General features: G+C 42.0%; 2 protein-coding genes and 1 pseudogene across 6 annotated transcripts; all 3 read right to left on the bottom strand.

The window, feature by feature from the left end:
• Positions 1 to 115,236: 115,236 nt before the first annotated feature.
• PPP4R2 (protein phosphatase 4 regulatory subunit 2) lies at positions 115,237 to 168,144 on the bottom strand. Of its 4 annotated transcripts, none has more exons than XM_026501246.4 (9): positions 167,872 to 168,144; positions 166,792 to 166,873; positions 132,561 to 132,731; positions 123,309 to 123,402; positions 121,701 to 121,738; positions 120,768 to 120,842; positions 120,406 to 120,549; positions 119,392 to 119,681; positions 115,237 to 119,138 (listed from the first exon to the last, which is right to left on the bottom strand). In XM_026501246.4, the coding sequence occupies exons 1-9, from the start codon at positions 167,903 to 167,905 to the stop codon at positions 118,819 to 118,821; spliced, it is 1,248 nt and encodes a 415-aa protein (XP_026357031.1). In that variant the 5' UTR covers positions 167,906 to 168,144; the 3' UTR covers positions 115,237 to 118,818. The 4 variants fall into 4 exon arrangements, with proteins under 4 accessions (XP_026357031.1, XP_044240950.1, XP_048082634.1 ...); XM_044385015.3 differs by having other exon boundaries at positions 168,092 to 168,137; XM_048226677.2 differs by lacking the exon at positions 132,561 to 132,731 and having other exon boundaries at positions 168,092 to 168,134.
• Positions 168,145 to 185,338: 17,194 nt separating this feature from the next.
• Positions 185,339 to 275,070, bottom strand: GXYLT2 (glucoside xylosyltransferase 2). 2 transcript variants are annotated; one of them, XM_044385147.3, is made up of 7 exons: positions 274,774 to 275,070; positions 253,030 to 253,222; positions 245,612 to 245,743; positions 205,723 to 205,974; positions 204,449 to 204,572; positions 194,867 to 195,039; positions 185,339 to 189,594 (listed from the first exon to the last, which is right to left on the bottom strand). In XM_044385147.3, the coding sequence occupies exons 1-7, from the start codon at positions 275,046 to 275,048 to the stop codon at positions 189,412 to 189,414; spliced, it is 1,332 nt and encodes a 443-aa protein (XP_044241082.2). In that variant the 5' UTR covers positions 275,049 to 275,070; the 3' UTR covers positions 185,339 to 189,411. The 2 variants fall into 2 exon arrangements, with proteins under 2 accessions (XP_044241082.2, XP_048082919.1); XM_048226962.2 differs by lacking the exon at positions 274,774 to 275,070 and adding an exon at positions 258,142 to 258,619.
• LOC113256584 (ferritin light chain-like) lies at positions 216,816 to 242,636 on the bottom strand (annotated as a pseudogene).
• Positions 275,071 to 288,358: the final 13,288 nt, after the last annotated feature.

Here is a 288,358-nt window from a genome sequence, read left to right as displayed (position 1 = left end):
GGAACATCTCCCATGACATCTTAGGAAGGGGACCATCTGAAATAATGTTTGATCTTTAATTAGGAAGAAATGATTTGCCACTTTTCAGGAGAAGTGGGAAGCCACAGCATATGTGCCCTCTGCTCTGAGAAGCCAGCAGCACTCCCACCCCCCAGGGCTAAAGACAAAAATTAAGCGAACTAATACATGCTAAACAAAGCCCTCGCTGTGCCGGCTGGAATATGCAACTCAGATGTTAGTTACCGTCAACCTCAAATTCTACATTGGGAATCAGAAGATGTAGACTCAGATCTCTGGTCTGACACCAAGCTCCTCCTGTGCCCGTTTCCTCATAAATAAGTCTGGGGCGATAAAACGGCGTCAATCAATAGTTTCATTTCCAAAACTTGATCTATGGCTGACACTTCTCAGTTGCCAGCATGGCCACCACTCACTTCTTTCTTCTACTCTCTCGGCAGATTCCACCGCACCCCAGTAGAGACAGAAAATGCCAGATACTCACTTCCCCAGGCCTCCCTGCAGCTAGGAGTGGCTGTATGATATAATTGCACCAATGAAATGTAAGTGGACATTGCAGAGGCCAGGCAGGATCTGGAGTTCAAACAGAGAGAGAGAGAGAGAGAGAGAGCGAGTGGGAGATGGACGAGCAAATAAGGCATGTTCCACTTCTCCCTCCTTCCAACTCTGGATGGTGTGGACTTAGGATGTGAACTTGGGATGGCGGTGGCCATGTTTAAACCAGGAAGGGAAGGGAACTTGGGATGGCGGTGGCCATGTTTAAACCAGGAAGGGAAGGGTCGACACTTGCAGAGACTATCACCCAGAGCCATGGCATTCCGGGCCAGCAAAGAACCAACTCTGGAATTCCCTACCCCCCAACATCTTGTTAGGAGAAGAAAATTAAGTCCAAACTGAGGAAACCACTCTTGGGTGCTGTCTTATTTCCCGCATCCAAAAGCTCCCAAGTGAGTCATTATGCTGGGTTATCTTGATGGGGTTTTTTGTTGTTTTTCCATGTTTTGTGCCACTGATGGCAGCTGCCCGGCCACAGCTGAAGGCCCACGGGACCCCTAGGAAGGGTTGGTGGCAATACCCTATCCTTCACACAACCCCATCCTGAGCTAGGTTGGGGAATTTGCTTTTCCATGTCCTCTCTTAGTTTGTTCCACCTCTCTGGTCTTCCAGTCTTGGCAATAACTACATTAGAACCTCCAAATGCTGAGATTCTCCCCAAATCTTTGCCTCTGGATTGTACTTACAGTTTTTTTTTTTTAAGATTTTATTTATTTATTTGAAAGAGATAGAGACAGCCAGCGAGAGAGGGAACACAAGCAGGGGGAGTGGGAGAGGAAGAAGCAGGCTCATAGTGGAGGAGCCTGATGTGGGGCTCGATCCCATAACGCCGGGATCACACCCTGAGCCGAAGGCAGACGCTTAACCGCTGTGCCACCCAGGCGCCCCGTACTTACAGTTTTTGATTAAAAAAAAAAAAAAAAAAAAAAAAACCTAGAAGGAAATATCCTTAGAGATGATACTAGATCTTAATATATACCAAAGTTTACAAAATAACATTAGCAAAATATTACCAAAGAGGAGACACTGAGGTCAGCTTAAAGACATTTTTAAACGTTATTCTTTGGACCATCTCACAACTTTTAAAACACAACTCCAGACCCAAGATATGCAGAGATTGTTGGAAGGGATTAAACGTCCTACTTTACTGCTGGATCGCAGATACCATGACTTTTACTGGCTACGTGCCCTTTAAAATGCTGAACGAGCAAACTTTTCCTTAAAAATGAACACCACCACTCGGAAAAACTCAGACAAAGGGGCCATTGTAGCCTAAGTTCAATGTAATTTTCACTTGCTCTGTGAGAGCAGGAGCAGCTCTGTGGCAGACCTCGTTTCTGATGAGTTTCAGAGAGCTAAGGGGACAGTTAGAGCTGAATTTACGGTCACCAGATACTGTCGGAGCTCTCTGCTCTGTACCAAAGCTATGAAGGCTGGAAGCAAATGTCACTATGACAACCATTTATGCGGTTAAAATGGAAAAGCAAGATTTGATGGGAGGAAAAAAAAATGCATGCACCTATAACTCTAAAATATATGGCGAGTTTTATGTTTGTTTGTTTTTTTAAGGCCAAGCCCAGCACCTGCCCCCTCCCCTCCCCCGCCCTTAGATGTGTGTGTGTGAATAAAAGGGGCCATAATGAAACCATGAATAATAAGTAAAGGGCTTCAGAAATAATACCACAGGGTCTCCAAATATTCTAATTTACGTCCACCAGCAACATACACATGTATCCTAACTAGCCGTCCTTCACAGGAAATTCACGTGCTCTTCCCCAAGGTTTATCCCCCACCCCTTCTGAAATATGTTCTGCCAAAACCCCCACAGCAAAATATTCAAAAAGTTTCAATGCTGCCTTTTTAAAACAACAGGTAGAACGAGTAACGAGTTATTTCGATGTGCACTTGCCCAAGTCTGTTAACGACAAACCCCAAAATGCCTCTGGGGATCTCCGAAGCCCCCTGCCAGTTAACTTCATTCTTCTGGAAACCCTGAAAAGTGTCACTGAAAAAACAAACAAACAAAAAACCCATGTAAGGGAAAACCAGGGCCTTAACGTCCAGGGCTCCCTTTGTCATTCTCTTGGCCTGAGTTTCAAATGCTGAAGTCTTCAGAAAGAGGAGAGCCTGCCACAGGCTAATGGTGCAGAATAACAATGCTGCTTAAAAAGGGGGGGGGGGGGGGGAGTTGTTCAGGCAGGTTGTGATGCAACCTGAGCAATCCCCAGCCTCAGCAGCACAAGAGTACGAATGAAATTACATTTATATCCGAATTACATGGGTTCTGCACCCCTCATTTCTGAAGCTCTCACTATTCAGAGGAATCTTTTTGATGGATCTTTCCATTGTGGCGTCCTGGCTGGTGTCCTCAGGATGGACCCTGCCGCCACAGCAGCTGGAAACCTCCTCAAGTAAGCTGTCCCTCTGCCTGCGGGATTGCCTCCTTAGGATGCCGGAAGATGCAAGGCCTCAAGGGGCCACACAGCTCTGAGCTCCCTCAGTCCTGGCTCCAAAGCCACGGTGAGTTCCAAGCGGAAAAGGAAAACACGTCCCCTTCCCGAGCTCTGAGTCTTGCTCTACTACCAAGGCATAGAGCAGCCAATCTTGTGTCTTGAATCTTAAAAGTCCCTCAGAAAAACAACTTCAGAGAGCTACCAGAGGCAGTCTCAGTTTCAAGGTCAGACTTCGTTGTGGAGATTGAAGTGGAAAAGAATTCTTTTGTCTTCTTCCCACCTCCAAGGTGACCAAGCACTAGACTTCCTCCCCAAGCCATGGTCTGTACTCCCATGCAGTTATCAAAAGACAGCTCTTGGGGTATTGGCTCTGTGCTCTTCTGTGGGAAAGCCTCCTGAGGCCAGCAGCCATGTTTCATCTGTGGCATTCCTGCCTGGCTATAGCCAATCAGACTTGGGAATATTTCTGAACCAAAATGGGTTGATTCATATTCTCTCTCTCTCTCTCTCTCTCTCTCTCTCTCTCTCTCTCTCTCCCCCCCAAACCAGGGGGACAATGGAGATGATGACAGCACCACCATCATCATTCCCAACTGTGGCTTCAGTAAGAAAGTCTTTTAAGGTTGCCAGGGAAGCTCTCTGGTCCTCTGCCCATGATGTGAGCTGAGAGCTTAAAGACCTGAGCTTGTCACTCTGTTTTTGCGAGAGCCCCGTGTACTCACAGAAATCCACCTGACACTGCAGTCCTAAGAGTCCTCCTTACTGCCATCGCAGTCTAGGGCAGAAGTCACTTGGCCCCCTCAGTCCTTGCCTCAGTCGGGGCTTCACCACAAATCTGATGACTCATGAGGCCACAGGATGCCATGATTGCCAGCAGTGCATTTTCCATTAGCAAGACTCAACACTGCGCTCAAGTCTGAGGATCCCATGAGCAAACCCCCAAACCCATCTTAGAGTACCGACCTCCACATCATTCAGGGTCCAGGCAGGAGAAAGGAACCATACCAATGTTTTGTTAGTTTGTTTGAAACACAGAGAATTTAATAAAGATAAGTGTTAGCTAGGGATAAGACTGTTAATTTTACAGAAAGCAAAAAGAGAACACTAAGCTCTCACACAGGGAGACCACTCCCACTGCCAGGAATGCAGGAACCAAGGGCAGAGTTTGGAATGATTAGAACTCAGAATCTTAGAGAACATTCTCTGCAGAGCTGAAGCTCAGATGTCTGAGAAGGTGGTACTGCCCGGCTGCTGCCGTTAGCTCAGAGCTTAGAGGAGGGACCCTCCTGGGGACAAGACCGAGTCCTCTGAGGAGAGGCCACTGGCCTCTGGTCCTGGCATCTGAGCAAGCAGAAGGTGGCTAGGTCTACCAGTGCTGGCCAAACAGCAGACGAATTCCAGAGCTGCTACGAGAAGGAACCGCCATGCTGGGATGGAGAAGTTTTACTGGGGTGATGCTCGCAGCAACAAAACATCTCCCAGGATCCTCCAGTCCCTCATCCGGGAAGGCCGGGCCTTCCAGGAAGCAGTTGGCACGAGCAGAAAGGTGGTTTGCAGTGGCCCAGCGTCAGCATCACAACTCAGAGCAGAGGAAGGAGATTTGGGAGCTGAGAGACAATAGCTTAATTACTGATGAGATCATTATGTTTATCCACAGGGAACGAGGGTTTTAAAAGGTAGAGGTGAGAAAGGAAGGAGTGTTCTGGCTGAGAGAACAGCATAAGCAAAAAACAGAGACCCAGGGAACAGTTGTTGGGTGAATGTGACGCATGGGATCCGTGAGAGCAGAGGACAGACGAAAGACAAAGGCAGAACGGAAGTGGAAAAGTGCCCCGCGGTCCTGCTGCGGAGGGTCATGCGGAGTACCCTGGGAAGTCAGGACATTGTCCTACAGTCCTTCGGAACCCAACAAACATTTTTAATCAGAAAAGTGAAATGATCAGAGAGAGGTTTTACAATCACAGCAGTATGGAGACAGGAATTATCACTCTTTTCATCTTTACAAATTTTCACCGAAGCAGCCAAAAGATGGCTTTATTTTAGCCACATCGACCCTTCTGCTTAAGTTTTCCAGGACAAAACACAGTGTCCAAATGAATACTTTTTATTATTTTAATTTTTTTTTAAGATTTTACTTATTTATTTGCGAGTGAGAGTGAGCAAGAGAGTGAGCACGAGTGGGGGAGGAGCAGAGGGAGAGGGAGAAGCAAGCTCTCTACTGAGCAGGGAGTCCAATGCGGGGCTTGATCCCTGGACCCTGAGATCATGACCTGAGCCGAAGGCAGACGCTTTACTGACTGAGCCACCCAGGCACCCTTCGGATGAATACTTTCTAAATGGAGGCTGGTAAGAGGGAAACAGGGGAGTTTTTTTGCCCAAACTTTCATTGCCCTCATTTGGCTTGCTTCCAGCTTTGAAATCACAGATTTGCTTATCAACTACAAAGGGAAAGATAGTTACTTTATACAGGAGGAACCTGGCAAACGTCAATTTACCAAGTTGTGATCAAAGAAAACATCACCTACCGTAAGACATAACAACATCATGAACCTCTGCCTATCAGTCACTGAGAGAGACACAGTAGTTTAGTGGAGTTCAGGCTGAAAATGCATAACCTCAGCCCGATGATGAGAAAACATCGGGCAAACCCAAACTGAGGTCCGTTTATAAAATAATAACTGACCAGTACTTTTCCAAAGTGTTAAGGTCATGAAGACAAGGAACGATGGAGGAACCATCCCAAACTGGAGGAGAGGAAGGAAAAATAACAAAATGCAACGCGGGAGCCTGAATGGGATCCTGGAATGGAGAAAGGGCATTAGAGAAAAACCGGTGAATTTCAAATAAGGTCTGCAGTGTAGTTAAGAACACTGTACTAATAGCAATTTCTTATTCTTGATGATTATGCCGTGGTTGTATGTGATGTCATGATTGGGGCAAGCAGAGAAAGAGATAGAAGAGAGTTATCTATATTATTTTTGCAACTTTTCAGTACATCTAAAATGAATTCAAAATAAAGGTTTTCTAAAATGCAGAGATTTATTTACATGAGCTGGAGTCCCATGGATTTCTAGCCATAATCATCACAATACAGGTTGGGTAAATAGATGACTCCAAAGTGCCTTCTCTGGAAAACAAAGACCGTGAGACCTTCAGTCACAGCACATCAGCAGGCAGGATGTTACCTGGCAGAGCACTGGCTGAGAAGTATTTCACAAGGGGCACAGTGAAAGAGGTGAGAGGTTACCAAAGACCAACATTGTCTGCTTCCTAATAGAGTCAAGGACCAGCCCAATTTACAAGATGGAGTCATAAGCCTCCTTCAACCAACCCACACCTGCTCCCAGGACCAACGCCTCAGTCATCCTCGCCTCTTCCCTCACATCCATATAAATCAGTCATCAAGGTGTGTTGACTTTTCTCGGGATTCTCTAACCCACCACCGCCTCTTCCATTCAACAATGGTCTATTGCTCTCTTTTAAGATGACCAAAGCCAATTTGGCCATTCATAGCTGCCAAGCTTTCTTTCTGAATCTGGAGAACCTCCAATGTTTAGAGGTAATTTCAAGCCATGTTTCTCCTCAACCCCCTCTTCCCACCTGAGCAGTATGTCACAGAAGCAAGTCTCAAGCTGAAGGTCACCACACCTACAAAGAGTTGTGAGCAAGCAGGTCCTAGAGAAGCAAATCACCTGGGCCTTGCCCAAGCCAAGCCTCTGTTCTCAGGTTTCTAGGTATTTTATAAAGCACTTGGCACGGAAGTTTCACCCTGAGGTAAATACAACATGTTCCAAAGCTGGCTTCACCTCTCATTTAGTCAATTCAGGCAAGAGAGTCTTCCCTGGAGCACAGAGACTAGGAACCTTCAGAGTTCTAGACCTATATTAACCTTATTCTTAAACCCTGGCAAAGATTCTTTGCTTGACAAACTTTAGTCAGGCTCCTGAACCTTCTCCTAGGCCCATCTGTGCACATCTTCATAAAATCTGGTTTTAGTAAGAACCATGAGGAGTCAGTTTAATCAGAACCACTCTAGCTTTGACAACTAATCGTTCTCAAGGTCTCATCGGGTTCTTCATCCCCCACTGTTCCCCAGGTGATGTCTGACCACCTGGCCTATCTTCAGTAAGAATCCTATGAGGTTGGTTTAGCCAGAACCCCCACTCACCCCCTTGTTCCCTCTTAGTAATTTTCCATCCGCTAACCCTCATCCTGTTCCTTTGCTACAAATTCCCTCTTGTCCGTGCTGTATTCAGAGTTGGGTCCAATCTCTCTCTCTCTCACCCAGTGTAAAATCCAATTACAGTGTTCTCTACGCCTATCAGGATGGTCCTGAATAAAGTAGGCCTTACCATCTTTAACACGTGTCATAAATCATTTTTTCTTTAACAACCCCATTTGTGCAAGGACAGATTCTAACCAATGGATATCTTGAACACCATTTATTTCACCAATAACACTTATTTCTAACATCCCTTATGTTAGTTAACAGACAGTGATATCTGATGGCAGCCCTGGAAAATGGGTCCCTGATTAATCCAAATGTTAATTACTTCTAAAGTACAATTTAAAGTTGACTTATACCCACATGGAGAGATATATCAAACTGTCAATATTCATGCATTTTTAATAAACTGCAGAAGATTTAATGAGTTCAACATTCTGGTAAGTTCTGGTGATAACCGATGAGCTAAAACAGACACGGACCCTGTCCACAAAGAGCCTACAGTTCAACAGGGCAAAGAAGACAGAACTCACACAAGCTGCCAAAAAAATATCTCATCCGCCAGAGATGTGTGCTCAAAGGAAGTGAACGGCATTCCAGGAGAAGCAATAACGAAGAATATGGCATTGTGCAGGGAGTCAAGGAAGGCTTTTTTGAGAATATGATAAATAAACAGAGATCTGAAAGATTAAAAATTCCAGGTGAAGGGGGTAGAAAAAGGGCAGAGGGAACAGTCTGCCAAGTGCCCTGCAAAGAGCTGGTGGCCGGGAGAAGGACAGAAGGAAGGCCAGTGTGACTTGAACAGAAAAAATCCTATTCAAAGCTAGTCGGTCCTAACTGGCTGTCCCATCTCTGTTGTCCTTCCCCACCCACCCCCATCGCATACACGAATACTTGTCATTTGCACACCACCTTTCAGTCGTGACGTTATCCTACTCTGGGAGAGCACACTTACTCGCTTTTCCAGCCAGTGGCCCAGCGAATTTTAGAACACCTTGATATTCTTTGTTGAAAACTCTCAAACATCAACATCTCTAAGGCATCACTTCTTCTCCCAGCCTTGTAGGCTCTTACTCAGTTTTCCATTTAAGGCACTTGGCTCAACCTGCAATTACATTATATGTTTGTATGAGTACATGTCTGTTTCCTGAGTTGACTGTCAAGTCCTTGAAGACAGGCATCTTTTTCTGCTGGAAACATACCATATCCCCAGCGCACAAACCAAGCACAGAGTACAGGGTGTCCACCTAAACAGTGAAGGGAAAGGAGATCCCAAAAGACGGACAGACAAGAGATTTTGAACACAAATGTGGTAACTAAGACTGTGGGCACTCCAGGCTGGCTGCCAAGACATTGCTCCCAGCTCAACCATTCGGTCCACTGTCCAGCCTCCTTAGGCCTCAGTTTTATCTTCTGAAAATGGGAATAATACAACCAACCTCAAAAGACTTTTGGCAGGAATAAAATGAACTAATCTATGTAAGACTCTCAATGCCCAGTACAGAATAAACACTCAATAACATGTAAGTTGTTCTTAAACAAGTTTCACTGAGCCTTTCCTTATGTCCAGTTCAGGGAGAATTATGACAAGGTCTCAGCACACAATGAAGTTCTTCTTCCCGCAGACATCTGGAATAACAATGTCTGAGTACACTGATGCGGCTGACCTTGCTTTACAAGCTGGGAAGCCTTCCTGTGCTTCTAATACCTTCTTTAAAGAATTCCTAGGACTATGAGGTAGTGTGGTAGGTGAAATCCATTTGGATGCCTGGGAGTTTTTGTTCTGTGATCCTCCAACGAAAACACTGGTTTTCCCAGCCAAAGAGGTTCACCCTTGATCATCTTCAATTTGCTTCAACTCCCATTAAATCTTCTCATCATGTGGATGTTTATAAATCACACCTCAGTTTGCTGATTCGGAATCTATTTGATTTCATCACCTTTTCTATAATTATATCCTCCCTATCCTGTAAGTAGATCTCATTCAACATGTGACAACAAGTTCAAGGGCATGCGTTTATACTTCAAACTCCCTTTAATGAAATTTCAATAGCAAAGGCAATGAACACCTCAGAAGTTAATTTCTAATTTTTAACATTATAGCAACTGGTAAAAATTATAGCATCAGAAGCAATAATAAGCACCCAGGATGAAAAACGAAAAACTTGTACACTGCCTATAATACTTAGATTTTTTCAAAAAAGCAAAAAGTACTTTGATGTACAGAAAAAATCAATAATATCTTTTTAAAAAAAAAGATCTGGTGTAAAATTTGATTCCAATAGCTTTCTTGGCAAAGAGATTTCCTGTTACTATTTAAATGTAAATGAGTCATGAAGGTTGTGTCAGAAATATTTAGCTCAAAACCAGACCCAATACGCCAAGAAAGACAGAGAACAAAGCCCAACCGAGGAAATGGAAATAAAAATGTTTGAGTTTCCAGATTTTGATAACTTTATGCATCTAGAAACAGAGGGAAGTGATAAATGGGCACAATTAAGATACTCTACATGCCATTTATTAAATACTGTGTGACATGCAACTGTATGGATTTCTAGCTTAACCAATCACAAATTTAATCCGAACATTTACCACTTTGTCTTGATGATGCTTTGGAGAATTCACCTATTGATTAAAACCTGTTTATGTGTCCTTTCACAACAATCCATTTTAAGAGCCTTTGATTTTTTTTCAAAGAGGAAGAAAAAGCACGTTTAATTGTGGCCTCAGCGTCCTAACAAGAAACATAAGCTTGAAATCATATCTCTGCTCCAATCCATTGAAGCAGACATGCAATTTAAAAGAATCTAAAAGAATTAATCACAGCTGCGATAATGCAGCCTGCAGAGACTTTCACTTAACCAAATATTAATGCAATTTATTTGGCTAATTCTACTTGTTTGAAACGAAAAAGTCCATGTAGAGTCACAATTGAAGATGAACACTAGAATTTGTCCAAGAATAAAAACAACAACAATAATAGCAACAGCCATTTATCGAGCCCCAACTAGGTGCCAGGCCCTGGGCTCCAAGCTTCAAGTGCAAAATCTGATTTAGTAAAGACAACCCTATTATGTTAGATATTGTGCTCGAGGGGCACCTGGGGGGCTCAGTCGGTTAAGCATCTGCCTTTGGCTCAGGTCCTGATCTCAGGGACCTAGGATCGAGACCCCGTGTCAGGCTCCCTGCTCAGCAGGGAGTCTGCTTCTCCCTACCCTCACCCCCTCTACCCTGCTCATTCTCTCGCTCTCTCTCAAATAAATAAATAAAAATCTTTAAAAAAATTTTTTTTAAGATATTGTGATCAGTTGGTTTATTGTCACCCTTTCCCTTTTCCATGTGCTTTTCAATACTTCCCACTAGAGTAGACATATATGTTTCTGCCTGTTTGAAGTAGGCTTGGCCAGGTGACTTGCTTTGCGACCAGGCATGATGCCATGAGAGGCCTTCAGTGGGCTGGCACCATTCGCCTTGGGCTCTCCTGCCTTCTTCCAGGAGAACACGCCAGTGCCGGAAGGATGTAGGGATAGATCTGAACCCAAATGGCCTCGCGTGTGGGGGAACTGCAACCAACACACAAGCCCACAGGCAAGAAAAATAAATGTTTTCTACTGTGAGTGACTGATATATTTGGAGTGTTTAACATACGGTCTCACTGTGTATTAAACTGGCTAATTGAGTACATCTATTGGCAAGGGCCGCTGAAGCAAACCACAAACTAGAGGCCACAAACCAGGTGGCTTCAATGACAGAAATTGGCTGTCTCAGTTGTTCTAGAGTCTATAAGTCCAAAATCAAGGGGTCTACAGGGATAGCTCCTTCTGAAGTCTGTGGGAGAAGGGTCTGTTCTCGGTCTCTCAACTTGGCTGATGCACAGCTGTCCTTTATCTCTTCCCTCACCTTCCCTCTCTTTGTGTTTCTGTGTCCAAGTTCCCCCTTTTGAGAAGGTCACCAGTCATATTGGATTAGAGCCCACTCAGATGACCTCGTTTTAACTTGATTACCTCTGTAAAGACCCTGTCTCCAACTAAGGTCACATTCTGAAGTACAAAGGGGTTAAGACTTCAACATATGAATTTTGAAGGGGCATAATTCAAGGCGTAGCATTTAGGTACTATTTTTAATATCCAGTGTATAGACATAGAAAATGAGCCAATTTGCCCAAAATCAGAGCAAACAAACGATGAACTAAGCTTGAGCCTAGACTTCTGACGGCGCCTTAGCTATTAAACCTTGCACTTCACTGCCATCCACCACTTTGCACAAAATGCGCAGAGTGAATTTTTTTAAACTGATGGGTTTATCAATGATTGTTACGCAAACACATATACACACTGCTTATCTACACGTTTCTACATTTCATTTAACAAAAATACAAGGACTCTCCCCAAACCCTTAAAATGGAAGAACTTCTAGAATGCAAACCACTTCATTCATTAAATATTTCTGGAGCACCAACTAGGAGTCAGCTCCTCTAGTGTGCAACGATGAGCAAAAAATATCTTGTTCCCTGCCCAGAAGGAGCTCACCATCAAACGAGGGTACTGATGGGTCAAAACAATATATACCGGGCGCCTGGGTGGCTCAGTCGTTAAGCGTCTGCCTTTGGCTCAGGGCGCGATCCCCAGGTCCTGGGATCGAGCCCCCATCGGGCTCCCTGCTCCGCTGGGCAGCCTGCTTCTTCCTCTCCCACACCCCCTGCTTGTGTTCCCTCTCTCCCTGGCTGTCTCTCTCTCTCAAATAAATAAATAAAATCTTGAGGGGGGGGGGGAGAAAGAAAGAAAGAAAGAGAGAGAGAGAGAGAGAGAGAAAGAAAGAAAGAAAGAAAGAAAGAAAGAAAGAAAGAAAGAAAGAAAGAAAGAAAGAAAGAAAGAAAAGAAGGAAGGAAGGAAGGAAGGAAGGAAGGAAGGAAGGAAGGAAGGAAGGAAGGAAAGGAGCAGAGATCTCAAGCAAGGAGGAGCCCCATAGGAAAAAGCATGGGAGAAGAACATTCTGAAGAGTAGGAAAACAACACAGGCAGAGACGCAGTGGCAGAAGATATCCCAGAACACCCAAAGTATAAAGAAGTCCAGAGCATGCAGGGCGATAAGGTACAAAGGGATGTGGAGGGAGATGCATCTGGCCAGGTAGATATTATCCCATGTGATCTGCTCAGCAATCCCTGGCAGTAGGTACTATGATCAGCCTCATTTTCAGGTGAAAACATGGGTCCAGAACTTTCTCCAAGGCCAACCAGCTGATACATGGTCAAGCAGAGGATCAAACCCAAGCGTGTCTGGCCATGGAGACAGGCCATGGACACTGCACTGTCTCTCAAAGCAAAAGAAAATGAAGACCACTATTCAGTGGAAAAGTTACTATACTTATCACCAGCGCCCAGGTTATAGAAATGCCTCTTTCTGGGTTAAATACATCTCATGACCCCTGATCTATTTGATGGTATCTACACTACCTTATTCTATCATTTCCTTGTGTAAAATATACTGAACCTTACAAAATTGCCATTTCTGTACATTGAAAAACGGCCAGCTACTAGCCATTTCATGTGTTAACTCATACACTAACGCAAGAAAAAGAGGAGAGCTGCTGAATAAATAGTCATAAAATGAACAGGTACGGCACCGCCATCTAGATGAGGAGACAGGATATTCGCAGTTGCCCTGGAAGACCTCCAAGTTTCCCTTCCCAATGATGTGTGTCCAGGGACATGCCAGGGGTGAAGGAGACGGGAGTGGCCCCCCTCCCCTGAGCTGCAGACAAGAAGGGGGCATTTCCTTTTCAAAATGACCCACGTTAGGCACGCCAGGCGCACGCTGCAGGTGTCTGCTCTGATAGAGCACTTCTCAACTCAAGGACAGGAAGAGAGCCAGACAAAATATTTCAACAATTCCCACAGTGCTTAGCTCCCAGATCATTTAGAGCAATTTATCACAGCTTTTCCACGAGACAGTTCTGAGTCTTAACGAACTATAGGGAGGAACCGCTGCCCACCGCCCTCCTTCCTCAGAGCAAACCCCAACTTCCAGCCCTACCAGCGGAACGACTTGCCTCATTGTCCACTGTCCCTGAGCCCATGACAGCCAAGAGGGGAGGCCCTGGATTGGCCTTTCCTGCAGCCACTAGTCTTTGTGTGGTTGCCCTTTCTCTGGGTCAGGTAAACTCTTGGCCGTGGACCCAGCCTGACAGCCAGGTACCCGATGGTTGAGCGTGGCTCTCAGCTAAGGCACACTGGAGGCTGGTTTCCAAGACAGCTTAAACACAATTCACTTTTCATTTGACGCAGCCTGCCTCTCTCTGCTCCTAATGTTCCCTTAGGACCTGAGATCCAATAAAGTCCAGCCTGTGACTAAGAAAGCCAGGCAGAGAAAGTGACCAAATATTGTTCAACGCTACATTACAAACCTATGGGAAAGGAGTTTAATTAAAGACCACAACAATTCTTTGGGGAAATGTTTCTTTTATTAACCATTCCTACCGAACAAAGCAGCTTTAAACAAACCCTGACTGCTTGAAAATTGTGTATGCCTGAGATTTCTTCTTTTTTTTTTTTTCCTTAATCTGTTCTGCTTTTTGGTTATTTGGTCATTAGAAAAATCAGAAGTGTCTTGGACCCAAGAAATCCAATTTAAGTGAGCTCATTCCACATTTATAAATATGAGCAGATGACATTTAAAACACACAAACCAGTAGGGACAGTTCTGAGTGTGAAATTTTTGTTCAGCATAAAGTATTGCCATAAATATATAGAGGAGCTATTTGTAGATCAACTAACAAGTTCAAGGCATTTCCGTGAAATCTATGCACAGCCCGAATGTGGACACGACATTTATAAATGTAGAGGAAATGCAATTCTTTTACGTTCTAGTGTAATAAAACCACCAGTTAGTGTCAGTGATATGATAGCCCCAATTGCAAAAGAGTGAGAAACAGAAATCAAACTGGAAGCACCGCATCTAACGGAACAATGAAATTCGATTTTAAAGTATTATTGGAAGAGAGGAAATACCACTGAGGAGCAAGACATGAATGTATGAATTTTTTAAACCTCAAGGAAAGTCAGAGGACATCTACATTTACACCTGACCCATGCGGACACGTGAACATTCCAAGGCCGTGCAATAAGTTGGAGGCACATCTTCTGTGGAGACTCGCTCTTGAAGAAGATGTGGAGGACAAAGAGAACACCACCTGAGAGAGCGTGTTCGCTTTTCTCAACAATGCCGTGAAAATATGCAAAGAAGCAAACATTCTGTAAACATGGAAATTAAGCATGAGCTATAAAATTCTACCACCAACAATTTCATTCCCAATAAATGCACTTGTTTCTAAATTCTGCACATAATCGCACCTCTACCTAGGCATGTATTCTCTGGGAGACCTTTCTGTTGCTTCCACCTGAGTGAGTTACATGTGGCAAATTTTGTTTTCCAAATATGGCTTCCCCAACGTCCCTCATCCCACATGCTCTTTCTGCAATGAAACCATGCCATGACCTAACGGGTGGTGGAGTCTATTTCTATGTCCCCTTGAATCTGGCCAGGCCCCAGGAATGCACAGACCAGGGTTATACGGCGGAAGTGACACTGGGCCCAGTACCCACGTAGACTTTAAGTGAGCCCGTGGCTTCCGGTTCCTGCCTCTTGACAGTTAGCTGCCATAAAAAAGTACAATTACACGGACACCACCAGGCTGTGGGTAGCCAAGCCATATGGAAAGGCCTAGGAGGGTGGACAGAAAGGCCAAGAAGCATTGCTGGCAGCAGACGTATCATTAAAAAGGCCATCTTGGAAGTGGACCTTCCGTAGGCGCAGCTGGTGGCCTGCGGGTCTGACTCCTCCTGCCCCCACCAAGTCCTTCCCAAACTCCTGACCCCAAAAAGCAAAAGCAAAAGCCAAAATAAAATGGTTATTTTCAGCTACAAACTGGGTCGTTTTCTACACAGTAGTAGGTAACTGCAACATTAGCTTTCCCCATTTAAACCTACCTGAATTCCTAAGCTGACTTCTAAGGTTTTGACCCTTCTCTGAAATTTTGAGTCACGCAACTTTTCAATACTTTCGAAATGTCGACGCTGCCCATAACTCTACTGTTCAGTTTTTGGTTAATGAATTAGGATAAAATATCTGTGTTCCTCTGATTGTATTCTGAGGCTGTACCTTTATCTAAACAACTGGGGTTGTTCATTAAATATGTAGGTTCCTGGGCCTCACCTCAAACACAGTGAATACTGATCTCTGAGGAGAGGGCCTAGAAACATGTATTTTTAAATACTCGCTTCATACCTCGCATACGTCCATTCTGGTTTCATGACCCTCTTACATTCTGAGCCTGATAATAAGCTTTTTCCAAGGCAACTTCCAAAATCACTTTACAGGCATTTTGGCCCATGTCGTAGTAAGCCGTCTTGACCTGTCGATGCCGGGGTTTGGCCTACCGCGGGGCACTCTTTGATATAATAGTACACGGTATAAAGTGCATTCTTTGCATTCACCTTCTGCAGCTAAACAACCAATTTACCAGCAAAATAACCTTGCTGTACGAATAACAACAGCTCCTCACAAGTCCACTAGCCATTCTTTCTGGAGAAGGCAAATCAGTAGTAAAATTCAAACTCAAACAAACGTTACCGGGTAATTACACAAAATACTTTGCTAGATGGTGTTGGTGATACCATCGAGAATGGGGGTCGGGGGGGCTGATCCCTGGCAACTCAGCCTTGTTCCCTGAACAAGGATTCCCATTATGCAGATGGTAACAGAGCACCACAAAAGCAGCATTCTGCTCTACTTGGCACCTCAGACCTACAGATCTCGAGCCAGGGATGGGGCTGTGTTTGCAAAGCAGAGGTCAGAGGATTCTTTTCTTTTTAATCAGGAGAACTTCTTCCTCCAGGATAGAACGGTCACAGGGCATAGTCAACCCCTTTCATAATACAGGAGGGAGGAACAATGGTTCATTGAGATGCCCAGGGCCACACATCAGCAAAGCAAGGAGGTTGCTAGCAAACTATTCGTGATACAGGTTAATTGTTCAGTGACTCCTGTCAACATGACGGCATCCCAAACTTCTGTGTAGGAGTGTCACATCCCAAGGAGGCAAGAGAGAGTCCCGGGTCACACACAAAAATAATAAGCAAATCAATGCCTTCAATGCCCCTGTTGTGATGCCGTGAACTGTCTGTGGAGACTTTCAGGACTGGAGGAGGAGAAGAACATGGCCTCTTGGAGTCTGAAGCAAGTCAAGCAGACCACAACGATCACGACTGCTTAAGCTATACCTGCGGGTTCTAATTCACTAACGTCTGCCAACATGGTCCTCCAATCCTACTTGTGAGGCTGACTGAGCAAGTATTTGAGATTTTGAAAATTTGAGATCACGGGAGGTCAGATGACTTGTTTAAGATCACACAACCATGGCAGCTTGAAGGCGAGAATTCCCATGTGCTCTCTCAGTCCACCGCTCGCCCAGAGAACATTAGAAGTCAGTGGCTGTGCTGAGAACAAATACTCAGAAGCGCATCGCCTGTTTGAACAGGTCCTATCGGATGAACCTCTCTGATGGTTCCGACTGATGGAGGGGTATCCAGACATGCGGGGCTTGCCCTCACAGAACACAGGCCTCACTCAGCTTCTTAACAGTGTGATTTTATCCAAATCCCTTCATCTCCCGAGGCCTTGGTTTGCTCATCTGTAAAACCAGCGTGACACACCGGAATCCTCAACACACAAGGTTATGTTTTTGAGAAGTATATTTATATGTTTCTTCTCTGTCTTCCCCTCTTGGAAGCAGAAGCAGGCTGATGTCACCACCTTCCCTGGATTGTACAAAGGCCCACATTCATGAAAGCCAGAATGCTAGATGGGGCAGAGAACGAAACAGCTTCGGAAAGAAAGGAGAGAAAGTAAGAGAAGTTCCCCCAGACTGGAAAGGGGACAGGGTTGCTTTGGGTCTGGGGAATAGTCTTAGTGTAAACCCTGGTTCATGACGGTGCCCTGGGAGATTGGCCAGATGTCAGAAGGAATGGCTGTGTAGAGTATGGGAGGACAAGAGACCACAGACCTCAGGACTCCTGGCTTGGTCAAAGATGCCATCCCCTCGGGGCACCTGGGTGCCTCAGTCAGTTAAGTGCCCGACTCTTGGTTTCAGCTCAGGTCATGATCTCAGGGTGGTGAGATCAAGCCCTGCATCGAGTCCATGCTGGGCGTGGAGTCTGCTTAAGATTCTCTCTCTCCGTTTCCCTCTGCCCCTCCCCCTGAATCTCCCACTCTTAAAAAAAAAAAAAAAAAAGATGCCACCACCTCCTTAAATGGCAAGGAAGTAAGGAAGCTAACCGAGCCAAGAGTTCTAACAATGGACATTGGGAAACAGGAAGTAATCAGGGTGGGCAAATGCAATGCCGTATCACTCCAGATGTGTTATGGTCAGTGCGGTTCAGGTGAGAGGCGGACACAACCTATGAATGACCAAGACACTATGTTGCAACTAAAATGCCTTACGAATTGCTCCACAGCCAGTGTTGACACCAGCATGGAACACATCACCCTCTGTTCTGTTGAGTCCAGAAGAAATACCTCCCTGGCCTGAGAGACCATGCTCGATGAAAGAAAAAACAACACCTGAGACCCACCAAGGGAAAAGCGAACCCCACCCCCTCATCCCCTGATCCCTCCGAGCATCTGCTCTTTGACTACAATGACCAAGTGGATCTCTCTGTGGTGAAGACTACCATTAAAACAACTCATCACTGTGTTGTCTCTGACTCCCAAAGACAAGTGAGTTGAGTTGCTTTGATCTGGTTTCCCTTAGTTCCACCAGACCACAATCAATGTTAGCCACCAAAAATTCTAATACAGCTTTCCTTTTGGCCTAACAAGGAAGGAGATTGGGTGTACAGAGCTGTTTCATTAGGACCACCAAAGAATTTTTATTAGCAGTTCCATCACATTTAACTAGCTCTTTTAGGAACATAAAGAAAATGTATGTCAGAGGTTTGTCAGGCTTTGATGGATGTTTTCATTCTTGGAGTGCTATTACTGCTCTCCTTATGTGGCCAGGCTGCAATGGGGAGTTGGAGCTTATTAGACGCCATACTCCATCTGCCACCGTGCCCTGCAGCTAGGATATTGCTGTTCGAGCCCAACGCCAGGCTTCGCAATTACACAGTTTGGCTGAACAGAAGGGACTGGCAGTTGTTTCAAGGAGGTTTTCTCTACCTCTCTGACTTAGAAAATCCTGAGCTTTTCACGTGCTGCTGGTCTGTAATATCAAGAAGAATTGAGAAGAAATAAATTTGTTCGTTATTTGGCCGGCCCAATTACCGATGCCTCATTCTGTGTTGAACGGGCTTGATTCTGTCATCATCGCTGATCAGGGTGGCTAGGAGATTCGGGCAGAGAAGCGCGCTACATATTGGCCAAGGCTTTGGTGCTAAGACCCTATACAAAGTCCTTTTAGCAAGGTCACTTTGTCGCAATTTTTTTGGATATTAAAGCCATATATTCTCCTTGAAAACATCAGAAAGGTATGTAGTTTTACAAGGCTATTACATCACCCATAGTCTCTGTGGCAGTTTGTAGTTTCTAAAGATGGCTACACACACACACACACTTACACACACACACACACACACACCAGCCCTCAGGTTCCTCTCACACAGCAATACTGACACTTCGCATGAAGAGTCCATGTTCCCTCCCCTTGAAACTTTGTGGGTCTTTGTAACTGCACTGGCCAATCAGAATTCAACGGAGCTGATGTTATGTGATTTCCAAGGACAAGTCATAAAACTATACGTGGCTTCAGCTTGGTCCTCCCACCACCACCTGCCAACCCTGTCTCTCCCTTTCTCTCTTTTTCCCCACTCCTCTCCCCACCCCTGCTCTTTCAACATGTGCTTGGGGAGCCCTGCATTAACATGAAGGAAGTGTCCATGCTGGAGAGATCACATAGAGAAACTAGAGAGAGTTAGAGACACCTTAAAGTCTAGCTCTACCACCCCCAGCTGTATGAGTCTCCCGAGCTCAGGAGCAAGATATATGAGTGACCCTTCAGATGATTCCAGCCTTTTTTCCACCCCAACTAACACCAAGTAGAACTGAGATGGGCTTTTCCCCATCAAACCCTGACCAGATTACACACTTATGAGTCAAATAAAAGGCTGTTATGGGGCGGGGGCATCTAATACTGCATTAGATAACCAGAATAACCTCATCAACTCCAGATAAACCACTGTTACTGCATAGACATCCAGTACTCTCAGATAATAAGTGCCCTTCTTGCTTATTCTCTAGCAAAGAAAAAAATTTGTTCAACCAAACAGTTTTTGTTCTAGCTGACTGGTTTTATAAGTTATCAGTTTGGAAGGTAGAACCAATTTCCTCCAGTGAAGCACGTTATCTTGGTGGGCCAGGCCACAGAAGCCCACTCAAACTCAGCCTCCCTACAGAGTGGATGGCCCTACAGTAGGAGCTCTACAGAAAAGTCCTCCCACATGGGAAAAAGGTTTCTTCCTTTTAGTTTTTTTAAGAATGAATTTAGCCTCAAGAATTTTTTCATGCCAGGATATCTCATTATCATTAACAATCTGGTTAACTTCATGCAGTAAATGTTAAGGAGTTCAATGAAGGCCAGGTCACTGTGGACTGTAGTTGTTGAGGTAAGTTCCGTGGGAAATTTAGGGCTTGTGTTGACTGAGCAGAAATGATTAAAAAAAAAAAAAAATGGGTTGATAGAAAGGCATCATGGCGGCCCTCTCTGGTTTCCTTTCCCCGACCGGCATCATTCCCTCTATAATAACCACATCCAAACGCTCCTTCAGACCTTGTTACTCAAAATGTGGTGCCCAGACCAGCTGTGTCAGCATCGCCTGAGAGCTCATTAGAAATGCAGAATCTCAGGCCCACCCTGGCACCTAGTGAATCTGCATCTACATTTATCAAGATCCCCGGGTAATTGCTACGTACATTATAGTTGAGGAAGCACTATCTATAGACATCCGCCCTTCCTCCTTTCAGTCTGTGCGGCCTGTAGACCTGAGGGTCCTTTGTGACCCTCGCTGTGGCCAATCAGTAACAGACACAGCTCAAGATTAGGCATGTGACTCAGGCCTAACCCATAAGGGTCGTATGGAAACTTCTGCTAACACAGTACAAAGAAAGGAAACTTTTCTTTGGGATTGCTAAACTCTTCAGATGAAAAGCACAAATTGTGGTCACAGATGGGGTTTGGAGGTTGACATTTAAATACCAATCTTTCTCAACTCCTATATACAAGCCTAATTAAGAGAGACTGACAGAGGAGTCAGAATGACAGAGAAACAATATCAGCTTTATGCTGGAGAGTGAAGCCTGACTTCAAGTCACAATTGTACTCTCCAACTTCACCTCTGAAAACGGTAGACATCGGCCTCTCCCGGGTAGATCCTGTCCTAGGAAGCTTACCACACACACGGCCAATAATATGAGCATCCTGAAGACAGCTCATTCTGAAAAACAGAAGGTGGCTGAGTTGCACATGCCCAGTTCCTTCTTCCAAATATCAGTGGGTGTTGCTCCTTCTCCCCGTGAGAAATGAGATGCGGGGTAGGAGTTCCCCGCCTCCATGGAAGTGTAAGGAGTGGAGAGAGAAGTATTTCCCCCGCCCCCCCCAGAGCTAGCCTTGCCCCCCTACAAGAAAAACCAGCTCGAGGGTGAAGGCCCCCCTGAGAGAAGAGATGGAAAAATCCTTGACAAGATCATTTGAACAACGGCAACCAGTTAAGCCAGAAGTTATGTGACCCAATAAATTCTCTTTTGTGAAGGGATCCGAATGCAGGCACGGCAACTCCAATGGCACCAAAGAAGATGTTACAAGGGACATTTGAGGATCACAGAGAGGAGAACTTCTCTATCATTTTTGTTCCCTACCGGAGTAACGGGTCTGGCCCTGAAGTCAGAAAATTACTATAAAATCTAAAGTGAATTGATGACAGTATTGACTAGTTACTAGCCACCAGTATGCTGATAGTGACTAAGGCAAAGAAGAAGAGCCCATATCTCTACGGATCTCATTAGGTGTGGTTGGTGAGAGGGTTGTGTGGTAAAGACCTAGTTGCTAAGCGGGAAGGCAATTTTTAGAGAAAAGGTGTCAGGCTAAGGTCCACAGGCCTACTCCTCCCAAAAAGTGGTGTCCCCATGATCCTTCAATCCCCTAGCCCCAATTCCAGGCTTTCCAGTGACTCCGCATCATGGAGTCTCACCCTTCCAAATGGATCTTAATCTTTCTGACCAACCAGTGCATACTGAACACTCACACGTAAGTTTCTAAAGGTCTTATTTATAAAAATAGGTCAACACAGTATTAAAACATCATGTCTCATTTTTCTTTTTTCACCTACACCTCACATGGGAGAAAATTACAGACTTTGAAGGTGAGCTTGCTGCATTCAAATACTGACTGAGCCTCATCTATGCACAGGCATGGGGCGGGCGAGGGAGGGAGCAGGGTGCGTGAGGGAGACCTCTTATCATAGAGGTAGAGGCTAGCCAGGGAGGCAGCGCCATGGCAGGAAGGCTGAGCTGGGCAAGGCCAAGCAACGGGGAGATAGAATATGCACCAAGACCAAAGCGCAACCCGAACGTAGCGTGTTTGAGAAACTGAAAGTGAACAGACAACAAAAGGGGAGAATGGACAGGGCGAGAGAGGAGGCCAGTCAGGAAAGCCGGGATCAGGAAGGGAGCTCTGGACCAGAAGGCAGGCTTGGGGGCCGGGCGGCGTGGGGCCGGCCGAGGAGACCAGTGCCCACAGAGGGAAGACAGGAATCTGCTGCCCATCGACAACCCCTGGCTAACTTCAGCGTAGCCACTGTCGGTCACTGGGCCTTGAAGTGAGAGGAGGAGGAGGAGGGATGGGGTGTGAGTGTGGGTGTGCTCCGAGGAAACCATGAGCTAAAGGCAATGGGAACACGGACAGAAGGCACATCTCCAACAGTGGACAGGAGGCCAGCGTTTGTGGACCTTCAACCCAAAGCATCCTTCCCAAAGTGTGACTGGAATTTCTCCACACACCGGCCTTGACATCACAAATGGTCATTTCCTTTTACTATTCTGAGAGAAAGCAGCAAAAATCCAACCAAGAGACAAATGGCCTTAATTCATATAATGCCCTTACCTTTAAATAAAGGAGATATGAAAAAGAAAATAATTTACAATGAACTATGTATTTTGATATGCCCCCACTTAAGTATTATTACAGTACATCAGCAATCCCCACATTTTTTCTGTCAAGGATCATTTAGTTAATATTTCAGGCTTTGTGGGACACAGAGGGTCTCTGGTGCATATTCTTTTTTTTTTTCTTTTTTGCAACCCAAATATTGGTGAGGCTTGTGAGCAATATAGAAACAGCCAACAGGACAGATTTGGCCCTTGTTTGCTGATCCCTGCATTAAAGAAGACCTTAAAGCAGATGTCAGATGCCTGGATCTACTTATAATGAAGTTTGGACTTCACAGGTCAAAACAAGACCTAAATATATAGTCATGTGTCTATGTGTATTGAGCCACCCTAATGCCACAGCCAGTGTAGACACGATAGCCAGCATGCTTCAGCGGGGGTCAAGTGCCACCCACACTTTTTGACAGCATTCCAAAAATACTAAATAAATAGTTCACAGTCAAGTTCTGGACGAAACAAACTATCACCTTCTCTCTTTTGACTGCGGTTGCATTGCTGGATGATTGGGGGTATATTAAAACCATGTAAAGGGACATCCGGTTGGTACAGTTGGTTAAGCGTCTGCCTTCGGCTCAGGTCATTTCCGGGGTCCTGGGATCAAGTCGCACGTCCAGCTCCCTGCTCAGTGGGTAGCCTGCTTCTCCCTCTGCCTGCCACTCCTCCTGCTTGTGCTCTTTCTCTCTGACAAATAAATAAAATCTTAAAAAAAATGAAACCATGTAAAAAGTAGAGTGTCCTTGTGTGGAAAGTGGCATTAAGTTCCTACCTTCAGTAAATGGAAACCAGTTTTCACTATAAGAATGAGTTTAAGTCTCGTGAATGGCCTGTGGGATGTTGTGTGAAATGCAAGAGAAGTACCTACAACATGAGGCTGTCCATGCACGGCAGGAAATCTAGCATTCCTCACCCCTGCCACCAAGGGCCAGCATTGCCCCCACCCCATTCCAGTTATTATGACAAACAACACCACCGCCACCCCTTTCCAAACAGTACTCCCTAGCAGCAGAGCTCGACCCAAAGGTAAAGCAGAGCGTCATAAAATTTTACATACACATAATTTCAATGTTTCTCCAAGTCTTGGAGGCGGACCTACAAAGGAGGGTCCCTGTGACTTCAGGGCCAGTGGCTTCCCAGGTGACATGCCTCTGCCTTGCAGAGAAGAGCCCCAGCAGTGAGAACCTCTACCCGCGACTGGGACTATGTGAGGCTCAAGACAGACCCGGGACAAAAAAAAAAAAAAAAAATCACACCTGCCTGGAGCAGGGCCCAGTCACACGTGCTGAGTGAACGAATCCAGCCATCTGAGCCCACTGTGGGCCCACGGTCAGCATGGGCCACCCAACTGGGGGAGCCGGTTCAGGATGAAAATGGGAAGCCCCTCATGTGGAAATTACTAAGAACTTCAAGACGGCAACAGTAGAATGTTACACCAAGCCCAGGGCCTACTGAGCTCAGGCCCGTGTGGCCGCACAGATCACACCCCCATGACACTGGTCCTGGCACAAATCAAGGCAAACAGCAACTGCAACAAATTCATGGTATCAGTGCTTTCATGTCCATTATGTGGCCAGTTTCCCAACCGTCCCTTCTCCAATCAAAGTGCAGCTCTGGGGATTGTACGTAAGGTCACATCCAGGCAGGAGGAAGGGGAACCCTAACCAGTCTCCCAACTGTTTGCCTACCTCTGGAGGTCATTCTGCAGCCGTGAAGGCTTCGTCCCTTGTCCTGCTTGCCAGGCCCAGAACTAATGGAAGGGGACTTAAATCAGCACGGAGAGCTTGGGGCCTCAACCCCACCAGAGACATAACCAGCTTCACATAAACATGAATGCTCACAGCATTTGCACACATTGGTGTTCTGTATTTTAAGATTTTATTCATTTATTTGAGAGAGAGAGAGAGAGCACAAGAAGGGAGAGGGTCAGAAGGAGAAGCAGACTCCCCGCTGAGCAGGGATCCCAATGTGGGGCTCGATCCTGGGACTCTGGGATCATGTCTTGAGCTGAAGGCAGCCACTTAACTGACTGAGCCACTCAGGCGCCCCACATTGGTGGGGTCCTTGCTTGTTTGTTGCCAAGCCCCTGTTCACTGGAATACCTGCATTTAATTTTAGGAAACCTCCAGTCACAAAATGGTGCTGGCAATTTGCCATGAATTTTAAAACTCTGACTTGGCTGAAAGGGGAGACTTTGCTACTTCTTGCCCAAAGCCCTCTGGATATTGCTGTGGACATGTGAGGCCAAGAAAATGGCTGACTAGCACAAAGGTACCAACCCCTGGTGATTGTATTGCTCCTCTAAATGACTTTGCCAAACCCCACTCCTATCTTTGCTCCGAAAGACGGGGCACAGCCACGTTTAGAATGCACTACAAAGCAGGCGGGAGAAAATGGGGAGAAGGGAAAACTTCTGTGATCTGCCCTCCCCGAATGAAAAAGTGCCGAGTATGTCCTCTTAGGATTTGTGGAGCTTTCCAGACACTGAGCATTTAGACTTTGGACAGGTGGAAGGTAGGGAAATGGGGCATTTCTCTACCCCTGATGATCTAAGTCAACTCATTCAAGCTTCCCTGAATAGATTACAACCTCCACTCATCAGTGAATTACTGTGTTTCACTAATAGAAATCCAAAAGCAAAACTTGCTATAATAATTGGTTCCCTAAAGCAGCCAAATTTTATTTAAATTTTCTATATCTTAGACTCCACGCACACATACACACACACACACACACACACACACACACACGCTTTAAAAGAAGGTAAGGAACAAAGTCTGAGATGAAAACAAGAGCACAAAGCAAACAAGGCAAAAACTATTAAGTGAGAGAAGGCAGCGGACAGGAGCGGGGAGGGACATGGAGAGAGAGCTGTGGGCACAGACTCGCATGAATTACAGCTTACGGAACAAAGAGAGGACTGCGGGAGCACCAGAGATATTTCATCATAATCTACATAGACCACTGAGTTTATTTGGTAGTTAAGGAGGTAATGACTTTCTTTCAAACTCATTTTAAAAGTTCTTTTTTTAATGATGGCGATAAATGTTTTTTAGTGCCGAGACTATATTCACTAGAGTGGCCACATGGCCACATTCAACCCTTGCGAAGGATGCTTAATGAGGTGACGCTGGTTTCGCTAAAATATTCCATGCTCTCTCAACAAGCTCAGAGTTAAGAGAACTCTCGAGGTAGGAAGACAATATGGGGGAGAAAAGAGGCATTTCACCCTGTATGTGAGGCCCTCCGGGGTCCGTCTCAAGTGTGTTGCCAACCGTTTCTTCCCCAGGAGGTACGAAGTGGCGGGGATATTTAACGGGGGCATAAAAACAAATTAACAGAAGTAATGTATGAAACAAGCTTTTGCCGGTATCCAAGTATAACACCACGTTATGCTAAAAGGTTGATGGATGTATTTTAACACGAATAACATGGCGTTTAGGGGCTGTATGTGCTACAGAGCCTTGTCCGGCCACCAGCCCCAAAATTAAAAGCCAACCGCTAAGATAAAAAGGAACTTGCCAGCTGTCTGTCTAGTTTGAGGGGAGCAGGTTGCCTCTCTGGGACTGCAAAGTCAGGTCAAGTTTTCTCTATGAACCACTTATCTTATTAAGAAACATCATTTTTAAAAACTCCTTCTCATCAGAGGCCTACACTACCAGGTCAAGCTGTATTCAAAAATTCATTCTAATTGTGCGTGAAGCATGTCATGATTTCGAGGCCCCACGGCTCCTATGAGCATTTAGAAATTGGAGTTTTCAAGAAAAATAAGATGTATCAAGTGAAGAAAATGCCTGAAAATTCTACTTAAAAATCCCTGATTTCGGGTACAGTTCATCGCATGGATACACATATGTATTTTAGGTTTTTATTTACCGCAACTAAATCTTCATATTATAGTCATGTAATACAATAAACACAAAGACGATGCACGGAGGTGGAAAAACAAAGTCAAGTCTTGAAAAATCAAACTGTATCCGAAATTAAACAAATACACCTCACATTGAAGACGTGGAAGCACTGCAGGTGGATGGATAATTAAACATCTCAAATCAAACCAATGGGGGGAACAGACTGTTTAAAAAAAAAATACCACAGACTTAAAGGCATAAATCATGATTTATAACCCACCCCAACTTTGACCTCATAGAAAGCAAGAAAGATCAAAGGTGATGCTTCATTATGTATTTATTCCTCGACCAAACCATTATTCTTCGGTCTTCATTTCGAAAGATATATACAGATGATGTACAAATTCTCATAGATAGAACCATTGCTGGGAAGTTTTTATGTGCAGAATTTATCATGAAATCTGCAGCTAATAGATATGCCTAATATGCCTAATTTGTAATTTGCCTGTCTCTTTCCAGATTAATACCACCACAGCTTTGCAGCCAAAAGATGCAAGGGGCAGTGCATCATGGGAAGATGGCTGACAGTTCAAATATAGTCACTGTAATTCTACAGAGACCTTATTATTTAGTTCTCTAATGAGGATACCATGAAACAGCCACCACTGCCACCACCATTAACACACACGCACGCGCAAAACTCAGAAAATTCCATTTGGAAAGATTGCTGTGTTGTTCATTTCTAAAACGAGGTCAGGTATAAAAGATTTGAGGTGGGATTGCTTTTTTAATTGAGAATGCTGCCATTAAATTGTAGAATTCTCTTCTCTCTGTGCCTTTGTCAGGGAAAGACTAAATGGCATCAGGAGTTTGCCCCTAAACTCAGGATACAATAATCCACAAGTGAGTTAACGGAACACTGAAACTAGTACTGCCCCTAAACGTAGTTTTTAAAGACCTAGGAGAGCTCCAGTTATTATAACTGGTGTCATGATGGTCCCAAATCTACTTAAATCCATTTTAATGTTTCTAGAAGGTAACATAGCAAGGTGGTGTGCCTGTGCATTTGGGGAGGAAAAGAAAGGGAAAGGCACTCGTAATAAACATAAGCTGTGTATCTTGCAATGTGGGCAGGTCTGAAGAAGGTCCAGAATCTCTGGACTGGTACCAAAACCACATGGCATAGACCCCACTGGTGTGGTGCGGCCCACCTGAGCTACCAACGTCCCTCAAAGCACCTACAGCCCTGGCCATGAGGCCATATCCTCATCAGTTTACCTAGATGGGAAGATAGTAGGATAGTAACAGTTCCCTAATTGATGTTCATCAGATGATCTGTTGTGATGGTTCATTTCATGTGTGAACTTGACCGGCCACAGAGTGTCCAGACTAGACGTTATTTTTGGGTGTGTCTGCAAGGGTGTTTCCAAATGAGATTAGCTTTTGAATTAGTCAACTCAATAAAATCCAGTGTGAGTGGGCATCATCCCATCTGTTAAGGGCCTGTTCAGAACAAAAGGCAAGGAAGAAGGTATTCACTCCTTTTTCTTCTGGTCTACCGGAGCTGAGACATCCCCTGTTACCTTCTCCTACACCTGGACTGGGACCTACACCTCCGGCTCCCCAGTTCTCAGGCTTTGGGACTCATACTAGAATTACATCACTGGCTTTCCTGAGTCTCCCGCTTAGAATATGTATCCTATTGGGTCTGTTTTTCTGGAGAACCCTGACTAATACAAATGTTAATGAGTACTCCATGTTCCAAGGTCAAATTAGGTGCATAAATTTTGAGTTAAACAAAGCCCAAAAGCTCTACAGGGCTTATCATTTTAGGGCTTTTTAGAGCCTCGAATACACTGTATACTGTGGGTCCCTGAAGGGAGATAATTCTACGTAGCTTTTTCCAATCCAACCACAGGTGTTTTTATCTCTTTTTTGCTTCACAAGATCAGAGTGCTCAGGGAAACACCTCAGGGAGTAAGAAAATAAAGGAAAGTCTTTGGAACCACAAGATGTGGAATACAGATGACACCCACCCTGACACTATGTTCCACCATGTATATTCTTGAGCAAGTGACTTGGTGCCTGAATCAACCCAGGCATAAAATGGACCTCTGGAGAGGGTGAACGGTGAACAAAAGGAGCGCCTCCGGAGAAAGGCCTGCTGACATCATATCATGGTTGCCACTCTAGGCCTGGGGGACAGACACACCTGAATCCAAACCCAGCTGTGCTCCACTTCTAGGAATGTGACGTTTAGCATTTACGTCGGCATCTTGTGCCATGCTCTTCTTATCTGTAAACCGACTTAAATGAGAAGATGCTCTTAAATGAGTGTCAAAAAATAGTAGTTACTATCAGACCTTCACCAGAGAGGCTGGATGAGGAATGGTAACCAAGAAGAACTACCCTTCATCGAGCATGTGGTGAATATTTGTCCCTCTGTAGCTGCCCAGGCTCCATATTCCCTTCCCAACAGTGACCCCACTCCCTCGAGGGAAGCACCTCTCCCACACTGTGTGTGGTCTTAGCAGGGTGGTTACTGCAGAGACTCATATCCATTATGCAGGTTGGAAGTATAGAGGTCCTTCTTCCCTATTCCCATATCGTCTAGTATAGACAGAGGGAGCCACGTGACTTAAGCTTAGCCAATGGCATTTTCTCTGCCAGGACTCGAAACTTGGACATCATGAGGATGGAAGGTCAGGTTAGAGGTCAGGCACGGTGGTGGCAATAAGAACATTCTTATGACCATGAAGGTGCCTGGCTTCTTACCTAATCCCTACCCCGAGGCTCCAGCATTGAGTCAATTTACTGAGCCCCAAATCCATCCAATCAATTAAACTTACATGTATGAAACCAGTATTTTTTTCCAACGATGTTCATGTCACCAGAGATACCAGTCTAGGACAATTTAGAGTCTGGTCTTTAACAGAATCCCAGAAGGAAGACGGAAAGGACAAGAATATTAGTAAGTGAATAATAAACCAAACGTCTGCCTCATATATGGTTTTCATTGGGCCACTTTTTTTTTTTTTTAAAGATTTTATTCGTTTATTTGACAGAGAGCCAGCACAAGTAGAGGGAGCAGCAGGCAGAGGGAGAGGGAGAAGCAGACTCCCCAGCTGAGCAGGGAGGCCCACATGGGACTCGATCCCAGGACCCTGAGATGATGACCCGAGCTGAAGGCAGACGCTTTAACAACTGAGCCACCCAGGTGCCCCTCATTGGGCCACTTCTAAAAACAGAAATATTCAGAACATATCCTTCATAAGCCTATCGGACAAAATGGAAACTTCTCTGTAATGAAAGCAGAGGGAATTTAAATCAGGCAATTGGTTACCCAAGGGAGGAAAGAGCTGAGAGGCCAATGTAGGACAACGAGGCAGTCCCAGAGACCTGCAACCACAGGAAACTATTACCACCCTGAATAGACAGAGACAAAAAGTGGCCATGTCCCAGCCCAGCGGCTGGGGCCACCACCAAAGTTAGAATCACTGCATGTCTGAGGCCACAGAGGAACCACAGCAACTGAGGGAGACATGATTCAAGGCAGAAAGTTAGGGATGGGAGGGAGAAATACCTGGTTTGTCCCTGCCTCTGCCCTTTGACCTCCCATCCATGAATCCCATTGGCCCAATCCAGCCAGGTGATTCAGGAACCAGAGAAATGAAGCCTAAGGGCCACCCCTCCTGCCCCAGGGTGGATCCCAGACAATAGACCCAAGACTGGCAAACAAACCCTCACACATAATGTTATGCCTAATAGGCTTTGGTTTCCATGATTCATGTCTCCTTAGCCTCCTGGCCTAAACATGTTTCATCTTTCATATGAGACAAAATGCTTTCAGACCCCTACCTCCAACAACACAAGGCCCATTTATTTCCCCCAAAAAACCTGCAAAAACATTTTCTTTACCACTCCTCCAGATGTTCTGTGGACTTATTATTCTCAGACGCTTCCAATGTTGCTCATTTCAATAAGTATTTTACCTCACAATGGAAACCAAATGGAATACAGTTGCTGTATTTATCATTTCTATAGTAAAAATAAAATCTCTAAGAAGGGAGCACTAGCAAGGTAAGAATGAATGCGTAGATCTTTGTGGTCTCATTGGGAGAGGGATATGTTTTAGAGAGGATGTAATGTATGGAGTTAGGATTCCCTCCGCCAAATTTAATACTAATTTTTTTTTCTCCAGGGGAATTTCGGATGCGATTGTTCAGCAAAGGGACCATCTCCTAATGGGATTAGCTGATCAAGATTACGATGTGCTGTTAAGCAGCCGCTTTAGAAGAAAATGCAACTAGGGGAAGGGAAGAAGCACAGCTAGCAGAACAACTTGCTGCAAAGCCTAGAGACCTAGGCTGGCATCACTTCTTCCTCTGGTAGAAAGGAGCACCCCCTAGAGAATTCAAATTAGGAAGAGATCCAATCTTGATACGGACGACTTACCGGGTCACAAGGCATTCTGACTGTGGTGAGACACCTGACCAGTGATCTCCCTGGGGACTGGGAGTGAGCATGCCAATGGCTGAGGCAAACTCACTCCCTCTGGTGAGCAGCACCAAGCTCCTGTTTTCATGGCAGTGGGGCAGTGGGTTCACATGCTCAGCTTGGAGATGTCCTTCATCAGGCTCCATTTCCAAAGAATCCCAACCCCGGCCCAGGCTGCCCTCCAGGATCCTTCATTTGAGAAAAGTGACGGGAAGAAGGAATCATGAAATATACCAGAAATAGTTGAAAACACCTGAATCCAAAGCAATCCTTTAAGCAGGGATAGACCAAAGCCCAAAGGGAGGGATGAGGGTGGTGATCTTCCCCCAAGTTCAGGCAATAAGGAGGTGCACTGACTATAGAGAATTTTAAAGCAACAGGGGCACCTGGGACGCTTAAGTCAGTTAAGCATCTGACTCTTGATTTCGGCTCAGGTCATGATCTCAGGGTCCTGGGATGGAGCCCTGCATCGCAGCTGCTGCCGTCATCATCATCATCGTCGGGCTCCCCCCTCAGTCAGAAGCCTGCTTGTCTCCCTCTCCCTCTGCCCCTTCCTCTGCACGTGCACTCTATATACATAATAAATAAATCTTGAAAAAAGCTAACAATTAAACTGCCCAGTCTTCATTTTATTATCAACATAAGATAGTACTTCTAAAGAATATCAATGAAAAAAATACTCTTCCCTTAAAAACTCAAACAAAACATCACTTCCATTGGTCTAAGTTCTAAACCATTGCTAAACTAACAGATTTACTAAACTGAACTGAGTAACCAGTTACTTGGGTCACTTTTCGTCATATGTCTGTAAGCTTCAAATTAGCATCATTTTGCTATTTGTATTTTCATAATCATATTCTATGTGAAAGTAAATTCTGAGAATTAAATATATAGTCATTCCCAACAAACAGGAACCCGATTGCGTGTGTTGGTTTCAAGATCAAGTTTCTAATGGTCTGAGCTTGTTTTGTGCAGTTTCTATTCCCAACCCCTCGTAGTACAACACGATTCTGTGTTTGAACAGGAGCTTCTAAAATAAAGAAAACATACAGATGCAAAGACAAAGAAAGAGAATTTGAGTTACTCCAGCTGTCATTAGGTATGACCACTTGGGTGTCTGTGTTTAAATTTTTTCAACTGCAAAGAGATTCGAAAGCCACCAGAATCCAACCTGAATAAAGGCAGACATGGGTGATGTTGTGACTTTCTGGAAGTTGTGATATAAAATTTGTACGGATCCCTGTGAAATTTAGCCTTATGTTTAAGGTATCTCCCAACTACTTGAAAATCTGTTTCTTCGTGTGAAGGAAATGTTTAAAATTAAAATAGAAAACATTCTCTAATCAACCGTGAATAAAGCTAGATTGACAAAACTGGCTCTGCCATCTACTGAAGATCAACTTCATTGAAGTCATTGTCAAATTTGTAGGAGCCTTGAAAACAAAAACAGTATTTATTCCTGCAAAGGAATATAAGGATTCTCTCTTTTTTGTTAAAAAACAATATGATTTAAAGTGTTAATCCACTGTTTTTTTTCCTTTTTGATGCGATCATATTTTATTTTTCAAGGGCATCATTATAGATTAAGTCAAAAAAGAACACTTGGGGCATCTGGGTGGCTCAGTTGGTTAAGCGTCTGACTCTTAATTTAGGCTCAGGTCAAGATCTCAGGGTCGTGATATGAAGTCCCATGTCGGGTTCTGTGCTGGACATGGAGTCTGCCTAAGATTCTCTCTCTTCTCTCTCCCTCTCCCCCTCCCCACTCCTCTTGCCCTCTCTTAAAAAAGAACATTTGGACTGTCTGCATCTCTTTTCTATTACTATCACTTGTTTTATTTCATAATTGTTACTGAAAATCATTTTGTTGTATAGAGAAAGGAAGTCTCGGATATAGTGCGGGCTACTGCAGCTAAGTCTTTATTGAAAAGACTAACTTTATTTCCCTCTACCATCAGTCTCAAAAAAAAAAAAATAATGAAGAGCTTGGATTCTTGATTTCTTTTTCTCAAGAAACTATCTCCTAAATTTGATTAAAAGCAAATTCAGGTTTCTCAGCTTTTCAGGATTGCCTAATAGAGCCTATTCTGAGGTACCATTGGTATCTATATCCTCTCTTCTAGACAGACTTCCCAGACTCACACCAGATCTCCACCTGCCCTTTGCTGAAAGATTTATCATCTTTCCATGTGAGAGAGAAAGCAGATCTCATTTCATCAGCACCCATTCCACGACCCGCCCCTGCTGAGCAAACAGAGTGTTTTCATAACCTACCATGTTTTGTCTGCTTTATGACTAACTCAGTCAGACAACAGTTCCTGGTAAGACTTTCTATGGATGTGACATGAGGCCCATCACTGTTTGAGTCGTCCAAGGGCTTTGTTCAAAATGCCAAACTAGAGCCTTGGGCATCACCGAATGTAGACAGAGCCTCAGGAGTAAACCTCAAGTTTGGAATTCTCTGACTTGAGAGACTTGGTGAGTAGGACTTGAGAACAAGTCCATTAGAGCATGGGCCTTGAGAAAATTCACAGGATTCTTTTCATTTCACTGAACTTCCTGGAGAAATAAATCTATTCTGTTCTATGAGGTCACTCATCTGGCTGACATCTTAATGCCATTCTATAAAGTTCCTTCAATTGTTGGGAGGACATTTGATTAATTCACTGACTTTAGCATCCAAGAAACTAGGATTGGAATCCCAGCTCCACCATTTATCAGCTCTGCCATGTTAAGGCAAATTCCTTAACCCTCTGAGCCTCACTGCCTCGCCTGTCAAATTGTGATGCCACCATTGACCTCTAAGAGGTGTGCAAGGATTAGGGGAGTAAATATATTTAAAGCATTCACACCAAGCACCTGGCACACTGTAATGCTCAGTAACTAATGGATACATGGTACTGTTATTATTTGAACAAAGATTGTTGCTGAAAGACTGAAAGAAGATAAATGGACTGCACAGAATAAAGATTACTCATGTGACAAAGGATGTCAAATAAATGTCATTTAACTAAAAGAAACATGTGGTGGCTATTGGCATGGCAAATATCAAATTACACCAGTCACAACAGAGAAAAATCTACATCTCTAGTGTGCCGTGTGGGTATTGATTAGTGAGATCCCCATGGGAAGGTCTGTGTTTTTACCCATCAAGGGCCAGCTGAGGAAAGAAATGAGAAGGGCAGAGAGAGGAGGAGGAAGAATAAGAAGGAAGGTAGATAGAGGACAAGAAGGAAGAAAGAGGAAGAAATTTCTTTCACTAGTTACCAAATTGAATCTCATAACATTTCTTGATGATTAGGAGGCTGAACCAGTATGGAAAGGAGCTGACAACAGAATTGCTACAAAGACTCTGACGCGCCCGCCAAGAACCCCACAGTGCTTTCTCCTCTTAGGAGGTGGTCCCAAAGAAAGACAAAATGTGGTCATATAGACTAGATATTCTAATGACTTCCTAAGAGGATGTACTATAAAATTTAAACTTTTTAAGCAAAATCTAGATTTGGAAGACTAAAAGTCATCTGTGCCAAAATATTAACAGAATTATGTCAGAGTAGCAGAAATGAGCAATTTTCATTTTCTCCTTTGTACTGTTTTAATCTTTCAAGAATTGAAAATGTATTACTTTTTGAATCAAAACTTAAGCCTCAATTTTTAAACTGATAAGTAAAATATAAGAAGTTGGTAGCATAACAGGGAAGGTGGTTCAAGATGGCAACATAGGGGGGCACCTGGGTGGCTCAGTCGTTAAGTGTCTGCCTTTGGCTCAGGGCATGATACAGGAGTCCTGGGATCAAGCCCCACATCTAGCCCCACATCGGGCTCCCCACTCAGAAGGAAGTCTGTTTCTCCTGCTCCCTCTCACTCTCCCTGCTCATTCTCTCTCTCTCGCTCTCTCTCTCCCATAAATAAATATACAAATTTTTTAAAAAGAAAAGAAAACTGGGGCGCCTGAGTGGCTCAGTCAGTTAAACATCTGTCTTCAGCTCAGGTCATGATCTTGGTGTCCTGGGATTGAGCCCCATGTCAGGCTCCCTGCTCAGCAGGGAGTCTGCTTCTCCCTTCACCCCCATTCATGCTCACTATCTCTCCTTCTCTCTCTCTCTCTCAAATAAATAAATAAAATCTTAAGGAAAAAAAAAAGAAAAAACCCCATCAAACCACAAGGGAAGAGACCAAGAGAGGAAGAAAGGAACAGAGAAGAACTATAAAAACAACCAGAAAACTATAAAATAGCAGTAAGTACATACCCATCAACGAATACTTTAAATATAAATGGATTCATGCTCCAATGAAAGACAGAGGGTGGCTGAATGGATGAAAAACCAAGACCCAACTACATGCTGCCTATAAAAGACTCATTTCAGATCTAAATACACACACAGATGGAAAGAGAAAGAGCAGAAAAAGATATTCTATGCAAACTGAAAAGAAAACTGGATAGCAATACTCCTATCAGACAAAATACACTCTGAAACAAAGACTGTAACAGAAGACAAAGAAGGGCATCATATAATGATAAAGAGGTGAATACAAGAAGAGGATATAACATTCATTAAATAGTTATGACCCAACATAGAAGCACCTATATAAAGCAAATATTAAAAGATATAAAAGTAGACATTGACAGCAACACAATAATAGCAAGAGACTTTAACACCCCACTGACATGAATGAATAGGTCATCCTGTCAGAAAATCATTAAGGAAACATTGGTCTTAAGCAACACATTGTATCAGATGGACTTAAAAGACATGTACAGAACTTCCCATCCAAAAACTGTCGAATGCAGTCTTCTCAAGTGTACCTGGAACGTGCTCTGGGATAGGTCACATGTTAAGCCACAAAACAGGTCTCAATAAATTTAAAAAGACTGACATCATATCATGCATCTTTTCCAACTACAACTGTATGAAACTAGAAATCAATTATAAGAAGAAAACTAGAAAAAACACGAACATGTGGAGACTAAATAAGCAATGGGTTGAAAAAGAAATCAAAGAGGAAAATCAAAAAAATTCCCTGAGGCAAATGAGAATGGAAACACAACTTTCCAAAATCTATAGGATGCAGCAAAAGCAGTTTTAAGAGGGAGGTTCATAGCCATACAGGCCCACCTCAAGAAACAAGAAAAATCCCAAATAAACGATCTAACTTTACACCTGAAAGAACTGTAAAAAGAAAAACCAACAAAGCCCAAAGTTCATGGAAGGAAATAATAAAGATCAGGATGAATATAAATGAAAAGGAGACTAAAAAATCAATAGGAAAAAAAATCAACGAAACTAAAAGCTTGTTCTTGAAGAGATAAATAAAATCAATAAACCTCTAGCCAGACTCATCAAGAACAAAAGAGAAGGTCCAAATAAATAAAAGCTTGAATGAAAGAGACATTACAACTGACACCACAGAAAGACAAAGAATCCTAAGAGAGTACTATGAATAGTTAGTTAACAGATTGGGAAACCTAGAAAAAAATAAATTCTTAAAAACACAAAACCTTCTAAGACTAAATCACAAAGGGAAAAAAATCTGAATATTTTCTAGAGCAATTACAAGTTATGAAATTCAATCAATAACTTAAAAATTACCCCTGTCCAAAAAAAAAAAAAAATTTTCAGGACGGATGGCTTCATAGTTGAATTCCACCAAATATTTAAAGAATTAGTACCTATCCTTCTCAAATTGTTCCAAAAAAATGAAAAGGGATGAATGCTTCTAAATTCATTTTATAAGCCCAGCATTACCCTGATACCAAAACCAAAGATACTACAAAAAGGAAAAAAATGACACTCCAATATCCCCGTTGAACAAAGATGCAAAACTACACAACAAAATATTATCAGATTGAATTCAACAATACATTAAAAAGGATCAAACACCACAATCACGTGGGATTTATTACAGGGATGCAAGAATGATTCAACATCTAAAAACAATCACTGTGATACACCACACAGCAACAAGACAAAGTATAAAAACCATACGATCATCTCAATAGATGCAGAAAAAGCACCTGGCAAAATTTAACGTCTATTTATGATTAAAAACTCTCGACAAAATAAAGGCCAAAATAAAAGGCTGTGACAAACCCACAGCTAACATCACAGCCAATTATGAGAAACTAAAAGCTCTTCCTCTAAGATCAAGAACAAGGTAAGGATGTCCACTCTTACCACTTTTATTCCAACATGGTATCAGAAATCCTAGCCCCAGCAATCAGGTTAAAAAAAAATGTAAATTACATCCTAACTGGAAAGGAAGATGTAAAACTGTCACTATTCACAGATGACATGATACTATATAGAAAAAACCCTAATGACTCCACCAAAACACTATTAGAACAAATGAATTCAGTAAAGTTGCAGGATACAAAATTAATATACAGAAATAGGTCATGCTTCTATACACAAATAACAAACTATTAGAAAGAGAAATTAAGAAAATATCCCATTTACAATTGCATTTAAAAGAATAAACCACCTAGAAATAAATTTAACCAAAGAGGTAAACAACCTGTATCCTCCGAACTATGACAATGATGAAAGAAATTAAAGACAACACAAATAAATAGAAAGACATTCTGTGTTCATGGAATAAAAGAATACTGTTAAAACATCCATACTACCCAAAGCTATCTACAGATTCAATGCAATCCCATTAAAATACCAATGGCATTTTTCAGAGAACTAGAACAAAGAATCCTAAAATTTGTGTGGAACCACAAAAGATCCCAAATAGCCAAAACAATCTTGAGAAAGAACAAAGCTGGAGACATCACACTCTGCGATTTCAAACTGTAACACAGAGCTAACGTGATCAAAGCAGTGTGATACTGGCATGAAAACAGACACACTGATCAATAGAATAGAAACAAACCCACACATACATAGTCAATCTATGACAAAGGAGCCAAGAGTATACAATGGGGAAAAGACAGTCTTTTCAATAAATTGTGCTGGGAAAACTGGATAGCTACGTGCAAAAGAATGAAACTAGACCACTATCTTATACCATATACAAAAACAAATTCAAAATGAATTACAGACATGAAATTTAAGACCCAAAAACCTAAATCTCCTGGAAGAAAAAATGAGTAGTAAGCTCTTTGACATCAGTCCTAGGATCTTAGGAATATTTTTTTTGAACCATGCTCTGCAGACATCCACAAGCTAAAATAAACAAATGGGACTACATCCAAGTAAAAAGGTTTTACACAGCAAAGGAAAGCACCAACAAAACGAAAAGAGAACCTACTAAATGGGAAAAGATATTTGCAAATCATACATCTGGTCAGGGGTTAATATCTCAAAGATATAAAGAACTTAACTGTATCAAAAAAAAAAATAAATAACGTGATTTTTTTTTTTTTAACGGGAAGGAGACTTGAAAAGACTTTTTCCCAAGGAAGACATACAGATGGCCAACAGGCACATGAAAAGATCTTCATCATCACTCATGGTCAGGGAAATACAAATCAAAACTACAATGGGATACCGCCTCACACCTATTAGTTGGCTATTATCAAAAGGAAAAGAACAACAAGTGTTAGCAAGAACACTGAGAAAAGGGAACCCTCATACACTATTGGGAGGACTGTAAATTGGTGCAGCTACTATAAAAAAGTGTGGAAGTTCCCCCCCCCAAAATTAAAAACAGAACTACCATATGACCCAGTAATCTCACTTCTGGGTATTTACCTGAAGAAAACAAAAGCACCAATTCAAAGAGATGTGTGCACCTCTACATTTATTGCATCATTGTTTACAATAGCCAAGATAAGGAAGCAATGTAAATGTCCATCAATAGTTCAATGGATTAAAAAGATGTAAACACACACACACACACACACACACACACACACACACACACACACAATGGAATATTATTCAGCCATGAAAAAGAATGAGATCTTGCCATTCACAGCAACATGGATGGGACTTGTGGATATCATGCTAGGTGAAATAAGTGAGAAAAAGACAAATACTATATGATTTCATTCATACGTGGAATCCAAAACAAAACAAACAAAACAAAACAGAGTCAGATACAAGAAACAAATAGTTGGTTACCAGAGCGGGGAAGGAAGTGAGGGGATAGAAGTAGGTGAAGGGGATTAAGAAGTACAAATTTTCAGTCATAAAAAAAAATAAGCCATGGGGATGAAATGTACAGCACATGGAACATAGTCAATAATATTGTAATAATTTTGTATGGTAAGAGTAACTAGACATACCTTGGAGACCATTTGGTAATGTATAAAAATATTGAATCACTATGATGTATACTTGAAACTAACAGGATATTGTATGTCAATTACACTTTCATAAAATTATGTAATTTTAAAATTAAGTAAAATTAAAGTAAATTTAGTAAAATTAAGTAAAATTAAAGAATTGTATAGGACCCCACTGGCCCTCTTGGATATGGTGGACTCATTCTTTTGATAAGAAAAATGAGGCAGTTTTGTAGGTCCTTGAATTGAAGTAGAAGAAGAAAATATTTTAGTTTTATAACCAGATCATTTAAAAATAAGACATTATGGAATATTGAGAATATTGTTCCAAAGGGGAACAAAGTACAGGGCAAAGGAAATGCTTTATGCTATTGGAAATAAATGCCGTATCTCAATCAAAGCCATAAATCTTTAATCAAATATCATTGTAGAGACAGATCCAACCACGACCTCATTATAAGAAGCCTATAAAATATGTTTTTGGAGCTGGAGATACACTCTTTCTGCAGATTTAGACTCTGGATTCTCCAGGGCCCTACCTTTATCCAAACCAGAGCTAACAGAAAGGTAAAGAGTTATGTACTCAACTTATGTGCCACTTTTTGAAAATAATTGCCATTATTTTGAAAATGTTGCCGTTAATTACCACATACAGAATAATTTCTGTATATAAGCAGAGAACATCTCTATTCTGTGTGTCAGCAGGCTTTAAGATTTTTAACTTGAAATTTGGGCCCATTTGATTAGGGACTGAGTAAAATTAAATACTCTAAATGTAATGGGGGAAGAAAATAAAAATAAAAGGAACAATTTCAAGGGACATATTTAAACTACCGAAAGCAACCAACTACCAAAAGCAACATGATCCATACATGTGGTCCTTTTCAATAAAAAATTCTCTGGACTCTACCCAAACCTGCTGAGTCATTGTCTTGGAGTACAGCCCCCAAATCTTCATTTTATCTAGTTTTCCAGATGGTTCTTAGAGACACTCTCGTTTGAAACCCTCTGATTAGGAAATTAAGAGTGTGATAATCCGGTAGTTCATTCAAGATCTACTCTACGGCTCTTCATTTCCTTACTTGAGGTACTGAAACTACTACCTTTCTGACATTGTTTTCTGATTGGCCTTTTGCTAAACTGACAAAGGCCAATGTGTATTAGCAATAAGTGAGTTTCTAAAACCAAGTGAATTTCTTAAAGCCACACACACATTATGAGACTCCAGACCACTCTTCCTGGTACATTGCAGTCCACTTGCCTGGAGTCATACATTCCTCCCTGGGCAATGTCCTATAGTCAAGGACCTTTTATGATGAGGAATTAAATGTCTCCAGCATACAGAGAGGAATTAATTAGTGTTCACCAGATGAACAACGATTTCATTCCCTGCATGAATATATATTTTGCTTTTTGTCACAGCCCAAAAAACACAGAGAAAATCTCTGTAAAAATTAGTTATGCTCTATGGTTTCTGGTGGAGCTGCAGAGTCTACCCCTTGGGCTGTTATTTGCAGTATTCACATTTTTTTTTTTTTTTACTGAATTATCAAGTGAAAATCCAATTGTTCCTAATGGTGTTCACTCTGTGTGTTTCCCATTCTCACATATGAGAAAGGGTTTATTATCCATTTGTAGTAATTAAGACACTGTTGTTATATAGACCCATAAAAATCCTTCATTAAGCCAGTAAAGAGCTTTTCATCAAAATCACTGTAACTAAATATTTATTTAAAAATAAAAACTAAATTAAAATAAAGAATTCCCCCAACCCCCCCCCCAAATGCTTTGAAACAGTTCTGAAAGTGGTAGTGGGCACCCTTAATAGTTTCAAAGCACACAACTATATTTTCTTACAGAGTGGAAACCACACTAACCAGCAATCCATCATGGCTAGCTATAAAGAAATAAAGTAATTAACCACAAGGAAATAATTCAGCAAGATGCTAACAGTTTAATAACATCTAAGTGTTTGCATTTAAGCATTATTGTTTTTAAATGGTTTCATAATTGTTTTAGATTTGCAAAAGGTGCTAACATGTGAACAAAATAAAGAGCAACACAAGATTCTGTGATTGATCTGGTCAGCCGGAGAGGTTATTAGGTACAGAAATAAGGTTTGCGTTGTCCAGGCGGAATTTAGAATACAAGCCCTCTGCAAAGCTGGTCTGTACTGCACACTATTCAATAACCCTCAGAAGCCGGCCCACTTCCCCAGCCAGGGGAGAAAGGAGGAAATCCAACAAATCTCTTTCGGGAAGAGAAAAACCTCAAGTTGCTATCTTTATGGCACAGGGGAATTTCACTTAGAAAGCCAGAGCTGAGAAAGCAAACCATGTTGATTGGAAAGTGTGAGAACCTCCCACTGTGCAGCTTGGGGATAAGGTCTTATTAGAAAGGCCTTTCTTTATCTTTGAGGCATCACAGAAAGAGCCAAGGAAAAAGCTGTGTGTTTGTTCTCAAAACCTCCTGCCCACAGTGGAAGCTTCCTGCATTTCCATCCTCAAGGAAGAAATTGAGGTCTGTTCAAATTTTCCATCCAATACCAGAGCCGCGTCCCCTCACAGGACCACAAAGATAGATTGTCAGGGTCCCATGAGTTCTCTGGGAAACACTTTATTTCATCTCCTGCCTTAATCTCTATGAAATCCTTAAAAACAACTGAAGGACTGGGGTGCCTCGGTGACACAGTCAGGTAAGTGCCCGACTTTTGGTTCCAGCTCAGGTCATGATCTCGGGCCATGATCTTGGGTCGTGAGGTTGAGCCCCACAACCGGCTCCACACTCAGTATGGAGTCTGCCTGGGACTCTCTCCCTCTCCCTCGGCCCCTCCCCTCCCCATGCTAGCTCACTCTCTCTCTCTCTTTCCCAAATAAATAAATAAATCTTTAAAAGTATATCTGAAGGACTGAGTATTGCTATAGGGTTCTCCTCTGCAATTACGTTTATGAACATTCTGTCAGCAACTAGCAAAGCATCAGTTGATGCAGGTTTATGAGAGAAATGATAATGGTAGACGGCCAATGAAAATTATATTCGCTTCAAATAAAAGCCGACAAAGCCCCACCATGTGCCCTAAGAGCAAAGGTCCCCCAGTAGCCTGAGCAGAGAGACATGCTGAGGGGGAGGGAGTTACGGGCTTAGGCGCCCAGACGCACCAGACGCCCACCCAGCCAGGACCCAAGCGTCGAGACCCCGCGTATTGTGAGCGGCTGCCTTTCAGCTAAACAACTGCATCCTTAACTTTCAATTAACACTGTTAATTAAAATTTCATTGGTTCTATAGTTTTCATACGCGGTTTATAAATGTGCATTGCATTGATAGTTGTAGAGCAGACATGAGCGTTACCCCACAGAGCAGCGTCTCCCAGCCTCACCGCTGCTGACATCTGGGACAGGCTAAGTCTATTGTGAGGCTGTCCCGGGCATTTGGCGGCCTCCCTGGCCTCTACCTGCTAGATACCAATAGCAACCCCTCCCCCAATTTGTGACAACCAGAAAGGTCTCCACACATTCCCAAATGTCCCCTGAGGGACAAAAAAACAGTCCCCAGATGAGAACCACTGGCCCAGAGTATGAGTCAGGGTCCAGGCAGGAAAGAGATGAGACACTGAGTAATGAATGTCAGGAGGGTTGAGCATGCAAGCTATTCTCTAAGGGATGGGGAGGGGGTAGGCCTGAAGGCCTAACAGGGCAAAGTAGGGGAGGAGCATACTGTGGGGTTAGCAGGGGAGACACAGGGAGAGGGAGAGAGACGGGGGGTGCGCGAAGCCTGCAGGGAGGGTGCCCTGTCAGAAGCTGCGAGCTGCAGCCACAAGGTCAGAAGTAAGGACACCGACTTTCCTGCCAGAGCTCCCCATGGGCTGAACGCAACCAGAGGCCTAAGTAAGGGAGACCACTGCTGTGGTTCGGACAGGTGGGCCCCGCAGGATACAGACAGAGCGGAGAGAAGGAATGCAGTGTATGCAAACAGGAAAGATCCACCACACCTAGTTCTCTAATGCCAAGAATTTAAAAACATAATAAAAATGTTAAGTCAACTCTAGAAGTCCGTAAGTTGCCTTTCGTTTAAAAGGCGCTTCCTGCGGGCTGCACACAACCTGGATGAACCTGGAAGACATATGCTACGTGAAATGAGACAGACACAGAAAGAAAAAACCCGCATGATCTCTTGGAGGTGGAATCTGTAAAAGTCGAATCCACAGAAGCAGGGAGTAGAATGGTAGTGACCCAGGGCTGAGGGATGGGGGCATGCGGGGGCAAACAGAGAGATGGTCAAAGGGTACAAAGTTGGAGTTACGCAGGATAAATAAATCTAGAGCTGCCGTGTCCAGCATGATGACTACGGTTAATACTGTACTCACTACTAGACATTTGCTCGGAGAGATTGTAGGTGCGCTCACCATGCAAAAAATGTATGTGAGAAGGTGTGTTAATTGGCTTGACTGTAGTAATCATTTTACTATGTGTGTGTCTCTATCAAACCATCATGTTATATAGCTTAAATGCACTCAATTTTATAAAAATTAAACATGTAAGGACCTTGCTTATCAGTACATTATTAAAGTTTGAAAATGATGCACTGGAACCTTCCAAATGTTCATGCCAGACCTACCCACAGTGACCCTAGGCTCCTACTGCTGAACTCCAGAACTCAACAAATACTGCGGTTGACAACAAATACAGTACAGAGCACTGTCTGTGTGTTAAGTGGCCGAAGAAAGGGCAGTTCATAAAGAAATACGCCATGACCCTCGTGGCTACTTAGGGAGACAACTGATGCACAGGGACAAAATAAGGCTCTTGCCAACCATCGCCAGCTTGAGGACGGTGTCCCAACAATAACATGAACGTCAGTGGCTGATGGCCACGCTGCTCATGCAGGACCCCATCACTCTTTCTGTAGTGGTTTCTGGGATTAGCAGGAGTCGTCTTTAATACCTGGGTTGGATATCCCTTTCTCCATATTTATTTCCACAAGAAGACTTCTCCCTCGCTCCCTGAAAGGGACTGTAGCCTTCCCTAGCTCCTGGCCTTGGAATGAGGAGTCATGAATCTGATTGGTGAGATGGGGCCAGCTGACACCCAGTGGGCCACCTGTGCCTGGGGCCACCCGCACCTTTGAAAGCATGACTGCTTTTGCCACTCACTCCTTCCAGTAAGTCGATGAAGCAGGGTTAGATGCTGGCCAGCCTGGCCCAGTTTGCAATGTCTTAGTTCTTCAGTCTGCAACTAAATAGGCAAACCACAGTCACATGAATCCCAGGGTCCTTGTTTAGAGAGGGAGAGAAAAAGCTCACGGGGCAAACTGGCTTTAGTCTATTTGGCCATTCAACACAGACAGATTTGGCAGAGCCAGTACTGGTCACAGCCAATAGTTAGAGATAAGTGGGAGCCATGTGGCTCCTCCAAGGTTCACCGCTGCATGGCATGTTATAATAGAGGAAAGCCTTGGACCAAATTTTTCCATTTGTATAATCACTTCTTTTTTTTATTATTCAATCAGCCAACATATAGTACATCAATAGTCTTTGGTGTAGTGTTCAATGATTCATTAGTTGCATCTAACACCCAGTGCTCATCACATCATGTGCCCTCATTAATGTCCATCACTGAGTCACCCCATCTCCCCACCCACCTCTCTTGCCACAACCCTCAGTTTTTCCCCCTGGAATCAAGTGTCTCTCATGGTTTGCTCCCTCTTTGATTTCTTCTCACTCAGTTTTCCCTCCTTTCTCCTGTGATCCTCTCAGCTACTTCTTATATTCCACATATGAGTGAAACCATATGATAACTGTCTTTCTCTGATTGACTTATTTACTTAGCATAATACCCTTCAGTTCCATCCATGTCACTGTAAATGATAAGTATTCATCCTTTCTGATGGCTGAGTAATATTCCCTTATATATATGAACCACATCTTCTTTATCCATTCATCTGTTGAAGGACATCTCAGCTCCTTCCACAGTCTGGCTAATGCTGCTATGAACATTGGGGTGCAAGTGCCCCTTCTTTTCACTACATCTGTATCTTTGGGGTAAAAACGCAGTAGTGCATTTTTGGGTCATAGGATAGCTCTATTGTTAACTTCCTGAGTAATCTCCATACTGTTTCCCAGAGTGGCTGTACCAGCTTGCATTCCCACCAACAGTGTAAGAGGGTTCTTGCTTTCTCCATATTCTTGCCAAGTTTGTTGTTTCCTGCCTTGTTAATTTTAGCCATTCTGACTAGTGTGAGGTGGTATCTTGTTGTGGTTTTGATTTGTATTTCCCTGATGGCAAGTGATGTGGAGCATTTTTTCATGTGTCTGTTGGCCATTTGTATGTCTTCTTTGGAGAAGTGTTGTTCATGTCTTCTGCTCATTTCTTTACTGGATTATTTGGGTTTTGGGTGTTGAGTTTGAGAAGATCTTTGTAGATCTTGGACACCAACCCTTTTTCTGTTATGTCATTTGCAAATATCTTCTCCCATTCTGTACGTTGCCTTTTAGTTTTGTTGACTGTTTCCCTGGCCATGCAGAAGCTTTTGATCTTGATGGGGTCCCAACAGTTCATTTTTGCTTTTGTTTCCCTTGCCTTTAGAGGCGTGTCTGCAGCCAAGGTTGAATCACTTCTTAAAGTAGGCTGGTTCAAAGTAATCATACAACCTATCCTGTGGGCTCAGGGACACTTGGTTCTCTATCCTTGAGCTTTACAACAAGAAGCTCAACAGAGAATTTCATTCACTTGTAACCCCTCTGTTTAGCTCAAGCAACAGGTGCTCTGATAAGTGGGGGACACAGGGATAAATAACTTTCCAGACCAAAATCAGGTGCTGTCATATTAGGCCTGGCAGGTTTATAAATCTCCTTGGCTCAAGGACTGTGGGGCCTGTAGAGTGTTTCTAGCCAACCAAATATCTTCAACACCACTCATTCAACCAATGAGAAATTGTGACTTCTACACAACTAACCAAACCCAGAGTGGGAATTTAGATGAGAACTGTGATGAATTAAAGATGACTGGACATTTTCTTGGCTGCCCCTCCCATGGTGATTCTAAGACCCCTGCCTCTGAAACTGGGACACCTTCACTCAAGGGTGAAAAGGAGAAGTAAAGTGAAAGAAAGCTAAGGAGATTTCAGGGAACTGGCTCACAATTCTTTTTCTTTCCTTCTGTCATGGCTGGCCAATCCATAATCTGCAAGGTAGACGATCAGGCTGGATACCCAGGGAAGAGTTGATGGTGGATGAGTCCAAAGACCATTTGCTGGCACAATTCCCTCTTCTTCAGGAGAGGTCAGTCTTTTTCTAGTATGGCCTTCAGCTGATTGCACGAGGCCCACCCACACTGGGAGGGGCACTCTGCTTTCCTTGAAGTCTATTGATTTAAATGTTACAATCATCTAAAAAAAATAGAAACATCTAGAATAATTGTTGAACAACTATCTGGTTACCGAGGCCCAGCCACATTGACACATAAAATTAACCATCCCAGTCGGCCTTGAGGACAGAAGTGATGGAGCATGGCTTCCAGGCTAAGTGATAAGAACCCCTGCAGCCTTGCCATGCTCTCTTGGAAGTCTGGTTGCCCTGAGATTGCCATGCTGTAAGGAAGCCCCAGCTAGTCAGGTGGAGAGACCACACTGAGTTAGAGATGCCCAGCAAGCCCCCAGCTGTGACAGCCATCCTGGCCCAGGTGCCAGCCACATGAGGAAAGACACCACCCTGGACATCCAGCCCCGCTGAGCCTTCAGATACCTGCGGTCCCAGCTGCCATCAAGCTGCAACCCTGTCAAAGACTCCAAGTGGGAACTGCCCACTGAACCATCCAACCACAGAACCATGAGAAATACCAATATGCTGCTTTCTAACCCACTACATTTTGAGGTGAGTTATGCAACAATGGTTAACCAAACTAAGAATTCTTGAAATGTTAGCCAGTGGCTCCTAGGGCATGTGTTAAATTTAACACACATGTGCACAGACACCACTGTCTACACTAAAATATTTGGAGAACATTACAGGCAATATAACCACTCTGCCATGCTCTCAGTTTCTGGATTTGAACCCATTTGCCTCCTCAGGTCTGTTTGCAACAAGGACCTGGGGTGATGAGTTAGGACCCCAAACCGCCAAGATGGGCCCACGTCTTCTCCCACGGAGCACTGAAGGGTCTGCAGGACCCTGCCAATAAACTGCAGGCATCTTAATAGAGTAGCCAGTGCCCTGGGGAAGCGATGGGAGAATCTCTTTATCCCCTTTCTATTCTGCTCCGGAGATACCCAAGAGTTTGGAGACAAACACTATTGCATTTTTTACTTGTTGCTCTGCTCTCCAAGGCTACAGAGAAGAGCCAGTGAAGGCTAGATGCAGAGAGAAATCAGGATGTCAGACTTCATGCCATTATCTGACAAGTGAGTTCCTCTAACAAGGTCAGGTTCTGGTACCTGGCTTCTCATTTCCTCAGGATGAATTGTCCTCCAGGAGGGGCCTCAGTCGTCATGCAAATCGGCTTCCCAGGGCACCCACTCCATCAGTACAGACATGACCAGACGTTTGGAATTCCTCTTAGATTTCATCTCGAAGCTCTGCTCCCAGTAAATGAAATAGCGGAGGATACTGACAATCTAACAGATTAATCAGTGTAACAGAGTGACCCTGGAGTCAGAATTTAAATTTGTTTTTTAGCAAGAAGTTGACAGCTGCTTCCCTCCCGAGCAGGGTTAGCAACTCAAATGGCTCCAGGCAAGGGTGAGAGTCGAAATATTTAACAACTGGTACCAGCTGGGCACCGGTGGGCTCTGAGTGGCCCCTGCTGGTCCTGCCCACACAGTCCGGGCAGGTGAGGGAAGGAGTGGGTGCACAGGGGCAGTGGGAGACGAAACCAGAGCTTCGTGTCCAGGGGAATCTGCTATCCTCTCTGCCGATGGCGGATGTGGGAATGTAAGCCTAGTGTTTCAGGTATATAGGTTTTTCCCGGAGAGCCTAAATTTGGACTTGTTTGGGAAATTTCCTGACTGAAATGTTGGCAACTAGTTTGAAATTTAAAAAATTAATAATCATCTTTGCAGGCCAAACCAAATAAAGACATAAATATATACGGCCTTTTTCCCGGAATTCTTCACTGCTACTCCAAAAGCCGACCCAGAAAGACCCGTGGAGCACCTGTCACTGCTCTGTGGAGGGCACCTACGTAGCCTCTTCACGAGCAACCAAGGTCGCTACGCTTTCACGCTTCGAAGGCAGGAATGTATTGGTCCTTTAGGTTAGCAAAGCGGTCCCACCCCCTTGCCATGTAGACCTCTGGGATGAGAAAAGGCAAATGAGCATCAAGATCTAGGAGCTTCCGGGGTGAAAATAGTAGGGACGTCTACTCCCTAAGACTGAAAGTTGTAGAAACCCATCAGGGTGGACTGGGACAGGCGAGGTGAGCTCTGCCAACTAAGTCCTCAAAGGGAGCTTCCAAAAGGTAGGAGAAACCTGGGCTGGCGTGCCACTCTCTCTCATCCCTGTCTGTGCTTCAGGGATGGTACTGAGTCATGCAACGGGCACTCTAGGAATAGGAACATGGCAGCCCGGGCAGGGACTCGACCAGCAAGGCCCGCACACAGTAGTGGACGAGCAGTGCCCTTTGAACCGTGCAGGCTCGTCTTCAACTATGAACCATTGGTCGCCCGAGGCAACGACTGTGGTGAGCTTGTCAGGTTCTTCTCTCCCAGCCTGGTGTTTAGAGGGTCTTTCAGTTTGAATATATCCAGGAGCAGAGCCAGCTACATGGGCATGTGACATGTGCCATCACAGAGGGCCCCGTATACTTGGTTTGATGCTCATCTTGGAATTCTTACATTTTGTTTTTGTTTTTAAAGATTTTATTTATTTGACAAAGAGAGAGCACAAGCAGGGGGAGTGGCAGGCAGAGGGAGAGGGAAAAATAGGCTCCCCACTGAGCAGAGAGCTCAACACGGGATGTGATCCCAGGACCCCGGGATCATGACCCAAGCCGAAGGCAGAGGCTTAACCGACTGAGCCACCCAGGCGCCCCGGAATTCTTACATATTGAACAAGAGGTTTTCATTTTCATTTTGCACTGAGCCCCACAAATTATGTAGCTGGTCCTGGCCCTGAGGTTCTTAAATAATTGCGAAGGAACATTATCATAAAGGGGGCCTCGAGAAGGAGATACAGTCATTTCTGATTATTTGTGGTAGTTATGTTCTATAAACAGAACATGGAGTTAGTGAATACTGAACCATTGTTCCTATGAGAAATACAAGGTTATATTTTAGCCGGTCAACCCATCAGTGCAGCTAACAGAATCGCTACCCAGAATCTCAGAAAGGCATAAGACTGACAGCCCGACCTGGCTAAGGAGACAGCCAGGGCTTTGTCCAAAAACACCATGGATGAGGAAAACAATCCTCTTCTCAGTTTGAGTGGTGCTGATGGAATCCCAAATCTCACCGCCAGTTTGGAAAAATCCTCTAATAACAAGATAAAGGTGATTTTGTCAATGCGTAGAAAGGACAAAGTTTCAAATTACTTTCCGATGACAATTTTTGAGGCGTCTAATTTATAAGGTTGGTGAGATTTAGCTCTCTTGCTATTTTAAGCTCCCCAGGCACACTCAAAAAAATTGTCTGGGACTGGTTATACATAATTCATTCTCTGGAGCAGAAATAAACTGAAGAAACTAAGGGATGGAGCTTAGTCTCTTGAAATAAAGGCTAATTGAAGGGGAGAAAACTTGAATTTGAAGTAAATGAGGAAGGCAGCTGAGGCCCTTCCCAGCAGACTGAATGAAAACAGTGGGACTTTTCTTCATGATGTGTTTACTGAGGGCCCACTATGTGACTGTGAGGTAGTTTTAAAGCATGACCACCGATTTTCTTGACATTTGTCTTATGTATTCAAGCTATGATAAGAACATACCACAGGCTACTTACCTTATAAATTTATGTCTCCCAGTTCTGGAGACGGGAGGTCGCTTTGTGACATCATGGTCACACACATTCTGGTAAAAGCCCACTTCCTGGTTCATAGCTGACACCTCTCGCCGCGTCCTCACGTGAGGGAAGGGGCAAGGGAACCCTGTAGGTCTCTTTTACGACAGCACTAATTCCACTCGTGAGAGCTCCCCTGCTTCCTGACCTAAGCACCTCCCAGAGGCCCCACCTTCTATTACCATTATCTCTGGAGGTTAGGATTTCAACATATGAATTGGGGTTTACCCAAATGTTCAGAACCCAGCAACACCCCTTTCTTCAAAAGGAGGCAAAATCTAATTCTCGTGAATGTGGGCGACACTTGGTGAGGAACTTGTAGCACATAGAATTGTGCAGAAGTGACTTCTGAGGCTAAGTCATAAAGGACATTGTCCCTTCCATCTTACTCTCTCTTGGATCACTGGCATCACCGCCATGTTGTGAGATCACATGGGGAAGAGCTGAAGCCTCTCACAAATGCTTCCCGCCAACTTGCCAGCTGTAAGCAACCTTGGACACGGATCCCTCAGGCCCTCGGATGACTGGAGCTCCAACTGACATCTTGACTGTGACCCCATAAATGACCCTGAGCCAGAACAACCCAGCCAAATGGCTCCCAAATTCCTGACCCATAGAACCACGAGGATTAAAAATGCTATTGTTGTTCTAAGCCGCTACCTTTTGAGGTAATTTGTTATGTAGAATAAGTACTGTAACTTGTTTCTTTGCAAAGTTGTGGCAACACAGGAGCAAAAACAACTCAGTCTACCAGGAAGACGGAGGAGGTTCAGTTGGGTAAAACCAACAATAACAATACCACGGGATAAATGTTGGAATAGAGGGGTTATTCACTCAGTCTGAGCGTGGTCATGCTGTAGTAACCAACAACCTACACATTTCAGAGGCTTAAAACCCCACAGCTTATGTTTTGTTCCTGTTACAGATCAACTGTGCCTGGGACCTCTGCTTCTTGTCATCCTTCTTCGAGGACCTAGGGTCAGAGCAGCCACTGTCCACCCTGCTCCTGGCCGTGGCAGCAGAAAGAAAGAGAAACTGGCAGAACGTGACTACCTCTTAAAGCTCCCACCTGGAAGTTCCACAAATCAATTCTACTCATACTTCATCGGCCAAAGCAAGTCATTTGACTGTGCTTCATTTAAGGAGGGGCAGAGAAATAGAATCCTACCATTTTCCCGGAGAAGAAATCATGTATTTATGACATCCCCGGTGACTCCCAGAGGTCTGCTGGGTGCTGTGGAACACAGGGGACAGAACAGCTCACTCTCCCTCCGAGCAGAAAGGGTCAGAGATGGCTTTGCAGAGGAATGAATGCTCAGAAGGAAGATTTTTAACTAGGCAAGGATAGAACAGCATTCCAGATGGAGGACACACCAGACGAAGGCTCCTTTGCACGAGAAGTTATCACATGCTGGAGAGGAGCAGGGGGTGGAAGCGGAGGGGGGTGTGCTGCACTGAGAACACAGTCAGGGGCTGGGCGGGATGAGGTACCACACGCAGTGCTGAAGTTTGTGCTTTGACGACCAACAGCGTAAGGAGGACATTTGGCATCGGACAATTCTCTTTGCGTGGAACTGTTCTATGCAGTGCAGGACGGTTAGCATCCTGAGCAGCAGACCGCCCAATGCCTGTAGCACCCAGAGGAGTCAGGACAGTCCCAACTCTCATTCCCATTCCAAACTCCCTCAGGGCTGGAAGGAATACTGCCCCCCGTTGAGAACCACTGGTAAACGCGATCATCTGTTTTTCTTCTAAAACACTCCAAGTCTAATCAGATTTTGACAGACCTTGAGAAAAATCAAGACGAAATAAATCACTGCAATAAACAGTGATTGCCGCAAAATGTCAACCGTCCAAGACAGCAGTTGGTTCCTACGGCCCAGAGACATTAGACTGTGGCTTACGTGGAATTGGTACCACACCCCTCTAGCCACCCCTCAGGAAAGTACTGTTTTCTCTCCTTTCAGGAAGAACGCAAATGATTGCAAGTAAAGGATCAGAGATAACTTTGAGTCTGCTCTCATTTATTTTTTAAGAGACATCACTAGCAAATAGTCCAATTAAAAAATGAAAAGATGAACAGATATTTTTTCAAAGAAGACAGACAGAGGGTCAACAGACAGCTGAAAAGATGCTCAACATCACTCATCCTCAGGGAAATGCCAATTAAAACCACAATGAGAGATCACCTCACACCTGCCAGGATGGCTAACATCGAAAACATAAGAAATAACAAGTGCTGGCAAGGATGTGGAGAGAAAGGAACACTCGTGCACTGTTGGTGGGAAGGCAAGCTGGTGTAGCCCCTGTGGAAGACAGCACGGAGGTGCCTCAGGAAATTAAAAATAGAATTGCCATATGATCCAGTAATTCTACTACTGGGTATTTACCCCCAAAAAACCAAGAACACCAAGAAAACCAAGTAATGGTGTATATATACCGTGAAATATTACTCAGCCATTAAAAGAATGAAATCTTGCCATTTCCAATAACATAGATGGATCTAGAAGGTATAATGTTAAGTGAAAAAAGTCAAAGAAAAATACCATATAATTTCACTCTTATGTGGAATTTAAGAAACAAAACAAATGAACAAAGAATAATGACCACTGACACACGAATGGACAAACACAATGTGGTCTACACCTACGATGGAATATTATTCAGCCATAAAAAGGAAATACTGAAGCAGACCACGATATCGATCAACCTGGAGACATTATACCAAGTGAAATAAGCCAGTAATGAAAAGACAAATCCTGTCTAATTCCACTTATATGAGGTAGCTAGGATAATTAAATTCACAGAGACAGTACGTGAATGGTGGTTGCCAGCATTTGGGGGTAAGGGAGAGGTGGGAGTTAGTATTTACGGACATCGAATTTCAGTTCCGCAAGACCGTTCTGAAGACTGGCTGTGAGACAACGTGAATATACTTAGAATCACCACACTGTGCACTCGAAATGTTACTATGGCAAATCCTATGGTGTCTATTTTACCATAATTAAAAACAAACAGCAGTTAAAATGGTTACTTTTATGCTATGTACGTACACATGTTCTATATAGAAACATGTTGTATAGAAAGAGAGGGGAAAAAATGTTTTCATTGTTGTAATCCCCGCAGGAGCAATGCAGAGAGGCCAGCCTCCAGGATCAAGGTGAACTGAAAGCCCCGTGGTAAGTGGTAGGCCAGGTCAGCTCACTTCAGAAATTTCATCTCAGTGACAGCTACAAACTGACTTAAGCCCACTGGGTCACTGATGATCACCGCGTTCTTTTTAGCAAATGGGGGCAGCCTCAGATTAAAAGGAGGAGAAGGCTATGGGGGTCCTCACCATTCCCCTGCCATTCCATGGTGTGTTAGAAGGACCAACAGCTATCACCATGGTCCTACGCCGAGCTCTTGTTTGCTCAGTGAGGTCCCAGCTCTCTGTCCTCACACAGACGTTACCCTCGAGGAAAATGCAACAACGTTCTAGCAGCTCTGAGATCACAGGACAGAATCCCCTGTGTAAGGCAATGCACAGGGATAGAAGAATCAGGGGCCTCCACTGTTACAGAGGAAATAAGATCCTGAACTTGCTAGATTCTTATACACCATGGGTGGGCAACCTAACGTAACTAAAATTTTATTACAACAAAGCCATTTCCTTATGGCCTGTGGTGACTTTCATGCCACTGTAGCTGAGCTGAGCAGTTGCCGTATCAACTGTAGGGCCCTAAAAGCCTAAAACATTTGTTATCTGACCCTTTGTGTAAGAAGTTTGCAACCCATCATAACCCCTCTCGTGTAAGGCAGGAGTGCCCACGTAATATTCCTAACCTGTCTGTAGTTCTCAAACATCGCTCATTTCACCGATGAAAACTAGGTGCCGTTGGAACTAATTTACTGATGGAGACATTAGTTAGAGGTCGACTAGGTGATTGGCCAGACATAGTCTGATGAGGTCTTGACCTTGATGCGAATGAGAAGATTGTCACAGGTACAGCAGCTTACTAGCCTGCAGTAATCCTGAGGGTCTAAAACCACAGGTTCCCGCGCCTCCCCCAATGCACACTTAACGGGCGCTCCGTTGCCCCAGCAAACTCTGAGCTGGGCTGGCCTTGCCCTTGGATGATCACTACCTTGGCCTCCACGCAAGCCGGTAAAGGGTGCATTCGAGGGCCCAAGCATAGGGGGCACACTTTACCCGGCATATAGGAATGGGCTCGTGACCACCCACTTCCGTGCCTTCTTTCTCTCCTGTGTTTCATTTCCGGGTAACATATCATCCTGGGTGAGGTTTGGAGGAAGAGGCAGGTAACACCCACCTACCTGTGACCCCTGGGGTCTCCAATGTCTGTCGGAGGAGCCACTGTCAGTCCAGCTGACTTAGGTCAGGTCACAAATCCAGGTTTTTCTTCCTGGAAACTAACAGACCCCCGAAAACAACGGGCCTGGTCCATTTCATGCAGTAGCTACAGATCTTTCTACTGGGCCTTCAGGAGGTAAGGCGGAACCTAAGAGGGGTTTTCTCAGCGGCGCACAGTCATGGAGGCTCAGTCACGGGGTAAAAGGAGCAGCAGCGTGCCGAGTCCGCTTCAGTTTGAAGCACAGGTGAATAGGTGACTATGGACTTCTGGTTGATCTGTGTCTCCTGATCCACCCCCCACCCCAGGTCCCATAGATGCAGTGGCATTTTTTCTTCTATGGCAGTGTTTCTCAACCCGGCTCCTGGGAATCATCTCGGAGGAGTTGTGTATGCCTGTTACCTTCCTGTTTGTTTTTAATACTATGGTCCCTCAACTTCCCTTCACTCTAGAGTTTTCTGTTTGGTGAGTCTGAAGTTGGGCAGGATCCCCAGGTCATAGGCAGCCAGGATGAAAACTCAGCATTTAACACGACCACTCACGGACCACCTGCCACCTGCCAAGCACCGAGCCAGACTGGGCCTTTTCTCACCTGGGCTTCCAGCCGCCCTAGGAGGATACTCGTTATACAGGGATGAACCCAGAGCCAGAGGGGTTATAAGTGGCCCCAGTTGGCTTAACAAGCAAAACGTAAATATGGGATTTGCACCAAGTTTTTCTCCCCTGGGGTGACTGCCCTGGGCGGGGGGCGGAGGGGAGCCTCCTGTGGTTCTGAAGACAACCAGCTGACCCTGGGCTGGCACCTTCACACCAGCACGCAGACCGCCATCCTGTAGCAGGGCCCACTACAACCCAAGAGCCATGACTCTAGAGGTGGAAGCAACTCACTTGGGTCAGCGGGGAAAGATGCCTACAGGAATGCCACCCACAAGCGTCCGGCCCCCCTGCAGCAGACAAGCGCAGAAATGCGAGAATTACATAAATCGTAGTCTTCCTACTTCCACTACTTGCAATGTAATGTTTACATACCACCAAGACCCAGGGCTTCCATTAGGAACCGCTTACTTTCATCTCATCGCTTTGTCTGAAAGGAGAATGGCACGCCGTGATTTACTTTTCCGTGCATGACTCTTTAAACGGAGGACAGGGGTAGACAGACAGAAACGTCTTGAAAGTTGCTATGAGCAGTGGATCCTCGCTCCTGGAGGAAGTGCATCTTTGCTTAACCACCGCAGGGGGAATCAGCTGACATTGAATTCTTAGTCCCCATAGCACATCTTTTATTAAAGAGCTCTTGGTTCTAGTCATCAAGGCAAAGACAGAAAAAGTGAAAAACCTACCTTCTGAATTTGCCATCTTAATGATTTTAAGTATTCTTCTCATTGCCTTATTTTAATTTATACTTTCGATTTTTATTTTTACAAAATCCTATTCTTTAAACCTCTAATTTGCATTAAAACAGTTCAGCCACATGATTTTTTAAAAAGTCATAGTACAGAAGGGCATCTAATAAAAGGAATACTTTTATGTCACATCTCCTTTACTCCCAAAGGCAACCATTTGAAACCATTTTATTTCTAGTTCTTCTAGTGATTACTACCACATAATTTGCTAATTTTTCTTCATTCCCTTTATATAGACATTTTTTTCTCATCTTGAGGCATAAAAGGAAATGCACACATTCAAGTAGAACATGGCCTTAAATTTTTTAAGAATGTCATTTCCATAATATCAGCAAAATTCTCTGATCACTTAAAATTTAAAGGCACACAAGAAAGTAACTTTAGTTATCCTTTCTTTTGATTTTAAAGTAAAATATTTAAAAGGCAGCATTCGGGCACTCAAAATATATTTTCCTATGTTTCCAGTGGCAGAGTAACTACCTGTCCAATATCCATTCTCCCCTCCTCCCTTCGTTTGTTTTAGCTCACCATATGGCCACCTGCCCCAGGACTATTATCTCCCAGCATCTCTTGCAGTTTTATGTAGTCATGTGACTTTCTGTCAAATGTGAAGGGAAATTATGTATGCCAATGCAAATCAGATTTTTTAAATATATGAATGAAGCTTTCATAGTCATTTCCTTCTTCCTGTTGGTTAGGATGCAGATGAGATGGCAGGAGCAAGAGCAGCCATTCTGAATTATAGACAGAAAAGTATAGTAAGTGTGATGGAGCCTCCCTACTTGCCCTGAGACACCCAGAGACTGCCCCTTGAAAGACAAACTTTCTCCTGTTTAGGCCTCTTTGATATGATAACTTAAACACAGCCTAGCGGACATTCTCAAATTAAAACCAAAATAAAAGCGCTCAGATCCTCTTCATCCATTTAGCAGTTATCTGGGTGCCTACTATGTGGCAAACCTTGTTCTAGGTAGTCGGGATGAGAGAGAAAGAGGCAGCGGGCGGTGGAGAGAGGGAGAGAATAGGAATCCTTGCCCCAAGGTAGGAGATAGTTTGCGGGGTGGGGTGGGCGTAAGTCAGCCAGGGCCACCATAACAAACATCACAGATTGCGAGGCTTTAACAACAGAAAATCTCCCCCACAGTTCTGAAGGCTGGAATTCAAGATCACAGTGTCAGCCACACTGATTTCTTCAGAAGCCTCTCTCATTGGTTTACAGATAGCCACCTTCTCACTGTGCCCTCCCACTACCACCACCGGGGGTAATCGCATCTTCTTTCAAGGGCCCCACTCACAGGGGATGAAGGCCCTCCCTAATGACCTCATTTTACTTCAGTTATCTCTTTAAAGGCCCTCTCTGGAAATACAAACACATTCTGAGGTACTGGGGGTTAGGGCTTCCACACGGGAATTGGGGGTACGCACAATTCAGCCCCTAACGGGACAACGGGGAGGAGCAGCAGACAGATGGACAGGGCTGATTTAACATAGAGAAACGTCATACCCTGGGAAATCTACTAAAGTTGCCAGTAGAAAATCAGTAAGCCTCAGTATGGTAAGAAACTATAAAAACAAAAACCAGGATTAAAAAGCAAAAAGCCAACTCGGAAAGCAACGCTTACAAGTTCTGTTACCAACAAAGTCTGCGCTCTTTCACGTGGTGAGAGCCTTTGAAATCAATTAAAAGGCCAAAGACCTTGTAAGAAAATGCTAGAAGAGTTGAACAGGCCAATCCAGAAGAATACAAAAGACAAACATCATAGTGCATAATCATGGATTATTAAAGACACACAAATTCATACAAAGTGTATCACTTATCAGACCGACATGTGTTAAAAAGACTGGTCTGTACGGCGGGATTATGGACGATAGGCAGAAAACACAGAGATGATCACACAACTTGGTTCGAACAGATAAACCAGCATTACCCACTGCTGAATGTGTAGAATCTATTAGCCGGCAATTCCGCTTCCAGTGCACATGTAAATTCATCGCAGAATTGCTCATACTCGCCCCGAATTTGAAACCACTTAAATACTTATTGTTGCGGACTACATTGGGTCCTCTGCACTAAGTTAACATGCTGAAGCCTAACCCCCTCCCCCATGTGACTATTTGGAGACAGAGCCTCTCCCCTGTCCCAGGGGTTTTGGTTTTTGTTTGTGGGTATTGATTTAGTTCCTGCCAAAGGCAGTTTACAAAGGGAAAGTACAAGTACCTTTGTAGAGACATCGGATCGGGGGGCCCAGGGAGGGGTGGAGGAGGGGACACATTTCCATGGGAACAGCCGCTCTTATCTCAGGAATGGTGGCAGAAGGCTGGGCACCCAGAAGCATCCTCCTCCAGTGCCAGTCTCCACCACTGTTTCTGCTAGGTTCCCATTATCTCTGCCTCCTCCTTCTCCCAGCTCCTTACACGGAGCCCCAGGAGTGAGGGCTGTGTTGAGGACCATGCTCCTTGGGGCGTGTGCCCCAAATCTGGGAAAACAAATACGCACCATTGAACACCAAGCTTGTGACAGAGGGAGAGGCAGGCACCCCAAGAATGGATGAGCCGAGCCCCCCAGCCAGCCCTAAGGAGCCACTGCTTCCAGATGTTCTTTTAAGAAGGAGAAAACCATACAACCAAAGCGGAAGGGGTAAGATGGAGGCCAGGGAGTTGTCCCATTTATACAGAAAAAGGTAAAAATGTTAAGTGATGTCACAAGAGTGGTCATAAGAGGTCAATCCTACAGGCTGGCTTCCTTAGAGGGAGATAAAGAGACACCAGAGATCTCTCCCTCCACCTAAGCACAGAGGAAAGGCCATGAGAGGACCCTAAGAAGGCAGCCGTTCACAAGCCAGGGGGAGAATCCTCACCAGAAAATCAACCTGCCAGCCCCTTGATCTTGGACTTCCAGAACTCTGAGAAATAAATGTCAGCTGTTTACCACCCAGTCCTAATACCTGGCCAACTAAAACACCAATCAAAACTTGGTTTCATAAATTACAGCATATTCACCCAAATGGAGTACTATACAGCCTTTAAGAAGACACAGAAGCAGATTCACAAGTGAAAGATGCCCCACCCCACCTTTATTGTGCCGAGGCATTAAACACCCCAAGTTTGCCTATAAAACAGGACTTTGGTGCTAAAACTTATTCTATTCCTAGAGGCTTGGCTTCATCTGAGTGAGAATCGTACATGATAGAATCCTCTCCTTTTCCCCTCCTATATGTATATTATATTTCCCCTCCTATAATATAATAACATTTTATTATAAAAATTTTCATACATGCACAGACGTTGAATTTTACAGGGAATTTCTCCATGCCCACCACGAAGATTCTACAATTAATATATTAGTATCTTGCTTTCTCAGATACCTATCCACTGTTTTACCCATCCATCAATCCATCTTATTTTATGGATTTCAAAGTAAGTTGCAGATGTGAGTGCACTTTCCCCTAAATATTTCCATATGCATGGCATGTAGACTGCTGTTAGATACATAAATAAATACATAAATATATTAAAAATGTTACATGCCAGAAGAGTCCACAGACCACACAATGTTAGACCATCAAAGGGAGGGGCTTGGAGACAAATAGAGCGGCGGGGGGCCTACTTCAAAAGAACTAATTAGATTTTGTTTGCTACCCTGGTCCAGCCTTCACTGAGACAGAGCAGAGAAGCACCCACACCCCATAAGCCAAACATCAATATGTTTGTCATTAATCAAAACTCCAGTTAAAAAAAAAAATCAAAGGGAAAATAAGGGTCCGGATATATTTGTTGCTGTGTGCATTTTCCAAGAGGAGTTGGTGTCTCAGACTAGCGGGTTCTGCCTTGATTGGCTCTAAGCCTTTAGCTTCTGGGAAGACACCACCAGCCAAACATCCTTTTAAGTCCTTGAAGATATGGTCTGTTGCTGTTTTCCTACAAATATTTGCATGTTGATATCACTGAATGTTCTCGATTTTTTCCAAGGGTTGTTTTCGCTACAGAAACATCAAACTCCAAACAGCTCTCCATGACTTTCATGTAACATACAGGGTATCGACTTTTCCACCCTGACCTAAGAGGTTTATTTATTCATTTTCAAGGTAGTTCCAGGTCTCTTAATTTCTAATTAGCAAGAAATCCAGTAAGATTAAAAAGCCATGCGAACCACCTTCCCTTTGAGAGATGGGTCTTCCCCACCAGCCTCATTCACAGTAAAGCAAAGTCAAGCCATTTTTTTCCTAAACCAGAGATAACGTTTCCTCGTGCTTTGACAAAGGTACCCAGCACGGCATGGCCCATAAACGTACTTAGGCACTCATAACACAATTCAGAATCTTTGCTAGAGTGATGCCATGCCAGGATTCCCACCAGAATTAGAATTGCCCAACGTCCCAGCCCCACTCAGGAGCGTGACACTTACATGAAACGGCGCAGACCTTTTTGCACAGCAGGGGATGTCTCCTAGCATCATGAAAACACCTAAAATTCCAAAGTTTAAGAATGCCAAAAAAATTCTGGGATAAAGTACTATTTAGTAGAATAAAAATACCACTGGAACATCTGCCATGGAGATTAGAAAATCATTAGATTTAATTATTCCCCTGCTATCGACGGTACATAGAAGCACAGTCACGCAGGATTCTGGGGCACCTGTATGGCACGCTCGGGCAACAGAGATGAGAACCAACGGGCGAAAAGCAGCTTATATGCCTTTTAAAACATATCCGTTCTAACTTACACTCTCATTTTTTCCCCCTATTTAAGAATTCAAGAATAAATTAAAAAGCTAAACCCACTAAGACTTTCAATGGCCTTCATGGAGAGGAATAAATGACATTACGTTTATCTGTTGAGAACATCAATGGAAAACTAATTTGAAAAAGAAAAGACTAATTAATAAAAGCAGAAATGACTACTTCACTTCCTTTGATCTTAGAAATTATTAAATAGTAAAATAAGCACTGCGTTGTATTAGGCACAATAAAATGGAGAAGGCAAAGGGGAGAGAACAAATAAAGGTACTAACCTTTAAACACACGGGCAAGTTCTCTGCCGTAGGAAATCCACCCCACTGGGGTTTCCGAGTAGAACTCAGGGCCCCTGGTGCAGCTGAACAACTTTGGGGGAATCCATTTCCAGGCTTCTCTCTCAGTAAGAAGGTATGGAAGCCGTGTGCTCTGAGAATCCTAGCTGGCCCCAGGAATCGGTCCAGCTGTGAAGGGATTGCACGTAAAACACTGGCCTAAGACCTGTGTGCAGATCCTACAAGCAGCCATCATCCCTGATCTCAGACCCCTTATAATCAGGTGGAAAGACGAAATACACTCACATATAAACCAAAGACGCACTCTTGGAAAACAGGAGTGCAGGACAGAGGGAAGCAGTGAGAAAGCCAGGAAGTCGTAGAACTCTATGGAAGAGGGAATCTTTGTCTCTGGACTCTCAGAAGACTGAGAAATTCAGGATCCGGGTCAAGCTCAGAGAGCCAAGGATCTCGCGGTCAACATCTGGATTGCACATACAACGGGCCCGCTAACTCAAAATCAGTTTACCTATCCTTATATAAATGAGACCAAACAAAAGAATCACAGCATCAGACTATCCACATTTCTACCCCCAAAGAGCATGTTATTTGCATACGATACAGCTGCTTTGTAAAGAGAAGGGCATGCATACAATGTCTTAACCAGTTGTTGTTGTTGTTTTGGTTTTTGTACCCAAATCTTAAGAAAATGCCTGGTACTTGGTAAGTGTCAAATTAAGAAGGCCTAAATCATTGCTTTTTAGACGGTAAAAGCTGTCTATAATTGACTTACTATCACAGAAAGGAACCAACGATTTTATATACTTTAGTTATATTTCTATGGTTATTTCGTTTTGTTGATTTAAAAAGAAAAGAAAGAAAAACTGTACAAGAGATATTTTACTGAACTGAAATTGCTTTGGCCCTTAGAGAATTAGCTACATGGAGTTTCCATAACTCAAAATAACAAGAAGAGGAACAGCGGGAATCAGGCGCTATATCATTATCCCCACTTTAGAGACACACTTCCAAGTCCGTGCTTTAAACGCTCACACTACATTACCTATAACCTTGTCCCATGCAAACCCTCACCTGTAACTTGAACCGCAGCATGTTTTCCAAGTCTGGCCTTAAAAAGGTCCTTTCTGAGAATTATAATTCTCCTGTTCTTATATTAGGTGGGATTCCATTCAGCTGAGAGATCAAAACCAAAATAACAGTGGCTAATTCACATAAATGAAGTCCAGAGGTGGTCAGTGCAGGGCTGGTAAGGCAGCTTTAGAAAAGTACTCAGGGTCCCTCTTCTAGCTGTGCTACCAATTTCACAGCCTAAGATGGCTGCTGAACTCCAGTCATCACACCCACAGTCCCTCAGCAGGAAGACAGTAATATGATAATCCCTGGAAATCACAAATGCCTCCATTTGTATCCATCATATGACCATGCCTAGGTGCCAGGGAACCTGGGAAACGTAGCCTTTACTATAGGTTGCCATGTGTCCATGTAAAAACTGGAGACTCTACTGCTAAGTGATAAGGGAAGAAACACTTCAGAGAAATAGCTAACATTTTCGTTCACGGGCATATGATTAACTTAGTGGCTGTGAGGACAATGGGGCTAACAAAGCTTGGTGCTCCGTCCAGCAACTGAATTGAAATAAATATGCAGGATTGTCATTTTGGTCTTGATAGCTTGTTCTGCTGGTAAAAGTAAAAAAAATTTTGTGAATCCAATCAATAGATTTCTTTGAAGTTTTGTCTTTCTTTATCTTTGGATCAAGGCCCAATAAAATTGTTTAGAAGGATGTGTCTGCTGGTAGCGTGCACATCCGTCCACATACGTACTGAGTGCTCCTAACGTACCACGCGCAGGCCCAGCCCTGAGCACTACTAAGGGCCACAGAGTCCCAGGCCTGCCCCTCCCCAAGCTTCCGTCCCAACGTTAAGCAGGGATGAGTCAGCACGGGGGCCCTAGGAACAGAGACAAGTGGCCCAGATTCACTCCTCCGGAGTAGTGTGAGAGGGATTCCCCGAGGCCAGGTTTCCAGGTCAAGCTCTGGATAATAAGGAGGCTTCACTAGGCCCAGAGTCACCAAGAAGGTTCATCTGGAACGTTTCCTCAAACTGGATTTCAGGGCAAGAAGCGCGCGCAAATGCACACGTCTCCCTCCACCGATGGTCTTCACACTGCCAAGCACTCCGGAGTCCATTCCCCTTACAAGGTCTCTGACAAAACCGATGTCATCTCCATTTCCCAGGCTGAAAAAAATGCAGGAAGAAGAGTTCCATCATCAGACATGAGTGCATAACCGAGCAAGCACAACCCCACCTCAGGGCAATATCTGGAGCCCCCATTAAGCTTCATCCTGGGAGAAGTTCAAGCATCTGCATAAAGCCACGGAGAGGGAAAACCTGTATCAGAACCGACATCTTTGAAGTGGGTGACTTGATTCACAGGCTACACACTGACATCAATTTAAAAGGCAGGACCCTTAAGCAACATTTTCAGGCAGACTCTTTTCCCCTTAATGACAAAATAAAGCAGAGGTGGTCTCTGCTCTCCTGAGGCTCCCCCTGAACTGCGGGAAGTTGGCTGTTTCCCACTCGATGCGAACCCCACCGCACCAGATCAATAGGCCCTTTGGTGAGTGATGTAATTGTCTGCCTTCCTCCACCGCAGAGCCGGGCCTCCCTGCCGGGGGTCTCAGGCTTCCTTCACCTACAAAAATAAAATAAACTCAGAGGACTCCTGAGTCAGTGGTATGACACTCAGCTTGGGCAGACCATGCCACAGACCTCAGTTCCACTGACATAGAGACTCTCCGGTGGAGAGTCTCAGGCCCGGGTCCAGACCCACTGAATCAGAATCTGCATTTTAACAAGATCCCCAAGGGATTCATGAGCATGTTGAAGTTTGAGGAATGTTGTGCTAGAAGATGGGCTATAAAGAAAAAGTTTCACAAACTGAGGGTTGCTGGAGGGGAGGTGGGTGGGGGGATGGGACGGCTGGGTGCTGGGCATTAAGGAGGGCACATGATGTAATGAGCACCGGGTATTATATAAGACAGATGAAGCACTGACCTCTACCTCAAAAATCAATAATATATGTTAACTAATTGAATTTAAATTTTAAAAATGAAAAAAACATAAAAAAAGAAAAAGTTTCAGCAGCAACAAGTTCATAGTTAGAAATGACTATTGATCTGGTTTGGAAGAAGCCCTTGATTAAAATAGGAAATTGCCTATATTCACTGGCTTATCACAGTTAAACAGGATCAAACGTGAGTAAGCCATCAGTGAGGTGATGGTGTTGGCGTTGTGATTATCACCTTGGGGAACATGTTAAAAGTCTGATTCCGTGGGGCGCCTGGGTGGCTCAGTCGTTAAGTGTCTGCCTTTGGCTCAGGGCGTGATCCTGGCGTTCTGGGCTCGAGCCCTGCATCAGGCTCCCTGCTCCACTGGGACCCTGTTTCTTCCTCTCCCACTCCCCCTGCTTGTGTTCCCTCTCTCGCTGGCTGTCTCTCTCTGTCAAATAAATAAATAAAAGCTTAACAAAAAAAAAAAAAGTCTGATTCCATGGCCTTGCGACCACTCGAAAACCTGCACATCTTAACAAGCTCACCAGCTGATTCTGATGCAGAGGGTCCCAAAATACACTGTAATACACACTGCACAGTTTAACCATCATGCCGTGAAATCAAGGAAAATGATGCTGACGTTAGAAATGCTGGTCCCGGGACACCTGGGTGGCTCAGTCGGTTAGGTGACCGACTCTTGGTTTCGGCTCAGGTCATGATCTCTGGGTCTGAGACTGAGCCCTGTATCAGGCTCCGTGCGGAGTCTACTTGAGATTCTTTCCCTCTCCCTCTGCTCCTCCCCCTGCTCACACAGTCTCTATCTCAAATAAATAAAAAAATCCTTAAAAAAAGAAAGAAAGAAATGCTGGTCCCTATCAGCTGGAAGGAACATCGGTACTATCAGGATGAAAGTGAATAAGAAGTAGATCTTGTTGGCTCCTAAGTACATTACACACACACACATGCACGCACACGCACGCACATGTAGGTATGTGTCAAGTTGTGCAGCAAGCTGCAAGCAATGTGGGATTCCCAGGTCAGGGAGGGGGTTAATAAGGTGCGTCATTTGGAATAGAGCTGTTCCTAATGAGAACAGGGGCGGGGGTGTCTGAATCACAGCTGGTGCACTTAATTGGTGGGAAAGTTTGGGGTTCTGTGGTTCATGGTTTAGAAAGTTCTGTTTAGTCTAAGATGATGTTTTATCTGGTGTAGATTCAGCCTGAAGGTGGGTAGTCAAATCTATGTTAACTCTTAGTGGTCAAGGTAAGACAGCTCTTAGACGCATTGCTGAAACCATGTCAATGTCCAGTTGGCAACGCTTTAGAAAGCTTCCGGTCCACGCATGGACAGCCAGCCTCAGAATCACCTGAGGGCTTGTGGACCATACGCTTTCCTAGACGCCCCCCCCGCCCCAGCAGGACTACCGGAGTTCCTGGCTTTTGAGAAGCCCCATGCAGTTCTGGTAATCATCAGGTTTGAGAAACCATGAGGTTTCACCTTCTAGAGGAGAAAAAGCGACAGGCCCCCAGCCCAGATCCCCAGAGGAGTGCTCAGCTGGCAGGTGCGTTAACAACCCAGAGACCACCTCTGCCCCTGGGCCTTGCCGAGAACCAGAAAAGCGGAACCACCAGCTTGAGGGGACTTTGTGCCAATCGTAATCAGATGAGATCGGGAGCGTTCGGGGTGGCGTGGCCGTAGAAATCCCAGTCCTTCCTTTTATTCTATATAACCCGCCACTGAGTGTTTGGATACTTAAAACGCAGCTTCACAGGTACCACGTTTTTTACAAAGTGGAGGCTTGTGGCAAGTCTGCATGAGGCAAGTTTACTGGCACCGTTTTCCCAATGGCATTTGCTTACACAGTGTCTCTGTGTCCCATTTTGGTCATTCTCACCTCATGTCAAACTTTTTCATCATTGTTACATTTGTGATGGTGATCTTTGATGTCACTACTGTAATTGTTTGGGGTACCACAAACCACGCCTTTATAAGACAGTGACTTCATCAATAAAGGTTGACTGTGTGCGTGTGCGCGCGCACGCGCTCTGACCGCTCCACCAACCAGCCTTGCCCATCTCTGTCTCCTTCTCCCCAGGCCTCCCTACTCCCTGAGATGCAACAACATTGGAATTAGGCCCATTCCTAACCCTACAATGGCCTCTACGTGTTCAAGTGAAAAGCAGAGTCAATCAGGCAAACTTCATTGTTGTCCCATTTTTTCAAATTGCCACAGCCGCCCTCACTTCCTGCAGTCACCACCCCGATCGGTCAGTGCCACCATCACCAGGGCAAGCCCCTCCACCTGCAAAGGATTAGGACTCACTGAAAGCCCAGAAGATGGTTTGCATTTTGTAGTAATAAAGTATTTTTTAATCAAGGTACATACATTGTCCTTTTGGACATAATACTATTGCACACTTAATACACTACTCTCGAGTGTAAATACAAGTTTTATATGCACTGGGGAACCAAAAAATTCATTTGACTCTCTTCATGGCAATATTCACTTCATGGTGGCGGTCTGGAACCGAACCCACAGCATCTCTGAGGTACTAGCCGATCAATGTCTCTGGCCTCCCCCCAGAGCGCGGCTCCAAATCGTAAGACTCAGCCCTCGGGACACGAGCTGATGTTTGTACCCACTCAGCATCTGTTTCGGATTACACACAATGTTCAGTATAAGAGAAGCAGCAATAACATTTACCCACGTGGGATCACATTCCCTTCCTAAATTCTGCTCCAGAGAAGAATACAACATGAATGTTAAAACTTACAAAAAACAACGTGTTTCATACACCACCAACTGTGTTAAAATTAAAAGGATAATTACATATACATACATATCTGCTTTCCTCTACAGAAGATTTCTCCCAAGTTCGTCAAGTAACTAGAGGCCTGAAAGGAGCGGGCTTTGCCTGGAGTCTTTGATGCTCTTCCAGTCGTCAGCCACGCGACGGGATTGCCAGCCTGAACTACTCAATTCCCTTTTACTTTTGTTTCTAAGAAAAGACTACATTAAGTGTTTCGAAGTCTGCAGTCAGTCTGCAGCAAAAGCTGGTCCCAGTCCAGCGGGACCCTGTGACGCAGGAAGGCCAGTCCAACCCTCCTGTGGGTCGCCCTTGCGGGCACCACCCAGGAGGTGGGGTGGGTCATGTGATCCGGTCCCCACGCTGGGCGTGGCAGAAAGCCCTCCATCCCGCGTGATGCGCCAGCCCCTATTCACCGTCCCCCAGCTTCAGCTGCACAGGATTTCGTTTTCCTAAATACCTTAAGAACTACAGCCATATAAAAACACCTGCACAGCAAGGAAAAGGGCCGATCAGAACACCGCAGCCCGCACACCTGGCCCCATCTCTCACAACCAGATACCAGCCAAAAGCCACCAAATAATCACAAAAACCCTCAGCTCAGAGGCTGCATAAACCCTGGAGGACCATAAAAAGGTCTTGCACGGGAACCACATGAAACCTGGACATTTCTCTGCTTAATTTTTCTTCCAGGTGAAAATGCTTACCCACCCCCACATAAATACATACACACACACGATAGATAGATAGATAGATAGATAGATAGATAGATAGATAGATAGAAGCGAAAGTTCTTAATATCAGGCCATAAAATCCAGATACCTTCAGCCAAATATTTTATTCATTCATTCATTCATTCTGAGAAGATTCTTTTTTTTTTTTTTAAAGATTTTATTTATTTATTAGACAGAGATAGAGACAGCCAGCGAGAGAGGGAACACAAGCAGGGGGAGTGGGAGAGGAAGAAGCAGGCTCATAGTGGAGGAGCCTGATGTGGGGCTCGATCCCATAACGCCAGGATCACGCCCTGAGCCGAAGGCAGACGCTTAACGACTGTGCCACCCAGGCACCCCCTTCTGAGAAGATTCTAAAGGACATTTCTGACCCTCCAAAATTAAAGCATCACTGTTCTGGAATATGTATTTCGATGTGCGGTCCTAAGGCCTCCCATATTAGGGCCATCAGGAACACTTCTTAAAAACGCCTATTTCTAAAGTTCACCACCCTCTCGCATCAGAATATCTGCAGGTAGTGCCTAGGAATCCAGAGCTCAAACAAGCGTGTCTCCAGCTTGCCCACATCTGAGAGTCAGTGATATAAGAAATACTCAAGTCCTTATCTTGGCTATTGTGGATAATGCTGCAATGAACTTGGCAGGAAAAGAGCCTGAAGTGTTTGTCACCAGATGAAGGAATAAAGAAAATGTGATATATACATACAGTGGAATAGTATTTGATTTTAAACAAAGGAGGAGTTTCGACCACTGGAGACAACAAGGATGAAGCTTGAGGACATTATGCTAAGTAAAAGAAGCCAGACACAGAAAGATAAATACTGTACGATCTTGTTTATATGTGGAATATGAGAAAAGCCCAACTCATAGAAGCAGAGAGTAGAACCGTACCTGCCAGGGTCCGAGCCCAGGGTGGGGGTGGATGGAGAAATGAGGATGAAAGTGCGCGAAGGTTCAGTTTTTCAGGATTAGGTTCTGGAAATCGAACGTACAGCACAGTGACTAAATACTCTCTTCCACGCTTGAAATCGGCTAAGAGAGTAAATCTTAACTATTACCACCACACACGTAAAAATAGTAACCAGGTGAGTGAAAGCCGTGTTAATCAGCTTGATTGTGGTAATCATTGCACGATGCATACGGCCATCAAACCATCACACTGCACACCTGAAACATACACAAATTCTACTTCTCAAGTACACCTCAATAATGCTATTAAAAAATAAAATTAAAGGGAAAAAAAGCCACAGCATTTCCTGCAAGTAAAGAATTTATATTCTCTCTAGAGAACTCTGCAGGATCAGGTGGGCTTGAATAAAACAAAAACTCCCCAAGAAGGAAAAATTAGCTATTTGATTTTTTCCCTAAAAAATCAGTGTGTGAGAGTCGAATTCAAGTAACACCACAATTGTAATAGCTTTTTAAATGCCATATTCAAAGGGCTGACTAACTTTATTAAAACTTCTTTGAAAAACATGCCTTAGAGATGAAAAGTCTGATTAGTTTATTTGATCATTCACTTAATCACCAAATACAACACTTTGCATTCTCAATGTGTGATTTATTAAGTCTGTAAGCCTCATATTAACTCATGCCCAACCTGATACAATGACAGATAGCCTAATACTTGGAATTCCAAACATGCTACTCTGTTTTTACAGCCTTCTAAGGCTTAACGCCATCATATCTCTTGATTGAAAACCTCCCCATCCGATCCAGAGGGTTTTTCCCCCAAGTTCTCTTCTTAGGAGTCAAGATCTAGCCATGTAAAATTCCTTTTATGTCGGTATTTTAATTGAACACTAAAAAATAATAGTTCATGGAATACAAGATTTAGTGGAGCGCATAAAAAAAATAAAATGACAATAATAAAAAAAAATCTATCTTACTCACATAAATTAACACAAAGCCCTAAAAACTCAACCTATGAATATCGTATATTCTGCAGCTGATTTACCATTTTCACCCCCAAAATGCAATAAATTACAAAGTATTAGCATGTAGCAGGGCACCTCGGGTTCTCACCAGACACAGAATTCTCCCCTAAAACATCTCGGCCATTCCTCACCCGTAGTTGTCTTTCCAAATCTTTATTAACTCCACCAAAAAGCTTATTGAAGGCGTACCTTCATTTTGACCTCAGGGGCTTTCAGCCAGTAAAAACAAAACAAATTAGAACTCTGATATTCACATGCATAGGGGGGAAATCAATAGTTTTAATTTTCACATTGAGGCCTACAATTTTCAACTGACGGCCTCAGCAGGTTTTAATGGACACAAACAATTTACTTTTACTGTTTTAATTGTTTTTCGTCAATCACTTTTTATTGCCCCTCTACATCTGACTAAACAAATTAATCGAGCTGTATTCATAAATGATGACTCGGTAAAACGGCCGGTTATGTATATTTTACTATTTGAGTCTCAATTACAGGCGGTCCTGGGAAAGAGCTAGCCGAAAGCTAGCCTTGGTCATGAAAGCGGAAAGCAGAGCAAGTCCAGAGGAAAATGCCAGAACGGTGACCCTCTGCGGGTGAGGCCGTCCTGGAGCAGTTCCCTTTCTCCTGTGTGAATGCAAAGTGGCTAGCCAGTTGTCCCTGGGGATGCAAGTGGCAGAGTTTCGGGTGACTGGGATGGCAGAGGCCATGAGAGCCTGAAGGCAGGGGAGGTGTGTTTGTGTCAAGTTAATTAGGAGACTCCGCGGCCACAAGCCCGCAAGGAGTCAGACAGGCGGACTGCGGTGCACCACCCCCTTTCCCTGCAATCACAGAAACGCTCTCCAGGCCGCCAAAGCCTGTCATCTCCTGGAGCAGCAAGCTCTCCCCTCTGAACAGTTTCCTGTGGGCACCTTTACAGCTAATAGGGCAAGCCTGAGGAAAGCCTCCTTGTCCATGAAAAAGCTTCAACACAACACGATGCTTCATAAAAGATAATATTCCTAAAGTTGATCTTGAGAGCCTCACCAAAGACAAATAAAGGTCTACACAACCAAAACACTGTTACATTTTAACTCCTCCATCTGCTTGGATCACATGGTCCAGCCCTGGGCTTCACTGGAATCATTAGTGAAAGGTAATCAATCCCAGCTGTCATCATGGTTTACAGGACAGAATTTTCCAGAACTGCCACCCAAGCACTTTCTAACTTTGAGAAGTCACGTCTTTTGGGTATCTCACCAGAGTATGGCTGTATCGTGGTGGGTTTGATTTTTGCAAATTCAATCACACGCACTGGCTAGACCAAAAAAAAAAAAAAAAAAATGAAAGAAAGAAAAGAGAAAAGGGAAATAATTGAAATAGCGCTAATGACTCTGCCCTCCATGCACTTGCTGAGCCCATGTCCTAGCGGGAACAGAGATTGGAAATATGGCTCCGCTGTCCCCACAGTCACTCTCAGCCCGGACTCACTCTGAACCACGTCTCGTGCTCAAATGAAGAAACCATGATGAATTCCAACTTGAGCGGGGGCGGTGGAGAGTTCACTCTGCTGGACTTACTGACAGATGGGATCGTGGTTTCCAGAAAGGGGCCTCTCCACAAGATTCTCAAGAAATATTTGGCTGCCCCCAATGTGAACCCCATGCACTGCCTTTAAAACCCACCCTGGTGTAGGAATCAGCTCTGCTGAGCACCTACCAGCTTCCCAACTGGAAAATCGTGCTGTGCCAAACTGAAACCCAAGAAGACTCTTCTCTAGCTTGATTTATGTGCGTGTTGCAACAGTCAAACCCTCGAAATCTCTGACATGACCCAAAGGGCAAATAATTATTCCTTTTAATTGTGATAAATCACTCCAGAGTAGGCAAATATTTGATTCCCAATTAATTTCTTTGGCACTCCCAACAGTGGCGGTGCAGCTGCTCCGTGACTCCTTCCGCTGCCCGATTAGGACAGAGTACAGAGCTGATTGAAGGGGCAGGTGGCTGACAGTGACTTATAGGGGACAACCTGTGCTCTCAGAGTATGTGATAAAAGCCTTGTGATAAAAGCAAAAAATATGAGGAAATTAATATGCGGCTCTAAATTGGCATTTAGATAGATCAAATAAATCAGAGGCCATGCTCAGATCCTGAAAAACTGCTAGAGGAGACACAATGCTGAGTCTGGGATCAGCCTGGGTCCCCGGTGCCAATCAGAGAATTCTGATGCCTGTTATATGCACCTCTCCAAAGACCACGGTTCTGCAGAGCAGCAGGGAACTGGGGGCATTTTGCAGGCCCCTCTCCTCACTAGCGATGAGCCAGTATTTAAGTTACTTAAATTCTCTGTGCCGCAGCAGTAAACTGGGAATAGTCACAGCACCACTTCTTGGGGTGGTTATTAGGATGTTATAAGGTTATATAAATATTTGTTGCACGAATGAATAAGTAAATATAAGTTGACATAAGTATTACTCATATCCATACTATCTTCATTACTAGGAAAATTTAACATGCAGGGAACAATAAAAGACACTCATACGTGCTGTGCTTCTACGTGCCTGGCCCAAGTACACGGCATACTGTCCTCCATCTACATTCTCTTTTCACAGACACAACCCAGTTTAGGAGGGTCACTGTGTGTTGGGAGACCGTGTCACAGTCCTCTTCTGTCCTCCTTCTATGCTCTGCCGAGAGAGAGAGCTGTAAAATCCAACTCCAAGGTACTGGCGAGATCACACAGAGTCAAGGCTCACAGCCTTCCTCGGTCTGGGTCCAAACAACCTCAGAGAAATGGAGAGCTCCATGGGTACGAGCCCAGCTTCTCAGTTTCAGAAGTTCTTACCAGACTTCTCAGCACTAAGGTTTGGGGTCTGTGGTAGCTGTCTTAACAGAAAGTTCAAGGGCTGCTTGCAACTCACTCAACCATAATCTGTAGTATAAAAACATAAATCCGATCACAATTACTTCATGGTCCCTGAAATACGGCTGCACGGGAGATCTGGCTCCAAGTTAGGGCTTAGCGAACCCCCAGCCACGGTGACTATGTGTCCTAAAAGAGGTGATAGATGCCCCCCACCGATGCTATTCAATTCAACACTCACGGCTGAATCGTCCTCCCTGGACACAGACGACATAGCAGCTAACTGGGTGCACATGGTCCCAACCCCCATGAGACTCAAAACCCACAGACAGATCAAGTTGTTACTAAAGCATGGGATACAAAACTGCATCATCTAGGTTCTTGGCTTCCAAGCAAGGGAAACCAACTCCAACTAAGGAAAAAGAGGCTGTAAATAGAAGGACAACTGAGGTTATTTGCAAAGATGACCCTAATTTCTCACCCCTCCCAATCTCCATGACCTTTGCATGGAAGCAGGCAGTGCCCGCCCAGCATGGCTGGACTGACTTGCCCCTCCCCTTGACACTAGGCTCAACTGTGTGATTTGCTTTAGCCAATGGAATGTTAGCAGGGCAACATTAGCAGAGGCTACAAATGGCCTTGGGGGTACCAAGGTGGCATAGACTCATTTTACTCTGTATCGCCCTCTAAATACAATGAAACACCCTGAAAATAATCCAACAACCATAGACGGTGGAGAGAGGAAGGTAGAGTGGCCAGGGACCTCAGGACTTGGAGAACAAAACCATGGTAAGTTCCCTGGATTTTCTTTTTCACTCACATATATTCCGGACTGGATATCAGCAAGCCTTCAACCCAGAATCACCAAGAGGCATTAAAAAAAAAAGTCTTGCTCTGTCCAAAGTCCCCATCAGGCACATAGCAGGAAGACCCAGAACCAGGATCTGCAGTAGCCTGATCTACTTACAGCACTGGCACCTGAGCTCCAGGGAACAACCCACTCTCATCTTCCCACAATATCCACAAAAGAGAAACCTGAGCAGGTGGAATCATCCCACATTCCACACCTGGTTGCACCAGCAGAACCTGCATCTCTGGACCCTCCACCCAAAAGGCAACCAAGGTCTGGAATCCCCAGCTCCCCACCCAGCCACAGAAGGTAAACAAGGCCCTGGGTCTCCTGATTCCCCACCCAGTGGCAGAGAACCACCAGAACCTGTGACTCTTGGTCCTCTGCCTAGCTACAGAAAGTGGTATAAGTAAGCACTTTCCTTCCCCCAAGACACCAGAGAGTGAGAAGCCCACCTGCAACAGGTGGCTGAAAAACAGACCAGCAGAAACAGTCTCTGTCCTACAGAACCAGAAACCATCGGGTCCCACCTAACAATACCAGGTGCACAGGAAACTGCCCACTCTCGAATCCCCCAAACCCTGAGCAGCACCAGGAGGGATCTGGCAGGGGCTCCAGGAAACCAGAAGAACAAAGAGCAGAATAACATTGCAAGGGCTCAAAAACCTACATTGCCATTGGAATTGCAGTCCACAAAAGTAGGCCAGAACCTACACACTAAACCAGAATGACTTCCTGCTAAAATTAAAGGACGAAATAGGATCAAGAACCAGGAAAATCTCAACCTGAACAAGAAAAGACAGTCAACTGATACCAATCCTGAAATAAATCAGATGTTGAACTGACAAAAATGTTTAAAGCAGTTCTCATAAAATTGTTTCAACAAGTAATTATTAATTCTCTTGAGCAAATTTAAAGACACAAATCTTGGGCAAATAAGTAAAACATATTAAAAACCAGAAATTATAGAACTGAAAATACAGTAACTGAAAAAAATTCAAGAGGAGAGTGGAAATGACAGAAGGATAATCCAGAAACTTGAGGACAGATCAATAGAACTTGCTCAATTTGAACAAAAGGGAAAAACAGACTGAAAAAATCAACAGCCACTCAGGGACCTATGGGCCAATACACATTTGTATCTTTGGAAAGAAATAATGGCTGAAAATCTCCTAAATTTGGCAAAAAATATAAACCTACGGATTCAAGAAACTGTGTGAACCCCAAATAGGATAAACCTAAGTAATCAATACAAAGGCACATCATAACTACATTCCCAAAAACTAAAGACCAAGAAAATCTTAAGAAGCAACTAGAGAGGAACTGTTTACTTACTAGTACTTACCAGGGGTCACCAATTCAAATGAGTTCTTTCTCATCGGAAACCATGGAGGCCAGAAGGAAGAGGCCCAACCTTTTTCCAAGGGATGAAAAACGAGTTCTGGATCTGATGAAAGGATTGTTCAAGAATGAAGGAGAAATAAAGACATTTCCAGATGAAAGAAAAGTAAGAGAATTTGTTGCCAGGAGACCTACCCTTACAGAAGGGCTGAAGGAATCTCTCAGACGACCATGAGAAGGGGAACAGAAGAAGTAGCATAACTTCACAACGGGAAGAACAACAGTGAAATAGGTAACAAGTTAAAAAATAAACTCCATCATCCTGAGTTGCTTAAATCATATGTTATGGTTGCAGCAAAAATGATAACGTTTTTTGTGGTACTTAATGCGTAATGAGGAAACACTTGAGACAATCACATTTAAACAGTAGAGAGGATAAAGGAACCTAAATAGAAGATTGTAATATTCCATTAAATGTACTAAAGCATCAATACAAGTAGGCTGTGATAAATTATGTACATGGATTGTAAAACCTAAGGCAATCGCTAAAAGAAAAAAACACTATATAAATACAATTCAAGAAATAATATAAAGATATACTAAAAATAGCACGAATAAAAGAAAGAAGCCTTAAAAATATTCAAATAACCACAGGAAGGCAAGACAAGTGGACCAGAGAAATGAGAAACAGAGGAAACAAACAGAAAATAAATAATAAAATGGTAGACCTAAGCCCTAATCTATCAGTAGTCACTGTAAATGTAAGTAGTCTAAATATACCAACTAAAGGACAGGGATCAGCAGGGTGAACAGACACATGGCTCAACCATACACTGTCCACAAGAAACTCACTTCAAACACAGTGACAACATTTGAAAATAAAAGGATGGAAAAGGACATATCAGGCTAAGATTAATAACTTGTAAAGGCATGAAAGGCTATATTCAAATAGACTTCAGAGCAATGAAAATTACAAGAGACATAAGAAGGACATTGCTTAACCATAAAATAATTCACTAAGAAGTTATAACGATCCTACATGTGTATGTACCAACCCACAGAGCTTCAAGACATATGAAACAAAAACTGATAAAGCTGAAAGGAGAAATGGATACATTTACAATGATGACTGGAGACTGTCAGCACAAGATATGTCTACTAGAAAGAAAACAGGCCAAACTATGCAATAGTCGAACAATCCCATCAACCAGAAGGAACCAACATTTACAGAACATTAAACAACAGAATACATACTGTATTCAAGTGTCCGTAGAACTTTCACCAAGATAAACCATATCTAGGACCTTAAAACAAACCCCAACAAATTTTTGAAAATTAAAGTTTCGGAATTTGTTTTCTAACCAAAAGGGAATCAAACAAGAAATCAGTAACAGAAAGGCAAAAGGAAAATCTTCAAACACTTGGAAATTAAATGATACACTTTTAAATAATGCATGGGTCAAAGGGAAAGCCTCAAAAGAAATTTTTAAAGTACATACAACTGAATGAAAATGAAAATATAGTGTTTAAAAATATGTGACACCGGGGTGCCTGGGTGACTCAGTTTGTTGAACATACACTCTTGATTTCTACTCAGGTCGTGATCTCAGGGTCCTGGGATGGAGCCCAGCACCCATCTCCATGCTCAAGGGGGAGTCTGCTTGAGATTCTCTGTCCCCCTCCCTCTGCCCCTTCTGCTTGTGCTCGCTCTCTCTCTCTCTCTCTCTCAAATAAATAGATCTTTTCAAAAAAAATAAGAAAGCAAATAAACTCCTTTAAAAAATAATAAATACATACATAAAATAAAAATATGTGACTCAGCAATGCTGAGACTGAAATCTATAACACCAACTGCTTACATTAGAAAAGAGAAAAGATTTGGGGCACCTAAGTGGCTCAGTCGGTTAAGTGTCTGACTTCAGCTCAGGTCATGATGTCAGCGTCCTTGGATTGAGCCCAGAGTCAGTCTCCCTGCTCAACGGTCTGCTTGTCCCTCTCCCTCTGCCCCTCCCCCTGCTCATGCTCGCTCTCTCTCTCTTGCTCTCGCTCTCAAATAAATAAATCATTTAAAACAGAGAGACAGAAAAGATCTCAAATCAATAACCTAAGTTTCTACATCCAAAAAAAAAACACAAAAAGAAAATAAAAGTACAAAGCAGAAAAAAGAAATAATAATAGCAATATTAGTAGTAATTATAATAAGCACAGAAATCATTGAAAGTGAAAATGGAGAAAATCAGTGAAACCAAAACTGTTTGGGGGGGTGGGGAAATCAATAAAATTAATAAACCTCTAGCAAGACTGAGTAAAGTAAAAAGAGAGAAGACACAAGTCACCCTTGTCAGCAGGGGAACAAGAGAGATCACTACAGATCCTGGACGCAGACAAAGAAAGAGAGTGAGCGAGTAAGCACTAAAAACAACTTTACACTAATAAATCCAACACCTCAGAGGAAACGGACAAATTCTTATGGCCCCCAACCAACAAAACTAATATAGAATGGATAAGCTGAACACGATAACCATCAAAGAAACTAAATATTTAAATGACAACTACAAAAGAAATTCTCCAGACCAGATGGTTTCACTAAAGAATTTAACCAAAACTTAAAGAATAATTAACACCAACTTCACAAAATCTCTTCTTCCTGAAAACAGAGGAGGAGGGAATGCTTGTCAATTCATTTTATGAGATCAGTGTTACCCCGATACCAAAAACAGAGAGACTGTACTAAAAAAAAAAAAGAAAAAAAAAAAAAACTACAGACTAATCTCTCTCATGCTACCTGAATATTCCTTAACAAAATATTCCTTGAAATATTCCTGAAAATTCCGTAACAAAATATTACCAGTAGAATCTTAACAATGTTAAAAAAAAAAAAAAAAAGAATTACACACTATTACTCTCTCTCTCTCTGGCAAATAAATCTTGGGGGAAGAAAACGGAGAAAAGATTAGTGATTTCCTGGGATTGGGGCAGCGGACGAGAGAGGTGGGCATGGTTGTGCAAAGTTATCTCTGTGGTTTTGGAACGGCACCGTATCCTAACTGTAATAGATACACAAATCTACCCTTGTGATAAAACGGCACAGAACTAAATATGCACTGCACCCAAGTGAGTACAAGTCAACTGAGAAAATCTGAACGAGATCAGTGGGTTGCATCAATGTCAATGTTCTGGGTGTAACACTGCACTATATAGAATTTCTGCAAGATCTCAGTGTTGAGGGAAAGTACAAAAAGGGTACACAGGATCTTGTTGTATTTCTTACAACTCCACGTGAACCGATAATCATGTCAAAATACATTTTTCAAAGGGGAAACTGTGGAATTTCAGTTTTTTAATGGGCTTGCGTATTTGCGCTTTCTCGTGCCTCTGCCACGGCCACAAAAACATGCCACGATTAGCCTGCCAGAAGGTAAGAGACACATGGAGCAGAGGCAGCTGTCCCAGATGCACCAACCTCCCCACACCGGTCCCCAGTCCTGTGAGCAACCCAGCAAGGCAGCAGAACCAAACGCCAGCTGACCCCAAACCTGTGACCGGGGCTTATTTTTGAATGTCACTGACAGTTTTGTGGCCGTTTGTCATGAAGCATTATCACAGCGATGGGTAACTCATACAACAGCCACGTGTCAGAAAAGACACAAGCAAGGGAACTCTGGAGAGGCACGCAGGACACCTACATCGGGCTCCCCGGGAAAAATGCAGCAGCTCCCACCACGCTTTGTGCTGGAGTTTTTTTGGTTCAAATATGAAAGATTCACAGTCGCAGGAAAGCATCTGCTGGACTTAGCTTGGACGCCTTGACTGCACGCGATGAGAGTGTGTGGGACCCCCCAAGGAAAACCGGAATGCAATAAAAAGTAGGGAGCGCAGACGCTAGGCTAGCCCAGCAGAAACGACAGATGTCCTGTACCAAGACAAACAGGTTGTATTACTAACATTGCAGCTCTGATCAGCTTCTAACATAGACTTAAAATCCACAAGTGCCGTTTTGATCATTTGAGGGAAAAACAGCTTTGGGAGAGTGGGCCGCGTTGAGAGGCAGTATGACAGGATGGTTAATATCCGGATCCTGAATCCAGATTGCATGGATTTGAATTCAAGCTCTTCTGCAAAATGACAGATGTCCTGATTGGGGGCATTAATTTGAAAAATGTCATATCCTCTATCCAGCTATTAAAGATGTATAATGCTGATTATCATAGTAAAAGTTCTGGAAGCCCTGAAGTCGAGAGAGCTACTGAAATGGGATTAACCCAGCAGGTGGCTCAGAGTCAGTATAGCAGAATTAAAGTGCAGGCTCCGTTTGTATCCTGGCTGCACCACCCATTGCCTGTGTGACCTTGGGTAGGTCACTTAACCTCTCTGTGCCTCAGCAACCTCATCTGTAAAATGGGGACAATAATAGCACCCATCTAATAAGGCTGTTGTGCAGAATTAATGAACTTATCAGTAAAGCATTTAGAACAGTGCCTGTTCTAAATAACAGCGTTAATTTAAAACCTAACTTCTCAATACGTACTGCCTATTATTAATTCTTCGCTCAAATAAGGAAGTCCCTTGCTTCATCCTTTCTCCTGGAAGAAGACAGAATTTATCACATTTGACCTGGGAGTTTTCACAACAGGAAAGGCCATGTGGCAAATATCATCCCTTAACAATTGGGGGAAATCACTAAAGAGCGGCCATAAATCCCTAAACCTTTCTTTAATGGCTGCAGTGACCGCTCCTTTGATACCCGACATCCCACTTCACTATTGTCAATGTCCTAGTCCTTTCAAGGTTTCAAAAGGATGTTTTATGGCCGTTCCTTCATTGATCCCATGGCTTATTGACACGCCACAGCTGGGCCAACTGAGTCCTGGCAGCAGCACTGAGCCACGCCCCCACATTTGCAGGCACTGCGATTAATCGTCAAGGCCGCGGTGGCTCGATGGTCAGCTTGCATGAGGCCACACTGGGATCAGATTAAGGGAAGGTTCTCGCATAGTGGGTTCAAGAAGTAATATTTCATCTCTAGAGACCTGGGTTCTAACCTCACTGAAGCCCCGGGAGATAACATGTTTTGTGGCTTCAATCCATCCCACAATTTGCCAACATCCAGCAGGAGTAAAATCCTTCTTAAAGGCCGTTAATCAAAGAAAGTGGAGTCATCATAGCCAAGGATTGATGGGATACGGGGGCTGCAGTCGACACCGTCAGCCTCGTGCATTATTTCCAATAGCATGCCATCCACTTTTCAGTGCCTTTTGTGCTCTCATGGGAGGTATTCTTTTCCTTACTTTACAAGTGAGGAAATTAAGTCCAATGTAAATTAGTTAACTTATCCAAGGTCCCCAAATGAACAAGTGGCTTTACTTCCACTCTGGATAACTCAAAAGTCCTTGCTTGTCCCCATTCCATACTGGTTTTTGTTTGTTTGTTTTATTTTGGTTTTTTGTTTGGGTGTGTGTTTGGTTTTCATTCTGGGGTGGCAAAGGTTTGGAAAGTGCCGGGCAATCCATCAAGGACAATGCTGAGCTCCACCCCCCAGAAACCCAGCCCCTCACATAGAGCAGGTCCCTACAGACTTGGGATTGCAAACAGATTTCATCTTGCCTGTCAGGCCTGACTCATTCGGACTGGCCTAGAACAATGTCGAGAGAAGCTTTGAGAGGCTGCCTCGGGTTCAAAAGGAAAATAATTCTGTAGGGATTAGCAAACTCCCCCACAGGCAAAGGGTAGGAAACTTACCTTAAGAGTCTACATGCTTGTTAATTTGACCCCAAAATCCTACTACAAGACTGCAAGACTACAGCAACTTCGCCGCACTTTTTAAAGTTTTATTAAGTAATCTCTATACCCAACATGGGGCTCGACCTCCTGACCCCAAGATCAAGAGTCACGTGCTCCTCTAAGCCAGCCAGGCGCCCCAACCCTGACGCTTTTGACTTCCAGCCTATTTTTTACCTCCTATCTCTCTCCAACTTCCCTTTGAACATACTTTCCTAGCAGCCTTCTTCCTACGACCCCGAGTTCCTGGGACACGGTCTTGGTTGAAACATCACTTATTAACATCCCCCATGGCTATACACTGGACTTTAGTGTCAGGATCTCGTGGCTACTGTCTTTTTTAATCCAAGCAGGGGTGTTACATGATTCTTTGCACAGCTACACCTGCAAAGCTCAAACTGTGACTGCAGACTACAGTCTCTTTCTTATTCATCAAGCCTCTCTAGAAAGAATAAGCCTGCATCATCCTCACCAGCACAACTTCTTCATAACCCATGCAATATATATCATCATATATAAGTAATTCATACACAAGACAATTCCACTGCCACGAAATACACGCACGGCTGTAGAGATCCTGTGAGCACGTGTACATAGACTTTTCCTTAACCCTACAGAGAAGTGCCGTAAGAGTGTGTGTGTGTGTGTGTGTGTGTGTGTGTGTGTGGAGAGAGAGAGGTAGACAAACTGCGTTTCCAAATTTGTACGTTCTGCTCCAGTCCATCAGTGAGAAATAGATGGAAAAAAATGGTGATGTATCCATATGATGGGATACCACGTGGCCACGGTCATGAAACAAAGGAAGCAGGGAAGCAGTGGGTCTTTAAGTCCCAATATGGAAAAATCTCCATGACAGATTATTAAGCAAACAAAGCAGACCGACGTGGAAAACTGGCACAATGCAACAGGGGTATCCACACATATCAGACAGCCACAAAAACATCCACCAACAGGGAGCGAAGTCAAGATGTATGAACAGCTCTGTTTCTGTTAAAGGAATAATATGTTAGTTTGTGCATTAAAAATAAATTTGGAAGAGGGGCACCTGGGTGGCTCAGTTGGTGAAGCATCCGACTCTTGATTTCAGCTCAGGTCATGATCTCGGAGTTGTGGGATCGAGCCCATCTCGGGTCCCATCTCTCTCCCTCTCTCTCTCTCCACACCCTCCCTCACCCCCTCTCTAAAAAAAAAAAAAAAAAATTAAAAATAAAAAAACCATTTTGAATGAAAATACACCCAGCCATGCAAAGTCATCCTCCTTGGGAAATAGGACTATGAGACATGGCTTTAGAGGTTATATCGTCCATGACGGCATTCTTATGAACAGGCTGTATTAGGGCTTCTTTAATCTACTTCAAAAAATTTTAGCTGTCCTTGAGAATTACGAATTCCACTGAGGACCCCTCTCAGAAAGAGCAGAAGAAGGGGGAGCAGAGATGGAAACAGAGAGAAACAAAGCTCCCTTTAAATGCAGAATCCTAAGCACTTTGAGCCCTAGAAGGATATTCTCCACTACCTGCATGAATTAGGACTCTCAAAGGCTACCATTTAAAGTTGGAAATGAAACACAGCAATGCCCCCAATATAAACAGCTCTAAAGCCAGATGCAGCATCTGTCTCCCTAAACACCCAGGGGAACTGCATCCCTGGAGCCTCTCAACTCTCCATCCCTGAGGCTGGTTGGCATGGCCCCCAGGACAGGCCCCTGAGAGCTCAGATCTGAGCCCTTCAGTTCCCCAGGGACCAGGACCACGGGGAGCCCTCTGTCTCCGGCCCTGGCACCCTTAATCACTAGGTCTCCAATGAGACAGGCAGCCTACTTGGCCCAAACATTATTGCTCACATGGACATGTCCTTCTTGACATTTTTTTCTCCAAATGATTTCTCCTTTAATTGCTCTTTTGGCCACTGGATGCCATCAGCCCTGTGATGATGCCTGGATCTTCCCATGAGCTGCCACGGGGGACACCCCACGGCCAGCTGCCCGTGGCCGTTTGTCTTGAGGCAGAAGTTGTCATATCTTGGGACCTTCATTCCCCCTGCAAATTAACTCCGCACTCCCTTCATCCAGGTTTCCGCTGTGTTACTGCTGCCACACGAACGCATCCTTCTGGTTGGGGTGATGCTTCATGGTTTTCTTAGAAACCTTGGTTTGCTACAATTTATGCCTTGATTAAAAATGTGCTGTCGGGTGAGACATGCCATTCAGGGGAGGGTGCTTTGTTAATTAGTAAAACAAATCAGGTCAAATGTTCCTCATAAGGATTTTGCATGGCTGCAGTTCTGAAATGCCTTACGTTCGGTTTAATTTTGTTTTATAAAAAACACAGAGAAAAGGGAATCTACATGTTTTAAGCAAGTTCGACAATTAAGAGCAAGAGAGACATATCTCGGTTTGTTTTGGTTTTTTTACAAAATCATATATTATGAAAATAATTGTTTTTTTAAAGATTTTATTTATTTATTTGACATAGAGAGAGAGCACACGCAAGCAGGGGGAACATCAGGCAGAGGGGGACGCAGACTCCCCACTGCGCAGGGAGCCTGATTCAGGCCTTTATTCTAGGACCCTGGGGTCATGACCTGAGCTGAAGGCAGACGCTTAACTGACTGAGCCACCCAGGCATCCTGCAAACAATTATTTTTAAGTACTGACTATTTCAAGGACAGTTTCTGTGTGTGTGTGTGTGTGTGTGTGTGTGTGTGTGTGTAATCTGAACCACACATTTATTTTAGTGCTAATATATTCAGTGCTCAGGTTGGTCTCTTTTCTTTCTTTTTTTTAGTCTTGCTACTTTTTTAATTTTTTTAAATTCCAAGCTGTTGGTTTTTTTTTTTTTTAATTTAAAAGTAGCAGCTACCTGCCTGACAGGGCCATCGGCCCCTCCAGTTCTTTGGGAAGCCTTTTCTTTTGTGACATCCATCCAATATCAGTAAAACTTAGATCCTTTCTGGACAAATCGCCTTCAAACACAGGGTTAAGACCATTTATATAATACCCCTTCCCCTGTTCCTAAAATCATATGGGCACGTTGCCTACCCATCTCGTTGCGTCCCCATGAGAAGAGCTTCCCTGACTATTCGCAGCCGCTCCGCTGACGCAGTGTGGCCGTGAAGTACGTACGGAAAACCTGTGTTGCCTTCAGGAACTGCTTTTTTGTTATTTCAGGTATGTCCTCGCTTTGCTCTTGATTGGCCTTCGACCAGGCGATGGCTCTCACTAGCCTCAAAGGACCCGAGGGGACAGACTGGGTCTTACAGAGATCCTTAACATATTTACAAACGTTTCAGCCTCCAACTGTAGCCCGGGCATCGTGGAAGATACAAAGATAAATACGACAGAGCTGCTCTCCGTGATAACCTGGCCACTTACTCATAGAAGTGGACCAAATCACTAACGTTGGATTATTTAAAATGGAACTCTATGGACTCTGGGAAACAAACAGGGTTTTAGAGGGGAGGGGGGTGGGGGGATGGGCTAGCCCAGTGACAGGTATTAAGGAGGGCAGGTATTGCATGGAGCCCTGGGTGTTACATGCAAACAATGAGTCATGGAACACGACATCAAGACCTAATGATGTACTGTATGGTGACTAACATAATAAAAAAATAAAAAATAAAAAAATAAAATGGAACTCTGTTAATGCTTCACAGGCATGTCCTCACAGCGGGCTTTCATTCCCACCTTACGAACAAGGAAACTGAGGCTCTAAGAAGTCGCGGAATTCACGCTGGTCGTAACTCACGCAGCGAAGAGCGGGCGGGGCAAGGAAGTTAACCCAGTGCTGTCAGGACTCGTGGGCAAGCCCGGGCAGTCAGTGTCGAGCTTCGCGCTAAGGACCGTGGGGAGGCAGAGGGAACGGACTCAACTGAAAATCAGAAGGGCAGAGACAGCCACGGTTTCAACAAAAATCCTATGGTTCTAAGAGACAGAGACAGAAGTTCAACTCCATGTGGCTTTAAAAAGAGAACAAGGACATTTACTGGATCTTAAATGGAAAAGTCCAGGGATAGGAACACGGCTGGATCCCAGGAGCTGAAACAATGTCAGGAAGGATGGCCTCTAAGTGTGGGTTCTGCTTGCCTCCAGGGTCCCTGCCAAGCAGGCTTCTGGGCTGATGATGGCACAGATGTCGTCAGGCAAACACCCATCAGCTTAGCACCCCCAGCCAAAAGACAGGGCATCATGCCCAAGAAAGCTCCAGCGACGTCCTGAGCCCAATGCCTATCCCTAAACCATCTCTCACCACCGTATCGGTTTATGTACTCGCGCAGCATGATACAATAAAATAATATAAAAACCAAACTGAATATAAAATTTAATTAGATTAGTAAAAATTAGATTACAAGTAAAATAATGAAAATAGATTAAATTCAAAAGTAAATACAAATTTAAATTTTAAATAAATACTTTTTAAAAGATTATTTGAGAGAGAGAGAGAGAGAGAGAGAGAAAGAGAGTGAGGGGGGAAGCAGAGGGAGAGAGAGAAGCAGACTCTCTGCTGAGCAGGGAGCCCAACGCAGGGCTCAATCCCAGGACCCCAGGATCATGACCTGAGCTGAAGGCAGAGGCTTAATCAACTGAGCCACCCAAGCGCCCCTAAATAATAAATTTTTTAAAAGTAAACTTTTAAAGCCCCAAGCAGCTCTACAGTAGGGTAGCTATGAGATATAGCCTAAAAAGGGAGAGAAAGTTGTTTGCAAAGTATTTCTTTTTCCATATCAGCAAGGCAAGCTACGTAAGTGAGCACCCCAAGTGCACTAGAAACACCCACGTCTTTCTTGGAAGGCTGGTAGTTGGTGAGCTAATCAAGTGTCTGTCCAAGTGAGGATACCAAAAGAAAAATAATTCATAATGCCTACACAGCATTTTTTAATAAACTTTTTTTTTAAAGGGATGGCTGTTTTATTTATTATTATTATTATTATTATTTTTAGAGGGAGGCAGTGGGGAGGCACAGGGAGAGAGAGAATATTAAGCAGGCTCCACACCCAGCATAGAACCCGACACAGGGCTCGTTCTCATAACCCTGAGATCATCACCTGAGCGGAAATCAAGAGTCAGACACATAACCAACTACGCCACCCAGGTGCCCTTTAACTAAACTTTTTATTTTGGAATGACTTCAGATTTACAGTAGAAGTTTGCACCAACAGGACACCGAGTTCCCATCACTTAGTTTCTCTCATTATTAACATCTGATATTATCAGGTTACATTTGTCAAAACTAAACTCACATTGGCACGTTACTATTAATGAAATTTTGACTGGATTTGGGTTCACCAGTTTCTCCACTAATGTCCTCTTTCTGTTCCAGGATCCAGGGCAGGCTACCACGTTGCGTTTAGGGGCATGTCTCCCCGGACTCCTTGAGCTGTGATAGTTTCTCAGTTTCCTTTCATGGTCATGACAGTCTTGAGGACTATTAGTCAATGTCCTCTAGAATGTCTCCCATTGGGAGTTTGACTGCTGTCCTTCTCATGATTAGATTCAGGTTACCTACATAACATTTTAACTTAAAACATATAGATACGCCATTATTAGCCAACAGTTTGATAAATGATCAATCCCTGTGTGGATGGGTCACCTGACTGAAGTTGCATACCATCTCTCTTGGATAAGCCACACCCAGAATGCACCACCCATGAATTTTGGGTTCAAGTTCTTTGAAGAAGCTGTATCAATTAGGAATGCTTTGGGCTACAACTAACAACGAATTAAGTAATACAAACTTTTAATTATCTAATATATGAAAGTCTAAACATTCCTACATTGGTGCTGTGGCTCTAGAATGTCATAAAGGACTTTCCACTTTACTGACTTTTGGTGTTGGGTTGGAGCCTCATTGTCACAAAATGGTTGCTGCACCTCCAAATACTCTATCTACATTTAATGCAGAAAGAAGATGAAAACATAGGCCTAACACACCTGTTCCTGATTTCGGGAAAGCAATGTTTCTCAGAACCACACCCTCCCCCAGCACAGTTTGATGTATTCGTTAGTCAGAACTGGGTCACTGACACACCAGAATCCAAAGAAAGCTGGAAATTCAGGGCCTTGGCTTCCAGCCTCTGTAGTAGAGGCCGAATGGGAAGAAAGGGGATCGAAACAGGCACTGAGTTACCTAGTCAAGAGTGTCTGCCAAAGCAGAGAGAACCTAAAACCATTCCAAAGCCATATGAACGAAGAATTCTTCCAAATTTAAACAACTACTTTTCAATGTTTCTTGCCCCTAATTCAACAGCAATTTTTTTCAGCAAATTATGCCTCCAAAGCATTCATCTTAGTTTTCATAGAAATGTTAAATGTTACACTTTTATCTAATTGGATTACACGATATTCAATTTATTTATTATTTAATCCGTGTCATTGAATTTATTCTAAATTACAACACAACTAATGCGAACAGGTTTGGGAGCTAACTCAGTCTGCTCGGGGTGCAGTCAGCTCAGTCAGCAGCAGAGAAGCGCCTGGGGCAGGGGGGCTGGGTAAGGCAAGCCAACAGCTCTGGAGAGGGCTTCACTGTGGGGATACATGTCATCAGCTGCCCGGGGGTCGATGGTGAGAGTGTCTATAGAACCAGCACCAGGCTAGGCTTCGAGAAAAATTCGGACCAAAATTTAGAGTCTCCAAATAGCCAACTAGCTATCATTCAAACCCATTCATCTCATAGTGAGGATGGAGCACACAGAGATGGGCTGGAATGACAGACGTGTTAAGCACTGGCACAAAAACAGAGCTGTCCTGGTGGAAGGGCACAGCGGCTGCTGCGGAGACCAGCCCGCCTCCTCTCGGCCTGCCGCTTCAGGGCACACAGTGGGACTGCCAGCGGCCAGCACCTGCAGCTGCTTCCCCGGGGCTTTCTCTCCCGCACCTCTCTCGAGCCCGGAGGGCCGCAGAATTCACCCCTGGATCAACCTGGCAGGCAGAAGCAGGGATAGCAATATCCCTCCCCCCACCCCCACCCCACAGTAGGACAACTCTAGGGAATGTGCTCTACACCATTTCCCAGAGTTTCCAGCAAGATTTAGCTGCGTGAACCGCTTGGGAGGTGGGTGAGGGGATGGGTGAAAGAGATTTTTAAAACATTAAAAAATAGAAAGACTTCGCTCTAGGTGTGGGCTACGACAGCTGGCTTGATAACACAATCTAGTCTGGCTCTTTCCACGCCCTGTCTCCCTTCTCAACTCCCCTCAAGATGACTCTTAGGATTACCTCCCAAATAAGCTACTTGGGACTCAAATCCTTATCACAGGATCTACATCCGAGAAATACTAAGTTAAGTTGAAGAGTAATTGTAACAGCTTCCATTTAGTGAGGCATTAAATATGTGCCTGGAATAGTGTCAGGGAGCTAACGCGTGTGTTCTCACTCATTTTCACAATTCCACAAGGAAGAAACTACTGTTATTATGGTCAGATAAAAGGCTGGGGTTCAGAGAGGTTAAGTAACGAGCAACAACACACAGCTAAGAAGTGGCAAACTTCAATGGATGAATGGATAAACAGATTGTAGCTATCCACATACAATGGAATATTCAGCCATAAAAAGGAGTATTGATACATTTAACAACATGGGTCAATCTCAAAAACATCATGCTAAGTGGAAAGAAAAAAAAAAAAAAACCAAATGAGAAGTCACATGTACTGTGGTTCTATTTATACAAAATATCCAGAACGGATAAATCCGCAGAGACAGAACTCCAATAGGAGGGGAGGGAGGGAATGGAGAGAAACTTCCTAGCGGGTATGAGGTTTTGCTTCAAAATGATGGAAATGCTCTGAAACTACACCGAGACAGTGTTTGCGAACCACTGTGAATAAACTGAACGTCACTGAATTATTCACTTTCAAATGGTTCATTTTATACTATGCAAGTTTCCCATGAATATTTTTTGTTAGTGGCACAGCTGGGAGTTTAAACCAAGGAACTCAGACCGAGAAGCTCTTCCTTCACTCATTCTCAAAGTGTGCTCCACGGACCATTGGTGGCGGCGGCACCCAGACACTTGCGAGAAAGGCACATTCCCGGGCCCGGACCCAGAACCCCTGAAGCAGCAGCTCCAGGAGCGGGCCCAGCCATCTGACTTTTGAGGTGGTGCAGTCGAGGACCAGTAGCTTATGCCCAGAGCTTAAAACAAGCCTTGTTCTTAGCAACGCTGAGTCGATCTCAGTCGGAACCCTTGACGTGAAAATGAAGTATTGGCTGGATACGCTGACATCGGGATGTCAAGGGCTCGTGCAGGCACGTTTGGGAGTGTGTAAAGTTGTCACACCCATTCGAGGTGTCCCGGCCAGGTCGGGCTCAGGGTGCTCTTTCCTTCAAGGTATGCGGATGTTCCCCAAAACACAAACCCGATCGGGGCCGTGCCGCCAGGGTGGGGAGGTGGCCTCAGCTGGCCTGGCACGACCATCCTCAACTGTCTGTCTGTCCGGAGGCCCAGGGCGCGCTGGGGCGTGGGCTCACCAGACCAGCTGAGACCAAACTGGCAAACGTTTCTCCAAGATAAAACAGAGGACGTTCTTGGGACATGCCAGAACAAATTCTCATAAATACCCCCAGGCTCCAAGGAGTCCCAAAAATCTGGGGTTTTTTTCTTCGGTTACCAGAAAAACAGACCCAGTGAATTTACTGACAAAAGCTGTTAGGTATAAAACCAAAATTCTTTCCTTTTTAACCTAGGTTTACCATTTTAGTTCAATGCTGGTTGAAGCCCTTCACCGATGGGCCCCTTCTTCGCGTTTTCCGTACTAGTCCTCTGGATGGAGGTTCTCTTTGGAATGGTCCCCCCGATGCAGAAACGGAGGCAAAAGACAAGAAATGAAGAGCAAGACTTTCAATCAAGCTCTTGAATCTAATTCATTAAACCACAGAGAATGAGACAAGGAGCATCTCTGAATGTTGTCCACAGCCAACGTGAGCAAATGAACTTCCAGAATCTGGCCGCGACATGGCAGCAAGGGTGGCCCCTTGGCCGTGGGCGATCGAAGAGGCCAAGAAGAAAAGCTCCAGCCGAGCAAGGCTCCCTCTCCAGCGGCCAGACTGAACCGCATCATTTCCGGCCACCAAGCCAGGGCCGGTCATAGTCTCGTCACCGAGGGCTGCTGCTCCCCGAAGCCGAAGGCCAAAGTATCCGTCTCTGCCTGCGCGGGTTTGACCTCTGAGGACTGCTGCTTGCAAGACAAGCCGAGGTGAGAAACAAGAGGGGCTCCCCCCGTCTGTGGCCCACGACCAAGGAGTACTGCTGACCAAGCCTCTCAGAAGGCACGAGAACATCTTCACGTTGACTCAAGCTACGCTGGAGCACTGCTGTGAGTGAGGCGCCGGCGGGATCGGAGCAGGGCCGGGATGCGGACGCGGCCCACGGCGAAGAGCGAGCACTCGCTCCGGAGCCCGAGCTGAGCGCTCGACGTGCGCGGCCTCACCTCGCCCTCACCACAGGCAGAAATTAGTCTGCTCCGGAAATGTGACTCACGGGGCCCCCTGGGTGGCTCGGCCGGTGAAGCGTCTGCCCTCGGCTCAGGTCATGATCCCCGGGTCCTGGGATCGAGTCCCACCTCGGGCACCCTGCTCGGCGGGGAGCCTGCTTCTCCCTCTGCCTCTGTCTCACACTCTGCCTGCTTGTGCTCCTCCTCCCTCCTTCTCTGTCAAATCAATCAATCAATCATTTAAAAGAAATGTGACTGGAGAATCAGAGAAGTATAGCCACTTGCCCAAGTTCACACAGCTAGCTGGTCAAGACTGGTGCGGGAGGGGGGTAGACTGTAGGCAGTCTGACAAAGCCCACTCTACCACACCACAGCCTTCAAGGAAGGAAGAGATCCGGAAACGTCTTATTTTTGCTTCAACCCTTTTTCTCCCATGAGAAGAGATCTAGTGTTCTGAACCCAAAAATGATGTCAACAGAGGTAATTAACATTCTCCGAATTATTTTACATTCTTGCCATGATCATGTCATGCCAGAAAGAATATTTTTGTTATTCTTTTTTCTCCAAGGAAAGTCAAATGCTAGTGAGGAAAAGGCAGGCCGTACAGGAAGGCTTCTGTGTCATTCGTTGGACAGAGCTCGGAGCGGCTGTGGCGTGCGTGGGTCACGCAGCAGGCCCACGAATGAGGTGGACGCCACTCCCACCTTCGTGGAATTGGTACTCTGCGGGGAAGGGGAATGACCGGGCACTTCTCTCAGCTGGGGTGCAGGTAGGGGAGGGCCCTAGCAGAGCCGTTCAGGGACAGGGCAGCCTGGCAGTCCCCCTGGAGTCCGTGGGGGAGGGGGTCCCTTGGAAGTGAAGACTGAGCCCACACAGGAAGGACAGGCAGCAAAGGCAAAGTGGCTGGGGTGTGCCATCGGGGAAGAAGATTCCCGACGAAGGGAAGAGCCTGAGCAAAGGCATCAAGAGAGAAAGGGACAAGAATTGTTGGAGAAAAGGAGGGCCCATGGGCCCTAAGTAAAAGCAGACAGATCAGGTTGCCGAGGCGGGGATGAGTCAGACAGCAGACGGCCTCGTGAGTGAGCATGTCCCAAGACAAGTGTGGAAAACATCATCTTTAGAACAGTGGGCAACACTGAAGGGTTTTAAGCAAGAGAGTGAATATAAACAATCACCCAAATCCCACCAGACAGGACAACAGTTAATATTTTGCTGTGAATCCTCCGAAACTTGTTCCTGGCACCCGTCTTCACAAGCATGGAGCTGTATATAACTTCTTCAAATGCGGGGCCAGGCTGTGGTCTGTTTTCCAGACTGTGGTCTGTTTTCCAGTCTGCTTTTTTCTCTTCCTACAAGGTGGTCCACCTCCAATGTCCATCATTTTAGGTCATGAACATGCTCTAGGTCTTTCTTTTAATGGCCACCTGGTATTCCATGATATGAAGAGATCAAATTTTAGTTAACCGGCTTCTGCGGACGGACAGCTCACCTGTTTCCAGTTTCCCACCCCGGTGGACAAAGCACAGTGACCATCCTGACACACACATCGCCCTAGAGGTTTCCTTCAAACTCGGCGGGTCGTCTTTTCCTGCACCCTCTGGTCATCCCGAAGGCCTGGCTTGCCCTCGATCTGAAGGCTTGGTGTCTGCCTGCCAGTTAGGTTAACAGAGATGTAGGGCTTCATTTGGCAGGCGTGACGATGACAGTTTCCACCCTGATCCAAAGCAGATGGAGGGACCCGGAGAGATATTAAAATAAAGAGGGAATTGGCAGCTGGGTCTTCCTTTGGGAATCAGGGAGGCCAGTAAGGATGAATTAAGTGTTTAAAAAAAAAAAAGGGGGGGGGGTGAAATGAGCTGGAATCCAGCCACAGGCTCATCTTGCATCTGACAGTGGCACATACGTCTGGGAGCTGGACTCTCACGTGGCGACTGTTGAGGGGAGTGTGGTGTGACAATGAGGGGCGCAGGATCCACAGGCCCAGCCCCGTCACCTCTCCTGTCCCGTGTCCCTCATCCTCTCTCACTGAGCTCCAGCCTCGTCGGTCTCCTGTCTCTTACCTGCTGAGCCTGTCCCCTGTCAAAGCTTCTGCGTAGGCTGAGCCCTCCTTCCAGAACGGTCCTCCCCAGGTCCTGCCATGGATGGAGACGTCTCATCACTCACTCCTGTGCCCCTTTCCAGGAAGGCTTTCCCAAGCGCTCTCTCCATCATGCACCTCCATCACCACAAAATCGCCCTTTATTTTCTGTCCAGTACCCACCCAAAGTATCTTGATTTTATGGGTTTATTTAGAGTCTGCCGTCCCTTACTAGAACGTAAGCTCTATCAGGACAGGGCTCTCATCTTCCTTCTTTCTTACTGTATCCCGATCACCTAGCACACAGCCTTGAACTAAGGACACAAACTCTATGTCCGATGAATGAATGAATGAATGTCATACCGACCTGGGTTCAGATTCCAGCTCTGCCACTATAGGGCCCAGGGTAAATATTTAAGTATTCTGGGCCAGTTCCTTATTTTTTCAGTGGGTGTGATAAAAGCTCCCACCTCCCTAAAGTATGAAATGAGCGAGATGATACCCACGAAAACACCACGAAGCCCAGCGCCCAGCTCCCCCACCACAGCAAGCGTCCAGGGCCAGGTAGGTGGACGCGAGCCTTTTCAGAGGAAAGCCAGCTCTGTCAGCCACTGTTGCTACCCCCTTCCGTTGTTCCCTGGGCTTTCAAACCCATAACTGTACCTGGACCAGGTGCAGCACGGGTCTCTTTATGGCTGCAGCAGTCGCTGAAGCTAATTTTCAAGCAGGTTCTGGGAACCCAAATGTTATTGTCACTTGTTCACCACCTTGCTCAAAGATCAGTTTTTAACAATGACCAGGGCCTCCGAGGCAGGTTCTGACTTCCTCATTAAGGCAGGAAATAAGCCTGCGTGCACTGTCCACTCGGAGCTGTAAATGCCAATGATTACAGCCAACCTGGTCTACACTCATGAGATAACAATGGTATTAATTATTGGCAGAATTTAATATTTGCTTTACTGGACATGTCTCTCCTTGAATTCTCCAATTCCCAGCAAGAAGCTGCTCGCTTTATCGCATTAGCTGTTCCATGTGTGGAGGGGAGATGATGACTCCTACATTACGCAAGGTTGGTTCTCTTATGTTACTGACAGGCCTCTCTTTCTAGAATGGAGAAGAGGAACCAGGTAGTTCCCAAGTATAGTGCGCTCTCTGGTGGTCATTATTCAAACTGCACTACTAGCATTCACACCACCCCCTTCCCCAGGGCCTGCTCCCAGTCTAAGGCGAAGCGACCTTTGGGACTTCGAGATGACCTTTTACTCCAGATGAATGCAGGATAATCCCCTCTCACACATGGCTTTTATTAAATTACATGTGGGAGGGAAAGGGTAATGGGTACAGTCTTTTAAGATAATGGGAATTAAGGCTTTTGCCAAGATGAGGCCACACCTCGAATCCTTTGCTGTGGATTTCAAAGCAAACTTGAACCTTGAGGGTAGGGGGATGTGGGGGGAGTGCTGGGGTTTGTTTATGCTGAGCAAGAAAGGGCTTCCTGTTGCCAAGAAGACCGGATCTAAAGCGCTCAAAGCCCCAGTGGGCTGCCAACATTTCTTATGCAATCCTCTTTGATGACTCTGGTGCAAATTTTTGGAAATATGTGGAGGTGATTTCCCGGGAAATCCACCCAAGACAGGGGAGGAGGGAGAAGAAAAGGCAAGGTTTGGGGCAGAACTTGGGGCTGGATCCTGCCAAACCTAAGACAGTTGGCAGCTGCAGGATGTCTGCCTGGGCTCCAAGAATAAATCCCATGTCCTCCGAGCATCAGGGTGCAGTGAGGAGGAGTACCAGCACTGCTGGAAATCCTATCACTGGAGGGACTCCATCAAGTTCATTCCTCTTAACTTTTTTATTTGGGGATTTCCCAAAGAAAAACCAGTATCTCCCCACTTTCTTGATACAAGGGTTTTCTGCTGCTGAAGTTGAAAAATGCCCAACTTTCTTACCCTGTTCTGAACAGCTAGACTCCTTCCAGCTCCCCGTTGTCCCAACACACCAAAATAACCTCTTGATCATCATAAGTGGTCCTAAACCAGACACTATGCCCACCAAGAGAGACCAGGTGAATAAATCACGGGTTCCGCACTAGGGGATACTACACACCATTAGAACAAGCATAAACCAGTGGATATTGTTGAGTGAGACAAACTGTAGAGCTCTGTGGTAAGATAGAAGTGGGCATCTGTGTCCGTAACCTATCTGTATAAACAAGAGAAGGATACACTCCAAATAGCTGACACTGGCTTTTTGAAGGGGGCAAGGTGACGAGGGAGGAGACACATTTTCTTTCTACTCTAGATGTCGTTCCTTCCATGAGGAAGGCGAAAATCCAACCCTTCCCATATCAGGTGATCCCAAAGGCCCCTCCAAGAAGCCTTTCCCTGTTTCCCATAATTAGGTACCATCCCTCCTACCTTTATTGCCCCCATAAAGCTTTTTTTTGCCGGTTTTTTTCGGCGCTCATGGTGGCATTGACACAGGGTCTTATCTGGCCCCTAGCTGTTGAGCGTTTCCAAGACTAGGAGGGAGCATCAGCTGTAGAGCCCCATATGTAGCCCTGGCATCCAACAGGTGCTCAATAACTGTTTCCAAAACTCATAAATAGAAAATTTAATGATTTGGGGATTGATTCCTAACAACTGGGGGGAAATGTAGGGTTTCGAATCACACCACAAATCCAACTCCAGGTGAATTAACTCAATTTACAGAACCAAATATTCAGTCTGTTGCAGTGGTTCTCAAACTTCAGGGAGAATCAGAATCATCTGAAGGTCTTGTTAAAACACCGACGTGGGGTCCCAGCCCCAGAGCTTCTGATTCGGTAGCGCCGCGATAGGACCTAGCGTTTGCATATCTAACGAGGTACCAGGTGATGCTGATGGTCCCAAGACCACAGAGCCTCACACTGGGAACAGCTGGTCTCTGATCTTACAGTCATTACTCCACTCTAGGCAAAGGAAGAAATTACAAACAGCAAAGTAGAACCGAGCAGTGGTTCACGGGCTTGGTGGCCCATCAGAATTATGCCTCCACCCTCTTCAGCTTGACACCGTCCCTTCACCTTCAGATGGCCCAACAGTCGGCACTTTTCAAGACACATCCTTCCAGGTGAATCTAAGGCACAGCCAGTCCGGGGAACTACTGGATTTACTTATCTGTAATTTAGAACCTGATAGAATAAACACTAGAATAGGGGGAAAAGCATGCATGATACGTGGGGAAAGGCTGGGGGCCTTTGCTGTATCAAGAGCTTGTTCAAATAATCAAGAAAAATTTTGAATCCCCGGTAGTAAAATAGGAAAAGGCAAAAAGACTTGGCAGCCACAACCGCAATTACCACCAGCTCCCTCTGGAACTCTCTAGAACACTCTGCAGGTGACTTCTCTGATCAAAGGATTCCTCGAACTCCCTCCTGTGGACTTCTCGCCCCAGAAGGAAGGTTTGAGAAGCAAAGGGCCCTTCCCGTGCTTGCTTCCATACGCCTGTCTCTGCACTTCTAGAAGGTCGCAGGACTCCCCAGGGCACTGGAGACACAGAGACGCATCAACGGTGACCCTAACAGCGTCAGGGACAGCTTCTTTAGCTGGTGCCTGCTCTCAGTCAGGATGAACCAAAAACAACCCTTGGGTGCACTCTTATTTAGCTCCCGTGAGGAAGTATTTTTTACTTCACATGAGAAAACGGAGGCCCAGAAAGGTTTTCAATACCACCAAGGGTAGCAGAGCCAAAGCTGGGGGCTCCTGAAATCCTCATGAGCAACTCGCCCCACTGCCGTTAAGAATGGCATCTTCTAGCCTATGTGAAGAGCAACGCAGGTGCAGCTTCCAGAACTACCCCCCCCCCCAGAGAGCTCCTCTCTAAGACCCCGAAAGGATGCCATGTATTGGACCCCAGGCAGGGTCTCACTGCCCACACACAGCTTTTCACTCAATTCTCGTGATGAATCGTGAGATGGTACAGTTATCCCCATCGTACGGACGAGGAAACCATAGAAAATCGTGCACCCTACCTGAGGTCATGCTGGACACGCTTGGTTTCTCCAAAGAGTCCAGGCTGCGCTGTCTTCTGCTTGTTTTCCAAAATACAAGGTAGGCTTTCAGCCCCAGGTGAATGTAGTTCCAGATCCGGGGTCCTCCCCGCTTCGCCACGCTCCAGTGACGACATCCTGAGCCGTCCCCACAGTCTGGGCTCTAGGCTCCCAGCAGGAGCAGCTACAAGCTGCCCCAAGCTTGGGGGGTGGACGGCAGGAGGCTGTGAGGTCCCAGGGATCTGCGCAGGGGGCCGTCCCAGGTTCCCGGTCCTGGTGTGGAGCATGCCGGGAAGGCCAGCCCCTCAGACTGCTGGGAAGGCGAGTTCCCGCTGCCCAGGTGCACCTCCTTGAGAGCCGTGAAACAGGGCAGGGCTGGGCGGAAGCAGAAGGAAGGCCCCAGAAGACAGCCCACCCTCCACAGACCCTAGAGGCTGCCTGGGGCAGATGAGACTCTGCTCTACCTTCCCTCACGCCACCCCTGCGGTGTCCTGCTAGGATGACCGGACTGAAATTACACACACACACACACAGGCTCAATCTGAATTTCAAATACACAACAAGGTTTTTTGAGCATAAGTACAATCACAAATATTGCATAGAGGAGAAATTCTTCCTCTAGGTCTTCCAGCTGGACTAAGAATCAAACTGACATGAAACAGATTAACAGGAGGAAAAAAACCCCAAAGTTTTAGTGCACGTGCACGGAAACCTAAATATGAGGTTGAGACCTAAAGAAATGACCAGGACAGGCAGTTTTTATACATTTTAGACAAAAAGACAATAAATCCGTGAGGAATGGATAGAACAAAGAAGACTTGAGGAGCTTCAATTCGTAAGGAACTCTCAACAGAATTTGGGCTGGGGTCGTAACGTAATACAAAGTCACAAGAGTTGTTTCTACGGGCTTCGGGGCTCTAAACGCCCCGTCTCTGATGATAAGGTTGTCTCTTTACCTCCTGCTGCCGGGAGGGCACCTTTCACGCGCGGGCGTGTTTCCTGCTCTCAGGGGCTGGGCAGGGGCTGAGCGTCCTTCTTGCACAGGTGGTCTCCTAAGAAGCTTCTGTGTAAATAATTGGAACCAGACCAAAGATTCTGTCCAGCTGATGCACAGTAAGTCAGAAAAAACGAACCCCGAGCTTTTGCAGTGAAGAGAGACAGGCTATTATTGGTGAGGCGCCACCCAAGACAATGGGGAGCTGGGGCTCCAGAAGCCCCCAGTCCCAGATGAGTTGCCAGTGAGGGGTTTGAAGGGCAAAAGTTGGGGCGGGGTCTCCTGAGAAGGTGGAGGCCCTTGATGGGAGGCCCGCAGGGCCCTGCTAGCCGGCGTTCTGGGGCGGCTCCGTCTGCCCCCGCCCCCCCCCCCCCCCATGGTCTTACCCACCTCAACAGACTTGGATTCTGAAAAACTGTCTTTACTCTTCATCAGGTGCATCTGGCGATTGCGTCTCTAGGGTGGAGCTCGTTAACCACGCGCCCTACAGGCTCCTTCGAAGGATACGAAAGCATCCCCGTCCCTTGAGCCTGGGCTGGTGCAGCCGCGCTGGGGCTGGGGGACCTGTACTGTTCATGCTGACAAGGTGGGTGCCAGCTTTATTATCAGCCGAAGCCGCACATTGGCTTACTCTTGGCCCCTACAAGTTCATGGGACATGCGTATTATAAAAAGTTACTTATGGGGGCGCCTGGGTGGCTCAGGCGGTTGAGCGTCTGCCTTCAGCCCAGGTCATGATCTCAGAGTCTTGGGATGGAGTCCCCCATCAGGCTCCTTGCTCAGTGGGGAGCCTGCTTCTCTCGCTGCCTGCCGCTCCCCTTGCTTGTGCTCTCTTGCTCTCTCTGACAAATAAATAAAACCTTTCTAAAAAATAAATAAAAATAATAAAAAGTTACTTATTGTGTATCTGAAATTCAAATTGAACTGGGCATCCTGTTTAACCTGCCTCCTCAAGCCTCAGGGGACTGGAGCTGGTCTCTTATGTGACTGCGGTGGGTGGGGGGGGGGGGTTCCCTTAGCCTCCCCTGGCAGCCACCCCCTGGCCCCTCATTGTATATGCAGATTTGCTCTGGGTCAAGCCAAGCATTGCGCTAAGCACCTTAAATTTCCATTATGATTAATTTGTTAACCCCCTAAGTTACTCAAGAAATAGTTTGACATTTCCAAACACTTGAGGGAATTTCCATTTTTTTAAATTATCAACTGCTAAAGTAACTGCCTGGTGGAGAACGCACTGCTCTACCTCCACTCCCGCCACACTGGCCTCCTGGTTCTCCCACATCTGGCCGCTCCCATCTCAGGGCCTTTGCACCGGCTGTGCCCTCCTCCGAGGATGCTCTTCCCGCAGATATCTGCAAGACTCTCTCCTTTGCCTCCTGCCTCCGTCTACTCAAATGTCCCCCCTGAGAGGGCTGTCCAGACCACCACATAGATCATGACAGCCCCCCTGCCAAGCAGTCCCTGTCTGCTCGGCTCTGCTCTATTTCTGCCTCCATAAAAAAGTTATCACCACATGACATATTAGGTATTTGCCAAAATTTGTGCTTATTGTTCGTCTCTCCCTCCGGAATGAAGATGGCAAGACTCCTCTCCCCTTGGTTCACTGCTGTATCTTAGCGCCTGGCCTGGAGCAACTCTCAGTACGTGTGTTGAATGGCAGGTGAGCTATGATAGCAGTAATTTTAGATGTGTGGAGACTTATTTTATGACAAGATAATGGTCAATTTTTATACCTATTTCCTGAGTATTCATAAGGATGTGTCTTCTCTAATTGAGAGCAGAATTTTACAAACACCCCTCACATACCTACCACACCTTTATATGCTCGTCCACGTCAAAATTCCCCCTGTGAACAATTAAGCACATTACGTACAATATCTTATTAGCTCTCATGGCAACCATTCCAGCTATTGTGGCTACGGAGGACATCGCCACCCAAAATTAACAGCAAAAGAAAACCATTTTGTCATGCTCACAGGTTTTGTGGGTCAGTCATTCGTGTTGGGCAGGGTGTCTATTCTGGTGTGTAGGGCCGGAGCTTGGGGTGATGGAGAGCTGGGCACTGGGACCTTCTGGAGGCATCTTTATTCACAGGTCCAGTGGCTGAAGCTGCCCACGTGGATATCCCTGAGACCGTCCACCTATGGCTCCTCGTGTGGCCCTTTGCCTCTGCTAGGTTGGGCTTCCTCACAGCATGGTGGCTGTGTTCCAAGAGGAGGGTGGTGTTTTTATAATCGAGCCTCAGAAGTGCCACGGTACCCACTCCTGCCATACCACAGCCCCGACCGGATTCAAGGAGACCAAGCCAGGGCCCCACGTCTTGCCGGAAAGATTGTGGAGCTTACATGAGATGAAGAGCATGCGGGGTGGGAGGTCATGCAGCTGCGAGAGCTGGAAAACACCATCTGCCACGGCAACCCTCAGAAGCAGATTTTATTTTTCTCAATTTTAAAATGAGGAGAACTAAGACACAGGGAGGTGAAATCATCTGTCCAGGCTCACTCGGCTAGTTAATGGCAAGGCGAAGACTTAGTCTGGGTCTGCCCAACTCGAAGTCACAGGAAAGGGAGATAAATGTTCATTTACGCTCAAGCTTATTTTTGAAAATAATTTAAAGAAGATAAACGCAGGGCACCGGGTGGCTCAATCCGTTAAGCATCTGACTCTTGGTTTCGGCTCAGGTTGTGATCTCAGGGTCCTGAGATCAAGCCCCAAGTCAGGCTCCACACTCGGCTGGGATTCTGCTTGAGATTCTCTCCCTCTCCCCCTGCCCCTCCCCCCACTTAAATAAATAAAGAAATAAACATCTAAGGTAGATAAATGCAAAATCATGTTGCATATTCAGGAAGCAATTTCCATAATTCATTCATTCACTACTAGTATTTGAGGGACCTTAAAAAGCAACACTCTTCAGTTTCATTTCCCGTGGAAGAAGCTGGGGTTTTTTGTTTGTTTAATGAAGTCACTAGAAAGAAATGAACTAAACAAGATTCAATCAACTTTCTAGGGTCCCTTTGGTTCCTCCCCTATTTTTGGACTGTCATTATGGGGGCAGGGGTGGGACGAAAGCTCTCCCCTCTGCTGCCTGCTCGGCCCAGATGGCTGCACTGGGGAACTGCAGGCTGCACCTCACACCCAGCCTTTGGGTCTGGAAACTACCCAAGGTCACGGACTCAGATCCCAGACAGGCCAGGTGTGCCTACCATTCCCCTTCTCTCCCCTCCCCCAACCCAAAGAACCGAAATAACAACCCCTTCCCATCCCCATGCGGTGGGCACCCCAAGCACAGAAGGTCACATCACCAAGCTCCTTCCAGAGCCCGAGCATGGTTCATTTCCAAGAATGCCCTCAATTGCTGTATAGGAAAGCCAGGGGGCGCCCCAGAGACACCCTGGTCTTGTGGTGCTCTGGCTTTTTGGGGCATCAGAACACGTGGGACCCCTCATTTGTAACTCAGACTCCCATGATGCCCCACCAGAGCCTCCAGACCCCCAGTTGGGGACTGGGCACATGTATTCAAAGCTCTCTAAGTGGGTGTGATGCACGCGGGGTAAAAACCTCTGCTCTCACCCCACAGCATACGGCTGGGCAACCGAGACGCAGGGGGAGCAAGGGACTTGCACGCAGTGACCAAGCAGGTTAGCAACAGGGTTGGAGCTGAGACTCAAGGTTGGAGCCACGCACCCTGCAGCCTCCCTAGGATTTTCTGGAAGTGCCTGTGTCCGCTTGTCCTCTGACATAGTCAATATATCAGGCTGAGCTGTTTGAAATAAATGAACAGCAAAGACAAACTGCCAGGTTGGGATCAAAAAGGTCACCGGATCTTGGGGCAGATTGAACTGTCCCAATAACACACGTTTCATCTTTCCAATGAGGACAAAAAGCAAAATTACCATCGTGCCCATTTCGCAGACCAGGAAAAAGAGACTTGGAGAGGACACCTGATTTGGCTGCTGCCCCCAAGGCCCTGAGAGCTAAGGCCACGGGGGGCTAAGGCACTGGTGTTAGTCCTCCAGAGAGACCAACCCACTGAAGTATCAGGTCAGCCCTGGGAGGGAGGAGCTTCTGCTGCTCCTACTCAGCGGATGATCCGCGGACAGTAGCACGTACTGGGGTCTGCTATGGAGCGGGTACCCGGCCAGGGGCCCAGTGCCTGCTCATTCAATTCCGTCAACGGTAAGCCCTGCTTCATACCCATTTGAGCAGTCGGGAAGCTGAGGCGCGGAGAAGGGGGGAGGCTATTCGCGTTTGCACGGCTACTGAATGGCACGGGGGCCTATGCTTTGACGCTCTGCATCTGGAAAACGTAAATTCCCTGAGGCCTGGCTCTGGCTTCGCACACCAGTCTTCCTCAGGACCACGCACAGTGGTGAGCACACAGTAGGTCTTCAATTAATCCACTCCGGTGCCATTAACTCGAAGGCGATGGGACAAAGACTGAAATGATTAACCTGTCCTGGAAACCAATAGTAGCTGCCATCCACACCCGGGGAGGGGGCACCAAGTAGGAGCCCAGAGGTAACCAGTGAACGGAGACCGTGGCTTCAAAGAGAAGGTGCTCTTGCCTCCGGCGTGTCCTCGGAGGGGGTGTGCAGAGAGGCCTCTGTTCCTGATAGAAACATAGTTTTCAGGATCCTACAGGATCCTCAAGTTAGAATTCGGCATCCTCACCTTGTCTTCTCCAAAAACAGGAGGTCGGCCACAGTTTCCATCCTGATTTGACCAAGAACCCAAATCTTAAATATTCTCCATGCTCCTTACGCCCCTTCCCCAAATGTCCCAGTGCAGGACCCCAGCGCCCACTTCCAGGAAGGAGGAAGGAAGGAGAAAGAGAGAAACAAGAGAGAGAAAGAGACAGACAGACAGACAAAGGTGCAGGGAGGGGGAGGGGTGGAGGAGAAAAAGGAAATCATTTAGGTTATTTCAAAAGCAAATAGCACATACACTCTGAACCAGAATTCCTGCTTCTAGGATTTTATCTAACAAATATAGTCTCCTACTTGTGAAATGATACAAATGCAAGATTATTCATTGAAGGGCTCTCTGTACTAGCAAAAACGAAAAGCAAAAAAAAAAAACAATGTTAAGAGCCTAAAAGTCCATTGAAAGGGGATGAATTACATATATTATGAATTAAATTCATAATATGGTAGGTAAACTCATGATGGAATACTCAGCAGCTGTAAAAAGAATAAAGTAGCTCTTTAGCAACTGTTGTGGGAAAATCAAGATACACTATTGGGTGTAATAAAAAAAAAATCACAGTCCACAACAATTCTATCAAATGCTTCTATTGGTATGTGCAAGAATGAAGTAGAAAGCCAGGAACTCTGTTCGGGTACTTGATTATATTTGCATACAATGTATCTGGAAGGATACAGAAGTCACTGGTAGTCTTTACAGAATGGCTCAGGGATGGGATCGTTTTTTGTGTCTTGAAAATCTTAAATCATGTAATCGCATTAGCCTTTCAGTATGAAGATTAAGATATATTTTTAAAATTGTATCAGCAGGGCGCCCGGATGGCTCAGTGGGCTGGGCGTCAGACTCTTAATTTCTGCTCAGGTCATGATACCAGAGTCATGAGATCCAGCCCTGATTCAGGCTCTGTGCTGGGCCTGGAGCCTGCTTGAGATTTTCTCTCTCTCTCTCTCTCCCTCTGCCCCTCCTCCCCACTCTCTCTCTGTCTCAAGTATTAATTAATTAATTAATTAATTTAAAATGACTTTTAAAAAATAAATAAATAAATGAGTAAATAAAAAAATCATAAAGGCAAATGAAATTCAGGATCACTTTGTGGCAGGAGTTGGAAAAATTCATAAAGGACCCAGATAGTGAATACTTTGGACTCTGCTGCCCTTGTGGCCTCTGGCACAAGCCCTCAGCCTGTCTTTGAAGGGCAAGCACCCTGTAAGGGTGATACAGCTGGTGGCTGTGTTCCAATAAATCTCTATTTGCAGACAGTCATTTCATAGAACTTCCATACACTATGAAACAATTTCCTTTTGATTTCTTTTTTTTGATTATTTAAAAATGCAAGCCCTTTCTTCGCTCCCTGGCTGTCATTTGCCAACCCTGCTCCCCACGGGGGAAGTGGTGGCCGGCTGTCCACTCCTGCAGTGACGTCACTCTGCTCAGATCGCTGTGTCTAGCCAAGGGGCAGGGGAGGAACCTAAGCAGCTCCCCGGACTTTGTGCAGGACAGGAGGAGCATTTAAGAAACTGCAGCCACTGATCCCCAGAATGCCCCAGAATGAGGGTGAATGCCACCCTCAAACTTGTGCTGGGCTGCAGGAGGGGCTCCAGGAAGGAAGATGTGGGGTTTCACCGGAAGGACGGTAACTGGAGTCAGCCGGGACCAAAGTGAAATCCCCGGGGACAGGGCAACACTGGAGCAGCAGCTGGGGGGCACCGCCGGGTGAGATGTCACAGGTTCCCCCCACCCAGCCCCACCACTTGAGGGCACCCCCAGCCTCCTCGGCCACCCACAGGCAGGCCAGAGGCCCCCGGGAGGCAGCTCTTCACTGTTGGTGGAAACACCCCACATGCCCTTTTGGGAGGATACCTGCCGTTTGTGCTCTGTCCCCCAGGACTCCCAGCAGGGCCAGGACTCTGGGGAAGCAGGAGAGGGACTCTCAGGGCCATGCAAAGATTGAAAGCTTAACAATGGCACAGGTTTATGACCCAGCGCGTGGAAATCATAGCCTGACCCTACGACCCCATCCCGCCTGGAAGAAGACAGCTTAACCTCATCACCGGCGGATTTTCTCCAGATCCCTAGGGCTTTCGCCCTCTCTTTGGGTTTAAAACCCAGCCATCCCAAAGGTTTCTCTGGGTCCCCTGCTCTCTTGTGGGAACTGACCGGATACCCCAGGGGCGCCCAGGTTCAGGGCCCCCCATCCAGGCTGGCAGGCCCCCTCCTCCCTCTTCACTCAGCCGCCTTCAGAGCCAAGTGTCCCCCGTGCTGGGAGTTTGCGTCTCCTCTCCCGGGACCCTGGCCCTCGGCCCCTTGTCCCCGGGGCCCACCTAGCCCCGTGCACCCGTGTAGCGAGTCAGCAAGCCCCACGGCAGCCCTGGGTACCCGCGTCCACGCGCCGGCCGCTCGGGTGTCGGGGGCGCTGCCTGCTCGTCGTCCCCAAGAGCCGACCGCCCAAGGTGGCCCCTCGGCAGGCTCCGCAGCCCCAAGCTCTTGACGTCCTCAGCCCGGCTCCTTTCTCCCCACGGTCGCCCAGTCTGTCGAGAGGTCAGGGTCACCTCCACGATGTGTCGGGAATGTGACCCCTTCTTCCTTCCCGGCGTCGCTCCCTCTCCCTTCCCGCTTCTCCTCCAGTTCTGTCTCCATCTCATCCTGCTGGTTTATTTTCTCCGGGACTTTCACTTCTTCGAGTTTTCTTGTTGCCTTGTCTGTGTTCTGCCTCCCTCACTACAACGTCCGCTCCGTGGAGACAGGACACGGTCTTGTTCGTGCCTGGATGGACAGTATGGGAAGGGACCTCAGAGCTCCCAGCGTTCTTGAGATTTCATTTATTTATTTATTTATTTATTTATTTAGGCGGGGCGGGGGGCAGAGGGAGAGGGACAAGCAGACTTGGGCGCTGAGCACAGAACTTCCCACATTCTTAACAAAATGGGCAGTAGACTCAGCTTCCCGCCGCAGAAAGTGGGAAAGTGAAGCTCTGCTCGGCCTTGGCATCACGGCTCTGCCTCTGCGTCTCGGCGGGTCTGCTCTTGGGTCCCCGTCGAGCTGCCACACACCTGAGTGTAGCGGACCCCACTTCCCTTTCAGGGCTTACGGTTTGTCCTTCAAAATGGTCTTGGCACGTTTTTCAGCGGGGCTCTGTCACGAGGCTCCAAAATGTGCCTGCATATCTTCTGTTGTGGCTCCTTTGAAGTTTGTTGAATTGTTTTGTTTTGACAGGACTGTCACATCTCAAAACTTCTTGCTGACTAAAAACATATGCAGGACCTTTTTTCCTTCTCTTTTTCTTTATTCATATTTGCAGAGAAGAGCTCCTGCACCGTCTTGCAACTAAACACATGACCACAGGAGGGCACCATGAGGCCGCACTTGTGCTCCATGTAGCGTGCACGGAAATTCAGACCCGGAGAAGGAAGGAGGTGGAAAACGGTGGATAGACTCATCTCTTTCTTCAAGATCTTCATCCCCCACTGGTGGTGACACACCCGCTGCCCGTTGCCCTTTGGGAGCAGGCTCGGAAAGCTAAATACTGGTACAATTTTGGTAAGTAACAATAACAAGCTGCAGAACTTCTAGTTAATAGAAAATTTGAAGTCCTATATTTATTCAGATATGCTTGAAAGTTCTTGTTATCAGTGTTGGAAGTATATAGATCAACAACTATAAGCATAAGAAGGAGAAATCTGAGACTCCTGTAAACTACAGCCTTCACAAAGGATTTCCCCTGCAACAGAAACTCCAGGCAAGACAGAGTAGTTGAAAGCAATGAAGAACCCTTAGGGACTCTTACAACAAAGGGGGTCATTCAGACTCCATCACCATCCTAGAGAGTGGCAACCTCAGAGGAAACTTTTGCCCTTGTGTAATCCTGTAAATGGGATGGTTGGGGGGATTGGAAGTGGGGGGGGCGGGCAGGGAGGAATAGGAAAATGTTTTAAACATGCAGGTGAATGTTAAAAGTTGCCTTTACCTAGGGTTAAGACAGAGGAAAACTCTGACATCAGAGAACCCCTTTCAAAACTTAACTCGCTGTGTGTCATTAGAGACAATTTAGGGGCGCCTGGGTGGCTCAGTCGTTAAGCGTCTGCCTTCGGCTCAGGGTGTGATCCCAGAGTCCTGGGATCGAGCCCCACATCAGGCTCCTCTGCTGGGAGCCTGCTTCTTCCTCTCCCACTCCCCCTGCTTGTGTTCCCTCTCTCGCTGGCTGTCTCGCTCTCTGTCAAATAAATAAATAAAATCTTTAAAAAAAAAAAAAGAGAGAGAGAGAGAGACATTAATTTACCTGAGAAACTTTTTTTTTAAAAAATCTCTTTAAGAGCAAGAATAACCTACTTCCAGGTTTTGAGGACCAGGAGAATTACATCTAAATCACTTGATGCATAGCAGATGCCAAGATGGCTACACTAATGACCATTTGTTTCGTATACCCGGGCTGGACAGGTGGCGTGACTTGAGAAATGCCACTTCTGGGTGTCAGTGTAAAAAGAAATGTCTCTATGTTGCTATTAATTATTGGGTCCTTTTTCAAATTCCTCAAGTGCCAGGAAATGCCAGGAAAGATTTCAGGAGTTTTCAACTCAAATACATTCATGAAAATTACAACCCCTTGACAATTGCCATTTGCTTTAGACGCCACTCCCACAGTGGATCAAGATGTATTTAAGGATCTACTTTCAGATGTTGTGGAGGGTGGAGGGTGAAGAAGGTTTGCAAAAAGCCACCCCCTGCTCTGAAGGAGTCTCTCTATAAAGAAGACAGGATTTTCAACAACAGATTTTCAAAAATTCACTGAAAGACCACGTCAGCGAAATTTCATTTCAGGTTTCTAGCAATCACAAGATTTTGTGGCCAAGGCTGCTAAGACGCTCCTTGGCCATTTCAATCACTGATACACCAAGGTGTGGTTTCCTCACTTGTGGATTTCATTAACTAACACCTTTCTGATTTCGGCTCTGCCAAGCCTCCTGTGTTGGTCTTCACTGTCTTGTTAGTCTCCTCCCAAGAGGAAGTTGGCTTCAAGACTTGGGTCTGTTACTGTAGAACGGGAAGTCAGGGAAGGAAGAGAAGGGGCAAAAGAAAAAGGACAAAGAGTACAGAGGCGACGAACAAAGCACTTTCTCCTAGCAAGGCAACATGCCTGTATCTCACGGGCCTGAGCTGTGTGACACAGCTGCTCCTTGGTGGCTGGGGACGAGTGGGTCACCTTTCCAGCCTTTACGGTACAGGCGCACAAGAGGAAAGTAAACGATCACAGCTTTGGGATAGTGATCAATCATCGGCCCAGGGGCCCAACCAAGAGTTTGCAGTGTCTTACCAAATAGACCCAAACACACCAGCAGCTCTCCCCTCCACCAGCGTTTTCTAAAAAGTGTAACACTGCAAAGCATGAAGAACGGTCTCAGCATAACGTGTTCTATTCATTGCATCCATTGAATTATATGAAAAATTCTCCACATTGTCCATTTCTGCACAACCCAGTCCTGGGAACAGCGTGAGGAATGGCTGCCCCACATGTCTGCAGTGAGAGATGAGAACATGCAGGTACCTGAAGGGCCTACTAGGGCTTTCAGAGCCTCAACGCAAACCATTTTTTTCTGCCACATTCCTATCCATGACCACGGAACTCATTCTAGTGGAATTAAGTCTTTTGACAGACTTTTACAAGGTGTCATCAGTGCAGGTGTGTATCATTAGGCATCTGTTTCTGCTCCAGATCGTCATTAATATTCTATTAATAGAAACCAGGTTGGGACCCAGGTTCCACTCCTGAATGAGAAGTAGGAGCGGAAGTGGGATGAGGGGAGATGTTTTTGGGATGGACAGGACCCGTGAGCAGCCAGTATCCGAACGCCTCTGCAAGGAAATGGCAGATTGGGAGGAGTCTTGACAGAAACCAAAGACACAGCTGGTCCTCACTGCTAGGCAACCCCTGACGTCAAGCCTCTGGCTGCTGGCTCGACCTCCACAGGGCCGCAGCTGACAACGCACAGCGTGACAGAGTGGTAGTTCCGAGGGGGCGGTTGTCATTTTTCTTCTGAAAAGGAGGCTACCTGGCTGGACAGTCTCTTTCCTGTCTTTCCCCAAAGAAGATTCTATACCTTTCAAAAAAAATTATCCCATTTAATGGGAAAAAGCACACATCACCTGGAAGAGGAAACAGACTTTAAATCTTTTTTAATGGTATTATAGGTATTATAATTATTGTATTATGTATATATTATCTATTTTTTATTATTTTTTTCTTCTCCACTGGGTCAATTCTAGATGTTTCAGTTATTGGTAGCAGCCCTTAATGACAGTCTTCCTGCTAATTTTCCCTCAACCTCGGTGAAGTTCTGAGTTGGCTTACATGTAGGACCAGGCTACTCGAGGGATACACATTCAGAGGAAGTCGTATGCCTTAAAACGACGACCACTGGGTGGCGCCTGGGGGCTCAGTTGGCTGAGCCTCAGACTCGATTTTGTCTCAGGTCATGATCTCTCAGGGTCAAGAGGTCAAGCCCCAAGTCCAGGTCTGCGCTCAGTGCAGTCTGCTTGGGACTCTCTCTCTCTCCCTCTGGTCTTCCCTGACCCTTGCCTGTTCTCTCTAAAATACATAAATCTTTAGGGGCGCCTGGGTGGCACAGCGGTTGGGCGTCTGCCTTCGGCTCAGGGCATGATCCCGGCGTTCTGGGATCGAGCCCCGCATCAGGCTCCTCTGCTATGAGCCTGCTTCTTCCTCTCCCACTCCCCCTGCTTGTGTTCCCTCTCTTGCCGGCTGTCTCTATCTCTGTTGAATGAATAAATAATCTTTAAAATAAAATAAAATAAATCTTTAAAAAAAATAAAACGACCCCTAAGACAGAAGTTCGCAGACTCTCTGCAGTGAGTCAAATCGTAAATACTTCAGGCTTTGTGGGCCAGATGGTCTTTGTCGCAGCTACTCCCCTCTGCCTTCGTGGTGGGAAAGGAGCTGTAGAAAATACAGAAAACGGATGGGAGCAGCTGCATTCCAGGAAAACCTTATTACAGACACTGCATTTCAAATCATTTTTCATGTTTTACACACTATTGTTCTTTTTAATTTTTTTTAACCATTAAAAATGTAAAAAACTATTTTTACCTCCTGGGTCACACAAGGACAGGCAGTGGGCCTGTAGCTGGCCCACCCTTGAGTTAGAAAAATAAAATAGATAATACATTCAGGAGCAAACTTAACAAGAAAAACGCGCAAACCTACATGAAGGAATTAAAAGATTCTTTCAAGTCATAAGAGTAAACTTAGAAAGATGCACCATGTGTGTTTTTTTAAATCGTTTTATTTTCTTTTTCATCACGATAAGTGTACTCTTTTATCCCCATCATCTATTTCCCCCATCCCCCCACCCACCTCCCACTGGTAACCATCAGTTCATTGTCTATAGTTAAGAGTCTGTTTCTTGGTTTGTCACTTTTTTTTTTATTTGCTCATTTGTTTCTTAAATGCTACATATGAGTGAAAGCATATGATATTTGTCTTTCTCTGACTTATTTCACTTAGCATTATACCCTCTAGATCCATCCATGTCATTGCAAATGGCAAGATTCCATTCTTTTTTATGGCTGAGTAATATTCCATTATATATATAATATAATATTTTATAGTTTTATAAATGTAAATATTTTATATTTATATAAAATATTATATATATATATATATATATATATATATATATATATATATATACACACACCACATCTTCTTTATCCATTCATCTACTGATAGACACTTGGGCTGCTTCATAGCTTGGCTGTTAAAATGCTACCAGAAACATAGGGGTGTATGTATCCCTTTGGGTTAGTGTTTTTGTACTGTGGGAGTAAATATACAGTAGTGCGATTCCTGAATCATATGGTAGTTCTACTTTTAATATTTGAGGAACCTCCATACTGTTTTCCACGGTGGCTGCACCAATTTGCATTCCTACCAGCAGTGCCTGAAGGTCCATTTTCTCCACATCCTCACCAACATTTGTTGCTTCTTGTGTTTTTGATGTTAGCCATTCTGACAAGTGTGAGGTGATCTCTCATTGTAGTTTTGATTTGCATGTCCCTGATGATGAGTGATGTTGACATCTTTTCAGGTGTCTGTTGGCCATCTGGATGTCTTCTTTGGAGAAATGACTGTTCATACCTTCTGCCCATTTTTAATTGAATTATTTGGTTTTGGGGTACTGAGTTGTATCAGTTCTTTATATATTTTGGATATTAACCCTTTATCAGATGTCATTTGCAAATATCTTCTCCCATTCCATAGGCTGCCTTTTAGTTTTGTTGATTATTTCCTTCACTGGGCAGAAGCTTTTAATTCTGATGTAGTCCCAATAGTTTATTTTTGCTTTTGTTTCCCTTGCCTCGGGAGACATATCTAGAAAAATGTTGCTACAGCTGATGTCAGAAAAATTACTGACTGTGCTCTTTTCAGGGGTTTTTATGGTTTCAGGTGTCACATTTAGGTCTTTAATCCATTTTGAGTTTATTTTTGCATATGGTAAATGAAAGTGGTCCAGTTTCATTCTTTTGCATGTTGCTGTCCAGTTTTCCGAATACCGTTTGTTGAAGAGACTGTCTTTTTCCCACTGGATATTCATTCTCTTTTGTTGAAGATTTTTGATCATATAATCATGGGTTTATTTCTGGGTTTTCTATTCTATTCCACTGATCTAAGTGTCTGTTTGTATGCCGGTACCATACTGTTTTAATTACTACCTCTTTGTGATATAACTCGAAATCTGAGATTGTGATGCATCCAGTTTTTTCCTTTTCAAGGTTGCTTTGGCTATTCAAGGTCTTTTGTGGTTCCATACAAATTTTAGAATTGTTTGTTCTAGTTCTGTGAAACACGCTGTTGGTATTTTAATAGGGATTGCATTAAATGTGTAGATTGTTTTGAGTAGTATAGATATTTTAACAATATTTGTTCTTCCAAACCAGGAGTATGAAATGTCTTTCCATTTCTTTGCAGCATCTTGAATTTCTTTCATCAGTGTTTTATAGTTTTCAGAATACACCTCTTTGGTTAAGTTTATTCCTAGATATTTCATTGTTTGTAGTGCAATTGTAAATGGATTATTTTCTTAATTGCACTTTTTGTTGTTTATTAGTGTATAGGAATGCAACATACTTCTGTTGCCTGCAACATACTGATTTTGTATCCTGTGACTTTACTGAATTCATTTACCAGCCCTACATCCTATTTGTTTGTTTGTTTGTTAAGATTTTATTTATTCGACAAAGAGAGAGAGAGAGCACAAGCAGGGGGAGCAGCAGAGGAAGAGGGAGAAGCAGGCCCCCTGCTGAGCAAGGAGCCCGATGGACTTGATTCCAGGACCCTGGGATCATGACCTGAGCCGAAGGCAGATGCTTAACCAACTAAGCCACCCAGGGGTCCCCATACACCATGTTCTTAATTGGAAAGATTCAACATCACAAAGATGCCCATCATTCCACAGTTAATTTTAAAATGTATTATGATCAAAGTACCAACAGTATTATGATCAAAGTACCAACAGATCATTTCTCTGGAATCACACAAGCTAATTCTAAAGTTCATATGATATGGCTAATAATATTGATCTTACATATATTTCCACTTACCTTGTTTCTCTGTCTTAATCGCTGTGCCCCCAGGCCCAGGCTCAGAAGCAGTCTCTTAATAAACACATATGGATGAACCAACAAGCAGGAGATCGCTGGCTGGGTTGATGGATGGCTGTTTCTCAGATGGTTGATTCCAGCATGCTCTTCTCTTCTCAGAGCTCTGGATGAACCTCTCAAGAGCCGTGGGTCAGCAGAGGTTGTGGCAGTGGCCATTGAGAGAGCATATGCAAAGTGGCCATCACTGTTCCTACTGTTGTCACTCCAATCGAGCTATGTGCATTGCTGGTACAACGATATGGGTTGAAATTAATTGCCACTGGAAATATCTTTAAAAGACTTTACATTGTGATTCTGCATTAAGACAAAAAGTTACCATGTCCTTCAAAAAACCAAATGTTACCATGTCAGGAAAGTCACAACAATAGAACAGCAAGTAATTAGTAAATTAGAACAATTAGTAAGGCAAGTACTTGTCATTGTGGGAATGACAAATTCCATACTTTCTTGCCAAGTAACAACCAAGAGCCTAGGAAATGAAAACACCCACAAAGAGACGAAGCTGTTTTGCTTCCTTGCAGGCTGCCCAGCAGAACCCAAGCAGTGCAAACAATGGAGAGATTACAAAATTCATCAGAGAGATGAAATTGGCAAGCCAGGAGAGACTGTTGTGACCACCCGTGTTTGACGCAGGAATATATCACTAAGCATTTGTCAGATTTCAATGGGCGACTTATTTTCCTACTTCACATAAAGTAACAGTGTCTCTCACTATTTTAGACAGCTGGAAATACAGCATGTGGTTTGCCTAACAGAAAATTCCCCATCCTCTCTTCCACCACATCCCAGGGGCCAAGGAATCTATTTCCCACATTACTAATTTTTTAAGGAATAAAGTTCAATAACTTGTTTGTTGTTTCTTCCCAGGGTGGAGGGAAGAGAGGAGAGGCTGATTTCATATGTCCCCGTGTCAAACTGCTTGAACTGAGTGAACGGTGGCCACAAATCAAAATTCGTGAGGTCTCTCAAAGGGAAGCTGGTTAAATCAAGTATGGTTCATCTATGCACTAAAATACTATGCAGCTGTTAAAATGACTGGGTGACTGTAGGTACTGATGCGGACATATTACAAAAATATATTAAATAGGGCAGGAAAGGTAAGGTGCCTCCCACTGCAATGTGCACATTCACTATGGAAAGGAAGTCAGGGGAGACCACTAGCAAGTCAGGCTTTCTTCCAATGGTCAAGCCCTAAGGTTGGGACCTCATCCTCATCTTAAGAGATATGCTAGTGATCACACGGCCAGCAAATGCCAGAGCTGGGATTCAAATCTACTGAGAGCGTTTCCATCAGATTAAGGGGGAGGATATGGAAGCAAAACCACCCAGTGCATATTATTTTATTGAATTTTTGCCAGGTGTGCATTACTAATTCTAAAGATAAATTTTTAAAATAGTATTTAAAAATTATGTACTGATAATTGTCTTCTTGGGAAATCATGGGTCATGGAAAGAATAAGTTGAAGCTAGACAGTGAAGTAAATGGGGTGTGAAAACAAGGGCTCAGGTTTGTGGCTGGCCAAGCTCTTGGCTGTACCTGAACTTGGGCGGGCTGAGTGGCTCTGAGAACTTTCGGGTACCTGGAATGGCTTCCTCTCTTCTGGCCTCACTCTAATTTGACAGCCTTCCAAGACTAGACAGGACCTGAGCATGAGGAGAGTAAAACACATCAGGTTTTGGAGTCAAGAGCCCTATTGTCATTCTGACCCTCCCCTTTCAAAGGGTCCCAAGGCAAGTTGCCTTCCTGTACCTCAAATGTCTGTAAAATGGGGATGTTACACATCTCACAGGGTTGATGGGAAGTTTAAAAGAGGTGACATGTGCTGAGGATAAGGAGGGGCATAAAGCGCATGCCCGGTCGGTGCTTGCTATTATCCTGTTATTGGCCAGGATCCAGACCTCAAACTTGATTCTGGTAACAACTGTTGTCTTCCCCAGGAACAATACGTATTTTCCTCTCCACGTTTCTCCTTAAAAGAAACGTCAGCTTAGAGGTGCCTGGGTGGCTCAGTTGGTTAAGCATCTGACTTGGTTTTGGCTCAGGTCATTATCTCAAGGCCCTGGGATCGAGACCCGTGTCAGACCCTGCTCTCAGCAGAGAGTCTGCCTGAGAATTCTCTGTCTCCCTCTGCCCCTTCCCTAACTCATGCTTTCTTTCAAATAAGTAAAATTAAAAAAAAAAAAAAAAGTCAGATCCTGAACTAGATCCAGCTTTATTCCCATAATTACACTGAATGCCCAAAGAGTCCTGCCAGGTAGACACTATTATTTCCCAACTTCAAAAATGAGGACACTAAGGCTCAAAAAAATACTGTACCTTGCCCAAGGTGCCCCAGCTGGGGAAGGCAAACCAGACTTAACCCATATCACTGCAACTCCTATGCCCTTCTATTCTGCCCATCACACCCTACTACCTCCCTGTTCATCTCTCAAGGCCAGATCTGAGCAGCTTTCCTAGACAGCCACAATTGCACTAACCTGCTGTCTCTCCAGTGCATCTCTTCAAGTCACAGACCATCTTTAGTTCAAAACTTGGACCTACTGTTCTCCAAAGGTCACTGAATTCCTCAAACGTAGGAAATGGACTGAGTCTACTCTTTTAGCCCCCCAGATACACAACTCCTACAAGTTGCCCCCCAACTTAAATTTAGGTACCTAGACAAGCTGAAAAGTGGGAGACTGTGTGCATTCCTAAATGCACATGGCAATTGTTAGTCATCAACTAAGCTTACCCTTCCATGCTGCAGCATCACAAGAAATGCAAAGAAAAATATCCAAAATGAAGATAGCCCATTACCGGCCACATATTTAACACTCAAATTTTCAGCAAAAAATACGCAGCATTAACACTTGCAAGCCTACTCAACTGCATTTCTTGATGCAAGCATTAGTAAGCAAGTATCAAGTCCCATCATACCACATTAAAGCAGACTTGACTGGTTTGACTCTATGTCCAACTTAGAGAAACACCTGTCCACTATCAGGTGAAGATGTGTTGTGCTTTTCTATAGGCCTGGGGAGGCTGTCTTACGGACCTAACTCTTCTGTGACTGGGATGCTTATTTCCTGGTGATTCGGTCCAACTGCCCATGGATTTCCTGTCAAGAGCATCCAACTGTGTGGGTTGCTCTTAACTCCATAAACCTAGCAGCAAAGAAAATCTTCAAGGATGAACTCAGAACCCTTCAAGTAGGCAGAACGTAATTGTAGGATTAGTAAATTTAGCAATCCCAAAATGGATTGTGCAGACAGCATCCACAAAGCCCACCTGATTTCAACTGTTAACCACTTGCCAAGCACGAGGCAAGTATAAACATCAGTAAAACAGTGGAGTGTGCAGACTGGGAAACGGAATTCCTGGCATTTCTGTGTCATTACTTTTAGTTAAAAAACCCACTGCCTTTTGAAGAAAAAGCCTGGAAGTATAAATCCTAAACCACAAACTCTAATGCCAAATTTTGGGGAGGGAAAAAAGTCTGTTGCTCTAAAACCATTAGAATAAAATAGGAGATAAAATTCTAGAAAGGCAAGTGGCCAGAGATGGTGCATCGTCATCCTATTTAGTGCAAGTCTTTTTATCATTACCCCAAAAACTCTGTACTACCAATTCCGCTTACCAAATAAAGCTGACTGCAGATAAGTTAGAGACCAAATAGGAAGAAGCTGAAATTTAAAAATATTTAAATTCAGGCATATGCTAATTAGTAGTCTTCTGAATCCAAAAGCCCAAGTGTTACTATCATCTACTACGCAACATATAAAAGAAGGAAGAACCCAGAATTTTCAGAAAACGGAATCCATTCTCACCAGTTAGGGCAATTCTACGCTTCTAATCATGTAGTTAGTTGTCTGAAGGAGACCTTTCTGAAACGACTCCAATACAGATGTTGTGGATCCATGCATGCAAATTAGTGCCAAATTATGCCAAAAGAGAACTTTTTTATAAGGTAAATCAGGATTTTTGTCAGATACCAGATTTGAGCTGTCCATTCAAGTCAGCGGCACCCTCCATGCGGAAATACCATTATCACTTAAGAAACAGAGCTACAATAAAATCATGCATTAAGCTTTTTCCCTTACAGAACAGGAAATGCTTATGGATCCTAAACCATCTGAAGTGACTGGGGATGAGGAGTTGGGAGGGAAGTGTGAACTATTATGGCAAATAAAGTAATTCCACACATGAAGATATTCTTCTAATTTATATTTTATTGCATTATGAAAATAATACATTTGGCAAAGTAATCTAGGCTCCAAATTGAAATAAAATTCTGAAGAAAGTGTACTGATTATTTTTTAAATGTGAAATATTAGATGTATCCTAACCAATACATACTAGCATTCTTATTAGGCCAATAATCCAATAAACCTAATTATAATAATTCCACATAAAATTACAAGGTGTTTTTTGCATTCATCCATTTTATGATTAGCACAAATCTCGAGAGAACTGAGCCTCATTTGATCAAAACCAATGTAATTAAGAAACTCCTGTTCAGAAGACAATTTGAAACACTATCCAAAATTTTTATTTCCTTTGGTTCTACAAGTTGCATTTTCATCCTTATCACGTTACATTTCTCATAATCAAACATTGTAGCAGCTATAGATTCTGCCCAGTACCGTTATAAGTAAACTAGTATATTACATTTACATTATTTGAAAAATTACTGATTTTACAAATGCAAAAATGCATAAATACATGCCTATCTACACCGGCAAAACAAAGTACTCTGAACCTCCATGCTTTAAGAGACTACACCTTCTGGTGCAGGATTTCTGGGATGCCTTTCCAAGCCAAAGGATTATAGCTCTCTGACAGGGAATTCCACTGCTCTGTCCACACTGCTGAAGGGTGTAGTTAAAATAAACCCTAATTGGATGAAATTTATCTAATGATCAACATTTAAAATATGACATTTTCCACTACTCATTTCTGTTTTGCTACATTTTCAGAACTGAAAAGATGTATTTTTTTAAAATGTACTAGGATAATATTTTCACTTTTTTAAAAGGGGAAAGTGCTAAAAACATTACACATATATTCTGTATCCTCATCAGATTTCAAGTTCTTTTTACATGTTGGGTTCAGAGTCTAGATTCTAACAGGTAAACAAACTGCTCAAGGCCAAAAAAAAAAAAAAGAAATAAAAGAAAATAACATTTTTAATCACTGAGGTCTTGCTTCTTCATTTAGATCTTTTAAATGACTTTGCTGATGTGTGTTAAGAAAATGTGCCTAAAATTAGCCTTTAAAAAAATTCACATCTGAATCAGTTACTATTAGAACTGACATTCTCATCAAGCAAAGTCTGTGTAAGTGCACCTATGCATACTTGCGGAAATCTACTTCCAAGTGGGCATCAGTATCTTAAACCAGCTGAACAAGGTTTCCCAGTTTAACTACAGAAGTATTCCACCTACCCTAAAGGAGATATTCCATGAGCATTCTACAATTATCTGTATAAACAGGAACAAGTTTGATCTATGATCAACATATGAATATCTAATAAATATTAAAACTATTAAACTATAGATTAAAATGCAGATCTCTCATAGAGTTAAGTGATGGCATTTTGGTACATTCACCATTATTGTACTTTATTTAATAAAGAAATACATTTGCCCTTGCAAAAATAGCAATTGCAAGTTTACAAATAAAACCACAGACCTCAAAAGTCATGACGCTTAATCTTCAACTTATAACCAACAAATGTAAATTGATTTGTTTACAAATGGTCCATGGCACAATTAAAACAAAAAATATCAAAAGGTCACAGGATCTTAAAGAATACGTTTATTGACAATAATTTCATAAATATTCTAAAGAAAATTTCAAAATTTCTAAACTTAAAATGTTTAAAATCTGTTCTCATTGGCAAAATATCCCTCAACAAAATAATAGGTCAATAGGTCACTACAAATGAATGTCACATTTAAAATTGGCTTCACCATTTTTGCAAAAAAATTTTTAAAAATTTACAATGTATGATTTTTCTCCCCTCCTAGGTACAGTAAATCAAAATGCAGTTTTTATTTCAACTACTAGACATATTCTTAAACATATCATCTAGCTGCTGTGAACCTGACAGTCAAGTCAGTCAGTAGTATATTTACCCTATCAACATAAACGGAGCCAAATCATTTTGGTAATTTTTCTCATAGCAATTTAAGTAGTCAAAATGCAAAAGTTGTGGTCGCCACCCACATCACCCCAAAGATTATGATACAGTGTCAGAAATTGTTTGCATCAGTTTTATAAGTTCATCTGTGTATTTTCAGGTATCTGAAACTAAAAAAGGGATTCTTTTGTATTTTGATAAAAATGTACTCGAATATTTCATAACATTAATATTTATTGCTTTATATGAATACTGTATTGAAAGCCCAAGCATTCAGTTTACACACAGAAATTATACAATTATATACCGCTTCACAAAGGCAGTGAACACATTACATTCTACAAAATCTACTTTACAGAAATTTAAAAATTCTAAATATCAAAAGGTACAGCTGAAGAAACAGGTATAAATTTGGCAGCCAGTAATTTTGACAGGGAAGTTGCAGCTTGCATGACTTTTAAATATGTGAATTTGAAAATATTGAGTTTAGAGTAATCATTGTGCTTTGTGTTAATCTGAAAAATATAACACTGGCTGTCGAAGAAGCATGTTCAAAAATATTTAATTCACTTCAAAATGTCATACAAATTATGGTGGTTTCTATGCACCCCTAAAGCTTCAGTCATTTAGCTCCAGTACATTACTATAGTAATATATTAATTCTTCCAGTACAGTGGGGTTTCATACCATTGACATTTGCATACTCTAGAATAATTTAGAAAGAAATGTGTAATATTCACAATGTTCAGAAAAGCAAGCAAAAGGTCAAGGAACCTGCCGGGTTCTTCTGAGATGGTCTCATGTCAGCATTCTACAAAATAGTAAGCTAATGTTTGAACACAGTTTCCAAGATAAAGCATATTTTCTCATAAATAATGAAGTCTTTTTCTCAGGCACCTCAGAAGTATACAAAAGAATTTTAGTTTGAACAGATCTCTTGGAATGTGTTTAACCTGGTATTTTAACAGACTTATTTCCAGGGTTTCACAAGGGCCAGATTTTATCTGAATTACTCAGAAGAGAAACTGAAAACTATCTTCTGAAAGAGGTGAACTCAATCATTACCAATAGAAAAAGTATCCACCGTATTCATCTCTTATAGAAACAGAAAAATATAACATTTCCCCCCTTAGAATAATATATATATATATGTATATATGACTTAAAGTTCCATTGTACATAGTCAAACAATAAAATCTGGAAACCAGCATGAAACCCTATAATTCACATGTTAAAATGTTGAAACTATGACCAAAATATGAAAACTGCTAGAGTTGTCAGAAAGAGACAAGACAAAAAGATTTCTTGCATATGTATAAACTAAATGTGATAATCTCCAAAAGGTTTTCAAAATTATAATTATTACCTTCCAGTTTAAAAACTTTAATTCTTAAAAAAAAAAAAAAAAATCTATACACAAACCACTGATTTGACCAGACCGAAAAAAAGTCAGCGGTACGCAGGACCCAGAGGAGCTGATATTCACAGTTCTTACATGTACAACTCTTTCAGGATTTATCCCATAAAGTACTTTATTTTACAACCTGCTTCTCTTGTAAAACTAAAGGTCCACTTTATTACATAAAAGTTTTATACAGTGTAAAACCAGAACTGTATGTAAAATACTGCATCTACATGTTTCTAAACAGTTAGTCTTGTTCCATTGGTTCATCTGTGACTTCTGTGGTTTCATCGTCATTTTCCATGGATGACTCTGAGAGAATCGCTCCAGTTTTACTGGAGTTGGATCCCACTAATTCTTCTGTCTCATGGCAATCAGAACCACTACTTACAGGGCCTGTATTTTCACTACCTTCAGAATGTAAATCTTTCTCAGCTTGAGTCAGATCAGATTCCTCCATTTGATTATTTTCCTCAGAAGTCTCTTCATTCACAGTTAAGGCATCATCAGATTCTTTTTCTTGATTTTTTCTTTCTGGGATCATTTCTCTTGATGTCATAAAAGACTCTAAAAATAAGCAAATGTTGTTGTAGTTAAATTTTATTTTCAAAATACCTCCACAGTTAAGTTTCATGAATTCTGATATTCTACAGTTCAAATCATATCCCCTGAAACTCAGCAGCAACTACATACAGGTGGGAGAAAAGCCCAACATCAGCATTATAAGGAGTTCCATTATGTTAAATTCTTTCACGCAAAATGAAGTACAAGAATTTGAGGATCTCCTTACTCCACCCTTTTACAGATGGTCTCTAAATACCTTCTTCTTCCTCTTCATCCTCTTCTTCATCCTCTTCTGTACAGTGCTGCCTGGTACAACTACTTTCCTTGTCTTTATCCTGAGATGATGACGATGCTTCTGTTTCTTCTACCATAACCGAAGCAATTTCACTGGAAGATGTTTGACTGGCTGTCTCTCTGACTTCACTTTCTTTGTCAAACCTGAGTCTTTTTACCTCATGGCCCTCGGCCTCCACAGCATCTTCATCTGGATGTTTATTTTTTATAGGGCTCACTGAGGAACCTTCTGACTCAGATGTCGAAGAGTCACTGTAAATGTTTTTTTAAAGTGTCATTAATAAGACTGTTTTCTTCATCTTCCACATTCTCATTTTTAAGGTCTAATAATTTTTAAAATTGTATTTCAGTGTCAAAGTTAAATTATAACATCTGGGCAAAGAAAAACACAAGAGAATAATTTCAAGGGAACCTAAACTGTGTCATGAATATTTCCCACTAGAACTAGTCAACAAGTTATGACATTTCTGTTCAGTTCTCCAGTAAGTTAAACGTCTTCCCATAAGAGAACTACAAGTCTTCCAAATGGATGTACTCATTAAGACCTCTTACTCGTTTAGTCTGCTTTCTCTTAATGTGATGCAGAAAATTTGAGATAGGAGATAAATAAAAGGTTTCCTTTAACGATCTACAATGAGAAATAACTCACAAAATTTCCAACTCATTTACAAATCTTTTCTCTTTTCAGGTTACTTTCAAAAACAAGAAATAGAAAACATAACCATAACCACTTTACTTTATGAATATCCTACTGTAAATAGGATCTCCCCAAATCAGCAGTTTTAAGCCTCCCGTATGACCATCTTCATCATGTGCTAATGCTGAAATGTCCAGAGGCCATAAACCACACTAAAACTTTACTTGCTGTGCTCTTCGAAACAACAGTATATAGTAAAAATGAGTGCTTTTTGAAAATAATGGATAAATGTCAACCTATTTTGAAAACTTTGTTTTTAAATACAAATCACATACAAACCTGTGATTTTTGTCCTCATTTTGCTGTAAGTTTGACTCTTTGCTGTCTGTGCTCTCAGGCAAGCCATTTGTTGTCATGGGGACTGACAAAGAAACCTTTGGTCGATTAAGCGGCCTGGGTGCCCCAGGCCCATTTATATTAGACCTAGGGTAAGATAAATGAACATCATTTTCCCGTTTTGGTAAGAAGTCACCCTCCCAAGGTTTGCTTATGTGAACACATCATAGAAGTATTTACTTTGATTTTAGGGTTACCAAATTAATTGTTTAGTGTATCCTATATCTTCCATAAAATGCCCAACTTTATTTAAGAAAGTATATTGAACGTGCTTCTCAAAATTAGAAAAATGCAATCAATCTCACCGTTCAGTATAACTTGGTGAATTTCCAGGAAACATAACACCATTCATTCGATTTAAACTATTGGAATTGTTTTTTCTATGAGAAAAGAAAAAAACACTATTATAGATTGCTTAGTTCTTTAATTCTGATAAGAGCCATAGTCTAAAAGATCTTTTGCACGATCTCATAGTCACAGAACCAAACAGACTTCTGTGAGAAACAGAAGTATGGGATTACCTTAATATCTCATTTAACGCAGGTATACTCTTGTGAGAGTTCCAAAAACAAACTGTTATTGTCTATGAAATCACATTTTATAAATCCAGTGTTTCTTAACAGGAGACAACAATCTCCTCTCAACTCCCCTTCATGGAGCCCACAGTCCCAGGGGACTTTTGGCAATGTCTGAAGACATTTTTCAGGGAAAGAGGGACATTACTGGCATCCAGTAGGTAGAAGCCAGGGACAGCACTAAACTTGCTTTAATTCCCAGGATAACCACTCATAACAAAACATCAATAGTGCCAAGGGCTGTGTCTTAAACCAACACATTAATTTGCTATATAAATCTTGACAACTGGAAATACTTTTCCATCATGAGGAGGAAAGTCATCAAAGAACTATTCCAAACCTAGGAGTTATGCCCCAGAGACGCCATGGTAAGGTATCTAGGATGGGATCTCAGGGCCCTGAGTACGATGACAGTACATAAATCCACAAATCGTTAAGATTACAGTAAATCACCAATCACTTTGATACAAACCTCTTTACTAGAAAAATATAGATAATATCATTGGTAATATTTTACTTGAGGGACTGGGTGGTAGGTTCACAGTATTTATAAATGTCATCCTGCTTCATTCCATGTAAAATAAATGTAACCTAATTTAAAGACTAATGTATTAGAAATGATATAATCAGTATATACAGAAATACAAAAATCTCTATACTTACTCTGAAGAAGGATAAACGCAGCTAACAACCATCACATTCTGCAATAACAAAAATTGATGCTTTAATAGGAGGAAAAGCACTACGACATTAAGTTTAATCATTTGTTTTTAAGCTCTCAAAATCACCCTGGCAGATTAAGTTCCTATCTACTCCAATTTTACTAATAAAATTGTAGAAAACTTTTAATCAAACAACAGAAACTAAAACAATAACAGGCTAAACCTAACAACCTACTAAACCATTTGCTCCTTCTGCCAGTATTATTTTAACTCTACTCTAGCTACTTTGGAGCCCTGACATCATATATCAAATGTAATCCAGTGGAATCACACTCTTATTTTAGATCGAAATCATGTCAAGATACTTAGAGATTGAACTATTTAGGCCATGTATAATGAATTTAATTAAAAAGCAGTATCCAATCAAAGGTCTGATGTGCAGTAGCATCATACACACACAAAAAGAGCTTCAGACCTTTTTAATATAATCTTCCCAGTAATACTGACTTTACTAATAGTCAAGATTCATTAAAAGTGTAGTATGAGCCAAAGTGTTTTTCATTTGATCCCCTCCACAGCCCTCTTATTATCCATACTTCACAGATCAGAAAATGAGACTTAGGTTATGTAACTGGTCCATGGTCACCCAAGTATGAAACGCTGCAGTTCTGATTTGGTGACAGGGCCACTCCTGGTACAACTACTCTGACTGCCTCTTCATTCAAAGATTGTCAAAATCTAATTATTAAAAGTCCAATAAGCTGAAAATAAGTACTGAAGAATCATCTCAGTTTCCTGCCCTTCAGGAATCTTATTAAATCAAGGGCCTGGAAGCTCAACAAAACAAATTAATCCAGTAAGGCTCTAAGATCTACTGTAAACACTAAGTAATGGGTTTAGTCCTGCTCCAAGGTAGAATAAACTGAATTTGAATTAGAACCATAAAATGAACATTGGACTACGTTTTAGGATCAGAGAGGGAATTAGCAACCTACTGGTCCAATCAATCTTGGTTCCCACAGGGCTCCTTCACTGGTTCTTCACTCTAAACAAGTCAATTTCCTACTTTTCATTCCCTCAAACACCTTGATGTCTTTGTTCATCACATTGTTTACTGGATCCAAAATCCCCTTCCCTTACAACATCCCTTACCCACAAAAAACACCAATGCTTTCTTCATTCTTAACTCTGATCTACATCTTTCTCAATATCTAAGTTAAATTTTTCTATCAGATTTTCCAAAGTTGTGCACTTCTGAAATCCCAAAATGAATTCCATGGGTAAACAAGTGTGCAAAACACAACTGAAGTTCAAAGTATCAATTCCAGAACTTTGCAGAGCCTTTAATGTTAATGTATACTAGGAATTTTGAAGATACAGTAAGCTGCTTTCCCCAAACTTAACTGATCACAAGTCCTCTCTCTGTGCTCCTCCTATTAAATCTCACTCCAAAACTTAGTTTTTCCCAAATTAGGAAAAGAATCTGGAAAAACTTCAGGTAGGTTTCAGGAAACCTATTCGAAGAAAAGGTGCCTGAAACAGAACTTACTCAGTGCTCTCTTCTGAAATAGATTAAAGTTTAATATAATCCCAATGATAAAATAAATACCTTCTCTACGCCTCTGAGAAATTTGTCTGTTCCTGTATAGTTTCTCCTTGGATCTGTTAGCAATTCACATAGTCGCTGAATAGTAAAAGGGATACTGCAAAAGAATATAATTTTATAGTTTGAGGTCATTAATTACCAAGAGAATTAGAAACATTTCACTCTTGCTATTTAAAGATTTATCTAGTCACCCATGTATTAAGCAACAAAAGAAAATGCTACCACAGGGGGATGAATAGATGAGTGACTTAAAAAATAGGCAAGACAATAAGCATACCTGTCTTTTTAACAAGAAAATCCCTTGCCTTAAAAAGCAATTTAAAAAAGAACACAAAATTTTAAGTTTCAAAACTAATGGAGAAATATATTTTAACATTCTGAGTATGATTATTTAAAGTTTACAAGAGAGGCAACACAAATAATAATCAAATTACAGTTTATTAAATACAGGAACTTCTCAAGGATTCCTTTGCACACAAAGATTTCTTTACAGTGTCTCCAAATAAAACTACAAATGCTTTGTTATCAGACAGAACAAGGCAAATGATTTCAATGAAAAAGTATTATAAATAGGGTTCTGCTCCAAGGGCACCTGGGTGGCTCAGTCGGGTAAGCATCTGCCTTCGGCTCAAGTCATGATCCAGAAGTCCTGGGATCAAGCCCCAGATTGGGCTGCCTGCTCAGCGGGGAGTTTGCCTCTCCCTCTAAACCCTCCCCCCTTTCATGTTCTCTCTCTCTCTCTCAAATAAAGAAAATCTTAAAAAAAAAGGGGGGGGGGGGTTCTGCTCCATAGTCAGTTTTACATACAATCTATGTTTCATCAGATATAAAATACACACAAACACAATCAATATTTTGATAAGTGCCTTACCATAATCAAATTTTCAACTGATCATACCAAATACAAAACTGATATAAGTTGGAACTAAAATCATTTATAAATATTAAAAAAAATTTATCTCACATACTATTAGCATTCCTCACAATTACAGTCTGAACAGCAAACATAAAAGCATTTGATAGGACAAACACAGCTAAAAAGTATAAACATAAACTTCAGACTTCATTATATGCCATTCAAATCTATTTATTTTCCTTATAAAGAGAATTACAAAACCTCAAATTAAGAGTTAATATTCACAAAGTTCTTTACTATGTATAGGCATTTTGACACAATACTCTCCCACAAAGGAAAGCCACTAGTGCATAATAGTGCCAAGACTCAAACCCAGTGTCTCTAACTTCAAATCCCTTGTCCTCCTCTCCATTATTCCTACTTAAAATCTTGTTTATTTTCTAATGGGACAGACTATATTTAAGTTCTTATATTCTTTGCATCAATATTATTCTTATGTTCTTACAAAAAGTCAGTGTCAGGTTTATAACAAATTTTGAAAAGGTATAAAGTGTACGTTATTCATACAAAAATAAACATTTTACTTATGAGAGGCCAAGAATAAACCTTTTCTCAAGTAGCATCAAAACCTAAAAATCACAAAACTATCTCTCGGTCAACAAAAGACTGAGTGCTAACTAAAAGACAGAATGTGTGTCTCATATCACAAATACTCAGAAGCAACTAGAAATTACAGAACTCTGATGTTCACCATAACTGCTAAAGGAAAGTCCTTTGGGTTTCTGAGAAAGCATATGGTTTCTTCCTTTTGAAAATATGGTCAAAGTGGAGTACACACACAGTCAAAACTAAGAATCTTAGTTTTGCACACCAACATTACTAATAATGAAACAGCTTACTGTTCTATTCATTCCTATAAAGATACCACTAAGGGAAAACCTATAGCTAATACACAAAACTGTTAACTGCATTAAAAAATTTAGGAAAATATTTTCCCAAGCTACGTACATAATAAACAACATGAGTTTACAAATTGAAAACTCAGATTTGATTGAAAGCTGAAGGGAAGGATCTCCTCCTTTATATTAGGTTCAATATACAAGTTATGTGTACACATATACATCTGAAATGCAGTACCACCTTGATTTCTGAGTATTAATGGTATACCTGCACCTCTGCCCCTTCTACAAGTTCACTACTTTCCAAACCTCAATCACACAAACTCCACCTATGCTATTCCCTCATTAACTAACTCATAGTGATACTACAATTAAAAGTGTATAATTATTCAAAAATAAGCAAAATAGCACCCAGTGTTAACAATATTCAAATAATACTTAACTGACAAATACTTCAACAGATATTATCTATGTCTTTTCCTCCAACTAAATTTCTTTCAAATACCAAAAACCAGTATTTTCCCTTAAGTTAAAAACAGCTTTAAAACATAAGTATCTTTAAACTTTCTGTTTAATAATGTTTACATGTTTTGGCTAATTTTCTTCAGGAAGATAAGTAAAAGTGTAGCCAATTATTAACAATGCACGTGTTGGTAAATAATACTGCCTTTAGGAGGAAAATGTATTATGTCTGCACAGCACTGTTAGCAATAAAAGCCTATGGTAAAATCTGTTTACTCCTTAAAGACACTTTCAGGAACTTTTGAGGTATTTTACGAAGTGTCCAACAGATGGCACTAAAATGTCATATAATACCCACCCCCTTGCGTATGCAGGCTAAAATACAAGTATTACTTGTAAATAAAAGTATCCTTTGGAAACATTAATATGACCCTAACAATTGCACTGAAGGTCCCTTTACACAGTTGTACTTTTTAACCTTTTAGGTAAATATCAAAGTCTACCACAAGCTAGAAATCAGAGCATGTAAATAGCTACAATAAATGTTAATAAAATTTTGTACACAATGTTATCAAGACACAATAAACTGTATGCCAAGGAAGCAAGCCTGAACCTGGAACATTTAATCTAAGATCTTTAAAAGGAGGTATAAGAATAAACCAGATAAACAATTCCAAAATGAATGGATGGTACAAAAACTATATGCCAGGTTTGCTCTCTGTCAGTCTTTAGACATAGCATACAAAAGTTTATTCTAACTCCTGAAAATATTAAAACTTTCTCCAGTAAAAATCACTAACTAAATTAAGACCCTATGTGCTAAAAAGAAAAAAAGGAAAAATGCACACAATGAAAAATCTGAACCAGAGTCCCTAAATGTGGAGAAATGGGGTAAGGATGTTCATTGGAACTGTACACTGTAAAATAAGTAACTTAACAGAAAAATATCCGGGGTTATTTCAAATAGAATATATTCAGTTTACTCTGCAATATAATACCTATTTGCCTGCCACCCTAAGATAAAAACTAAGATTACATAAGGAACTGGGCAGGTAGGGGGGCGCTTTTAAAAGGAACATGACTAGCTAGCATTTTCAACTTTAAAAAAAAAAAGTGTGTCTACAAAATCCAATTAAAGTTGGGGGGGGGGGAAAACCTACATTAAGGATCCAAAAGTGACAGGTCCTTTCAAATGGTATTTACTCAGAAACACAACAGAACACTGATGTCCAGTCTACCGCCGATGTACAAATTATAAGGTAGTGTCGTTAAAAAGGTATACTTGCTAGCCCACTGAGAGACCGTGTCCAAGCTGAATTTATCACAAAGTTTCATGTTCACATCTAGGAAACAGGAATTCTGAAAGTATACTTCTCACTACTGATTATCATTAAGACTAAATAAAATATAATGTATATAAACCATGTGAAAGTGCCTGAAATATTTTATAAGATGTTCATTAAATCTTAGTTCCTATCATCATCCTGATCTCACCCACTAATTAATGGAGGCTGTAGAAAGCTGTTTACAAACACTCCACAGACCAACTACAGAGGAACAAAACCAAAAGTTTATCTCTGTCTTTTAAAATACTCATTTTAATTCGAAGGAGAGCAACTAACACATTTTACATTAATTATAGAGTATATCTGAATTTGACTGCAATGTGTACCCATTCACTGAATTTAAAAAAAGTATCAGGGCACCTGGGTGGCACAGTCAGTTAAGCATCGATTCTTGATTTCAGCTCAGGTCATGATCTCAGGGTTGTGAGACAGAGCCCTGGATCAGGCTCCCCATTAGGTGTGGAGCCTGCTTGAGATTCTCTCTCCCCCTTTCCACACCCAAGCCCTTAATACTCGTTAAGTCTTACATACCTGAAGGCTATGAGAATTCAAATAACAGGAAAGGGGCTGAACATCAGAGAAAGACATCTAAGCATGAATTAGCACTTCAATGCTATTTTTAACAGAAAGAAATTTTAAACAATAAGGCCAACACCTAAAGGAAGAATTTCCAATCTTATATTTTAAACTGCGAAATTACAGTTTGACTAAAATTTATCTTAGTCTATTTAAATGTTTCATCAAGATGCACAAATATTCTGAATGTATACAAGGTATTCAGTTGGAAAGAAGACATTCAGAAAAGGAAAATGCATTTAATTCAGAAATCTAAGATAAAAATCAGATAATTGATTACTCCTTTGTAACACAAGCCACTTTCCTCATGAAAAAAAATAAAGGAATATAAAATATAACACAGAGACCATCTGAGTCTAAAAACTAAGAGAGGGGTGCCTGGGTGGCTCAGTCGTTAAGCGTCTGCCTTCGGCTCAGGGCATGATCCCGGAACTCTGGGATCGAGCCCCACATCGGGCTCCTCCGCTGGGAGCCTGCCTCTTCCTCTCCCGCTCCCCCTGCTCGTGTTCCCTCTCTCGCTGGCTGTCTCTCTGTCAAGTAAATAAATAAAATCTTTAAAAAAAAAAAGTGTTTTCTCTTGATTTAAAAAAATAAATAAATAAAAATAAAATAAAAACTAAGAACCATAAAATCAGACATGTTATGAAAAATGTTAAAATAGACAGCTCACTTAAGTTTTATGCATAAAGATGTCATTTCTCTTATGTCCTTATTTTCTATGAACAGCTACATTTATACTATGCCTTAGTTAACAGAATTACTTAAATCCGACTTGAACTATTCAGGTAAAAACTAGCTTAAATGTATCTCAGTTATCACCAAGAATATAAAATAAATAAAAAATATCTATATATCTATCTCAGTTATCCAAGGTTGAACAGGTTCAGTTTTGTTTACTCTTAAGTCCTACAAAAATCAGAAATATCACTGGAATCATGAGATATTATCTATCTTTATCTTAATTATCTATGCAATATGCTCTATCTGTACTCAGGTTTTAGATTTGTATAAATATACACATAGTTAGATATTCTTATATATGTATTTTCTACCTCAAATCAAATGTCAGAAATTAAGATTTACTGAAAACACCAATATAAAATGACAAGTACAAACAATTAAGAAAATGAATCAGCCTCTTTAAATAATGCTAAGTAATTTGTAAACTAACTGTGCCATTCCCCATCCCAAAATAAATGTGTAGCAACTGTCAACACTTTCAATCAAGTTAATCATCTTTTGTAGTGCCTATAGTAGTCTGAATTGTCACTGTCCTGGCATCAAATCAAAAATGTCAAGAAAAAATTAAACTTCTGCTATATCCTACCTTTCAATTTAAAACATTTTATTAGAACATCAAATCAAACCAAATGACCAAAGGACAAGACAAGGCAGGGGTAAAACGAGGAGGGAAGGCTACTAAATAATTCCAATTCTCAACTAGTTATGCTAAGTGAAAGAGAGAGAAGAAAACAGAAATAAACACATTTAGCTAAAAGATTTAATATGCTCAACAAATACTGACACAAAAACTCTTTTTCCCAACCAACTGAAGAGAATTCAGGAAGCAGCAATAAAATAGGTCAAAGGAAGTAAGAGAACAAAGTAACAAAAAGCTAGAACCTATTCTCTCATCCCTGAATAATCTCAAATTAACTGCAAAGCAAACAATACAAAATCAAAAAAGGATTATGCTTTAAATTTATGATCCAGATTTAAGAGTATAAAAATCTCATATACGACCTTTTAAAAAAGTATTAAGAGGCACACTGTCAGGTGCAGAAATTTGGTATCTGTGTGTGTGCAACACACATACAAAACAATGTGAAAGTTTTTAGGAGTAAGAAAAATCTGGTCAATCATGTACGTTAAAGTAACTTTAGAGAAGAAATTCAATATTCAGAAAGACTATCATGCCAAAAGATGAAAAGCGCCCTTCAGTTGTAACCAACTATACCTGCCTTAGAAAGAGGATGTGACAATTAAAAAGATTTTTAGGTATCAAATGGTTATGTACTTTTTCCAGACCTGCTCATAAATACATAGCCACACTACTTTAGTCAACCGCCCACAGTAACTGAAATTTACTGCTTATTTTAGAAAGGTCTTAGGCTTAACAACATTGACAAAGGAGAAGCAAAGACACACAGTTAATTTATATTCATTATTCTTCAATGTCAGCAATTTAGAGGATGTATCACTATATTTTAAAAAACTACTCGCAATGTAAATTACATTCTTTCTACCCCTTGAAGTCCCTCTTTGTGTACTAGTAGGAATGAACTACTGGAAATAAAATATAAATATAAAAACATGCTCTTATTCCCTTTCATTTATTTATTCAGTACTTGTTTGAAAACCTACTGTTCAGGCATTCACTGTTGTAGGCCTTGTTTGGAAAAGACAGTTAACCCTGTTTTCCAGATTCTTACAGTTCAAAAACTCAAGCCAACAAGTGAATGGACAATTTCCACTTCAAGAGGGAAAATTTAAATGCTGACAATATACTACAATAATTTTAGAAAAGGGATAATCTTTTTCAGGACTAAATACTGTGAAGCATTTAATAACAGAGCTTTTTACTAATTAAAAGCAAAAACAAAACAATAAACTAACCAATAAGAAAATCACCCCAAAATATGAAACAAGAAAGGGTATGAAACCACCATGTGTAAGAGCCAATAAGCACTTGATAAAATGTCCAATTTCACTTGCAGTCAAAGACACACAAAATATTAAAGAATTACAATATCTGCATTTATATACACACAAAATGATACACATTTTGCAAGGTCAACTTGGCAGTTCAACAGAAATTTTAAGCATGCGCACACTGTGTGTAACAATTCTATTTCTACAAATTAAAAGCAATCTACACATACATTCAATGTGTGACATTCATCAACACAAGAAGGTATGTACAAGGATGCTACAAGCACTATTTATAATAGCCAAAAAATAAACACCCACCACCAATGGAAACAATGCAAATTTGTTCGTATAATAAAAAATAATGCAGTCATTTCAAATACATAGACGAACAGAAGTGATACCTCTATAAGTGTGCTGATACAGAGATTTCAAAGCTCTTCGAAAAGGAAAATACAACTAGCATATGACATGATCCCACTTTCTTTTCTTTATGTACTACTCCTATGACATTTAAGGATCTTTTCAAAAGCATGAACAAATATTTCTCTAACTTAAAAGGTGACCTATTATAAACAGTGGGAAAGGTATACTAAAAAGGATAAATTCTCAATCTGGCTGAAAAAGACCAAAATGCTACTTATAGCCACCACTCTTAGCAAAATTTTTAAAACACCAATTAATTGATATATATTCAAACATAAAAATAAAATTGAAAAAATCATAAACATGTTTCAATATATAAAATAAATCATATAAATATATTACTATAAATATAATAAAGACCAAAAAGGTTAATTAAAAACTGAAAAATATTTATCACTGATTAAGACTTCAATCCTGCCTGATTAGGGAAAAGGATTCATAAACTGCTATTCTGAAAAATCAAAAACAATATAAGTTCAAAATACTTATGGTTCAAAGATAAAAAATATTTTAAAAGCAATTACATGTCTTAGGCATGCATTTAACGACCATTCAAATCATTTTCAGAAGTAGGTGAATTACCTGTTTTACAGACTAAGAAATCCTAAATATTCAGTTTTATTTATTCTACGTATCTGTCTAGTGCATCCTAATTTTGAAAGAACTGAAAATAGTATTACTAATTCAGAATCACCAGTCTATTAGCTTAACATTCACAAAGCAGTAGCATAAAATGACCTGCTTTACCTTAACTCTTAGTTTTTAATGGTAGCCATAACTTATTGAAATGAGAAGATGAGCTATGATGTCTAGGTACTACCTATGTACTATTTATAAATATCCCAAAGAAGTATTCTTATAATGATTAATTCAGTTCAAGAGTAAATCTTATGCAACATATTTCTAATATAAAGTATGTGGCTTTGGGTATGTACCTTTAAAAAATACTATTATTGACAAAGCAATATGTGCATACAGATAAATAATTTTCAGTACAGTGTAAAAAAGTACAATAGGGTAAAAGTCAAAATAAGTCTCCCTCCCATCCCAAACCCCCAAAGGCAGCGCAAAGATAAAGCTGTAAATTCTACCCCCAAAAAAGTATTTTAGTAACATACCTAAAACCAAAGCCTAAGAATTTGTTATTTTAAGCAAAACTCAAAACTTAAAAGCACAAAAACATGATATAAAACAAAGGATTAACTGAATTACACTACCTTGTTGCAAATCCCATGTGTTTAAATATCTGAAAAGAATGAGACTGTTTATGCTACCTAAAAATACTCACAAATAAAACCTTTTCAAATAAAACCTATCCCAAATATGAATTCATGGTTAACATATCCACAATTCATTAAATTCGGTACTGTCACCCCACACTCCAAATTGCTAACGTCAATCTAAATACTGAACAATTCAACTTCACAAATACTTCTTCCCTTCAATAAAGAAAACCCTATAAATACAAAGTCCTAAAAAGAAAAATATTTAAAATGACACAATATGACGCGCAACATTTTTTAAAATTGCAGTTTATTTTAATGCAGTGTATCTTTTAACGCAATGTTTTACAAAGGGCTAAAAATGGTTACTTGTTATTTGGGAGTAAAAGGGGAACTCTAAAAAAAATTTTAAATAGAAAGTCCTAAGTAGAATACGTTCAGAAATTGTTATTTTTCATTTAAAAAAAATGTTACTCATCTCAATGATATGCAGGTTCTAGGCAAACTATAAAGATTTATAATATCACATATAAAATGGAAAGAAAAAACTAACATATTTCCTGAATGTTTCCACCATCAAACCCATTTAAAGTCCAAACGCCACTGATACCCATAAAGGTGATTCAAGTTCAATAAATAAATTACATAAATAAATACGTTGTAAGTATTTTAAATACTTGTAAGCTAAAAATCACTAACTACTAAATGTCACCAGAGACACAGAACTTATTTAATGGATAGTCAATAATCAATGCTTAAATAAAAATCCATAATGTTCTGCTAAAAATTAAACCTTTAAAATAGTATTAAGTGCATACCCATTAAATCCAGTGACAATTTTCAGTATTCTTTCCTTCATTTCATCAAAGGGAATATATTCGACATTAGGGTTGGGAGGACCTCTCGGTTCAGGAGCTGAAGTTCTGAAATCATCCATCACTTTCTCCAGTTTGAAAATAAAATAGCCTTTAAATTGGGACCACTGAATCCTATAAGCAAAAAAACAAAAACAAAAACAAAAAAACCAAAAAAACACAGTAACATGTAGCTTTACAATTCCTGAACACAAAGCACAAATACAGAGTATACCATAACACTGATGCTAATAAAATTAAGATCTAAGTAAGAGGCAGTGAGAATGTCTTTGTTCAGTAGCACGTACCAGGCCTGATGAATCTGACTCACAAGCTCCACACTGGTTACAGCCAATTCTCCCCACTCCTGACCCAAATGAAACCCCAATCTCTGATAAAAATCTTTAAAATGAAAGGCTATTATGTATTATGTCTCATTTTTAAAACATTATTTTGACGCTATTGCTCCTAACAAACCAGCCAGGGGGGTGTAACTGTAGCATCTTAAAAAGGTTATTAGAAATTGGCCCCAAGTTCACATTTTAAATAGACAAGTCAGAATGACTCCAGACCCGAAGCTCTTAGTATCCAAGCTACAATGCTTACATAGACTAATAAAGGTTTCTTGTCTTCTACCTATGTTAAATACCAAAATAAACTGCAATTTTCCCTTTTTCTTTCAGCTAATATTTTCAGGATCTTATGTCTCTTAAAAGATACATATCACAGGTTCTATCCAACATGTATCTGCAAAGTAAAAATATATAATTTATGTGCTTTTAATATCTATTCATTTGCTAAGTTAATAGAAACATCTTTTATCCCTGTCCTCTTGTATTTTACCACTAATATAAAAAAAAAAAATTCGTGACGATACCTGCCTAAATAGCCTAATTTCCAGAAGATCCAAGAAATCAGGAACACCAACCATTTCCCCAAATAGAAAGGACAAACATTAATGGCAGCAGATAAATCTTACACAGGTGACTGCTTAACCAAAATAAGGGAAGTGGTAATCTGCACTCTCCTCTCCCTCCCACAATCCTACAAAAAACGGCAGCAGTTCTCAAAGTGCAGTGTAAGAGGCCAAAGCCATTTTTCTAAGAATAAGAGTTGACATTTTTACTGTTAATATTTGTCCTGACAGCGCAAGAAGAGCAACGGGGAAAATGAAGACACTTAGCAGAAATCAAGGCAAAAGTTCCAACTCCTATCTACTAGTAGCAGTCATCACCTTCCTCACCCACCACAAATTCACAGTAAAACAAAAAACCATTTCATTTAAAGTTTAATAAAACAAAAAAATTACTAATTTTATTAGTTTTCAACCTCTGAATATGCATCTTCTTAATATTCTGTGTAACAAAATGAGATGAATACATGAAAAACGTATCAAAATACTATACACATCTCAAGGAACAACAGTGGAATACTGTTGCCAGCTGAACTAGCTGCTATCTTAGAAGGCCATTTTGACTTGAAAGGACTGTCAAACAAGACTTTTTCAGACCAAGAGAATTTGGTAGACATTTTCTCAAAAACAAAGGACTTCAAGAGAAATAACTAAAATATTTGTGGCCAACGATAAAATCTGAACTTCGAAACAGAAAGTGAAAATTCTAGAAAATGTTTTTCAGTATGAGCCTAGAAGGCTCCTGATACATTCCCAAGACATTTCAGAAATCAGTCATTGTCTACATAAACAGTATTGGGTGACACCAAAAAAAAAAAAAAAAAGAAAGAAAGAAAAAAAAAAAGACTGACTACATCAAAATCAAAAACTTTTTTGTGTCTCAAAGGTCATTATCAACAAGTGAAAAGGAAATCCACAGAATGGAAGAAATACTTGCAAATCATCAGTCTGATAAGGTGTTAATAACCAGAAGATAAAAAGAACTCCTACAAGTAAGCAAGGACAGAGGAGGGCACAGGACACAACCCAATAAAAAAATGGGCAAAGTAGTTGAATAGACATTTCTCCAAAGATATACAAATGACTAATAAGCACATAGAAAGATGCTCAACATCACTGACCATTACGATAACATACATCAAAACAACAACGTGATGGAACTTCACATCCATTAGGTTGGCTGCTATCAAAAAAAAAAAAAAAATCAGGAAATAACAAGTAACTGGTGGCCAAAGATGTAGAGAAATTGGAACTCTGTGCACTGGCTGGTGAGCATGCAAAATGATGCAGCCACTATGGAAAAGTGTGGTGGTTCCTCAAAAAAACAAAACAAAAACAAAGAATTACCAGATGATCCAGCGATTCCATTTCTAGGTAAATACCTAAAACATGTGAAAGCAAGGACTCAATCAGACACGTGTACACCAATTCACAAAGCAGTATTACTCACAATAGCCAAGAGGTGGAAAATATCATCAATCAACAGATGCATAGATAAATAATGTGGTAGCTATACATGCAATGGGATATTGTTAGGGCTTAAAATGGAAATTCTGGCAGATGCTACAACTCTGAATAATCCTGAACACAATATGCTAAGTGAAATAAGCCACACACAAAAGAACAAATTTTATGATTTCACTTACATGAGGTATCTAAAGGTATCTAAAATAGAATCAGAGGCAAGGAGCAGAAAGGCATCAGCCAGGGGCTGGGGGGAAGGGAAGGATGAGGTGTTACTTTTTAATGGGTTCAGAGTTTCAGTTTGGGAAGATGAAAAAAGGCCTGGAGATGGATAGTGATGATGGTGGCACAAGACTGTGAATGTACTTAATGTCATGGAGTTACACTTAAAATATCAGGATTTGTTATGTATATTTTACCCCAACAGAAAAGTGTTGAAAATTGGACAAAAGATTCAAATAGGCATTTCTCCAAAGAAGATAAAGGGCCAATGGACACATTAAAAGACGCTTACCATTATTATCCATTAAGGAAACACAAATCAAAACCAGATTTCACAGGATACCATTTCACATCCACTAAGGTGGCTATAATCAAAAAGATGCGACAATAACAAGTGTTGGGGAGGATGCAGGGAAACTGGAAATCTTACACACTGTTGATGGGAATGCAAAATGGTGTAGCCACTGTGGGAAAATAGTCTGGCAGTACCTCTAAGTTAAACACAGAGTTAACATGTGACTTGACAATTCCATTCTATTAAATGAATAAATTATATGGTATATAAATTTTATTAATATCAAAAAATTTTAGAGAGGATGATTATCAAAAGCTTTTTGCATGATCACCTCTTCCTTCCATTCCCTGGTTTATTTTGGGAAGGTTTTGTGAGCAGAGGCAGCACATTATAACTTCTGTCAGGCCTCTTACTAATTTCTGGTTAACATACAATTGCCAATGGTTACTAAAATTTATCTCTAAATTTCAATGGACTCCCCACAGGCATTCAACTAAAACACACCAAGGAAGATTACTGAAAGAGAAGTCTTATGCTTTTCATTTTTTAATTTTAATTAATTTTTTTTTTAGAGAGAAAGCATGCACGCACACACAAGTGGCGGGGAGGGGGGCAACAGAGAACGGGGATGGCGGAGAATCTTAAGCAGGCTCCATTCCAAGTGCGGAGCCCTACACGGGGCTTGATCTCATGACCATGAGAGCATAACCTGAGCCAAAATCAAGAGTCCAACGCCCAGCTGACTGAGCCACCCAGGCATGCTCCCTACCCCCAGTTTTCATTTCTTAAATTAAAAATTATTTTTGTTGTTTTTAAAGCCACTAAGTAATAATCTGTTTTACAACTTAGGATTTCTACACACATAGAAGCTTTTCCCTATCTTTCCATTAACTACTTTCTAATCCACCCACGCTATCAAAAACAAAAAACCCACAAACACACACACACACACACACACACAACAGCCACACACATTAACAGGAATTAGCTAGAGAAGAAAAGATAGAGCCTAGGTAAGCAAACAGGGAGCTTCAAAGACTATATTAACTTGTCAGACAGGAATTAAGTCGCATAAACTAAAATGAATTTTGTACACATTGTATTTTAAGTTTCAAAGGTATCAAAAGCAGAGTAACTCTGATCCAAGAGATGCAATTCAGAAGTCACTACACCATACATAGATAAAAAACCACTTCTACAAAAATATGAAAGATGAAGCTTTTTGTTACACTACCACTATGTGATAAAACCAAAAACAGAAAATGCTTCCCTGAATATTATATAATTTGAACACAAGAACAGGCCATGAGCAAATCAACTAAGAATTTGGCAACAAAAAAATATTTTCTTAGGAATGTACTCATTGGTTGAGTAGAAACTAAAAATGAACCAAAAAACCCTTATTTTTCAAATAAAATTATTCCACAAAGATGCTCATAAAACATAATTTTCAACTTTAGAATCAAATCAATTCCTCCACATAAAACTTTTCAAAAAATACTTTTAATTTAATCTGCTTTGTTAAAATTAACTCACGAATTTACCGAAATTGTTCATTTTTTTAAAAATAACTTCACCTTCCTCCACTTTTTCTTCTCTTTCCTGTCCATCTTTCCTTTTATGCAGTTTCTCCTTTAGAAAGGCACAACTTATATCACTAATAAAGATATCCTATGAAATATCACACAATGACCTTTGTATCTCCACAGGAATTTACAAGTCTATACTAAAACAACCATGTTTCCCTCACAGTTCACAGGTTAAAGGTATTTTTTAGAGGCTCAAGAGCAGAAAATCTAGCCCTTATTTTCTCAGCTGGGTCTAGAACACTTTAGGGGCCAGTGACCACCATCTTAACTTACTGCCTCTTACAGTTCCAAATTCTATTAAGATTACTTCTCTCAGCCTCAATGGCTTCCACACAAAATCTGTGTGGGAAGCTAACACAAGAGAGCACGGGAGAGCCCTATTATCTCCAGGGGATAGCAAATACTACACCATTTGCAAATATCAAAGGGGAATATGTGAAGAATGAATGAATAAAAACAAAAAGAAATTTAAGGGGGCCGGATGACAAGTTTATAAAGTCCTCAAAAGGTAGCTATTCGAATCAGGCAATTTAAAGTGTCAGAATTTGGGGTGCCTGGGTGGTTCAGTCAGTTGGGTGTCTGCCTCCAGCTCAGGTCATGAACCCAGGGTCTTGGGATCAAGTCCCACATCAGTATCCCTGCTCAGCAGGGAGTCTGCTTCTGCCTCTGCCCCTCCCCCCTGCTTGTGATCTCTTTCTCTCCCCCAAATAAATACAATCTTAAAAAAAATAGTGTCAGAATTTTTACATGACAAGACAGAGTAAAACCAAGTAAATTTAATCTGAATATTGAATTACATGAGCAAAAACACGTGGCAAAGTAAGAACACACTCTGAACTGCTTACACAACACAATGATAGCATTTTTAAGAACTTTAAAACACAAATTACTAATTCAGAAAACTTCTGTAAGCAGGGTCCCAATCAAGAGAATATTCCTTTTTCATCATGATTATACCATACCATATTTTATCAATTAAATGAGCAAATAAAATATATCATAGAGAGCCCAGAAATAGACCCAACACAAAAGGAAACTTGGTATATTGGAAAGGACCAATTACTCAGAAAATACCCTAAGAAATATTAGGACTACTACAAAATTTTACCAAAGTGTAAAAAATAATTTTTCTGATTATATTAATAGTACAGTCATAAAAAATTAGAAAATACAGATAGAAACAAAATGAAAACTGCCTAAGAACTACCTGGTAATTATCATCAAAATACATTTTAGTGTATTTTTCACTAAACTTTATTCTATTCTACTCATTTATTAAAATATGGCATTCTATTTTGATATCCCTTTTCTTTCCCTCCTTATTCACTATGGGTACTGTCACATGATTAGTAGTCTCTGAGAGTAGGATTTTTAATTTGTATCACATATAGTTGTACCGTTATTTAATACCTGCCATTTAAAAAAGAGATTTTCTTCCAGCTGATTACAATTAAAAATAACTGTGGTTAAAATCCTAATAAACTTTTGATGCATCTGTTTATTACTTCAAGACAGATTCATTCCTTAAGTGGAATTACTAAGTCTAAAATATAAATATCAACTTCTGATACGTACTTTCAAAAGCCTCTCAGAAATACTGTACCACTTTAGAGTGTCATCAGTATAGAAACACCTATTTCATTCAAGTATTAAATTCTTTCAAAACTCCTGTCACAATTTAATAGTAGAAAAACACTTTAATTTGCATTTCATTCACTGCTAGTAAAATTGAATATTTTAACCTATGTTCACTGGTCACAAGACATTTCTTTTGTGTCTGAAAAGGTCCTCTACAATCCTGTCATCCTGGGGTTCCTCAACTTTGGCACCACTGACATTGTGAGCCTGGTAATTCTTTCTAACAGGGGAATGTCCTGTCTGGGGCAGGATGTTGAGCAATCCCTGCTTGAAGTCAGTAGTGCCCAATCCCCACTCTCTCAAAAGTTGTAACAACCATAAACATCTACAAACACTGCCAAATGTTACACAGCAGACAAAAATAGTCCCCAATTAAGAACCGCTACCCCATCCCCACTCCCTTTAAAATTGTCTTTTTCTTACTCTTATGGTATCATAGAAAAAGTAAATTCTTATCTGACACAAATATGAACCTAACTTTTGAATTCCCATTTTGTACTGATTGCTTAAAAATACAGCAATTGTTTTTACAAAAATGTTGACGTGACACTAAAATTTTTATCTAATTTCTCCGATTTTGAAATTCCCTGGAAAGGTTAACACATTTTCTTGCTCAGAAACTCGTATCTGAGGATGGCATGGTATTTATCTGCTTCAAAGCAATAAAGTTCTCATACAAATACTGAAAGTGAATTTTTCAAAGTAAGAGTACTAAAATATCTCCTGATAGTTGTACATATCAAGGATCCAATCCGATGGAAAAGAAAAGCTTCAAGAGGTAACACAAACGTTCAGATAATACCTCAGCATGAACTTGGGTTTCTTCTTTGGCAACTTATATATTCACGATAAGGATTCTAACACGGCTGAAGAGTCAAGTTACTTTTCTCTACTCACCCACTTCTCCCTACCAATTAAAGCAAAAAGTTGAAGAAACAGTGTGAGCCTGATTTATGCTTAAGTCTTAGCTAAACTTTGGCCCCTTACTGAAACTCTAAAATTTATTAATATACCAACATGAGCTCTTCTGTCCCCCATAAACAGCTGAACCAAAGATACATCTCCTCTAACACTAAGGCTCAGGTTGAAGGCAAACAACCAATTCAGAACTCAGAGGGTACCGGAGTTTTTTAATAGCACTAGCTTAATGGCTGAGGTGGATCTATTCTGCCGAACAGCTCTTCTTACCACTTTCACCACTACTGCTATCACTTTCCCCACAATCCATATGATACCAATTCCAAATTTCCATCAACAGGCATCGGTCCATTCCTTCATTGTCACGTTTACCAGAGCCTGGGTAGGCCCTGGGCCCTTTTTGCATTCTACCAACTCACCCTACACATCAGGGTCAACAGCAGTTAGAAAACTCAGAAGAAATACAACACTGATCCTCCTCCACTAATAAAATTAGTTTAGAAAACAAGATACGAAGACAATAAACAAATAAAACATCTTAAACCATGAGTTGTAGAGATTTAGTGATGGTACAACAGAACCTAGAGAAAGGAAATATGAAATGTAGGCTTAGAGCTATCTAGGAAAGGCTTCAGGACAAAGCAGGACTGCAAGCTGGACCTGTAGAAGAATGAGTAGAATATGGAAAAACAAAGTGGAAAAGTACAGGACCTAAAAGTAGAAGCTTAAAAGGGACAAATTTCCCAACCATTATTGACATTTTCGGCTACAGAGTTCTACGTTATGATGGAATGTCCTGTACATTGTGGGATGTTTAGCAAAGTCCCTGGCCTCTACAACTTGATGCCAGTAGCCCTCCCATCCAGAGTGGTGACAACCAAAAATATCTCCAGAAAGTAACAAATGAACCCTTGGGGGAAAACTGCTGCCCCCCATACACATCGAGTACCACGGCAATACACAATACCTTTTGTTGAGGATTACACTGGTTCCTGAAAATTAGCAAGGTTGGGAAAATGACAACTGCCAGATCAAAGTCCCACAAAATTTGAAGAATAAAATAATATGCATATACATTTTTTAATGGCAGAAAAATTCTAAAATGCAGAAGATTCATTAAAAAATAAATAAAACACTCATTCACATTAAAGTCTATCTCACAAATCATCTTCAACTGTACAGGAAAATGTGTTGTGGAGATGTAACCTTAAATTTTTTTCTCAGGTGTAATCTTGTGTACTGAGAAAGGTGGAGGTAAAAACAACAACAAAAGTCTTTCCACACTGACCCAGAGACAAACTCATGTGGTGCAAAGCAAAGAAATCAGCAATTGTTGGGGTGTTTTTTTCTTTTTCTTTTAGTAGGTTCTATGCCCAGGTTGAAGTCCAATGTGGGGCTTGAACTCATGACCTTGAAATCAGTACCTGAGCTGAGATCAACAGTCCGATGCTTAACTGACTGAGGCACCCAGGCACCCCGGGTTTTCTTTTTAAGGAGACTGAAAGGTTTGTATGTAAATGATGAAGGCTTTACAGTTTCTGTTATTGAAATATAAAAATGAGTTTACACATTCACAGGTGATGGGAGATTACTGTACACTTTAGTACACAGGGTTCATCGTGGAGAATCCTGAGTTTCAAAACAAGGCTCAAAGAGTCTAATAGTATTTGCAATAATGGCTTTTAGTAGACTAGTATATGTCTGTTTTCTGCTATGTCATATACAGATTGTTTTTATTCATATTTTGAAGTATGCCCCAGAGTTACATGCTACTCTAAAATTACTAATTAAAGACATAATTACTTAAGAAGCATTTTTCTGTATCTACACTCTCAAAAGGAAGAAAAACGTATCATTAAAAGCACAGCATCTACTACAAGGAAAATTTATACTCTGGTTCATGAACTGTCTGAACGTGTGGAAAACAAACACATGAACAATGAAATGGAGAGCCCTTCCTGAGAATGTCCCTCTATATGTGATGAAACCAAGAAAATAAACTGGAAGCTTGGCTGAGTTCAAATTTCAGCTCAGCCACTTTTTCATTTCTCATCTAAGATTATCTAAAATAGTCCCTCCTTTGTTTCCCCATCTATAAAATGGAAATAACTGTACCTACTTCACAGAATTGTGAGGATTAACATTAGTATAAGCAGAGTGCTTGTTAGCAAAGTAACTCACACTAAGAAAGCACTCAATGGTTGTTTTTCCTCAAGAAACTCAGGACAGGGAGAACATCTGAGAATATTACAGTAGAACTAACTATGCAGACAGCTTTCCAGGTGGCATTACCAAGAAAAGAATTAGAACAGTGAGCAAGACCTCTGTTAGACCATACTAAAATGCTTGGGCTGATCTTCTGTACTGTCACACCACAGACTGTAAGAATTTCAGGCAATCTCTCTGGTCTAAGAGTACTTCTTTAACTATTCCCCTCATTAGAGAGGAGAAAATCTTTTACCCAATATTCCTCCCTCCACCACTAACAAAACTATTACCTTCAAAAAAAAAAAAAATACATGAGGTATTGCAGCTAACAGATAAGAAGAGAGACTAGGAAAAGACACCTATTTATCACCTAGTTTTGTCAAACCTTAGTTATATTTTTTACAGTTCTTGATGAAGTAGAAAATATATTATTGCACTTGCTCCAAAAATTCTTTGACTCCACCAGGATCTCCAATGCATTGATACTCCTACCTTTTTACAGTGCCTCATCTCCTTTGATACCCACTCTCTTCATTATCCAGCTTAAATTAAAATTCATAATCATTATAATCACCCCCATGCATACAGTTGACTCTCTAGTCCCTCTTTGCCTTCACTGTACTCACAAAATCAACTACACTGGTTAAATATAATCCCCACCAAATCTGTGCCCAGGAAGAGGAACACTAAAGTTATGGAAAAATGCACCACCATGCCAACTGGACTCAAGTACACTATTAATCTGACAGGTAATAAATTCCCCCAGTTTATTCACTCTCAGGCTCTTGGAGATAACTATTTTGTGTCATCCTCGTCAACCTGTTCAACATCATGTTCTTCCTCAACATCACACTCAATGACTCTGCTTCCTGCTTCACTTACAAAACTGAAGCAGTGAAGAATCTCCACAGTTGCACCACATTTACCCATCTACTAGCAGGATCGCGTACACACCCGGAATTCCCACTGGTAATCACAGATGAACTATTCATTTTCTCATCCCTTCACATACCAGATTCTCTCCTTCTGTGCACCTACTCAGGAGCATCACTTGTGTAATTCTCCCCTTTCTCCTGTCAACTACATCTACATCTACTTTTTAATCTCTAATGGATCATTTCCATTACCACGCAAGTATGTCCATATTTCTCTCATCTCAAAAATTTCCACTTGCCCTCCTATCCCCTACATTATTTATTTGCTGTCGTTGGCAGGAAAATTCCTTAAAAGAGTTGTCTCCCTCCTGTTATCTCTCAAACCCACTCCAAACAAGCTTTCAGCCCCACCACTGAAATTAATCTGCTCTTAACAAAGTCATCAATGACTTCCATATTGTTAAATCCAAAGACCAATTTTCACACTTCATCCTTAATTAGCCTATAAAGAGTATTTCACACAGATGACCATTCTTCCTTAATTATTTTCTTTTAAATCAGCGGCCTTTGTTGCTCATTTTTCTTTATAGGTTTCCCAAACTTCTCACCTCTAGAGTGATCCAAAGCTCAGAATATCTCTTCTCTGCCCACACTTGGGGATCTCATCCAGTCTGGAGATTTTAAATTCCATCTCCACATTCATCATCCATCCAACCACCTGCTCCACATCAATATAAAATTCAGCATGTCCAAAACTGAACTCCTGATCTTTCCTATGAAGTGCCCCTGCCACAACCTTTCCCACTGCATACGTGATGAAATTCCATCTTCTAGCTGCTCAGGCAAAACCCTTGAGTCATTCTTGACTCCATTCTCTCTCTCATACACCACAGCCTATTTACAGGAAATCCTGTCAGTTGTACCTTCAAAATATATAAAGAATATGACTAATCCTCACCACCTCCAGCTACCTGAGCCACTATCATTCTTCAATAATATTACCTTCATCTTCAACAACCTGCTTCTAGCTTATTTTACGTAAAGCACATTTTCAGCACAGCTATTTCTAAAACACCCTCTTAACACTTAAGTCAGATAATGTCACTTCCCTACTCCAAACTCCATACTGGCTCCCAACTTCAATCAGAGTAAAGCCCTTAAAGTCCTTACAATGGTCCACAATGCCTTACAAAAGCTAACTCCAATCCCCTTTACCTCTCTGACCTCCTCTCCATGGTCAGTCTACTGCAGCCACAGTGACCTCCTTGTTTGTTAGTCTGTGAAAAGGCAGGACACATTCTTACTTAAGTACTTCTGTGCAGGAAGATTCCTCTACCTGAAATGCTCTTCTACTATGTAAGGCTTAATATGACCACAGTATTTAAAATCACAAGTTCCTCTCCAACTTTAACACTCACTTTCCCTACCCTTCATATTTTTCCATTGCCCTTACAATCAAGAAACATAATATATAATTTATTACATTTACTACCTGCCCACATATTTGTCCACACACACACACACACACACGTATCACAACTACCATGAATATGTCTGACAAACACGAAGTGCTCATTAATTATTTGGTGAATATCTTGAAGCCTGATTTGGTGGAATAATACAACCCAACTACAGTAGAAAAAAAAAAAATCAGGAATATACCACTTTATAAACAGATTTAGGAAGTACTATATGTGCAACTTTTTGCAAAAGGAATACAGATTCATATTTAAACTGCAATGCATAACAGAAATAGGAGCAAACACATAACCACTAATATAAGACACTAGTCTCAGCCCTTTGGACATATTAATTCAACCCTCACAACCACCCTATGAGTTAGGCAGCATTATTTCACCAATCTTATCAGTAAGCAACTAAGAAACAGAGGTTAAATAACCTGCCCATGGTTGCGCAACTAGTAAGTGGCAGAGCCAGGATTTTAACCTAAGCATTGTGGATTCAGAATCCATACTCTTAGAAAGTCATGACATCTAGTTAAGGCAGGGAGGGAGGGAAGGAAGAAGGAAGGAAGGAAGGGCGGGCAAACATGCATCTCCTAAGCTACTCCGTAATAGGAAAAGATCCAAGAGTCTACCTGCCTTCAGGGAATTCACAATCTAAACAAAAAAGAGTAACAAAATCTACACATAAACGATGGAAGCAATCATAAAGTACTCTACTTATTGGGCTAAGACTTGCCTATATGCAGACTTCTGTATGTATCTTAAAAAGATGAGCGCAAAGGAAAAGAGAGGTCCCTGTTCCAGGCAGAGGGGAACAGTATGTGCAAAGTCACTGAGATGAGAGCAGGATCCACCACAGAACTTTTGAGTAGTTAGGAAGGCAGAAAAAAACAAAGGGAGCAAATTGGGGAATAGCAAGTTAAGCAGAGACACAATCATATACATCTTAAAACATCTTGATAAAGATTTTAAATTTTAAATTAAGCAAGGAGGAGGGTGCATAAAAATTTTAATTGCGGGGCGCCTGGGTGGCACAGCAGTTAAGCATGTGCCTTCGGCTCAGGGCGTGATCCCAGCGTTATGGGATCGAGCCCCACATCAGGCTCCTCCGCTATGAGCCTGCTTCTTCCTCTCCCACTCCCCCTGCTTGTGTTCCCTCTCTCGCTGGCTGTCTCTATCTGTGTTAAATAAATAAATAAAATCTTTTAAAAAAAATTTTAATCGGGGAATAACATGACAGTTACATCGTAGCAGGAGCACTGCTAATAACAGATCAGAGACTAAACAGAGAAAGTAAACTGCAGTTTAGGAACTAATTCAGAAAAGCCTACAAAGAAACTCGGGCAAGATGAGAATGATTGATAATGTCTACAGAACGGTAACCCCAACGTTTGAGAATCTTCATGTCCATTTCCACTAATACTGTCATATTTCAAGTTCTCATTTCTTCCATCCTAAACTCCCATTATAGCCTCCTAAGTGATTTCCCTAGCTCACCTAAATTAGACACCAGTTCCCCAAAGCAAAGCTCTGCTGTATCTCTCTACTAACAACAAACTTTCAATAACTTGTAAAATCTTTCTAAACGCAAAATTCTATGTATCAGCAAGACACTGATTTATCCCAAATACACCTTCATAACCACACACCTTCTCCTGACTTTCCAGCTCACTGTTCCCTCTAGCTGGATTAAGCGAAACAGCCTCCTGTCTCAGGAAGCTTTCCCTAATCCTCAGCAATTAACTTCTCTTACGCTCCCGAAGCAGTTTATTACTCCCTTAAAGCAACTACTATATTCTGCCCAGATCATAATCGCTAGGTTCTAGATTTTTTTTCCCCCTTGTGAGGTTCCATGAAGCTAAGCATCATGCAACAGATTTTTTTCTTTGGTGAAGGAACTGTCTTTTGCTATGGAAACACTTTGACAGGAACTTAAGCAAAAGCTATGCTTCAAATTGTAAGCATTTCAACAATTCAGAGATGTTAAGAACAATGAATTTCTCAATAAAAGAACTGGGATTCTTTCTTGCAAATCACAGTTATAACCATAACAGTTTTAAGATAACAATTTTAATACTTTACCTGTATGAACTGGGGATGCTGTATATGCATGCATATATGCCTGCTACAGCATATACCAATGAGGTTGGCTCCCCAGCTCCTGGTTCCCACTTTCTTAGAAGGGATGTAATACACAAAGATGGTCCTCCAGGAATCAATTCTTTCCTGTCCATATTACTTGCCCCCTCCCCTGCAAAAAGTGGATTAATCCTGGGGTCAGCCAATTGGACATTTCACCCCTGAAATGTGAAATATGGAGAGAACATAGATCGGAAGTTACTGGACTAAATCACCCCTTTAAAGGAAACATCCAGCAACTTCCAGTCCAGCCCCTGAGGTACCCCATTCTCATATTCTTGGCTTGGTAGTTTAACTCAACCTGTGATTCTAAGTTCTACCTCAATATCCTTCCAATAAATCTGTCTCTTCTCTCATTTTTGAGGGGGCTTACGAGAATCAAAATCAGTCTGTTCTGCTTACAAGCAAAAAAGCCTTAAATTAACTTGATCCTTTCAAAAAGTCATATATTCTTTGAGGATTACATATTTAATGCTCTATCTTTAAGTAGAAATCTGAGCTGAGAAAAAAGCCTCTTCTGGATTTTCAAATTACAACGTAAAAGTTCACTTCCTATATTTTAATATTTAAAATGCTATGACACTATTAAATTAATTCAAGTCTAAGTGGACATTCCCAAATGAGCCTACTGAACATTCAGTCTAGCAGACTACCCACTGTATTCAGAGATTCTGGGTTTTAGTTTTGTTCTCTGCATGTAATTCTCCAGAATGTCAAAGACCCTATACATTGTTATATGCGCTGACAATCTCTTTATGACAGATCACTACTATAAAGTAACTTTATTGCTATTTTCTTCTTTATTAGCACCTTCTCCCTTGACTACAGTTTTAATTTTATCTTTTTCCAATACAAATATCCAAGGTCTTCAAAAACCTTGATTTTCCTAGATCAGAAATTAGATCTGAATTTATAAATGTATATATTTATGAATTGATAAGAAGGTTGTATATTTCAGCCAATAATATCTATGAAGTTCTTTTCAATGGGAATATAAAAAATAGAAAATATTTAAAAAGGTAACTGCTTAAAAGTCAGAGAAATTATAAATTAAGAAAAATGAAGTTACTGATGGTGAAATTCTCTTATAGATAAATAAAAATATTAAACTGAATACTAGAAAGCAACGCTGACCCAAATAGTATTTTTAAAGGGCTACTGGCATTTCTTTTTCAACTATTCCTGAAAAATATGAATTTGATTCCTTAGAACACAAAGGTTTGCTCGAGTATGTTTTAGTCTTTCCTGGTGGCTTTTTTTTTTTTTTTAAGCTACTAACTAAATTCTCACTTCCACTTTGTATTCTACTGAATGAATATGAAATTTCAGCAAATTCTGGGGCATACAAATGGAGAAACTGTCATTTCTTTCTTCTATGAAAAACTACATTGTTCAAATAGTTTTACATAGGTATCCTACTTTTATAATAAAAAATAATTTTAAATACCCGGCCACACGTAAGAAATTCAGTAATTTAAAAAATGAGCACACTTAGAAAACTTCATCCCATTAACATGATTCTGTAACTTCAAGTTTTGTACTGTTCAACTATAACTTTTTAAAAAGCAAAATCTTTAAGAATCACAAGGATACGATTTTTTATCCACAATTCTTGTAATGATCTGAACAACTTTTGAAGACTACTAACTAAATATAAAAATATACTTATGTTTCTTAAAACTTTTGATCTGAAATATGCCAATAATTAAGTCAATCTTACACTGAATACTCAGAAGCCTTTCCTTCAAGAATGAACAATATTTCCAAACTGTACTAGCCATCTAATACTTAAATATGTGCTAAAACTTCAAAGAGCTAATAGCACCATATTCATCAAATCTAAATCAGGATCAACTGTAAGACTCTCCAATGTTTTAAGAATTCTAGACCACTACTGATATTTGAAAGACATTCTTCAGAGCTATTAAAACATAGGAAAAACATATGCCAATGAAGAAAATTTATCTTAATTTTAATTTAAAAATGTCTTTTTTTAACTCGGGGGTTAAACTTTTCTCTTTTTTCTTTTTTTAAAGATTTTATTTAGTTATTTCGGGCGGGGGGGGAGCAAGGGCAGGAGAGCATGCAAACAGGGGGAGGGGCAGAGGGTGAGGAAGAGAATCCTAAACAGACTCTGTGCTGAGTGCTGAGCCTGAAGTGCAGCTTCTGATGCAGGGCTCCACCTCAGAACCCCTGAGATCATGACCTGAGCTAAAATCAAGAGTCAGACACTCAACCGACTGAATCATCCAGGTGCCGCAAACCTTAATTTTAATAAAATTTGTGATGTCAAAATTTTTAGAAATATCTGGAATTTATACACACACACACACACACAGAGCAGAAAAAATCTGAAAAGCAGAAATGTAAAGCAATTTCAATTTTATTCCCATCTAATCTAGCCAAACTCTATAGCACTTGATACATTATAAGGCTATTATCTCCTGAAACTAAAGCTTTTCTCTCCCTACCCAAAATCTAAAATCAGAACTCTATGACAAAAACTATTATTATTATTGGTTTACCCCTTCTATACCTGATTAGTCTTAGGCTCATAGCATATGATAATTTAAGGGTCAACTGAAAAAAAATTACTCTCTAAAGGAACTACACTTAAAGTTCCCCCCACCCTAATTTTAAAAATGAAGATAACATATTTGATACAGGTGAATACTGAAAAAAGCAGAAAGCAAAATATCATATGAAATATAATACTGTAATGCTAAAATAATAAATACTATAAGCAACTATGGTTTGTTTCCTCACCACTGCATTCCCAGCAGCTAGCACAGAACCTGGCACAGAATATATGCTTAACAAATATCTGCTGACTTAAGTAACATCTTAAGAGGTGTGAAGGAATGAAGGAACATAAGCAAACAATGCACAATCAAAAATTACACAAAAATTAAGCGGTAAGAAGAAGGTAACAAAAGGAACTTCGACATTCAGAAAATTTCACACCAGCACATCTTATGTAGAATATAATATGAATTACCATGTAGTAAGCTTTCAATAAATCCCAGCCCCTTTTCTTCCCTGTTTTCCTTTAAACAGAGTACACCTAAAATATTTACTTCACAAAACTCAATGAAATTCAAAAATTTCAAGAATATATCTGCATACCTGAATCTAATCAGTAATATAAAAAGAAAGATGTACTAATTGCACAAATCAGTTGCAAATGTGATGGACTGAATGTGTTCTCCCAAAATTTTTATGTTGAAGCTCTAACACATAAAATAACAGTATTTGGAGATGAGGTCTTTGGGAGGCAATTAGGTATAGATGAGATCATGGGGGTGGGGCCCTAATGATGGAATTAATGTCCTTATTAGAGACACCAGAAAGAGAGGTTGCTTGATGTTTCTCTATTTCACCTCCCTCACACACCCACCCTCTTCTCTCCTTTCCCCTTGCCATGTGAGGACAGAGCAAGAAGGTGGCCTTCTGCAAACCAGGAAGAGAGTCCTCACCATAGCCCAAACATGCTGGCACCCTGATTTCAGACATCTGGCCTCCATAACTATGAGAAAATAATTTCTGTTGTTGAAGCCATCCAATCTATGGTATTTTGTTATTGTGACGTAAGATAAGACAGCAAATCAACTACTGAAGAAAGTGACATATACTACAGAAATATATAAAGATCAAAAACCAAATTATGACCTCTAAAGAGCCCAGCTTGGTAGAGAAATAATTGTTGTATTAAAATACCCATAACATAGAACAGAAAACAATAAATGGAAATTTATGAAGGCAAAGTTACTATATTGTTTGAACATCTGGAAAGGCTTAGACACAAGCAGAGTCACCAAAGGATAAACAGAATCTAGACATAGGGAAACTGAAAGAGAAGAGAAACCAAGTTCCTCTCTCTCTCCCTCCCTTCCTCCCTCTCTCTCACATACACATCTCGAGATTTGGACACAGTAGTTTCTATTATTTTCTAAAGTTAGAAAGAATACTTCTTTAACAGATGAAGACAAGATTTTACTTTTTCTTCCATTTACATATTTAATCCAGCTTTCTACTTCACGTCACATTCTCAGCAAGGCAATTTCAGCCCCCTCAACGCTTGGGAAACCACAAGCAGAAACAGATTAGTAAGCAAACAGCTGCAATAAAAGATGCGATCAATGCATGTCAGAAATATGGTGGTTTCTATTAAGAAAAGGGGATCTGAGAAAGCTTTTCAGCAGATTACTATGTATTTGAATAGAGCTATCTGAACAATCTTAAAAGACAAGGGGAGGTTATGCCATGAGGAAGACTATCAGAGGCAACCAACAGAAAGATGCTATTAGAATTTAATACTAGCAAAATAGAGCACTGCATATTCAGTGAAATGCAAATAATTTGGGCAAGTTAGAAAGGTGCCAAAAGAAAAGACTGGATACGTAAGAAGAACCCAAATCAAGAAAGAATTTTAATGAGTAAGACAGTATTTGCCTCACTGGAAGAATAAAAATGTAAGAAGGAATGATATTAACTAGTAATGTTAACAAGGGAGACTTCAAAGGGAACAGAGTGACCACACATCCTAGTTAGAATAGTCCTGGTCTACATCTGTTCACCTGGTGTTCCACCCAGTTTACCACCTGTACCATATTTAATGAAGTGTTATTAGTAACTGCATTAAAATATGCAGGTTTGGTAGGCCTCTCCACTTTATACTTCCAACTTCTGCCATGATCCTATCAGCTTGTTTATGAAATGCATGGATAATGAAGAGAGTCCTCACTTTAATGTGCAGTTAAATCTGAAAGACAGAAATAACAAATTTATCTTTCTCTCACCATTTCCAGACTCAATGTATCTAACCCTTCCCTTTCAAGGGTTAGTCTGCAGAAGACTTCTCCAGAGGCTAGGGCAGTTAGCTCCTTTGGAGGTAGAAGAAGTGGTCAACACTGCCACCACTAATGTCCCACTGATGTATCAGCCAAGTTTCGGCCTGTGATTTTGCCCCTGAAATACAGAGTTGCCAAGCTACCAATGAGCAGAAGTCATGGGAAATTACAGGTTATGTATATGTAGAGTAGCTAATATTAACACACAAAGCCACTCTTACTGAAATGAAGAATTAAAGCTTCTCTCTCCCCTATGTATATTAAGACTTGTCCAACAAAGCTAGCTAATGGATATAGTTGTGAATAATTATTCACAAATTATATATTACCATATATACATATACATATATATCTGTCCCTGGTTCCTAACACAGAGCTCCTAAAAGCCTTGAAAACAGGGGTGCTAGGACAAACTTTTGTTCTATTTAGTCTTTGGCCCCAGTTCCTGACAGAGAGCTCTTAAAACCTTTGGAATTTCCTGAGTGATAGAAACAGCTTCTATTCTAATGAGGCGACTCTTGATGGGCTCTTCGATGGGGGCTGGTAACCACAAAGACCAAGTGAGGTTAGTAGTTTGGAACTTTCAGCACAGCCTTCCCCATTCTCCAGAGAAAGGAGAGGGGCCAGAAGTGGAGTGAATAATTAATCGTGCCTACATGATGAAGCCTCCATAAAAATCTATAAACTATGGAATTCAGAGAGCTTCCAAAATCATAAACGAGAATGCATCCACATGCTGGGAGGGTGGTGCACCCCAAACTCCCCATGGACAAAAGCTTCTATGTTCAGGATCCTACCAGGTTTCGCCCTATGTTCTCTCTTCATCTGGCTATTCATTTGTATCCTTCAATATCCAGTGTAATAAACCAGTAATCTAGTTAAGTAAACAGTTTTTCTGAGTGCTGTGAGCCACTCTAGCAAATTAACGGAACCCAAGGAGCAAGTTATGGAAACCTCTGATTTTTAACCTGCTGATCCAAACCACAGGTAACAACCCAGATGTGTGACTGGCATCTGAAGGGGTAGACACGTCAATCTTGTAAGATTAAGCCCTTAATTCATGAGATCTGATATTAACCCCACGTAGACAGTGTCTGAAGTGAATTGAATTGTAGGACATTCAGCTGGTGTCATAGAATTACTCGGTATAGGGAAGAAAGCCCACACATGTAGTGTCAGAAGTGTTCTGAGTGTGAGAATAAAGGAGCAACAGAATTTTCCAGGAAATATCTGATTAGATAAGAGGAAAATATCTGAGACTTTTACTTCTACTGAAAATCAAGAACCACAACACTTATAATAAGACTCTGAATCTTCGACAAATAAACATTTATTTCTCAAAATTAAACTTTATTAAGTTTCTCAAATAGGATTCCAAAAGATAAAACTAGAAAACCTGGTTAAAGATCTTGATCATACCCATCACCGTTTTTATTTCACAGGTGAAAGAACAAACTATGAGACACATTTTAAAGCTTGATGCATGCTTTTTCTTATGAAGCAGAATTTTTCAATCTTGGCACCACTGACATTTTGGGTCTGATAATACTTTGTTGTTGGGAGTTATCCTGTGCAATGCGCAGCATCCCTGGCCACTACCCATTCTCAGCAGCATTCCCCCACTAGTAACACCCAAAAATGTCTCTAGTCATTGTCATTTCTGGTCAAGAACCACTGCTGTAAATTTTTGAAAAGGAAAATGAAAACAAATATTACAGATTTAAATGCAAACTTGCGGAAAAAGCCCACATCTCAAAATTGCAAACATCTTCAATTAGTTTTACTGTTAATTATTGCAAAGTCCTACAAGTTTACATAAACACCATAGGTAAGATTAAATATTTTACTTACATTTAAATTAAGAATGTATTTATTCAAAACTAAATTTAGGGGCGCCTGGGTGGCACAGTCGTTAAGCGTCTGCCTTCGGCTCAGGGCGTGATCCCGGCGTTCTGGGATCGAGCCCCACATCAGGCTCCTCCACTATGAGCCTGCTTCTTCCTCTCCCACTCCCCCTGCTTGTGTTCCCTCTCTCGCTGGCTGTCTCTATCTCTGTCAAATAAATAAAATCTTTTAAAAAAAATCTGATAGTGTCTTAAAAAAAAAACAACTAAATTTAAAACAGTAGGAACAATCTTAAGGTAAATCCGTTTTGTGGATTGGATTTTTATTCTTCTTGCTTGAGTATCAGGACTCTAGGACATTTCTGCAATCTCAGAGTGCTCTCAGTATTCAGTCAACCGAAGAGCAAAACGTAGTTTTTTCCCCTCAAAATAACTGGTTTGTTTTGGCCTATTTACAAAGAAACAGGCCAGAACCAGACTGCGAAAAAAAAAATTTACAAGGACAAAATTTCAAATACAGTCATTAAAAAAAAAGACACAGCTCATACTTTGTATCTGAAGTCTCTTTTACTGATAAGTATGACTACTTGTCTATGGAATGTGACTAAAAAGACAGATATATGCCAGAAATAACAATTCATTCCAATCATTAAAAAGACTATTCTTTGCTATATAATCATGACCATCTTTTTTAAACAACTTGCTGCTTGAAACTGTCTTAAGCTCAAATTATTCCTAACACATCTTATTATTTAGAAGTAACTTCATCAGGCTACTTTATTTTTTTATCAATAATAATCTGGCAAAAACCATGAAAAACAAATCATAACTTCATAAATGAGGGAGGAAGAAACTATAATTGGTAATAAACAAAATGAAAGATGCAGGCACAAAATAAAAGCAAATTAAAATGAGATACCATTTTTCATCTATCAGATTTTCAGATTTAAAGCCTAATAATGCTCAGTGCTTACAGTGGTAGAGAAATAACTTTCATATCGTGCTGGTATATATGCGTATGTTGAAAAAACTTTTTGGAAGGCCGGCTGGCAATACCTGACAAAATAATAATGCACATAAACGGCAACCTATACGTCCCATTCTTGCATCTGTGTCAATGTAAATATGTCACTTTAGCACTTTTTGAATTGTTTTGTAACTGTAAACAACCTAAAAACCATCAAAGGACAGGTTAAGTAAGTTACAGTATACCCCAAACAATGGAATACTATGCAACCCCTAAAAACAATGAGGCAAACTTTTGTGTTTTGATAAAGATATCCAAATACAACAGGTAACAAAAAACAAACTGCAGGAGTTTGATACTTTGTTTAAAAGAATTAACACACATTTACATAGAAAAATTCTGTTAATATATAAGAAACAGGTTAAAAGTATAGTTTGATTTTTTGTTGGTACTTCCGTAATAAAAAAAATTTTTAGATGAGACAAGCTTATCTAAGCAGTACTGATTTCCATAATCTTTGTACATGAGTTTTTTCACAGTATGGGCACAATAATTATTTAATTCATGTGATCCATTAAACTAAATATGCAGTTATTCTCACCAAATTTCTCCTTAACCAAAATAAGGATGTAAACAGAAAATGTATGTATCATAGTCTCCATATTCAAGATACTTAAAATATTTAAGACTGAAAGTTTTAAGTATTTAAAATTTTCCACCTGTTCACTCACCTAGTATTTTCTCAGAAAATAATTTTTAAAGTGACCACATCCTGACTGTGACATTGATTTCTGTCATATCCTACAGCAGCTAAGACAGCAGAATCAAATGTCACCGACGATATTTACAAAAAAACTGGATAAAATGACAAGTATCCCCATGAACCTTCTAAAATAAACAGGACAAGACTGGAGAGCTATCAATATCTATACAGGAGGGAGAAAAAGACTACTTGTCTTACAATAGCTCATGAACAGGAAAACCCTGAATTCACTAACAGTACTTACTGAGGAAAAAAGAAAACCAGGCCACATTCTACCCACATTCAAGATTACTCGTTGCAGAAATAACTCTGCTGTGCAAAGTCCCTAGAAAAGGTGGACTTGTCTCCAGATACAGAACTACTTTGAGACAAAATAGCCATAATCTCAAAAATCACCCTGCAGTCACCATGGACAATATCCCTAAAATAAGACCAGAATAAAACAATCTTGAAAAATATCAAATTCACTTTAGTACACAAAAACAGTTCTGAATAGAAATATTTCATCAGTTAAGAAGCTATCTCACCCTCCCTCTTAGAGATATACAATAGTGCAAAAACTATAAATGTACTCCTAATAGCTTATACTTCTCGAATTTCAAACCCTTCTATAGCATATTTTTCTCCAGTTTCAACCCCTGTAAATGGAAATATTACCACCTACCTCCCAATACTGACAGGTTAAGATTTTTGGTTGATTAAGAATAACAAATCCAAAACACATATATTAAAAAGAAAGCTAGGCTCATAGTTCCAACTAAAATATACATCAGTCTCATCACATATAATGCTTCAAATTTACACCTCTGCAAAATTATAATTATTAAAATTTTCAGCCTTTGAGGTTACTGGAAAATAGTCTAAATCACAAATGTTAAGGGTTTATCAAGTAATTTACCTTACTGACTCTTCCAATAAAATATCTCCTGACACATTTTTTCTTAAATCACAAATTACCACAACCCAGCCTCCCCATACTTGCCACAATCCCCGGGAAACTATCTATGGGACGTGTCAGGGCTTAGAAGGTCATATCATGGTATGCCACAAGGAAAGGAAAGATGGGCAGGTACATGAGGTCAGGATTAGATAAGCAGCAAGGAAATCTCAGAAATAACTAGTAACAAACTCCTGTCAAAAGCATAATTTCAAATTCTAAAGATTTTAAAAGAATTCTCAGAGTGCTTCAGTAAAGAGGAAAAATGTGAGAAGACAACAAGGGACAACGGGCATATAAGTACAGGTTATGAGAGGACCTAAAGTCAGAAGTCCTGAGTTTAAATTCCAATTCTCTCACTCACCAGATGCACTGTCCTAAAACTTTTTCTTTTTTAAGATTTTATTTATTTATTCGACAGAGATAGAGACAGCCAGCGAGAGAGGGAACACAAGCAGGGGGAGTGGGAGAGGAAGAAGCAGGCTCATAGCGGAGGAGCCTGACGTGGGGCTCGATCCCATAACGCCGGGATCACGCCCTGAGCCGAAGGCAGACCCTTAACTGCTGTGCCACCCAGGCGCCCCAAAACTTTTAAGTTCTGTAAGTCTCAGTATGCACAAAAACCACTTTAATTCTAACACTAAAGTCTTCTTTTTTTTTTTTTAAGATTTTATTTATTTATTTGACAGAGACAGCCAACCAGCGAGAAAGAGAACGTAAGCAGGGGGAGTGGGAGAGGAAGAAGCAGGCTCCTAGCGGAGGAGCCTGATGTGGGGCTCCATCCCAGAACGTTGGGATCACGCCTTGAGCCAAAGGCAGACGCTTAATGACTGCGCCACCCAGGCGCCCCTAAAGTCTTATTCTTAACACTAAAATTCTAGTCCCTTAAAGATAAATCTCAATTTCAGGTTCACAATTTAAAAATCAATCTAAGACTCTATGAAGGAGTACTGAGAAGCACCACATACAATAAGTAACATTAGGCGAATAAAATTTTAAAAGGGTCAAAAATACTCAAGAGATACCGAGAACCTGCAAGGAGCCTCAACAAATCACAGGGAGACAGGAAAAGAAAGTACAACGTACTGTACGTCTGAAAAAATTCTAAGTCAGATCTAGTTATAGCAAAGAAGGAAAATAAAATAGCCAAAGCAAAGTTTTGGAAAGCAAACTGACTAACTAGCTCAGTCACAAGTATAAAGAGGCTTAATAAGATTTAGGAAAGTCTTGGGCCTAAAGAAAGATCACTGTACCTGGTCAATATGTTTTCGAAAATTCATAGGACTTCATTTTAGTAAGCTGCAAACCTTTTAAGTATCAAAACTGGTATTAAATGTTATTTTAGTACTACTAATTTTTATTTTCATATCAGCGTACAAACAAAATAAGAAATCTAAGATTTACTGAATACCTGCTATTTCAAAAAACTCTATGAAGTAAGTGTTGATTCATTTTCAGCTGGGGAGTGAAAGACATAGAAGGCTTAGGTAACTAACTTGTTCCATCATGTCATTCACATAGATTATAATGAAACTAGAATTTTCACCAAGACTGTCTTCTAAGCTAGGGTCAAACAGATTATAAGCACAGAGACAAGAGAGATACCCTGACAAATACACCTCCAAGAGCATCTTCACTGTACCATGGAGCCTCTCAATAAAGCTTTTCTCCCGCCCCCCCACCAAGTCACATCCGTAAGTAGTAACAAAAAAGCCCTACTTAAACTATCACATATATGGCACATTTTGAAAAAGCACTAGGGGCACTATTACTATTATTTTACATCATTACTAATTTTTTTAAAAGATTATTTATTTGACAGAGATACAGACAGCCAGCGAGAGAGGGAACACAAGCAGGGGGAGTGGGAGAGGAAGAAGCAGGCTCATAGCAGAGGAGCCTGATGTGGGGCTGGATCCCACAACGCCGGGATCACGCCCTGAGCCAAAGGCAGACGCTTAACCTCTGTGCCACCCAGGCGCCCCACATCATTACTAATTTGACACTTAACTATTTATCACATTCAGTCAATGATGTAATCTTTCAATAATATTCAATGTATTTGCTAGGAATGGACTTTGAGCTTGGGTTACAGAAATGCCTATTACACAAGGTAGATAGATTCTACACAAGCAGTGCCAAACCCAGGCAGCCTGATAATACAAACAGGACTGCTGTAGGTGAAACCAGAGAAAGCAAAGACGAGCAATGTAAAGGCCTAGCAAAAATGAAGGTCTAAAATATATTCCTCAGATTCACTGGGTATTTTTAAAGTAAAATGCTTTCACAGACATATGTATTAAATAACAGCCAACATTCTCCTCTTCAACTGTCTATACTGTTTCAGTCACTGAATACATTTAAGGGTTCTGTGTTTTGTTTTGTTTTTGCTATTGATACCGAAACTTGATTTTGGTATAGAAAGACAGATATAGGCAGAAGGATGCAGACAGACACACACACACTTTCGCTCACAAACTCCCATATCATTAAAGTAAAAGAGCTACAGTCCACAAAACAGAAGGGAAGCACAGTAAATTCTGGATCATGAAACCCTTTTTACTAATAAGATGTTTTGAAGCAACATGAAGTTTTCGACAGACTTCCAGTAACAGTCCATAACCATTATGAACGGATGCATTCATCAATCAGCAGGCACAAAGAGATCTCTGGATGTAGATAAAAACCACAGGTGTGTATACAGCTGACACTAAGAATGGCATTCTGTGAACCTCTTTGTGGCTCTGATGAATAAAGTGGTAACAATGACTGGTCTTTCTTACCCAAGTATACACAATGCGATTCTCCATTTTCTTTTCTTTTTTGGTCTCCAAACCAGTCACCTCTACAACATACTCCCAACAGTTAACATCTTTCACCATCAGCATTTTAACATCAACCACTATCACTGCACCCCATTCTCCACTCTTTATCACTATTGCTGCAATACCACCCCCAGGTAACTACTGCCACAACACAGACTCCTGTAAGCTTTTCAAGCTGGAGGAACCTTGGAGATTATCTACTACAAGCTCCTCATTTAGTATCTGAGCATTTAGTAAACTGAGCATTTAAGTGATTTAAACAATGCGAAATACGGGGCACCTGGGTGGCTCACTCGTTAAGCGGCTGCCTTCAGCCCAGGGTGTGATCCTAGGGTCCTGGGATCAAGCCCCACATCAGGCTCCTCCACTGGGAGCCTGCTTCTTCCTCTCCCACTCCCCCTGCTTGTGTTCCCTCTCTCGCTGGATGTCTGTCTGTCACATAAATAAATAAAATCTTTAAAAAAAAAAAAAAGGCGAAATAAAATAAGTAGTTATAGCAGCTTCCATTTAGGGGGTGGGGATGAGAGGGGGTTGTCAATGTGTGCCAGTCACTGTATTAAGCACGTTAGATGTATAAGGAGGAAATTAAAGCACAGAAAACTCAGCCTTGGTCACAGAATAAGTGGTAAAGGTAGGAATTCAAACCCAGGTCTTGTGTTCTCCTGCCTCAAACCAGAGCTCTTTCCCACATAAAGTATATTTCAGACTTGTTTCTTAAACCAAATTCACTGTTTATACCCAACATATAGACAATTCTAATTTTCACTCCAAATTGTAATATTTATAACTACATCCTTCCATTTACTTGAGTCCTCAGAAAAGCTGAGGCAACTATATGTATAAACCCCATTTTTCAGTGAAGAAACAAGCTCACAAATAATGTGCCCAAATTCACACCGAGAAGTCGCCAAGCTAAATTCAAAATTCAAGCCATGCTCCTTCCAAGAATGATATTACCACATGCTAACTCTCATGAAATTATGGGACTAGCCAACTACTAGTAAAAATCTGGACTGAACATAGAAAATATGAGCTCACCTGCACACCAAAGAGATTAAAAATTTGAACTCTACTCAGAAAACAAAGTTAGCAAAGTTTCCAATGCATTAATCAATAGATTTTCTGCAGTATACATGACATATCAGGTTTATACCATGATATGAAGAAACAAATGAAAACGACTACAATTTTCTTCATGTTCATACCTTAATCACTGCAGTTACTGGAACATTTGAAACAAAAGTGCATCCACATAACTAATATTTAATGAAAATCTACCGTGCTTTCTCCGCATACCACTGCGATGGTCATACAGGACAGGACTTCAGGTGGCACACAGAAAATTCGTATTAAGTACATATTTTAGTATTTATAGATTTTAAAGTGACTTAGAAAAATGTAGCTAATGCAACAAATCTGTGGTTTCAGATCTTCTTTCTCACAAGGAGAAAAAATTAACCTAGTGACTATATTTCTGTGGAGGGGTAAAATGAAGGCTTAACTTCTACAATATTTTTCTATTTTGGGGAGCCTGGGTGGCACAGTGGTTAAGCGTCTGCCTTCGGCTCAGGGCGTGATCCCGGCGTTCTGGGATCGAGCCCCACATCAGGCTCTTTCGTTGTGAGCCTGCTTCTTCCTCTCCCACTCCCCCTGCTTGTGTTCCTTCTCTCGCTGGCTGTCTCGATCTCTGTCAAATAAATAAATAAAATCTTTAAAAAAAATTTTTTTTCTATTTTGAAAAAATCTGAAAAAAAAGCCAAACTAGGGAAGAGTATTAAATAATTATATTGATGTTACAAGGATGTGGCAAATATTATGATGGCAGTATAGGAGCCTTGATTTTTTTTTTTTTTAATTTTGGGGGGAGAGAGAGAGAGAGAGAGAGAGAATGGTTGAGTGAGCACACATAAGCAGGAGGGGCAGAGGGAGGGAATCCCAAGCAGAGCCCCAACTCAGATCATGATCTGAGCAGAAACCAAGAGACAGCTGCTCAAACAACTGCGCCACCCAGGAGTCCCGGGAGACTGACATTTTAGAAACCATGTTCAGTAAATACTACTTTGACACAACAAAATTCCCTCAAGAAACCCACAGAAGAAGGATCTAACAGCCTCATTCACTTAAGGAGATTTTATTTACAAAAATGAGGTCTCAGCTGTTGATAACTACTTTTAAGTAACCTAACTTTTATTTTCTTACTGTTATGTCAAAACTGTTCAACACAAAGAACTTGAAACTGCAGGGGGCGGGTAGGGGGGTGGGGACAAAGCTGACTCAATATAAACACTGTCAACACAATAACTACTATTTATTGAGCATTTACTGTTTACCAAGCGATGTGCTAAGTTTTCCATGTACTAAGTACTTATACTATGAGATACTATTATTATTTCTATTTTATAGATGAGGAAATTAACAAGTTTTCATAAGAAGTATAATTATGAGAGGGTGACAGTGGTACTATAGCTTTCTTTCTCTCCAAAACCCCAAATATCAGACATAACTAGACAGCAAAACAAAAAACCAATGAACAAAAACATTTACAATAAAACTACCTGAAAAAACAAAACACCACAAAAACCAGCTGAGAAGGTAGCGAACCTCACAAATCCCAAAGAATAGAAGGTTAAGAAAAGTGACAGTCAGATGACCTGTGTACCTTATCAGGTTCTAAACAACAGAAAGTAGAAGTTATTGTGCACCTGAAGGGCCTTGGAATCAAAGAACCACGAAACCGTGAACAAGCATTCACTAGAAATCATGACGGGTCAATCTGAGAACAGCAACTGGAACTGAACGGGTTTTGCCCACTCCACTAGTGAGTGAACAAAAGGAACCCAGTGTGAAAGCTGAAGGAGAGCAGCAGTCTTGCTCCAATAGGATCCTGAAAGTGACCCACCAGGGCTCCCATCCAGAGATGACCCTAGTATGTGGAGAAGGACAATAAAGATGAAGGAAATAGGGTCCAAATAAGAGTAGGAGTGAAAAAGAGAACCTGGAAATTTCAGAAAGCAAATTCCATGTTCTTAAACACTTTACAAAAAACAATGAGAGAGCTCTGTGAAATTAGAAAAGCTACTCTGAACCCTATTTCCTCCTCAAAGGTCAGGAAAACTAATTTCATGTAAAAATGTACAAGACAAAAACATCAAGGTCAAAACCGGTACAAAGTAATTATAAGGGAAAAAAGTAAGGGGAACAAATATCCCTACAGACCATGAACGGAACCTAGAAAGACTTGTCCAAAACAAGTCAAAACTGTATGATACTATTTCAAAATGAGATAAAGACACTGAGAAAAAATGATATAAGTTAAAATTAGAGAAACTTAGAAAATGAGTTTTAAAACAGAATTTGGCAAATGATTAGAAATTTTAAGAATTACTTCAGGAAATAAACTAAACTAGTATATGAGAATGAAAGAACATAACAGATATCACAGTAAGAGTTCTTTAAGGAAATAAATTTTTAAAAATCAAAACAAAATTTAAAATTTCACCTTGAAGACACTTATCAAGAGAATGAAAAGAAAAGCCATGAAGCTGTAGCAAGGACTTGTAAATCCTATGTCAGATAAAGGTCTTGTATCTGTAACATATAAAGAACTCTCAAAAACCAATAAGAAAACAACTCAATTTTTAAATGGACAAAGACTCGAAGAACCAGTTTACCAAAGATACAGGAATAGCAAACACATGAAAAGATGCTCAACATGATTAGTCATTAGGGAAATACAAATTAAAACCACTTTGCAATATGTGCCTAATAGAATGACTATAGCAAAAAAGAAGGACCATACTAAATGTTGAAAAGGATGTGGAGAACCTTAACTCACTTCCCATTAATACTGGTGGGAATGCAAACTGGTGCAATCACTCTAGAAAACAGTCTGGCAGTTTCTCAGGAAGTAAAACATACACCTACCATATGATCCAGCCACTCCACCCCTAGGTTTTTATACAAGAAAAAAGAATGTATATGTCCATACAAAGATTTGTACACAAATGTTCATAGCAGCTTTTTTGATAACAGAAAAAAACGAAAATAATCCAATTGTCCATCAACAGGTGAATGTATAAAAAAAACCTGTAGGATGTCCATATAATGAATACTACTCAGAAATAAAAAGGAATGAACTGCTGATATCCAAACATGGATCTCAATTATGTTGAGTAAAAGAAGCCAAAGAATACAAACTGTATGATTCCATTTATATAAAATTCTAGAACAAGCAAACTAAAGTGATGAAAAGAGTTATCTTTAGTTGCCTGAGGGGAGAGGAGCACACCCAGAGAAGGAAGATTACAAAAGGGCATGGGGAAACTTCTGGGAATAATGAATGGATATGTTCACAATCCTGAGTGTGGTCAAAGTTTGAGTACAGATGTCAAAATTTAGCAAATTACGTATTTTCAATAAATGAAGTTTACTGTACCTCAACAAAGCTGTTTTTTTAAAAAACAGGAATAAGGAAAAAGAATTCAGGACAAAATAAATACTGAAGATGCACAAAGATGGTTGACATAGGAATACAAGGAGTCCCTGAAAAAGAAAACCAAAGGAAATAATTTTATTTCCTGAAATGAAAAAAAAGATAAGAGGGGCGCCTGGGTGGTACAGCAGTTAAGCGTCTGCCTTCGGCTCAGGGCGTGATCCCAGCGTTATGGGATCGAGCCCCACATCAGGCTCCTCTGCTATGAGCCTGCTTCCTCCTCTCCCACTCCCCCTGCTTGTGTTCCCTCTCTCGCTGGTCTCTATCTCTGTCGAATAAATAAATAAAATCTTAAAAAAAAAAAAAAAGATAAGAAAAATCTGAAAATACATATTGAAAAAGCACACCACATACCTGAGTATACTGACCCAAAATGCTCAACACTAAAACAAAAGTCCAGAAAAATTACTGCACTCAACAGAAAAAAATTCCTTGGGAATCTAGGCAAGAAGAGTATGTGGCTTTTAAAAAGGTAAAGAAAATTAGATTATCATCTGATTTGTGACAGGAACTCTGAGTTTGGGGAAACAATGGAATTAACATATTTAAGCTACTCAAGGGCAAAAACTGAGAATCAAAGATTTCCAAAATGACCTACAAGAATAAAGGACACTAACTGTTAATAATATATAAAAACTCAGGAAATGTTCCCATGAGCTCTGCCAAAAGACTCTAGTAGAAAATGAACTTCAGACAACCAACCTGATTAGAGATACTGACCTAAGGACTAGCGGTGAGCATTTGACACAGAGCTACTATAAAAGTAAGAGTAAATGATGGTTAAAAGAGACTTCTGAGCTATATGCTCAGATAACTTAGTACAACTACTTTTCTTAAATGGGGACTACAAATTGGGAGAGTATATGAACAATTCTGATGTTCTTAGTAATTACATTGGTGATGTTGGTATTATTAGACTTTTCCCATGTCCTTGAGAACCAGAATTGTTGGGGTGGAAGAAGTAAAACACTGTAGTCCTGATTTTGAATTGGAAGCATCAGTATGAATCACTTAGTATTTTATTAGTTCTGTCCACTGAAGAGGTTAGAAACAATTACTAACTCAGTAATATAAGCATCTTTAGTCTCCAGGTTGTAGTCTTTAAACACCACTTCCCACTAAAAGACACAGCTTCTTGAGATATGTCTGATTCTAGGTCTGAGCAGGACTGAGCTTAGACCATATTCTAATACCACAAACTATGGATACTATCAAAGGCTACTAAGAATCAAGTCAAAAGGACTCTGGAATCAAATGAAAGAGGCTCCCACAGACCAAACGTGGGACAGTACGACCATCAAAAAGAGTAACTGCAACTAAAACTTACCAAATGTTTAAATCCACAACTGAAACCTATCAAATGTTCAAAATCATGACTGAAATTCACCCCATGTTTCTTTTTATTCAGCACATAATATACACTTGGCATTAAGTTACAAACTGTTACCTTCAGTAAAGCATCCTTTAAGGAAATGTCCCATTTTCAGGACAAAGTAACCTTTTCAACATAAAAATAATTTTTTGAAGCAGCCAAAACCAACAAATTTGGGGATTGTTTTAGACAGATAATCTCTGTCTTCATTACGGTTTAGTATGCCAGGTCTTAGCATCTTTCCCAACTTCCTACATTAGATGTTTACAGGTAATTTTTAAAAGACCAAAAAGGAAAACTGCTCCAGTACTCTTTAAAATTTTCCTACAACCTCCTGCTCAGTAAAAACCTATAATTTTAAAATCTCTCTAAAGCTAAAAACACAAGTGTCAAATTGGGCTTTTTTAATGAAAAATAAATAGCCTAGGCTGTCACTGATTTTCATCCATAAACAAAGTCCATATAGCTCTTCTGTAAATGATTTCCTGCTATAATGTATCAATGAAAACAAAAACTATGGAATTCTTATCTCAAGAAATCCATCCATCCTAAAACACCAAAGAGATCTGATCTGCTGTTCTTTTCATTTTATTAAAATCTCAGAAGTTAGACAAAGCTCAGTTTAACCATAAATGGATGACAGAAACTTTGCAAATTTCAGAATCAAAAGGCATGCTCATGTCGATTAAAAAAAAAAGATTAAAGCTAAATGTGTAAATGACAAATTTAAAAATACTTTCCAAATTTTATAAAGAATCTAACACCACCATTTTAATACAAAATACTTGAATAAATGTAAAAAAACGTGGGGGGGGGGCTGGAAAGGGGATGGCAGAACTTAAGTCCTCTATCAAGACAAAGTAATTGTCCACAAAAATCAGGTTAAATTTCCCTAGCCACATGGTGATCCAGTCTGACAGGATATTAAGAAGTTTTCTTTCAGAAGTTTTCAACTATTTACAGCCAACGTAGTTTATCAAAAGAGAAGACACTTTGTACAGACCTGATAAGGAGAAGAGGTTTTAAGTATTTATCTCCAAATAGTTTGATATAATCTTGTGTATCAAAACTCTGAAAGTAAAAGCTTCTCCTCTTCATATTGTAGAGAGAGAAGTTTGGACCAACTAACAATTTGAAAGAAATAGAGGCAATCTAAGAATTTATGATTTAGGGATAATTTATTTTTGAAAGCTGGCAACTAGTCATTTTTAAGCTTATCTACATAAATACCAGTTAGTTATGTTGCATCAATTTTTAAAATCAAGATGTTCTAAGACAGACTATAATTCAGAGGCAAATAGAGCTTTTTCTCCTAAAGGGTTCCACTTTTTAAGTGGAATAAATAAAAATATCACAGACACATTCTTAAGTTGACTGGTAATTTTAATAAAGCACTACGGAGACTCAGCTTATCTACGTGACTACTAAATCAGAGGGTCTTTTTTCCTTTCTAAAATTAGCCTAGTTATTAGAAGGCTACATATATTACAACCACAAGAGAATCTTGTGAGAAATGAACATCTGCTAATAAAGCCCAAGAAAGTATACATCACTTGCTAAAGCTTACACTCATAGTAGGCCTCAAAAAGAATTTTAAAAATAGACAGACCTAGGGGAGCCAAAAGAAAGCTTATTTAGTAACACTGCACCCAAAGAACCCTTTCTCCTTCTACTCCCCACCCCCTACAAAAAAAAAAAGAGTACAAAGGAAGTCACCAAATCTGCACTGCTTTCTACAAATTAACTTAGTGATGACAAAAACAACTCCTGCAACACAAACTACACACACAATGAACTGGAACGGTACTTACAAAAACAGTCCTAACTTCACAGTGTAAGTTTCACATTCACAACATTTGGAAACAAGCCTAATAAAATCCTGAGCATATGTAACAAGTTAGCTATCCTAGAAAGTTTACAGGACAGTCAAAACTGTAGCATCTGGAATTTGTCAGATAATCACCCTAAGTCCTCAGGAGAATAAATAGAAGTGACACTTCAAACACCCACATATATAAATATGACAACAAAGGTTGGATACAGAACAATATGAGAAAATACCACCACCAAAAAAAAAAATTAAGACATAATCAAAGCCACAAAATTCTGGAAATAAGCCTGCTAGGGCCAAAAGGGTCATAACGGGATAGCCATTCTTTTCTCTAGCTCTTCAGACTAATAAATTCTAAATCTACAAAAGCACAGATATAAAGAAAACTTTAACAAACTTTTAACGCTCATTACAGAGTATGCATAAGGGAAATAAAGCATATGCGCTCAGTAAATGCTTCAAATAAGTGGAGCTTGTACAGCTGTACAAAGATTATTCAATTCTTCTGAAATACACTTCTTTCCCTCTCCTAAGCAATTCTGAATGATACCTGGGAACATAACAAGGAATACATGTTTTCAACTCACATTGTCTCTCCAGTCTTGGCTACATGACAAAGAAACTGATCCAGGACAGGACAGACTTCCTTTTTTCCCCTCTTCTCAAAATCTAAATAAGGGAAGAAAGAAAAATTATCAGTATTTTCAAAGTCCATCAACCATTTCCAGCGCACTATAAAAAAAGACTTTTCTCCCAGTTCTTCCTCAAATATTAAGCAGTTAAAAAAAAAAAAAAGCCTCTTAACCAAATATCCACCTCCGACTCTCAAAGTTCTACTTCCAACACTGGTCTCTTCACGTTGTAACAAGAATCCTCCTGAAGGGGGCACTCAACTTCTCCACAAATCATCCTTAATGCAGTGTTTCTCAAAGTGTGGTCCGGGGGAACACCAACATCAGATTTATCTGGGACACCAGTTAAAATACAAATCCCAGGCCTCAACCCCCGTAAATTGCTTATCTAGGGAAAGTTCGTAAATCTGCGTGTTAAGAAACTGAAGCTACCTCACGTAGCCGTTTCCAAATAATTTTGGATGTCAATGCATAATTGTGAAAACGCTGAAATCACACGCTATTCTGAGTTTGAGAACCACCGTTCTCAAGCCTGTTGCGTGGAAGAAGACCACCTTAGAATTAGGGCGCGTGGAGGAATGACTTCAGAAGCTCTGTAAAAGACTTCCTGAGACACTTTAAAGTTGCTCTGCCGCCCTCCCCCTACCCCCACCCCCCCACCTTCTACTTTTTCTTTCACCCCGACGCCTGGCGTGCGGGGGCCTTACGGAAAACGTAGCCTACCCGTAAGGGGGCTGCGGGCCCACGACCTCTCCCTGGAGAGGTGGGCGAGAGGCTGGGGCCCCTACCAGAGCTTCCCCGGCTCCCCTCCCCCAGCCCAGACGCCGGCGGCCGACACAAAGCCCAGAGCGGGCGGGAGGGAGCTGCCCACAGGGCTCCCCGCCCCTGGGGAGGTGGGAGGGGGATGGGAGCCGGGGAAGCGCCCCCCCACCCCCGCTCCAGCCCGGCCCGGCCCTTCGGAGCCCCCTTCCCAGAAAGAGAGGAGAGGGGGCCGCGGAGGGTGAGGAGGAAGGGAGAGGGGGCAGCTACCCCCACCTTTCAGCGCCTCCTGCAGCCTCTCGACGTCCATGGCTTCCCGGAGTCCCTCGCAGCCTCCGCCTCCCTCCGCGGGTCTCCCGGGGACCGGAACGCCTCCCCCCACCCCCCCGACGCCCTCCCCCTCCCTCGCACACACTCCGGCACGCAGGCGACCGGGGGGGGCACCGAAGGGAGCCGGGGGAAGCGAGCGAGAGAGCGAGACCGAGAGAGCGAGCACCTCCCCGAGCCGCTACCACCAGCCCTCCAACATGGCGCCCGGCACGTCACCGCGCGCACGCTCCCCGCCGCCGTCCTCGCGCCCGCCGCGCGCCCCGACCCGGAGCCCGAGAGCGCGTGCGCGGCAGAGGCGTGCCCCCTGGGCAGTGCCGGAGACCCGGCAGGCGCCGGTCGCCCCGCCTTCTCGTTGGCGTTGGCCCCCGGCTTGCCTGCGCTGTACTGCAAGCGGAATGGACGCGGCCGGGGGTGGGGGTGGGGGTGGGGCGGCAGCAAGCCTACTCCCCAGATTGAGTCCTTGCCATTTGCTAGCTGTGTGATGTTGATCAATTTACTGAGCCTCTCTCTGAGCCTTACTTTCCCGGTCCGTGCAATGAAGGCACTAGTATCGACCACCCTGTACAGTTGCTGGGAGAATTAAGTGAGTGTGTACACACAGCCACAGAGTACGCATAAAAAACCCACTCAGTGTGATTAATAATCCTACCAAGAATACCTCCGTGCCTGAACCCAACACTCATCACTGACCTAGCTTGAAGAGAAGCGATACATACAAGAAAGATTAAAAATTTAGGGATTGGAACCACCTGGATTCAAAGCGCAATTCGACTACTCCTGTGTGACCCTGGACTAGTTATTTAAACTGACAGAGCTTCGGTTTCTTCACCTACAAAATGAGGGATTGTAAAACGCCCCCGAGGCTTGACTGAAATGCTGAATATGAAGCATTTAGCACGGTGCCTAGAACCTGTAAACACTCGGTTAACGTGGCTGCTGTTTTTATCATCATGATTTGGATTGTGTTACATAAGCACCCAGGAAGTTAGGGCGGGACCTCAGAAGTCCTCTCCAACCCTGACATTCGCAAATGGGAAAGCTGAGGTGTGGAAAGTTAGTCTGGCAAAACGGCACCAGAACCCAGAACATCTGGCTTCCAGCCAGCGTGCTCATTCTTATTATCTTCTCTTGTCCCTGAGCTTTTCAGGGAAAAGATAGCGAATTGTTCCACCTTGTCTTCTGAAAGCCTAGCACAAAGCCAGGAAAGGAAGGAAGGAGAAGAGGGAAGGAGGGCGGGAGGAAAGAAGGCTATTTTTGACTTGCGTTAGAAGGTGCGAATTTGGACACAGCGCTTCCAACCGCTGACCCTCTTAAAGATAATGGCTCTGACCCTGACCCTGGGTGGCAGATGTAGGCAAAAGCTCCCCAAACCCAAAATGCTTCCCATTTTGCCATCAGAGAACCAGTCCCTAGTATCTTTAGACCCTTTCATTGTTCAGAGCATCCAGTTAAATAGCCTTGCAGAGGGACGCATGATAAACACTTACCATGCACTGCTTTTAGTTTATCATGGTCCCTTCTAGTCTGCAGGGGCCTATTCTGTAGATAGCAAAGCCGAGCCCTTCTCTCTGCCACTCTGTCCTCTGTTTAGGCGGGTCTGTTTTTTGTAAGACCTGTGTGAGACCGTATAGTTACTACTAGCCATGTGTGGGTATTTACGTTTTAATTAATTTTTTTTTAATTTAAAATTTGGTTCTCGAGTTTTTCAATAAAATTCATTTCTCAGTCACACTAGCCACATTTCAAGAGCTCAAGAGACACATGTGACTATTGTACTGTCAGACACAGATCAAGAAAATCCCATTATCAAGGTGCCTGGGTGGCTCAGTCAGTTAAGCGGCTGACTCTTGATTTTGGCTCAGGGCATGATCTCGGGGTGGTGAGATAGAGCCCTGGATGGTAGGGCTCTGCGCTCAGCAGGGAGTCTGCTTGAGATGCTATCCCTCTCCCTCTGTGCCTCCCCCTGAGCACATGCGGGTGTGCTCTCTTTCTCTCTCCTTCCCTCTCTCTCTCTCTCTCCCTCTCTCTCTCTCAAATAAATAAATACATAAATAAATTAATTAATCTTTTTAAAAAAATAAAAGAAAATCCCATTATCACAAAAAGTTCTCTTGGTTAGAGAACATACCATGCTAATTTCTTCCATGTTGCTTTGCCCGTTTTCATCAGCTGTTCCCCTCACTTGGAATGCCTTGACTTCAAAATGCTGGAGAAAGTCTATGATAGGAGGCAAAGTACACAAAACAGTGACAGGCTAAGGGAATCAGGGTAAGTGTCCCAGGAGAAATTAGTGTTTAAGCTGAGACCTGAATCATGAGAGGAAGGTAGCTAAGTGAAGTGGAGACGAAAAGCTTGAAAACAGAAGCCATTGTTGCACAGGCTTTGAAACGAGAAAGAACTAGATGGTTTCTGAAGAGTCATAGGAAATTCAGTCTGCCCCAAATTGAGAGTGCAAGGGCAGAAGAGGCAAGACACGAGGTTGAAGCATTACTTCCTTTGGTTCATTCCTTCCTTCTTCCTTGGAATTCTCCTCTTGCCAATGTGCATCCCAGTCTCCGTGATTGCTAGAGGTTCCTACGAATACTAATTCCACTGGAGGAAAACAGAACACAAATGTGACAGTCATTTGCCCCCGGTAATCCTTGCCTCCTGGAATTGATGCCCTCCTGTAGTCTCCTCCCACACTGAATCAGAGTTGGTCAGGGTGACCAACAAAAGCACAGTGGAAGGGATGGCATTTGACTTCTGAAGCCAGGCCTTAGGAAGTGCTGTGGTTTCTGCCTCACTGTAGTGGAAGCCAGCTTCCATGTCAGAGCACTGGAGCAGCCCTGTGAAGAGGCCCCAAAGTAGAACTGAGGCCTTCAATGTGGGTACACCAGCCCCAGGAAACCCTTCGAATGACAGCAGCCCTAGCTGGCATCCGGACCACAGCCTTATGAGGGATCCCAAGCCAGAGCTACGGATCTAAGTCGCTTCTCAATTCCTGATCCACAGAAACTACGGAAGATGAAAAATGTCTATAATTGTTCTCAGCTTCTAAATTCTGAGATAATTGTTACACAGCAATAGATAACTAATGTAAGAAATGAAAATATTAATAGTAATAGCTAACATTTATTCAGTATTTTCTATGTGTCTAGTATTCTTCTAAGCACTTTACAAAAATGTCTAATTTCATCCTTGCAAATATCCTATGAGGCTAGTGATATTACCCCCACATATAGGAGAGAAAACAGGTATAAGAGGTGAACCAACTTGCCCAAGTTCACACAACTAACTACACAGGCAGGTGATGACCCATGATTCAAATCAAGAGTCACTGCAGAGCCTTTGAAATTTTTCTTATCCTCAAGAAGGTTGCAAACTACCTAGAGAGATAAGATGTGGGCACAGACTCTGAGGCAAAGTAGAAGGCAAGTATGCAAATCAGGTGGTCAAAGGCCTGTGAAATTTCCTCCAGGCAAGGATGGAAGCTGACTTTTAGAAGGGCCTCACTTAAAGGTTGTAAAAGATTAGCACCAATAGGGAAGAAGCCTCCAGGCAGAGGGAGTGGTATTAACCAAGCCAACAGTCCTGAAGGGCCTCCTAGGTACTGGGGGAAATGATGGACCTTGAACAAACAAGAACCTGCAGGAAGACTGGCCCATTGCTCTGAGCGCATCCAGGAGAGAAAAAGCTGAGCTTAAGAAGACAGATTCACAGTAGGAAGTGGAAGAAGGAGAGAGAGAAATGGGAGAGAGAAAACACCTGTAACTATATCAGAGAAAATGTGCAAGGATGTTCTTATAACCCCAGAGAGAATTACTGGAGTTTGTCCATCCCTCTGAGATGAGTCTGTGGGAAGGGAGGAGAACAGGGGATTGAAGAAAATTCTAGAAAAACCACACCACATCTACAAGGGCTGGAGAACAGGGAATAGGCAAAGTTAAAATACCACAGTTAAAAGCCGTGGAGGCTTTTTGCTTTTCATGGCCTTTTATTCATGCTTTTTAGTCCTTATTTATATATCACGGTGGATACCAAGATGAAGCTGAGGCAGGAAAGCGGACAAATGAAGGTGAATACAATTTTCTAAATAGGTAAGAGGGTAGCTTCACATATCATCAGGGTTAACTTTTTTCCAGACATTTTCAAGAGCTAACAGTTTTTTATTGGTCTGCTCAGAAAGACCCTTGGTTGTTTTCTCCAGCACCAAGACGAGTGTGATTGCTGACCCCAGCCATGTTGGTCTGAAGAGTGCCGGGAGGAGAGAGTAAGGACTGCCTAGGTGGATGACTTAATTAAGGAGGGTTGTGATAACGAGAGTTCGCCTCAAATTGTGTGAAAGAAAAGGGGAATTTATTAGGAGAGAAGGGTATTCCATGGGATCCAGGACTCTCATCAAACCCATTAGCCATTCTCTTCTTAAGCTCTACACATCTTTCTTTCTCCCTCTCTCTCTGAATCAGTGTTTACTGTTCATAAAAAGATGCCCTCATTTCCAAGGACTTGCTGAGATAACTGACCAGTATCTCTCAGTCACAACCCGACTTGGACCAAGTGCCCACTCAGCTGTGGCCTGGAACGCAGGGTCTCCCGGTGTAAACCTGAAGGCTTTGACCATGAATGTGGGGCAGCAGGACCAGGGAATGGAGAATTCCCAGAGAAGTAGGGGGTGTGGTGACCAGAGACCCCCAGAGATGACTACAACAAGGGGCCCGATTGTCCCTAACCTAATTTACACAGGAGGCAGGATGGTGCCCTCTGGAGCCCAAGCCAATGAATAATCTGAAAGTTCATCCTGATTGTGGGTGTTGTTTAAAAACACAATCGTGGGGCGCCTGGGTGGCACAGCGGTTAAGTGTCTGCCTTCGGCTCAGGGCGTGATCCCGGCGTTATTGGATCGAGCCCCACATCAGGCTCCTCTGCTGGGAGCCTGCTTCTTCCTCTCCCACTCCCCCTGCTTGTGTTCCTTCTCTCACTGGCTGTCTATCTCTGTCAAATAAATAAAATCTTAAAAAAAAAAAAACAATCGCATCATCCTTTATGAGAGTACAGTCTTCCAGTGCCGGCAAGAAATTGCATGTCTCTCTCTCCCTCAGGCAGGGCTAGATAGGTACTAATCAATTCTTGCTATCGAAGTCCACTTTTTAGCCTAGTCTCTCCCTCCCTCTCTCTCTCATACATTATATGTATATATACTGTGATGATTAATTTTGCATGTCAACTTGTCTGAGCCACAGAGTGCCCAGGTACCCAGTCAAACATTATTCTGGGTGTTTCTGGGTGAGAGTAACATTTAAACTGGTAGACTAAGTAGAGCAGACTGCCCTCCCTAATGTGAGTGGGACTCATCCAATCAGTTGAAAGTCTGAATAGAACAAAAAGCTAACACCTCCCTCCCACCCACCCCACCAAGAGAAAACTCTTCATGCCCAGTGGCTTTCTAACTGGGTCATTGGCTTTCTTCCTGCCTTTGGATTCAAGCTGAAATGCTGACTCTTCCTGGGTCTCAGGTCTATTGGCCTTTGGACTAGAACTACACCACTGGCTCTCCTGGACCTTCAGACTAGACTCACACTGGAATTAAACTATTGGCTCTCCTGGGTCTCCAGCTTGCAGACTGACCCTGCAGATCTTGGTGCTTTCCGACCTCCAGAATCACCAATTATTGTAAACCAACTCCTTATAATAAATGAACACACACACACACACACACACACACACACGCACCCCCTATTGGTTTTGTTTCTCCACAGAACCTTGACTAATGCATATACACATACAATATTCAATAACTGAACATGATAAAATTGAATGGTATACTGCTTCAAAGTAAAGGGTCTAACATCAAACAGATCTGGGTTTAACTTCTGGCTTATCACTTCCTAGCTGAGGGAACTCTGGTAAATGATTAATATCAAAATGCCCCACCTTCCTCATCTGCAAATCGGAGATGGTGGTAATACCTCGCTCAGAGCTCTGCCGTGAGATTTAAGCAAGTGATCTGACTCAGTCAACATGAGCTAATGTTGTTACTTAGGGTAAGAATGACAAAAATAGTACTTCTGACTTTGTTTCCTTTTTAAAAAAATCATTTCAAACTCCACAAATAAGTTGCAAATACAACAGAAAGAACATTTTCTTAAAAACACTTGAGAGTAAGTTGTCAAACACATTCTTCCAAGCTCCTGAAATGCGGGTCCTGCAAGGGCCTTCTGCCGCCTAACCACAGTCAAGATCAAGAGGTTAGCGTTGATAGATGATCTCCATTCGATCCCCAGACCCTATGTAAGTTGTACCAATTGGCCCACTATGTCTTTTCTGGGAAAGGATGCAGTCCTGGAGCACATGTTACATTCAGTGGGTAGGTCTCTTTAGCCTCCTTCAGCCTGAGGGAGTTCCTCAGTCTTTCCTTGGCTTCCATTACCTTGACCCTGTTGAAGATTATAATTGTGGACTGTCCCGCATTTGGGGTTTGTGTGATATTTCCTCATGATTCGGTTCAGGCGATGCATCTGGGGCAGGAATGTCACAGAAGGGATGTCGTTCTTCTCGTTCCATCCTAGTAGGTGGCCCACAATTTCAATTTGTCTCCTTACTGATGAGGTTCACTTGGGTCATGTGATTCAGGTAGTACCCGCCAGATTTCTCCTCTGTGAGGTGAACCCGCCAGATTTCTCCTCTGTGAGGTGAACCCACCAGATTTCTCCTCTTTTCCCCTTTGCGACTGTGTTAGTTTACTATGGCTGCTGTAAGAAGTTACCACAAACTGGGTAGCTTATAATAGCAGAAATATATTTCCTCACATTTTGAAGGCCAGGAACCTGCGATCAAGGTGTCAGTGAGATTGCACCCCCCCTGGAGGCTCTCTGGGAGAAACCACTCTTTACCTCTTCGGGCCTCTGCTGACTGTTGGCACTCCCTGACACGTGGCTGCCTGCATCAGTCCAAACTTTGCCTCCGTGGTCACTTGCTTCTTCATCGTTCTGGCAAATCTCCCTTGACGTTACTCTTGAAAGGACACTAGTTATTGGGTATCGGGCCCACCTAGCTAATCCAGGATGATGTCCTCCGCTCCAGATTCTTAAGTTACATCTTCGAAGACCCTTTTCCCCAATAAGGTAACAATCACAGGTTCCAGAGATTAGGACATGATGTTGGGGGCTACCATTCAGCCCACTATAGTAATTTAAAGTGCTTTGTGGCAAGGGACTTTGAAACTTGGTAAATATCCCATATCTCATCAAACTTTCACTCTTCAGTTTTCATATCCATTGATGTTTCTTGGTTGAATTAAATATTACTATGATCGTTGCCAAATGGTGGTTTTCTAACTCCATCATTCCTTTTACATTTCTAAGTTGGCAATATAACCTAAGGAAAGCATCATCTCACATTTATTCATTTTTTAAATTTATATTAGTTTGGACTCATGGATTCCTATTCAGTGGGTCATGATTCATTACTATCATTATTTATTTTAATACCTGAATTGTTCTAGACTTGGCCATTAGGGCCTTCATCCAGCTGGCTTCTGCCTCCTTTTGACATGGGCCTATCAACCTTGGAGCACATCTTCATTTTCTGGTACAAGACATCATTCCAGGCTCATCTGGCATCTTCCCTTCCTCAGCCCTGGAATTAGTCATTTCTTCAAGTCCTAATTTCCTTTAGTGGAGAATGCTATGTAGGAGTTTGGATGGGATTGCTAAGGTGTTCCTTGCCATTAATATGTTATTGCTCCCAGACCCTATTGGCAGACAGAGCTAGAGAATATAGGCATGTATTCATACACATAAACACCCACGAATACATTTATTTCTATATCTATCTATATAAACATATATTTGGAACCAAGAGTTCACAGCTTCTAATTCCAATCCAACACTGGGGGATTCATTCTAGTTTTTTCCCTTTCCATATGTACAAGGCTCCAACAGTAAAAAACCTGCTGCCATTATCCTCAATATATTTATTTATTAGATCAATCTTCCTGGTTACCAACTTGTTACCATTGCCAGTCCCTTTAACAGTGGCCTTCTTACCTCTCTGGGCTCTGATACCCTGCACCAGGCTACCTTCCGCCACTCCCCTGTGGATTCCTGCTTTCTTTGGCCACACTTAACTGGCTTGAGAGTGAATTATTTGGGAAGGAAAGATAAAAATTATTAGTATTTATAATAAAAATAATAATAGTAACTTTTAATTCCTCAAATAGTTGATAATGTGTCATAAAGCAATTCAAAGAATCCAGGACAAGTAGAAGTCTCTCCTCCACCCCGTACCCACCACAGCTGTAGGAAGTGTAGTGAGTTTGCTGTAAGTCTTTCCAGATGTTTATTAGGTGTTTACAAGTCTCACCTGTATCATTACAGCAGCCTCCAACAGCTCTCCTGCCTTCTATCCTGATTTCAACACAGCAGCCAGGATCCCTTTAACAAGATCAGATCATGTCACACCTCTGCTCAAAGTAACCCTCACTGGACTGAAAGTAAAAGCCACCGTCCCTACAGTGGACCACTCTGCCACTCCACAGCCCTCGTCTCCTACCACTGCTCTCAAGCCCTTCTTCAAGCTGTTCCAGCCTCACTGGCCTCCAGGATATACCCTCAACCTGTGGGTACGCTCCCTACTTAGGATGATGCCTTTGCTTTTCTTGGATTTGGCTATTTTCTGGCTTGTCACAAGGTATGTCACATTTGCAATTGCCTGATCACATGTGGATTTTATAGTGTTACCACTTGCCAGGGGCGGAGTAGGTAGGGTGGGTAGGAGTAGGTAGACTTGCCTCTACCAGCAAGTCTATCAGACTTTACCAGCAAAGTCACAGGCTTGCAACCTAAAGCTGACCCAAGGAAATTCTCAGACCTGAATATTTCCTGAGTGTGTATGTTACACCAGGAACCCGTCTGTGGACATAGCCTTGAACAAGGAAGATGGGATCCTTGTCCTCATGAATCTTACAGTCTAGTAGGACGGACAGTTGTAAAGGAAGTAGACAACTACATAAAAGCCCAGGTGTTGCAGATTGTAGGAAGCACTATGAAGGAAATCAACAGGATAATATGGTGTGAGGGCCATGTGGGCAGGCCCGTCTGGATGGGAAATCAGAAAAGGTGTCTCTGGAGAGGTGACATTTGGGTTGAGACCTAAGCCATGTTGGGGAAGAATTGGGGAAATGAGAGACAAGGCTTTGAGAAAAGAAAGGAAATGGTGTATTTTAGAAACCTGAAAGAGGGCTGGAGCACCGTGGGTGAGTGGAGAACAGAGCACGGGCAGCAAGGGGACACTGGACACTGTGGGTCTTCCTGAGACATCCTACTCAGTTCGGTTCTTATCTTTAGGGCGATAGACAGTGGAATGTTTCAAGCAAGGAAATGTCATGATTCAGTTTATCTTTGTCAAAATCACCATGTTTTCTTGTCCAGTCTTCTTTTCTAGGAGCCCTGAGTGGCATACTCTTTTTTCAGTGGTGTCCTAGTTCCTGTCATTTCCTCTAGCATCCTAAAATCTACTACTGAAGACATGCCACCTAGACCTGTTGTTCTCGAAACTTAGAGTGAGTTAGAATTACTAGGATAGCTTGATAAAAAATAGGGACTCTGGGTCTTGAGCACAGAGGTTCTGACGTAGCAGGCCTGGGGTGGGAGTAGGAATCCCCATTTTAGCAAAATCCTAAGTCAGTGGTTCTCAAACTGCAGCCTGCAGAACTCCCTGGAGGGCTTAGTAAAAACACAGGTGTCTGGGCCTCCCTCCTGAAATTTCTGAGGCAGATCTGGAGTGGGGCCCAAGTTTGATATTTCTAACAACTTCCCAGGTAATACTGATGCTACTCGTTCGGGAATGACACTATCAGAACTACTGCCCAAGTGGATTCTAATAAAGTGATCTCTGGGACCACACTTTGAGAAACACAGGCCCAGGGACTAAAGCTAATCTTACCAGTGTGCTGTAAAGGTCTTTGGTAGTATCTGCCCAGCCGATCTTTTCAGTCTCATCTTGTTCCACCCACTCTCTGCTCTGGGACACCCACTGGCTCTTTCCTTCTAACCACTCCTGAAATTTGCTGTGACTGTACACACTTCTAAGCCTTTGCATGTGCTGTTCTTTCTCCTTGCAACACTCTTCCCCTAATCATTCCCTTAAGACTCTGCTCAGGGGCGCCTGGGTGGCTCAGTCGATTAAGCATCCAACTCTTGGTTTTGGCTCAGGTCATGATCTCATGGTCATGGGATCTAGCCCGACGTCAGACTCTGTGCTCAGCAGAGAGTCTGCTTCAGATTCTCTCTCCCTCTCTCTCCTCCTCCTCTCTCTCTCTCTCAAATAAATAAATAAAATCTTAAAAAAAAAAGACTGCTCAAATGTTATCCCCTTCTGTGTTCAGTAGCCCCCCAACTCTACGTTAGATGTTAATTGCTTCTTTCATTGGCTTGCCTAGTATTTCGTATACATCTCTAACATAGAGATTTGAAAACGTTTTTGACAAAGACCTGAAGTAAAAAATTCATCTTATTTTATTTTATTCTTAAAGATTTTATTTATTTAGGGAGAGGGAGAAGCAGGATCCTCACTGAGCAGGGAGGCTGACTTGGGGCTTAATCCCAGCACCCTGGGATCATGAGCTGAGCTGAAGGCAGACACTTAACCAACTGAGCAACCCAGGCACCCCCAAAAATTCATTTTATATTGCAACCCAATAAGCATATACTGATATAAGAAATTAAAATACGATTTTGTAAAACAATATTTATCTTAATATGTACTCTGATATTCTATTTCATTTTTAAAAAACGCTAGCTAGCTGTGACTTTAAAAATTGCTGTGATATGAACACAGAGCTCCAGTAAACTTTTCTCCTATCCATTGTAATTTCATATTTATCTCCCCAATTAAAATGTAATCTATTTGGGGGCACCTGAGTGGCTCAGTCAGTTGGGCATCTGACACTTGTTCTCAACTCAGGTCTTGAGCTCAGGTATCAATCTCAAGGGTCGTGAGTTCAGGCCCTGCGTTGGGCTCTACACTGGGCATGGAGCCAACTTTAAAAAAAAGGAATCTATTTGAAGTTTGGGGTTGTATTTTATTTATCATGTGTCTCCAAAGCCTGCTAATCACTTTAGCACTTAATAGATCTCAATAAATATTAATTGAATGAATGAATGAATGAATACAAAGGCCTATTGCCTTTAATTGTCCTTATCCAATATTGATCCAATCATTAATATCTAGCTAAACACAAGTCAGTAGGATCAATTGGTGAATCAACAGAATACTATATGGGAATTAATGAATGTCAATGCTTATGTCTTGCCATATACATAAAAGTTAACTAAAAATGGATCATATATCCTCACATTGCTGAGAGAGAAATCACGTCTCTCGAGTTTTTTTGTTTTTTGTTTTTTGGGGGGGATTTTATTTATTTATTTGACAGAGAGAGAGTACAAGAGAGCATGAGCAGGGAGAGCAGGAGAGGGAGAGGGAGAGGGAGAAGCAGGCTCTCCACTAAGCAGAGAGTCCGATGCGGGGCTCCATCCCAGGATGCCAGCATCATGACCTGAGCCCAAGGCAAACACTTAACCGACTGAGCCACTCAGGTGTCCCTGTAATTCTTTTTTTATAAGGGCATTAATCTACCCTCATGACTTAATGACCTTTCGAATGACACACCTACTAATACCATCACATTGGGGTTAGGATTGCAACATATGAATTTTGGAGGGACACAAATATTCAGTCCCTGCAGTATAAAATCTAAAACTATAAAATGTTTGGATGAAAATGCAGGAGAAAATCTTTGCAACTTGGGATAGGCAATCACTTCTTAAAACACAAAGCATAAAACAGAAAAAGTTGACATATTGGACTTGACCAATATAGAAACTTTTGCTCTTGGAAAATGCATTAATGGAGCACCATTAATACACCAAAAAGGCAAATCACAGACGAAGAAAAAATATTTGCAACATGTGTATCGAAGGACTTCTATCCAGACTATGTAAAGACTCCCCAAATTCAGTAGTAAGACATTAACAACCCATTTAAAAAAAAAATGGGCAAGAGGTTTAACACTGAGCCATGAAGACATATGAATGTCAAATGAACACATGAGATGACACTCAACCTCATTAGTCACTAGGAAAATGCAACTTAAAATCACAATAAGGTATCACTTCATACTCACTAAATTGGGTAATATTAAAAAGACTGTCCACACAATCCTGGCAAGGATGTGGAGCAACTGGAACTGCTAGTGGGAATGTAAAAGGTACACCAGTTTGGGAAACAGGTTAGCAATTCCTTGAAAAGTTTAACATACACCTACTGTACTACTCACCTGTATCATTCCTAATTTTTGCCCAAGAGAAATTTTAAAAATGCCCAAAAACTTGTTCATGAATGTCCATAACAGCTTTATTTGTAAAGTACAAAACTGAGGACAAGCAAATCCATCAACAGGAGAATGAACAAACATATTAGGGTTAATCCATAGAAAGAAATATTACTCAATAGTAAAAAGGAATGAACTATTGATACATGCAACAATATGGGTTAATCTCAACTATGCTGACTGGAAGAAGTCAAGCAAAAAGAACACATATTGTATGACTTCATTTATATAAAGTCCAAGAACCTGCAAACTCATGTACAGTAATGGGAAGGAGATCAATGGTTAGCCATAGATGGGGATAGAGGATGACAGAGATCAAAAAGGGTATGAGGAGATTATTAGACTCTCAGAGACTAGTAGAGACTATTAGAGGTGATAGAAATGTTTGTTACCTTGGTTTCAAGTGAGCATACGTAAGTTACAACCAATCAAATTGCACCTTTAAATATGAATAGTTTGTGGTATTTCTGTTATTACCAGAACAAAGTTGTTCAAAAATATTAATGACTAGCTAAATATAAGTCATAAATGCAACAAATGAAATAAAAACCCAAGTCCAAAATACAGCGTATTTAAAATGCATACCTTAGAAAAAGGAAATAAGGGATAATATAACTCAAAGTATTTGGGAATCTTTGGAGATCAATAAAATAAATCACCTAACTGTGTTTATTTATAATATAATTGAAAAAAATAGCCATGTTATACACTGGAGTGTAAATGTTATACAGCTTGAATATATAAAATAATAATAGCTAATAAAATCCGGTGATGGGAGAAAAGTCAATAGGTGGATGTCTAAGAATGCTAATTCCCAAATATTTTTTGCAGGGCCTGGGGGGTTAATTCAAATTTTCCTAAGTGCAAGCAGAGATGAAGAAGACAAAGGGGAAGAAGAAGAAAAAGAAGAAGGAGGAGGGACAGGGAAAAGGGGGGAGAGAGAGAAAGACAGAGAGAGGGAGGGGGTGAGAGTGGGGGAAGGAGAAGAATTATTTTCATAGTAAGATCATAGATATTAAATTTGATTTTTTACTGACGTGAAAAAAATGTATCAGTTGCAGATGATGAAACAAAGATTTGAATACAAGTTGTTTATCTGGGGCTAAATCCAAGGAAACCCTGGTAGAAGAGTAGAAAGTGAGACAGTAAAGGGAAGCCAGTAAAGAATGTATTATCAAGGGAGTTACTACTCTGTGAGTGGTTTGAGCTCTCTCTCGCAGTGGAGAATTCTGGGACAGACAACCGAGAGTTATCCAGCCTAAGAGGAGAGGGAGCTGGGGTATGTATCCACCAATTCCAATCAATCCAACACATCAGCCTCTCATGTGTTCATTTCCAACACTTCCTGCCCGCCCACAGGCGAGCAGAGCAGGCTGCAGTGGAAAAAGAGCTTTCAGCCACGAAGTCACAGGGGCTGGAAATTCGATCTCAAGCTGGCATGCGTAGAAATAATGTGTGTTAAGGGAATGGGGGGGTTATGCTGTACTGGTCATCCATTACATGCCAGACACTGTGGGATCTAAACAGACAGATGGCAACCTTGAGAAGTTGAAATTTCCACTCACTTGAACACAGTCTCTCAGTTTTATGTTAACTCTCCTCTGCACCACGATGCACATGCAAACACTAGCCAAGTTTTATAAACACCTCTCAAGTTGTAAACACTTAATATGCCAAAGCTGGTATCAGCCCTTTTATTTTTCCTTTAACTCTGTATGCTTGCAATCATTGCTAATAACAATAATTTAGATGCCGGAGAACTCAACTTCCTAGTATGACATTTAGACTCACTTTGTCACTAGATCCAAAGTAGCAATTCTAAAAGAAGGAGTGCTATTATTTTGATAAGCTCTAAATTCTCAGTAAAGAGACAGGCACAGATATTCCCAGGAGTCTCTTTATAGTCATAGCCTAAGAAGATACATCTATACTCATGATTTTGACTGTCACCTCTGAGAGTCTATGTGGACGGTGGAGCAGAGGGATGGTGATAAAACACTCTTGTTCAGCAGTTTATGAGAATGCACCCCCCACCCCATCATCCATTCCTACTAGTTGGTGAATTGTTTCTGGTATGAGAGCTTTATTTGGTTAATAGTGGTTCTCAATGAGGGGGGAAAAAGATATATTAACAGTTGTTTTAAAACATACACCAGGGGAACAATTTTCTTGATGTTTTGACCCAGGTTGACAATACCATTTTTCAGTTGGACGTGGAGACAATGTATTTTTCCAAAGATGGAATGATTCTATTGGAATGACATGAAAATTTTATGGCTGGAATCCTAGAAGGATGTGTGGTTTTCAATAAAATATTAATGAAAAAAAGCACTGTTAAAATGATACATTTCCCTTGGCATCATTTATGCCTTGAATTCAGAGCTATTTCTGGACTTTTCACTTACATGAGCCAATGCATTCTTTCTCTCTGTCTCCCTCTCTTTGTGTCTCTTTCACTGTATTGAGTTGTATTTGCTGTCCCTTGCAATTTAAAGAGTTTTAACTAATGCAGAAATTGGTACCAGGCGTGGTGTGGTTTCCAGGCAGCCAAAATCCCACAAATGTCCACAACAGAGCCATCAAAAAGAGATTATGGAAACACAGAGCATTTAGGTAGAAAGGAAGTTAAACATTATGTAACCCAACCATGTCACTTTTTGGACAAGTAAGTAAATCTCCAAGAAATTCAATGACTCAATATACTTTCAATGAATGAGACTTTAGAGGATAGGGTATTATATCCCAGAACAATCAAGATTTATAAGAAAAATAGTTTTTGAGAACAACATTCAAAGTCAATACAGCGTGTCGGGAAGGTTTGTGGATAGGAACTGGTCCCAGTTCATGATACAGCAGAATCACTTCATTCTCAATAAATATATTGTGAGCACCAGAAATGTATTAGTCATTGAGTTAGGCAATGGACATAGAACAAGGAATATCAGCAAGGACTACCCATTCTCAAGGAACATTGTGTCTAGTGGGGAAGACAGTCAATAAACAGTCAATAAACGAAATGTTTTACCCCAATAACTGTTGTTACTATTATAATATACCCTGAAAAGAGAAAGTACAGGTTGATATGGGTAAGTGTAAGAGGAGGACCTGCCCTTATGGGGGGATCCAAGAGGGCTTCCGTGAGAAAATGGTATTTAAATCAAGACCTGAAAGATACTAGACATTTGCCAGGTGAATTTTCAGGTTGGAGGATTCCAAGCACGTGCAGAGCCCTTTTATGGGTAAGAGCTTGGTGTCTTAAAAGAAGAGAAAACAAACCAGCAAAAGTGACAATTAGCAGAGTGCGGAAGAAAAACTCAAACAAGGCCAGAGAGATAGGCAGAAGGTAGATCACACAGGGACTTTCTGAGCAATTTGGAAAGAAATGTGGATGTTACCAGAGGAGCAAAGGGGAACCACTGAATGGCTTCACACAGTAGGGTGGGTTATGGTTTGGTGGGGATGAGAGTGAATGCAGGCATTAGAACAACAATCCAGGCTAGAGATCACAAGACCCAAGACAGGAATGGTTTGAATAGAGGCAACAGTGAAGAGAAACACAGGAAGCTAACTCAGTTAATATTCTGGAGGTAGAAGCAATACACCCTCTGCCTTTCCTTACTAGCTTAAGTTGTATACGGTCACTTAGGATGTGAAGGGTTTTTGCTGCTGCAGGTACCAGTACCAGGAGGGGGCTGTTTTAGTGGGGGAAGCGATGATTCAGAGGGTGGGGTGCAAGGAGGGAGAGGAAGCAGACAAGAGTAACGGCCAGGTTTCTGGCATGAGGCAGCAGATGGATGTTGGTGACATTTACCAGCTTATAAAACAAAGGAAGAGAAGGACAAATCGGTTGCCATTCCTTCGATCTAATACTCTTTAAAAATCAGTTAGCCGGGGTGCCTGGGTGGCACAGCGGTTAAGTGTCTGCCTTCGGCTCAGGGCGTGATCCCGGTGTTATGGGATCGAGCCCCACATCGGGCTCCTCCGCTATGAGTCTGCTTCTTCCTCTCCCACTCCCCCTGCTTGTGTTCCCTCTCTCGCTGGCTGTCTCTGTCTCTGTCGAATAAATAAATAAAATCTTTAAAAAAAAATCAGTTAGCCATTTACTTAGTGGAGTTAGAGGACCACAAACAGGAATTTTTAAAATTTTGAAATTCCATGTTGATTCCTTACCACAATCTAGGAAGAGGGTCATCCTCAGCCCTGTCCTAGGGGGTGGGAAGTCTGAAGTGGAACGAGGGTCAGTAAGGATTGAGAGTGGTGGGGCTAGGACTTAGATTCAATATTGTCTACATGTAGTTCCTGAAGCTTCTATGTCACATAATAATTGGATGAGGGTTCTCGGTTATTCCAGAAAACCATATCCATGTATCTTAGCATTTTAAAATGTTTTAAAATTAAGGAGGGAACTCAGTAGATGCATGGAGTACCTTATGCTGATTTTAAAAAGAGAATAGGGACTGGGGGAAAAACCTTTGTATAGGCTCAAAAAAGTCTTGGCACGGTTTAGTTATTTTTGATATGTGTTATTAGCTTAACAAGTCAATTCCAATTCTGCTAAATAACATGCAGGAATGGGGAGAACTGATTTTCACATTCTCCAAGTTCTCATCGTACCTCAAATATAAAGCATCATTAAAACCAGATAGCACATAATTTATAGTATGGCATTAAAAAAATTTTTTTTTAAATTTCATGGGCCTCGAACTCACAACCCCGAGGTCAGCAGTCGCGTGCTCTACCAACTGAACCAGCCAGGCACTGCTGTAGTATGGCATTTTTAAAAACAGAGCAAAATTTTAACGACTTTTAAAAATAGGCTAAGAGGCAGCCTTACTAAACCAAATATTTCTTTACCAGTTCTTAAAAGGAAGGAATTAAATATATTACTATTTAATATTATAAAATTTCAAACTTGAAATCTTAGGAAAGAAACACACTTCCGAAATAACACCCAAAAAGATGTCTTTTTTTAAAGCTTTTAATTAAAAAAAAAAAAGGTAAAACAGGAGATGGCGTTCAAAAAGACAAGTAATTAAATCATAATATTTCTGTTTCTTTTAATTTGCTGTAACAATTTTCTTTGAGTATCGTGTTTTTTATGCTCATTTCTTCCCAAAGAAAAATTACTAAAAAATAAGTTTTCCAACATAAAAAAAACCACGCAGGGTCTCCTTGGGAGCTATAAACCATGGCTCACTTTTCAGTGACAACACACATGTGTAAAACTAATGACACAGAAACTGCACCCGACTCTTACATGTTCCTGCAGACGGTGACACACACGCACACACAAGTGCTTTATCTGGAGGACTCAAGAGAGTATTTCCAGTTTTGACCTGTGAAGAACAGAAACCAGGATAACTTGCTCTGTTTGGCAGCAAAATCTCATCAGCTTCAAACACCCACACTGCAACTGTGAAATGAGTTGACCTAAGATGTCACTAGCTAGAATTCTTCAATTCACAGAGCACGACAGATTCACAGGGCTCTTTCTTTAAAAAGCATGTGGGTGCGTGTGTGTATCTGTTATGTATGTGTTGTGTGATTTTTTTGAAAAATTTCAAATTTTTGAAAAGTTGTTATCATGAAGATTCCATCTAAGGGTTAGAATTTCCTTCTGCCTGCACAGGGATCCCCGAGTTTTGTCACCCTGCCATTAATGCCAAGCCTCCTGGTACTACTCAGTAGCTTACATCAAAGACAGGAAGGGAAAGGCAAAAATGAAAAAAAGGAAGGTGAAAGAGTAGGACCCAAGAAACAGAAAAACCTAAGAAAGCTTGTTTACCATACCATTCATTGAGGATATAATGATTTGTACCCCCATGGCATCCAATATTTTTCAGTTATGAAATCATGTTCACGTTGGCTCATCCAACACACGCAATCTATTTTTTTTGTATAAATATCAGGCAATATTTATACATAAACCTAAATTTGTATGAACATTGTCCTCTCTTCTGAGTGGGTGGAGTGATTATTCTATTACTGGATCACTATTGTGTGACGTCAATAAGGTCTTGTATGGCTTGCTTGTTTTATGAACACCCTAAGTGTAATAAGATAAATACTCTCAGACCTTGATGTGTTCATATAAATATCCATTTCAGTAATAAATCCAGTCACAGTCACAACAGTTTGCAATGGAAACAGTCAATATGTAATAGAGATTTCAAATAAATAGTGAAGCTGGAGCATTACGATCTAAATGCTAAATTGTCATTCAGGAAGTTGGAGGAAAACTTAAACAGATTTTCTAGCCAGTTAATTTTTTTTTAATGTTGAAATTTTCCATGTAAGTCACAATTTCTGAGATTTGTATTGGAAAACAACTCTGCAGGAAAAATATTGTAAGTATTTCCAGTGACCCTACTATAGAAAGTCTCAATCTCAATGCATACAAAAATACTGTCATGTTTTGCTATTGGCAAGTGTTCTTTCATTCTCCCATGGAATTTTGTGGCCGTACACAGTGGCCAGAATTCTGAAGGCAACAAGAAGAGTAGGTGAGAGAACCAGTCTCATGCTCTTCCCAATATAGATTCAATGGGCCATATGGAGCAACACAACTTTTGGCAAACTTCAGACCACAGACTGCATGATTTAGGAGTCCACTGAATTAAAATGAACAGTTCCCAGATTTCAAAGGTGCTAATGTCATAGTTGCCTGGAAATTATCAAAGGCAGAGAAAGTACTGCCTCATGGTAAAATACTAAATAGAAAATAATTAGCACTTTCAGGCAGCAGGGATTGGAAAAACAAATGTTCTCCAAATTCTCCACCAGACTCACCTCAAATTTCAAGGTACCATGAAGAAATTCCAAGGCAGAAAACCACACCAAATTCTAAAGTTTCACATTCTCATAATGCATCATTCTAGAATGTTCTAGAATTCTATCAGGGACCTTTGCTAGCAATCTGATTCTGGGTATTCAGAACAGAACCAGAAGTTAAACGTTGTGGGTAAACCAGACTCTCCTAAAAGAAAAGGTGTTGCGGTATTCAAAGTCTTTACAGCAGATTTTTTTGTGGGACTCACCAAAGGAGGAAGGGAACTTCTTTAGGTCTGTAAGTCACCAACAAATCTGAATGACATTTGTAGGTTTACTGGCCACGCTGAACAAGTAGAAAGACTGGAACGGAAGTCAGAGAATCATGTTTACATTCTGGCCCTTTCACTCAAACCCCATTTGTGGGTATGTAGGATGCTTTTGCTCCCATCCAAAAGACAATCCAAAAATTTCCCCAAGGCCTTTAGATATAAAATAATGAATGACATCACCTTTAGTGGTGAAATGAGGAAACATAACAGTGAAGAGTTCCACGTCATAATGGTAATTTCCTTAACAAAAATCACAAATCACAGGCCGCCCAACTGATCAAAAGGAAAGTATGGGCCATTCCTCTAACATTTTATAATTTATTACTACCGTAATGGTTCTGTATACCAATATTGATTGATATCTACATATTTCTTTGGAGTGCTGAGATTTTCATGTATTTTTTCTGAGTAAGACTTTTTCTGTGGATATAGTATCTATGATATCCTACTGTGTTCCAATATATATAACACCACATTTGCATTAACAAAATATTACTTTTCATTTTATATTTTTAGATCACTGTCTACATAGGATGAAAAGTAGTTAATACTTAAAGTTCCAAAAATTTGTCTGTAAAACAGGATGCATATTATCCATACCTGTGTTGTTACAGATCAGCAATTATGTTGGGTGTCCTTGTTTCTTGTATTATAATTTCCTTATTTGCCCAATGGAGATGATACCAGCCACTACTAAGTCCATTAGGCTATTGTGAATATCAGGATCATTTCTGCACAAGATTTTTGAGATAAAGCCTTATGCAAAATGCTCTTACCCTGATACCAGCTACATGAGCCACTAGGGATTGAGTCAGATCCCTTGGGGGAATATAGGATTTCCTCTACTGTAGCTAGGTGATAAGACCTACCTGGTTCCTTGGCTAACAGCTGGGTAACCCTAGAGAAGGAAGAAAATTTAAAGAGACCTTTCTATGGCTGGTAGGAAGTTGAATTTTCTTGTCAATGGGATCAGCTGAACTATCTATTCTGAACCCCTAAATTTGAAGTTGGCTTTTAATTCCCACCTATTGCCCAAGAGTTTAAAGAAGAGAGGAGGTCACACCTACTAAGCTAAGAGAAAATGTTTTCATCTGTGGGTAAACACGAACGAAATCACACCTCTGTTAAAGTGACCCCTTGGGTTTAACACAATTATTGAATTTCCTTTCAGAAGGTATGGTTGCATAAATATATCTTAATGATTTAGCCTTCCACTAATCTAAACAACTTTTCTTAAAAAACACCCCCAGATATGCTTCATCCTTTAACACTGCCCAATCAGCAGAAATCTGAATACTTCTGCCAGACATATTTTAAATCAAGCACTGTAAACATAATCATTTTCTCTAAATTTTCGTCTCTACAGGAAAATCTCAGCAGGGAGGCCAGCTTTTACTCAAACTACCTGTTTCACATATGTGTTACAATGGAAAAGAGAGCCAGCAAATAAATATAGAAGTGGGGAGAAAACGCTGGAAGCAACTATCCATTAAAATAATCTTTTCACCAGTTGGTGGGATTATGGCTAATCTAATTTTGATTTTGGTCCATGGACCTGTATTCCCTACAAGTTTTTAACATTTTTTTGTTTTACAACAAGCATGTATTACTTTTATAACAAGGATAAGGGGGAGTCCGTTGCATAGCAAGAGTCTCAAGAACAGGAGATTAATATACCACATTAGATGTCACTGACAAGGTCTCAGACATTTAACAGGAATTGGAAGGCTCACAAAAGTTCTTTTTCACAGCTAGCTCCACCTGCTTGAACAATGTTAAGTGAGTAGTAACACAATTTAAAAAAAAAACAGAGAGGTAAATTGCAATTTTTAAAAAATTAAAGCATATTTCCTTTTAGGGGCAACTCAATGAGCAACAGGTAATGAGGCCTTTCAAACTCAACCGTCACCGAGCACCATTAGATATTCACACGAAAGAGATGCAGGCAGCTTAAAGATGAAGGTTGCCTTGTTCTTGAGAGGCTGAATCCACTTGCGACAATAGGAAAAACATTCAGTGCATCTGGTTGGGGCCCACATGGATGATGACGTGTTTCTCATAAGCCCTTTTCATTGTTTTCTCGATTTGCTTCAAAAACACTTGTGGGATTCGTCCACATAAAGTGTGCACAGTCTCCAGAAACTTCAGCTGGAGCGGGTAATACATGGATTGAAAGAGATTGTCTTGAAAGGGAAACTGGAAAAGGATTTAAAAAAAAAAAGTGATAGAAAACGTTTAGTGACTGAAATGCCACGTAAAATGCAAACAACATTTACTAACAAATGAAGCAGGGAATTAAGCAGGCAGGCAGTGGTTGGGATGTCCGTAGACATTTGATGGAGATTCAAAACCTGATTCAATCTTGTACAGCCCCAGGCAATTACTTACCCTCCCTGGGCCTCAGCTTCTTTATCTCTAAAAAAATGATTTATTTGGGTCCTTAAAGCTCTTAAAATCTAAGGTCAAAATATTTCTTCAAGGACAAGATATTCTCTATATAGTAGACTCTTGCTGAGGAAAAGCAAGGCCCAAGTAGAGACTTGAAATCTACTGTGATAAAACATTGAATTCTTCATATTTTTTGCATTTGTTGCAACTTATTTTAAGATTTATTTTAGAGACAGAGTGCGCGCATGTGCGCAGAGCACATTGGGGGGAGGCGGCAAAGGAAGAGGGAACAAGAGAATCTTAAGCCAACTCCCTCCTGATTGCAGAGCCGGACAGGGGGCTCGAGCTCTCAACCTTGAGATCATGACCTGAGCGGAAAGTAAGAGTCGGACGCTTAACCAGCTGAGCCACAAACAGACGCCTGGGTGGCTCAGTTGGTTAGTTGTAGGCACCTGTTCGTTGCAATCTTAATAAAGAAACCTTAGGGTATGTCTATAGTAATCTCATGAAGTCCAGAGTTTAGCCATGACTAGTAAAATTTATCGTCACTGAACTTCATTTTAATAATTCAGGTACCAAATATTGGTGGTTGTTTTTTTCCCACTTAATACAGGGCTTTTGATTTAATCTGATTTTTAATTCTCTTGTTTTCCCATGGAAGGTGTTTATGAGCAGAATTTTCCAAAATAAATCTTTCAGACCATTTAGTTACGAGCATGTTCAAATTTTTATTACAATCGGTTGAAATGGAAAAGGCCTCCAGTAGGTCAAGTCAAAGATTCATTGTTGGCGAGGATATTTTATACAAAAAGACTAGGAAGAAAAAGGAAGAAAAGAAGGGTGAAAGGTCAGTACACGCTTGCCTGGCAGCAGAGTGGATGGGTATCTGGTTTCCTAGAACAAGTTTTAATCCCTTTAAAGTTCATCAGAAATATTGCTTAAGCATGTTTATCAGAAATGTGAATTTCTTCCCAGAAGGAGATTATGCATTATGTAACAGAAGAAGGACCATGTTTGGGACAACTGTTTTCTTTCTCAGCACAATTTAGACCTCTGATCAACTCCTTTTTCGTCACAGTATCCCTAGTGACAGAAAAAGAATAGGTCAGAGTCTTGGAGTCATCCTTGATTCTCTCTTTCCCCCACATCCCTCATCCAGTCTACCAGCAAGCACTGTAAAATCTCTCTTTACCATGATGCCTGCATATGGCCACCGCTGCCCACCTTCCCGTTGCCCCCATGTCTCACCTCGATGGCTGCAGTAACTCTTCATAAGTAGCCCTTGTGTTCTCACTCGTGCCTCCTTGCATTGAGTTACCGAGGTGATGTTTTTAAAGCCTAAATCAGACTGTATCATTTTCCTGCAGGGGCTTCCCACTGCAATTAAAATAAGATTCCGACTCCTCTCTTGTCTTCAAGCTCCATGCGACCTGGAACTCTCCTTGGTGTCTCTATCCTTCTGATCACCCTGGCTTCTTCCCTGCCCTTTGGGCACACCAAACTCATCCCTGCCTCCAGAACTTCTCCTGGGTTCTTCCTTCTACTTAGCAGGATCTCCCCCCAGACTGCCCCATGGCTGCCTCCCCTGATCACTTATCAGGCTTGAGGGGGCCCCCAGGGGCCCCCAGCTCATGAAAGCTCTTCCTGCCCGCGACTCTCAGCCCATCACCCTGCTCTGGTTCCCTTCTAACACCTTTTACTACCTGGTACAATTTTTTTAAAAGATTTTATTTATTTATTTGACAGAGAGAGACAGCCAGCGAGAGAGGGAACACGAGCAGGGGGAGTGGGAGAGGAAGAAGCAGGCTCATAGCGGAGGAGCCTGATATGGGGATCGATCCCATAACGCCGGGATCACACCCTGAGCCGAAGGCAGACGCTTAACAACTGTGCCACCCAGGAGCCCCTACCTGGTACAATTTTTATTTCTTTCTTTGTTCATGTGAGTATTTTCTGGCTTCCTCCACTCACAATATATGCTTCATGACAACCGAGCTTTGTCAGTCTTGTTAACTTCTGAGTGCCTAGAACCTAGAATTGTTCCTGCATAAAATTGGTTCTTCGTAGATGACGGTTGGAAGAATTACTGACAGAATGCCTACCTGATAGATGACATCCTTGGATCACAATGGAGGAGACTGCACTTCCCCTTTGCACAAACACAGGTACACAGGCTTAGGGTCTGTGTGTGCAAGTGAGAGAGAGAGAGGAGAAGGGAAGAGATGGAAGGGGAAAGGGAGGGACAGGGAGAATACATTCAGAGAGAGATGAAGGGAGAAAGAACTACAGCGTGAAAGAGAGAAAACATATTTATAGACGGGGGAAGAGAGCGAGTGAGATAATGTAGGTAAGGAGGCAAGTTCACAAGGTCTAATTATTGAGCACAACCGTATGTCAGGCACTGCACTACAAGCTGAAAAAACCATCATTTTGGGGCTCCTGGGTGGCACAGTCAGTTGAGTGTCCGACTTTTGGTTTCCATTCAGGTCATGACCTCAGAGTCATGATCTCAGGGTTGTGATCTCAGGTCATGATCTCAGGGTCGTGAGATCAAGGCCCGCATGGAGCTCCACACTGGGGGTGGAGTCTGCTGAAGATTGTTTCTCCTCCCTCTCTCTCCCTCTCTGTTCCTCCCGAGCTCAAGTGCTCTCTCTCACAAATAAATAAATAAATAAATAAAATCCAAAAACCGTCATTTTGTTGAATCCTCACAACAATTTTATGAGGTAGATAATACTATTATCTTCATTTCACAGATGAGGAAACTGAGGCCCAGTAAGGTAAGAACACAGAGTTAATGACTCATCACCGGAAAGGGACAAAAATTGGGCCTCGTGTTGAGGTCTGTCCATCCCTGAGCCACGCCCGGAACCTGCCACATGGTGCGTGACCCTGTGGTGAGTGGGGAAACGTGTCTTCTGAGAGGGAGCCTATGTTTGTTCCGGTCTCAGGGTGGGGTTAGCGATATTCCTGATTGAAACGCCTGAACGAGAATGGTCCTCATAGGCCCGCGTGAAGACCATCACTGAGTGTATCTGGCAGATCATTTATGACCCAGTTATTTGGCTTTCTTTCTGCTCCTCCAGAAAGCAAACAAGACGCAGGGTAACTCAAGAGCTACAGTTGCTCAATTCCAGACTAGGGCTGACAGATCATAGAAGAAACGTGAGCGCGCCTCTGATGGACTGAGGCAAACTCATTTAACTTCTGTTTGTACTCCTGAATGGCTCTGCCCCGGAGTCAGTGTTTGAATATCTCAAGTGATGATATCACTAAGGACAGAACAAATTTTCTGTGTAATTAAATCACCTGGTCTTTGAAAACGAACTGCAGGAGAAGAAAGCGGTGTTAGCTTACAGGCAGGCTAAACTCATTCCCTGCAGAGAAAGTTCTGGGAATTCCAAGGACTCTCCTTAGCAAGATACACAGTTTTCACACACACAAAAATGTGTTCCTGTGTCTCGGGATTCGCTCCCGCCAAAGCCCATTTGTGAAACCATGAAGGTTCATGGATTCTTAAGAAAAATAACCTCTGACAAAGTTTACATACTTTATGTCTGGGGTCAGCAAATTTTTTCTGTAAAGGGCTAGACAGCAAAGATCTTAGACTTTGTGGGCCACACAGTTTGTCATAAATAGTCATCGCTGCCATTGTGGCTTGAAAGCAGCCGCAGACAAACACAGAAATGAATGGGTGTCCCTGAGTCCTGATCTGACTTTATTTATGAACGGTGAAATCTGAATTGCATATCATTTTCTCATGTCATGAAATATTCTCTTTTTTCCCAATGATTTACAAAACCGTTCCCAGCCCACACGTCTTACAAACACAGGCAGCAAGGCAGATCTGGCACAAGTTTGCTGACCCCTACTCTAGGTCTTGGAATTACCACTTCAAAAGGGACATTCCCTGAATCTCTGTTGCTGGTTTCCCCCTGGCGATCTCAAGGTAAAAAGCAACGTGGAATGCATGCGGGGGCGGCGTTTCCCCAAATGTGGAATGAAAGGCAAGGGCGGGCAATATCTGGCATTTTAGGTAGTGAGCCCCAAAATAAGGTTCTTTCAACCTTCCCATTTACGGCAAGAAGATAGTTCCCAGGCATCTTCAATGGCTCAACACTTGCTAATCAATTTCTCCAAGGCTGTGGGAGGGGACCTAAGGCTGTGAGAAGTCCAGCTCCAGGCCAGAATCCTATGTGTGGTCTTTCAGACTCAACCACAGGCAATGAATGACAAGGCTGCTGGCAGGCCTCTGGAGGGATGGGGAGCTGCCCTCCTGACCCCAGACTCAGTGCTCAGGTAAGTTTACCTGAAGGAGTCGTCGTCGTCAAGAGCTCAGGCCCCTGCCTTGGGCCAGCCACGCTTAAATTCCTATCTGCATCCCCACGCAGACACCTCCATCTGGAGGCCTCCTGGGGAAGGTGGGGTATCTTTCCACTCCTCCCTCCTTCCCTTCTCCTTCCCTCTCCCCTGGCCTACAGGTCCACAAGGGTGCAGGAGCCTTGGGATGATCTCTGCCTCTGGGCTGCATTCTCTTGACCAGTACCCTTCGCAGGGTACGGACGCAACACAGGGGAGCTGGTGCCTCCTCGTGCCTCTTGCTTGCACCACTGCAGTATGTAAATAAAGACTTGCTTTTTACTTTCAGTTTGATCCCTTGTCCTAATTGACCACCTCCACACCGGATTGCTCAACAGGGTGCTGGCAACCAGGCAACACAGTCAGCTTGAGCTGAATAGTACCATTTTGTTCTTACTATGTGATCTTTACCCTAACACATTCCCCTCTGTTATGGCAAAGGGCAGAGGGCTTTTTTCTGGGTCATTTCCTCCTAAAGTGAACTTACTAACGGACACCCCCCCCCAAAATGAGTGACTTACTTGTAAAGATTAAGAGTGGCTGTAATATGAGGGAGCAAGTGGATACAGTGAAGCAGTGCCTGAGACTGGGGAAAGGGGCAGAACTCAATCCTTCTGGGCAAGTCTTTGGCCTTGCAAGGTGCTGGGGTCAAAGCGCCTGTCCTGCCTCATGTCAAGTACGCATGCGCCTGCTGCAAGGGGGGCAGGGGGGGCACACTTACATCCCGTATTGCTTCATAGAGCGCTTTGAAAGTGGGCTGCTTATCGTCATGGTAGACGCCTCGGTTCCCGTGCAGCACAGACACGCCTTCCCGCTCAGCGGCTTTGCAGTTGCTTCCGTACATGCAGTGGTCGGGGCGGTAGTTCCACTGGCAGGGGAACACATAGAGACACTCTGGTGGTGACAAGAAAAAGACGTATCCGCAGTCAGTGCCCGCTCTCCTCTGCGCGCCTGGTGGTTAAACCCATGTTTCCATAACCTGCACACCACGCGCGATTTCAGGGCCGGTGAGCGTGACTGGGACTCACGGCCCAACCTTCACCATATTTTGTCCATATCTTGAGATCAGGAATTGAAGGGGGCACATACTAGTGATGGTGTAGGTTTCACCCCAAAACAGGAGGGCAATGCATCAGGGACAAGAAGGCCAACAAGGTCAGCAGACAGCCTGGGTCCAAACCCCCACTCTCTCACTCACAAACACTGCAGCCTAAGTCCAGCGATTGGGCCTCCCTGTGCTTCTCCTCTGTAATACGGGTAGGACAGGAACTCCCTCTAATCACTCTGATTAGATTTTAAAAACACAGGTAAAATGCTCAGCCGAACGCCAAGCACACAGTGGTGGTCAACCGTGTTAGCACTTATAATCCACTCTTTGGGAAGGTTTTATGAAACAGACAGACTTGGAAAATTGGAATCAAGACTGAAGCAAAGGTTCTTCTTTGGATTAAAAACTAACCATCCCACAAAATCAAAATGAAGGAAAAAACAAAAAAACTACAACAGTAAAGGGGAGAACCTCCCTGTCCCCCTGCCAAAGAGCAAAGAAATAAAAAGTCCCTGTGTCAAGGTGACTATACACGTTGTGGGTGAGCATTGCACACTTGTGTACTTGTATGTGTATCTCTAATCTGGTGGTCCTTTGCCAGGGCCTCCCCTGGGGCCATTCAGCGATGTTTGGGGGGAGATATTGGTGGTCATGCATGGAGGAGGCCACTACGGGTCTCTAGTGAGTGGACACCAGAGATACTCGAAACACTCCACAATGAACAGGACAACCCCCACAAGAGGAGTAGTGCCAAGGTGGAGAAACTTGGCTCTAATCCTGTTGGACGGCTGGGATTATAAATTAGCAACAAATTCATGACCCCTGAGCTTCCTGGTTCCTCAGCTTGATGACTTTAAGGGCTGGGGCAAGAGCAGTAGGGGTCAAAGCTCTCTGCAAGTGTGTCCCTGTTCGGGAGAACGGCTCCTGTGAGAACACAGAAGCACTGGAGCAAATCAATTACCATTGTCAGAAGAGCAACATAGAGATGCGCTCGTGGGTTGGGCTGACGGCTATCCCTGCTCACGGAAACGACCACTGTTTAGAGACTACGTACAGAGAGCTTCGAAAATGAAAGCAAACAATGAAGAGATCAGCACACATCCCCTCTGGTGGACTGTGTATAATAATTCTGCCACTCGGTCTTTATGGGCCATGGTGACACCCAGGCACCCTCCAATTCCTTATCATTCACCACACCCTGCGAGATTTTCCTTTTCTCGGGAGATCCTCTTTCCACCGCGATGTTACTCTTACCTGCATTCACTTCCACACTTCCACACTTCCACATATATAAGCCACAGCTGGGAGACAGCAGTGCTCGTCCTGAAGTCACATTACCTAGATTTAAACTCCTCTTGGAGTTGTGTGACTTATCTGCAGTCTAGTGCAGGGGGTGGGCGTGAGGATTCTACAAGTGAAAATACCTGAAAGTGCTTGTGTGCCTTTAAACTGTGTCTAACCTCAGACCAATTGTGGCCTTTTGTAACCCCGTGAACCACATTGCTCATTTATGATACCTGCCTGGGTATTTGCAATTGAATCCCTGCTTAAGCACCTGCTAATATTTCCTGCTGAGTGAACTGCCCTAGAATCCATCTTCGTTTTTGTAAATACGCTGATTGAATCAACAAATATTTATTGAGTGCCTGCTATGTACACAGTGGACAAAGGAAAGTCTGGTTCCTGCCTTTGTGGCATCTGAGATGCCTCCTCCCAGGTACTGTAGGACCCCACTGCAAAGGAAACCTTCCTTTTCTTTGCAGCCTCCTTAGAGGACCATGCCCAGCGAGGACACTAAGGCAGAAGATGAAATAGAAAGGCTTTGAAATCAGACAAATATATGTTCAAAGTTGGCTTCCACCACCTCCTAGCTCTATAACCTTGATGAGTTATCTGGACCTCAATTTAGAAGCAGTAAAAAGAAGCTAAATTATCTGGGGTCGAACTCCAGCTTTATTATGCTAATAGTGAAATGGCTAAGGGAGCAAACTCTGGAGTTAACCCACTGGCTTTGAAAGACAGACTGCTACTACTTGCATGAACTCAGCCAAATTACACAATTTTTCTGAGCCTGAGTTTCATCATCTATAAATGGGGGAGGACTGTAAATATCTTGTCCAGTAGGATTCTGGGGAGTGCTAGGTGAACTTACATATACAAGTATTTGGAGCCGTACATGACAAATGGAAAGCAGACAATAATTGTAAGCTGTAATAATTACTATGACCATTGTTATTGTTATAAGAAGTATTGCATTAGGTCCCTGGAAGAATAAAACAAAATAAAGGGAATGAGCCTAGCATAGTTCTTGACACACAGTACCTTGGTAATAAATGTTTTACTCCAATTGTTTCTAGATATGCAGGTGGCCAGTCATTCTTAACCTTTTATGGATCACAGATCTCTCTCAGAGTCTAATGAAAGCCTTAGATCTTATCATTGGAAAGGTACAACTGGGCATATCTAAGAACATTTGCTCATAAGTTTAGGGGTTTATCGATTTTCTAAAGACCAGCTAAAACCCAGCTGTTGAATCTCAAATATGAAACTGGATTCCAGATAGAATTCAATTCACATCTTTACAATCCCCTTCAGAATTCTTCAGAGGAGGAAACGCAAAATACATTGAGCATGTAATTGAAAGAAGAATTCATTCACACAATGCAAGACATTGGTGTCGCTGGATGATAAGGCTCTGCTCCTGCCCTTGGGGAATTTATACTCTTGGAAGGGAGACAGTATGTAGTATAGTCAAAATGAACATGCTTTTATCAGCGTTCATAGAAAGGAGGCTATTTCAGTAAAGTTTCATTTAAACTCAGACTTACAGACTAAGGATGGGATTTTGACAGCCAAAAATGGAGGCCTGGAAGAGGATTCGAGGAGGAGAAAATGGCCTGATCACGGTGAAGAGTTTGGAAATCAGAGCGTGCTTTATGAAAGATAAGCTATTTAATTTTGCTGGGATAAATTCAGTCTCTTCAAAGGGGAAAGATAACGGTAGCAAAGTTGTCATATAAATACACTGCTTTGACCCCAAATATTCAAGAAATATATATCTACATTGAATTGCAAGTAACTAACTTTGATTCCAGCTTGAAGGAAAAAAAAAAGAAGGAAAGGAATTTTCCCTTTGGAAAGAGAGGGAGAAGCTCATAAAGTCCAAGGTAAAGCTGAACCAGGTCAGGAAGTGGGGCAGCTCCTGGACTCTGACAGGTGGGCACTAATCAAAGTCAGCTTTTCAGGGGCGCCTGGGTGGCGCAGTCGTTAAGCGTCTGCCTTCGGCCCAGGGTGTGATCCCAGCATTCTCGGATCAAGCCCCACATCAGGCTTCTCCGCTGGGAGCCTGCTTCTTCCTCTCCCACTCCCCCTGCTTGTGTTCCCTCTCTAGCTGGCTGTCTCTGTCAAATAAATAAATAAAATCTTTAAAAAAAAAAATAAAGTCAGCTTTTCAGCACCACTGCCAACATCGCCAACACGGCCAACACCCCGGCCTTGGCTACTTTCTGCTCCCGGATCCCCAGACTGAGGTTCCGAGGACATGCTCTGACTGGGTGAGTGGGAGTCAGGAGCAGACGGGGCTCTAGGACTGCATGCAAAAGCAGAGAGAGAGAGAGAGAGAGAGAGAGAGAAGAGTAATTCCCCCGAGGAAACTGGGGTCCTGTTACCCAAAGAAAGGGAAAGCAAGAGTGGGCAGTTAAAAGTAATAGTTGTGTCTTTTTATTCACAGATACATTTTGCATGGGTTACACTCTGATATCTCCATTTGGTTAATGGAGGGGGGAGGAGAGGGGTCAAACTAGCATCATGGGGTGGACTAAAGAGGGAACATCTATGGAGACCAGCTGATGGACATGCAGCGTGGACTCCTGGTGGCTATTTGGCACATGGTCAGCAACCGTTCTGAAATGGATCTATTGTAGGCAAGATTATCAGGGCTGTCAAAATCTGATGGTTAAAAATGATAGCATGGGGAAATGGTCAGGTTACTTTCCACTGCTCAGGAAATAATAGGGTGAATGGTTTTAAAATTCCAAATCCCCAAAGCCTCAAACCACTGCAATTTATTTTAAAATATTTTTTCAAGCTAACCCCTCTTCAAACCCCGAGTCTTTGCTATTTTCCTCTCCATTTTACACAGATAAAGAAGCTCATTAACTGATTATCTATGGCTCTGAAATCCCTTAGTGATCGCTTCAGGAGTCTACATTTATTTCCAGAGCCTCCTAACTATTTGCAAAGTAGTATGTGAATTGATTGCTCCTTACGTTTCTGATTATTTCTTACTCTCGGGTTCCCTAAGATTATGGAACAGCTCATGCCTGCTCCTTTTCACTTCCTGGTGAAGCCGGCTTGCCACTCACTCGCTACAGAATGGAGGCGTTTGGATGCATCATTAATTTTTGTTTGTTAGGCTTGTTTCTCTAATGTGTCATTCTGCAGCTGAGCTTTCCCAGCATCCTGCTCTTCCTTCTTCCAGAATGCACCTTGTTCCAGAAGAGGGCAATGAATAGAGGGCAATGAATTCTTCCAGGAAGACTGCCCTGATCACACAACCTAACGAAGCAATCCTCTCCCTCCAGCCTCGATAGTCTCTCTCTCAGTGCCCCATTTATTCCTTTCTTTAAAAAAGATTTTATTTATTTATCTGAGAGAGAGAGAGAGAGAGACAGATAGACAGACAGCACATGCAGGAAAGTGAGCATGAGCAAGGATGGGCACGGGAAGGGCAGAAGGAGAGGGAGAAGGACACTCCCCGCTGAGCAGGGAGCCCAACTCGGGGCTCGATCCCAGGACCTGAGATCATGGCCTGAGCCGAAGGCAGATGCTTAACCAACCAAGCTACCCAGGCACCCCCATTTATTCCTTTTATAGCATGTATTACAACCTGTGATTTGTAAAACCTAGTTGCTGTTCTTTGGAAGTCTACCTCTTCCAATAAAAGGTAGGTTTCATGAAAATAGGCATGTGTCCATTCTGTCTGCTGCATTGTCCCCAGCGCCCACCGCCATGGCTGACACATAGTAGGTCCTCAAACAGTATCTGCTGAATGATTGAGTACACGGAAACTCTTCTACCTTCCTCCGGCCCATGCATCCTGCTTTCTCTGGCTTTCTCCCTCTCCTTCCGCTCCTCACTTTCCTTGCTGTGAACTTCCTCTTCCACTCATTTCCCTCTGTCACTGCAGTCTCTCAAATCCATTCATTCAACCAGCCAACACTTCTGAAGACCAACTCGGCTCCAGGCACGAAGGCTTGCACGTGAAAGTCAGAATCGTCATTCTTGGCTTTCAATCAGAGCTCATGAAACTCCCAGACTCCCCAAACAAGAAGATGTTACCAGTTTCCCAGAACAATCCTAACACCAGAGAGCCGGGCCTGTCAGCCCCACAGCACGCGCCGCTGCCGACGCTGGGAGTTTCGGTGGGGTGAGGAGCCAGTGTGGCTGCATGCTCGAAGTGCAAGGCTCTAGGGACTCTGGCGAGATGAGAACGAGGCCCGCATGGGGCCAGCGAAGAGGCTGCCCCACGTGACCATGTGTTCTGCTCCCTGTGGCCCCACCAAAGCCCTCACAACTCCCCGGTACCACACCCTTTGTCCAGTCCATGCCAACCCGTGTGTAGTATGTTGCCATTCCACGCTTCCCTCTCCCTGTGGGCAAAAGCCTACAGTTGCTCTCTGGCTGGCCCCCCTGCCTCGTTATCTATACTTGGCTGGTTTCCTTTCCTTCCCTGCCCACCGCCCACCTTTATGGAAATTGTTCCTGAGGAAGGGCAAGACCTAGGTGTCCATGTCTGAGAGGGGAAAATGCCACGCGGGCTTGCTCTTCTGGTTCCCAATGACCAGATCATGGGTGGTCTCCCCTATCCAAAGAGAAGTAATTTTTAGCTGGGCTTGGAACCATTTCATAGGCTGGGCCAGGCAACTCTCTCTCTTTCTCTTTCTCTTCAGGAATGTGAATTAGGACACAGAGGTGGCTGGTAGCAACCATGCATCATCATTGGCTGTGGGCTTGTAGGTTGCGTGGGCTCAGGGTTGGGCCACATGAAACAGAATGCTGCGAAACAGAACGGAATCAGGTAGGCGTGGAGAGAAGCAAGGATGGCCGAGGCCATGGGGCCTCTGAGGGATGAAGAAATCAGCTTTGGTCCTTGGCAGGTCCCCAGAGCTAACTCCCAAGAGGCCTAGCACGATGTGACCCATGTGTTCCCAGGGCCACCCCCTGGGTCTGGCCCCCTGCAACCTAAACGTATTCCTCAAACCCATCTTTCTGTGTACGGTGCTCTTCTGGCTCCGGTCACATCCACCCTTTCTACAGAACTCTGCTCTCGACTCGAATTTACATGTAGAGTTGTGAGCCCCGTGTCCCCCCCTTGGAGGAGCTATCTTGGCTCACCTGCCAGGAATGTCCTGTGGGCTGAGTGACCTGCACGTCCCTCCTAAGCTCCAGCTCTCTCTTCCCGTCTAGTACCCAGCACTGCCATGACACATCCACAGAAATTTACTAATTATGGCAAGAGCTTCAAAATATTTTTAAACTAATGACTTTTAAACACATTTTTAAAAAGCGGTGTTATGGGCTACAGGAGACTATAATAATAATACCATTTCAGACATGTGCTCAGGTTTTTTGTCCATTGCTTTTTTTCTTTTTTTTCACTTATTTGTCAAAGAGAGAGAGAACAAGCAGGAGGGGAGCAGCAGGCAGAGGGAGAAGCAGGCTTCTTGCTGAGCAAGGAGCCTAATGCGGAACTTGATCCCAGGACCCTGGGATCATGACCCGAGCCCGAGGCAGACACTTTACCGACTGGGCCGTCCAGGCGCCCCTTGTGCACTGCTTCTTCATCCATGGCAACCCAAAGTTCTATAACAATGAACATCTTTACCTCCCGTGTCCGGGCCAATCTCCTCTCTTTCGTCTCCCTCTCTCCTTTCTAGGATAAAGGTGACCAATCTTTTTTCTAAACAGTTTTCCGGTGAATAGAAAGTGATCACAATATAAACAAAGAAAGAGCTTATCATGTGAAGGATATCAATGGGTTTCAGTTCAAAGATCTCATGTCTAATAAAGTATGAAAAAGGACGATCGAATGCAGGTCACACTAAGAACAATCAAGGCGTTACCTAAGAACTCACCGATTGGAAGCTAGAAAACTTGGTTATTGGTACTGTTCAGAACCAGGGTTTAGAACAACTTCAAACTATTTGATAATATTCGAGTACGCAATGGATTTAAGATGGGGAATACAGAAGCCATCAAACTCAGCTGGTTTTCAGCTCCAATTAAAGACAAGGGCTCCTGTCTAATTGCAAAGCTGCTTACAACTGCCTTCAAGTGTTATTTACTCACTGATCACGTCCTCAAATAATCTGAAACAGGCTAAGAGGATTTCTGGGGAGGAAACTGTGCGAATCTTTAGAATTCCTGTTTGGGATATGTCCAGATGGGCTTCTGAAAGATAGTTTTAGCCACATAACAGAGAGGAAAATGCAATAAGTAAAGGACAAATAATTCAGTGCAGAGATACATTTTGGGATGTCCCCGCAGCTCTCCAGGATTGCCCCTCTCTTAGAACTTCCCCTCTCCCCCAAACCCAGAGGGCGGAAGTCAAGCCTGGGTACGCACCCCTGCTCTGTCACTCATTAGCAGCGCCGCAAATGACCGAACTCTCTTTCCCTTGGTATCTTTGTCTGTAAAATGGGGATTACATTCTCAGGGTGGTTGTGAGGATTAAAGAAGATAATGCTTAGACCAGCACCTGGCACTGTGTAAATAATAAATGTCAGCCATTATTTCTTAGCTGCATGCTCCTGGCCTAGCTGACCCATGCTGGAACAATCTGGCTTCTCCCCAGAAGGAGGCTGGAGCTAATCTTTGCATATGGCTGCACCTGGAGTATGAAATGTGGATACTTTGCTTTGAGGCCTGAGGAGCAGAGGAGGAGGTCCACAAAGAGAGGAATAAACAATGTCAGTAGAAGAAAGGAAGGCCACTCTGGCCTCCTCCTCATTTTCCCTATCCTGCTTCAGGTCCTAGGCTGAGCCTGCTGGCCTTCCTGCCTCAGTTTCTAGCAGACACAAGTTTGGTAATAAAAAAGTATCCCTTGTGCTTGAACTAACTCCGGGGTCTTTTACACACAGCCAAGAGTCCTAACCAATCCATCTACACCTAGAAAAAAGATGCAATTTGCTTAGGAAGAAAAAAGAGGGGTATAGACCTTAAAGTCCCTGTTACTGCAGAGGGAAATGGATTAAAACATGCCACGGGCAAACAGCCAAGACTTTCCCTTCCTCTGATGATTTCATACTGGGAATTTTCCCCAGAAACTCTCTTTCAATCTGCTTTTTTTTTTTTTTTTTCTTTTCCAGGATTTGCTCCTTCTAGATCCAAAGATAGATGAGATTAGGTTTTATTTCAGAGTTTTGTTTAAAAAAAAAATTGAAGTACACAGTAGGTGCTTCCAGGGTGACAGGTTACGACAGGCAGAAGTTTTTATAGACAGGAGTCTCTATTTTAGGATTTTGTAAAGACAAAGAAATGAACTGAATAGGTCCGGGTAACAAGTGCTCCCCGCCCCCCCTCCCCCCCGCAAAGATCTCTCTTGAGGAGAAAACATGGTTTTGATTTTAGCAACATTAAATAAGTTTTTAGCAAAGAAAAGAGGAAATTTTATTAGTTTTAGGTGTCAACAACCAAAAACACAGATCAGAGACTTTCATCTCCCTCCCTCAACTCCACCAAATCATTGATACAAGATTTTTTTTTTTTTTGCCACACATGAAAAGAAAAAGGAATTGGGGAGTCTAAGTCCTTATTCTAGGCTCATTTAACCCCGAACAAGTCACTTAACTGTAGGGATCCCAAGCATCAGTTCCCTTCAATCTAGCAATTGTTTTGCCATGCAGGGCCTCCTGTCTGGCTCATAATGTTGGCATTCAGTTCTGCCACCTGCCATTAATTCTGACAACACTTAGAAGAATGGTGTGGCAAGACTCTAAAAGATATGCTCCAAAAATGGTGTCCAGTGTTGGAGGGTTCAACATTTGGCCTTTTGTGTCAGCAGCGGGAGGGCCGCCCCGGGGACAAGCCTGGGGCGGGAGGCGTGGGTGGTGGTGTGTGTGAATGAAAGGGCGCACTTCACAGGGAACCCGGGCATCATTCAGGCTCAGTCAATCACAGACCGGGCTGGAATGTGCTCTGGGTGGCGCGGTGGGCGGACTCCTACACAAATGGCATTCTCGCAAGAGAGCCTACCTGGATTGAAATAAAAAATAATATTTAATAAATCCTGGTCTCCCCACGTGATGGCATTCTTGTACTTCTGGTACAGAGGGTACAACATGTCCTCCCAAGCCAAGCCTGTTGGAATCATGCTGTTCTGGAAAAGAGAAAACCATCAGAGTGGCTGAGGCAAAGCAAATACGTCCTGTCCACTGAGAAATGATGGAGAGGAACTGGTTCCCCCGAGCCCCCCAGGAATGAAGCAAACAGGGGAGGGGTCCTGCTGGCCTCAAGACATAGGACAAAGCAAAACTGGAGCTGGAAACTATAGCGTTTTGCTGGATCCGTAACACATGGATACGAGATGGACCAGGAACCAGTAGTTGGGGCTATCGTTTCTACTCAGAAAACTGTGCCCAAATTGAACCTCTTTTTCTTATGCTTAATTCTTGCCTTGGAAGTGAGGGAACAAAATACAGATAGCAGATTTAAGGTATCTAAGGAAAAACACCTTTTCCTTGTCTTAACATAATTTGCTTTTAAAATAAAAGCAACACAATCGTAGACTAAATATTCAAACAGCACACAAAGATAAAATTAAAAAGTAAAAATATTCTTCCTCCATCCTCCTACCATCTCCACCCCCACTTTTCCCAGAAATACCCACAGTTAACAATTAGGTATTCTCCTAGGGATTCTTCTGGAAATTTCTAAGCCATAAAAGAGATCATACTCCACGGTACCATGCTTTGTTGCATTTTCACTTTTTCCCTTAATATTTTTTAGAGATCTTATTTATCTTACTCACAGTTTGATCTAATTCTTAATAGGAGGATGAGTTTTTTGTTTTTTGTGTGTGTTTTTAAAAAATTTTTACTAGTTCTCTACCGATGTTCATTTAGGTTCTTTCCAGTTCTTTACTAGGATAAAAGATGAGGCCATGAGCAGCCTTGTACAAGTATCTCTGTATACTTATATAAATATATCCCTAGGATAATTGCACAAAAATTTTCCATGGTTTTTGAAGCTTTGGGTATACACAGAGTTTAAATGTTATAGAATTCAGAAATGCAACAGAACATTCCTGAAGAGCTACTCTGCCGAAGCTTTAAATTCCATAATCACCTGGACTTTTTCTGAACAAATATTTCATACCTTTCCAGATATTATCCTCTTCCCTGGCCCCTTCCATCCTCACCAACAAACCACCTACTTCCAAAATCAATACACTGACAATCTAGAAACATCACTGTTGAAATGATTAAAAATCCCGATTTTAAACCATGAACTAGAAAGTATTTGCTTACCTTAAACTGGGCACTTCTTATGCGAGTTAGATTCATCAGCATGACTCCTGAATTAACTCCTGCAGAGCCATAGAAAGGGTGCCGAGCAAAGCGACTGTACCAGCCAATCTTGGGGATTTCATGCTCAGGGGCCATGGCAGCAAGCTGCGTGGCATTAAACTGCCTCAGAAGCTTCCAGATGTCATCAACGGGTCTCAGAAAGAGAACGTCGGTGTCCACGTAGAGAAGCGAATCCACATCCTTTAAAATCACCTTTGTGTGTTTGAGGGGAAGAGGGAGAAAACCAAACAAAAACAAATCAGAAACAAAGGAAGTGGGCCCGATATGTCAACAGCGCTGCCAATTTCAGTGGTCAATGTTGAATTCTAGAAAGGGTACCACTCTTAGCTTCCGCTCCTCCCATCTCCTTTGACTTCAGGGATAAATACTAATCGAGGGGTAGAGACTCAAAGGCAAATAAATCTTAATTCAGATGGTTCCATTCCAGGACCCTAGACTATATTTGGTAAGTGTTAAACTTTCAAAGGAATGACAACATCAGCTCATGGGCTGAGGCCCTCTCTTCTCCTTTCATTCTCCAATGAAGTCATCTGTCTTCCCCTTTTAGTTTTCTCCTGGAACAGGTGGGTCTGGCATTAGACAACTTGAAGTGGACACTGTCTAGACAAGCTTATGCCAGGCCTTGGGGTAAATACTCTTGTCTCTGGATCCATTTCTTCTAGTGTTGATGGATACAACTGCATCTTTTCGAGATGACATTTTGTGCTAAGATTTAGTCTTGGGAACAGGTGAAACAAATCATTGGTCAGCTTTGTTTGTAGATTTGAATTGGCAAACTTTTCCCTAAAGGGTCAGAAAGTAAATCTTTAAAGCTCTGTTGCGATAATACAAGTCTGCCATTGTCGTACAAAAGTTACAACAACGTGTAAAAGAACGGGCACAGCTGTGTTTCAATAAAACTTTATTTAGGGACACTAAAATCTATATTTTGTATCATTTTCAGATGCTACAAAATCTTTTGATTTTTCTTCACCCGTTTGAAATGCAAAAGCCGTTCTTGGTTCATGGGCTGTGATTTTTAACCTCTGTAGCAGCTCATTGACGCCAGCCATCCAAAGCAAATGAGTTCTCCTGTCCTAACTGCTTAGCTTACCAGAGTTTTGCCTGAGAGTTTGAGACTTCGAAGCCTTAGTTAGTGATAGTGTTATTTGCCTTGTTCTGCCATTATTCCTGAAATTTAGCGGTCGCTTAATTAAAGAAGAATTTGAATTTTCCTGGATCCCTGGCCTAACATCATCCTAACACCACAATGACACTTGCAATGGGCTGAACGTCTGTGTCCTTTCAAAATTCATATGTTTGAAGTCCTAACCCCCAGAGTGATGGTATTTGTAGATGGGGTCTGTGGGAGGTAATTAAGGTTCAATTAGGTCATGAGAGTGGGGCCTTCATGAAGGGATGAGTGCCCTTATAAGAAGAGATGCCAAAAAACTTGCTGTCTCTGTCATGTGAGAAAACAATGAGAAGCAGCTGTCTCAAGCCACACTGATCTCAGACTTCCAGCCTCCAGAACGGTGAGAAAATAAACTTCTGTGGTTTAAGGCACACGATCTCTGGTATTTTGTTATGGCGAGCTAAGACGCTATTCCATAGGGATCCCCAATATTTAAAATTGATGAAAATGCACATTGTATGATACAGGTATCATGGAGATTTCAGACTTGAATGATTTCAGAGCTTCCATGATCAGCTGCAGGACCTAGCTTTCATTCCTCATCTACTGGAGGAACAGATTTTACAAACCAGTAAAATGAAATTAAGAATAACGATCACCGGGGCGCCTGGGTGGCACAGCGGTTAAGCGTCTGCCTTCGGCTCAGGGCGTGGTCCTGGCGTTATGGGATCGAGCCCCACATCAGGCTCCTCTGCTGGGAGCCTGCTTCTTCCTCTCCCACTCCCCCTGCTTGTGTTCCCTGTCTCGCTGGCTGTCTCTACCTCTGTCGAATAAATAAATAAAATCTTTAAAAAAAAAAAAAAAGAATAATGATCACCTACCATTTTATAAGAGAAGATGGTCTTGACATCCATTTTAACAACTTGAAGATCATAATTTTAGAATTAGGATGAATTCTTCAAATTGAACACACAAACTTAAAAAAAAAATCCTCTACGTTATTCTTATTTTTCTTCTTATTTTGCCAGGGAAAGGTATAAAATTTGCCACAGATTAGCATCTAAGTTTTTTTTAAAATCACAGTTACAGAGTTCCATGGAGGAAAGGCAAACTCTCTACAGAAGTATGAGGAAATGCATGTTATGATACAAGTTATGTATCATATGTAAACACACTTATGATTTCTTGCATGCCTAACACCATCCCAAGTACTCAACATGCTGCTCATTTATTTTACTGGGAAGAAAAACTAAAGCAAAGAAAAGGGTTCTGTCCAAGTTTATATGTCAAATAATGCTAATGATTGCTGGATTTTGGCTAATAAGGTTATAGCAAGATTAAGTCACTTTCTAGAATGTGTTTTCAGGGAAAAGAGAATGTATGGTGTTCCAATAAAAACCTAATTTAGAAGTGCAGAATCAGAGAGGAAGAGAAAGCTATCTCAATCTATGTGAAATACTACAAATTTCTCTTTATGGCTGATTATCTAATAAGGCCTGAAGAGAAGCATACAATATTAATGTGTTTTTTTTTAAACTTTTTTTTTTTTTAAGATTTTATTTATTTGTTTGACAGAGATAGAGACAGCCAGCGAGAGAGGGAACACAAGCAGGGGGAGTGGGAGAGGAAGAAGCAGGCTCATAGCAGAGGAGCCTGATGTGGGGCTCGATCCCAGAACGCTGGGATCACGCCCTGAGCCGAAGGCAGATGCTTAACCACTGTGCCGCCCAGGCGCCCCACAATATTAATGTTTTAATCAATTAAGGGTTATGTCTACATAACATACATCTACCCAAAAGAATCAAGCTTGCTGACTTGATTACCCTAATTTTTTTCTCGGCCCTAAGTCGTCAGTGTTATTAAAGCTATCGTTACTTTCTTCGACCCCTCATCAGAACAAAAAAGAAGAAAATGAAAGACTCTTCTGACGAAGGTCTGGAAAATAAAACAACTAAAAAGGTCTGAAGAATGGAGGTATTCCAACATGAAGGTACAGACAATATGTTTACTCAAGAGAGAAGAAGGCAAAAAAGTTGTATTGGAAATTTATAAAATCAGAATAAACTTAAATAGGGTAAAATTTTAATTTAACACACAAGATTGCTCCTTTTTTATTATTATAAACAGTACTACAATGGGTATCTTTCTAGGGGACTTCTTTTTTTTAAGATTTTACTTATTTGAGAAAGAGAGCAAGAGAGAGAGGGAGAGAGAGAGGGCACATGCATGAGCAGGGGGAGGGGCAGATGGAGAAGCAGACTCCCCCCTGAGCAGGGAGCCCGACAACAACGAAGTCAGGCTCAATCCCAGGACCCTGAGATCATGACCTGAGCTGAAGGCAGATGCTTAACCGGCTGAGCCATCCAGGTGCCCCTTTAGGGAGGTTTCCAAGCACATAATATGGCATTTCTTTTTCTTTTCTTTTTAATTTTAATAAAAAATGTATTAAATATATTAAAGTACATTTGTTGGCAATTTATTCTTCCTTCTGATTTTGTCACCAAATCCCATTCTTAGAGGTAACCGAAGATATGGGACTGCTCTGTGTTGTGCCAGGGATACATTACACATGTGAGAATAAATAGCTATGTGTGTACAATCCCCTTTCACACTACACATGGAAACATAGCATCCACAGTGTTATCAGCCTGCCTCGAAGGAAGAAAAAAATCGTGTAGGAGGAATTTACATATCAGCACATACAGATTTTATTTCTTAATTTTGATGTCTGGATAGCATTCCATTGTGTGGCTCTACCATAGTTTATCTAGTTACACAGCGTAGGGTATATAGGTCATTTTCAAGCTTTTGTTATGACAAACAGTGTCACAATAAGAAACCTCATCTCAACTCATTTCAAACACACATGAGTGTATCTGTAGGATACACTCATTAAAATATTATTCTTTTGTAAAAGAATACATGCATTTTCTAGAAAGGGACCAATTTAGCCTTTGGCCAGCAACATAAGAGGAGGCCTTTTACCCCTTATCTTCACCAGCATCCTGTTTGGTCATGCTTTCGGGCTTTGGCCTACAAGCAGCACACCTCAGAGGGGCTGACCCTATCAATTCCTTTCAGTTCGTATTTTCCTACGAGTCTGGCGCTGGTGGACTGCCTGGGATTGAGCCCTGTAGCAGGAGATGATGCATGTCTGGAAGACCAGCGACGATCATTTAAGGACACTCAAATGTCAGTGCTGGCCCCCACCAGACGGCACCCACACAGACCCCAGATCCAAGGACTTGTGGGTGGGAAGCCCTCCGCATGCCAACCTTCTCCAGAGCCGTATCAAATCCCTCTTCTGCTGCTTTGGTTCTAGAGACGTGCTTTCTGGACAAGAGCCAAGGGACAAGGAACAAACGCTTGGGAATACATTTTATGGCTGCCGTTTTGGAAACTTGCTGGTCTTCGGTGAAGATGGCAAAGCCGGTGCAGCTGTCCCTGCGGACTGCACCCCAGGGCCTGTGGGACAAATTCAGCCAATGCATGGATTTTTAAAAATTTTAATATGTGGTCTTTTTTAAAAAATTGAATGAGTTGCCAACATTTTATAAAAACTGAAGGTTTCTCAGAAATACCTGCATTTCTGTCCTAAGGAAAAAAAAAAAAAAAAAGCCAGGGGCACCTGGATGGCTCAGACATGAAGCGTCTGCCTTCGGCTCAGGGTGTGATCCCTGGGTTCTGGGATCGAGCCCCTCATCGGGCTCCCTGCTCCGCTGGGAGCCTGCTTCTTCCTCTCCCACTCCCCGTGCTTGTGTTCCCTCTCTCGCTGGCTGTCTCTCTGTCAAATAAATAAATAAAATCCTAAACAAACAAACAAAGCAAAACAAAAGCCAAAAAAAAAACCCCAAAAACTGAGCTCCGGCAAGAACAGCCTGCATCCTACGAGGGAAACATTTGCTGGTGCTTGTGGACGGCCACTCCCGATGTCCTCAGTTCATTCATACAATAAACATTGATGGAGGGTCCAGTAGGTGCCACGTGTGACCAGCAGAGACTGAGAAAGACAAAAATCTCTGCCCTCATGAGGGAGTCACGTAATAAATAAGATCAGTATATTGATTATAGAGTCTAGAAGCTCGTGGAGAATAAAGCAGGGAAACGGGCCAGGGGTCCCAGGTAGAGAGGAGTTTGCAATTTTAAATAGGGCTATGGAGAAAGTGTCACTCAGGAGAAGGTGAGCAAATGGGAATAAAGCCGGTGGCTGGCACTGTTCCAGACCAGCAGGGGGCCAGTGTGGCTGGACAGGGGCCAACAAAGGGAAGAAGAGTGGAGGAGGAGGATAGAGGGTGCGTGGGGCACTTAGGGCTTTGCTTGCCCTTGGAAGAACTTTGGTTTTTACTGAGAGTGAGATGGGAGCCACTGGGGAGCTTTAACAGAGGGGTGACACGGGATCTGCCTTAGAGACATGGTCACTGTCGATGCCACACTGAGGACAGATGACTAAGGTGCAGAGGGGAAATAGGGAGCCCAGGTAGGAGAGCATCTTAGTAATTCAGGTGAGCTGTGACAGTGGTGTGGCTCAGGGGGTAACAACCCAGAGAGTGAGAAGTGGTCAAATCCTAAATAGAGTTTAAAGATAGGTTGAACAGGATTTTCCGAGGGGCTGTAGGCATCACGTGAGACAAAGAGAAAAGTCAAGAGCAACTCCAAGGACTTGAATCTGAATGAAAGGTACGACAGAATCACCTCTACCTGAGAAGGCACCTAATGCGTGTCATTCCTGAGCTAGCTGTCTGGCCCCCGTGGGTGCGTACTGGCATTTCTAACTACTGAAGCCTAGTTCCCTCCCTCCTTCCTCAGCATCCACTCTCCCTGAAATGTCAAGAAGCCCCTGGGTGCTGCTGGGAAGGGATACATTGTGGGTTTCTGGGGCAATGGTCGAACCATCTAGTTCTTGACCACAGTGGTGCTTACACAGGTGTGAGCTCGTTCAACTAAGCGCATATAGTTTCGGAAGGTAGCTCATATTTCCAAACAGACACACCATACCTAATGGTACATCTCAGAGATGTGAGGGTCCTTAAAATCTTGAGTCTGGGCTTTATGAGTTCAATTCCAGGCAGGAGGACCCCTGGCCCTGTGACTTAGGACAAGTTCCTCTGTCTTTCAAGGCCTCAGTCCCGCATTTGTAAAAAGTGGCAAGCAGTACCACCACCGCCACCACCCTTCTCCCCAGGTTATCTTAGTGATCCAGTGAAATAACACACACAAGGTCCTTGGTACAGTGGCTGGGACACAGTCAGTACTCCGTAAGTAACGGTGTTGTTACCATAAGAAGTCTCTGTGTTTTCCCTTATAAAGTGTCAAGTGTAATTAGTTACCATTGCCATCAATGCCCATAGCACTTCAAAACATGTCAACCACAAAAATCCTTTTATGTAGTCAGAATCAAGCAGAGAAGTTTTTGAACCTTCTGATATCATCATAATCTACTTATTACCTTGACTGAAAGCAAGTACATAAGGCTCTTTACTCTTTATCTGAAAAAACAAAAGACCCGGGGGGGGGGGGGAGGGAAACCCTACTCTTTCTATAACATTATGTCTCTGGAGGCTAATTCTGCAGCAATTATTGCTGGTATTAATTTGAAGAGGATCATTTGGCCATGTGATAATGGGAAGAGGAATATTTACTGAAAGGATATAAAATTAGCCATTCTAATTCCCTTATGGAAATCAGTCAGCACTAGAAATGAGGCCTTTGTTTTCTTAGGAAAGGGGGGGGGAGCAGAAAGGCAGCACACAATAGCTATTTGTACGTCATCCTGCTGGCTGTAATGGGTGTTGCTGTCCTTGACCCTTTCACTGCTCCACCCCGGGTGGCTGTCCCCAGTGAAACCTGCTGGCTCTTTGTGCTCAGCGAGGACCGGGGGCTGGCCACAGGCAGCGAGATGATCAAGGGCTCATGGGCTTCCCTTCAAGTGTGTTTTGCCCCAACTCTGTTGGTCTTTGACAGTACAACTTTGTGGTTTAAAGCTCTGGGCTTGAAATCTAATTTCAGTAGCCCCCCCAATCCACGAGGGATATGTTCCCAGACCCCAGTGGACGGATGCCCGAGACCATGGAAAGTACTGAACCCCCTACACATACTGTGTTTTCTCCTATACATATATGCCTAGGATGGAGTTTAATTTATTAATTAGGAACAGTAAGAGATTAACAACAACAATAATAAAATGGAACAATTACTACAATGTACTGTAATAAAAGTTATGTGACTGCCGTCTCTCTCAAAAATACCTGATTGCACTGTCCTCACCCTTCTTCTTGTGATGACGTGAGATGATAAAATGCCTAGGTGACAACACGGAGGGAGGTGAGCGACGTGGGCACTGTGACATGGTGTCAGGCCACCAATGACCTTCTGACCAGACATCGGAGGGAGGATCGGTTGACTGTGCGGAACTGACACTGTGCAAAATGAAACGCGGATAAGGGGGGAACCACTGTATCCGTGCTCAAATTCCGTGTCCACTACGAACTGTGTGGTCTTGGGCAAGCGACTCGCACCTTCGAAGCCTCAGTCGCTCATCCTGAAAGTGGCGTAGGCCATCCCACTCCACGGCGCTGCGGGGTTGATGAAACGAGACTGCACGATCAAAGCCCCTGGCAAACACCCAGCAGGCACTCAGTCGATGTGCCACAGTCTTACTATCATCCTGTCTCACGAGGGCTAGGATCCTGGACTCACGCCCGGGGGAACAAGGACCTGGCTATAGCAGTAGAGGCAGCTGTCGTAGCAGTAGTGAAAGAATGAGGCCTTTTCTTTGGTCTCCAGGAGGTCTAATGGCGGAGGCAGATAAGAGGCAAAGCAAAGTGAGGTGTGGGGGATGGCGGGGTAGGACAGAAGCACACACCAGGGCGCCAGTCTGCGTGAAAGCAGGGAAGACTTCCCGGAAGAAGCAACATCTAAGCTGAGCATTACATGAAGAGCAGGGCAAAGAGTACTGAAGATAAATGGAACAGCACATGGAAAGTTCCACACCTGAGAGAGCATGGCGCAAGAAGGGATGGCGAGGTGCCTGGTGGGGCTGGAGCGGCCAGTGGGAGATCCAGGCTGCTGGGGATCAGGCTGGCAGAGTGGGCACGGCCCAAACAGGAGCTATGCCCACACATTTGGACTGGATCCTGAGAGCAAAGGGGAGATATCAAAGGACATGGAACGAGAAAGCCCAAGGTCAGATGCTTCCTCTCTTACTCACATTGCCCACATCCAACCATAAAGAGTTCCATCAGCTTCTCCTCCAAATACATGCATGTGAATCTGCCCTTTTCTCTCTCTCTCCACCGCCTTCCCTGGGTCCAAGGCATGATTACAGCTCCCCTGGAAATCTGCACAGGCCTGTTCGCTGGTCTCACTGTGTCCATCCTTACTCCCCTCCAACATATTCCTCATAGAGCAGCTAGAGGGATGTTTAATCTTTGACCCATGGGGTATTTACAAGTGTGTGGTTTGATTTCCAAATATTTGGGATTTTCCAGATTTCTTTTTGTTATTCATTTCTAATATAATCCCCTTGGAGACAGGGAACATACTCTACATGATTTCAATCTTCTCAAATTTATGGTCCAGCATGTGGTCTGTCTTGGTGAATGTTCCCTGAGCATATGAAAAGAATGTTTATTCTGCAGTTGTTGGGTGGAGTAGTCTATAAATTCTATGGCTGTCAATTAGGTCACTTGGCTGATAATGTTGTCAAGGACTTCCCTGTCCATACTGATTTTCTGTCTGTTTATTATAACCACAGGAGCTCCGTGGAGTTTTATCTTCAGACATTAAAGAAGGGGGGGAGGGATTGTGAAATTACTGCAAATCCACTTACATCAACAGATATGATTAAGTTCCAATAGTTTATTTTTGCTTTTATTTCCCTTGCCTCAGGAGACATACCTAGGAAGAAGTTGCTACGTCTGATGTCAAAGAGGTTGCTGCCTGTGTTCTTCTTTGGGATTTTTATGGTTTCAGGTCTCACTTAGGTCTTTAATCCACTTTGAATTTATTTTTGTGTATGGTGTAAGAAAGTGGTCCAGTTTCACCCTACAGTCCAGAAATTACACTACTAGGTATTTACTGGAAAATACAAAAATACTAATCCAAAGGGAAACATGCACCCTGATGTTTATAGCAGCATTATTTACAATAGCCAAATTATGCAAACGGCTCAAATGTCCATCAACTGATGAATGGATAGAGGAAGTAGAATATATACACAATGGAATATTATTCAGCCATAAAAAAGAATGAAATCTTGCCATTTGCAATGACGTGACTGGAGCTAGAGAGAACTATGCTAAGCGAAATAAGTTAAAGAAAGACAAATGCCATATGAGTTCACTTATATGTGGGACTTAAGAAACAAAACAAATGATCATGGGGGAAAAATCAGAGAAGCAAACCAAGAAACAGACTCTTTTTTTTTTAAGATTTTATTAATTTATTTTGACAGAGAGAGAGAGAGAGAGGGAACACAAGCAGGGGGAGTGGCAGAGGGAGAAGCAGGCTTCCCACTGAGCTGGGAGCCCAATGCGGGGCTCGATCCCAGGACCCTGGGATCATGACCCGAGCCGAAGGCAGACGCTTAACGGCTGAGCCACCCAGGCGCCCCAAGAAACAGATTCTTAACTGTAGAGAACAAACTGATGGTTCCCAGAGGGGAGGCAGGTGGGGGGGTGGCTGAAATAGGTGATGGGGATTAAGCAGTACACTTGGTGTGATGACCACTGGGTGATGTATGGAAGTGTTGAGCCACTATATTGTAAACCTGAAACTAAATTACACATTGTATGTTAACTGACCGGAATTTAAATAAAAACTAAAACAAAACAAAACAAAAACCCAGATGTGATTTGGTGACCATCATTCACTTTCACCCTAATCATAGTCAATTATCAAAAGGGGAGTGTTGAAGTCTCCAACTCGGATTGTGCATTTGTCTATTTGTCTAAGTATGTTTTTTGCCTTGTAGATTTGGAAGCTCGTTATTAGCTGCGTACTCATTTAGGTTGGTTACATCTTCTTGACAGCTTGATCCTTATACGGTTATGAAATATTCAGGAGACCTTTTTTTTTTAAAAAACCTACATTAGAAGATGCCACTTTCATTCTTAAACCCCTTCAAGACTTGTCACTGCATTTTAAATAGTCACACACATACCATGGCCCATAAAAGGCCCTGCAGGATGGGCATGCTCTGCCCCCCTCTCCAACCTCATCTTCCATCAGTGGCATTCTTTCACCTCCTAGCCTAATTTAAGGTTTTTCTGGCTTCAGGGCCTTAAACTTTCCATTATGACTCTGTTAGTGTCAAAGTCAGCAGAGGCTGGGGAGCAAAATAACTCACTTACTATGGGGCCAATAAGCTTTTGCTTCTGTTCCTACATATGGTCTTCTCTGTCGGAGATGCTCTTAAGTCTTTGCCGAAACAGGCACTAACATATAAATCTCTTTCAGAAGGAAAATAAATTGAAATTATGGATTTATTTACCAAGGAATCATTTTCTTGGAATGTTCTCTCACTTCACTCCCTAAGTTCATGACATCTTGAAGTGAAGGAGATAAGGTCTCCAAATGTGTTTACAAAGAGCATCTTTATTGGGGTGCCTGGGTGGCTCAGTTGGTTCAGCATCTGCCTACGGCTCAGGCCATGATCCCAAGGTCCTGGGATCGAGCCCCACACTGGGATCCCCGCTCTCAAGGTCCTGGGATCGAGCCCCACACTGGGCTCCCTGCTCAGCGGAGAGTCTGTTTCTCCCTCTAGCCCTGCCCCCTGCTTGTGCTTTCTCTCTCAAATAAATAAATAAAATCTTAAAAAAAAGAACATCTTTATTGACTCTGAAATACATGTGCAGCCTCTGATCCTTTAGTCAGTTTCAAGGTTTATGAGCTGTTGTCTTCTTTTTCTTTTTTAAAAAGATTTATTTATTTATTTTAGAGGGTGGGAGTGGCAGAGGGAGAGAGAGAGATCCCCAAGTAGACTCCCTGCTGAGTGCAGAGCCCAACTCGGGGCCTGATCCCACGACCCTGAGATCATGACCTGAGTAAAAATCAAGAGTCAGAGGCTTACCCGACTGAGCCCCCAGGCGCCCCTGTGAGCTACTGTTTTAGATAATTGCCCAAAGAATCACAACTATGATTCGTGTGGAAATGGATGATGTTCCCACATCGTACCTGCTGATGTACATGACTTGGCAGTAACTTGTTGTGAGTCTGTCCATTGAGCTCCACGGGGCTTCTCTAATTTATGATAAGCACCTTCCCTGTTCTGTCAGGGAAGTGCCCCCAAAGTCTTCCCCCATGTGAAGCAGAACTTTCCACTCACTGTTCTGCAACACCCAGCTCTGACTTATCCTTTAGATCTGAGCTCCGAGGTTACCTCCTCAGTAAGATTCCCAGAGAGCCTGGAGAGCCCTCCCCTCCCCTTTCCCAGTCTCCTCATCACAAAACCCTCCTTCCTTCTTTCCACCACTTTTTACACCAGTGGCTTTTGTTGAATTATTTTCTCATTTATTGCTTGCTTCCTTGATTAGATTAGAAGCTCTGTGAGGGCAGAGATGCTGTGTGTCTAGTCAACTTCTGAAGCCCATGTGCCAAGCACAGTGCCTGGCATAGAGATGAGGTATCCAATAAATACATCCATGAACTAAGGAATTCAACTGCTGAGCTGCCGCAGAACCACTATAAAACCTTAAATAGGCTTCAAGGCTGATGGTAGATGAGGACAGGCCCTGAGAAATGAGATGGTCTGTGAGCAAATGAAATAAAGAAGACTCAAGTTCCTGAAGAGAAAACCAACATAACACCACCCACACCAATGAATGTCCTTTTATTTGTGTGTCCAATACATCTCCCTCCTCTGTTGACGGGACAACTAGGTGCTAAGTATATGATTCCATTTCCTTACCTCTCAAGCAGCTCTGAAAGGCCCTGACAACTGAAGGAAAAGAAAAGGAACCAGAGGAGGAAGGGCAGAACAGAAGCCAAGACAAAGAAGCCATTCAGATCCAAGTAGAACTGAACTCCAGCGAGGGAACCTTTGGAAAATGACATCAATGATAATCAGAAGAAGGCAAAAATATTTAAAGAGGGTTAAAGCAGGAGGTGGAAAGAGAGAGGAGGAAAGGACAGGGTTTCATGAAGAAGAGAAGGTGAAGACATCTATGTATACGGGAAAAATAAAGAGACTTGCTTATAACTAAAATAGCCACAATCCAGCTACACGGAATAGGCAAGGCACAGTATCCAAGTGTACTAAATGGGATTGTGAGTCAAGGCATGGTGCTGCCATGGAAAGGCATGAGAAATACACACGTTATTTCAGTGTGCGGAGGTGAACGGCTCTGGAGATGGATGGTGGTGAGGGCTGCACAAGAGTGTGAACGGACTCGGTACCACAGCACTTACACACTTAAACATGGTTCAAACGGTTAAAAACATTTTATATTGTATATAGTTTATAATAAAAATGGGGGAAAAGGAAACACAGGCACCGTTATTATATTTTTTCAATTGAACTTCGTTTTACACAACATGCTTCATGATGTCACTTAACCTATTTCTACCTTTGTGAATTTTCACCTCGCTAAGCCAAACGTATTTGCAGAGTTTTTCCAAGATCATCTTCCATTCTTTCTTTTCCACAATTCTATCAAGTCCCTGTCCTTTTTCGTTTCTTTTCTTTTCTTGTTTTGAAATATCAGTCCTCCAGCACCCTTTTCTCCAGGCAAGATGTCTGTCAAAGTTGACCAAGAGGACACATTGGCCAAGAAAGGAGCAAGGAGAGCCTTCCCTCTGCTACCTGCGTCCTCTAACAGAGAGCCTTCTCCTGGGGCAGGGGGGTGGGCAGACTCTGGGAAAATATTTGGTGACCCCTGCTCCTTCTCATTCTACAGAAAATCCAATTGGATGGAATAGAGCTTCTGTGGTTATCTGGACTTTCTGCTCTGGAACCAAAATTCCAAAGTCTCCAAACCAAAAATAGAAAGGAAAGGAAATTCTACGTATCAACGTGAATCTGCAATCTGGTAAAAATAAGTACCCCTTTCCTCCACCCTTCCTTCATTGTCCTTTTGAAAAAAGTGCACACTGGCCCTATATTGAAACAGGCTATTACAGACACAATAATTATTGAGGAAAGAGAAAAAGCTGAATAATAATGAACATTTCTACTGATGTCGGGGTAATCTGAAACATCCTCTCGTAAACAGAGGCGGAAATCTGAAAAATGCAACACTGTGATCAGAAGAGATTATAGTCCAACACCCACGTAAACATTAATCCCATAAAATAATTAGGTAGATAAGATACTATTCTGACTAAATAATTATAATAATCATAACCACTCACACAGCACTTATTATGTGTTACTGTTCTGCTAGCTTTCCCATGTCAAATCGTTTAATCCCTACAACAACCTAATGAACCAGTACTATCATCCCCATTGACAGTTGAGAAAACTGAGACACAGAGAGGTTAAGTTACTTGCCCAAGGTCACAGAACTATACAAAATATTCAATCAGCAGACATTTTTTAAAAATAAAGTAATTTAAAAATGTAAAGGAATAATAATCTCTTTGTATGTTAAACCTCATTCTGGGCATTTCATATACATTGATGCTAACACCTCAACAACCTTGCTAGGATGGTAATATTACCCCCGTTTAACAGATGAGCTTACGTGGCGTACCCAAGGTCACCACGAGAAAATGGCAGCACCAGGTGAAACCAGGGCTCTGTGACACCAGGGCTATGCTGATTTTCACCTAACACTAACCAGACAGGCTCACAACGTGAATGACGGATGTGGTCAGTCAGAGTAGTTGCTCTCAAACCTCTGTGTACCTGACAATCGTCTAAGAAGTTTGTTTAAAAAGATACCCAGTTGGGATGCCTGGGTGGCTCCGTCGGTGAAGCGTGTGCCTTCGGCTCAGGCCACGATCCCGAATGCATAGGGCCCTGAACAAAGGCTGAGGGTTTGGACTTGATCCTACGTGGGAACAGACACTCTGGGAAGGTTCTGAGCTCAGAATTCACGTGGTGAGAGTAGTATTCAAAACCCACAACTCCAGGAGCAGCCTGCAGGAGGGAAGGGACCCAGATGGCGGAGAGACAGGTAAACAGGGCGATACAATCACCCTGTTCTCTATTACCACTGTCGTATTTATTTTTTGTATTAATGTAAATAGAGCCAGACCTAGAACACCTGGTCCGAAAGAGGCCTGTACTTTCATGGCGTGTCCAAGTCCTTGCAGACGTGAGCAGAGAGCTTCAGTACCTTACGGAAAGCTTCGATGGTCTTGTTTTCCTCTCTGACTGGTTTGCCATTTAAAAAAATTCTCCAAATTACACAATGCACGAATGCATGCTTGTGTGTATAAAAACACAGACAAGGCAGCAATCTGTGGTGTCAGAAATTCAAGTTGCTCTTTTCCTGTCTATCCTCCGCACACCACTACTCCGAGCGTCCACACCCTCTCTCTTTTCATTAGAATGAACTAATGGTAACACTTCAGTGAACATGACCCCGATGGTTTCTACACATTTATCTATACGTATGTGTGACTGCAGTACGGCTAGGCATTCAGATCTCAACTCAGCTGTCACCTCCTCAGAGATCCCCCTCCCCGTCACTCTTTAAACTCATAAATTTTTTCCCCATAATTCTTATTACTACCTGAAATTAATGTATAATTAACTCTTTTTTGGGGTCATTCTTTCTTGATTGGGATGTAAGCTCTGTAAGAGCAAGAAAATTTTAATGTCTTGCTCACAATCATATTTCCAGGGACAGCCACATAGTTCGGGCCCAATAAACACCTTTGAATGAATGGCTGTGTGTATAAATGTTTGTGTGCACATATATACACACACAAACATATGTGCTTTTGGTTCTTTAAAATAGCGGTGGAATCATGCTACACATACTTGCTAATTGTCTACTTTGAGATAGTTTCCTCTCATTTTGGATGTGCAGAGAACAAAGGACTTTCTGTTCAACGTTGAATTCTCAAATATCCTATTTGATAATGTTAAAATAGTTTAAGTTGGGGGTAGAATCATGAACACTTGGAAAGTATTGTTCCCTTGTAGTGCTTTTCCCGTTTTTTTAAAAAATATATTGGGAATTTGTACAGAAATAGATACCCATTTTTTATTAAATGGTGATCGACCATTTTAACAGTTTTGAGATTTAAGGTTGTTCATTAAATTACCAGCTTGATAGGGTGCCACAGGAGACAATTAGTGTATCAATTTTTATTTTTGCTTCTATTGTGCCCTCTTGTGGAATTATGTGTAACTTACATGCTCGTTTCTGTGAAGTTTTACAAAAGAGCAGAATGCGCCAAGGTCACGACTACATTCACACATGGTCCCCATTAACAAGCCAGACTCCTCTGATCAGTTTAATCTTTGATCTCCACGCAAACAAGAATCAGACCGCCTCTGAGCTGGGCAAATAAATGATGGCTTTGTTTAGAATGATTCTCCTCTAAAATTCTGGCTCATCAAATTTGTATTTGGTCTTTGATTTCATCATCTCAGCTGTGTGGCCAACTGTTGTATCTGCCCGCAGGACGTTTTCCACAGGCCTGGCGTTACTAAAGGTATCTGCTTTCTCGGGTGCATTCTGAGATAATGGCTCTCTCAGATCTTCCATCTGCTTCTCTCCCTTTTGGCTTTCTTCCTCCTGTTATCAGGTGTTGCCATCCCAGCCAACAAGTACACACTATCTTTCCCTGTTGACTATAGACATCCTGTTAGCCATGGCAACTGTCATTTGGAACAGGCTAGTTTTTAGTCAGATGGTGCCTCCCCAGAGGATCCGTTCTCTGCTAGGGAGTTGCTGGAAACGGGATCATTGGGTCACCAGGAACGGCGGCTCTTCACAAGAACTGGAAGTTTTCTAAGAATGTTTTCCCTTTCCTTATATTTGAGAATTAAATCCGACCAGCATTTACTGAGTATTTACTGGGTACAAGGCTGGACACTTTTATAAGCGTTGTATCTTCAAATCCTCGCTCTACTGCCCCTTGAAGCGTTTGCTAAAGCCCTGGTTATAAGTACATGCTTCTTTCCTTCCTCCCTCCGTTCATTCATTCGTTCCTTCCTTCCACCCACCCACCCGTCTAAACAGTTTTACAGGCCTTTTGTGAACACATACCTACCACTACTCTAGGTGCTGGAGATCAAAGATCTTTCTCCTGATAGGGTGCACATGCTAGGAAACAAATAAGCACATCATGGAGTTTTCTAAGTTCGAGGACAGCAGAGGGAAAAGCAAAGTGAGAAGGTGGAGCAATTTTAAATACAACAGCCATACTAAACAGCAAAGCAAACACATGTGTAGTTTTGTTATATCCACTGAACAGTGGAAGGACCGAAGTTTCCGGGGAGGAGGCATTTTGGGACACTCTGTAATGTTTTGGTGATGTACAGGAGAAATCTCAGGCTCTTTGAAACTGCAAGAAGTAGAGCGGAATAATTATACTATAGAAGAAACTTGGGCTAATTTCAGGCACCTCATTTGTAGAGAGGATACAAATCAGAGTTGATGAAATCATAACCCTAAAGAGCCTCGCCTGTGTTACGTGCAGCAGACACCGCATGGTCTTTGGGCACCCACAACATTCCTCTTTCAGGGGTATGTCCTGAAGATCTCTCTTCAAGCCCATTTCTCAAACTATTTGCAACCGCACTTCGCAGTAAGAAATGCGTTTACATCGTGATTCTAGTACACGCATATGTAAATACATAAAACAGTAACAAAATTTCGGAAGTGGTATCTGCCCTTACTATATGCAATGCATGCACATTATTCTTTTCTACCTTAATTTTTTCTAAATCTGATCGTAATCCACTGAATTGATTTGAAGAGTTACCAGTAGGTAATTTTCCACAATTTGAGAAATACGAGGGTTGAAGTTAACAAAGGCTTGGTAAATAATTAAATGCAGATGGATAAACAGAGAGACAGACAGGTGGACAAATTTCCACGTCTCCCACTGCATTTCCTACTTTCATAGCTAACAACCAATTCTTTAAACCGCTTTTTTGGATTTGTAGCTTCATGTCGCTAAATAATATGCTAAAACAACCACTTTTTCTCTGAATTTATAGCACTTCTGACACCAAATGTGTCAATTCTCCCGCACTGGGCATCAACCGGGCGTCCTACAGTTCAAGTGTGACACTAACTACCTGAGTTGGTGCAGACCCCATAGGGAAGGGCCCAGTCGGCCAAGACGGCCCCTCCCTTTACATAGTACTCGGTTCTCAGGTACCCACACTCTGCCTAACTTGGCTTCAAGGACAGGACAGTCCCCATGATCTCCTGCTCAAGTTGGATGATTTGCTAGAAGAGCTCAGAGAACTCAGAGAAACACTAATTTTTATGGGTTTATTATAAAGAATAAAGGGTACAGATGAAGCGGTACAAGTGTGAGGTCCCGAGCACAGGAGCTTCCGTCCTCACAAAGCATGGACTGTGCCACCATCCCGGCACACGGACGGATGTGTTCACCAAGCTGGAATCTCTTCGAACCCCATACTTTACAGATTTTTATGGACGCTTCATCACACGGGCACGCTAGTTTATTAACTCCATCCTAATCTCCCTCTCCTCTTCCCACCGGATGGGAAGCAGGGTTGAAAGTTTCAAGCTTCTAATCATGCCTTGGTCTCTCTGATGACCACCCCCACCCAGGAGCCCACCAAGAGTTTTCTCATGGGAACAAAAACCACTCATGTCATCCAGGGAATTCCAAGGGTTTAGAAGCTCTGTACAAGATGCTCCTATCACCCCAATCGCTCAGGGAATTACAAGATTTTTTAGGAGCTGTGTCAGGAAGAAGGTCAAAGACCAAATACTAGAACAAAATGTATTCCTAGGACCCCGTCACTCAGAAAATGGCAAGAGTTTTAGGAGCTATGTGTCAAAAACGAGGGGCAGAGCCTGAATATGTATTTCTTGTGTCACACATGCCCTGTGTGGTGACTTTCTACCATGGAAGATAATTTAGCTCCCTTTCACACAAACTCCCCACCCTGCCATGCCTCTCAGCTACATACTTCTCGTCACCCAATAGAGCATATCAAAATACTGTTTAGGTCAATATACAATGTTATCTTACGATGGCCATGCAAACACTATTTCTAATCAAGGCACGGAGTGAACCACAATACTTTATCTTTCTATACAATTCTATTTTCCCTGGAATTAATACTTGTCTTTTTTGCTGCTAACATTTTGCTTGGTTTTATACATATTTGGCAAAGTTATTCCACAGCTTCCTGATTGGCTTTGATCAAGATGTTGTGTGGCTGTCACCTTCCTTGTCCTGAGACTTCTTTTATGTCTCTCTGTGGGATTCCTTGCTTCCGGGGTCCCACATCATCCCCTTTCTTGATGTACTCCTTCATTCTGGTGGAGCAGTCTATCAGCCGCTCCCTGAGAGAAGACTCAGAGGAGGTAAATATTTTAAAACTGCGCACATCTACGAACATCTTGATTCTACCCATATGATTGATTTGTAGTTTGGCTGGGTGTGGAATTCTAGGTTGGAAATGATAATGTTCTGAATTTATAAGGCATTGCCCCAATATTTTACCCAATTCCACTACTGCTGTTGAGAAATCTGGAGCTCTTCTGATTTCTGACCCTCTGGATGTGAACTTCCCCCCTTATTGGCACCTAATATGATCTTTTCTCCCTATTGTTCTCAAAGTTCAAGTCCTTTCTTCCATTTGATGTGGCCTGCTGTTGAATCCCTTGAATTTTTCAGTGCGGTTATTGTATTCTTCAGCTCTGTGATTCTGTTTGGTACTTTCTTATATTTTCTATCTTTTTGTTGAAATTCTCGCTTTGTCAATGCGTGGTTCTCTGACTAGGGTGAGCAACTTTATTGCTGTTATACCTTTTTAATCAAGTGAATCACTTATCTCCATTTCAGTAGGGTCTGTTTCTAGTGTTTTATCCTGTTCTTTTATTTGGAACATATTCCTCTATTCCTTCATTTTTCTTGACTCTCTGTGTTGGGTTCTGTGTATTCGATAAAACGGCCACTCTCAGTCTGGATAGAGGGATCTTGTACAGGAGATGAAGCTTTTCAATCAACCTCAAACTAGGCTGTCCCTCAATGATGATTCATGCCACCTTCTTTGTTCTTAGTGGTTCCCAGTGGTTGACAGTGTGCTAAAACCCATTTTGATATAGGTGGTATGGGTGTTTTCTTGCTTGCCAAATATGTAGGAACCACTCAGCTAGTTCTAAATTGCTTTCAGAGGGAACTGTTCCAAGTGTAGTGGTAGACTCAGTGTGTCCACGAGAGAAGGGGAGTCCAGGAGGTTCCTATGTTGCCGTCTTGGCCTGGAACCCTGAAAGTTGAAGCCAACTTACCTGATGTTGTGTGCCTTTTTTTTTTTTTCATTTAATGTGATAGTCTTTTGATGGGTTCCCTCAATCTGGAAATCTGTATCTTTGTGTTCTGAGAAATTTTCTTGAATTAATTTCAAGGCTGATTCTGACTCTTTGTGTTCTCTGTTTTCTCTTTCCAGAACTACTATTGTTCAGATGTTGGATCTGTCCTCTGTCTCCTCGTTTCACTATTCCCCCATCTCATTGATTTTTATTATTACTCAGAAAATTTCCTCAAGTTTTTCTGCAGTTTTTCTGTTGAGTTGCTCATTTCTGTTACCACATTTTGAATTTATAAATATTCTGGTTTTAGTCTCTAAATGTTTCTTTTTTTTTTTTTGGTGGAATCCCATGCTTCTGCATGTAATATCTTCTTTTATTTCTCTGAGGATACCAATGACAATTTCTTTAGAAGTTGTATTTATCCTGCATAGATTATTTTCTTTAAGTGGTTGTTTTCTCTTTGTTTGTTTTGACCTCTGTCTTTCCTGTTGGAGGGGTTCTTCAACTATCTAGCGATTTCTGGATTTCCATTAGTATTTAAGAGTCACTTGAAAGCATGTAGAGGGGACTTGTCAGCTGTGTGCTTCAGTGTAGAAAGTGCTTGCTGTGCCGCCTTGATAGGGAATCCCCAGATGTCAGTGTCCTTAAATCCCCACAGATATTTCTTTCAAATCCCTACCTAAAAGGCATAAGCATAACCTTGTAAGGTTCTGGGAACTATGTGAGAGTAAAAGGTTTGGAGTCTTAACATTCATATGTAAATTTTTTTTTTTTTTAAGATTTAGTTATTCATTTTAGAGAGAGAGAGCATGCACATGAGTTGGGGGAGGGGCAGAGGGAGAGAGAGAATGTCAAGCAGACGCCACGCTGAGCATGGAGACCAACATGGGGCCAGCCCCATCCCACAACTTCGAGACCATGACCTGAGCCAAAATCAAAAGTCAGACGCCCAACCGACTGAGCCACACAGGTGCTCCCATGTGTAAGTTTTTGATTGAACCTCATGTTTCAACATGATGCCTTCAGTTGTGCCTTACCTTTCCTAGTTCAGAGATACTCTGTTTTATCTTCTCTACAAATAAAAACTCCAATCTTTTGCCCAGGGTAAGAGTGAAGCAGAATCCCAGTTACATGGTATAAAATAGGCAACCTGGGAGTCTAACTGCTCCCTGAAGAGACTTGAACCAAACCCCGTGATTTTAGGTTCATCTTTACTGTCACTTCCAGACATAGCTGGTGCCACCAAATCACTGGCCTTTTGGAGGTTGTGTCATGTAAATCGATTACTTCTGGATTTTCCTCACTGCTGGTTAAAGATTGACAGATGTCTCAAGGGAGCTAAGTTGGTTACTACCATTCAAAATATATTTTGAGCTCTAACTGCCTCCTCTCCTTTTCTTCTGTCTTAGAATAGAAGGTTCATGCTCTTTAAAAAATGAATTATGAATTTGAATATAGTTTTAGGAAACAATGAATTTCAATGTAAATGTTTCGCTTGCCATCTGTAATCAAACCAAGCCCGGGTGATTAAACTTCTCTTCCATTCTCAGAGCCCCTAACATCCTTTCAATCAAGTCTTCTGATTAACTCACACTGAGTCAATTATGATTGCTTGCAACCAAAGAATTATGTTACAATAGGTAATCAACAAATATTAGTGTTGATTCTTATACTATGCTTCATAATAAACACGGTGATTCCAGAACTACTAGGATGGTAGTCATGTTGGGGGCAAAAAGATAATTTGCTACAATGTGTCTGATATTATAATAGCAGTGCTCCCTGCTGAGGCATGTTATAATTGTTCTGTGTTGGTTATGGCTTGGCCAACTAGACCAAAAAAAAAAAATTTGTTGTTATTGGCCAAGATAAGGTCCTTTTGGGAAAAAAGTTAATAATCTCAGTGGTTTCATGCCACATATCAGTCCTCATAATAATAGCAACTATAATAAAAATATCAGCTCACACTTACTATGTGCCAGGCACAGTTCTTGAGGGTGTTAAATATATTAGCTAATTTAAATTTTCACACTATTGTTGTGAGTTGGTAATATTCTTATTCCCATTTTACAGATGAATAAATTTAGGCAAATAAAAGTAATTTCCCCAGGTTACAAAATGGTAAGTGGTAGAAGCAAGAAGCAAGATCTGAACATATTTGGACTGTTTTAGAGTCTGCAGTCTTGTTTGTTTGTTTGTTTGTTTGTTTGTTTGTTTGTTTGTTTTAGAGAGTGAGCAAGCATGAGCAGGAGAGAGGAGGAGCAGAGGAAGAGAGAGAGAGAATCTTAAGCAGGCTCCCCGCTCAGTGCAATGTGGGGCTTGATCTCACGACCCTGAGATCATGACCTGAGCTGAAACCAAGAGTCAGACACTTAACTGACCAAGCCACCCAGGCACCCTAAGTCTGTGGTCTTAACAAGCACACCATACTGTTTATATATATGTCAAATTAATTTCTATCTCCATTAAATGCTTCCTAGTACTGTGGCTATTAAGTTTCTTAAAGGCCCTGCTCTGTGTGTACGTGCATGTGTGTGTGTGTGTGTGTGTGTGTGTGTATGTGTGTGTGTGTATTCCTCATCCTAACAAAGTAAAACGGCCTCTCTGAAGGCTTAAGAAGAAGGGTTACAGAACTAGTCATTTTTAAATAGATTTTATTTATTTATTTGAGAGAGAGTGAGCGCTCCAGTGGGGAGAGGGGCAGAGGGAGAGAACCCCAAGCGGATCTGCACTGAGTGCAGAGCCCAACTGAGGGCTCAATCCCATGACCCTGAGATCATGACTGGAGTCAAAATCAAGAGCTGCTCAACCGACTGAGCCACACAGGTGCCCCAGAACTAGTCATTCTTAAGCCAGATAGCTATCTATTCGTTGTCTCCAGCACGTCTTCCAACCCTCTTTCCTGTGAAAAAACAAATCTCTATGGTTCAGACGCTGGGGACCCCTGTTGCCCATGGATGAGAATGTGATTTAACTTGGGCTAATCAGAGTATCTTATCTTTCTGGCCGTAACAATTGTTCAGGGAGGAGCACATGAGCCGCGTAGGGCGATCACAATACACCCCAGGATTTTTAGGACAGTTATTAAGTACCATGCTTTTGCTTTCTCTGATAACAGCTTCACCGAAATATAATTTACATATCAATTCATCCGTTTAAAGTGCATGATTCGATGTTTTTTAGTCTATCACAGAGTTGCGCAACATCATCACAATCTAATTTTAGAACATTTTCAGCACCTCAAAAAGCAATTCTGGACATGTTAGCAGTCAGTCCCTCTTCTCCCCAACCCTATTAGCCCTAGGCAAGCACTAATTTACTTTCTATCTCTATAAATAGATTTGCCTATTCAGGACATTTCATATAAATGGAATCATATCATATGGTGATATTTTTGAATGGCTCCTTTCACTTAACACGTTTTCAAAGCACACCCATACTGTAGCATGTATCAGTACTTCTTTTCTATTTACTGCCACGTACTATTCCATTTCATGAACATACTTCATTTTATTTATCCAGTCACCAGTGGTTGGATGTTTGGGTTATATCCATCTTTTAGCTCTTAAGTATAATGCTGCTAGGAGTATTTGTGTACATATGTTTTTATTTCTCTCCATTATCTAGAAGTGGGGTTGGTGAGTCATATGGTAACTCTGTGTTTAATCTTTTGGGGGAAATGGCAGACTGTTTTCCAAAGCAGCTGCACCAGTTTACATTCTCACCAGCAGTGCACAAGGGTTCCAGTTTGTCCACATCCTTGCCAACATGTGTTGTAATGTCTTTTTTGATTGCAGCCATCCTCGTGGTGTGAAGTGGCATCTCAATGTGGTTTTGATTCCATTCCCCTGACGACTAATGATGTTGAACATCTTTTCATATGTATATTTCCCCTTTTTATATCTTCTTTGGAGACGTGTCTATTCAGATCCTTTGACCATTTTTTAATTGGGCTATTTATCTTTTTATTATTGAGTTGTAAGAGTTATTTATATAGTCTAGATACAAGTCCCTTAACAGAAATGTGATATGCAAATATTTTCTTCCATTCTATGGATGTCTGTATACTTTCTTGATGAGACTATATGAAGCACAAAGGTTTCTAATTTTGATGTACTCCAAATTATCCAGGTTTTTTTTTTGGTTGCTTATGTTTTTAGTATCGTATCTAAAAAAAAAACACCAAAACACTCTCTAATCGAAGATCGTAAAGATTACTCTTATGTTTTCTTCTAAGACTTTTACATTTTTAGCTCTTATTTTTAGGTCTTTGATCCATTTCAATTGATTTTTGCATATGGTAGGAGGTAGGGAATCAACTTCATTCTTTCAAAAGTGGATATACAGTTTTCCTGGGACCCTTTGTTGAAAAGATTACTCTTTCCCCATTGAATTACTCTGTAACTGTGAGGGTTTATTTCTGGACTCAATTCTCTTCCGTTGGCCTATGTGTCTATCCTTATGCCACTACTGCATTGAGTTGGTTACTGTACCTTTGTAGTAAATTCTGAAATCAGGAAGTTAGAGTCTTCCAACCTTGTTCACCTTTCCCAAGATTGTTTTGGATATTCTGGGTCCCTTGAATATTTTTTCCTTTCTTTTTAATAAAGATTATTTTTTAAGAGCAGTTTCAGGTACACAACACAATTAAGAGGAGGTACAGTGATTTCCCCTGAAGCCCCGTCTCTACATATGCATAGTTCCCCCTATTATCAACATCACTCACCAGAATGGTATATTTCCTACCAAGGATGAACCTACATTAACACATCATAATCACCCAAAGTCCATACTCTACGTTAGGGTTCACTTTTGGTGTTGTACATTCTATGGGTTTGGACAAATGTATAGTTGCATATATTCATCGTTGTAATATCAGATAGAGTACTATCACTGCCCTAAAAATCCTCGGTGGACTGCCTATTCATCCGCTCCCCCTGGCTGTCCCTCAACCAGGCAACATTTTTATTTCTCCATAGCTTTGCCTTTTCCAAAATGTCATATAATTGGAATCATACAGTGTGTAGCTTTCTCAGGTTGGATTCTTTTACTTAGTAATATGCATTTCAGTTTCCTCCATGACTTTTCATGACTTAATAGCTCAATCTTTTTCAGCACTGAATAACATCCCATTATCTGGATGTGCTACAGTTTATTTAGCCATTCACCTGCCATGGGATATCTCGGCCCCTTCCAACTTTTCATAATTATGAATAAAACTGCTATAAATATTCAAGCACAGGTTATTGTGTGGACATAGGTTTTCAGCTACTTTGGGTAAATACCAAGAAGTGCAACTGCTGGGTCCCACGGTAAGGGTATGTTTCATTTTGTAAGAAACCACCAAACTATTTTCCAAAGTGGTCGTACCATTTTGCATTCCCACCAGCAATGCTTGAGAGTTCCTGCTGGTTCACACCCTCAGCAGCATTTGGTGTTATATTACAGATTTTGGCCATTCTAATGTGTATATAGTGGTATCTCATTATTGTTTTAATTTGCATTTATCTGATGATATGTGATATAGAGCATCTTTTCATATGCTAAATTGCCATCTGTATAATTCCTTGATTAGGAATTGGTCCTAATCAAACATTGGTCCATTTTAAAATCAGGTTGCTTGTTCCCTATTGTTGAATTTTAAGAGTTCTTTGTATAGTTTAGAAACAGTTCTTTACCATAAATGTCTTTTGCAAATATTTTCTTCGTCTATGGCTTGTCTTCCCCTTCTCTTGAGATTGTCTTTCAGAGAGCAGAAGTTTTAAAATTTAACAAAGTCCAGTTTATCAATTATTTCTTTCATGGATCATATCTTTGGTGTTATATCTTAAAAACCACCACCCTACCCTAGGTGATCTAGGTCTTCTCCTGTGTTACCTTCCAGGAGTTTCATAGTTTTGCATTTTATATTTCAGTATCTGATCCATTTTGAGTTAATTTTTGTGAAGTGTGTAAGATCTGCATCTGTATTTATTATTTTGTGTATGGATGTCCAGTTGTTCTGGCACAACTTGTTGAAGAGACTATCTTTATTCCACTCTATTGCTCTGTTGTCAAAGATCAGTTGACTATATTCATGGGGGTCTATTTATTCTATTTAGGCTCTCTATTCTGTTCCATTGACTGTCTATTCTTTTGCCTATACCCCACTCTTTTGATCACTATAGCTTCACAGTAAGTCTTGAAGTTGGGTAGCATCAATCCCTCAACTTTGTTCTTCTCCTTCAATATTGGATTGGCTACTCTGAGTCTTTTTCCTGTCCGTATGAACTTTAAAATCAGTTTGTTGTCATCTATAAGATAACCTGGTGGGATTTTGATTGGGACTGAGTTGAACCTACAAATCAATTTGGGAAGGAGTGGTATCTTGACAATATTGAGTATTCCTATCCTATTAAGGTCCTAAAGCTTACTTTTTTTTTTTAAGATTTTATTTATTTATTCATTCGACAGAGATAGAGACAGCCAGTGAGAGAGGGAACACAGCAGGGGGAGTGGGAGAGGAAGAAGCAGGCTCATAGCGGAGGAGCCTGATGTGGGGCTCAATCCCATAACGCCGGGATCATGCCCTGAGCCGAAGACAGACGCTTAACCGCTGTGCCACCCGGGCGCCCCAACCTAAAGCTTACTTTTAAAGATCCATTAAGTATATTAGCTGTAGGGTTTTTTGTAGATAGTTTTTATCAAGTTGATAAAGTTCCCTTTAATTCCTAGTTTACTGACAATTTTTTATCATGAATAAATGTTGGATATTGTTAAATGTTTTTTTCTGCATCTATTGATAAGATGACATGATTTTCTTCTTTTAGCCTGATGATGTGATGGGCTACATCGATTGACTTTTTAATGCTGAACCAGCCTTGCATACCTGGGATAAATCCCACTTGGTCATGGTATATAATTCTTTGTATGTTTTTTAAAATTTGATTTGCTAATATTTTGTTGAGGATTTTTGCATCTATGTTAATAAGAGCTATTAGTCTGTAGTGTTCTTAATGTCTGTCTGACTTTGCATTAGAGGAATGGTGGCCTCACAGAATGAGTTAGGAAGTATTCCCTCTTCTTCTATCCTCTTAAAGAGATTGTAGAGAATTGATACAACTTCATCCTTAAATGTTTGACAGAATTCACCAACCTCTCTGGCCCTGGTGCTTTTTGTTTGTAAGGTTATTAATTATTGATTCAATTTTTCAAATTTCTTTTTCTTAAGTTTTATTTATTTCAGAGACAGAGATAGAATGCTTGCACATGGGGGGAGAGGCAGAGGGAGTGACTCTTCAAGCAGACTCCCTACTGAGTGCAGAGCCCAATGCAGGCCCAATCCTAGAACACATGAGATCATGACCTGAGATGAAACCAAGAGTTAGACACTCAACCGAATGGGCCACCCAGGCACCCCTGATTCCGTTTCTTTAATAGACATAAACCTGTTCAGAGCATCTATTTTTTCTTGTGTGACTTTTGACAGTTTGTATCTTTCAAGGAACTGATCCATTTCATTTAACTTATCAAATTTGTGGTCATGGAGATGTTAATAGTTTTTATTATTATACTTTTAATGCCCATCAAAAGGAATCTGTAGTAATGATGTCCCCTCTTTCATTTCTAATATTAGTAATTTGTGTCCTCTCTTTTTTATTTAGTTAGCCTGACGAGAAGCTTACTGATATTACAGTCCCTTGGATTTCCATATGAATTTTAGGATGAGCTTGGCACTTTCTGCAATGAAGCCAACTCGGATTTTGCTAAAGACTATAATGAATATGCAGACAATGTTGAGGACTAATGCCATCTTAACACTATTAAGTCTTTCAATCTATGAACATGAGCCTTCTTTCCTTTTATTTAACTCTTCTTTAATTTCTTTAAACAACTCAATTTTCAGAGTACAAGTTTTACACACATTTTGTTAAATTTATTAAGTATTTTATTATTTTTGTTATTATAAATGGAATTGTTTTTAAAATTTTAGTTCTGGGTTGCTCATTACAAGTGTTTAGAAATACAATTGTTTTTGTGTCTTGGTCTTGTATCTTGCAACCTTACTAAATTTGATTAGTTATCATTTTTAGAGTGGATTCCCTAGGATTTTCTATATATGATATGATGCCATTTGAAGATAGAGATAGTTTTACTTCTTTCTTTCAAATCAGAGTTCATTCTATTCCATTTTCTTGCCTGAATGCCCTGACTAGAACTTCCAATACAATGATGAACAGAAATTTTGAAAGCATATAACTATTTTTCTGATCTTAGAGGTAAAGTATTCAGTCTTTTACCATTAATTTAAGTACAATGTGAGGTTTTTGTAGATGCCCTTCATCAGGTTGAGAACATTCTCTTTTATTCCTAGGGTTGAATGTTTTTATCATGAAAGTGTATTATATTTTGCCAAATTTGTTTCTGAGATGTTCATAACATATTTAATCTGTCTATATATCACATTACATTAATTGATTTTAACATGTTAAACCCTTTGGGTTCCTGGGAAAAATTCCAGTTGGTAATGGTGTAAGATCCTTTTTTGAGTTGCTGGATTCTATATAGTAGTATTTGTTGAGGATTTTTCCATCTACATTCACGAGTAATTGCTCTGTAGTTTTCTTTCCTTGTTTTTTTTTTTTTTAAGATTTTATTTATTTAATTGACAGAGAGACAGCCAGGGAGAGAGGGAACACAAGCAGGGGGAGTGGAAAAGGAAGAAGCAGGCTCTCAGTGGAGGAGCCTGACGTGGGGCTCGATCCCAGAACGCCGGGATCACGCCCTGAGCCGAAGGCAGATGCTTAACGACTGCGCCACCCAGGCACCCCTGTAGTTTTCTTTTCTTGTGATGTCACTGTATGGTTTTGGTAACAGGTTAATATGCAGCCTAATATAAATAATTGGGAAGTATTCACTTCTTTTCTGTTTTTTTAATTAATTTTTAAGAGAGGTAGAGAAAGGCAGGGGGAGGGGCAGAAGGAGAGGGAAAGAGAGAATCTTAAGCAGGTTTCATGTGTAATGCAGAGCTTGACACAGGGCCTGATCTCATGACCCTGAGATCATGATCTGAGCTGAAATTAAGAGTCAGATGCTTAATGAATAAGCCACCCAGGCACCTGTTTTTTTTTTGGTGTTTTTTTTTTTAAGAGATGAGCAAGAACTGGTATTAATTCTTTAAATGTTTGGTAAAACTCACCAATGAAACCATCTAGTCCTGAGCTTTTCTTCATGGGTTTAAAAAAAATTACTAATTTGAAGTTGTCCATTTCATCTAATTATCATTCAGTTATTTATAGTATTGCTTTACAATTCTTTTTATATCACTAATGTTGGTATTCATCTCCCCTCTTTCATTCCTGACTCTAGTAATTTGAGTCTTCTGTCTTTTTCTCTCTTGCCCAGAACTCTGAGATCATGACCTGAGCTGAAGGCAGATGCTTAACTGACTGAGCCACCCAGGTGTCCCTGTCAATTTTGTTGATATTTTCAAATAATCAACTTTCAAGTCTATGATTATCCTCCATTCTTTTTCTCTTCTCTACCTCATTTTTTACTCTAATCTTTACTATCTCCTTCCTTGTTCTTGCTTGGATTTAGTTTGTTCTTTTTAAGGTGACTCAGGCAGAAAGTTAAGTTACTGATTTAGAATCTTTCCTCATTCGTGAGGTAGCAGTTTACAACTATAAATTTCAGTCTAAGTACTGCCTTACCTGCTCTCATAAGTTTTGGTATACATATTTTCATTTTCATTTATCTCAAAGTATTTTCTTGGCTTTATTTGTTTGTTTTTAGGTAGGTCCACGCCCAGCATGGAGTCCAACATGGGGCTTGAACTCATGACCCTGAGATCAAGACTTGAGCTGAAATCAAGAGTCAGACACTCAACCAACTGAGCCATCCCGGCACTCCATATCCCAAAATATTTTCTAATGTCTTCTGTAATTTCTTCTTTGACCCACTGGTTATTTGGGAGGGTGTTGTTTAATTTCCACGTTATCTGTGAGCTGCCCAAATTTCTTTCTGTTTTGACTTCTAATTTCATTCCACTGTGCTCAGAGAACATACTTTGCATGACTTCAATCCTTTTAAGTTCACTGAGGCTTGTTTCATGTCCTAACATATGGTCTATCCCAGGAATATTCCATATGCACTCAGAAGAATGTGTGCTCCACTGGTGTTGGGTGGAGCGTTCTATAGATGTCTACTGGTCCAGTTGGTGTAAAGCGTTGTTCAAGTTTATTTCCTTGTTGATGATCTAACTATTATTTAACCCATTATTGAATGTGGGGCATTAAAGTAACCCATTATTACTGGTGGACTGCCTATTTCTCCCTCCAATTCTGTCAGTTTGGGCTTCATGTATTTGGGGGCTCTGTTGTGAGGTGCAATATATATTTATAATTGTTATATCTTCTTTGTGGATTAACATTTTTAGCATTTAATGTGCCTGTTTTTCTCTAATAATTTTTTTCATTCTATTTTGTCTGATATTAGCATAGGCACTCCAGCTTTCTTGTGGTTCTCTTTGATGTCTTTTTCCATCTTTTTGCTTCCAGCCTATTTGTATCTTTGGAACCTAAGGTATGTCTCCTGTAGACGGCACATATTTGGATGATACGTTTTTTTAATCAACTATTTCTGGCAATTTCTGCCTTTGGATTGGATTGTTTTATCCGTTCTCATTCAATGTTATTGATGTAGTTGAATTTATGTCTGTCATTTTCCTTTCTGTTTTCAGTGTGTCTCATGTCTTTTTTGTTCTTCCGCTCTTCCTTTACTGCCTTTTTTTTTTTTTTTGCATTCAGTGGGTATTTTCTAACATAGGTTTTAATTTAGTGATTTGTTTTCACCATATTTTTTCTCAGCGGTTGCTCCTGAGCTTACCATGTATGTCTTATCAAAATACACTTCAGAAGTATACTAACTTAATTCTAATGAGATATACAAATGTTAATCCTATATAGCTCTATTTCTTGTCTCCATTTTTGATGTCATTGTACATATTACATCTATACATGTTACAAACCCCAAAATATATTGCTATAATTGCTACTTCATGTAATTTTATGTGTTTTAAAGAAGCTGAGAGAGGAAGGAGAGCAAGGTTATATTTAGGGAGTTTGTTATATTAACCTTCTTCTACCATTTCTGATTTTCTTTATTTGTTCCTGTGGATTTGAGTGACTATCTGATATCATTGTTTTATCCCACACAACTTTCCTCCACTCCAACCTCCTTTGTGCTATTATTGTTAAATATATTACATTTCTATATTACAGTCCCAACAATACAGTTATATACATATTGTCTCATACATTGTTTTTAAAATCAATTAAGAGAGTAAAGGATAAGAAACATTCATCATAGGGGTGCCTGGCTGGCTCAGTCTGTAGGGCATGCAACTCTTGATCTCCAGGTTGTGAGTTCAAGCCCCACACTGGGTGTAGAGGTTACTAAAAAATAAAATCTGAAGGGGTTCCCAGGTAGCTCAGTCAGTTGATTGTCTGACTTTTGATTTTGGCTCAGGTCGTGATTTCGGGGTCATGAAATCAAGCCCCGTGTCAGGCTCCGTGCTCAGCGCCGAGTCTTCTTGAGATTCTCTCTGTTCCTCTCTCTCTGCCCCTCCCCCGCTTGTGCTCGCTAAATAAATAATAAATAAATAAACAAAATCTTAAAAAATCAAATAAAAAAAGGAAATATTCATTATAATATTTTCTATATAATTGCCTTTACTCATGCTCTTTTTTAAAAATGTGATCTGGAGTCATTTGCTTTCAGCCTAGAGAACTTCCTTAGTATTGCTTGTAAGGCAGTTCTGCTAGCAACAAACTATCTCAGTTTTCTTTACCTGGGAATGACTTGATTTCACATTTTCCCCCCCTACAAAAAGCTTTATTGTTTCCATTTCATCCATGTCTTGGAAGAGGGCTCCAGGGTGGTTGAAAAGCTGCCTAGTGGCTGCAGGAAGAGGCTCAGGCACAAGCCTGGCACCAGGGGGAGGCCAGAGGGGCCCCTCAAATGTTGCTGGGCTTCAGAGCGCTCTTAGTCATGCCTGAGGGTGAGCCTTTCGAAAAGATACTTGCCCAGCTCAGCCTGGGGACCAGCCACTCCACGGAGGTTAGACAGCTGGTGGTCCGTCTTCTTGATGAGTTTTACCTCCTCCAACAGGAAGTGGTTCTCCAGGAAGTCACAGAGATGGGGGTCTGCCTGCAGAACCCAGGGCATGCAGATCCAAAAGGGCCTGGTTCGGGTTCTTCTCTAGAACCAGGGGGGCTTCCTTGGCCTCTGGGGTTTTACCCCATTCATTTTGGGATGGCTTCTGCATGTCCTGGAAGAGGGCACAGTGGCCACACTGGTTTTGCATCTTCCAGAGATCCTCAGTGCCCTCATTTCTTCTTAGCCAACTTATGGAAGAAGGGGCCCACGCCCTCCAGAGCCATGTCTTCACAGTGGAAATAGAGGCCCAGAGAGAGGTAGGTGTAGGAGGCCATGCATGCTGACCAGGCAGTTGACAGCAGCCTCCACCCCTGTGAAATAATTCTGATGAATCTGGGAACTCCTGGTTGGTTGGTAATAAGGAGTGAAGCTCAAAATAGGGTATTGGCTGGTCCCGGAGGAAAAGGGCAGCAGAGAAGATGGCTCTGAAGGTTGTGACAGGAAAAAAGGTTGGAGGGTGGTCAGAGGGTGAAGGGGTGACCCTGGGTCTGTTCCATCCGAACACTGTTGAAGGAAGAGACAGCTCTGCAGGATTGCTGGGTGTACTGCCTAGTCTACCTTCATTTTTAAAGATAGTTTTGATAGGGGGCGCCTGGGCGTCTCAGTCCATTAAGCGGCTGCCTTCAGGTCAGGTCATAATTCCGGGGTCCTGGGATGGAGACCCGCATCGGGCTCTCTGCTCAGCGGGGAGCCTGCTTCTCCCTCTGCCTCTGCCTCCTGCTTTGCCTACTTATGCTCTCTCTCTGTCAGATAAATAAATAAAATCTTAAACAAAAATAAAAATAAAATAGTTTTGCTAGATAAGAGATTTTGGGTAGACAGTTTCCCCCCACCTTTTGGCACTTCAAATATGTCACCCCATGGCCTTCTGCCCTCTGTAGTAACTAAAGAGAAATTTGCAGCTAATCTTCATGGAGTGCCCTTGTATGTAACAAGTTGTTTTTCTCTTGCTGCTTTTAAAACTTTATCTCTGTCTTTCAGGATTTTTTATTATGATTATCTGCATGTGGATCTCTTTGAGTTTATCTTAGAGTTCTTTGAACTTTGATATGTACATTGTTTTTCATCAGATTTGCAAGTTTTCAACCATTATTTCTTCAAATAGCTTTTTCCATTCCTCTCTCTCTCCCCTCTGCTTCTGGTGCTCCCATCACACTTGATGTGTTGCACATTTCTCTCAGTCTCTGCTCAATTTTATTATTTTCCCCTATTCCTTGGATTGAGTGAGGTTTATTGATTTATCTTCAAATTTACCAATTCTTTCTACTTTAATTTCAAATCTGCTGTGAGCTCCTTCAATGACTTTTCATTTCAATCATTGTACCTTTTAACTCCAGAATTTCCACTTAGCTCTTTCAATGAAAATTATGAAAATAATTTTCATCTCCTTATTGATATTCTTCATTTCATGAAACACTGTCATCATATCTTACTTCTTTTTTTTAAACTTAAATTCAATTACCCAACACACAGTACATCATTAGTTTCAGATGTACTGTTCAATAATTCATCAGTTGCATAACACCCAGTGCTCATCACATCATGTGCCCTCCTTAATTACTTTACTTCTTTAAGCATGGTTTTCTTTTGTTGCTTGAATGTATTTATAATGGCTGCTTTTTCTATTGTGTGTGTGTGTGTGCGTATGCATGGTAGATTGCTTTTAATTACTGACAGCTGGGGAGGGCTGGGAGCCTGTGAGGTTTTGGTGCCCCTACCCTCCTGGTCAGACCCTCTGGGACCAGGCCAGTGTCCACACATGCTGAGCCCACACCAGCAGACCCCCAGGGCTGTACTGGGTCCCCCAGGGATGAGACCCCAGCAAGTGAGCAGGGCGAGGCCTGGCCCTTGAAAGGGTGAATTCTTTTTCTATTAAATCTGACATCTGGGTCCTATCACAGGCATTTTCTATTGCTTGCATTTTTTCCTGTGAATGAGTCACACTTTCCTGTTTCTTTGAATGCCTCATATTTTTTTGATGAAAAAAATTTGGGTAATATATTTAGCATGTTAATAAATGACAGCATGATGATGTATTTTAGGATATGTTAGATAATAGATTTTAGCAACTCCAACCTACAGGGCTTATTGATGCTGTTTGCTCATTTATTTGTTTAGCATCTTGCCTGGACTATTTTAGTGAAGTCCATTTCACCCACTGCATGCAGCCTATGATGTCGTTCCTCAGTGGGTGCAGCCTTGGGCATGCACGCAGTCACCCTGAAATGACAGTGGTTTTATCTTTGACCGACTCTTCCTCTAATCTTTCTGTTAAACTGTCTGTTGCTGTTGGTATTACACCCAGCTATTAGCCTCTACTAATTGCTAGCTGATTGCTCTATTGTTTTTGAGGCGCAAATTGCTCCTCCATCTGGTACAATTAAATTTAGGCTCATATGAAGGATCAGTTTTTAAGGCCAGTCTTTGAACATTGTTCTGCCACCAAGAGGGCACTTTTTATCTCTTTCCCTGGTTCTCTCTTATAAATTAACCAGCCAATATTTTAATTTGTGGCTCTCGTGAAGCTACCAGCTCCCTCTCAATTACGGAAGCCTCAGAACATTGGCTACATTTGCCTGGAATTTAAACTCTATGATACAGATGAGAACTGCTGATGACCTGTCCCTCCTAAGACAATACCATATCTCTCCACTGGGAGCTGGAGAGAAAAGGATCCCTATACTCTTGACTGAACTGTCTAGAGTTGACTTTCCATCATGCTAAGTTGGAAGGGGAGATGGAGGGAGTAGGTTGTGGTTCAAATGTCATAGATTCTCCCTCTTTCTTACCAAGTTTTAGTGTATCAGGGAAAAAAACTCAGCATGTCTGACTCCATGTGGCTTCTACTACGCTTGCTGCTATAACCTACAGCTTAGAAACTTCTCCTTTAGCCCTGCATGTACGTAGTCATGTTAACCATCAAAGAAATTTTGCTTACAGCTAAGATTTGCAAGAACTGCTTTCTACCCAAACCTACCTCATCCAAGGAGATAAGGAAGCACATACAGAAATGACTATGCTATGCTTAACATTTATAGGAATGACACAACCAGATTCCTGTACACAAAGATCAACCGACCAAGGACAAACAAGTTTTATGACCTTTCTCAGATATCTACAGACATCACTGACCTTCTGACTCCAGCCCTCCTTACTTCCACCACCACCCCCGCCCTTTGCTAACATAAAAGAAGCTCGAGTTTCATGCCAAGGGGAGATGATTGTTTAGGACAATAGTCTGTATCTCCTTGGTTTGCTGGCTTTCCAGGTAAAGTCACTTTCCTTACCCCAACATCTTGCCTCTAGACTTGTGGGCCTGTCATGCAGTGAGCAGAACAAGCTTGGACTTGGTTACATTAGATTTTCTTGAATAATCTGTTTCCTCATTTGCTTAGGCCCTAACTTGGCATAATGCCCAAAGATTCTAGATAATTGCTTTAAAAATAATTTTCACCAGGGTTGCTTGCGTGGCTTACTTGGTTAAGTGTTCAACTCTTGATTTCAGTTCAGGTCATGATCTCAGGATCATATCGAGCCCCGTGTCAGGCTCATGCTCAGTGTGGAGTCTGCTTGAGAGTCTTTGCCCTCCCTCTCCTTCCCCCTCTGTTCCTCCCCCCACTCATGCCCTCTCTCTCTCTCTCTAAAATAAATAAATAAATAAATAAATAAATAAATAAATAAATAAATAAAATTAGTTTTCACCAGTTATGCTTGCCTTGCTGGTGAGCATTTCCACAGAGCTCTTCTGCCACCATTTTGGAAGTAGTCACCCTTCCTGCTCATTTTTCCACTAAACTAAGCTTCTAGAATTTAGATCTCAGGCTGTTTCAAGCAATCATTATGTTCCTAGAGTGAGCTTTGCAAGGAATTGAGGGAGAGACACAAAGAGCCTGGGTGACATCATGGGAGCCCCTGGATCAGCCCTATGCTTGGGATCATCTGAACTTCAGGGTCGGTTAAGCCAAAAAATTTCCTTCTTTCCTTAGCGAGTTGGAGTTGCGTTTTTTACATGTAACTAAGCGTTGTGACTAATATCCTGAATGTCAAACCTTTAATAGTGTGTGAGTAAATGATAAGGATTGTGGAAAGCTTGTTCGACAAAATTGGTATTTAGGGTCATTTTTATGTGACCCTTTGATAGCTCATCTTGTCCCAATAATTTATGGCCTCTTGATGCTTAATGAAATATAGAGACATTACTTATCGTGTTTCTAATACATGTTCCTCTTAATAAAGATTTTTAATATGTTCCTATACATCTGTCAATATTTGTTGACATCCAAAGCGTTGGTGCCAAGGAAGACTCAATGTTGACTGCTAATGCTGAGTTATAATATTAATAATAGTACAGAGGCCTGACCGTAATTATAAAAAGTTCTTATAAGTCATGTAACCTCTCTTTTCCATTAGCCTGCAGCTGACTCATTAGATATCTCTGGTAAGCACATAGTTTCCCAAATATTGGAACTAGTTACAAACCTCTTAAACTGTAAGTGGAAAATGGAAAGATTACATATTGTTACTTTTTTTTTAAAGATTTATTTTATGTATTTGAGGTAAGGGGAGGGTGGGAGGGGCAGAGAGAGAGGGAGAGATAATCCCACACTGAGTGCAGAGCCCGATGTGGGGCTCGATCTCATGACCCTGAGATCACCACCTGAGCTGAAACCAAGAGCTAGCACTTAACCAACTGCGCCACGCAGGCACCCTTACATATTGTTATTCTTGATGTGATGTAGAAAATCTAGGTAATCTAAGATTTTTATTTATTTGGCATGATATTCCTTTGAAATATTAAAGGATGGGTCGAGTTTGTTAGAAATATAGAAATATCCAGAGAATTCAGGAAGAATTTATAGGTCAAGGCTGTAAGCAATTTTATCCTACTTCTCATGACAATATTCTTCCCTAACTCCTTCCTCTGAGATAGATGCTTATGGCAAGTGTTGGGAGCAGGAAAGACATCAGACATTATTATAATCTTGGAATTTATCAAAACTTGGTTTAAAAAGGCCTTTCTCCCTGGGTGAGACTTACATAGCACCTTAACCTAATGTATATTTCCGTACTGGGTGCTGCTTGCCAATAATCTGAAGATTCTGCAATTCATTGATTTCTGTCATGTTTGGAATATCTCTAGGATCCCCAGAAAACCACAATTAGTGGTTTTTGGACTCAAGGAGGCAGAGTGTGTAACAAAAATGCATAGATTCATCAAAAAAATCTCACTAATTCCCATTAAATGGGAGAGAGGTGATGTGAATTCATGACACTCAATTACTTTTACAATAGTGAAAGCTTTATGGCTGTTACTAAAGAAAGAGGGAAAAGTACTCTACGATAAATTTTAATGACCAGATCTGATTTATTTGTAATTGGCAGATTGTTTTAAATACGTTAAGCTTCTGAGTTACCTGAGAGCAATATGCATCCTAGAGAGCTTGTAAACCATCTGCAGTTTACTTTGCACTAATAATGGTCCTGCTCTTTGGACCATTATTCACAGAAATAGAAAATTAAATGTCTACTGGTTTCTAGGACTTCATAAATCATGAACTGGTAGGATCTGAGTTCCACTAATTGTACTTGAGAATCTAATAAGCTTGAGTTGCAGACTTGCACTCTGATCTTATTCTGATAGTAAAATCTTATGTGAGAAGGGTTTTGTTTTGTTTTTTTTTTTCCTACAGGCTTGGGGTAGATGATACCCCCTCAGAATATGGGTGAGATTGTGGTTCTCAAATGATTGACCAACCACTTGCTAGAATGTTTGCATTTTGGGATCTCCGTCTTCACTCTGCTGCCTCAGCAGTACATTTGATTTGGTTTTACAGGGATGCATTTCAAGGAAAATATCACCTAGTCTTTATTTCAAATTACTCTGAGGATCGATACATTCTACTGATGCCTAAAAATGCTATGTTTATAATCTGCTGTTATGATATACGACTTGGAGAAGGTAAATGTCCTGTCAACCACAATCTCTCTTTATTATTTTTAAGGAGGGCTAGTTTCCATTATCAAAAGCAGATAAGGAATGCCAGCACTCATTTGTCATTCAAAATGGAACACTTACTTCGCTGGGAATGAATGAAAACCATCATTGGTAGGTTTGTTTTTTTAATAGTGGCGATAAAGTCACAACTCAAGGTCAGGGAGAATTCAAATGTGCTTCCACTGGGTTGCTTATATCTTTTGCATTGGTTGGAAAGACAATTTTCCAATAGTAACTTTGGTTTTTTAATACATTTTCCCCCCTAAAACAAAGACAAGAAGAAGAAACCTGACATTTTTTCTCATCTTCTGAAACGGTAATTGGTTTTTATATCACCCACCTACAGATTTCAGTTCCAGTTTGAGGTAGCCTTTCCTCACCCATACTTTTATGCAATGACTCCCATCTCACATGACGGTCTGTGGCATGTGACAAACAGGTCATTTAACGAGTGAGTAAGCGTGTGCAGATAGGCACCAAGAGTACAGCCAGGCCTCGGTCTTCTCACAGGTTCTGGGTAGGAAATGCTAAAAGGGCCGCTTGCCATTTAGGGTTTGAAACCAACAGATGGTAAGACTTCTCTATATGGCCATCTCCCAGGCACCTCAAAATCAAGATATGACCCAAATTAAAGTCATCTCATCCCATGAAAACTGGTCATCCTTCTGTCTTAACCATCTCTCCAAAGACCACCAACCATCGAGTAGGATGAACCATAACAAGTGCTTTTTCTCGTAGCTCATAAATAGCGGAATGTTGGCAATTTCAAACAGACCAGCCTTACTAGTTGCTCAGGTCAGAGACCTGGGTGAAAGCCTTCTCGCCTCACTCCCCTTCAACTCTTACAACAAGCCACTCATGAGGACTGGTAAATTCTCTTTCTCAAGCAGGTTCGAAATCCATCTTTAAGGCACTCCACATAGCCCAAATCATCAGTAATTGGCCTAGCGATTCCACTGTCCACACTGCAATAAACTAGGGTGTCCTCTTTAAAACACAAGCCAGATCATCCCACATGCATGCTAAAAATCAGTGAATGGCTTCTCAATGCCCTTAACACAAAGACCAGACAATCCAACCCCTGCTGACCTCTTTAATCCCATGTCACCCTATTTTCTGGTTACTCTACCTTCTTTTATTTTCTCAAGCATGCTCCTTTCCAATTCAAAGCCTTTGAACATATTGTTCCATCTGCTTGGTACCCTTTTCTCTCTCATTACCAACCAGGCCGTTATCACTCAGTGATCCCTGTTCATGCCTCAGCATAAATGCCATGTCCCCAGAGAACTTTCTATGACCTCTCACTGACCAGTGTGGAACCCCAAGTTACATATATCCATGAGACTTCAACACAGATCATACAACCAATTACCTGTTCAATGCTAGGCTCAAACTCCAAGGGAGCAAGGCCGTGGCTGACTTGTTTGCCGCCATATTACTATCACTAACCCAGGGCCAAGAATCTAATGGGCACTGGGTAAATGTTTGCTGAAGGTACGAATCATTCACAAATGTCAAGATTGCAACTGACAAGTCAAAGCTGCCATCTTTGCTCCATGATATTCCAGTTTGGGTATATCTTCAGGCATTTTTCTATTTAGGATTTTAAAAAAGGTAACAGAAATATTTAATTTAAAAATACAAGACTGAGAGGCTGAACCAGAACTCTGGACCTTTTATGAATTACTACCTAGCATGGCTATATCTGGCAATAGTTATTGTGATAAGAGAAGTAATAATAATCAAAGCTAACATTTATTGAGGGCCAACTATGTGCCAAACCTCTGGAGGAACATGAAGCCTAGTGAAGGTGGGGGATTTACTGAGGTTCACACAGCTAGTAAAGGGGGACCCAAAATCACAAAGACCCATAATCCAAGACATGCTTTGGATGCTCTCAGTCCCTCAATCTTTGGGAGAGACAACTTCTTGAACACAAGAACCCACTATACTGAGAAGACTAAGAGAATCAATTACAGAATCCAAGAGAAACACATTTTAAGCTCTGAGTAAAATGTCTTTAAACACACACCAGTTAATTTCACCAGGTTTCCAAGAACAATTCTCTCCTGAGCAGCATCTATTAAAAGCTCATGTTCCTACCGGAAGAAAGAGTCTCTGAGCAGCACAGGGTTTGAATAATTTCTTCCATTCCTGAGGGTTTCCAACCGAAAATGTGATGGGGTAGATTCTGTGCTCAAACTTCTTTGTATATGAGTCAGGCCACTGTCGTAACTGAAAAGCAAGGAAGACAAGGGAAGGGTGATTAGGCCCCAGAGATACAGAAAACACCTGAAGCTTCTGGATGTTCAAGTAGAAATTATTCAGGCAACTTACATAGAAAGTCTAACTTCACCACCATGATTAATGCTCAGTGAATGAAAGACTATGGCTAAAATTTTTAAAAATAACATGCAGAGTTGTCAAGGACGTTAGAAGACTGGCACATAAACACCACAAGGTGAGTATAAATTTGAATAAACTTTCAAGAGGGCAATTTGGAAATTGGGAACAACCAACACCAAAGATAAAGGCACAAGACCCTCAACCCAGTCTCATTTGTAATAATAATAAAAAAAAAAAACCCTTGAGAACAAACTAAATGCCCAATAATTAGGAACTGGGAAAATTAATTATGATAGAACTATGCAATAGACTATTGGGACAGTGAAAATAAAGTAGATCTATATGTGCTGACAAAAAAATGTTTATTATAAATAACATTTTATTATAAAATTTATATAATTTTAAATAAATAAATGTATTATAAAATTTATTATAAAATTTTTAAATTAAAAATAAAAAGCAAAATGCAAAACAATCTTATAACATGTTTCTGTGTTAAAGGGAAAATGTATGCATATATATTTTACATGGAGAGAAAATTCTGGACAGATAGACACTAAACTGTTAAAAGTGGACACCTGAGGTGATGGTAGTGGTTTCATTTTCTAAGTTTACGTTTCTGTGTTCTTTAGAACTTTTCCAGTGAGTATATTATTTTCTTGGCATGTGTTACTATCATAACAAAATTATTCAATCAATGGGCTTTATATTTTAGAGTAGTTTTATGTTCACAGGAAAATTGAGCAGAAAGTACAGAGTTCCCATCTACCCACCCCCCCTCCTCCCCCACCTCCACACTTTCCCGTTACCTGCATCTTGCATTAGTGTGGTATGTTTGTTACAGCTGATGAACCAGTTTCAATACGTTAGTAAATAAAGTCCATAGCTTACCCTAAGGTTCACTCTTTGTATTGTACATTCTATGGTCTTTGACGGATGCATAATGTCAGGTATCCACCATTACAGAATACTTTCGGCACCCCAAAAATCTCCTCTGTTCCACCTTATTCACCCCTTCCTCCTTCCCTCCCACTGAATTCCTACAACCACTAATTATTTTACTGTCTCTTAGTTTTGCATTTTCCAGAATGGGGTAGAGTAGGAATCATACAATGTATAGCCCGTTCAGATTGGCTTCTTACACACAGCAATATGCACTTAAGGTTCCTCCATGTCTTTTGGTGGATGGGTACCTTCTTTATTTTTTATCACCGAATAATAGTCCATTGTGTGGATACACAATGGTTCATTTATATGTTTCCCCATAGAAGGGTATCTTGGTTGCTTTCTGTTTGGGGTGATTACAAATAAAGCTGATATAAACATTCATGTGCAGGACTTTGTGCAGACAATTGTTGAGTTCATCTAGGTAAATACCAAAGAGCGCGACTGCTGGACTGTATGGCCAGTCTACACTTAGCTTTCTAAGAAAGTGTCAAACTGCTCTCCGCAGTGGCTGTACCGTCTTGCATTCCCACCAGCAATGAGTGAGATTTTCTGTTGCTGCACATCCTTGGCAGTATTTTGTGTCGTCAGTGTTGTGGATTTTAGCCATTCTAGTAGGTGTGTGGTGGTATCTCATTGTTTTCCTCTGCAGTTCCCCGGTGACGTATGATGTGGAGCCTCCTTTCGTGTGCTTATCTGCCATCTGAGAATCTTCTTAAGTTTTTGAGTTAATGCTTCCCCACTGACACAACAGTTCTACGTCTAAGAAAAAATTCCCAAAGTCCATTCATATTTATGACAAGGTTGTTTATCATAATGTTGTCTGTAACAGAACAGAGTTGGAAACAACCTAAACAGCATGGTTAAATACGCTGCAGGGTATGTCTACATAACGGAATATCATGCAGCTCCTGGTGACAACATCGTACAGTGAGGGTCTGCAAACAGTTGCTAGGACAAGGACCAAATCCAGCCTGCTACGGAAAGCACACAAGCCAAGAATGATTAGACACTTTAAAGTAGCTGGAAAAAGTAAAAACAAGAGTAATAGTTTGCGACATGTGGAAGTCACGTGAGCTTTGAATTGGAGTGTCCATAAATCAAAGTCTTACTGGAACACTGTCACACCTAATTGTTTACATATTGCTATGGCTGCTTTTACACTGGATGTCAGAGTTGAGTAGCTACAAGACCACACAGCCTGCAAAGCCTACAAAAGCTATTGTCTGGTCTTTTACCGAAAAAATTGGACAACCCCAGTTTTGAAGAAATTCAGTAATACAAGACTCAGTGATAAAAAAGGGAATATAGCAGATGATCCCATTTCTGATGTTGATATGAAAGAAAAGGAATATAAGTAAATACACCAAAATTGCTCTCCCTGACCATGAATGTGGTTGATTTTTTTTATTTATAATTTTATGACTTTTTTTTTACAATGTACATACATTACTTATATGTTTGAAATGTTTGAAGAAACATATCACTGATCATGCTTTAAATTTGCAACTTTGAGATGGATATATGAGAGACAAATCTCAGAAGGAGAAAGAGGAAGAGTGATAAAGTATTTGATAAGTGATTTCTGGGGGCCGCTGACCGATCAGAACCCACGCCAGGCACAAATAGCCTGCACAAGTGCACTGACTCTTCAGAACCGACACTGGCCATAAACAGTGTGACAACACTGACCCATCATAATGGACACCAGGGACAGATACTCAATCCGTGTCTTGCCACAACAGCCCCAAATCAGCCCTGGAAGGAGAATGGGAAGGTCCCATGGTCTGCTGTTTTCCTTGACTGTTTGATCTTCCAGAAGGGTTATCTACCTTTGCCAATCTGTGTCTTTTAACTGGAATGTTCAGTCCATTTACATTTGTATCAATGCATGTATCTGAATAGTATATCAGCTCCGGCAACTGAAGTTCCTGTTGACACCTCTTCCTGTGGCTGGCAGACACACACACACACACACACACACACACACACACACACGGAGGATGTTGCTATCCCACTGGCCCACCCATCACCAGAATGGATTGGTGGCTATCCCCCCTTCTGTGTCCCAATTTTTCCCGATAGATGCGCCAAACCTAAAACACATGTTTGATTCCCGAGCTGCCAGGAGAGGCTAGGAAATCAACCAGCTGGCATTTTCAGCTTCTATATTGAGAGATGACAAAAATAAATGAAACTCCAAAATATTAAGTATCTACATTATACTTGGTAAATAGCACCACACATATTGTACTTACACGGCTTAAAAATTAAAAAAAAAATTCTACTTAAATAGAGTAAAATTCGTCCATAAAGCAGCTTCCAGAGGAATCATGAGGTCAACTGGCACTTTGTTTTGTTTTTACCCTGAGATAGACGGCCCTGAGCTTCGCGGGCAGTTATCACAAGAAACTGGATATTCCCTAAATGCCTCAGTGTTGGAAGTGAGACCCTTGCGAAGGGTGGTAGACCCTGCCTCTCCATTCCAGCATCTCCTGGGGTGACACACAAACCAGCAGCTGCTGCTTTACTACTTTAGGGCTAACAAGGTACGGGAGATGGTCCAAAGAAGCTTTGTGGAATGAAAGAGTAAACAGATCGTCTGATTCAGCCTCGCAAGTATGCTCTGTAATAACAGAGCACGGAGCATTTGCCCTTCGTACTGATGGAATAACTGAGACTGAGGAAAGTGGTGTGACTTCCATAAGAGACAAGGTTTTATATCAACACTGGCACCATAATCCCTGCATGGAAAAGAAAGGGACGAGGCCAGATGTCCTGCCTGTCTTTGAACACCCTATTACAATTTCCTTTGTTAGTTGAGCTCCGTTGGTCTAACAAAGACCTGAGGAAAGCAGCCATCAGAGCTAATTACCCCCAAACTTAGTGGTATAAAGTGACCATCTATTATGCTCACAGATTCCATGGGTCAGGAATTCGGACAAGGCACAGAAGGGGCGGCTTACACTGCTGCATGATGTCTGCGGTCTCAGCTAGAAGCTCTGAAGCCTGGGGGCTGGAATCAGCTGAACGCTAGTCCATTCACATGTCCTCCAGCTACAGGCCGGGGACCTCAGCTCTTCTCTGAGTGGGTCTCTCCACATGATCTCCGCATATGGGCTAGTTTGGGCTTCCTCACCCCATGCTGGTCAGGTTCCTGGGGCAGGCATCCCAAGAGAGCCAGGCAGAAGCTATACTCTTTCTATGCCCTGGCCTCAAATGTCACGTGATCACTACATGTAGCACACTCTATTTTGTATGTACAGCTAGATGACGTATATAGATGCGTGTGTATTAGCTATATTACCTTTTAACAAATTATCCCCAAAACTTAGTGGCTCAAAACTGCTAAAATGCATTCTCTCATGTAGTATCTTAGGGTCGACGATCTGCAAGCTGGGGTGTTCTGGCTCAGGGCCTCTCACGAGGGTGTAGTCCAACTACTGGCTGGGCTGCAGTCATCTGAAGGCTTGGTGGGGTGGAAGGTTCTGTCTCCAAGCTCACTCACCTGAGCAGTACAAGAAGCCCCGATTCCTCACCACGTAGGCCTCTCCAAGGGCTGCTCAGACATGAAAGTGGCTAACCCCACAGCAGGGGAGCCAGGAGAGAAGGTGAGTGCAGACGAGACAGGAAGCACAGTGCCTTTTTAAACAGAATCTCAGAACTGACATAGCCTCGTGTCTTCCCTATGCTGCTGGTCACACAGGCCAACCCTTGGGACAGCGAAGGAGGGAAGCACACTAGGGTGCGAATAACAGAAGGTGGGGCCACTGGGAGCTTCTTTGGAAGATACGATCTGCCCCATATACATAGTTATACACACACATCTTCCTTCCTCTTACCTTCTTTAAGTTCAAGTCTCTTTGTTCGGCTCCAGCCTCATGTCCCAGCCTCTAGCTCCCAGTGGGGACTCAATAAATACTTGTTAGACGGATATCGTGCAAGACATTGCTAGAGTTTGCCCACAGCCAGTTTCCTCCCTTCCTGCACACCGAGCACTGCTCAGCCCCTTGCCGTTGGGTGAGCCTTGTGACTGCTTCTGGACAGTTCAATATGAGTGGAAAAGACTCGTGTCACTGTCAAGCTGAGGGAGGGAAATGCACAGTCGTGATCCACTTGTCTCTCTCGTTCCTGCATGGCATCCCAAGAACTTCAGAGGCCAAGTGTTCTAACAGGTGCAACTCAAAGCACGAATAGCCTTGGGGCGCCTCTGGCTGGCTTAGCCGAAAGAGTATGCAACTCCTGACCTCAGGGTTGTGAGTTCAAACCCCATGTTGGGTGTAGAGATTACCAAAAACAATAAATAAACTTAAAAAAAAAAAAGCATGAATCATCACATTGTCGTCTTCAGTCCCAGACGTAAGTGCCTGTGTGAGACAAGCAGCAGGCCCGTGGAAAGTCTCTGAGCTTTTCGGGAGGCGTTAAGGCAGCCTGACCTAGCCAATCTGATTCCAGATACCTTAGCTCTTTTATCAGTGTTGCTCGCTTCAAGTTACAGACAGGGAAGCTGCAGCTCTGAAAGGCCGCAAGGCTGGCCTGAGATCTGGCAGCAAGTACACAGGGGAGCTGAGCTTCTCGGATGACTCTTCTGTTTACTAGTTGGAGACGCAGTATGGTACACTGGTTAAGCTCATGGAGGTTTGAGGCTGTGACCTTGAACCAACACCTGATGAGCAAATCACTAAATACTCTTTGCAAAAAGAGGGACATGATTGCTACTGTCTGGTGGGTGTTAAGGAGGGGTAAATCATAAATCGGAAGCCCTTGATAAATGGTAATTATCATCACCACCTCCTTTCACCACAGCTGCAAAGCAGCAAACCATGTGTGTGCCAACCTCTTCCCTTTCCTTTGACTCAGATCTTTTTTCAGGGCATCTTCCAATCAATTTCAAAGCTTTGAGACTATTTGGCTTCTCCTGGTGAAGATGTCAAGGGGATATTTTTCTTTAGAAAACATTACCCGTTTTCTAGCTCTCTGTTTGTAGCGTTTCTCGGCCCAACACGCTTCTTCGGCTTTTCTCATTAGTGCAGCCAGCCTGGGGACAGGAGCCGCCCTGCTGACCCAAGTCGGCGGATACAAAACGAACCGCTTCTCACTCTTCCAGCACTCAAGGCCTTACCACAAGAGCAAACAGCCAAGACAAAGTGAAGTTTGGTCTGCAAAGTCACACACATACCTACACTGGGGAGAAGAGGTATTTCCAAAGCTCTCCTCGTGTCCTGGTAAAAAAATCAGTACTTGTTCCTCAGTATAGGAACAGCCAACTAAACAGGGATCCAGACACATAATAAAATACTACACAGTCACCAGAAAAGATGAGGTAAGAATGTCTGAGTCCTGACCTGGAACAATGCTGACAATATGGTTTTAAGGGAGAAAAAGCAAGTTTCGGTACGACACACAGAGAATAACCTTGACTTTATAAAAGAAATATAGGGACGCCTGGGTGGCTCAGCCGGTTAAGCATCTGCCGTCAGCTCAGGTCATGATCCTGGGGTCCTGGGATCAAGCCCCACATGAGGCTCCCTGCTCAGCTGGGAGCCTGCTTTTCCCTCTGCCTCTGCTCCTACCCCCTGCTTGTGCACTCTGTCTCTCCAATAAATTTTAAAAACTCTAAAAAATATATATAAAAGAAATACATTTTAATCTGGGCATATACAGTTGGGTTATATGGGTATATGTTTATACATACAACTACACATTTACACACATAAACATACATCCACATAGTTAAACACACACTCAAACACACACTTGTACATGAAAAATACAGAAGAATAACTCAAAATTGTTAACTCAGATAGTTTCTTGTGTTTGACTGAGGGTCCCAAGGACTCCTACCTTTTAACGGATGAAATCTCTATCATTTGAGTTTATTTTAATGAACATTTATTACTGTCATTCAAAAAACCTACATGAATAGAATTTGTAGAAAGCTACCTGTCCCCTCCATGAGAGCCATAGTAATGACACCAGAGGGCTCAAGCCCTGGGTCAAGTGTTTCAAGTGCATCATCTCATAGGACCCTTACACTATCGCTGTAAGGTAGGTGTAAGTATCCCTAATTATATACGAGAGCAGTGAGGCTCAGAGTCAAGAGCAGATGGTCACACAGCAGAGAAGGCCGCAGACAGTAGCGAATCCCACTAGTGAAGGGGACGTGCATCTCCCACGATGCGGTCTGTCTGCACTCGGTGACTACCACACCACCACTGCCACAAACTCACCTGCTTATCAAACTCGGGCTTCAGAGAGTCCTCCGTGAAGATGTGGAATTGGATCTTCCTGTGGCTAAAGAGCACAGCGGACTTGAGCATGACCAGGGTCTCCTCCAGCCGATTGCCACAGGCCACCACGGCCAAGTGGATCCAGAGCTCCGGGGGCAGCACAGCCTGAAAACTCCGGAGTTCTCCAGGCCTCCTAGGAAGAAGAAAAACAAGTTAGACCTATTAATAAACTCATAAAATTAAAAAAGAAAAAACACCCAGCTAGTGAATGGTTGGAACATTTCAAAACATGAACAGGCACAATCTGTTATATTTTATAAAGTGATAAGCATTTTGACAATTCTTCCTGCTTAGAGAAAAATACCATTTATTCCCATATTTATCCTGGCAATAGCGGGATGAGTCACTGTTTGGACGGCCATAGGTGTCTGAGACTTTTTCTGCCCCGCTCAGCTGTCGAGTGCCTGCTGGCTGCCGAATGGGCCGTGTTTGGAAATAGTATTGCTAAACTTCCAACAGCTGACACACGGGCTGTGCTGCTCACACTCACACGGGCCACGCAAATTAGATTTGAACGCGACATGAACAAGACGAGGGTGGGTTGTGGCTTTCCCATGTGAAACAAGCAACATGATATTCCCATCATCTGGATGGTTTTAGGTTGCGGTGGAATGCATGACCACCGCACCAAAGTTAAATCCTGTGAGTCTGGGAGGTGAGCAAAGAAAATAACACATGTGCCTCCATCACATCTTTGGAGAGTCTTGAGAAACAGGTGTTAATCCTAACTGTCTCGCTCAAAATTGCTGAGGTGCTAGGTTTGAAATTCAGCTTCCAGTATGTAAGTTGTATTAATGAGAAACAGGCAGGAGAGGAGGCAGGTTAAGCTGAAAATCACCAAGGTATCAAATACTGAGTCAACAGCTGAGAGGGCAATAGGGTCCAAGAGTCCCGAATCATCATCCAGCTATTTCCTCGTAATAAAAGATTTGTTCCAGACAAGGAGACGCAGCCAAGCCTCAAACACACCACTGAGAGACATTTGCAGGCAAGTTGGAAGGAGTTGGCCTGGAAAAGGTGCCCTGAGACAAATGAAACTAATTTACTTGCACAAAAGACTTGGAGGCCAGGGAAACTTGGACATGGAATGCTACCTTCCTTCCAAAACCTTCCAGTCCAATCAGCGCACTGCTCCATGATCCATGGCTCTGTTCAATAATGGCAGTCTTGCTCCAGATTTCTTTCAGCAGGCAGAGAGGTGAGGGTGTGGGCGGAGCATGTCGGACAGCTTTCCAATTTGATTAACTTAAGAGCGTGCTTAGTGGAAGCTCAGCTAACCTCAGACGCCGAGAGATACTCAGATCCCACCAATTTCATGGATCACAGAGCAACACTAGAGACATCCTAAGTATCTTCCGCAGTTGTCGTCTGCTTCTTTTCATCCCCCTGCTGCTACCCGATGAGGCCACCATCTTCCCTCACCCTGACCACTGTGACAGCTCCCTAGATGGGCCACCTGCCTCCAGTCTTATCCTATAACTCCCACCCTATGCTTTCTTTTTGTTAGCACCAGAGTGATGTTCTTCTAGAATGCAAATAGGAATGTGTGATTCTTTTGATTAAAATAACGTAAGGGCTCCTGGCTGCCCTCAAGATTGAGTCCAAACTGGTGATCATGGCTCCTACTGACATCTCTTGCAACTGTCTCCAGCACCCCCGGTCTTGGGGGACAGACATTCATAATCGTGGCCATAGTCACACACACTCATGCTCTCCATCCATTTTGTTTCTGCTCAGCAGACGGCTGGGTTGTCTCCAGGTCTTGGCATGTGCATTCTCCCTGTGTCTCTCTCTGTCTCTGTCTCTCTCTCTCTCTGTGTCTCTCTCAGAAATGCTCTCCTCTGCTCTCTTTTCCCTGCTAACTTCAGACCATGTATTAATCAACAAAGCTATAGTGAGGACTACATGCCAGGCACTGTTCTAGGTACCTGAAGACAGCAGTGGACAAAACAGACCAAGATGCCTGCCCTTGCAGAAACTGTATTCTAAGGGGTGGTAGGGGAAAGACAAAGAAGGAAGTAGCGGTAACTTTGTCACTTGCATAGAAAGTTATCCAGTGATAAGGGCCATGAAGGAAATACACCCTTGAGCAGAGCGGGCTGCAACAGTGGCTGATGGGCTGGTAGATATTTTTATACAGTGCGGAGTTGGGAAAGTCCTCACTGAGATGGTGAAATCTGATGACAACGTGAAGGAGGTGAGGAAGTGAGTCATGTGCATTTCTGGGTGAGGAACATTCTAGGCAGAGGAGACAGAGCAAAGGTACTAAATCAGGATCATGCCTGTTAAATTCAAGGACCCCTGCCGAACGGACTCAGATGTCTTCTCTTCCTCAGCTCTGTGGGCAAGTTCTCAGACCCACCATTAAAGCCAGCTCCCAATTAACTTATGTAAAAGGATGGGAAGGATGTGTCGCAGATAATGCTAAAATCATAGTCAATTAAAAAAAAAAAGGCAAAAGACTGGCCAAAACATGCTATAAAAGAGATTTCATGCAAACTTGTTTGCCTAAAATATGCTCAATATTTAAGAACACTGGGATCACCCAAAGTACTAAAACGATCAATGCAACAGCACAGATATCTTAAATATGAACCACTGCCCCGTCACAAATAACTTTGCCCAGCTGAGCTTTCCTAATTGGGCTTCCACATGAACAGAAAACTCTCACCTTAGTAATCAGGAAACCACTAATTTTAAACAGTAAAGGGATTCCATTTTATTTTCAGATCGACAAAACTTAAGGAATAAAATAAAAGTCTACCCACCCCAAGCTCTGGAGTGGTTATGAAGGCAGAGAACAGCTCAGAAATAGCCAGGGGTGGGGTGCCTAGGTGGCTCAGGCAGCTAAATGTTCGACTCTTGATTTCTGCTCAGCTCCTGATCTCAGGGTTGTGAGATCTCTGTGCTGGGCGTGGAGCCTGCTGAAGATTCTCTCTTAAGCAAAAGAAAGAAAGAAATAGCCAGGGGCCATGTAAGTTAACCCAAACATTTAGGACAGCCATTTGGTAACACCTAGCAGGAATGAAGAGGCAGCTACCCCCACCAGCCATCCAGTTCTATGGCTACTATATCATCTGAAGAAAGTCTTGCACATTTGCACAAGACCCATTCAAGAAGGCTCACAGCAGCCCTGTTTACAACAGTGAGGAACTGGAAATAACTTCACTGTCCACACATAGGCGAATCACGAATATACACAATATGTTTAAGAGGAATACTACATAGCAGTGAAAACGAACACACCAGACTATCACGTCCCAACAGAAGTCAAAGAGGAAAAAAGCAACTTGCAGGAGGATAGCAATAGAATGATGCCATTTAATTTTTTCTAAGATTTTATTTATTTATTGAGATAGAGAGAGAGCATGAGCTGGGGAAGAAGCAGATGGAGAGGGAGAGGCAGACTCCCCGCTAAGCAGGGAGCCCGATGCAGGGTTTGACCCCAGGACTCCGGGATCATGACCTGGGCCAAAGACAGATGCTTAACCGACTGAGCCACCCAGGCGCCCTATAGAATGATACCTTTTAGATAAAGCTTAAAAGGAAGCAAAATAGCACTGTATGTTGCTCACAGACATGTAGTAAAAGTCAACATGCTTGAGGATGATAAAACATCAAATGCAGGATAGTGGTTATTTCTGGGGATTTAAATTTTTATTTCTTAAGATGAGTGCAAGGTACACAGAAATTCATTATGTCATTTTCTGTATTTTTTGTATGCCCAAACTATTTGACAACTTTTTAAAAAAGACTTTATTTATTTATTTGAGAGTGCGTGTGCCCACACACGTGTGCATTAGCCAGCAAGGGGAGGAGCAGCAGGGGAAAGGATAGAGGGAGAGACTGAATCTCAAGGAGACTCTGTGCTGAGCAGAGCTGACACGGGGCTCGATCTCATGACCCTGAGATCATGATGTGAGCCAAAACCAAGAGTCAGACACTGAACTGACTGAGCCACTCAGGCGCCCCAACTTTTTTTTTTTTAATTAAAAAAGGGCTTGCACCCCCTGCAGCATAGAGAGCTCCTCTACAGGCCTCCGTGATTTGAGTCTGCGTGGCACAAAAAGCAGGGGCTGGGGACTGCGCTCTTTCTTGGTGTCTGGTGACAGGTATTAAAGAAGAAAAATAAAGGCCTCTCCTAGTGGCAGTTCAAGTATCCATGGTTGGGCTTTAATGAGGCCTTTGCTGCTCCCCCTCTGTTACCTCTCACGTTACAGTCAAAATCTCACTAAGCATTTGTGTTGCGATCCCAATGAACCATCAAGTTTAAGGGCACTGAAATGGTGTGCCTTTCACCCACTCCTACCGATGGCACACACAGTGCCGCTCAAATGTCCCTTGAGACCCTTCAAGGATCAAGGGAAGTCCAGTCTACGAACCTAAAACTCCTTAACCCCTTGGATTACAGAGTTTGGGAAGGGAATGTGCAGTGGGGAATTGCAGCACTGCTCAGATTGATGGCTAGCTATGTTCTTATTTATACTTTATAAAAGGGAACTGGAGTAGACACTTGCTGTCCAGGACTTTGAGAAGCTTCCAACTAAGGCTGGAACTGATGGGAACCGTCTCGGCCACCACACTGATAGAGCCTGAATGGGAGTCAACACAGTAGAAAGCAGGGCCAAAAGGTGGCAGGTCACATCTTTCCTGGCCCTACGTAAGCACCTGGATCCAGGGGCACCTGACCATAACTGAGGACAGTTCCTTTTTTTTAGAGAGAGAAAGAGAGCGAGCACAAGCAGGAGAGGGGCAGAGGGAGATGGAGAGAGAAAATCTTAAGCAGGCTCCACACCCAGTGCGGAGCCCAACGTGGGGCTCAATCTCACAACGTTGAGATCATGACCTGTGCAGAGATCAAGAGTCAGACACTTAACTGAATGAGCCACCCAAGTGCTCCCAGAGAGCTCAATTTTTAAGCCAGTACATTTCCTTTTGCTTAAGCCACATGGAAACAAATTTACAGCTTACAAATCAAAAAGGAGTCCTAATGTAGGGCTTAAAAATGTTTCCAATCCCCTTTGACTAGCTCCGCCTCTCTCATAGTCTCACCTTAAGTCAGTCTTTGAAATGCTCACTGAATCCATTTCTTCTTTGTTGCTCACTGCTAGGGCCCTGATCCAAAGCCCCGCGCTCTTGCAGTTATGTAGCTGGAAGAGATACCAGATACCATCTAGTGCAGGGGATTCCCTACCCAGATCACACGTCAGTCATTGGAGATACTTGTAAATATGCAACCCTCCACGCCACAAGAGATGCCCAATCAGTGGGTCTTGGGGGCAGTCCTGGAGTTTGCTTATTAAGAACACCCATTGTTATTGGCTACAGCCAAGAGCTAATGATGTGAGCTGACCTCTCACCTCTCCTTTCTCTCGCAAACTCTTCCCCCACGCCCTCAGGAAAACCCCCTCCGTGCTCAGCCTTTTCTCAGGGTATTCTCTCCACGTCTTGCCGTAATGGAAACATGGCTGCCTCGTGAGGATGCCGCCTCCCCAGCAGATCGCCATGTGGACACTGCTCTTCCTCCCCTGTCCCAGGACACTCGATGCAGTAGCTGGGCTGGTGTCGTTTTTGCTCGACTTCACCGCCACACCTGGACATGGGACGTGTCTTCAAAGTGATGTCTGTGGATGAAGACTATTCTATCTTCTGTCTTTGTTGGTGTCCTCTCTCGGCTTCCTGAGACTGCTCTTAACTCAAAGAAGAGCTTAGCTCCTTGCTCACAGAACTCCTCCCAGCATTCTCCAGGACTTCAACCACTGTTTAGAAGAAGCTCCCTGCTTCCTGACCCTTCAATCTGGGCACTTCTGCACCCACCACCTTTCCTTCTTTCTACCCGAGACACCCCGTGCTGTGCTCACGTCCTGGACTTTTACTGTGTCCTCCGCCTGGAAGTCTTCCCTTTGCACAGACACCCCCTTCTCTTTTAAACAGCAGAATGAGCTTCCCTGACCACCTCATCAAAGGAGCACCCTCCCTTTTATTCTCTGTCATGGTCTTTGCTTATTTCCTTCCAAAAACTTACCTCAGCTGGTGATTATAAATTCTTTCAATGTAATCTATATCAAGGACACAACATTATATACCATCAGTCTAAGGCAATGTAAATAAGCAAAATCTCTATCTTCAGAAAAAGATCAGAACAAAATACACAATGTATACTTCCAATTTAAAAAAAATAATAAAACAAGGGTGCCTGGGTGGCTCAGTCGCTTAAGTGTCTGACTTGATTTCAGCTCAGGTCGTGATCACAGGGTCATGAGACTGAGCCCCATCTTGGGCTCTGTGCAGGCTGTGGAGCCTGCTTGAGATTCTCTCTCTCCCTCTCTCTCTGCCCCTGCGTGCATATGCTCTCTCTATATATGAAAACAAATATATATATATATATAACATATATTGAAATATTAATGTTGGTAAATGGAAAAAAATCTTGCCCTATAAAACTTTCTTTGCATGTTATGTCCTGGTTTATATTCCATTGAATACATGTTTTTACAGATGTAGTAATAGTGTACCTACAACTTTATTGTCTGCATTTTCCATCTGCTTCTTTTGTTTTTCTCATTACTTTTTAAGTCTTCATAGCTGGATCATTGTAACTGGCGATCTACTAGTCCATCCAATGAAAACACCAGAGCTTATTAGTCTAGCCCTTTTGTTGGTTGTTTCCAACTGTTCTGTCATATTAAAAAACAGAAAAGTCTGGTACTAAACATTGTGAGCCAACAGATTTTTTTCTTCTTTTCATTATGGCCTTCGACTACATTCCCAGAAATGACATTACTGGGCAAATAGCTATTATCCTACCAAGAATGTAGTCACCTTGACAGTTTCTCAAATTTACCCAAGAGTTATTAGAAAACACATACCGTGAGAAAAAACAAAGCCCAAAAAAACATAACAAACATGACCCCTGCCACCTCCGAGTTACTTGCATGACATAACCATGGAGATGACTGCTGAAACACGATGAGATGGGATTGCATAGGCATCCATGCCTCCAAATTCTGCATGTTCCAGAGGGTGATGTGTCAGCTGCAATTATCATTAAGACACCACATCAAATCACTTTGAGCCTCTGAGTGAGAAAGCCATCCCATTCCCAGTTCTCTTTCAACAATGTCAGTAAGAAAGTCTCAGCTTGGTGCTAACATGTCTTGAACACCTTTCTAATGTTACCTAACCCTCCATTTCAACTAAAAAGACAGCAGATCTCAGATACAGAAACTTCAACAGCCAAGTCAGAAATGATCAACATTGTTTTATCCTCTTAGTGTCTGAGTCAATGATTACATTCTATTTATGTTACCACCGACAATTTGTGGCAGTGATAGAAAGTTTCCCTTAAAATCAATATACTCAGAATGTGGAACCCTCACACGTTGCTAGTGGGATTATAAAACAGTGCAGCCACTTTGGAAAACAATTCCACAGTTCTGGTTAAACACAGAACTACCACGTGACCAGGCAATTCCGCTCCTATGTATCTACCCAAGAGAAATGAAAACATATGTCCACGCATAAAGTTGTGTGCAAATGTTCATAGCAGCATTATTCACAATAGCCAGAGTCTAACCCAAATGTCCCCCAACTGATGAATGGATAAATAAAAGGGAACATACTCATAAAATGAAAAATCATTCGTCCATTAAAGGAATGTAGCGCTGATGTATGTTATAACACGTATGAACTTTAAACAGTGAACTGTGACGCTTGTTAAAATACAGAAGACCACATATTTCCGATTCCAGAGATAGGAAAAGTCCACAGTAGGAAAATCCAGAGAGACATAAAGTAGGTTAGTGGTTACTAGGGACCAGGGGAAGCGACAAAGGTGGAGTGATGGCTTAATGGGCACAGGATTTCTTTCTTTAGGGTAGTGAAAATATTCCGAAATTCGGTGTGGTAATGGTTACACAACTCTGCGAATAAACTAAAAACCCCAGTATTGCACACCTTGAAAGGGTATTTGGATTGTATTGCAATCAAGGTATGATTCAATAAATAAATGCTCTTAGGTTTAACAAAGATTTTTTTTTTTAATGTTTCAAGTTAGCACTGGTAGCGTGGCCATATTTTAAGAATGATGGCTCTGATGTGGGATCGACTGCCATTTGGAAAACGTTGTCTCAATGGTCCCAGCTCAAGCCCTCCCTGCGCATACGCAAGATGATATTCAGAGCAGGCTCAGAGGGGGAAGCAGCTTTACCAGCTCTACACTGTCCGAGATGAGGCGTCTCCTTAATCACTTAAAAGTCTCAAGAGTGCAACTTAATTAAACTTCAATTTCTGGAGTGTATAAATAATGAAATATGGCACTTATGTGTAGTGCTATTTACTTTGTAGCCTATTACTGCAAAACACACTGAATTATTAAAGTGAGTAATTGGTTCTCCTCAGACCCTCTTTTCTGCTGTCTCCTGCTACCTCTTACTGGGGCTTCTCCTTAACTGACAAGCTGAATTAACGCAGGTAAACCTGACGGGGTGGCGGGCAGGCAATGGAGGCTTAACAGAGAAGACCAGTTCTTTAAAACAGAGTCTAAAACAGTGTTGTTGGTAACTTGTTTTCATAGGGAAGGAAACATAGAACTATTTTGGGAAAAAAAATGGTAGAAGATGAATGTTGAGAAATCGAATACTCTCATCGGGGCGAAGAATAGATTCCCTCCCGAGTGGAATCCTACCAGATGAAACCATAGCTTTTGGAGCCTGCAGAAGGCCTGCAGATGAGGCCAGAGTGGCGGTTTAGAAGCGGAAACACCTTGCTTCAGCCTCTAGAAGGAGAGGCTGGTAATGGGTAATTATATCCATGCTACACGCTGGCAGTGAGAGACACTAATAAAGTTCTCTGCAAACCACAGGTCTGGGAACACATTCGTCCCCTGACAAAAAATTTCCCTGCAGGAGCTGTGAGTAGAGCCTTCACTTAGAAACCCAGACATGACGCTAAGGACTGTGCTAACAGTTAAATCACTTTTAATGACCCATGGTTTGGAGTTAAATCAAGTACAATTAATCTTCTGAGATAGGCAGAGAAGCTGACATTTGCCTTGAAGCCATGGTATTATATGAATAGTGTCAACACTGTGCTAGAAATCTGCTTGGGGGGGCAGTGCATAACACAATTATTTGATAAGTGCATTCAATTATGAATAGCATATTTTTAGTTTGGATCGTGATATTTAAAACATGGCTGTGTTCCTAAACAAAGTCTAGGTCTATTACATAGTAGGTGTTCAAAGCCTGAAGCTGTCAATCTTGCCTATGCGTCTATCTGTATGCATGTCTGCTTTTCGGCATTACTGGACATATACACCTGCTTTATGATTAGTAAGTGGCGGTGAAAGGATTCAAACTCAGGGAACTAGACTGAAGAGCCCATGCTTTTAATCATTATGCTCTATTTGGGGCCACACACAAGTGATTCAGAAAAGGAGCCTGCTTTGGGCAGATAAAGCCTTTATCTGTACTCAGGGCTCACAGCTCAGTGATCTGAGTCTGGACTGGATTTTCGCCGCCCCCCCCCCCCCCCAGCCCCGGCCTCTCTGGGCATGGCTCTCAGTGCACACCTTTACCAACTCCAGCTTCACAACCCATGCATTCACCGTTCGCTGACATCATGCACAAGTGTGTTTATATATACTCCTCTCCCTCTAACTCTGCGATCCTGCCTGGACTAATTCTCAATTCATTTGTTCCCCTCATGATTGTTCCTGACACACAGGAGATTCTATTTCTCTATCCCCCTCTTCTTCCCAAATTAAGATGTTATTGAGATTGTAAAATATGAACCAGCAGTGCTAGTTTGAAATAAATTGCTGGTGACATACAAGGGAGAAGAATGAGGATTACGTATTCTGCAAATGGACACTTCTAGCTCATGGCCCGACAAAGAGCATGAAAGACCAACTCCAGGAGAGGAAAAATGGTCTCTCCAACTAATTTCCATCCTCCAAGGCCTCAGGCAATAAGGGATTTTTAATTTTTATGATAATTCATATACTTTAACTTATTTTATAAATTATACAATTAATTCACACATTCATCATAGAAAAAATTTTAAATACAGACAAGCCAAAGGCGGGTACCATAATTCCAATTCCATAATCACTGTTAACATTTTGGTATAATGGTACAATCTTCCAGAGTTATACCCCATGTATGTGGATGTGTATCTATAAATACGTAAGTATGTTAAAGCTTGTTTTAAAGGGGTAATTTTTATAACTATTTTCCCTTACAAATATGAAAAATCTTTACAGATTAAAAAGAGAGTTTTAATCAAAGGATCTTCTCCAAAGGGATTCTAGAAGACAATCAAAGAGTTCAAATTTTAAGATTTGTTCCCCAGTACAGCATGGTGGTAAGCATTTTGGCTCTCAAAGCACATGGACCTGGCTTCAAATTCAAGGTCTGCCTCTTGGCTGCCCCATCTTGGGCAAATGCTTTAACCATTTCTGACCCTCAGTTTCCCCATCTGTAAAATGGGCATACAGATTATAGTGGACATCTGCTTTTGGTTTTGGTGTTTCTTACCAGCATCTGTTTCCAAGAGTCTCTGGTAAGAACACTTCAATTTTCTTTTGGAGAAGCCATTCCTCTTCTGTTCTCAGTCCATGAGGTTTGGAAGGGCTGAATCATGCTCTCCCCAAGCATGGCCATCAGTGATCGGATATGCATGTGATCCACGTCAGGTCAACAGAGGTAACCCTGGGACTCTTGACGGATGAAGTTCTTCCCTTCACAGTGACTGAAGAGGAGAAGGCAAGCGGAGACCTGTTGGAACTCTCACCTGGAGAACACCCACCTGAGGGTGTGGTGCACACGGAAGGCGGCAGAGATGGAAGACAGCTAGAAATCTGGGTACACCTGCGATGGAATCCTTATCTCCTTTGCACTTTCCAGTTTTATGAGCCAGTAAGTCGCCTGTGATGACTACGTGTATAAACTGATGAAGTAAGACTCTATCTCTGGCAACTGAAAGTGCTCTGCCCTATCCAATAATAGTACCTACCTCTCCAGTTGTTAGGAAGAAATGAAATGATATGGGGAAGTGCTTCATACAGTATTGTGGCTTAATTTTTAAAAAAATATTTTACTTATTTATTTGAGAGAGAGAGTAGAAGTGGGGAGGGGCAGAGCGAGAGGGAGAAACAGGTTCCCCACTGAGCAGGGAGCCTGACTCAGGGCTTGATCCCAGGACCCAGAGATCATGACCAGCGCCAAAGGCAGGTGCTTAACCGACTGAGCCATCAGGTGCCCCATATCGTGGCATATTTTAAGTCATCATTAAATATCAGTTGTTACCATCATCATTATTAAATACTAACCTGAAATGTACCAGAGGCCTTCATTTTTCTCTATTTTATTTTTTTTTATTTTTTTTTTAAAGATTTATTTATTTATTCGACAGAGATAGAGACAGCCGGCAAGAGAGGGAACACAAGCAGGGGGAGTGGGAGAGGAAGAAGCAGGCTCATAGCAGAAGAGCCTGATGTGGGGCTCGATCCCAGATCGCCGGGATCAGGCCCTGAGCCGAAGGCAGACGCTTAACCGCTGTGCCACCCAGGCGCCCCTCTCTAACTATTTTAATTCCATGACAAGAACAGGCAGGCAAGCTGCAAAAGGCACGGTACTTTAGGTCTCAGCATTCTATCTTACTGCAAACCAGATTTGAAGTTTTTGTACACTTTTTAAACGAAATGTTTCTTTGAAAATGCCAATTTCCAATGTGCTTCCGACTTCTCTTGTGTTTCTAACAATGCTTTCTCCCTGAAGGGTAAAATCTGATACTTGAACACCAAAGCTTGTTACTTTAAGGCTGGGGGTCAGACAACTGAGGTCCTTATAATTCTCACAAAACTCAGAGGAGGAGAATGCAGGGCATCTTTTTTTTATACATAATTTTTATTTTGTTATATTAGTCACCATAAGGTACATCCCCAGTTCAACCAGCGACGCAGAGCCCTGGGTAGCAGTGTCTGTGGACAAAATTCTGCATTTGGCTTCCCTGAGAACACTTCCTAATTCCCGTGAACTCCTCGCCACCCCCTCTACTTTTCTGAGCTGGGAAACCATAGCTCTCCACCCTTGAGTCGACACCAAGGCTAGAGAGAGCCCTAAGTCCAGTCTGACACTCTCCAGAACCATAGTCCAAGTCCCCAAGAGGCCGTCAAGACGGTCCTCCCTCATCTACTCCTTTAGCTTTTACTAAGGATCCGAAGACCGGGTCTGGTGTATTATTTATCATACACGGAAGCTGAGTTTTGATCTCCTCGAGTCATAATCCAGGAAAAGCCTGCCCAAATCTGCACCTGAGCCCCAGCTCACGTCTGCTGAGAGTTTCTGGCGTGCTGCCGGCTGTGCCAGCATTTTACCTGTACGATGTCATGTTATCGTTGAGCTTAGGAGGAGGCCATGATTTGCTGAGGAGGACTAATTCAGAGCCACACAGCTCGCTTGCTGGGGCTAGCCATGATTCCGTTCCTCACTAATAAACAACGGTGGACAGGAAGAGCACTGAGAACGGAGAATCTGTTGAGTGACCACCACGGGCTAGCCCTGTGCTGGGTGCTTTAGGTACCTTATTATTTTATCTCTTTGGACCTCAGTGCCCACCCACCCCCCCATGAAAAGGGGTCACATTTTGGATTACGTGTTCTCCACTGTCTCTTCCTTACATAAAGCTTGGATTCTAAATGGTACCAATGATGAATTTCTACTAGACTATTTCAGTCTATCGTGTTTTGCTAAAAGAGGTCAAGGGGAGGGAACACAGGCAAAGATCAAGACATCACCTTCAAATACACCAGAGTCACTTCTTGATGGCACAAAATCACAGAGTCCCAATAAAGGTATCAAGTCAAGAAATTCCTCTTTTCGGGGGCAATTTTCAGAATTTCAGAATCTGAAATCAAGTGCTGGGGAAGATTTGGAAAAGAGCACAAAATCTCCCATCTTCTGCAAAAGTCTCTTCTTTTCTTTTTTTTTTAATATTTTAAATGGTGGTAAAATATATATAACATACAATTTTGTCTTTTATTTTTTCTCAGTGAGATAACATGAAGAGAAGCATTTCCAAGGAAAACAAATCTGTTTTCAGATTTTCTTCAAAAGAATCTCACCTGTGAGTTAGTAGGGGGATTAGTGTCAATATGGCTACTATTTACTCAACTTAGTGAAGGTGATACAAGCAGGCACCACATGCCCAGATTAGGCAGAACTCCTTGGTAGTAAGTGAAAGGAACTCAGTTCAGGGATTCTAGGAAAGGGATGAAACGGCACAGCCAACAAAGGGCAGGAGCTGGCCTTGGGAACAACATCAGGACTTGCCTCCCCAAGTCGGGTTCATATACTCTCAATGCAGACCAGCTTCCTCCATATGCAGGAAACATGGCAGTCAATCCTGAATTTCATACCTTAATCTTAGCCACTTGAAACAGTTTGCTCTTAAACTATCTCTGATCCAATTTTTAAATCCCTATGAAAGGGTCTAATTTGGCCCAAGAACCTATCTGGAATCACCTGCCACCTGGGACAAGGTTAAGGGCACATAATGGCTGTTCCAGGGTGTGGTGGATGTGCCTTTCCTATGTGCCTCCCCACCCCCCGCCCCCAAAACCATTCCCCTTTCTCTCCAGTGACAGCAGTGAGATTTTGATTTAAAGAACCATCTGGTTTGGGTAAGATGATTTTGGAGGAAAATACCAGAAACCTCAACTCCAACACATGTAGCTGGAGGGCCCAAGACAGGGCAGGTATCAGGATTTGTTAATTTTGGGGCTCAGTAACGTCCTCAAGGATCCAAATTCTCCTACTTTCTCTATTCTACTGCTCACAGTGATGGCTTCATCCTAAAGCTGGTCCTCTAAGAATCATGGTAGTAACTGGGACTATTTATTTCCTTGTCCATATCTAGCACATGGAGTCTTTTGCCCAATCATATAAAATATGTCCTTCCCTTCTGGCTGATTCAGCAACATGGGTCAGGTAACACCTGTGGACCAATGACCATTGCCAGAGAAATGAGTGTATTGAATGTTCTAGTGCTGCAAGCACATGGCTTACACGGTGAAAGGGCTGGGATTACCATGCCTGGCTTACACCATCTCCTGGAGGTGCGGTCCACCCACAAACTGCAGGGGCGGGTGGGAGGAATAGAGGTCAGAAGCCAATCACAACAGCTACCACATCACCTTCCCCTGGGCGGTTTGAGTGGTCATGGTCTCAACTCTAACTAGGGGTTGGGCCTTGCTTGGTTTAAGTGAATTAGTCAATCCTATCCAATCCAACTCCTTCCCAGTTCCTCCCCCATTCCACAGGAATTAAACAATGAAAGCCAATGAGATGCGAGAAAACTGGGGTTTGAGAAAACAAAAACATTCTCTCTCCCCAATTAAGTACGGGAAGGAATCTAGAATGGTCCATGGAGTAATGTTTAGCTCAACATAGATAGATGTGGTTACATATGGACATATTTATACGTGTAAATATGCAAGTTAGTATAAACACATACGTGTTTCACTCTGTCAGCTGTGAGTGTCTAAAAGAAATGATATCCCAGTAGCAACAAGCATGCCTTGTACCCAATTCTTAGTTTCCAATACCATTCTCCAGTAAGAGGAATCAGGGCTCCTTGAAGAAATGGCTGATTCAAAAAAATGGAGCAGAAAATATACAAGATGAGCCCAGGGCATCCTGAAGGGCCAGAGAGTAAGGGAGTGCTCAAAAAACTAGAAATGAAAACAAAAAACAAAAACACATTGATTGGAGTATGTCAAAGGAAAATAAAAGCCAACTGTAAGAGCTCCTAATGGCCAATAAAGAAACAATTCCAGCAACACAACAGTGATGTAGGATTATAACTCAAAGTATAAAATAAATATATATCCATAAGTCCATACTGATATAATGACTGGATAAATTAATAAATGGAGGAGAAGAATCAAATCTCCCATTAGGAGAATTTAAAATAATTTAGGTAGATACTCCCACCATCAAGGAGGGAGAGCATCACTGCTCACCCCTCAGGTGTGGGCTGGCCAGTGACTTCCTTCTACAGTTTATAGTATGGAGGCACCTGGGTGGTGCAGTGGTTAAGCGTCCGGCTCTTGGTTTCCATTCAGGTAGTGATCTCAGGGTTGTGAGATCGAGCCCTGCGTTAGGTTCCATGCTGAGCGTGAAGTCTGCTTGAGACTCTCTCCCTCTCCCCCTTCCAGCTCTCTCTCTCTCTCAAATAAATAAATCTTTTTTAAAAAATTAAGTATATAGCATGGCAAGGGTGGGGCGGGGGGAAAGAACAAATTGCCAGTAGAAAACCCCAAATACACACCACCTCTTACAGGTGACCAAAGCAGTCATAAATCATGTCAATAGCATATATTCGATATGATACGATGGAAAGGACACTTTCCCTCACTGGCCTTCCTCCCAATAACCCATAACTTCGTACGATCAAGAGTAAAGCATCAGACACATTCCAATGGTAGGGCATCCTACAAAATATCTGACCAATGCTTTTTAAAACTCCCAAGGTTTTAAAACAAGGACAGTTTGAGAAACTGCCATAGCCAAGAAGAGCCTAAGGAGATGTGACATCTAAATATCACATGCGGGGCGCCTGGGGGGCTCAGTCAGTTAAGCATCTGCCTTCAGCTCGGTCATGATCCCAGAGTCCCAGAATCAAGCCCTGTGTCAGGCTCCCTGCTCAGCGGAGAGCCTACTTCTCCCTCTGCCCCTCACCCCTCATGCTCGTGTTCTCTCTCTCTCACTCTCTCTCTCAAATAAATAAATAAATAAAATCTTTAAAAAAAAAAAAAGGAAATAAATATCTTGTGCTATCCTGGCCAAGATCCTGGAACAGAAAAGGGACATTCTGTAAAAACTAAGAAAATGTAAACAAACTATACATTAGTAATTATACTATTACTTCATTAATTAGAACAAATATATCAAACTGATGTAAGATTTTAATAACGGAGGAGACTGGGTTCAGGGTATATGGAAACTCTGTACTACTTTCTCAGTTTTTCTAAAAATCTCAAACTATTCTAAAAAGTAACATCTATTAAAAAGAAAAAAGATACCCTCTCTTGTAAGGATGTTACAATTAGATATCCTCACTATCATTCTTATTGTTCTTTACTACGAGATTATTTCAAATATTATTAAATAATATGTAATGTAATCATGTATGTAAAATCTTCACATAGTGCTGGCACAAGGTAGGTGCTGTGTTCGTTCATTAGGTGATTTGACAAATACGCATTGAGTACCTACTATGAGATCAACTCTGTTCTAGGTACCAGTGGTACAGGGATGAATAAGACATGAAGTATACATTGCAGGAGAGGAGCAAATAAAACACAATGTTCATATAATAACCAGTGCTACTAAAAAAAAAAAAAAGCACTAACCAGGGTAAGGGAGTAGAGAATGATGGGGAGGTCCTTTTTTCTAGAGCAGTTGGGAGGACTCTTCTGAGAAGAAAACCTGAAAGCAGGGTGCCTGGGTGCTCAGTCGTTAAGCATCTGCCTTCGGCCCAGGGCGTGATCCCAGGGTCCTAGGATCGAGCCCCGCATTGGGCTCGTTGCTCTGCTGGGAGCCTGCTTCTTCCTCTCCCACTCCCCCTGCTTGTGTTCCCTCTCTTGCTCCCTGTCTCTGTCAAATAAATAAATAAAATCTTAAAAAAAAAAAAAGAAAAGAAAACCTGAAAGCATAGTCCTGAAAGAAGTAAGGGACTAGCCACACAAGGATGTGAGTAAAGAACATTCTAGGGGCGCCTGGGTGGCGCAGTCGTTAAGCGTCTGCCTTCGGCTCAGGGCGTGATCCCGGAGTTCTGGGATCGAGCCCCACGTCAGGCTCTTCAGCTGGAAGCCTGCTTCTTCCTCTCCCACTCCCCCTGCGTGTGTTCCCTCTCTCGCTGGCTGTCTCTCTCTCTGTCAAATAAATAAAATCTTTAAAAAAAGAACATTCTAGCACAGGGAACAAGTAACAAGTGCTGAGGTGGGAATGAGTTCAGCATACTTGAAGGCTAGTGTAGCTGAAACACAGTGGTAAGAGACAAGGTCAGAGACCCAAATGGGTCTGCGATCAGGCAAGGCATGAAGGCCGACTAAAAATCTGAATTTTCTTCTCATTGTGAGGAGAAGTCGGTAATAGGAGGCTTTCCCCAGCAAAGACCCAACGTGGTCTACATAGTTCACATTGTTCCAGCAGCTATACGGGAAATGGACTATAGAGGGCGCTAGAGTGGAGGCGTGCAAACCAGATCTTGTGCTACTGAGGGGCCCACGTGTGAAAGGTGGTGTTTAGGAGCCAGTGGTAGGCGTGCAAGTGGGGAGATATACTTTTTTAAAAGATTTATTTATTTATTTATTTATTTATTTATTTATTTATTTATTTATTTTAGTGAGAGTGAGATCACGAGTAGGAAGGAGAGAGGGTGAGAGAATCTCAAGCAGATTCCTTGCTGAGTAGGCAGCCCGATGCGGGGCTTGATCTCAAGACCCTGAGATCATGACCTGAGCTGAAACCAAGAGTCGAACGCTTAACCGACTGTGCCACCCAGGTGCCCGGGGATATATTTTGACATAGAGCCAATATGACTTGCTGATCAATAAAAGGCGGAATCATGGACCAATCAACAAAAATGAATGTGAATAGAATCAAGACTCAGAGCACGTATCACAGACGGTCCCTAAGTTCTGGAGACCTTTAATGTGCTCTGGGGCTACCAGCTAATTATAGGATCACCGCAGAGTTGGCATTTTGCTATATCACACCATCCCCCTTAAGTGAAACCTTTATTCAGGCTTGAACCCTCCGAAAAGACTTATCTCAGATACCAAAGGGAACTGCAGGAAATGGTGTCTCTTGATGAGCGAGTAAACACGCTTCCTTTCATTGGAACAGCTGGGGAGGCTGCCAAGTGTAAACGTGTTTCTCTATTGTCTCCCCACCCCCACCTCTCCCAAATTCTGCAAGAGCAACAACTCCTTTCACCACTGTACAATGAGTGCCTGGTCCAGAATATATGTGCAAAAACATTTGCTGAATGACTGTGGACTGAAATGGCAGAGGACCTCCACAGAGCTCCGAGGTAGCCTAAGTCTCCCTTAGAAACCATATTTCAAGAGAAAACAGCAATACCCAGGCCAATGCAAAAAGAAAAAGAATAAAGTTCAGGAGAGGGTTGAGATTGAGTAATCAGTAAGAGTTCTAGGCTAGAGCCAATAAATAAGAAACCAATTTTGCAAGAGGCAGCACAAAGGGCTAAGCAATAGTCATTGTTAGGATTTTACAGCTAAACTGGATGATCTCATCATAGGATCATCAAATGTCAGAGCTGGAAGAGATCTTGGAAAACTTTTGGATTGATTTGCTCAGTTTACAGATGAGGAAATTAAGGTGAAATGGCTTGGGATTAGAACCCAATTTTCTGGCCTCCAGATGCCAAATTCTTTTCTACGTTGCACTGATTAGCAGTTATGTTCCACTGCCTGTTCATACATAGGCTCAAAGAGGAGTTTTCAGAAGCAAGTTGGAGAGATAGGCTTTTAAAGTTTACTCTCCAGTAAAATTCTTTTTAGAATTCATTTCCATAAGAACCAAATCATCCCCTCTTGATCAACTTTTCCTCTTATCATTCAGTGAAAATAAGGCAGCCTATCACGATTCCCTTTTTGACATGGCTGCCAGGAAGCTTAGAGCTAAAATTAATACTTACTCCTCATAACAATAGTGGCTTAGTTTTTGACAAACAGTGCTTATTTCTCCCTCCCCTTTATGACTTTTCATTTTTTAGGATGATTTCAATGGCCTTATTATATATGTTTTTTTACTGAAAGTCGTCTCAAATTCTCTCTGGAAGTCAGCCAGGTGTAAATCACCAATAAACCAAAATGAAGAGAAGATTTCATTTCTCTTGTGCACTTGGAATGGCTACGTAGATTGTGGTGTCCATTTCCAGATCCCACCCCTGACCTAAAAGCTCAGACCTTACCTCTGGGCTTTATATTTATAGAGAGGAGAGGCCACCGCAGGACAGATTGCATACAAATGACTAGTTATAAAATTGTAGGGTCTGTCTGCTAACTAGGCAAGTCCCTGGAAACTTCTCTGAAATGAAAACAAGATGTGGAAGGAGAGGGCTATGCTTCCTGCGCTGACGTGGCAGGACTTCACTTACAGCCGTACCCTGGGGGAAGCAAGGCAGCCCGGGCCACGGATGGTCAGCAGGTGGTGGACTGTACCCCGTCCAACCCCACGCTTGCTGCTGACTACTCCCTGGGCCCGAGAAATGAGATCATGTACCTTCATCTCTTCTGGATTCCAGCCACGTAACGAGATTAAAGCACCCAATTTCTGAAAACACGAGGCTTTCTTTTCCCTCCCTAAAGTGAAATTCCTCCTAAACCACAAAAATTTAACCCAAGCAGGATTAGAAGAGCAATAAAGGAGTCCATGCAGAGATCTTCCCTCCTGCTCCCTCATTGTCTCAGAATCTTCTGCTGCCATTTCTGTCCAGGCAGTAAAAAAAAAAAAAAAAAAAAAAAAAATTAAGTCCCTGAAAATGTCAACTTCTCCAGAGGTCATAGACTTTCATCTTTATGCATCTGAGCTTGAGACTTCCAGTGGCTTTTTTGTTGTTCGCTCTTTCCAGAGTTTTAAGAATTTTGTTCTATATTCCTATGGTGTTGGCCATGACTTCCATGATAATATAAGAGATATGTTCAAAAGAAAAATGGCTTCAGGAGGTACTGTTGCTCGTGGAAATAGTCCTCCCCTAAAACATCCATTTGGATTCTGCTCATGATCTCTTCTTAGAGCCAATTTGTTCAGATAGAGACAAGAAGACGCTGCCCCATGTACCCAACACCTTGAAGAATGAGGCTGTTGTAAAAATCCATGATGCTTCTTTAGAAAAATCTCAGAAAAACTATGAAATGCAGGCATGACTAGTTAGGGTTATGACAACAGCATAGCAGGTAAGAGTCAACCCCGCCCAGACCGCCTGAGTCTTTACCCTTATCCACCACAAGTGATCTATGAACCCCAGGCAAATGGTTAAACCTTGTGTGTTACTTCCCTTACCTGTGGAATGGGGATTATAATGATTAGTGCTTACTTCATAGAGCAGGCTCTCAAAGGCTGGTGTGTGTTAGAAACAATGGGAGGGCTTGCTAGAACACAGATTACTGACCTCACCCCCACTGATTCTGATTTCGTGGGGCCGGCTGGGGCCTGAGAATCTGCATTTCTAATGATGGCCTCAGGAGACACTGTTGCTGCTGGTTCCAAGACTACACTTCGAGAACCGCTACCATAGGGCTGTGGTGCAGATGACACGGTTCATATATGCACAGTAAGTCTTAACAAGGACTGCTTTTGTGGACTGCTGTTAGCAGGGTGCCTGGCAAAAGATTAGCTGTGTTAAATGGTGTCAGTCGTCACTGTCTTACGAGCTGTCCCTTCCACTTACAGATCTTAGTAAACTTGCAGTTGAACCTTAGGGCAACACATTATAAGAACCCCCAGCTCCTAACAGAAATGCCTGATTTTAAAGTATGTATATATTCATAAGAGCTTGTAAATCGTTCCCAATACTTAAAAGGGACTCTGTAGATGATTGGGCTTTTTCCCCTCTCAAACTTGTCAGTACCCATCTGTATATTTATTCTGAGGCAGAAGAGAACCAGAAGCTGACACAGCTCCTCTTGAAGCTTCGTGTCTTTTCTCTTAGTTACAGTAAAAGCGCCAGAACAGATTTAGGCATCAGGGCCAGAAAGAATTCCTCATTTCAAGTAATGAAGGAGCCCAGCACACGCAGACGCAGGAACGGCAGTTACAAACATCACCAGCTTCCAAAGGGCAGAGGAAACAGACCCGCTACAAGACGGGGGGGATTGTTAAAAAGCTCTCACAACAAAGGAAATGAACGCAAATCCCTAACCTGGGGGCGGTCCAGCAACCCTAAGGACAAAGATAAAACGCTCTGATGAAAAGCTGTGGCGGGTTAAGCTCCGCGCAGAGAAAGAGAATATCAAACACAATGTCAGAGGTTAAGATGTTTTCCTTGTGAGACGCTTTGACCGTACTTGAGTCTGAAACAGAACGAGGAACAGGGAAACCGTCACTCTCTCTTTCCCGTGCCACGCATCGCTCCTTCCAGGAAGAAAACTTCTTTTTTAATAAACCTAGGTCGAGTGCCCCTTCTATACTAAGCAAGGGCGATTCAAGGTTCAATGAGAGGCAGCTAGTTTTTGGTAAACATCTAACTTTTCCAACTCAACCACATCCAAGTTTTTGGTAAAAATTCTGTGAAACATGAGAGTTAGATAAAGCATTCTTGCATCGTGATGGCTTTTGAAAAATTAAACAAAGGGCGCATGTTTGCAAGAACGCAAACACACGTCTTGCCCTGTTAAAAAAATAAATGTAACATATAAACCACCCTCCCGGGCACTTCTCTTTCAAAACTGTGCGTGATAGCAGCACTGCGCTGTCAACAGGACTCCACAAAGGTGGTTCTTCAGCTCCAGCGGGCAAAAAACACAACTGGGCAGCCCGCGGGGGAGCTTGGAGTCTGTCCCTCCAGCCCAAAGCCTCCCCTGGACTTGGCACAGGCTGAGGGGGCGAGACACGGGTCCCCAGAAGGGATTCTGGGGCTGCCACGACTCACCTCACCAACTTCTCCAGGCTCGCGGCGCCCCGGCGGCCGGCTCGGGGGAGCGGACGCGGGGGCCGGCGTCGCCGAGCGCGCGGGCGGGCTCCCGGGAGGGCGCCGGGGCCCGGGAGGCGCTCGGGGGCCGGCGCGGGGTGGCGCTGCGGGGCGGACGCGGGGCGCGCGGGCGGCGCGGGGGGCTCGGCGCGGCCGGCGCGCAGGGACAGCAGCGCGAGCAGCAGCGCGGCCAGCGCCAGCAGGAGCAGCGCCGCCGCCTTGCTGCGGAGCTTCATGGTGCGGCGCGGCGGCGGCGGCCCCGGGGCGGCGCGGCCCCTCTGCGCATCGCGGCTCGCCGGGCGGCGGCGGCGGCGGGGCGAGCGCAACAGCGCGGGCGGCCGCCTCCTCCGCCCGCCCGCCGGGGACTGGGGTCCGGGCGGCCGGCGGGCGGGCGACGGAGGAGGAGGAGAAGGAGGAGGAGGAGGAGGAGGAGGGGGTGGGGGGGAGGAGGCGCGAGCGGGGCTCGAGGAGGAGCGGCCCGCGCCTACCGTACTGTGTGGAGTAGCCGCCCGCCCGCCCACCCGCCAGCGGCCCGGAGCCTGGCGTTTAGGCTTCAGGGAGTGCAGCCTCAAACCCTCTTCCTCATTCATGCATTCATCCTTCCATCCACCTGTTCATCCATTCATTCATTCCCTCCCATACCGTTCCGTTTCCTCGGTTACTTCTTCATTCGGTCACTCATTCACTTACCCTCCCATTCCACCCGCTCTTCATCTCGTTATTCTATGCATTTCCCCCATCGTTTATTTTTAACCGTCTTTCCACAAACCCGTGCATCCATCTATACATCCAGTCAGGCAAGGGCATCTCTGCCCTGTTTTCCCAGGGCAAGGCCAAGTGCTTGGTGAATATCTGTTGGACAAAATCACTCCGGATCCATGTAGCCTAAAGTAGTTATAGAATAAATTTCAAAGTCTGGGTTTAAAATCTGACTCTGTCTCCTACTGGCTTAGTGATCCTGAGCGAGTTGCACAATTTGAGGCTTCATGTCCTTACAAGCAGAATGGGAATGATAATACTGCTCTCCACAGAGGCATTCTGTGGGCTTTAAATTTAAAAATGCGTTCAAAGAAACTAGCACGGTGCCTGGCTCACAATAGGTGTCCAATAAAAGCTCTGTGATAATTGGTACAATAAAACGTAGCCTATCACAAATATATAAATGCAAATTTTTTTCTTTCTGATGTAGATTTGAGATAGAGTAACAGCTTTATGACCCAGTGTAGGAACAGAGTCTTCTGAGACCCTAACAGCTACAATCACCAGATCAAGGTTCTGCATTTTCAAAGTATTCTTTCAGGGCATCTCTAGTCACAAATCTGAAGCATTAGGACACATGCTGTTATTATTCACTATGAACCGACAGCCAGCGTTCTATTAACTCTCTTTTCAGCATGGTCACAGCACAAAGAAGACCAGTTATAACAATGTCTCTGAGTTTCTACCAGATTACACCTTGACTTATAAATCTTCTAAAATTCAACTATATTCCAAATCGTTCTTATATTAACATTATATTTTAATTATTTGGGAACCCACTGTCTTTAAAATTGTAGGAATGAGAATGTTTAATAACCTGGAACCTCTTGCCAAGCAGGCACATGGAAATGGCAGGGTGCAAGGTCAAAGCGTGGGCTGAGATGTTGCAGTCCAGTGAGCACAAATAGTCCATTGGTTCTCATCGAGGATAAGGTACCAACCCAGTCGGAGGTATCTGGAATTGTGAGAAGGATGTTTTGGGTTGTCACAATGACTGGCACATTCTATTGACATACATGAACCCTCTTACAATGATCAGGACATTCTAGTATGACAAGAATTGTCCTGGGCCAAGTGCCAACATGGGGGTCCTGTTGAGAAACGCTGAGCTGTACTAAGGCTCAGTGCTTAGGCCTTTCAGATTTAGAAATGGCCACCATCATGTTGCTCTGTGGCCCAGTGAAACAGAAATTTCGAGACTCTGTCTGGCCACCTCTCCTCTTCCTCAAGGAGGACATGTGCAACAGGGGTAAAATAAGGCAAAGTAACGCTGAAGTAGTACCTCAAACAACCAAATGGAACTTGTGACTGTTAGGCTTGACCAAAAAGAGGACTTCATTTTCTTAAACTCAACTGACTTACCTCCTTCCCCTGAGTCCAAACCCAAGTTTTGAATTTCACTGCTCTGATTGGTGGAAAAGCACAGCTTCTGACATCATGGAAAAGGGGTTCCAGATACCATATCTATGGATCACCCAATTTCTCACTTGGATGTTTAATACCCAAAATGCTTGTTTATATGTCCCCTTCACCCCTGAAATCTATTTCCCCTCCTGGAGTTTGGTGTCTCTAGACACTCAGTTGCTCAAGCCAGAAATGACATAGGATTTGTCCTTGATTTCCCTATTTCCCTCACCTCCTGCGTTAGTTACCTGTTATTTATTATTAGTTATTATTATCTGTTGTGCATAACAAACGACTCCAAAATTTGGTGGCATAAGATAATACATATACAATTTCATCATTTCTGTAGGTCAAGAATCCAGAATAGCTTAGCTGGGTCCTCTGCTTCCCAGGCTCTCACAGGGCTGCACTAAATTGTTGGCTCTCTGCTGTGACCTCATCTGAAGACTCAACTGGGGAAGGATCCACTTCCAAGTTCACTTACATGGCTGCTGGAAGAATGCAGTTTCTTTCAGGTCATTGGACTGAGAGTCTCTGTGCCTTGCTGCTTGTTGGCCAGAGGACACCCCCAGTTCCTTGCCAGGTGGCCCCCTCTATCAGCATAAGCCTGTAAGAAGAGTCAGAGAGAGGATGCAGCAATACAAAAGTCACAGTCTTTTATAACCTAATTTCAGAAGTGACATTCTGTCACTTTATCTTGTTCTTGTTAGAAGCAAGTCATTGCATTTCATTCACACTCAAGAGGAGAGAATTACACAAGGGCCAGAATACCGGGAGGCCAGGATTATTGGGAGCCATTTTAGAAGGCTGTCTTTCTCACCTCCCATAACCAGAGAATTACCAAATTCTGTCAAAGCTACTTCCCAAACATGATTGGCATCTATCTATCCAGTTCTTTCCTTCTGAATTGCCAATCATGATTGCTTGACAAGGCCAAACCTTGCTAAATTCTTAATAGCTTCATTCCTATTGTATTCCATATAAATTGTGCCAACCTCAGCACCCACCCCCCACCCCCATTATATGATGTGGCTCTTCTATGGCCTACATGCAATAGTAATTACCTTTGGATTAATCTCTTTGCTTCTTCCCAGGCCTTCTTCCAATTTTTAAACCAGGATTGTTTAAAAAGAAACAAAACAAAACAGACATAAATCAAATCTTATTTCTCCCCCGCTTAAAACTCTTTAGTGATTCTTCATGGTCCCTTTTTTTTTTTTTTTTTTTTTTTGAGTAGTTTCCATACCCACTGTGGAGCCCAATGCAGGGCTTGAGCTCAAGACCTAAGCTGAGGTTAAGTTGGAAGCTTAATTGACTGAGCCACCCAGGTGCCCCTTCTTCATGGTTCTTTAAATAAGTCTGAACTCCTTACCATAGCATCTAACTCTAGGATAATGTGGCCCCTGACTGCAGCTCTGAGTGCATCCATCCTGGGTCTTGCTCCGGCCCTACTGGCTTTCCATCAGGGCCTCTACCATTCCTGGGTCTTACTTGCTTCAGTGTCTTTGCATTTCTGTTTCCTTTTGCTGATTCCAGGCCCTAGAAGAGACTTCAAGATTTAGATCTCCCACCTCCTTAGAAAGTCTTTTCTAACCACCCTCTTTAAGGAGACATTGTCCCTCCCATTATTATTTGTCCATTTTGTTCCCTGCACAACCGTTTCTACAAATTGTATACACATGCTTACACATATATGTACACACACAGGTACACACACACATATATATACATTCATATATATATACGTATATATATGTCCATATGTTTTCAACTGGAATTACTTATGAACAGTAGCATATATAGTTCTTAACTGTATAGCTAGACATACCACAAAAACCAACATATAGAACATTTCTAACATCTCAGAAGACTCCCTATACCCTCTCCCTGTGGTTATATTCAAGGATAATAACTACTCTAGTTTTTAAATCATAGATTAATTCTGTCTACTTTTTGAAACTTTATATAAATATGATATGTACCATAGGATATGTACTCACATTCAACATACTGTCAAGGGAAGTCAATTCATGTTTTTCCATGTATCAGTAAGTTCGTTTATATATCTGTTTGTTTGCTGGGAAATATTCCATGGTATTAGTATACCACAGCTTATTATTTTTTATCCATTTTACAATTGAGATAATGACATTATATGCAGCTATTATGAACATTCTTATACAAATCTTTTGCTGGACATAAACACACATCTATTTTGGGTTTCTATCCAAAAGTGGAATTTCTGGGTCATACAGTTGGCATATATCTAGTTTTAGATGCTGCCAAATGGTTTCTGAAAATGGTTGCACTCCCAACAGCACTCCAACTTAGTCCACATCCCCACCTATACTTATCTCGTGTGTTAATTTAATTTTAGCTGTGCTGGTAGGTGTGTAGAGTATTGTGTTACAGTTTGGATTTTCATTTCCCTTGAGCACCTTTGATATATTTTTTGACCATCTGGGTATCTTCTTTAGCGAAGTGACTCTTCTGCCTATTTTGGGGGGTGGTAGGGCATCTGTCTTTTTCTTATTGATTTGTGGGAGTCCTTTATATATTATTAATATGAGTCTTTTGTTAGATATACGTTTTACAAATAACTTCACTCAGTGTGTGGCTTTTCACTCTTTTAATGGTATCTTTTGATAAACAGAAGTTCTCAATTTAATGAAGTCCAACTCTTCAATCTTTTATGGTTAGTATGCTTGACGCTTTGTCTAATAAATCTTTGCCTTGGTCACGAAGAAATTTTTCTCTTTTTTCTAGAATATTGCTGTATGATAGAAATTTATGTGATAATGGAAATGTTTTATATCTACACCACCAATATAGTAGCTACTAGCCCCATGTGGCTATTGAGCCCTTAAAATGTGGCTCATATGATTCAGGAACTGAATTTTTAAAAACTTTATTTGAATAGCCATATAAGGCTAGTCAGCCTGTTATATTGCATAGTTCAGTTCAAGACACTTTGTTTTAGCTTCCATGTGTAGATCTATTACCCATTGTTGGTTATTTTGTGTGTGTGTGTGTGCGTGTTAGACAGAAGGTAAAAATCAGGATTATATTTTTCTATGTAGATATTTAATTGACCCATTTGTTGAAAAAAAAATACCCATCTTCCCCCCACCCCAGTGAATTCTCAATACCTTTGTTATAAATCAGGTGACCAGTCTGTAACAGAAATGAAGAATGCCTTTGATGGGTCCATTATAGGCTACACACAGCTGTGGAAAGAATTTCTGAGCTTACAAACACGTCAATAGAGACTTCTAAAACTGAAAAAGAGAAAAAAAGACTGAAGAAAAGGAACAGAATAACCAAGACATGTGGGGCATCTACAAAAGGTGTAACATACATATAATGGGAATACCAGAAGGAGAAAAAAGAAAGAACCAGAAGAAATTTTTGATCGAAAATGAGTGAGAATTTTTTCCTTAATGTTAGAAAGCAAACTGTAGATCGAGGAAGCTCAGAGAACACCAAACAAGTTGGAATTCCAAAAGACTACACCTAAGACTATCATATTCAAGCTGCATCAAATCAAAGATAAAGAAAAAATCTTGAAAGAGGCCAGATATTAAAAAATACTTTAACTATAGAAGAGCAAAGATAAGAATTATATCCAACTTCTCCAAAACCACGCAGACAAGAAAAGAAGAAGTGTAATACACAAAGTTTTGAGAGAACAAATCTACCAACCTAAAATTCTGTAACCTCATAAATTATCTTTCAAAGGTGAAGGAGAAATAGACTCTCTCAGAAAAACAAAAATTGCGAGAATTTGTTGCCAGTAGGTCTGCCCTGCAAGAAATGTTAAAAGAGTTTCTTAAGGGAGAAGGAAAATGATACAGGTAAGAAAAAATATCAGATCTACCTAAAGAAAGGAGGAGCATCAGAGAAGGAATAAGGCAAAATAAAAACTTTACTTCTCTTATTCTTAACTGACCTAAAAAATGTTTGTTTAAAATAATAGCAATAACGTATCAGATGCTTAGAGGTATATATAAATGAAATGAATGATATCCATACAAGGAATGGGAGGAGGACATTAGGAGTATTTTTATTATCATAACGTACTTGCACTACCTACGAGGCAGTATAGTGTTATTTAAGAGTGGACTTGTATTAGCGGTAAATGTGTATTGCAAATCATAGGGCAACCACTAAAAATATTTTTAAAAAGAAGTATAATTCATATACTAAGAAAGGAGAGAAAACTGAATTATGTAATATGCTTAACTAGAACTACAAAAAGCAAAAGAGTGGAAGAGAAAAAATAGGAACAAAGAAAAAGGCAATGAATCAAAATCGGTAATAGAATAAATTTTAATCCAACTATATTAATAACTCCTATATATTTCAATTGTTTAAATAAACAAATAAAAAAGATTTTCAGTGTGAATCTAAAGACAAGACCCAAATATATGTCATCTGTAAGGAACCCACTTTAGGCATAAAGACATATGGAGATTAAAAGTAAAAGAATGGGAAAGCAAAGGGGTGGAGAAAGGTATGCCGTGCTAAAGCTAATCAGAAGAAAGCTGGAGTAGGGGCGCCTGGGTGGCTCAATCATTAAACGTCTGCCTTTGGCTCAGGGCGTGATCCCGGGGTCCTGGGATCGAGCGCCATGTCAGGCTCCTCCACTGGGAGCCTGCTTCTTCCTCTCCTGCTCCCCCTGCTTGTGTTCCCTCTCTCACTGGCTGTCTCTCTCTGTCAAATAAATAAATAAAATCTTTAAAAAAATAAAAAATAAATAAAAGAAGAAAGCTGGAGTAACAGCTTGGAAATCTTTGATTTCCAAAGAAGCAGACTTCAGAGGAAAAAAATTATCAGGGGTAAAGAATGGAATTGTATATTGATAAAGAGGTCAATTTTTGAAGATGACATAACGATCCTTAACGTGTATGCATCTAACAAAAGAACGTCAAAATATGTGAGGCAAAACCTTATAGCACTGCCACAAGAAATAAGTGAATCCACTGTTATAGTTGGAGACTTTATTGGCAGTCTATCAGAAAAGGAGAGATTCGTCAGGCAAAAAAAAAAAAAAAATCATTAAAAACATAGCACTTTTGATCCATCAAGTATAATTGACATCTGCAGACTACTTCATCCAACAAAAATAGGATACATGTTCTTCTCAAGCTCACATGGAACATTCACCAAGATAGACCACAGTCTCAGCTGAAAAATTAAAAGAATATAAATTATTCAATGCATGTTCTCAGAGCACAATGGAATTAAACTAAAAATCAATAACAAAAGATAGCTAAAAACCTCTAGAATACTTGGAAATTAAACAATACACTTTTACAAAGCACTTGCGTGAAAGAAGAAATCACAACAGAAACTTGAAAACATTTGAACCAAATGAAAATGGAAATACAACTTATCAAAATTTGTGGGATTCAGGGAAAGCAGTGCTTAGAGGCAAATTTATAACATTTGGTGCATATGTTAGAAAAGGGAAAGGTTTAAAACCAATAATGTAAGCTTTTACATTAGGAAACTACAAAAGAACAAATTACATCCAAAGTAAACTAAAGAAAAGAAATAAAAAAATTAGAGCAGAAATAAATGAAATTGAAAACAGGAAACCAACAGAGAAAATCAACAAAACCAAAAGCTGGATCTTTGGAAAGACCAATAAAATAGATAACTGCTAGCCAGACTAAGACAAAGAGAAGGCACAAATGACTTGTATTAAAAATGAAAGAGAGGGTAGCACTATAGTTTCTACGGATGATTTAAAGAATAATAAAAGAATACTATGAACAACTCTATGCCCACAATTTGATGAACCAATTCCTTGGAATACACAATCTGTCACAACTCACACAAGAAGAAATAGATGATCTGAATAGGCCTACAGCTATTAAAGAAATTGAATCAATAATTAATTGATTTCCAAAATAGAAAATATCAGGCCCAGATGGGTTCATGGGTGAATTCTAACAAACACTGAAGAAAGAAATTATACCAATTGTTTATAAATTATTTTAGAAAACAGAAGCAGAGGGATGCTTCTTTATTCTATGAGGCTAGCATTACCCTAATACCAGAATCAGACAAAGACATACAAGGGAAGTATAGTCCAATATCTCTTATGAACATAGATACAAAAATCCCCCCAAAATAAGCAAATCAAGTCCAACAATATATAGGAAGATTTACACATAAGAACAAGTGAGATTTATTCCAGGTATGCATGGCTGGTTCAACATTCAAAAATCAACTAATGTAATCCATCGTATCAACAGTATATAAAGGAAAAATCACACGAGCCTGTCAAGAGATGCAGAAAAAGTAATTGACAAAATTCAACACCCATTCATGAGAAAAACTCTCAGAAAACTAGAAATAAAGAGAACTTCCTCAACTTGATAAAGAGCATCAATAGTAATTATAGGTAACATCATACTTAATGATGAGTTTTCCTACTAAGATCAGGAAAAAGGGAAGGATGTTTCCTCTTAACATTCCTTTCAACATCATACTGGAAGTCCTAGCTATTTCAATAAAACAAGAAAATAAATTACAGGTATACAGATTTGAAAGGAAGAAATGAAACTTCTTTGTTTACAGATAACAGAATTGTCTATGTAGAAAATTCAAAAGAATGAACAAAAAACTCCTCAAACTAAAAAGCGATTATAGCAAGGTTGCAAGATACAAGGTTAATATACAAAAATGAATCACTTTCCTATGTGCCAGCATTGAGCAACTGGAATTTGAAATCTATAAACACAATAGTGTTTATAATAGAACCCCCCAAACTGAAATATTTAATACTTAAGTATAAATCTAACAAAACATGTGCAAAATCTATATAAGGAAAACTACAGAATCAGATGAAAAAAAGAACTAAAAATATGGAAAAATTCCATGTTCATGTATAGGAAGACTCAATATTGTCAAGATGTCAGTTCTTCCCAATTTTATTTATAGATTAAATGCAGTCCCCATCAGACTATCAGCAAATTATTTTGTGGATATTGGCACACCGATTCTATAGTTTATATGGAGTGGCAGAGGACTCAGAAAAGCCAGTATAACATTGAAGGAAAAGAACAGAATTGGAAGACTGATGCTACCTGGCTTCAAGACTTACTCTGAAGCCATGGTAATCAAGACATTGTGGTATTGGTAAAAGAATAGACAACAGATCAATGGAACAGAATAGAGAGCTCAGAAATAGTCCCTGATAAGTATAGTCAAGTGATATTTGGCAAGGGAGCAAAGATAGTCTCTTTAACAAGCACTGCTGGAACAATAGGATATCCACAGGCAAAAAAAGAAAAAAAAAAACCTGTGCCTAAACCTTACAACCTTCACAAAAGCTAACTCAAAATGGGTCATAGACCTAAATGTAAAATGCAAAGCAGTGAAACTCCTAGAAGGTAACGTAGGAGAAAACCTAGATGACCTTTTATATGACAACGACTTCTTGGGTATAACACCAAAGGCACAATCCATCAAAGAAATAATTGATAAGCAGGACTTCATTATTACAATGAAAACTTATGCTCTATGAAACACAATCTCAAGAGAATTAGAAGGCAAGTTATATAGACTGGAAGAAAATACTTGGAATAGACAAATGAGATCATGGACTGTTATCCAAAATATGCAAACACTTAACACTCAACGATAAGAAAAACAATCCTATTAAAAAATGGGCCAAAGATCTTAACAGACACCTCACCAAAGATGGCAAATAAACATATGAGAAGATACTTGTGAGAAGATACTTCACGCCATATATAATCAGGGAAATGCAAATTAAAACAATGAGATACTACTGCATATATACATGTATATACATTTGCTGGAGCAAATGTATATAGTAAAGTGACATATACAAGACAGTAGCCAATAAAAAATCCAGCAAGTAGGAGAGAAGGTTTTGGGTTATGTCTGTATCTGTTGGAATGATTTTAGCTACACAGAAGAGAATATCCGACTAGCCATGGCTTAAACTATGGCTTTTCAAATTTGAATGTGTGGACAAACTAAGTGGAGATCTTGTTAAAATGTAGATATTAATCCAGTATATCTGTGCTGTGGCCCAAGATTCTCTATTTCCCCTATGTATATCTAACATCTCTTAGATGTTCTTTTTGCTGCTGCTGGTAGTCCAACACTCTGAGTAGCAAGGACTGAGTAATAAAGATCCATTTATCTTATATATTAAGAAGCCCAGAACAGACAAAGGGCAAGGGTGGAAGGAAATCTTTTCACTGTATACCTACTGTGGACATTCTTGCATTTGTCTTTTGGTGAGCACATGAATGCATGTGTGTTGAGTATATACGTAAAAGGGACATTACTATGTTACAAAGAAGGTAAATGGTCAGCTTTAGTGGATGCCATCCAACAGTTGTACCAAGTAATGATGTCAACTTACACACCCACCGGCAGGGAATGAGAATCCTGGTTGCCACGCTCCTTCTCCAACTTTTGGTATTATCGGTCTTTTTCATTTGAACCATTCCAGTGGATGTGTAGTGGTGTTTCATTGTGGATATGATTTTCCTTTCCCTGAGGACTAGTGAAATTCAGCATTTTCCCATCTATTTGTTGGCCAATTAGTCATCTTATTTTATGAAGCATCTGCTCAAGTCTTTTGGCCATTTTTTATCGAGTTGCCTTTTATTGATTGGTAGGATTATCTAGAATATGCATAAAGAAATTTTACAAGTAAATGTAGTTTCATTTTAAAATTTAAATCTTGATTCACTTAGAGTTTACTGTGATTAAGGTACGAGCCCAACTTTATTTTTTTTCAGATGGTTACTCGGTCGTCTCAACGCCAATATTACACAGCCCATCTTTCCGGTATCAATTGAAGATGTCACCCTTGTTATGGACTACATTCCCACGTGTATTTTGGAATATTTCTGGGCTTTCTATTCTGTTTGTGTTCCATGTGAGAGTGCACTTTTATTTACTTAGTATTATAATGTATTAAATATCTACTAGGGGGTCCAATTGTTTTAGAGCTTTCCAGACTATTTTTATTTATTTTTCCATATGAACTAAGAACTGGTTTGTCTCATTCCAAAATTTAAAAAAAAACTTTACTGGCATTAAAATAAATTTGTGAGTTAGCTTAAGAAGAATTAACACCTTCTTCATATTGCTTTTCCAGTCTAACACGATTACATGTTTCTTATTTGTTCACATCTTATTTGGTACCCTTCACTGATGCATCAACTTTTAATATGCACAGCTGAGCTGATGGGAAAGTGAAGACAATCTCTGAGGCCACAAAACTATAAGAAAGTACGAGACTAGCATGGTTATTCAGCATTGTAGTCAAACTTTTCTTTGGCTAGGAAATAAAGTTTAGAACCAAAGCAAGGTGTGAGATTAGCATGGGAATATTGGAATAAAACCAGGTCCCCTCAATGGATCTAGAGGATATTCTGTTAAGCGAAATAAGTGAGACAGAAAAAAAGACAAATACCATATGGTTTCGCTTACATATGGAATCTAAAACATAAAATAAATGAGCAAACGAACAAATAAGCAAACAAACAAAAAACAGAAATAGACTCATAAAAATAGAGAACAGTGGTCACCAGAGGGGAGAGGGTGAGGGGGATGGGTGCAATAGGTGAAGCTGATTAAGAGATACAAACTTCCAGTTATAAAATAAATAAGTGATGGAGCTGGAAAGTACAACATAAGGAATATAGTCAATAATACTGTAATAACTGTATGGCGACAGCTGGTAACTACACCTTACCGTAGCGAGCATTATGTAATGTCCAGAATTGTCAAATCACTATGCTATACACCTGAAACTAATATAATATTGTGTGTCAATTATAATACAATTAAAAAGTAAAATAAAAAAATAGAATACCATAAAAATAAACCAGATCACCTCAAAGAGTGGCACTCTGAATAGGAAACTAGAAAACAGCCCATCTCACAAAAGATGGGAGAGATGTTACCTGTGTTGATGGTGTTCTCCAGAGGAGGGAAAAGATATGATTGAGGATTCTAACAACCCACTTTCACATAGGCCTCTGTGGGGCAATAAATAAATAAATAAATAAATAAATAAATAAATAAATAACAATTTAAAAAAGAGAGAAAAAGAAAAAAATCAAGGAGAAGTTTTAGGTTCAAAAAATCCCAAATTGGTAGATCTTCAGGGTTCCAAAAGCAAAAGCAAATTTTCGTCTGCAGAACACACTTAAATCTTAGGTGTGGTGGGCTGAAAAGTGATTCCTTAAAATTTATGTCTCCTTGTAACTCAGGATGTGACTTCTTTGGAAATAGGATCTTTGTGGATGTGATTAAGGATCCCAAGATGAATCACCTTGAATACAGAATGATGGCATCCTTATCCTTGGGAGAAGAGATGACCCAGGGAAACAAACATACATGAAAGAAGAAGCCATGCGAATATGGAGGCAGAGATTGGAGTCCTACTGCCACAGCTAAGAGATGCCATGAGCCACAAGAGACTGGAAGAGACTAAGAAGGATCCTCCTCTGAGCTTCCGAGACAGCATGGCCCTTGAGGACATTTTGATTTCAGACTCCTGACATCCTGAACCCTGAGAGAATAAATTTCTGTTGTCTAAGCCACCCAGTTTGTGGTAATTTGCTATGGCAGCCCTAAGAAACTAATACAGTAGGTTTCAAGAAATTCACACGGATAAAATTCAAAGGAACTTGATTTCATCATCCTAAACCATAAAACACACACAAAAATAAATCATGGTAGAATAAAAAGAATCAACCTAAAGAACGAAATGCAGAGAACAATCCACAAAAAAAAAAGGACAGGCACTGGAATGGTCACTGTGAAATATAAGAATATGCAACAGAGTTTTAAAAACAAGAGAGGTTATGGAAACTGGATGTGGGTAAGAGGAACTACCAAAAAGGATAGGGTGGATTTGAAAATAAAAAAGCATACAAAATGTGTAATTATGCAAATTAGAAACGCAAAAGTTAAATAGCTTATAAAATCTAGTTGAAGAGAAAACTCAAAAAAAGAAAGGTAGAACTAAGGAAGTTACTGAAAATGTAGCACAAAGATAAAGAAATGTAAAAAAATTAAGAGGTTAAAAGAGAAAGGGATAGAATGAGAGGGTTTAATATACTCTTTTTTTTTTTTTTGGTTATAGGATTTCAGCTTTATTTTACTGTATTTACTTTTTTTTCTTTCAAGATTTTATTTAAATTTGAGTTAGTTACCATATAGTGTAATATTAGTTTCAGGGGTAGAATTTAATGATTCATCACTTGCATATAGCTCCCAGTGCTCATGACAAATCCCCTCTTCAATACCTATCCCCCAATTACCCCACTCCCACTCCACCTCCCCTCCAACAACTCTCAGTTTGTTCCCTATAGTT

The sequence above is a fragment of the Ursus arctos genome, unplaced genomic scaffold (genome assembly GCF_023065955.2).
Source record: "Ursus arctos isolate Adak ecotype North America unplaced genomic scaffold, UrsArc2.0 scaffold_14, whole genome shotgun sequence".
NCBI classification, from domain to species: Eukaryota; Metazoa; Chordata; class Mammalia; order Carnivora; family Ursidae; genus Ursus; species Ursus arctos.
This window is presented reverse-complemented; position numbering and strand designations above follow the sequence as displayed.

Coding starts and splice junctions, on each gene's coding strand:
- PPP4R2 (XM_026501246.4), bottom strand. CDS start 167,905: ATGGACGTCGAGAGGCTGCAGGAGGCGCTGAAAG. Junction 132,732..166,791: donor GCCAAGACTGGAGAGACAAT/GTGAGTTGAAAA, acceptor TTTTGCTTATAG/GATTCAGTGGTCCCAATTTA. Junction 121,739..123,308: donor TTCTCAGAGGCGTAGAGAAG/GTATTTATTTTA, acceptor TTGTTATTGCAG/AATGTGATGGTTGTTAGCTG.
- GXYLT2 (XM_044385147.3), bottom strand. CDS start 275,048: ATGAAGCTCCGCAGCAAGGCGGCGGCGCTGCTCCTGCTGGCGCTGGCC. Junction 245,744..253,029: donor AGCCCGAGTTTGATAAGCAG/GTGAGTTTGTGG, acceptor CTTGCTTTTCAG/TTACGACAGTGGCCTGACTC. Junction 205,975..245,611: donor CTCAGAGACTCTTTCTTCCG/GTAGGAACATGA, acceptor AAACACACAAAG/GTGATTTTAAAGGATGTGGA.